At 39.4% G+C, this 288,358-nt stretch overlaps 3 protein-coding genes, 1 long non-coding RNA gene and 1 pseudogene across 10 annotated transcripts; 2 read left to right on the plus strand and 3 right to left on the minus strand.

Moving 5' to 3' along the window:
- The first annotated feature begins 9,046 nt into the window (after positions 1 to 9,046).
- On the plus strand, positions 9,047 to 10,562 carry LOC116153420 (C2 calcium-dependent domain-containing protein 4A-like). Its single transcript, XM_031452949.2, has 2 exons — positions 9,047 to 9,124; positions 9,319 to 10,562. The coding sequence occupies exon 2, from the start codon at positions 9,359 to 9,361 to the stop codon at positions 10,481 to 10,483; it is 1,125 nt and encodes a 374-aa protein (XP_031308809.2). The 5' UTR covers positions 9,047 to 9,124; positions 9,319 to 9,358; the 3' UTR covers positions 10,484 to 10,562.
- A 31,685-nt stretch (positions 10,563 to 42,247) lies between these two features.
- LOC135321379 (uncharacterized) lies at positions 42,248 to 48,930 on the minus strand. The gene is made up of 4 exons (XR_010381108.1): positions 48,870 to 48,930; positions 48,315 to 48,496; positions 44,094 to 44,232; positions 42,248 to 42,344 (listed from the first exon to the last, which is right to left on the minus strand). It is a non-coding gene; the product is annotated as an uncharacterized LOC135321379 (long non-coding RNA).
- A 27,219-nt stretch (positions 48,931 to 76,149) lies between these two features.
- C2CD4A (C2 calcium dependent domain containing 4A) lies at positions 76,150 to 78,127 on the minus strand. The gene is made up of 2 exons (XM_031452950.2): positions 77,853 to 78,127; positions 76,150 to 77,372 (listed from the first exon to the last, which is right to left on the minus strand). The coding sequence occupies exons 1-2, from the start codon at positions 77,867 to 77,869 to the stop codon at positions 76,223 to 76,225; spliced, it is 1,167 nt and encodes a 388-aa protein (XP_031308810.2). The 5' UTR covers positions 77,870 to 78,127; the 3' UTR covers positions 76,150 to 76,222.
- A 5,817-nt stretch (positions 78,128 to 83,944) lies between these two features.
- Positions 83,945 to 241,385, plus strand: VPS13C (vacuolar protein sorting 13 homolog C). 7 transcript variants are annotated; one of them, XM_031452951.2, is made up of 85 exons: positions 83,946 to 84,117; positions 95,253 to 95,296; positions 97,949 to 97,991; positions 101,217 to 101,312; positions 102,715 to 102,816; positions 106,713 to 106,775; positions 111,660 to 111,725; positions 112,000 to 112,109; positions 116,438 to 116,497; positions 118,906 to 118,965; positions 120,367 to 120,447; positions 121,322 to 121,379; positions 123,713 to 123,840; positions 125,333 to 125,439; positions 125,991 to 126,162; positions 127,324 to 127,386; positions 134,307 to 134,436; positions 135,104 to 135,198; positions 137,345 to 137,487; positions 138,346 to 138,538; positions 139,791 to 139,905; positions 140,260 to 140,396; positions 141,499 to 141,622; positions 143,353 to 143,470; positions 146,259 to 146,388; positions 147,196 to 147,274; positions 147,954 to 148,096; positions 151,103 to 151,256; positions 152,870 to 152,949; positions 154,135 to 154,194; positions 154,723 to 154,885; positions 155,627 to 155,743; positions 156,596 to 156,699; positions 156,910 to 157,077; positions 157,574 to 157,878; positions 159,685 to 159,832; positions 160,541 to 160,649; positions 162,782 to 162,918; positions 164,784 to 164,940; positions 165,885 to 165,964; positions 166,447 to 166,506; positions 167,181 to 167,337; positions 169,130 to 169,246; positions 170,526 to 170,629; positions 171,031 to 171,198; positions 172,389 to 172,693; positions 173,673 to 173,820; positions 177,422 to 177,572; positions 179,687 to 179,796; positions 182,179 to 182,348; positions 183,663 to 183,907; positions 185,062 to 185,291; positions 186,626 to 186,718; positions 189,461 to 189,826; positions 190,197 to 190,283; positions 191,572 to 191,727; positions 191,901 to 192,165; positions 192,804 to 192,964; positions 194,055 to 194,176; positions 194,659 to 194,953; positions 196,219 to 196,608; positions 198,111 to 198,215; positions 198,952 to 199,116; positions 200,771 to 200,899; positions 201,180 to 201,313; positions 202,738 to 202,864; positions 206,681 to 206,916; positions 212,983 to 213,124; positions 214,192 to 214,332; positions 215,133 to 215,214; positions 215,338 to 215,407; positions 216,045 to 216,156; positions 216,267 to 216,380; positions 218,280 to 218,419; positions 220,023 to 220,104; positions 221,091 to 221,204; positions 222,008 to 222,083; positions 222,483 to 222,646; positions 223,888 to 223,933; positions 226,029 to 226,152; positions 226,676 to 226,790; positions 231,794 to 231,882; positions 237,423 to 237,546; positions 239,055 to 239,138; positions 239,449 to 241,385. In XM_031452951.2, the coding sequence occupies exons 1-85, from the start codon at positions 84,018 to 84,020 to the stop codon at positions 239,548 to 239,550; spliced, it is 11,259 nt and encodes a 3,752-aa protein (XP_031308811.2). In that variant the 5' UTR covers positions 83,946 to 84,017; the 3' UTR covers positions 239,551 to 241,385. The 7 variants fall into 7 exon arrangements, 6 of the variants coding, with proteins under 6 accessions (XP_031308811.2, XP_064341615.1, XP_031308813.2 ...); XM_064485545.1 differs by lacking the exon at positions 111,660 to 111,725; XM_031452952.2 differs by lacking the exons at positions 106,713 to 106,775; positions 111,660 to 111,725 and having other exon boundaries at positions 83,947 to 84,117.
- On the minus strand, positions 225,454 to 225,776 carry LOC116153421 (large ribosomal subunit protein eL33-like; annotated as a pseudogene).
- Positions 241,386 to 288,358: the final 46,973 nt, after the last annotated feature.

Below are 288,358 nucleotides of genomic sequence, written 5' to 3' on the forward strand. Positions count from 1 at the left end.
CTGGTGTGCTGCCCAGACCACCACCCCACTTCAGTCCCTAGGCACTCATTCCCCTAGCTGCTGACAGGTCACAGACAAATTCTCCAGGAATTGCCTTAGCTAAGGGCATCAGGGTCATGCCCCCTGGCCCAGGAGAGCTCCGAGACAATGGATGATTGATGGGGACCCATAATTGCCTGCCCCCTTACCCCGTCCTGAGACAACTCTTCAGGGCTCTCCCAGTTCCGGAGCTCTCTGTGGAATCTGCGGAGGCCTGTGTTGGGACAGCAGTGCATCTCTTCTCCCTCTGCCCAATCCCCTTTCTTCCCTCCATCCCTGCACTCCCACCCACCTTTCCCACAGGTGTGTCTCCCGAGAGCATCTTCTGGCAACCTCCTTATATGCACGTCTCTAGTTCACTTAGCTTCCCAGGGAACCCAGTCTATGACAGACACTAAAATAAAGCTTACTGATCTGACAAAGAGTTTATGTGTGCGATAGATCTTACACAGACAATAGAAGTTAAATGATATTTAGCTCTTACTGTAACAGCTCCAGATTTCTCCACAATACTGGTGTTGCTAGAAATGTAACATTTTCCCTTCCAAGTTAAATCAGATCTGGCTTGGACCTCTCCCTTGGGAAGTCTGACGGAAGTGCTCTTTATTTGTCCTTCTCGATGGCTCTTCCCCCACCATTTGGGCTGTGCTAAGATCCCAGGTCTCTGGTCTGAGAAGTTGGTAGGGACGGGGGATGGCCCTGCCAGGGCCTTAGCAGTCTTCTCCTAGGCAGGCCACACCCCTTGTGACCCCTGTCACCCTGCGTTGGCCTGGGACCCTCCATGCTCCACTCTGTACTGGCATGGGTCCATGTGGAGGAAAATATTTCTACAGCCTATTTCCTTCCTTGAAATTCCAGGCTTTATTCAGCCATCTCCTTATTCCTGATGAGGGGATTTTGCTCCTTAAATAGCAACTGTTGGCTGTCAGCTAACCTGGCGCAGCCTCAGGAAAATAGCCAAGCCCTAACTGAGTCGGCGACCTTTCACATTTCCCCCGGAGAGGGAACAATTATAAATTTCTCTACCCGGAAAGCAGGGGTGTAGAAGTGACCTCTGATTCTTGTGCTGGGAATAGATGGTTCAGTTTTTATGGGGATTCCTATCTTCCCTCACCACCCCTGCTTTAGGTCCTAAAATTGCCTCCCTCTTCTCCTATATTAAGTTGGACTGAGAAGCCATCGCCGATGGATGGATCAGACAAGGCATGATTTAGTCATTGTTATGGGTTGAATTGTGTCCTCCCAACTGCAAAAGATTTGTTGAAGATCTAACCCCCGGCACCTCAGAATGTGACCATATTTAGAAAAATAGGATCTTTACAGATGTAATTAGCTAAGATAAAGTCAAGTTGGGGTGGGGTAGGGTAGGTCCTTCATGCAAGATGACTTGTGTCCTGATAAGAAAAGGAGAGACACAGAGGCACAGACACAGGAGGGGAAACGCCATGTGTGAGGGAGGCAGAGCCTGAAGGGCTGCAGCTGCAAGCCAGGGAGCTCCAAGGATTTCCGGCCAACAACCAGAAGCCAGGGAGAGGCAAGGAAGCATTCTCCCCCACAGGTTTCCGAGGGAGCACGACCCTGCTGACACCTTCATTTTGGACTTCTAGCCTCCAGAGTTATGAGGCAATACATATTTTTGATGTAAGCTACCCAATTTGTGGTATTTTGCTGTGGCAGCCCTGGGAAACAAATATAGCCATTATCACAAAACTTTTAACTAGTGATGCTAGAAATAGCTCTGGTTTTCTGTCTTGCAGTCCAGAACTGGATCCAGGTGCTATTCCAAAAGCAGCCAACTTCTAACTGCTTAGGGAAACTATCAGTGTAGATTCTTTGGTGCCTAATATTGTCGTGGCTGTAACAAATAGTTGAGCACCATAGATAAGAGTTAGGAGCCGAGAGGTCCATTTTGAGCTCAGGGAAATTAGTGAGGCTGGAAGAAAAGTGAACAGAATGTGGGGAACTGGAAAGTCACTGTCTGCATGTGGCTGGGGCCCAGGAGGGCTTTCCCTGCAGGACCCTATGTGCTGCTCTGCAGAGTTTCTAGGCTCTGGGAATGAAGCCCTAGAAAGGAATTTAAAGATTACCTGGTAGCATTCAGTGTCTTGTTTCATGTGAATGAACCCAAGAGCTGGGAAGTTTAAGTGACTTGCCCAAAGCAACCCCAAGCATCCTTTCCCCAGGTTGCACTCCTGCTAGGCCTGTCAAAATACTGTGCAAAGTCAGGAAGCACCTCTAAGGAAGCTATGCACTGACTTCTCAAAACTAGAGGCAGTGAGCAGGTTAGGCTCTGGGGATAAGTCCATCAACTTGTTTTAACCTCAAGTGACTTCTGAAGGCAGCGTTAATGCCACGGACAGACTAGGCTTTTGTATCGGTTCACAGTGTTTAGGTCTGAGCTGTGTGGTCACAGACCAGGCAACTTTAGGAGGAGTTATTTAAACTCTCTGAGCCAGAGTTTATCTTTATAAGTGAAGTGATTGTAACCTTGTAAGATTGAGGAAGATTAGGTAAGGGTTCTTTTGTAAAGGGCTTGGCTCAGAAGAGGTGTCCACGAAAGTTTTGTCTTTTTCTCTTTTGTTCCTTTTCAAGTTGTTATCTATGTCTTAAAATTTAACCTGATATACTAACAATGAGTATAGTTACAAAATACTGCTGTCAACTTTTACTACTACTCCCACAACGTAGGGAAGATTTACTGAGTAAATGCCAGACACTGTCTCATAATGGCCTTACATGGATTACTCATGAGCATCACCCTCGGATGCGGTGACATCTATTAACCTCATTGTATAGATGAAAAAACTGAGGTCTAAATAAATTAAGGAGCTTGCCCCAGCTAGAGAGTGACAGAGCAGAGGCATCCAGGCAGTCTCCGTTTTTTGTAACTAATAGGAAAAATCAATAAGAGCCTCATTTAGTCCCCCAGGATCCACAATGAAACTGGAACAGAGTCCTGTTGCAAAGCAGGAAGCTGTAGTTTCACAGTTGCCAACTGGTGTCCAAGTCTGTCAATGCACAGCACTTCCTGACTTATCCATACCTTTAAATGACGTGGTGGAGTTGGCTGTGGCTTTCAAATAACAATCAGTTGGTCAAGTGCAGCCCAGAGAGGATAGCCAAGTACTTTGAGGTGATATTTGAAATGTTGGATTATTTTCCAGTAATGCTGTCTGTTGTACTCAGATCCATGACCGAACAGACAGAACGTTTTATTCATCCACCTGATCCTTGCATGCTCTTTAGAACACCCCTACCTCTACACTGTCCAGACTACCCGAACGCCTCCAAACACGGGCAGCATACCACCTCTTCAGGAGAACACCTTTGGAGAACACTGACTGGAAATTCTTTGTCTTGGTGGATTGACAGCCCAAAGGTAAATAAGCAAACCTTTTAAAACATCAGAAGAAAATAGAGAAAAGTATTTTGATGACCTTGGGGACAGGGATTTATCTCTTAAGCAAAATCACAAAGGGGAAAAAATGGATACATTTGATGATTACATCAAAGTTTTAAAACTTCTATTTATCAAAATACATCATAAAAATATGAAAAGCAAGTCACAGGAAGGTGATGTTTACAGTACTTAGAAATGACCAAGAAGTAGTATTTGATGTGCATATATGTGTATGGAAAGGAAATAACACAATAAAAATATTTTTAAAAACACTTCTGAAAGAATTTTATAGAAGAAAGCTGAATGGCTAGTTAACATATGCACAACTGCTTAACCTCAATTATAAATACTAGAAATGCAAATTAAAGCTATGTTAATTCACCATTTTTAACTCACTGTATTATTCTACCAGGGCTGCTGTAACAAGGAACTTCAGACCAGAGGGCTTAGACAACAGAAATTTATTTCTGCACCGCTCTGGAGCTAAGGGTCCAAATCCAGGTGTGGGCAGGGTTGGCTTCTTCTAAGGGACTGTCTCCTTGGCTTGTAGGTGGCCATCTTCTTCACATTGTTTTCCCTCTGTGCATGTCTAGTCTAATATAATGTCTTCTTAGAAGGACACCAGTCACATCAGATTAGGGCCCACCCTAATGACCTCGTTGAACCTTAACTACCTCTTTAAAAGACCCTATCTCTAAAGACAGTCACATTCTGAGCTACCACGGGTTAGGACTTCACATATGAATTTGGGGAGGACACAATCCAGCCCACAACACTCACCGTAGTAGCCATATTTTTAAAAAATCCAATCATACTGCATGTCGTTGAGGATTGGGGCAATAGGAAATCTTACATACTGCTGTGAGGAAGGTGATTTTGCATTAAAAGTGAAGATGCAATTACCCTATTGCTAGCTATTCTCAGAGATGTACTCAAGAAAACCTTTGTACGGGTGATTGAGAAGACATGTATGCCAATTTCAATTTGGAAAAATTTGGAAACAATCCAAGCATCCATCAGCAAGAAAATGAAGTATGTTTATACAATGCAATGCTATACATCAGTGAAAATGAATGAACTAGAGCTATACCTGAACACATAAATGAATCTCACAAACAGAATGTAAAGAAAAACACATTGCAGAAGAGTATTTACATTATTATCATTTTTATAAAAATCAAAACCAGAAAATAAACAATAATATTAGGGATATAAATACATATATGTAGTAAAACTAATATTTAAAGAGAGAGAGCAAGAATAAACCCAAAATTCAAGATAGTGCTTGACTCTGGGAAAGAAAGAGACAAGAACATGGTCAGAAAGGGTTACTTAGGGAGCTTTAGCTGTTTTGAAAATAGTTTATTGCTTAAGCTGGTTGGTGAGTAAACAGGTGTTCACTATATTTGTACTTTGGGTTTTTTGCATATATAGAATGCTACAGATTGAAAAAAAAAAACTAAGAAAGAAAAGTTGAAGAAAACGTGAATGGAGTCTAGATACCATGGACAGAGAAACAAAAATAAGTCTTCACAGGAATCTTGCTTTTGGTTGACATTAAAGTAGTTAGTAATGGAAAAGAGAATGGAATACTTAAAACTTTGGTTGCTATTCACAAAGAAAGGAGAAATAAATCAGTAACCAACTAGAATCAAGCATTTGGCTGGGAATCAAGACGGGAGCAGTTTATTCTAGACAGCCTATAAGGAAGTATAAGCTGTTACACATTAATTACTGTGTTCATCAATTTAATAAATCATATCAAGTACTCGATTTAATATGAAGGTATCATAATCACTTTCATAACGTAAATGTACCTACATGGTTGAAATTTTAAAAGACTTTTTATTTGACCTGAGGAGATTCAAATAACATTCATGACACTGTACGTAACTTGGATTAAGCAATAATTAAGACAGGCAGCACAGGAAAGAATACACTAACGTCCTTATAGAATGGAAAGTACTAATTTATAGAGGTTAGTACTAATTTCTCACCTGGTTCCTTTTTAGGTCCCAACATGAAATTTGCAAAATGGGGAAGCGGTCAGATACAAGAAATGATTCTTAACTTCAGATGAGTCTGTTTGAAAAGACAAGGTACTTGAGCACATACAGACAAAAAACAACAATAACAAAAAAACCCCACTTAAATAGCAGTGCAAGACTGTGTCTAATTTCAGCAAACGTTTGACTACCTACATACTTGTGTAGAGTCTTTGGTATGGAGGGGAAACCAAAGTCTCCTTTAAAGAGCTCCGTGGCAGAGACAGACAGAGGCAATTAAACAATCTGAATACCACGTGAAAAGTGCTGTCATAGCAGAGGGCACAGCCCAGCCTGGGGGTGGGGGGCTCACTATCCCCAGCTCTCCCGCTGGAGCCTCTTCACCTGCCTGCACACCCTGTTCTTCCCATCCTGGGGTCATGGGTATTGATACGTGTCAATTTGTGACCTCATTCAGGGTTCTCTGCTCAGCTAATAGCATGTCTTTTCCATTTTCACCATGTCAGGCTCTAGCTGATGATAAATTCCCTGGCTCTTTATTACGTAAATCACCTCAAATCCTGTTTTGGAACGAGATATGTATAAATAGAGAATCAGTACACTTCCGGGGAGGACAAGGATTCTGCCTATAAATGGGACAGCACTAGGATGCATAATTAGCGATTTCCTGCTTCTGACAATTGCATGCTTTAATCTGGTAGGTGCCGATATAATCAATAAGGTGTATAGCTTCCATTCAAGGCTTGGAACAAGGGTCCCTTTTTCTTTTATCTAACCACCCTGAGAGGAGATGGGTTCAGGAGAAACAGCTCTGAGGGAGGCGCTCTAGGGAAGTGGTTATAAGCACACACGGGATAACGAGCCAGATGGATCTGGGTTTGAGTCCCAGCTCTGCTCTCACTGGATGCGAGACTTTGGACAAGTTGTTTATGAGCTTCAGGTCTACATCCCTACCTTCTTTAGGGGGTTGTTTAGAGATTAAATAAGACCCCTGTATATTGTGAGTGTTTAATAAACAGTAGTAGTATTAATGGGATAGCTTCTTTGAAATAACAATGTCACAGCTTGAATACAAGGTGATGGTGAACCTTACGTGGTCACCAGGCACAAAGTAACGAAACAACTGGGGTGATCAGAGTTTCCACTGAGAGGCTGTGTGATTTAAGAATCAGGAAGGAAACCAGGCCTCTAACTATGGATACAGCCTGCAGCTACGGCTCTAGAGGAGTGAATGACTGGAGCGCATCCCTGTGTAAGTAATTTAATCTCCCGGTATCTGACTTTCTTTTCTGTAGAATATTAATTCATGGAAAACTAAAGGTTTTGGAAAACCCTCTAGACTGTATTTAAAGCTGTGCTTACGTTCTTTAATGAACTTGGATGTGGTAGCAGCACAATTTCTCAAATCCCATGTCCTCTTCCAGTGGATTTACTCATTGACCAAATGTTTGTGTGTTCATGTCACAAAGGCCCTCAGGGGAGTGAAAGCCATTTTCACTGAGGTCTAATTCGAAGTGAGCTGGTACGTTGGCAGGAGGGTATAACGCAGGTGTGCTCTGCTTTAGAGAAAACCATTCACCTGCAAATTTGCAGACTAGCCTCAAGAATCAAAGGGAAATGATCCAGTCAGAGACCCCCGGGGACTCCACTGCTGCAAGTTTGGCTTCAGCAGAAATGGTTACTGCTCTCTGGCTGCATATTGACTCATGCTTGTCCTATCAAAAGAGCATATTCTAGAGGACAACAGTGATCAGTCCAAAAAGAAAGCATTAATTACTATTTCATGGAAGGCAGTCACTCTCCTTGCCGTTAAAGATTTGGGGGAAAATGGTACTAATTCCAAAACGAAGATAATGGAAAACACTTAGCAGACTGGAGTGCTTTGAGAATTAACATTCCAGATGTAAAGTGCAATACAAGCCTTGCACACAATGCCTGACACACGGTGGACTCAGTGAATGATACTGAACTGAGTGGGCGGTTGGAGGGAGGAAGGGAAGAAGCAAGGAAAGAGAGAAGGAAGGAAAACATCAGAAAAAAGCTAGGACAGGATATATGGGCTGAGATCCATAACTTGACTCATCTTAGATGAATCTCTTAACCTGAGCTTCAGTTCCTTATCTCGTAGACAGAAGCAATGTCCACCGCACTGGCGTGTCATGAGAAAGAAATTGAATACAGCAGTTAGAGACATGTGGTTAAAAGCACATGACAGTCATAAGACCTGGATTGTAGATCAGGCTAAATTCAACACAATATAATTCATCAAATATTTACTGAGCAGTTACTATTTGCTGGGCACTGTATCTCCAGGTGCTGAAACTGGATGAGATGAATAAGACAGCGAGGCTTGTCCCTTGGAGAAGTCTGCTTTGGGATGGAGACCCCAGGTTCTGGATTGTAGCACTTCTTTTTATTTTACATGTATTCATAGTAGGTTCCCCCAGATTCCTCTCTGGCTGCGTTGCCCCAGTCCTTGCCCTCAGGAAACTCATATTAGGAGAGACAAACCTGTAAACCAAAAATTCCAAAGCAGCTTGCTAAATGCAGCGATGGTGGTATGAAGAATGTGTACGGAGGGGATGAGGAGAGGCTGAGAACTGCAGTGGGGGAGTTGGGTAAAGGGTCCTGAAGAGAATGATGTCTGGCTCAACTACAAGAAGGAGTTCCTATTGAGAAAAAAAAAGCAGAGAAGGGCATTTCAGATGACAGGAAGCATCACATGCAAAGCCAAACAAATATACCGGAAATTGCTAGTTCCAGGTTCTGCCATTAACTAGCTCTACTTCCTGCTGACGGAATTTCCTCAAGTCCCACTGGGCTTCCAGTTTTCTCATCTTAGAAAATGAAGGGGCGGGGGAGGGTGGAAAGAGGAAACCTAGATTTTCTGTAACGTGCTTTCTAACTGGACACTTCCATGCTGGAGCAGAGAGAAGGGGGTAGCTTTGGAAATATCAAGCGTCATTTTGAGGGCATGAGCCTGAACCCCATCTTTTGCGACAGCCAAGATGACAGGTGGAGCCTGTGGTCATTCAGAAAGTTTTGCGTACATTAATCCACCTACTTCACCAACATACGCGGCTTTGATAGAGGCAGGCCATATGCTATAAAGGAGGCCATGGTCCAGCAGAGGGAGACAGACGTATAAATAAGTAAGTACACGAGTGCCAAGGGAACTGTATCAGTCTACACTCGGCAGGTTCCCGGGGGCAGTAAACTAGAAGCCCCTAGTGCGTGTAGGTCATGTGCAAGGGGGCAGGATTTAGCTCTGTTTCCTCACTCTGCTTCACCTTCTCCAAGAGGCCGCCAAAATTTTCAGCCGCCAATTCTCGCTCGGCAAGGCGACGAGGAGGCCTCCCTCAACCTGTAACAGTTCACAGGCCCGTGCAAGCGGTTCCGTGCACGCACAACAGATGCAGGCCCCAAGCCAAGCCGAGTGCCTGCTCCGCCACAGCGTCGCTGCCACGCCGGAGCCCGGCGCTGGCGGGAAGGGGTGGCCCCGAGGGCGGGCCGTCCAGCGCCTCCGGGGGCTGGGCTCCCGGCCGGCTGGGCGGGACTCAGGCTCCGTTATAAGACAGGCGCGCCCCTGTCCTGGCCACAGTGCTGAAGCTGGCGTGCCAGCCGGACTGGGAGTTGAACTTGCAACTCGTGAACCAGAGGGACTGAAGAAGAGGCAAAGGTATGGTTTCTACTTCATTTATTTATTTAGCACCAATGAATGGAAGGCGGGCTGGTTTATGGGTGCGTGAGAGCTCGGCCCGGACTGGTAGGGGGTCGTAGGTGCGTTGATACCCTCAGAGGGCTCCGGGGAGGGGTCCCTCCACTCCCGAGAGGCCCAGGCGCCCAAACTCAGCAATTTCTCTCCCCCTTCAGGAGCGCTTCTTCTCACCACTCCCAGCCTCAACCTTGGAGGATGAGGCTCCTCGGGAAACTCCGCGCCTCGGCCGCCGGCAGCGCGGCTCTGGAGCCTGTCTTCTCCAACGTGCTCACCCCCGACCGCATCCCCAAGTTCTGCATTCCGCCGCGGCTGCCCGCGCCCTGCACGTCCGAGTCCCCGACGCCGGCCGCCACCTTGCCCCGGCGGTGCGCGGCGGAGCCGGACTTGTGGCACCGAGGAGCCGACGACGGGGCGGGGCGCACGGACTGGGACCCGCGTTCGCAGGCCGCCCTCTCGCTGCCGCACCTGCCCCGCGCGCGCACTGCCTACGGCTTCTGCGCGCTGCTCGAGAGCCCGCACACCCGCCGCAAGGAGTCGCTGTTCCTCGGGGGCCCGGGCGCCGCCGACCTCTTGACGGCGCCCCGCCCCCGGGCCCGCACCTACGGCGGCGGCGGCGGCGTTGTTGGAGGCAGGAACGCCCCCCTCCCGCCCCCAGGAGGATCCCCGGACGCCTCCGCGGAGGCTCGCGGCAAACCCCGCCCGCCCCGGGACGAGCTCGCCCGGAGGCCCAGCGGCCGTCGCTTCCTGCGCGCCTCCGAGGGGCTGCTGCGCCGCGCGCTGTGGGCCCGGAGGAGCTGCAGCCTGGCCCGCGCGCGCTCCGTCTCCAGCGGGGACGAGGACGACAACGAGGACGACAACGAGGACGACGAGCGCCGCACCGACTCTGAGCCCCCGATCCCGGCCCTCACTGCGTCCCCTCCGTCGCCCCCCGGCCCGCGGCCCGAGCGCCTGGAGGCCGAGGGCACCGTGGCTCTGGGCCGCGCCGGCGGCGCCCTGCGCCTGGCCGCCGAGTACAGTCGGGCCGGCGGGCGCCTCCGCGTCCGGCTGCTCCCCGCCGAGGGCCCGGCCGGAGGGGCCGCCGAGCTCCGCGCCCCCGTCGGCTGCCGCGTCAGCTTCGTCTTGCAGCCGCCGGGCCAGACGCGCCGGCCGCGCGGCGCCGTGGTCCGGCGGAGCCGCCGCGCCGTCTTGGAGCAGGACTTGTGCTTGGACGGGCTGACGGAGGACGAGGTGCGCCGCCTGGCCGTGCGCGTCAAGGCCGAGAACCGGGGCCGCCTGCTGGGCCGCGGCGAGCTGCTGCTGGGCCCCCTCCTGCCCCTCTGAGGGCGCGCCTGCGCCTGGGGCCTCCCGGACACTGACGGCCGCTTTGTACAAAATAAATGTTATTTATTCATTTTTCTAATCCTGTTCTTCCTTTATTGCCATTTTAGTTATTGGATGTCTGCTTATGTTATCGTCTATTTATAGGAAAGGATAAAATAATGACGGCCTCCTCTATTCAAAACAATCCTTTTTTCCAGACCCATTTGTTACATGAAAAGGTTGGCTGTGGCTGGAAGAGAGAGAACAGAACTACACCCCATCTACGATGTTTTTCCTTGCTGATTTATACCAATGCCAAATGACTTATGGGTTTTAAAAAATGTTATTCTTTCAGAACCATGCCCAATGCTAAGATTCATATAGACGGCTCTACATATTAGATGTGGTATCGGTTCATATCTTCATTGGCGCGCGCGCACACACACACACACACACACACACACACACACACACACATCAGGGGGAGAGACCTTTTATAACACGGATACCTTGATGGGAAAAGAATTCCTTTTCCATTAAGAACAGGATTCTTTTGAAAGTGAAGTCTTCAGAAATTGCTGAAGAAAAAGCAAACAGGAAGTGAAGGATCTTCCAATGGTCTGTGGAGAATAGATATTTCTGGCATCCCCCTCTACCTTCTCAGAAGGAATCTTGGTATTTCAGAAGGGAAATCATTCCTTTCTCTGCAAACGAGGTGATTTTTTTTTTTGTGGCTTTATTTCTACCTAGTTAAGTATATGTACCTAGTAATTATTGGCTTTGCATTAGGGTTTCCCCAGAGGAGTTGAAATTGTAAACTGATTTTTTTTATTGAACACCGGGTTCTAAGAGAGTGTTTCTTCATCCAGTTTTTTATTTGATTCAACAAATAGACCCGAGTCCACAATGATGGTGGGGGAAGTTACAGATTCCAGTCATTTTTTTTCTGCCGCTTGTCACTTGTCTGGACTAGGAGAAATCAGTTAGTCTCCCTGAACCTCATTTCCTACATCAGTGGAACTGGGTATTGGTATCTACCTCACAGGGTTTTGTAAAAGTATGCCTTAATATCCAAATAATCCTAACATAAATGTGGAGTATGATAGTGTACCTGAAAAGGCTTGAACTGTGCTGGTGAGCAAGTGCTCAATAATGTTCCAGAAAATGAACTCGTTCACTTATCCTCCTTTCTCACCAATTGTGTCTCCCTGGTCCTGGAGTGGCGCCTAGCAGAATACATGGCTACCCACCACTGAGGATCTAGGGTGGTCCACAGTGGGATTATAGGAGCCTGCGGGATCTGTGTGGCAAATTTCCCCAGAAGCAGTAGTTTGCCCTCATGCTACATCAAAAAGCCCTTCAGCACTGTTATTACCAGAAGGAAGTTCTGGGTACAAATTTGGTTAGAATAAATAAATAAAAATCCCGGATTTTAAACATAATTTCAAAGTGGACAAATTAGCCCCTTAGAAAGCATCTAATTAAACAATTTCTGAAACTGAGGAAATACCACGGAAGTGACTTATTTGAAGCCATATAGCCAGTGACGGCTCAGACAAGAGTCAAGTTGTCCTGACTTCTCTTGAGGACTGACCTACCTTTGTTTTTTCATTCATTGTTTGTTGAGCTTTTACTCTGTGACAAGAGCAGTACGAGGGCCAGGGGATGAAGCTGTGAACGAGACAGACAAGTTCCTGTTCCCCAAGGACTTAATTTTTGTGAGGATAGCCGAACGATAGCCAGATTTTGTTATGACATATTGTGCTGACTGTCATGAAGACAATAAACTAGGGAGGGTGATAGAGGTTCTCTGGGCTAGGGAGGTGGCAGAGGGATGTTCTTAGAGATACGGTGGTCAGGAAAGGTCTCCCTAAGATTTGAGGAAGGAATCATCCACAAGAGGAACTTAATCTGTCCAATATCCACTTGATGTATCCACATGACCCATCAATACGTCCAAACCACAACTCTTGATTATCCCCCCCAAATCTCTTCCCCCCTAGTCTTTCTTATTTCAATAACTGACACCATCATTCTTTTTTTCACTCAAACCAAGAACCTGGAATCATCCTAAACTTCTCTCTCCCACACTCACTTCTCCCAGATGTAAATATTACCTCCTTAGAGCATCCTCCCCTGGCCTCCTATTTTTAAAAAGCATCGTTGTCACTGTCGCTGCTTTGTTCTTCTCCATAGCACTTATCACTACCTGACATTGCATTATACACTTATTTTATTGGTTTGTTTGTTTGTTTGTTTTCTCCTCCACTAGAATGTGTGTTTTATAAAGGCAGCAATTTGTTTATTCACTGCTCTGCTTCCAAGTCACTTCCAGTGACTCTAACAGAGTCTGGCATATAGTAGACGCTCAAGAAATATTGATTGAGTGCTGAATGAATGTAGGAAGAGATGGAATAATTAGAAGAAATTAGAGGACCTAGGACCAAGCCTCGAGACAGTCCAACATTTAGAAGTTTAATAGAGGAAAGAAATCGGTGTAGGGGACAGAGGAGCAGAGGAGCAGCCAATGAGGTAGAAGAGAGGTCAGGATAGTTTAGAGTCATGGAAGCCAAGATAGGAAAGTATTCCAAGAAGTAGGGGATGTTCAACCCATTTAAATTTTGCAGAGAAGTCAAGGGAAATGAGAACAGAGAAATGCCCATTGGCATCAGCAAGATGAAGGTCAGTGGTGAACTTGGCAGGCGTAGTTCTAGGAGAGTAGTGATGACAGGAGCCAGACTAGACTGGGTTAAAATATAAGTGTAAGGTGAGAAAGGACAAAATTTTGGAAAAGGGAAGGAGAAAAATAAAAGGGTTTTAGCTGAAAGAGACTACAGATTCAAAAGATACTCATTTTGTTTTAATATGGAAGACTCCAACACATGTTTGGAATATCCAGAATAGAGGGAGATGTTCACAATGACAAGAAAGAAAGCCAGCAATAACTAGGAACACAGCCTTTGGAAAAGCAAGAGAGGATCCAGAACACATGTGGGTAGAAGCAGGATAAAGAACCGTGTTCTTGAGCCATGTCTGGTTCCCTGTCTCCATTCTGCCATCCAAGCATCATTCCATCCAGAGGCAGGTCACACTTGTGGTCCTAGGATGTCAGCCAGAGATAGCTGGGACTACCCCATGATTTCTTGTCAGCGACCAGGCTCGAAAGAAGGACTTGCTTCTCAGGCATTCCCGTAAGACTTGAGAGAGAACTTCCCTGGAAAGCCCCAGCAAACTTCTCCACGTATTTTACTGACCCAAATTGGATCTGTAGCTGAGTGTGAAGTCAGCGTCTGCTGAGGTGACTGCTTCTTCCTGTTAGGAAGTAAGACAGAGGAAATGAGGTGCAGTGTTAGAAAGAACAGAAAGTCTGAGGTCAGAAAGACTCAGCTTCAAATCTCCGCTCTGCTGCCAACTAATTGTATGATCTTGGGGCAAATGTTTAACTACTTTGAACCTTGGTTTTATCTTCTCTAAATTATCGAGTGTGAAGATGGCCAGGGTTAAATGAGAGAATTGCATTTAGTCCCAGCAAACTTCATATGAACAGGGGGAGGTGCCCTTCTGTTTTCACACGTAGTGTGAACAGCCTTTAGCTCATGCAGGCGAGTGTCATTTTGCTGAATGGCTTTATGCACACCTGTGGTTCTAGTCTTAAGTCTGTACAAAGGTCAGGCTCCTGGAAATGTGGCTGGGTGGCTGCACTAAATGACACAAACACAAAGAATTGCATCTTTCCATTCCACTGGTTGTGCCCTTCAGACTCCATCTGCTGTGTTCCCGAGAGAGGAACAACAGCTCAGCTGATACGGGCTTCTAAAATTCAACCATCACCACGAGGAGGTTTTCATCATTCATGAACATCAGGCCTTGATAAATATTCCCTGGTGATCAGACGGTAGTGTTTATCCGGACAAGGAAAATCCACATTTTATTTTATTTAGCAAAAGAAATTTTTTTGTAGATTGGTAACAATTCTTGATTTAAAACAGAACCGGTGTCTCCTGTCTTCACCAGTCTGTCAGGAGACGGTGGCTTGTTTGTTAGAACAGTCCTCACAGTGCTCAGGATCCTTGTCCCAACCTCCTGCTGGTCACCAAGGCTGGAGTAACCATGTCTTCCTTCTTTCCTTGGGATGCTCTTCACCATCATCAAATTCTTAATTTTTATTGTGAAATCATTTCAGGTTTGCAGAATAGTACTGAGTTCCCATATACCCTTCACCCAGGTTCTCCAAGTGTTAACATTTCCCATTTTTTTTATCATTATCATTATCTATCTATATTTTTATGTATCTATGTATCCATCTATCTATCCTTTTTTTCCCTGAAAGATTGGGGAATAAGTTGCAGATATGTACCCTTTTATCCTTAAATACTTTACTATATATTCCTAAAAATAAAGATATTCTCTTTCATAATTCCCTTATAAAAATTGTGTAATTAATATTGATTCAATACTATTAGACAATCTATAGACTCTATTCAAATTTTGCTAATTATCTAGTAATGTTTGGGGTTTTTTTTAGAAGAAAATTCTAAAGTCACAAGTTGTATTAAAAGTTGTCATATCTCATTAATCTTATTTAATGTCAGGCTTCCCTGATATTGACATCTTTTATAAGTTTAGGTAAGTTTTTTTTTTTTTTGATAGCATTTCCCACAGTTTAGGTTTGTCTGACACTCCTTTGTAGTTAGATTTAGGTTACACATTTCTGCTATAAACACTGTAGGAGAAATGTGTCTTTTAAGGTATCATATCAGAGGCACACAGTATCAATTTGTCTCATTACTAGAGATGTTAACTTTGATTACTTGGTTAAAGTGATTGTGTTTACCAGGTTTCTCCACTGTGAAAGTTACTCTTTTCCCCTTTGGAATTAATAAATCTCTTGTAAGACGTACTTTAAAACTATGTTAATATTGTGTTTCTTATGATCTTTTTACTCACTAGATTTTAGCATCCTTTGATGATTCTTGCCTGAAACTTTTATCACTGTAGAGATTGCCAAATGGTAGTTTTTTTTTTTTTAACATTTTTTATTGATTCATAATCATTTTACAATGTTGTGTCAAATTCCAGTGTAGAGCACAATTTTTCAGTTACACATGAACATATATATATTCATTGTCACATTCTTTTCTCTGTGAGCTACCGTAAGATCTTGTATATATTTCCATGTGCTATATAGTATAATCTTGTTTATCTATTCTACAATTTTGAAATCCCGTCTATCCCTTCCCACCCCAAATGGTAATTTTAGAATTTCATCCTTTTGTTGATATTTCTTAGTTGATATTCTACTATAAGGAAGAGCTTCCCTTTCTACCCCAACTATTTGTGTATTCAATTGTTCATTTATATCCATGTGGGTTTTATTTTATTCTATGGGTTATAACTCATTGCAGTTATTATTTATTTTGATTCTCAAAAATTCCCCAGGTTTTAAAAAATAAGCACCAGGTTTGACCAGTAAGAGCTCCTTTAAGCTGGCTCTTGTGTTCTTCTGAGATCTTCATTGGGCATTAACTAACTTTCTGGATCTAAAATTTGTTCCAGGCTCATGTTGCCCTTGTGATACTCCAGCCCTGAAATCAATCATTTTTCAAGGCATCCTGGTTTCTTACACGGATGGATATAGTATTTAGCAACCAAGATTTGAGTGCTAAGTGTGATCATTGCTGCTGAAGTATCCTTGCTTCTAAGCTCTCTCAGCAGACAGAGGTAGAACACACACACACACACTCTTACAAATACATCTGTATTTACCTATCTATCAATCTTTTAAAAAATGAGTTTAAACTGAACCATCATCATCAGTTTAATTTCCTAGCACTCTGCTTTCATCATAAACAAAATTCTTTCATGTCTGCACATCACCCGGAATTATTAGCCTTCAAATCTAAGATGCACTGTTAGTGGCCGTCCAGAGCTGGCTCCTCAGGTGTGGGGCGACCTGCAGTTCACACTGCCGTCACCTGGTGCCCTTTGTTTTGATGTCACCTTTCAGTGTGTCGGGCAAGAAGCACAGGAAGTGAACACCTTTGCTCTCTTTCCTTTTGCTCTGTATGTAAATCATAAACTGTCTGAATCTAAAAGGGGTTCATTGTGTCCTTACTGGTCAAACTAGTCAGGCCTTGGTCTTGGCTTTGTCTTGTCTTGTGTGTGCCGGACATTTATCAGTTGTTCTCATAAACTCTGTGTTCTTGTATTTCCGCAAATAGGCTCAGATGCCTATTAAAACCCATTATTGGACAATATTTGAACAAATCAGTAAATGTTTTTTTAAATGCTCAATTATTAAGGTTTTTTAGTGTGACCTTTGTAGTTTCACTAACAAAAATCACTTAACGATAACAGTATTTTTAAACCCTTATTTTCAAAACGCTTTCTCTATAGCCAGAGTTTCTTCTGAAAGCAGTTACTTTTTCACCCAGTGGCCAACCTCTCATCGATCCATTAGATTCATTACTGTTTTTAACCTTATAAGATGGTCCACAAGAACTCAGACCAGGTTCTAATTTCCAGCTGTGTTTGCCTTGTCAGTATTTTTCCAATCTGACATCTTTTTCAAAGTCATCTGCCTCCTTTGTGGTGGATGTCTTAGAGTGTGATAATACAGTCTGCGAATCCGGTAAGCCCAGCTCGAGCAGCTGTTGTCAGGGTAAAATGTGCTGAAAGCAAGGTGTTGAGGAGGTGCCCCCCGCAACTACCCAGCCCCTCTGTGTACAGAACCCCCGCTCTTTCCTGAGAACCTCTGACAGCTGGACCAACGATGCCTGCCAGGGACAGTGCTTATAGTTAATATCAGTAAAACTTAATTTCCTGCTTTTAAGATGAATTGATATCTCCTTCCCTTTGATGGATTATCTTGCCCCTAGGGTGCATATCATCCATTTTGAAGACCAATACTGTAGATTTTCAATTGTCAAAGAGACCAGTATCCTCATTAGAAAGATAAATCTGTTTATTCCCTAACAGAAAATTAATTTGATCCTTAATAGAGAAATTGAAGAATTCAGATATGAACAGATGAATTCATAGAGAATGAGCAGATACTTAGGGGAAATGTTGGCCCTTTTTGAGGCTCATAAACATGGCAAACGTATGAGTCCTCATACTTCTGACTTGTCTGGCAAGTGGTCCCTGAACACCACCATCTTCCAATGAGCACTGTCTCCCTTATTTGAATCAGTAATGGATATTTACTGGTTTTGCTCACCTGGTAAGTAATTATTCCTCGTGGTTGCAGTCCAGGTCGTACCTTGATATTCTTAAGTGGAACCACTCCACCAGCTCTCTCACTCCAGGTGTTTCAGATGATAGTGATTCCTTCTCATTTCTGACTCAGGCCTGGCCAGTGAGCATGTTCCACAGTGCTGGCCGCAGTGATTGGTTCGAGGATGTAACTGTGATCCAATGGGAGTCACATTTGGTCCAGTGAGATTGAGACCCAGGAGTTGCGTTGAGAAAGAAACTCTTTTCTGCCGAATTGGAACCTGACGGGACACAGGCCTGGAGCTCTTGTTTGCATCTTGCCAGTAAGTGGACCCCAAGGATAAAGGCAACATGGAGCTGAGCAGAGCGATAAGTGGAGAGTCAGTGTCCCAGGGACGTCACTTGCGTTCTGACGCTATAGCTGCGACTGTGGCTGTGCTGCCGCTAATGTCTTTTAACTTAAGCTGCGTTTGAATTGTACTTTGTGTCACTGCATCAAAAAAGAGCCTTGACTGGATACACCTTAGTTCCCATCTCCTACCCACTGTGGACTCCACTCATATCCTTGATTGCTGACCCAGGAAGTCAGCGGTGGAGTGAGGTGAGGGATGGAGACTCAAGAACAGGGTAAGTACGTATATTTCATGCATTGACTGGTCACTAAAAGAAACACCTGGAAGCGTAAAGGTTTGTGGGCTAGGTCAAAACATGCCTACATCAAGATGGTGTGTCAAAATGTCAAATGCTTTCCAGGTGAGACTGAATTGCAGGCATCACATCTTGCAGGAAACATGTCTCTGAAAGGATAATCTTAGAAAATTCAAACTTGCAAAGTGATAAAAATCTGAGAGGTGCTGTTTTGAGTTGTGAAAACATTTTATAAGAACACAAGTAACAATTTCCTGAATGTCACGTCCTAGTCTGTAAAGTGCTTTCACAGAATCTATTCCTTTTGATCCAAACAGCAACCCTTTAAGTCAGGTGTGAGGTACTATGATTATTACTGTTATTTGACAGATAAAGAATTGTCATCAATTTCTCATGCAAACCCAGTAAGTGAGGGAGCCAGGAATCAGTCCCAAATCTTCTGATTGTTACCACTGTGTCCCAGTGGAATTGTAAGCTCCTTGAATCAGGGACCATTTCTTACACATCTTTATATATTCCTACCAGTATACCCCAACCCAGCTGTTTGTGTAGGAGGTAAGCCTGCAGCGAAAACAGATGAAATGTTTCAGTGCTGGGCATTTGGTGATCAAATCAGAGGACAGAGTAGAGGAAGATCACCCGGAGCTTCGGGTATTTGGGGCGAAGTAGGAGGCAGCTCAAACCAAACTAGAGTTTTATCATCACTAACTTCCCTCCCCTAGTCTTCCTCTCACTTTCTATAATCCACATTCTAGGATGTTCCGGGTGCCAGTTACAAATTTCTCCCACTCTGTGTAAAATTTATTATAGGAGAACCTTGTTTCTGAAACTTTCAACTTAAAAAAAAAACTGTTACAGTAAAAACAAACAACAAACAAACTATAGCAACCAAAAAAACAAAAACAAAAAACCGAAACCCCGGAGTTGATGTGGTTGGTTAATGATATTGGGGAAAAAAAGGAATAGAATTAAAGTTCATATTTTAACTTTGGTTTTGGTTTACTGAGTACATTGATAAATATATCACTGGATTACATGCCTACATAATTTTAACAGTTCACAGTAGAGACTTTGGCTACAGTGTGGTTTAGACTAAAAAAATGGCTCAGAGATAGTGATCAAAGGGTACAAACTGTCGGTTATAAGATGAATACATTCTGGAATCCTAATGTACAGCATGGTGACTGTATTAATATTAGTATATTACACACTAGAAACTTGCTAAAAGAGTAAATATCAAGTGTTCTCACTACACACACACAGTTGACTCTGGGAGGTGATAGGTATGTTAATTAGTTTGATTGTGGTAATCACTGCATGGCGCATACACATATCAAAACATCACATTGTACACCTTACATGTATACAAGTTTTATTTGTAAAAACTTAATAAAAATATTTTTAAAAATTAGTAGCTGAAAGAGACTGATTTGTCTCTTAAGGGATTGCTTAAGGGCTTGCCTGACTTAATTGTCTATCCATGTTTGATTATATTTTTATTTTCCTGGGGTCAAATTGGAGTCATTGTGGATTTATTTCATGCTCCCTCCAGAATCCCTCAGTGAGTATTTGTGGGTCTTCCCAACACTGGGGTAGACATCGCGATCAGCTGCTCCGCGGAGGCAGTGAATCAGAGAAGAGTCAGTCTTTGCAGAGACAGACAGAACTTGGTGAGTGACACCTTACATGAATACGTATCACTGCTGTTAGCACAGTGGGGTTGTGGTCATGCTTTTCTTTATAAATAACAGTTTTTCAAAATTGAGTTTAGAATTAAAAAAAAATGCAAACACTCTACCCAATTTTATAGAGATGGATCTTAGAACCTGAAAGAATGATCCTTGAGCAAAGTACTTAATCTTGCTAAGCCTCAGCTCTCCTTACATTCTGGTATTATTTTAAAGATCAGGGGAAATGAGTATCTGTGCATGATGGCCTGAAAACCAAGGCGGTGGCAGCCTGGGAGTAACCGTGAGCTGTCAGAGACCTACTTTAGTTTAGGGAAACAGGCGAGGGAGAGTCGGAGAGACAGGCTAACCTGGCAACATGGATTTGTGGGCATTTGGCCCTTAATAATAGTAATAATGATGATGTTGTTGATAACTGACATTGATTGTGGTTACTATTAAGGCACCATGCCGAGGGCTTCACATGCATAATTCTCACATCAAACTATGAAGTGAGGGTATAAAGAGAAAACTAAGGCTCAGAAATAAAAGCCTAGATATTTTTTTTAGTTCACCTAGGTATCTTTTTTTTTCATTTTTCTGATAACTGGATTCTTCTTTTATTGAGGTATAGTTGATTTACAATGTTGTGCTAGTTTCTGGTGCACAGCGCAGTGATTCATTTGTACATATATATCCTTTTCCATATTCTTTTTCATTATAGGTTATTACAAGCTATTGAATGTAGTTCCCTGTGCTGTACAGTAGGACTTTGTGGGTTTATCTATTCTGTATATACTAGTTTGTATCTGCTAATCCCAAACTCCCAATTTATCTGTCCTCCCACTTCCCCTTCAGTAATCTTAAGTTTATTTTCTATGTAAGTCTATTTCTGTTTTGTAAATAAGTTCATTTGTGTATTTTAGATTCCACATGTAAGTGATATCATATGATATTTGTCTTTCTCTGACTTACTTCACTTAGTATGATAATCTCTAGGTGCATCTATGTTGCTGTAAATGGCATTATTTCATTCTTTTTTATGGCTGAGTAATATTCCATTGTATATATATCATAGCTTCTTTATCCAGTCATCTGTTGATGGACATTTAGGTTGCTTCCATGTCTTCACTATTGTAAACAGTGCTGCTGTGGACATTGGGGTACATGTTTCTAAAAGCCTAGATTTTCAAGTAAGGCAACTGCAGAACTGGGCCTACAAACCTGGTTGTCCAAGGTAGCCATTAATAGCATGGATTCTGGAACTCAACTGTCTCTCTTCTGCTTATGAGCCATGTGACCTTCAGAGATTTACTTTTTTCCCCTGTGCCTTGGTTTCCTCATTTTGAAACAGGGATGTAATATCATCTACTTTGGAGAGTCCTTGTGAGGGTTAAATCAATTATCGTATAAAATACTAGCTGATTCTGAGCCTTTATACAGATAGGGTGCACCTGGCCAGGTTGTTCCCATTACACCAGGGCTGAAATCATAGATCACAGCGACACCTCCTTCTCAGCTGGAAGTCTTGATGCTCAGCTCCTCTGGCCGACTCTGCCCAAGGTAGGCTTCTGTTTCGGCCCCTAGCCCTCTCCCGATATTGTCCCCATCCTCTGACTCTGCTGACCTCTGGGCCTGCTCTGCCTGACCCCAGCCTGCTGTGCAGATAGTGAAGCTGATTCTGCGTAACCTGTCAAGTGCCTGGCTCTGGAGCGGTCAGCAGGGACTGTGGGTCTTCATCACGTGGACGTGTGTTCCTGCCTTTGGGAGAACCGAGTGTGAGGAGAGAACCCCGTGTTCTCCCCTAGCCGCGTGCTTCAGGCACTGGGTGGGATGGGGAGAAAACCCCTGAGCTGGATGAGGGGCTGACTTTCACCTATGGGGCGGTGTGATTAAGAGGTAAGAGAACATTTTCCCTTCGGGGGAAAAAATAACATGAGAGGGAAGGTTAATAGCTCAGTGGTAGAGCACATGTTTAGCACATGCATGAGGTCCTAGGTTCAATCCCTGGTACCTCCACTAAAAAAGAGGACATTTGTCCCTTTGGGGTTTCCTGGGCTGTGCCCCTTCTCATACCCAAGGGAGAAAAATCGATGATGAGGGAGTTCGTGCACTGGGATGAGCTAGTTTCTCCCCAGCATCTCAGCAAGGAAGGCTTGGACTCTGTCTCACGCGGCAAAGCCCAAAGCTTTTGCCTCTGGAAGTGAGATTCTCCACGTAGGAGATGAAGGGCAGTGCCGGGCAACCTCTCAGACTCCCGGAGCAGATCCAACCTCGGCTACAGAGGATCAGGCTTACAGCTTATCTGATTCCCCTCTGCCAAGCAGGAAGCCTGTCCTGAGGCCTTATCAAACCCCAAGGTTGAAGGCTCCCTGTTGGGATGGCCTGCAAGCTTCCTGGTGAGCCTGGCATGGGAGGCCAACCTGTCGCTGGTGTGTGTAGCCCACGCCCGGAGCTGCCTGGGAGCAAAGAAAGACAAGAGAACGAGGGAGCCTCGGGCATTTAGCCAAGGAGCGGGTGGTGTGCGTGCACAGGGAAGTGTAAAGGCGAGGGCTGACAGCAGGGTGCAGGAGCCCCAGCTGCGTCTCTGTCTCCGTGCAACTGCCAAACAGTATGATTGGAGGAAGGGAGAGAATAGGAAGGAAAGAAAAGGTTGGTCAGGGGTGGGAAGATGAGGGCTCTGCTGAGATGGCCAATTACTACTGGTACTGCTTTTGGAGGTTTTATTTGGGTGGAGAACTGCAATTTTTTAAAGTATTATTTATCAACTCATTCTGAGTACAAGGTATTGTTCTAAGTGCTTTAAACTTAGGAAGCTATTTCCTCATGGCAACCTAGGATTGGTCCTGCTTTGCAGATGAGCAGACTGAGCGGCAGTGGAATCCGGTAACTTGCCCAAAACCACATGCCTAGGAAGGGGTAGAGCTTGCATCTGAGCACAGGCAGGCTGGCACCAGAGGTCAAGCTCTTACCCCTAGCTCCTCTCTATGGAAGACTCCAGACGTGTGGGCTCGGGTGCCTGCTGCAGGCAGGGACGGGTGCGTTGGGGAGGTGAGGACAGTGGGTTGGTAAATGAGAGAGCACTTGCAAACAAACTTCAGCCATCTCACAACTTTTTTCCAGGCACTAACCTGGAAAAATAAATCCTGCTGAAATCAAGGCTTAGAGAGAACCCCCTAATGCAGTTTACCCTGAGACATTAGTGCTATTAACTGTGCAGGTATCGAATATATGAAATTTTATATATCAAATGAATGAAATTTTATATATCAACTATATCCAGAATTTTTTTCTGAAGATGGATATCTTAAGGACACTTTTTAAAGAACGAAATAAAAAATAGGTACATTCTTTGAAAGGGGACACATAAAAATAATTGGTAAAAAAATGAGCAGAAGAAGAGGATAAAAAACTTTGAGGCGTGAATGGAATATCTGATTTGGACTTGTTTCCATGTAGATCATGTGACAGGAAACTCCAAACAGTTTAATCAGTTCTGTTCTTTGTGTTTCCATTCACTGTGATGTGGTCATGGTCACAGTGTCATTTTTGTTCCAAGGAACAGAAATCCAGAAAGGGAGAGGTTTGAGTGAGAGAAAGAGGAGAGGGTGAGGGAGGAGAGGAGGGGAGGTTCCCTGATGCCCTGAGCTTATCACAAAATGCATTAGTCTGGACTGAATTTTCCTCTGACAACGGGCCGTCATTGGGTTCCTCCTTTTCTAGAGAGGGGAGAATGTTTGTGGAACCTTAGAGAAGGTGTACGGAGCACTTCCTCTGGGCTGCCTTCAGGGAGCTTGCAGTCTTGTGCAAGTGAGGCACGTCTACAAGGCAAGACAAAGTGAAGGAGTCCAACAGCAGCAGAGGCCATGATGCGGAGGAGCTGATCGGCTCAAAGGCCCCTTCCAGGGCAGGGCTATCTGTGCTTACCTCCTGCTTTCTCCCCCCGGGGCTTCCCGAGTGGGAACACAGCCCCCAGGACCGGCCCTGATGGAGGTTAACACCATTCCTAGCTGCTTTCCTTGTACATACTTGAGGGCACCATGGGGCAAGGGGGGACAGGTGGAGAATTCAATGTTCGCAGAGGTTAACCCAGGACCTGGGGAGGCCTGGGCTAATGGAATGGCCTGGAGTTACCTACATGTGCCTGGGAGGCTGAGTCCAGAACCAAGACAGAGGATGCAGGGAAAGCGGCTGCCATCTGGTTGGAAGGCTGGCTCACTGGGCGCTGGAGAGGGCAGGGCAGGTTCGGGGTGTGTGGAACAAGGGAGCAGAGCGTGGTGAGGATGAGGATTGAGGGTAAGGCCTGGTGCGGGATCTGTGCCCACAGAATGGAGGCACCAGGTCGGCTTCCCTCTCTCCTCCCCCACCTCCTCAAGCTCTGTTCCCAGAAGCTTACATGGGAACTGACTATTTGTAAAATGGATTCTATTTTTACGCCTTCCTGTTTTATGCTTCCTAAGATGTTTTACCATTTCTGTTTCATCCTCTTCAAGCCACCCTTCTCCCCAATTCTTCCAGCTCACATGTATGCACTCTTGAATGTAAAGGCATGGTTTTGTTTAAAGGAACACTGCCAAGAATCCCTATGTATAATTTTGCTTTCCTTTTTATGCATTTCCCTACTATTTGTATGGAGGCAGAGTGATGTCAGACCATCTGTGTCCCGTCCACTTAATACCTGAGTTCCTTGTATCAGCCTCAGTTTTCTCATTTGCAAAGTGGGGCCATTAGTAACAACAATACCCACCTAATTTAAGACTGCACTAAGGATTAGAGAGAATACACGCCAAGACCTGGGCCTAGTGCCGGGCCCGTAGCAAGGACTCAGTAATGGATAACGATCAGTGTTGTCTTAAAAGAGGTCATTTCTGTACTTTTTAATACCTTGGCAAATGAGCCACAGCACGATCCTGGGGATTTGCAACTTGTGAGAATTGCTCAGAATTCACAGAGCTTTTAGGCACGTCCTGTTTGGGGGTAAGTTTAATGTTTCATGGCTTGTTTGGATGTAAGAATTAAAATAAGCTCTGTGTTCATTGTGAAGTGAGAGCCTGTGGGTTGTCCGTCTTGACACGTTAGAATCTCACTTCCATGCAATCAGGAAGTGAGTCTTTATGTCTTGTCTTGATGACTACTGTATCCCCAGTACCTAGACTAGTACTAGGCACTCAGTAAATCTGGCCTGATAAATGCATGTCAGATTATTTCCAGGAAACTGCTGAGGGAAGCAAGGAGGCATGTCTAGGTATCAGGAGAGTGTTTCTTCTAGGATCTCTGCCTACACTGGTGATCACTTTTCAATTTTTTTAAACATGGCTCAGTGAAAGATTTTTATAGATAAGCCACGTGTGCAAGCAGAACATTCTTTCTTTCTTTTTTTTTTTTTTTTCTTCCTTGTAGGGGAGGTAATTTGGTTTATTTATTTATTACTATTTTTTTAATGGACTTAGTGGAGATTGAACCCAGGACCTCGAGCATGCTGATCATGCCCTCTACCACTGAGCTATGTCCTCCCCCCTTTAAAGGTAATCACTTTATATGTAAATAGATGCATGCCTCATCTTGGGGCCTGTGTGGTAGGACAGCAGTGGCTGAGGGAGGAGTGCCCGCCGGTGGACTTGGGGAAAGCTCACTGTGTGTGATAAGGCACAAGAGAGCATATGGAATTCCCCATGGCTCCCAAACAGGAGCTCAGAAGTGACTGCAGGCCAGCTGGTCCACCCAGAAAGGCCTCGTTTTGGAACCAGGAAGAAGCAGGCTGATTGGACCCAGTGACCAGAGGCCATGGTGAGGACTGACCATCTATGGAAAGGCCAGCTCATCAACCTGAGGACCAGCTGATGACCACTAAGCCACTGCTCAGAGAGCCAGCCAGGCCTGACAACGGCTCTTGGTGTAGTTACTTCCCTGTTGGGAAGAGGGATGAAAGGTAAATAAAGGTAGAAAATCTTGAACTGACTGAGTTTAAACTCTGAATTCACCACGTTTAAATATGGAATTACTGAGGGTACCTTAAACCCAACACTCATGTACACACAGTTGTAGGAATCCCACCAGACCAAAAAGCTTTTATGATATCTAAAGCTGAGTGTTTAATATCATGTAATTTTGAAAATAATATGGGTAACAAAACAAAATCTTGAAACATGCGCTCTCTAAAAACCTTGTGAATTGGTTTGGCCTGGCAGATGTCAAGGTCACAGTTAATTTGATAACTAATTATTTATTGGAAATGCAGCTGCTTGCGGGAATTATAACCTATTTGAACTTTGCTCTGAGTTGGCAGTTTCTAGAGAAACAGGTGGTTGAGGTGAAAACCTAGGGTTGGGTTACACAAGCCAGTGTCCAGCTTTACTCTCTCTCTTTTTTTAATTGAAGTACAGTTGATTTACAATATTGTGTTAGTTTCAGGTGTACAGAGACGTGATTCCATTATGTATATATAGGTACACATATATTTTCAGATTATTTTCCATTATAGTTTATTATAAGATACTGAACATAGTTCCCTGTGCTCTATAGTAAGTCCTTATTATTTGTCGGTTTTATGTACAGTAGTTTGTATCTGATAATTCCATACTTCTCACTTATCCCTCTCTCCTGACTTTCCCCTTTGGTGACCATAAGTTTGTTTTCTATGTCTGTGAGTCTGTTTCTGTTTAGTACATAGGCTGATTTGTATTATTTTTTAGATTTTGCATGTAAGTGATATCATGTTTGTCTTTCTCTGTCTGACTTACTTAGTATGATGATCTCTAGATCCCTCCATGTTGCTGCAAGTGACAACGCTTCATTATTTTTATGGCTGAGTAATACTCCATTTTGTGTGTGTGTGTGTGTGTGTGTGTGTGGTGTGTGTATGTGTGTGTGTGTGTGTAACATCTTAAGCCAATCATCTGTTGATTGGCACTGGGGTTGTTTCCATGTCTTTTCTATTATAAATAGCACTGCTATAAACGTTAAAGGCACATGTATCTTTTTGATTTAAAGTTTTCATATTTTCCGGATATATACCCAGGAGTGGAATTGCTGGATTGTAATGGCAGTTCTATTTTTAGTTTTTAAAGGAATCTCTGTACTGTTTTCCACAGTGGCTGCACCAATTTACATTCCCACCAGCAGTGTAGGAGGGTTCCCTTTTCTCCACCTCCTCCCCAGCATTTATCATTTGTAGACTTTTGGTGGTTGGCTTTACTTTCGATGGGAAATGATGACTTTGAGGACAGTAACCTGCAGCTGCTTGCAAGGGCTATGATGCTCACAGGGGTGACATGACACCTTGGGTCTCAGTGGCTGCTTTATCTTACCATCTCATTGCTTTTACTTTTCCACAAGAGCAGCATGAGATCGTTGTTCTGTTGTAAATGGAACATGGTGACTGAGAATCTGGGTTTGGGGGACAATCAGGAGGTCATGAGGACAAGTGGACAGCATGAATAAGAGGCGAGGAATGGAGGAAAATTCCAGGCCTTAGAGTGGAATGGGAAATATACAAGAAATGAGAGCTGAGTAAGAATCGGGGTGTTCCAAAAAGGGGACTGGTTGCCATCAGCAGTAATCCAGTCATCAGACATGGGGCCACACTGCTTACTGAGAAGACTTGATGCTGAACTCCACCATGTGTGGCTGCTCTGATTAAATCTTTTTGCGTTGGATCAAGGTAGGGCCTGGGAGCTGGGAGCAGGGGTGGCCCTGCTGGTGGAGATCCTGTGGCTCCGGCCGGGAAACAAGCTGGATCCAAGAGTCTGTACCAGCCTCTACTGCCTTGAATGACAGTGTGACAGTATGACGAGTCCTGCATGCCTGCGCCTGTCGCCCCAACCACACTGGAAAGGACCAGGCCCAGGAGTTCTCCCTGATTCCCCATGATTGTCTGTCATCGTAAGGGAGGTCTAGATTTGGCATCATGTACAAAATACTAACGTTTTACATTTTTTTCACATGTTTGTTTTTTCTTTTTTGTGTCAGATAATAATCGGGGCCTCTGAGGCTAAATTTTAAAAGGTAAAGAAAGACATCAAGGAAATGTCTCTGATAGGTGGTGAGCAGAGCTCAGTCTCCTGATAAGATATTTACATTTCCACTGGATATTAATGGCCATGTGTTTTAACAGAAAAAAAAAAAAAGGCTTTTTCCAGGTCTTGATAACAGGTTACTTGAACCATATTTCTTATCCAACTATATTTCTGCTCGCCCAGAGAAACAAGGACTCTGTTGCTGTTGGTTGCTATTGATTTTTTGCAAACTATGTTGATAATCCTATTACAGTTCCACCTCTTCATAGTATTTTGTCAATAGTATCTGTATGGCATGTTTTAAACTACAAAGGTTTCAAAGAATTCAGAGGACACAACTGTACAGCCAGTGTTACAGGGACCTGTATCAAAGTAAAGATTTGTGATGGAATGGGGGTTTGAGAGCTTAATCATAAATTGTCAAAATGCTAAACAGAGTGAAAGTTGTCTGCTAATGAAAATAAAAATAGTTCTTAAAGAGCTGGGTTAACCTGAACGAGAAAAATGTTTAATGTGACACCATGGGGGAGATCTGATTAAAGCACGAGAAATCCTAGTAAAAATTTTAAGAATTAAGAGAGTGAGTGTGCATTAGGGAATGATGCCAAGTAGAAAATCTTATGAAATGGGATCAGAAGTTTCAAGGTCCCCAGTTGCAAATAATATGCCTTTGTCTGTACTGTTTAATCAAAAGTAATTTACTGGAATTATTTTGATTTGAAGATTCTGCTGACATTTCAGAAAGTTAGAAAACCAAGAGGTGATGTCAGCCACAATTCTACCACCTTATCACAATAGTTAGAATCTTTTCAGGTTCCCTTCCATCTCTATGTGCTTGCTTTTCAAAAATTACAGCTGCACACTTCCTGCAGTGTTACACATTTCCACATTGTTACAGACTTCATCATTACAGTTTTAATGGACATATTGGGTGTTTTTTGTTGTTGTTATCTTAGCTGGTTTCATCCCCTTGTCCCACAAACATATTCAAATTTCTTCATAATTTTAAAAAAAAGTATTCCATAGCTCTTTATTTTAAACAGAAAGATTCAACATATATGGCCAAGTGAAAAAAAAGCAAAGCCCATGGGGGGAAAATGTATATGGAATGCTGCTTGCCCCTTAGAAGTAAGACATCCTCTTTGGTGATAGCAAGTGTTGATTTTTAAGACTCCTGCAGTTAGGAAGGGTTATAATTCTATCAGGAGCAAAGCTTTGTGCCTTTTTAAGCAATTCGTTAGCAGTTTTCTCTTTCCTCTAGGAATTCTTGTCTTTCTCATATTGCTTCTTTTTAAAAAAATTTTGGGTTTTTTTTTTGGGGGGGCAGAGGTAACAGGTTTGTTTGTTTGTTTATTTATTAGTGGAAGTACTGGGAATTGAACCCAGGACCTCTTGCGTGCTAAGCACACATTCTACCACTGAGCTACACCCTCCCCCACTGCTCCTTAATCTGATGAAATACTGTTTCCATGTTCTGGTCTTGGAGCCAGATCAATGAAAGCACAGCCTCAACTTTCTAATTCAACATGTAGTAAGTACCTATTATGAAAAAGGAAATTGAGCGTATGAAAATGTTTAGGAGTTTCTTTGAGCAAAACTCAGTTCTAATTGGGCAGTGCCAAACTGGGCGTGGTTAGGAACGCACCACTGACCGGAGCTCCGGGAGAGAACCTGACAGAGGAAAGGCGGAGGCAAAGTAGGGAAGTTACTGATTGAGTCTAACTGAACGCTTAGGCGGTTGTTTGTGACTGTTTGTCCTTAGATTTCGATTTTGTAACCTTGAGACGTTCACGGGCTCAGAGTTTGGTTTGCTAACATAGGCTGCCACAGCATTAAAATCACCTCAGTCTGATGGCGTCCTTGTTTAATTAGCGTAACACCATTTAGAGAACCTGAGGAAGGTCTGATACAAACCCCTGAGACCTGAGCCCAGAACTTAACCTTAGTGCTGTACTTCTGTGTGCCAAATTGCTTCCAGACTACAGTCATCACTCCGCCTGGGTCCCTTTGAGCCTCGGAATTAATCTCTATAGATGTCGAGGGCATGATAATATTTTGCATTTTAATTTCTGTATCCTAAATCAATAAATCAATATTTCTTGAAAAGCAGATAGGAGCCAAGTGTTTTAATGAGTCTCCCCACTCCATTTGGATAAATTATCATCAGTACTTGATAGGATCCACTGGGTAATTGCTTCACTTTTCTGAACCATTTTCCCAGATCTAGCACCCACCTCTTTAAAGCAGCCAAAGCCCTTAATTTCTCCTCCCTTCCCTTCTTTTTAGCAATATTTCAGCATTCTGAATACTGCCTGGCTCATGGGAGGTATTTAACACATTTATCAAGTGAGTGAGTGAAAAGTATGAGTTCTCCCAAAGCACCTCCTAAGATGTGATGCAGTGTTTCACGTCAGCCCTCCTTGAAGTGCTGTGATCTTGCAAGGTGGGTATTATTATCTGCGTTTCACAGAGGAAAAAGCAAGGTTCAGTGAATAAAGTGACTCCTTGGAAGCTGACTTGTCTGCTTGGGGTAGGCTGGATATAGGCTCCCCAGAGATGCCCACACACATTCCCATAATCTGTGAATATATTACCTTATATGGCAGAAGGGACTTTGCAGGTACGTTACATTGAGGGGTATCGAGATGGGAAGATGCTTCTGGATTGTTTGGGGGAAGAAGGTCAATGTAGTCACAAGGTTCCTTTGAAGAGGGAGGCAGGAGGGGAAGGGACGTAACGATGGAAGCAGGGGGAGGACCAGAACTGGTGATGTGATGTAAGACCATGAGCCAAGAAATGTGAGTGGCCTCTAGAAGCTGAAAAGGGTGAGCAGACAGATTCTCCCCCCAGAACTTCCAGAAGGAACACGGCCTTGATTTTATTTAGCCTGTAAAACCCACTTTGGATTTCTAACATCCAGAATGGTAAGCTGATACCTTTGTGTTGTTTAAAGCCATGAAGCTTGCAGTCATTTGTTGCAGCAGTCATAGGAGGCCAGTACTCCGCCTAACCGGTCACTGGAAGGGCAGGACTTGTAAGACCAACCCTACAGCAACTTAATCTTCCCTCGCTGCCCTCCTGCCATCGGGCTGGTTTTTCCCTGGCCTGAGATAAAATCTCATGCAGGTGACCTCACTTCTATGGCGTGAAAGTCCCCAGTCCCCTTAGTCCTTTAAATGGTCTCAGATAATAATGAAATATCCAGTGCTACGTAGTTTCATTTTTAAAACGCCAGCAAACGATAAGCTTCAAATGTAAATCTTCCCCCTCCCACAGCCAGGACCTCTGGGGGTGAGGGGTGGTGGAGCCTGCTGTGGACCCTCTGGCTCTCCTGACACCCTGGCTTCTCCTTCCTGCACGAGACTTGCCCTAAGTTCCGATGACCACAGAGAAGCAATGAGGAGAGGAAGGAAAGGCATAGGGCAGGAAGGGTCTTATTTGACTGGTACTTGTCTGGTCTTAGTTTCCTCTAACCTGACAAGTGTTTAAGGATGCTTTCCCCTCCGGTGGATTTCTTATAGCTGTGCTTCCAGGCTGCAGAGCCTTTCCCTGACCTTCCCTTGGTGGTGGTGGACATGCCTCTTCTGGCTGGTCACTTAGGAACTCCTCCCTCTGCCCCTCTGTCACTTAGGGCAACTTTGGCCATCATTCTTATAAGGTGACCCCCTGGGGTGGAATCCTTAAGGTCTCCAGGCAAGATCTCTCTGCCAGGACCCGCATCTGATCCTGGGCAGACCCAGCACATCCTTGGCCCTCCAGGAGTGAACTGATCCCATTATAGCAGCCCTCTCTGCTGCCCCAGGCTGTTTCCTCCTCCTCTTCTCTTTAGCTGTCTGTCTCCCTGAGAAATGAAGCACTCTGAGCAAGCCTTTCATGCCCAAGCACTGCCACCATCACCACCCCCTTGAGGGCTGGGACTCACTGCAGGCTGGAAAGGTCTCTAAAGAGGGGCTCCAACCTCCAAGTTCCCTCCTGCTCTCTGACATTAACTTTTGGGGTTTGTAAGTGGTAACAGGGTTTCAGCCACCTCCTTGGAAAGCAAAATTGACCCTTTGCCCTGCTACCATTTTAAGTAATGTGTACATCATTTTTCACATCCAGGGGAGGAAAAAAAAATCAGGTTGCATTGGGAGATAGAACAAATAGATCCGTATGTCTGGTTCTGGTCCCCTAAATAAACGAAGCCTTGACTTCGTCCAGTAAACATGGGTCTCCAGCCTCTGTAATCCCTTCCGCTCCCAGCAGGGGTAGGGCTGTCGTTTGATTCTTACCTGATTCTAACAGAAACTTTACCCTGCCTGTTGCAATGCCGGCATCTGACCATCAGCTGTGGCTTTTGAGGATAAGATAATCACGTGAGAAAGTCACTGTTTTTCTACCACGACAGCTAATGTACAGTCGGTAACTTTGCTCATACTTAGGGGTTTTTTTCTCTTTAAATATCTAAATGGATTTTATCTCATTTTTAATTTTTGCCAGCCTGCCCTCCTGAAGTCCGACTTCCTTGAATTCTTTTTAAAGTAAACTTCTTTTCATTCCTAAGTGCTTTTGTCTCTGAATCTGCTTTTCTCACAGGTAGACTATGCAGCCTGCATGGGAGTGATGGGCACCTGTTGTCTTGGACAAATTGTCTTGTCTCAGCCCGAACTGAGCCTGACATCATTCCATTGTCCCACCTCAGCCCACGAGTCAGGAGCAAGACAGGGATTCAAAGCCGGGTAATGTGAAGCCAGTCCTTCTCCCCCCGCACTTTGGTTTCCTGGCCATCATGGAGTGAAAGTGTCTGAGTTTCTGTCCTCAGTCTAACTGTGTTCAGATATTCATCTCTCCTGGTGCCGGGCAGTGGGAGGTGTGGCCATCAATGCCTCTGTGTCCCTTAGGTGACCTCATAGCTTCACCACACATTTGCTCACCGAGCTCTGGGCTGGAGGGAACAGGGCACCTTCAGGATGACGTGCAGTAAGGGGGGACCAGAGAGAACCCTCTTGGATGGAGGGGCGCCCACTGGACCTTAGTGACTCCAGGAAGACCGCCTAGTGTGTTCTTTTCTAGACCAGGAGCTGTCACAACACTGTCCTCTAACATTGCCCATCAGCTCTGCCGTTTTCCGGTTGGGGCCTCTTCCCTGCTCCCTCCGAGACATCTCCTGTTGACCTTTGTGTCTCAGTACCGGCTTTGCACCCCCACCTAGCATGCAGCCCCCCAGTGCACCTGGTGCCTCTCACTGTGTTTGGCCCCCCTGCTCCATGCACCCCCATCCTGCTGGGCCTGACCTGAGTGGCCCTGAGCGCACGACTGACTGAGCAGAATTAACATTAGCATAATAGCCCAAGGAAGGTGACTGAAGTGGCAGTTTATCTGTCTTCATGCCTCTCATTCTCATTACCTTTTTTTTAAAAACTGTGTTTTAAGGATCAGTGGTGTGCTGGGTACTGCGGGGACCTGAGTAGCTCCCCGCCTGGTGAGGGGAATAGTCTTATAAACAGGTAATTACCGTTCAGTGTGATAAACTGCAGTCAAGTTCATTCATAAAAACTGATGGTCTGTTTCTGTTTTATAAATAAGTTCATTTGTGTCTTTTTTTTTTCAGATTCCACGTATTAGTGATATCATATGGTATTTTCAAGAGGCAAGGGGGTGTGAAGGGATAAAACGGGAGTTCAAGATTTGCAGATACTTACTGCAAATAGATAAACAAGTTTCTATTGTATAGCACAGGGAACTACATTCAATATCTTGCAGTAACCTATAATGAAAAAGAGTCTGAAAAGGAATATACATGTATGTACATGTATGCCTGAAACATTCTGCCATACACTAGAAATTGACACAACATTGTAAACTGACTATATTTCAATTAAAAAAAAATTGATGGTGACCTTACGGTGGTCTCCTTCCGAGTAAAGCACTGTATGGTGTCAGGCACTGTGCTGAGTCTTTTGGATCATTTCAATATGAGTTTCTTACAGCGGGATAGGTACCATGATCACTGTGAGTATGTGTGTGGTGGGCCACTCACTCACGCATCGCTTTCCTGGGGCTTCTCAAAGCCTTCTATCCTTTCTGTGATGCCAAGGGTAGGGCCATGCTGCCAGGATTTACTCAGAAGTCGTAGATTCTGGTCTCGACTCTGCCAAGTGGTCTGGGAAAAGCCATTTACGTTCTCTGAGTTTCTGTTTCCTCATCTTTGAAACAAAAATCAGATCTGGCCCCTTGGGATTGTTGTGAGGATGAAGAGGGGTCATGTACATGACAATAGCTCCATAAACTCTGCAGCATTGAGCACATGTGACTTGCAATGACTCTAGCCAAGATTGGAAACATTTCTTTAGGCCACAGGCTTGCTTCCCAGGCCAGCCTTGTAAGTGCCTCGGGCTCTCGGAAGAGCCTTCTCTGCCCGCCGCTGTCTCCTCCCACAGCTGTGTCCTGCACATACCTGGGTAGAACCTGTCTCCTTTGGTGCTCAAGTTGCAGGGGGTGTTGGCTGCTGCTGGGAAACCGAGATGAAGGAGCAGGGGTGGCAGGCCTGGAAAAATAGGAAGTTCGTGTGTTTGGACAATGATGGGGATTTTTCTTTTCTTTTTTTGGTTGGGAGATAAGGGTGTTTTTGTTAGTTTAAGGGGGAGAAGGGGGCTCATGGCAGTTATCTGAATGGAACTTGTCTGTGGTGGTTCCAGACTTTGAGACCTGACAAGTGCTGGCACTAAGTGAAACTGAAGTGTTTTTCGCCCAGAGGAAAATCCCCAGAATCTCCTGATTATTGCTATAGTGCTGAAGTCTGCAGAGGGAACAAACACTCAGGCCGTCTTGCCCACTGAGAGGTCACCAAGATGCTGCAGAGGCCCTGCCACTGTGTTGGGCTCTTGCTAAGATAAAACTGGGAGTTGGGGAGCACTGAGAATGTCGGGGTAGAGGCCTCTCCCCTCTCTGGTCTGCAGTGAACGAGCTGGAGTAGCTAATTAGTGGAGCAGGTCAAGTTTTCCCGTGGCCCCAAGGCCTCAAGCGTGAATTCCAAGACAGGCTCTGCACCCGTCTGGCTGACTAGCCCAGGGTCAAAGCCCTGTATGAGCTAGCGTGGTCTGGCCCCCTCTCACCCTCACGATGGCCCTCTCGCCTACATACCCTTCACTTTCTGAAATTCCCTAGTCTTGCAGGCACCCTTCTGTATCCCCGTAAGTTTGCCCCTGCTGGACACACCCTGGCCCCTCTCCTGAGCCTGTTAACTTTCTAATTTGTGACCCAGACATGCTGTGAAGCCTCCTCCCTGCGCTCAGGCAGGGCTGGTACTCCCTCATGGGTTCCCGTGGGGCTGTGTAGAAACGTACTTTCTAGCCCTGGCTGTAACCCACACGTAGGTGTCTGTCTCCCCGACTGAGACTGGAGGGACAGCCTGTGTCCCTTATCTTTCTATTATATCTCCAATAAATTAATCTCTGATACATGAACTCTCTGAAGGATCCTGATAAACAGTGAGAGATATGGATATAATTTTATCTTTTTTCCATGTGGCTGTCCAGTTATCCCCAGTGCTGGAATATGAACAAGTCCAGCTCATCCTCACTGGTGTGATATGCCCCTTTGCTAATTCCAAAAGCACGTGGAATTCCAGCTAATTCCATTATTAAACAACAATGTTTAATTAACAGTAACATTCATGAACATTCATTAAAATTAATGTTTAATTAACAAGCTGATTCTAACATTTACATGAAAGAGAAAAACATTTAGGCTAGTTTCCCCCTCCAAAACATTTTTGCCAAAAAAGAACAACAAAGGAGGACTTACTGAATATCAAAATCCAATGAAAAATTATAACAAAACTGTGTGATATTGACACTGGACTAGAATTAGAGATCAAAGAACCTAAAAACAAAACAAAACAGAGCCCTGCAGAGTTGACAGTGAGGTTTCAGATAAAGGTAATATTTGAAATCTTTGGGAGGAGGATGAGTAACATTTATTAAATTTTGTCAAAACAACTGGCTATCCTTTTATAAAGAGAACTTCCTGGTTTTGTGTGTGTGTGTGCGCGCGCGTGCGTGCGTGCACGTGCATTTATAACAATATAGTGAGAGGAAATTTGGTGTCTTCCATTTTGGTCCAGGGGCTTACTGACTTAATATGTCATATATTGAGACTCTTTTAGAGGGTCACCAGAATAAAAAGGATCTTAGGCTGAAAAACATAAACAGGTTTTTATGATGATACATGATGATGTAAGAGTGAACACAGTAGTGCGACGGATTGACTGGGGTGGAGGAGAGGAGTGAGCTTGCTGGGCATGTCTGGTAGCGATCACAGTTATGCCCCGATAAACTCTTGACAAAGTAAGTGCTTGCTTTAGCAAAGAGCAACTCCCAGATCAGTGGAGCAGGGCCAGTGCCCGGAACTGCAGACACAAATGCTCCACGTACCCTGGCTCCTCGCCTTTAGGGGGCCTGCCCTTGGTCTAGCTGGGAGCACAGCTGGATGGGTGTAATTGCGCAGGTACCTTCCAGCTTCCCTACTCCTACTCCCAGCTCCGTGGGTCAAGGGGAGTAGAAGGCAGCAATACAATACGCTTGGGTTTTCTTGGTGTAACCGTGTGTTCTTTGTTTAGGTCTAACCCAGGGAAAACCAAAGCAAGATACATTGTCGTGAAACCGCAGAAGTAAGATGATACAGAGAAAACCTTAAAAGGAGTGGGTGGGAGGGGAGGATGGAAAGCAGCAGGTGATAACCGGGAAAAGATTTAGGAAGAAGGGAGCTTCTTTGGTTTGGTTTGTTGGTTTTGTTTCTGAAGATGAGGGTGATTCGAGGTTATTTATGCTGAGGGGAAGAATCTGTTTTTAAAAGGGTTTAAGAGAGGAGAAAATTCTCTCTAGAATCTCATCAATGGCCACAACTTCAGGGGCTGCTTCATTCCTAGTCCACTCCTTTCAAGATTCATATTTTCAACTACCTACCTGACTTTAGCCTTATCTGCAGATCTTAGTTTCTACATGGAGAATCCATTAGTGTAGTTAATGAATGAGATTAGTTTAATTTAATTAATGAGGTTAATTTAAAAGTTAAAGAAAGAGATTAATTTAAAACCGTAGCCCCAACAGGAGGGAAGAAAATTCTTTTCAAGGATGAGGTCCAGAGCACAGAAGACACAAAGTTTAGTCTTGGATAGAGAGGAGTGAATGGAGTAATGATGACAAAAGACAGAAGAAAATTAATGTACACAATACAACAAAACGTAGCATCTTTCTCCGGAAAGCAGTATGCACATCCTCTCACCTGCTGGGCGCCAGTGGGAATGCCTTTTTCTAAACTTGGCAGTTGGGGGAGGGTGCTTCTCAGGTTTCAACAGAAGGAAATTTGACCGGGTCCTGTGTTCCACCTGCTGGTCAGTTGAATTTGGGGAACTGGTCCTTCATAGCCGTCTCTGGTAACACATTAGGCTAAATTGCACAAAGCCTCTTCTGATCTGAGCCTAGGGAAGCTGCTAGCAGGTGAGACTGGCCCTGATGGACTGGCAGGGTCATAATGCATGGGTAACGGGCTAGGAACAACGTGAATGTATTAGAGAGGAGGTCGTCTGCTGAGCATCAGGGAGCATGGAACAGAGCGGGACTGAAGATGGCGTGTCAAGGAAGTTGCTGAAACAATTGCAGTTTCGGCATCAAAGCCCCCATGGAAGTTCTTAATCCCTCTTTCCATCTTTAAAAGGGAGATAAGGAACAATTTCCTGTTTCATTTTACCCAGAATATCACAACTTCCTTAACTCACTAGCACTGGTGCAAAATGATAATGTGTCTGAGTTTTCCCAGCTTTCAGACAGCTTTGCGTGTACCACCAGCGATTCAGGAACAGTCAGTATTTGTACAGCCGTGTGTTATTTCAGGTTGCAAATCATTGCCTGTCAGTTAGCATGCAAGCAGATTCCTAATCTCTGAACATGCTTATTTTTTTGCCAGTTTCAGTCTTTATTTTAGTCTATCGTTGAGAAATAAGCTCAAATGGAGTGGCCACCTCGACAGAGTGATTAAGAACATGGTTTCTAGAGAAAGACCCTCAGAGTGTGAATCCTGGTTTCACTGTTACAGCTCTGTGATCTTGCCAGCCACTCAACCTCTGAGTCTCAGTTTCCTCAACCTGCATAACGTGAATAATAATAGCACGGGCCCCATAGCATTGTTGTGGGGATAAAATGACATAATCTAGGCAAAGTACTTTGGACGCTACCAGGATCTAGTAAACATTGAATGCATCCTGACCGTATATAATATGTTTTTTATTTATTATTTATATTTATTATATATATTTTATTTTTAATATGTTTTAATATATTAAATATATTTATTATTAATGTTAAAAGATGCTTGGTATCACATTGCTGTGAACTAACACAACATTGTAAATCAACTATACTTCATTAAAAAAAACAATTTAAGATGCTGTGTAGTCTGTGAACTACTAAAAATAAATCAGAAGTTTAGAGATTAGAAGAGGTGCTTCAGAACATTTATACAAGGATGGCAAATATCCACCAGCAGATACCACTAATCAGGCCCAGAATTCTTTCCCACAGAACTCAATTAGGAGTTGAGAGTCCCCCAACATGATATTTTGTGTGATTACTACCAATTGATGCATGCTGGTCCTTGAAATGGAAGCCATTCGCCACCCCTGTTTATATTCAGCAGGTGAGGAAGTGACTTTCCTAGTTGGTTGGTGTCAGAGACTGGACAAAAATAGAGTCTCTGGCTGTATTGTCAACTATACCCATCACTGTATAATTTACAGCCTTATATTACACAAAATCTGAACAGGGTCTTAAAACAAATGCTCTTTAAAGGGAAAAGATGGAAGAAAATGTGTGGGCTAAAGAAAATGCGAAACAGGAAGTTACTGTCGCCTACACTTTGATTCTTTTCAGTCTTCGTTATTGGTCATGGTTTCAATAACAGAAAAAATTAAGCTGACTGCAGAAAACATACGTTCTGCACCATTCCACAAAACTTTGTTTACTAATTCAACAAACGTGTATTTGGTAGAAACGAGATTCCATGGAGAAATAGTGAGATTCCTCTCTACCCTCTACCCTGGGCAGAGAGAAAGAGATTCCTCTTTCCTGCAAGACAGACGTGGACAAAACTGGACGCATCAGCAGCGAGCACATCAGTAAAGGCACGTGCAGGGTACCTTGGGAAACAAAGTGGTCGATTCTGCCCAAGGGAATGGGAATCAAGAAGACTGCTTGGCCTGAATCTTCAGAGGAAAAGTAACCTCATAAGCAAGAGATTCTGGACAATGTTAGTAACCACTACTGGCCAACCAGAAGTTGCATTTTCAGATGATGAAATATTTGTGGACTTGAGTTTACTTTGTTAAAAATTGCTCCTTATATAGTCCATGTGGTTTTGTTAGGGGGCGACCACATGTATGTGGCTGCTTACTGTAAGACTCATGTCACAAAGCAATGTTTGCCACAATCACATCTTTGGGAGCAGAGTATTTTGCATATTTGCCCGAGGTGCAAATATACTTCCTAGTCTACCAGGCTCTCCTTGCATGTCTGTAGGGCTGATGTCAGGGAGGTCACAGTCTGATACTGCGTGAACCATACAGGCTCAAACCTGTGTGAAACCACCTGCAACACCAAACTGATGCTTTATCCTGTTTGACGTCATGGTCTTAAAATCAAATTTGCTTACCCTCATTCCTTCGTTGTTAAACACACTCTGGTTATTGTTCTGCTGTTTAGGTAAGGGAGAAAGATAAAGAGCCTCTAGCCTGAAGATCCTGGTCTGGAAACAAACTCATGGTGGCTGCAGACCAACCAGCCAGATGCCCTTGGGCAACGGGTGGACAATGAAACCTAGGGCCAAGTAGGTCACCCAACCTGTTAAGGCTAAAATTGGTGGACAGAGTTCTAAAAGTGTTTTTCCACTCTCTTTGCCAGGGATAAGGAGAAATGTATTCAATTAGAGAGGTCAAGAAAATCAAGCTTGCCTGGAGCTTCCTGTCTAATGAAAGGCTCTGCCCCAATGTAGACCATGACAAAGTATCATTGACCTTAATACTGGGCTGAATGAACACCATTGAGGGATGCTGAGCCAGCTTGCACATGGCCTTTACTTTCTCCTTTTACATTTAGATTTAGGTTCCTGCAGATACCAAGAGACAAAGGTTCCTTCAGGTAAAAGACTCAGTGTGAATTGTGCAATCACTCCACTAGGAAGCATTGAAGTGAAACTTGAGGCTGAGCCTGGGAGGCCCTCAGAGAGTGTCAGATGTAGATTGGACTCTTTCAGAGGACATTTGGCCAAAACAAATGTCATTTTTACCCAGTGGTTGCTCTGAGTGTTTGAGACCACCATGGGGTCGGGGGCAAGACTGGAAGTTAAGATGGATTAGGAGGAATGGTGCAACGTGGGGTACAGTACAAGGGAGGGGGCAGGAGTGGGTCAAGTGCATGGGCACTGTGAGCAGGATAGCAGTTTAGAGCCCCTTCAAAGCTTGTTTGGAGGAGCGCCTGCCTGTCTGGGGGAAGAGCAAGGAGGCAGGGCTCTCACCACCAAAAGCCTCTCCTCTCTGGTCTGGGCAACTCGGCTCTGGATCCAAACCAGAGCTGTTTGTAGACCCCTCTCAGCAAAGCAGAACTCTGGAGGCAGCAGGGTTTTTACTGTTGCTACCAGAGGACACATCGTGGGGTTCTACAAGAATGCAGTTTATAACTACGCACGGTACGGTGTTGCAGGAGCTGTGATGTTCTCAGCATCACTGTGCTTCTGGTGGGGCTTCAGTGCCCCATATGCAGGGCTGCCCTGGGGGAATGACTGGCCACCCCATCCCTGCTGGAGAGAACCAGTCATGCCTGGAAAGACACACCAAGCTGCCTGTTCTGAGCCTGTGCCCTGACTCAGCCGCCAGGGAGGAGGGGTCACTGAGGGGTTCTTTTGTCCAGCTGAGCATGGATGGGCAGGCCTGGAAGCTGAGTCCTGAGGACGGAAGAGCAGCTGGGAGGCTGAAGCAGCCAACTCTGGCTGGCAGGGCTGGGCTCACCAAACAATGGTCCTGTTGTGCTAAGTGTCCTGAAGTAGAACGTCTTAAAACATGATAAAAATATAACTTTTAGAGAAATGCGAATCTCAATATTTAGGGCTTCTCACACTAGTGACAAACTCTTCTGGGTTCAGTTTTGGCCTTTGGCCTTTGGCCTTTGGCCTTTTGCCTCCGGCCACTTTTCTATTTTCCTAACTTCTCTCCTCTGTTTACTCAACACATATTCATACAGCATCTACTCTGTTTCAAGCACAATTCTAGGCATTGGAGGTGGGGCCAACTCTCTGCTCTCTTGGACACTATATTCTGGTGGATGGACAGACAAAAACAAAGGTGTAAGTATACATTGTATGTATCATATAATACACTGTATATTATACCATATCATATAGAATCATATTGTATCATATATTCTATATACATTTTTTTAAAGCTGGTGCTGAGTCTCTCCCTGCTTGGGGAGGAGTGGGGGAGGGGCCAGCAAGCTGTTTCTCTTGCACACTGTGCCTCCTCTGGCTTAGAGCATCAATTCCCTCCTGTCCATGAAAACCTGGGCTAGAGAATAAGCGTTCCCTCCCGCAGGAGCAATGCAGGAGGCAGAAAATGTGGGCGAGTTCCAAGGGTGACGTTTCTGCCCTAGGTGGGATGCACCGCTGTCTTCCTAATCCCTGAGGCTGCCTTATGGATGCTGGAGAGTCCGTTTCTTGAGTGTGGTTGGGTGGCAGAGAACCATGTCGGCAGTCAGGGCCCCGCTCTCTCTCAGGGCTTATTTATCTGTTTGCCCGGATATCAGTTGTAGCCTGGTGGCGGGGGTTCTCTGCCATCAGGGATGATGTTGTGCCGGACAGCAGAGCCATCTTTATGCTTATCAAACAACAATGGCCCTGTCCCTGTGCTCCGCCAGAGGGACTTCATCTCTGGTGACCAGACTGGTGATGGCTGGAGGATTCGGGGTCGGAGGACGGGAGGGGAGCGAGCAAGCTGAGGTGGCATCAGCACAAGTAAAGGACATAGGGAGTGACTGCACTTGGGTGTGCAGTTACTTTGGGGGATGAGAAAATGTTCTGGAATCAGAGAGGGGTGATGGTAGCATGACTTTGTGGATATACTGAAAACTATTGAATTATACCCTTTTAAAGGGTGAATTTTATTATGGTGTGTGACTTATCTCTTAATGAACAAAAACAACTCCAAATCCAGCAGAAAGAGGGGAGGAGAGTTGGTCTTCTGACTTCACTTCTTCTACTCTTCGCATCACACCACAGCAGCCTCTTAATTACATTAGTATGTTATCTTCTTTTCTATCAAAGGAAAAAACATCACACATTCAAAACCATCTGACCGATTCTTCCCCGGGGTTCCCAAGGACTTTTGGTTCCACTTTTGCTATAAGCTAAGTCATTTAATCCCAGCTCAGGTAAAAATAACATCAGTGCCCTAACAGGAAGTCACAGCCAACACCTGCACACAACAGCACAGGCATGAATTGCCGACAGAACAGCGCGGCTCTGAATCACTGGTGTGATGAGTAAGTGGAAAAAAGGCAAGTGGCGTCGCCGTGTTGCTGAAGGTGGGAGCTGAACTATGCTTCCCAGACTGTTGAATTCTGGGGAGGCCTGGGAAGGGCTGCATTAAAATCACTAACCCCATATTCTAAGCACAAAATGACGGCAGCGGGTTGACAGGAGAGAGAAGGGAGGCACGTGGTGCCGACGGTGAAACTGTTGCCCTAGGGTCGGTTCTTGTCTCTTGCAGGAAAGAATTCAAGAGCGAGCCAGAGCAATGTGAAGACAAGTTTATTCAGGGAGATACATACCCCATAGGCAGAGTGCAGACCCACTCAGAAGGCAAGAGAGGTGGCCCCGAGGTGTGAGAGTGGTTAGTTTTTACGGGCTGGGCAATTTCATATGCTGACAAATGGGAGGATTATTCCAACTATTTGGGGAAAGGGGTGGGCATTTCCAGGAATTGGGCCATTGCCCACTTTTGGGCCTTTTACGATCACCTTGGAAACTGTCGTGCACCTGTGGGTGTGTCATTGTGCATGCTAATATGTTACAGTGAGCCTGTAATGAGGCCCAAGGTCTACAGGAAGTCTAGTCTTCTGCCATCTTGGGTGAGTTGGTTCTAACCGGTTTATGTCCTGTCCTCAGTTGCTGTGTCGTTGTTTCAATGGTTGTGCCCTGCCCCCTTCCCTTCTGTCTCAAAAGTTTTGTTGGGAGGACGAAAGCTTCCTAATGCTTCCTCCATCCGCAGTACAGTAATGCCTAGAATCCGGGGGCGGGTGGAGGGGGGAGCCTCAAAGTGATCACCCTTCAAATCACTGGGAAATTCATCTAAGGAATCTCCTGGCTATGCCACTTATACCTGTAAGACCTAAGGGAAGTCACATGCCCTCCCCAAACCTCAATCCCTTCATTCATATAGTGGGGACATTAATAGTTCACTCCAGTAAGGTTGTTATGAGGGTTAAATGAGATACTGCATGTGCACACTGCCTGCACACAGTGAGATGTCAAAAATATGGTAGCTCTTCCTGGCTATGAGGCAGCAGGGGAGGTACTGTGGCCTGATTTAACAGATAGAGGACCTGCAGCCAGAAAGAGTGATTGGTGGCTTTTCAGAGACAAAACAGAATAAATTCCCGTTTTATGGCCTAGCCCAACAGACTGTCAATGTTGTCTTAAAGATAATACACAAAAAAAGTAACAGAAGCAAAGCAGAAGATGACACCTCCCCCGGTCGCCAGGGAGCTCATGATGCAAACGGTCTCCTGCCTTGTCCTTTGAAATCACAAGTAGGCTTGCAACATACCACCCCGAAGGCTCGCAAATCACGTTAGTTCTCCCCTCCTTGCAGGAGAAATTCTAGGCTCCCTGCTGGGATGTTTGAGGCCTTTCAGGGATGGGCCTGGTTCTGCTGCCTGGCCTTCCCTCCTGCTGCTCCTTCCCTTGGTCAGCCCTGGGTGTTTCCCTGTGCGGGTGGGTTACCCTGCCTGCCTCAGCACCAGCTGGGGCCTCTGCGCAGGTGGTCCTTTCTCTCCTACTCACCCTGAAAGGTTGATGTCAAATGCTGCTGCCCCGAGAAGCTTCTTCACTCACTGGGCTCTCATCGGTTCCTCCCATCACGCCCACGTGGCTTCAACACATCAGCGACCGCTTAAGCTCAAGCACTAGGTGCCTGAAACCCCTGGGATGGGATGGGAGAATTTTGCATTTAAATAACTTAAGGCCTTAATTGAAACGTAGAATTGGAGACACTGAGGTCACAGATCTACCAAACACCCTTATTTTAATTTTTATGCTTAACTAACTGAAATAAAATACCAAGCACTACACCATTACTAAAGCACCAGTAGTATTTTTGCACATATTAAGTACAGTTCCTTAGAACTGTTTCAGAATCTGCCTCCATTGCAGTTTCAGTGAGACGTTTGTATGTGCATTTACTTTATATGCATCCCTAGAGGTATTCTGTTTCCCTTGTATGATTTTATGACTTGAAGACGGTGATTCTTGGCATCAGTTCCCACCTTGTCCCAGAAGAAACCCACTTAAATGCAAGCCTTAACTCTCTTCTTCTCACAAATGGGGGGGATGCAGTTATAACGTGAGAGTTTATTTCCTTGTCACTCTCTCTCTCCCCGCAGAATGTGTAGTAAATACCTTGACTCTTGCCCTACCGTATGGACTATCATTCTTTTTTTCTCCAGCAATCTTTTTTCCCCCTAATTACATCCAAAGAAGTGACATGTGATTCTCTGATTGCTGAGAAGGTGTGTAGAAGCACATAATGCAAATGCCAAAATCTGGCCAAAGGAGAAAGCATCACGAAGATGTAATTACTATGTAATTACTTTATCTTACTTGGAGACAAGATATAGATTTCCTAATAAAAGTTTGTCCACTGGGTGAATGCGTGAATAAATTTGTTAAGACAGAGGCAGGCTGACTGATGCACAGGATGAACTTAGGCTTGAAGAACCAGGATAATGACTTTTTCTTTAGTTCAGAGCAGGAACAACTGAAAAAGGCATGAGTCTCTTGCTGGGGGAGATGCTGTAATGTTTACAGGTGACCAAGAGAAAATACGAGTGTTTTTAACTTTGCCATTCTGTCAAGGTTAATGATCTGCACAATGGAAAACACGGGGACCAGGAAATGGAAGCACAAGATAGGGGAAGGAATGGAGGGAAAAGCACCTCACTGTTTTGAATAAGTTCATATCCTGGTTCAGGCAAATTGAAGGTAAATGGACTAGAATGCTTGTCAGTCGTCTCTGAGGCATGGTGGAAAATAGGAAAATACTAGAAGGTTGAAGATAAGAAAACACTGCCCTAATTGTCAAAAAAGGAAGAAGATGGTGTCAAGACACTCTCTAAGTAATTATTAAATGAATATTTTGTGAATTCTTAGTCCAGTAAGTAGGTAATCGCCAGGAACCAGCAGTGGCTCACTGTAAATCGTGCCCAGTGATCTTTATCTTCTGCTTTTGGCAGGACTGTTGGCCAGTCAGACTGGGGATGCGCAGCAGGTATGGTGTGTCTGGATTGTAAGAGGCATTCAATGGACAAGATGAAAAAATGCTGATTGAATTATGAGAGAGATTAATCTGTGACTGTTTGAAAGATGGAATCTAAAGCATTATTGATTGAAGAATGGGTGACAAACTGGAAGGTTTCTAAATACATTCTGGAAGAGCTTTGATCTGGAACACTCATGTTCAATGTTCATATCAGTGACTCAGATGCACCCTGTATGTCTTGTCAAATTTGAGGTCTACATAAAGATGAACGATAGTGAGTTTGATGGTAGAATTAGGACCCAACCATTTCAGCAAGGTGGAACAGCAGCCTAATTTCAACAAGGTGGAGTGTCATGGATATAAATAAATGTAAAGTCTCACATTGATTGATAAGTGGCTCTGTGGGAGGCAACGGTACATTCTGGCTACCAGAAAACTGAATTTAAAGTATAACCAGAAAATAATGACATTGAAAAATAATACGAGTATGGATGAAAAATAATCCATCCTTCATTTGCAGAGCAGACGACATCCAGAACACAGGGTTCAATTTTGGTTGCTGCGAGTTAGAAGGGACTTCAGTACACCGGAAGATATCCCAGAACAGACACTGGGATGTCCTGGGGCGCCGAGAACGCCCTTTGAGGGATTATTGAGGGTCCCAGAAATGCTTAGCTTCTCAAAGAGAAGATCTATGGGAAAATGAAGAGTCATTTTCATAAATCTGAGTAAGAAGATCAGGACGAGAGATGAGTGGGGACGATGGTGAGAGCTGTCTGAAAAAGGAAAGAGGTAGTTAAGTTCCCTGTCACTGGAGCTATCAGATAAACAAGGCCAAAGAACCACCGACAGAGGATGTGGCAGGGTGATTTCAAGGACTGAGTAGGGGTGTGCTGGAAGGCCTCTAAGGGGCCCCAGCGCCAGGTTCTGTAGACAGGGGTCCTCTCCCACACTGCAAACGGGCTGAGCCGGCACCAGCCACGCGGAGGAAGGCAGCAGAGCGAGGCTGGGAGGGCAGACTTCTTGACCACCAGCAGGTCAGTTGTTAGACATGGCAACCCCTGCGTCACATGTCTTCCTCTAAGCTTCCAATACAAGCTCAGTGACCCTCCTACCAATGTGTCTCCTAAATTGTTGAAGAGAAGGAACCCTTGCTCCCTCAGGTATGTCCTGTCTCCCCATGAGCTCAGCTTCCTGAGAGATCACCTCAATTCCTTCCAACACAGTCCCTGTTTGTGGTTGAGCTAGTTGGAGAGGGTTTCTGTTCTTTGTTCCCTGGCTAAGACCCATATGTGACACAGGAATGGACTGACAGCACTGGCCTGAAGGAGGGGAAGTCTGAGCAAAGAGGAAGGTGCACAGTTGCCTCCTGGTTTGGGGCAGCGAGAAGATGCTTGTGGGTCCGAAGGGGAAATTGGCTTCACTGAGGCAGCACCAGAGAGGCATTTGAAATAGTTGAGGTGTGGATGGAGGTGGAATTTATTTGTTAATTCCAAGTTTGATCATTGTTCCTTTGTTCCATGATTAGAAAATGGGGGTTTAGCCTCTAACGACAGGGCTTCCTAACCACCGTAGGAAACCATTATGTTTTATTCTCATGTTTACCGTCTCAGCTCAGCAGAGTGAAAAAAGAGCCCATCGGTGACTTTAATATTAACACGGTCAAAGGGACCTATGAATAATGCTTGGCTCTAGAAGAGAACGTACAATAATGATGAGAGAGGTGTGAGTAAAAATGATTCTGACGGTGACTCAATCATTCTGCTGCCTTACATGAATCATTATTGAGGCCAAACAGGTATTAATAGAGAGGACACCGTCCCAAACAGTGGGACAGATTTGACATTCTGTAATAGCTCTCTGTGTCATTTATGGTCCAAAACAGATGAGCTTTGGAACATGTAATTTTATTGCCAAAATCAATCAAAGCTGGCCTCGGGCCAGTGCTTAGAATAGCTGTTGCAGCTGTGCGGCAGATGGAGAGACTGCTGCTGCAGGCCTCCTGGGCGTGCCCTTCTGCTGACCCAGACTCACACCCGGCCCCCAACCCACCACCTTCTGCCCTAGTCCCTAGCAGCCGCTGTCCCCTCCCCATGTTTACCAAAGGACTGCCCCAGTGCAGATCCAGCACCTGCAAACTTTGGTGTGATGTAGCGTGGCTTCTCTCTTTCTCAAAAACTCAACCAAACCAAACAAACCCTTCTTTTTCCCATGCTCCACAGCACAGGCTGAGTCATAAAGGCCACCGGTCATTTCGGGACTTTTGTCTCCCTTGTGGGAAAGGACTTCACACTTGGCTACATGCTGATGTCCGCCGCTGCCCTCACTGTGGGGCACGGGGAGCTTCCCAGAATTCAAGAGCACTGACCGACGAGGCTGAAGCTGAAGGCTGTCATTGTGGTTGGGCCACTAGTGGGCTGTGCTAGCCCGGGCAAGGTGCCACGCTTCCCTGGGCCTCGTACCTCCAGCCATATTAGGCTCAGCTTGGGCAGGGATCGGGGGTCCTGCAGAGATGCTTCGGGGGATCTGCAAACTCTTGAGTCAATTTCATTAAAAAATTAAAATGTCATTAAATAGTAATAAAAGACAGAGTAATATTCAAATAGATTTAGTCTAATTTTAACCATAGGAGGTATGAATACATGAATCTGTATTTCCAGGTGAACATTTTCTATGGCCTTGGAAAGCGTCTTGTGGGAACAGCTCCTCTGTGCACGTGTTTAAATACCTCATAGATGTGTACTGACCTGGCAAGTTGCCACGCCTCACTGGTCTTGTGTTAAAGTCAGGGCTGAGTCTGTGTTTTATTTAGCACAACTCTGGTGTGCCACACTGCATTCAAGGCTGCGCCAAGCTCAGAGGCTGAGCTGAGTCGCTTCTCCCGGTTTCAGCTGGAAGATGTATAGATTAAGCTCCTGGCAAGGAAGGACTGAGGGAGAAAGCACGATGAGTGTGAGTCTCAGAACCTATCCCCCTGGGACCTTATATTTGTTACTGATTGATGACAGTCACAAGCCTTTTTTTGCCTCCAGCTGATTCTAGTTACTGATTTAACCAGGGCCCCGTAACGTGGCTGCTATTCCGTGCATGAGGCTTCTGAAGACGTTGCTTCCATCTCCTGGCCGGACGCTCCTGCTGGGCAGAGGCTGTCCCATTCAGCGTCCTACCCACCCCAACACCTGGCACACGAGTTCTCAGGCACAGTTACCCCCTGCCGAGATGGGGCCCAGAAAAGTGCACTAGAAAACAAAATCTCCACTGGTAATTTTGTTGTCGAATAACGAGGGTCGAGACTCACTCACCTAGTACCTTTTTCTTGAGTACGTTAGTCAATGAAGTGCGAATGTTGCGGTGACCAAGGAAATGCCCCACAGGGCTCCTGCTGGCAGGAGGAGAATTAACTGAAGGCCCCAGCTGTGGCCGTTCTTTGACTCCACCACTGAGCTTGCACAGGGCCACACTCCCTGTAGTGGCAGGACGTGGTGGGAATACTCATGGAGGCCCACTGATGTGTGACACAGCTCCTCTGATGGGCAGCTTTGGCTTGAGGACACCCTACCTGCCTGTTACAGACTAAATTGCCTTCCCCTAAATTCATACGTCTAAATCCCAGCCCCCAGGGGCTCGGAATGTGACTGTATTCAGAGATAGGGCCCTTGAAAAGGGAGTTGAGTTAAAATGAGGTCCTTGGGGTGGGCCCTCTTCTCAGAAGAAGAGATGAGGACACAGAGCTCTAGAGAGGGGAGATGAGGTGCAGACACAGGAGAAGACAGCCATGGATAAGCCAAGGAGAAAGGCCTTGGATAACACCGGTCCTGCCAACACCTTGAACTCAGAACTTCTAGCCTCTGGAACTGTGGGAAAATTTCTGTCAGTTTAGCCACCCGTCCACGGTGCCTTGGTAAGGCAGCCCTTGTGAATTAATTTCAGTCTATCTGGAACGTTCTTAGAACTGTGCTGCCGTCTGAAACTCTTCCTCCCCAGCCTTCCCGTGTCCCCCCTCTCCTTTCGCAGGGGGCAGACCTGCTCTGCGAGCTGAAGGCTCCCTCCATCTCCTCTGACTCCCGCAACTCCTTTCCCCTCGCTGGAGTTTCCCTCAATTAATCTCTTGTCTGTCTAAGCCCCTCTTGACATCTGCTTCTCAGGGGACCCAAACTATCACAGATGTGTAGGAAAAAAATTATTGGGAAATGTAATATATTCCTGACATTATTTAAAAATAAGTTCTAATACTAGGTGACAGATTTTTTTTTTGGAAAAAAAATATTTTGTACATCAGTCCCACTTACCAGTATAGACGGGTTTTATGCCTTGATCGTGTTTCCTATCCTGATCCTCTGGGTGCCACAGCTGTCTTGGGACTGCCTACCTCCGCTTGGGAAGGGAGGGGAAGAAAATGACCCCCACCTGGGAGGACTGTAGCATGCCAGAGCTGGTAAGGACCTCAGAGATGATTGCTCAAGTCCTGCCCCTCACCTCACACCTGAAGAGACTGAGCACCCAATGGTTAAGTGTCCAGCTGACTCATCAGGGTCACAGAGCTGACAAATAGCTCTTATCGAAATTTCCAGGAATGTGTTTCTTAGCAGTAAATAGAGATTGTTATCTAAGAGTCTCATGCTCTACCGACTGAGCTAGCCGGGCGCTTAGAGATTGTTATTTAAAAGGACATGTTTGGATTACTTATGAGTTACTGGTCACTTCTACTGCGTACCTGTGGTCCCATTAATGAAATACTGGCTTTCTGATCACACATGTTACCTAAAGGAAGGACGTCTTTCTCCCTTTCACCAATACCTGGGCTATTTCTAGGCATGAGCTTCTGACAGCGTGAGGCTAGGCTGATTTTTGATGAGCTGTCACAGAGGATAAAACCTGGCTCAGTAACTGGAGCCCCAAGGCGCCCACACAGAATAACAAGCCTGCCCCGGGGCTGGCAGCAAACTGCGTGGGATCTGCCTCTTCCTCCGTCTCCGGCACATCTCATGTGGCATCACCAGCAAGCTGGCTGAGCCTGCCTCCTCAGTGTGGGGCTACAAGTATTGGGCAGAGGCTTAGCTTGAGTCCAAGGCTTCCCACCATTCTGATTTCTTCAAACTCATTGGGTAGTGAATGGCTTGTTCTATTAATATGGGAGATGATCTTCATTGTTAGGGAAATGGGTCACCCTTTGCTTTCCCAAACCTCTCTCTCTGAATCAGGAAGCCAATTTAGAATGGAGTCATAGGATAAGAACATCTCGCAATTCCTGGGTTCCAAGAGGCCTCAGGGCCCAGACAGTTCCTTCTAAAACATCAATTCTGTAGGCAACAGTGAGGCAAAGCCTATCTCCCAAAGGAGCTAGCCCAGCCACTGTAATAAAAGCTTACTTATAGAGACAGGTGGTCAGCCTGCAAGCTGTAATTTGCCAGTTTGATTTTTAAAAATGGTGCATTAAAATCTCATTTGACTTGTTGTTGAGCTTTGGGTGCCTTCTTAAATTTCACACCCGAGGCAAGTCGCAGATCTGTGATACCTACTGCTTTCCGCCCAGCATTTATTCCCCTCCTCCCGGCACCAGCAAACCACGTTTCCTTTGAAACCAGTCCCTCTGTCTCTCTTCTTATGTGCGTGGTTTGGATGGGACTGACCCCCACCCCTCAACCCAGTTATGGGCTGTGATTGGTTTAAACCAGTCAATACATCCCTTCCCCATAGGATGGTTGGTTCAAGGGGAGGGCAATTAAGTTTGTCCAAGAAGAGTAAACTTGGAACTTAAGCTGAGAAGGACATTTTCTCCTCCTTGGGTTTTTGGTGAGAGGATGTACGGCCAAATATTGCTGGGAGTACTGGACGGGAACTTGAAGCTGTGGGCCACCCTCTGGCCCCTGCCAAAAGGGAGAATCCAGGGATACATGTTAAGTTCTGTGAGGTCTGTAGCTTATACAATTTCCGTGCTCTCTTTAAGAAAATGAACAAAAATTACAAGTACATAAGTACCAATGTGAATATTTAATTAGCATGAGAAAAGAAGTCATAACAAATTACAAGTTAGAAAGAGCTGGCAAATACCACAAACATCACCAAATCCAGGTAAACAGCACAACTTTTTTATTAATTAATATCTGACATAACTCTAAAGTACTTTCCCTATGTTTTAGGCTACATAGTATTCGATCACCTCTTTATAGTACAATGATTTAATAGTATCATATTTTAATAGAGAGGATACAAATGTAGTCTTTCCTTTAGTATGGATGATTAAAATGTTTTATTATTGATGGCTTAGAAAAGTTTGTTTCAGCATCGCAACTCATTGTTGGTAATGTCATGTAACACTTTTAGGCTTGCTGTCAAATATGCAAAGCTTAGAAAGGCTACATTAGCTTCATGGTAGGTCTCTCTCTTTTGTCTTTCCCCAATGCAAACTACATGTCAGATGATGCCTCCCTGCCTCTTAAGATCTATATAAGACTTGGGCTCAAATTCCTATTCCAGAGTTTGAACAATTAAAATGTCTTCCCCAGGATTCCTGCAATTCCTGGATAGAGTCTTCTATACTCATGGTGATTATTTTGGGGTAGCCGAACATTTCTTCATCCTATTTCTAGTGACAGTATTTTTGGTCTTTCCTCTCCTCCCCCTTTATTAATCTGTGTAGTGGAATGGAATCTGGCTCCAAAGTTCAAGGTAGGAGCACCTGTCTCGTACCCAAGACCTGCAATACATTGCATTCCTCCTGGCCACCACCTTTGGCTCTGGGATGGGCATGAGACTCAGTCAGAATTCATGATATTCAATTAGGTCCTTTGTTGAAATTTTTGGGAAAGAGATGTTTGCTCCCTCCTAAGAAGGTGTGAGGTCTGATAAAGGATTAAAGTATCCAGGGGATTGCAGGTCTGTGTAAGCTAGTTTGGAGAAAGGGAGAAAACTGGGCTACATTAAGCCTTCTTTGCTCCTTTGTAGTATTGGGGAAAAGGGAATTCATGTTCCATTGTTAGATTGACAGATGTTAAGTTCACTACCAAAGGAAAGAAGACACAGAAAAGGGAACCAAGGAGGATGAATAAAAAACTAAATTTGATTCTCTTAGAAAGGGGAAGACATTCAGCTTCTTGACCTTTAAGAGTAAGTAATGGGCCCAGCCAAGGGCAAGAAAAGCCAATTTCTCTGTAGCCAAAAAGGTTTGTAAACATTAACCAAATGACCCATTTATTTCAAGTCACATTTAGTGCATAGAATGTTTGAGTTCTTAAGAGTCAAAGTTTGGAAATACTAGGATTTCATTACTAAAAAATAAAGTCCATATTCAATGGGAGTCTGGCTTGTAATTTTTATTAACCTTCCTTCTCAAACCTCCCATGACACCAGGAATCCCCATCTACAGAAACAGATGAAAACTCATGACAGAATTAGTCATTCCGTCTTTTGAGCTCCCATGATCCTTTGCACATTCCAGTCATGATATAGCCCTTAGTCTGTCCTGGTGTGTTTATGGCTCTACCTTCCCCACTAGACTTCAGGCTCCTTCAAAAGCTTGCTTATAATGCCTTCTCCCCAACCATGCCTGGCACATAAGGGGCACTCAAAATAAGTAAGACAGACTTAGGAATCTCAGTTCTTGGAATCTCAGTTCTCTCACTGGCTCACTAGATATCCTTAGACAAATTATTTTAACCTTTATGAAAGCTCTCAGCACATGCTTGGTGCAAAATATATGCTCTCCCTCTGAATGAATGAAGCTGAGGAAAAAAAATGATGATTTCCTAGGAAATTATTAAGGATAGGAATTTTTTCTTTAATTGAAGAATAACTATTGACAATGTTGTGTTAGTTTCTGGTGTACAGCATAGTGGCTCAGTTGTACATATACATGTATATTCTTTTTCAACTTTTTTTCCATTATAGGTTATTACAAGATATTGAATATAATTCTCTGTGCTGTACAGTAGGACCTTGTGGTATATATACTTTATGTATAGGAGTCACTATCTGCAAATCCCAAACTCCTAATTTATCCCTCCCCCACTTTCCCCTTAAGTAACCATAAGTTTTGTTTTCTATGTCTGTGAGTCTGTTTCTGTTTTGTAAATAAAATCATTTGTGTCATATTTTAAGATTCCACATATAAGTGATATCCTATGGCGTTCGTCTTGCTCTGTCTGACTTCCTTCACTTACTATAATGATCTCTATAGAAGTCCTTCCATGTTGCTGCAAGAAAATCCATGACTTTTGAACTCTTGGCTCAAGAGTTTTATGTGCAAATCTTCCTTCAATTAGGTGGAAGCCAGTTCTGGAACCCACGTCCCAAATCCAGCTTTTTCATACTTGACAGGAGAGCTGTAACCCATAGCAACCCTTCACCATGGTGGATAGAATGCTATACAGAAGGAACCATGTGGCTGGGCTTTACGCACAGCTGATTAAATATTTGAGCAACTCATTTTATTATGTGACTTCACTAAGTACGTACTTATCACCCCAAACCTATCGGCAATTAGAGGGCTCAGAAATCACCTTGAATGCGAAGGCACATCCTTCACTACTTAAAATAGAAAAAATCATTAACACTCTCCTGGTGGATGCACTTAGGGATGTTGAGACATATGTCATTTTTAATGACTCAGCTAGAGACAAGTCCGTGTCAATGGGACTCCTCCGAGGTTGCCCAAATGGTACATGACATGCAGTTGTAAAGCATGGTTCAGAACTCGTATTCTGGTGGTAAAACCCAATTAGTATAGCTAAGGTTGGGGTTTATGTTCATGTTAAGCTCCTGGAGAGCAATAACTTCCATTTGAGTTGTCCATGGCTGCCTGACTTCCTCTGACGTCAATGGCTTAGGCAGACTTCCTTTTAAACACATTTTAAAAAGGAATCTAATGAGTTAGAGTTTTCCATTCATGTGAAGCATATTGAGTCATGACCAGAATTTTGTTTTTTGGGTTTTTTGTTTTTTGGGTTTTTTTTTAGTAAATGGAATGGAATGGCATAGAATAGAAAACATTAGCATCCTTCACATGTGGTAAGAGTAGGGGTGTTCCATGTAACATTTGCTTTAGTGTCTTGCGTGAGATGTATTATGATATAAATGTATTACTTATTGTGGGTCATGATAAGGAAAAAAATAGAAAGCCACTGGGTTTGAGGACTCTCCTAATTTTAAGATGGTTTTACCAAATATTTATTTTCATCTATCACCACAAATCTTTCAGTGAAATTTAAATAGTGTCACAGCTCATTTTGGTCATCCCAAACGACCAAACTCTTTGTTGGGTTCCTGCTACATCCCTGACAGTGTGGAAGGTGTCTCATATAGCTTACTTCCCAGGGAAGCTTTAATATCCCTATTTTAGCACTGAGGAGTCCAAGGTTCAAAGCTCTTCATTGGTGTGTTCACCATCCAATATTATCCTAATTACAAACATCTCACTTTAGGACCCACCTTCTTTTCCTTATGCACAGTATTTTAGTGAAAAAATAATAAAGTGCTCTTAAAGTCTGTTAATTTGGGTTTGGAAGAGATTTGAACCCTTTGGACTCGGTTGTCTGGGAATTTGCCCTGCACCCACAAAGATCTGTATCTGTTGGGAGAATGCTGGAAAGATAGAGGCAAAAGGATGGATGTACAGCTGCCTGCACTTCCTAGAAAGTGACTCGAATGATCTAAGGAAGATAAAAATAGAAGGCATTCTGCATCAAGTCTGAAACCCAAGTATCGTCTATATTGCAGGCTTGGAGGAACTTCTGTCACATGTAATCACCCAGGGCCAAGTCACAGCTCTATTTACTGAGAAAGTAGTGCTAAGTTATGGAAAATCCTAGCAGTACCCCCCAGCCCTGGCTCAGACATTCCTTAATTTAGAGGGCTCATAAACTGCCATCTCTGGCTTCTCCTCCTTCCAGAACACCTTCCTCCAAAGCTTATCAACACATGCAAACAGGTACCAGAGTGGGTTTGCCTATCCTGGGCTTGCTTGCTCTTAGAACACGTCCCTGTTCTCTTCCTCTTCTTAGCTCTGTATCACTGAGGAGCAGGGCCAGAGGGAGCAGAGTAAGGGGGCCAGGAAGGGTACCACCCCTGCAGGGTTGTGTTTCTCACGCCCCCACATCAGGGGGCCGCTGCCAATGGGAGGTACTGGTGGAAGACAATTGGAGGGTAGAAGGGAGAAGCTGGAGTATAACTCTGCCTCCCTCGAACTAAGGGGGCATCTCCAGTAACAGCGACCCACCAGCTGTGTTTCCTCTGTGGCTCCAGCTCCTGTTGGACAGGCCCACCATCGCTCTAGTTTCTCCTGCTTGTCAGTGGTCTAGAGGTCACAGTGGTTGCCTGCCATTGCTGATCTCCAAGTTACCTAATTACTCTACTGGCGCCTGGATTTCCCAGCGCCTGGGTAATTTGTTCCTTGCCTTAAAGTCCCGAGGTTTTAAGTACTCAGGGTCGTTTCTGTTTTCCTGGTTGGACCCTGACTGATTCAGTGGGGTGGGGGGGCAGTGGTCCAGAGCCACTCTCTGAATCCCAGTTCGGTTCAGCTGGAACACCTTGCTACACGTTTACCTGAAGGTAAATAACGAACTGTGGCCGAGTGAGTGGGTACACAATGAAGTGTCTGAGAAACTGAGAGGCAGGTGCGATGGAGAATGCAGGCCCTGGGTCTCAGGTGACGTTTCCTAAAACAGCATCACAACAGCTCAGCAGGTCTGACTCTGTGCAGGGGATTTGCATCACTGCCCGGAACACAGGGCCAGCTGGACCTGGCTAACAATGAGGAAGGAAGGAAGCACCGACCCACCACCTCCACTGCCCCATGCTTCATCCCCGTCCAGTGACTGTGGGCCGAATAAAAGTCTTGCCTGCTTGTAAGTAGGACACGGACCTCAGATACCCCAGACAAAGTATATTCTTCACCTGGCCTTTTTTTTTTTATTTTATTTTATAGCAAATAAAATATATCCTGCAATAAAATTCACAGATAATAAGATCTATCCACACCTATAACTTTTTTTTAAAAAGCAATATAATGCCACAAGTATAACATAGAAGTAAAATAAATGTAGTAATGATAAAATTTATTGCAACGTTTAAATGGTAAGGAGCGCTTTCACTAAAAGACATAACGAATCGGTCAGGTGGTTGCACCTGTGCATAATAAATGACTCGGACTTTAAGAGAAGGAAGCAGATAAGATAGCACTCAATATACAAGATACAAAGGAGAGTAAACGAAGACGCTGAAGGCGGAACCAGTGTCAGGAGACGTAATGGCAGACCAGAGTCATTTATCTGTGATAAGAGAAAGCTGGAAGTCACCTTAATTGAAGTAGGGATCACACGCCAAGATAAACTACATACTGACAGAGTGGAGAAAATGAGGAAGCGTGACATAGTCCCACTAATAAGCTGGAATTTATTTACAAATGTAATGTCAGTTATTGCTTTTGTTATGAGATGGACTGAGGAAGGGCAGAGTTTTATGGAAAACTTCCTATTTCGAAATCCTGCCACGTGTTGAGTGTTTTTTGTTTTTTTTTTTAAATTCCATCTCTAGTACGTTAGAAAGACTTTGGGGAACATGTACTTCATTAGGTGATGGAGAATAAGGGATAAACTGGAAAAAGAGTTATCATTCAGGAGTAGACACTGAAGGTCATTATTACAGTAAGATGGAAGAAACCCAGGCAACCTTAAAAAGGTAATTGCAACACTAAGTTTCTTATCATTGTTCTAAAAAATTATAAATAAGTGATAGTAAAATTGTAAATATTAAAAAAACTTTTATTAATGAAATGCCATGGTATTTCTACATTTAACATATATCCATATTTTAATAACATTTGGATCTAAAGCTGCTTAAGAATATGCTAAATCTGCTAAAGGGTGTCTCAAATTTATTTTGCTCGTTTTTACATGGGACAGCTGTAAGTACAGACTAACACAGGTGTGTGCAGTACAAAGCAAGTATGTGGCTTTATTCTCCACAATGATGAATAATTTTGGGCAATTTCCAAACAAAACAAAGTATAAACTTCCCCTGATTTACATAGTAGTTATCTTCTTGGAAAAATCACTGTTTGTACTAAAACAAAGCAAAAGCGACTCCATGTTACATGTGAAAACAGAGGTAGACTCCAGGCTCACATAATCATAGAAAAGGTTTTAGCACTATGTGAATACCTGCTGGAACATTCAAAAGTCATGCCAGATTGGGAAAATGCCTCATTGTCTGGGACTGTCAGATTGCAGGTCATTTATGATCCTCAGTTTGTCCACCAAATGTGGACGGTGTTCCTACAATCATTGTGCTGACTAGAAACCCTTCTTCAGATTACCAAAATGCCCCCTGAGGTATGATATCGCCCCATGGAGAACCACTGCTTTAAACCATGAAATGATCTAATCTGCCTGCTCCCCAGCTGTTCCATAGGATCCTGTCTTCCTTCTCCTCTCTCATGTGGGTGTGACCCCAGAGACTGAGCTGACAGCTGCTGCCCAGCACCTGGCTGATGTGGCTTTCCTGGGACGTGGTCCAGCTGCTGTGGTTCTGTACATCATTAACAGCCCACTCTCTCACCTACCCCTTCCCTCTAAGGGCAGGTGGCACAGAGTCCACTGACTGGGATGGGAGCTAGGGAGAGTGAGGAGCAGAAGTTACTATCACGTACCCCACACGTACCCCACAAGAGAGATAATGCATATTGATGCCTAAACTCCTTTTTTTAAATTGAAGTACAGTCAGTTACGATGTGTCAATTTCTGGTGTACAGCACAATGTCCCAGTCATGCACGTACATATATTCATTTTCATATTCTTTTTTATTAAAAGTTATTACAAGATATTGAATATAGTTCCCTGTGCTATACAGAAGAAATTTATTTTTTTAAATCTGTTTTTATATACAGTGGTTAACATTTGCAAATCTCAAACTCCCAAATTTATCCCTTCCCATCCTCTTTCCCCCCTGGTAACCATAATATTGTCTGCAAGTCTGTTTCTGTTTTGCAGATGAGGTCATAGTGTCCTCTTTTTTTAGATTCCACATATGAATGATATCATATGGTATTTTTCTTTCTCTTTCTGGCTTAGTTCACTTAGAATGACGATCTCTAGGTCCATTCATGTTGCTGCAAATGGTATTATTTTATTCTTTTTATGGCCGAGTAGTATTCATTGTATATATATATGCTACATCTTTATCCAGTCATCTGTTGATGGACATTTAGGTTGCTTCCATGTCTTGGCTATTGTAAATAGTGCTGCTCTGAATATTGGGGCGCATACATCTTTTTGAGTCAGAGTTCTCTCTGGATATATGCCCAGGAGTGGGACTGCTGGATCATATGGTAAGTCTACTTTTAGTCTTTTGAGGAATCTCCATACAGATTTCCATAATGGCTGCACCAAACTATATTCCCACCAACAGTGTAGGAGAGTTCCCTTTTCTCCACACCCTCTCCAATATTTATCGTTTGTGGACTTTTGAATGGTGGCCATTATGACTGGTGTGAGGTGACACCTCATTGTAGTTCTGATTTGCATTTCTCTGATAATCAGCAATATTGGCATTTTTTTCATGTACCTATTGGCCATTTGTATGTCTTCATTGGAGAATTGCTTGTTTAGGTCTTCTGCCCATTTTTGGATTGGGTTGTTTGTTTTTTTGTTATTAAGCTATATGGGCTGTTTATATATTCTGGAAATTAAACTTTTGTCAGTCACTTCATTTGCAAATATTTTCTCCCATTCCATAGGTTGCTGTTTTGTTTTGCTTATGGTTTCCTTTGCTGTGCAAAAGCTTGTAAGTTTAACTAGGTCCCATTTGTTAATTTTTCCTTTTATTTCTATTGCCTGGGTAGACTGCCCTAGGAGAACATCGCTAAGATTTATGTCGGAGAATGTTTTGCCTATGTTTTCTTCTAGGAGGTTTATCATGTCTTTCGACTCCTAAACTTTACACTACAAATGTAACAACTGCTTATTCAGCAGGACTGCGCCTCCCACTTCCAGTGATTTGAGAGTTCAAGATCTCTTTAAGGTCGAGTGCCCATCCATCAGTTCCTCTGCCCAGGCGCCTGCTAGCCCGCACAATGGTGGTGATGGTGACTTCCTGTAAATTACTAAAAAGCATCCCCTAGATACCACTCTAGGAAAATGCCATAACATGCTGGTTTTGTCACAATCCACAATTTGTTGTGCTGTCAACATTGTGAATGTTCCTCTCCCCCGACCCCAGCACACAATCAGCTCAAGCCTAGAGGTGGCCCTGGCTGTTTTTGCTCTTCGTGATTCAGGCCATGGCTACCTCCTGGTCACTGTTGATTGTAATCATTCTGACTCTGAATTAAACCAACCGACACGTGTTAATCATGTGTAAGGCTCTGTGCTCTGCACTGCGAGGGAAATATAAAAGGGATCAAGGTAGGGCCCCTTGAGAAACTCATAAATGAAGCTGGTGAAAAAAAAAAAAAGCGTGCTGTGTATGTCCCTGGCTGCTGCTTTTGGATCAGCAGCTTGATGTTAGTCTGCTTAACTTTATTGCAGATCGTTTTCCAATAGGGATTCTGCTGGTCTCCCACCAATCTCATACTAATTGTATGAGATATGAGGATTTGGGGAAAAATCCCAGCACCTTAGACGTTTGAAAAAATTGGGGCTTACATGAGTTTCTCCTACGTAAACACAACTGCTTTGGAATCTGAATCTTGCTGGGGAAGTGTAACCTCTTGCCATGTAAGAGACTCAACTGTATCCTGAGTCCAGTTAAAGGATATATCACTTTTTCAAGTGTTTACTGAGCATTTTTTTCTAGTGATTTCCTGGTGAGCTGCTTTTATATTTCAGCTGATAATGCACATGGGATGTGCCTTTCTCAGGGAAAATTACAAACTAAGAAGAGTTTTATGTAATTAGTCCTTTGTCATAAATGCAACCATTGTGTTTTCCTTTAGGAGCACTGCAGCTCTGTTCTCATGATTAAAGTGTGCTAATAAAGTTGTCCCCATCCCGGCAAGACGAGCAAACTTAGAAAGATTCATCTGGGATCTTAGAGGTTCTTGGATGCAAGCAATTGAAACCAGTTCTAGTTATTTAAACCAAAAAAAGAATCTATTGACAGGATCTTGGTTTCTCATTGGACCTCTAGGAAAGCTGGAGAACCAGGTTTAGAAAAGGGGGGTAGGAAGGGAGAATCTATGTAGTGAGAACGAGAGCCACATCCCCCACCTAATCAGGCCCATGAAGATGCTGACATAGCCATTAGCTCTCATACTGCTGCTGCCCACACGGCCGTGGGGAGCCGTGCTGCAGTCACCCCCGGCCGCGCTTCTTGGAGCCCTTGTGTGTAGGCGTCTGATTGGCCATGCCTAGGTTAAGGGCTCTTGCTCTAGGGAGGCTGGGAAAATAATTCTGGCCTCTTCAGCTTCAACGATGACAGACAGACTGCATCCCACCAAACCCCAAACTTGAGGGAATTAAGAAACATAGGATGACAGATTAAATGTTAGGCCATTGTGGGGAGGGTATAGCTCAGGAGTAGAGTGGGTGCTTAGCATGCATGAGGTCCCGGGTTCAATCCCCAGTACAGTACCTCCATTAAAATCAGTCAGTCAGTCAATCAACCAACCAACCTAATTACTCCTCGCCAAAATATACGCTCGGCCATTAAAGACAGGTAACCAATCATTCAATGCTCTCGTGAAATGACTAAGGAGAGTAACTGGAACACGCATGTGTTTCATCTTACTCAAGCGATAATCGTCCTCACTTTTGAAATCTTCATCCCTTCTTTTATCAAAAAATGAAAAAAAAACATCCTAATAGCATTTTGGCTCTGTTTCCCCAAGAACAACTGTTTGGACATAAAAGCCTTTTTCCTTACTTCAGAAACCAATACTTAGGGAATAGGGTTTCTTACTGCCATCCTATGTCTTTCATTGTTTCATTCTCCTGATCAAGAACTGAAAATGACTTCCTGTCATGCACCATCTGTGAGTCCCAGCCCCTCCCATCTCTTTGCAATAAGCGCCCAGTCCTAGTAGCCCACCCTGCCTCCAGAAGAATGGAAGTGGTCAAGCAGCCTACCAGTGACTCCTGCCCCATTGAATTAATGTTCTGGTGCTGAGGAGCTGACACGTTCATGGCATGCAGCTTTCCCCTGCGTATCCCCAAGGGAGAGCTGACCACAGAAGTGACTCCAAGCTAATATGTGTGGACGTTAGCCTGTGGGCCAAGGAAGGTCGAAGTGATCTGAATGTTTTAATGCTATAAATCACAGCCATTCAATGGATTATTGCATTTTGAACAAGTATGGAATGAATTACATGAGTCCTAAAACAAAACTGTACTTGAATAGATACCAGTTTTCCCTGGGTTTTCTTTCACATCTGACCATAGCATTATGGCGTATCGCACACATTTTGATTTGGCTTTGCGCTTCCATGACAATAGAGGGGGAAAACACCATAACTGTCCAAGTGCATCTATGCTCTACAGTAATGGCCTAAGGTAAAAAATCATCCAGCAGTTGCATGAGAACCTACGTCTTCCCTTCCGCACTCTGAAATGGCTGAGCAGTTATGAAACCAAGTTACACAGCACTAATTAAAAAGTTAATATGGACATGGGTCATTGTATTATCCTGTATAATTCAGATTTGCTCTACTTCTGCCAGAGTGGCTTTTATTAGTGACTCTTCGGGTTACTGGAATAGAGTGCAGCCCACCTGGGTTATTTTGATCCTCAGAGAGATCACACGTCAGTTTCACCAGAAAGTCCAGAGCTTCTGTGAAAGAACTTTGAGCTCTGTCAGCCTTTCAGGCAGGGTCCTCAGAAGCTTTTGTCACAGTCAGCCAAGATAAAGAACTGCATTATGTCCGTTGATCCCTGGCCTTTGTTTAACCAAGAGGATGCGGAGATATTTGTTAGAATCATATAATTTCATAAGTGCACAGGCCAAATTGAACTCCATTTTTAATATTCTAAGGCCAAATGGAAATTAATTTTTCAGTCTTCTTCTCCAGCGGAAAATTCCTCTTCTCTGACACTGACCGAATTCAATGATATTTTATGGCAGCTGACTTTGTAACATATAACATCGCAGAGAAACGAGCAAGAGAACAACAAGGCACAGCTCAAGGATTAATCATAAGGCAAATACTTGTGTTACCGGCAAACACAAAATAACAATCACCTCGGCTCTTTGACACCCGAAAAAAAGATTTTTGATGAGAGACAGGAAAAAGCATGATAAGCAAAATTTATTAGTGAAATTAAAAAAAAATAGTGTAAGAACTGGGAGCGGGCCAACCCAAGAGAGGGAGAATGGCGCCACTCTCTCCTTCCTCCTGTTTTTATACCCTGGTTTCTTGGTTGATTAACTAATTAACTGATTGATTCCCTGTGCTCTGGCTAATTGACAGCGCAGGTTCCTTGTGTTCTGGATTGTTCCTTTCCCTGCCCAGTGCTCATTTCTATCTAAACTACCTAACACTTATGTACCCACTACCCAGGTCAAGAAATGGAATGTTTATGTGCAAACCTGTATACAGATATTTGTAGTGACTCTTTTCATAATCGCCATAAGCTGGAAACAACACAAGTGTCCTTCAATGAGTGAGTGTATAAACAAACTGTGGCACAGCCATGTAATAGAATACTCGTCAGCAATAAAACAGACCTAACCACGGACGCAGGCAACAACATGGATGATTTTCAAAGGCTTTTTTGGGAAGTGAAAGAAGCCAGTCTCAAAAGGTTACTTACCGTCGGATTCCATTTATGGGATATTCTTGGAAAGACAATGCAAGATGGAGAACAGATCAGCCACCGGCAGAGGTGGGGCGGGCGTGACTATAAAAGGCTAGTACAAGGGCGGCTTTTTGGGTGACAGAACCCCCAAATCCTGGTAGTGGTGGTGGTTACATGGATCTAAATATAGGTTAACATTCGTAGAACTATATACTGAAAGAAAAAAAAGTCAATTTTACTGCAAGATAATTCTTAAAAATTCAGTTAAAAAAAAAAAAAGAAATGGAACATGGCTAGTGCCTCAGAAGTCTTCCTGGTTCTCCCTCCCAATGACTACCCCTCCTTTACCCAAAGAAGTAACCATGTATTCATGGGCATGGAGTAGTAAATATCACCAGCTTTGGGTTATCAATATGCTTAAATCAGTCTGATTGCTGTCAGGTGTCCAGCAGTATTTTAAGTCAAAGGACCACTCAGCAAGTCGTGAGAGTTGAATGGCTAGCACAGTGCTAACTTGTTCGCCTTCCTGACTCCAAATGATTTCACTTAATTTGGTGAAAATAAAAGTAGAACCTCAAGAAAATGTACTGAATCAATCAATACAAATTCAACCGAAGGTACAAGAGATCTATTTCACATCACCTGCAAATCACTATCAATTTCATTACCACTTTAACCTAAGATCATCAAAAAGAGAAATTTGAGACTATCTGAAAATGTGCTATGATAGCATTACAGCCCATGAAATGCGGGCAAGGTTTTTTTGAAGCATATTCTTTGCAAGTTTTATTTTTGACCACTTGCATTACTATATGTATCTATAGCAGAATGTTTTCTCTCTTCCCAAATAAAAACTATTTAAGGAACTCTGTAAGACAGGAAAATTGAACAAATTACCACAACTTAGAATTAAAACCTAGGCAGCTGAAAAAACGAAGTTATAAAATTAATAATAATCTGATTAACATTTTAAAATTTATTTTATGTTGACAGAATATTTTCTTTACCTTTCATTGGTTTTTGTTTCAAGCTTCAAGCTTCCAAGTTGATAAATGTAGTCATTTTTCTTTCACCACAAAGAATGGTATTTGGTTATTTATAAAATTATGTTCCCATGTGTGGCAAAGTAAGCTTATTTTTATGTACTAGTATGGAGGACTAACATCTGCTGTTTTCGCCTCATATCCCTGTGCTCTCTCTTGCTGGACAACATCCCCTCCCTTGGAGGAACTGCCCCTCCACTGCTACATGAGTTCTTGGTACCACAGCCAACAGTACCTTTCATTGGCTGTAGTGATTGGCTCAGGGAGGGTCACATGACTATGCTGAGCCAATCAGAGGCTTCCTTGGGGGATCAGGTTGCTCTTCTTTCCTCTGGGATCAGTAGGCTACTTTAATATACACTGGAGATGTTGGCGACCATGGCTTCCACCCACCATTTTCTCCATTACATGGAGAAAGCCTGATCACAGGAGGAGAGTTAGACATGGAGAGACAAAGAGAACCATAGACTATGGTTGCTGTGGCCAGACATCTTTTGAAGATGCAAGTTCCCATCCAGCTTGACAGTCCCCTCCTGCACCTTCCTTGACTGCAGCGTAAGGCAACAGTTATCTATACCCTGTACCAAGCTGTAAACAGTAATAGCCACAGCAATAACAGAGCGTGCTCACTGAGCTTGTGTGATGTGTTAAGCTATGCCAAGCCCTTTACTCTCAGTATCATATTTTGTTCTTAGAACCATTTCAGAATTTTTATAGGCTCAATTACTATTGCCAGTTTATAGTTGAGGAAACAGGCACAGAGAAGTTAAGAAATGTGTCCAAGTTTGCAAAGCTACTAAGAGGTAAAGCTGGCATTCAAAGTGAGGAAGTTGCACCCGAGAGCTTCAGTCAGGTTCCTAAGATTCCAATACAAGAGATGTGGACATAGGAATTCATGCCTCCTCCTTGAAGCCCTCCTGCATTACACAGGCTTCATTGAATTCCCTCTTGTCTCAGCTTTATTTACCCTTATGATCACTTCACCAAGCAGTTAACATAAGAGGCAATACAGAGTGTGATTGAGCCTGGGTCCAAATTCTAGCTTGGCCACTACTAGCAGTGTGACCTCAGCCTCAGTTTCCTCACTTGTAAAATGGGGATAAAAACAGTACCTAGCACCTGACACTGTTGCAAGTATTAACATGTTAATATATGTAGGGCATTTAGGGCAGAATCTGTCATGTGAAAAGTTACTATAAAAGTATTAGCTAATATCATCCTGATGTTCTCCAAATGTTTTTGGGATTCATTTTGCCTCTCCAGGTAGAGTTTAAGGTCTTTGAAGCCTGGGTGCTTTGTCCCCCTTGCATCTTCTAAAGAGGTTGATGAAAACATCACAGTGTGAGGGGACCACATGGTAGGCACTTGTGATTAAATGCTTGTGGGTGAAGCCCGCCATGTTTTGACTCAGTGCCCTCTCTCACAAACATTATTAAAGATGTATAAGGCAAAAATGCTCATCTGGAATTTTGCGTTTTATGCCCTACATTCATATCATCTGTGATAGTGGAAACCTGCGATTAAATGCTTCTGCCCTAGAAAACCAGAAATGTAGACCTGATAATCAGGCACACGTGCTGGGAAATTTCCCACTCCTGGCTCAGCATTTGGAAACGTGACCTTTTCCCCAGCAACCACTCCAACAAGAGGCAGCTTGGGGAGGAATAGGGAAGGGAGGGGACTGGAGAGGAAATATGAGCTCTGAGTAAACAACGATCTCTTTTAAAATATCACCGGCAGAATGAAGCGTGTCATGTCCAGCTGACATTCCCATTTTATTGAAGAGATGCAAACAAATGATTGGGTAAGGGCTTCAGCATTTATTGAATCAGTGTTAATAGCCCTTGGGGCTTGGTGAAATCCCAAAGATCACCAGGCTTACGCTACTGGAGTCATCTTTGAGACGGACAACTTCATCATTTGTCAGTTGGTGACATCCATTAGCAGGTAATTTACCTCTGCAAATTATGTGCATGAGCTCACAGTGCCAATTTCAAATTTGAAAAGAGAGAGAGCAAAGCATTGAAGGTGGGTTCAGAACTTTTATCTGCCACCTGTCCCCATGTGACAATCCAGTATCTTCTATGTAAAACAGATATAAATCACACCTACTTTGCTGGATTGTGGTGAGAATTTGAGATAATATATGGGAAGTACCTAAACTGTGCTTTGAAAATACTCAAAAAGTAACTTTCTTGAAAGATAAGGTGCCAAAACACAGTAGACAAAAAAGCTAGGTTGAATGTTGCCAGATTTGCATTCAACAGTTATTTCCTAGTCAAGCAGATTTGGGTCAGGCAACATCTAATTTAAGAATTCAGATACATATTTAAGAAATGGAGTCCCCTCAAAACGTATATAACATTTGAATGGATGTTCCCCTGGCTTCATTATTGGTAACTTTTCTGTTCATGTTTGTATTTGAATGGGCACCTTCTAAATATAGGGCTTTTGAATACAAGAGAAAGGTTTAAAACAGGGAGAAAATGTGTTCCAATACCTAATTACCATGTCCATGGCAGACATTATTAATCAATTACTGCTTTTTCCCCCTTGTTTTTGAACCTGGATGTGGCTTCTCTATCCTTCTCAACATATTGCTCCACAGTCTTCATTAACTGATCATATTTGGTATTTGAGATAAATCCTATTGTCATCCTGGCTTAAATTTGGATAATTGTAGAAATCATAGAAGCCTATGGGGTGAATAATTTAGGCATGTGGGCCCTATGAGCCCCTCAGGTCCTATCACAGTGGACTGTCTATAAGTTCTAACTAAAATGGACAGAAACAAAGAACACCCACATTTGTGACTCTTGGAAATTTTGCTGCTTATAATGTTTTTATGTGGAGCTATTGGCATGGATTTGAGTCAACACAACCTATTTCCTTTGAGAAATTGCTGTATGTAATGCACGATGTTATCACCAGTGCGACAGTGCAGAAAGCACAGAGGCAGTCTGTGGAGGGATCTGGGTCTGGAGATGCCAAGTGAATACTGGTCCCTTTCTGTCATCCAGAGGAGGAGAAAGGATGGAACATACGCACGAAGGACCACTGCACTTCTGAGGCCCTCCATGGAGTTCTTGCCTGCAGTGAGCACATGAGGCTTTCCTCCAAGCCAGAACTGCTGGTGTGGAAGTGGCCTTGAGGTAGACTCTGGTGCTGACTTATAAGCCAAAACTTTTCTCATGATCTGAAATGTAAGTGTTTGGGCTGGAAAAAAGTTAGGTCCAGCAGATCATGCCATCCCCTGGGCAGGTCCGTGAACATTAATGACTAGTACTCTAGCTCTACTGGTGATGGGGGCCCGAGCCAGTAGGGAAACGGGCAGGTCATTACGACCATGGATTTGCAGACTGTGCTCCTAGAAGTCCGAGGGAAACCAGGAGGACCTGGAAAGCAGCTCAGGGAGTGAGTAGAAGGCTGAGGGGCAGGGCGTTGAAACTCTGTCCAGATCCCATATTTCTCACCACCTCCACTGCAACCGCCCTGACCTGAGCCACCTGGATGTCTGCCCTGGATCATTCTCTTCGCTTTCATCCTCATTGTCATCTAGTTTATTCTCAACGCAGCAGCCTCAGGGAGCCTATTAAAACAGAAGTCACATTAGGCAATTCCTTGGCTCCAAACCCTGCAGCAGCTCCCCATTTCACTCAGCATAAACACACATTCCTGGCCAGACTCTTGAAGGTCTTGCACCGTCTAGCCCCTCCATGGCGTCTCCTCTAGCCCGCTGCTCTCCTCCTCACTCGCTGCGCCCCTGCCATCCCGGCGTCTTTGCTGTGCCTCCACGGTGCAGCTGTGCTTCCACGCAGGGCCCTTGCTCAGGCTGCCCTCTCTGCCTGAGAGCCCTTCTCCCATGTGTCTGCTTGACGGTTTCCTCACACCCTTCTCCAGTCTTTGCTCAAACCTCTGTGAGACCTTCCCTGACTTCCTTCTCTATTGGCATTTCCCCCACATCCTCTGGGCGCTCTGGATTCCCCTTCCTCTGATTTACTTTTCTTCTTCCTGTTATATTGGTCACCCTCTAAGGTACCATTGATTTGCCGTGATTTGCTCACACACCATGCATACTTACTATATGCTGATTTCCTCTGTTTATTGTTTGCCCCCTTGCAAAAAAGGAAGTTTCACGAGGGCAGGGGTATTTATCTGTTTTGCTCACTGATGTTGCCCAGGCAGTTAGAACGCTGCCTGACACATACTAGGATTTCAGACAATGGTTGCTGAATTAGTGTGCGGACGAATGAATGGCTTTCTGGGTCCGGCGCCTCTTCATCAGCCAAAGCAAACGCATCTTGATAATTAGCGTTGATGTTAGGTTTCCGCATACGGTTCCATTCGAAGCAAAGATTCAGCAGCTACAAACTCCATTTAGACACCGCCACTCTGGTGCGGTGCCCCACTTACATGGAGTAGGGAGCCTGCCCCCAGAGAATCACACATCCGGTTAAAACAGAACCGGAAGAGGGACCGTCTCTCCTGATTCATAATCTCAGGCTTTCTTCCATGTATTTCACTCTCATCATTCCCACCTAAATGCCTTCCCTACTTCTGCCTTAAATCTTTACACCTGCTTCTAAGGAAGAAGCAGTTCACAATGAGTCCAATCAAGAGTTTCACTGCTAAGAAGTAGTAAGAGGAGCTGCTCTCTGAAAAGCCCCCCGCCCTCTTTTTAAAGCTCTGACTACCGTAAGTGACAGGTTGGTAAGTATGTGATAAGCTGGGTTTTCTGTTTCCAGCTCAGCCACCTCAGGTGTGATGGGGTTATTCCTAGCAATTAGCTTATATATGTGTTTTAATTCTGGCAATGCCCAGTTCCTAGAAATTTCGCAAGCATTTCTCACACACACAAAGGTTAATGAAGTGATAACCATCACCATCTGTTCTGTATTTTCCTCCCCATGATTTTTTAGAGTTTTTTTTTTTTTTCCCTTCTCTTCTTTATGGTGCATTTAGGGAAAACAGTTGGCTAATCAGCCAGCCAGAGTCATAGACACACTTCCTGGGCTTTGTCCTGTGTCCACCTTCAAATAAAAAGGAAAAAGGGGGGGGAAAATCCACATAGTGGGTCATACTCGGTGCTCAGCAAACACCTATGACCATCTTTCTTAAGGCTGAGCTTACTCGGGTATTTGAAAAGTGGAGCATGTCCACAATGCTGTTGATATTGCAATTTAATATTGTTGTGTCTGCCTGGGGTAGCAGCTTAATTCATAATTGTGAATTATCTGACATTTCCGTTCAAACTGTTAGTTTTCAAACTCACTTCCTTCTCTAATGAGGTCCACAAAGGCTATCTCAAATCCATTAAAGTACATACCCCGTCTCACAACTTGCCATAGTCTATACCAGTCATATAAATAGAGAGTCTGTAATTGTATAAAATCTTCCTGGTTAAATATGGAAAAATACATCAAACACATTCATAATGAAAATTAGATTTAAAAAGCGTAAATCTAAAAACATACTTGCATGAAATTCATTTATTCTCCAAATTATTTCAGACTGGGTTTGATGCATCTGAGCAAATTGTTCTTCCTGGTTTTTTCTCCAGGCACTTAAAAGGGCACTTATGAAACAGTAATTAAAGACAGTGGGGTTTTTATTTTTTATTTATTTTTTGATAATTAATCCTGCTGTACCAGCTTTATTGATTTTTTAAAAATAGGATTATGATCATGGTTCTCCAATGTACCAGGATTTCAATAGAATAATTTAAAATACTTTAATGATTTTTTTTCCTCTTTTTTCAACACCTTTATTGTGGTATGGTTCCTGTACAGTACACATATTTCAGATGTGCAATTTGATGAATTCTGATAGATGTGTACACCCATGAAACCACCACCACAATCAAGACAGTTAACATTTCCATCACTCCCCAAGAGGTGCAATTTTCAAATTCTTTCAAATTTCAGATTTAATCCCTTCCCACCCCCTTTACCCACTGGTAACCATAAGTTTGTTCTCTATGAAAGACAGTGGGGTTTTTTAGTCCCAACACAAATAGCATTTTTGCTCTTTAGGGGTTCTTGTAAACTAGCCCCTGACTTGGGAAAGAGGAGGTTGCAAGGCCCCCTTGCTCACAAGCAGCCCAAACCAACAAATTCTTTGAGAAGGAGTCCTTAATATCCAATCATATACAACACTAGCTTTACTTACCATAGCAACCAAGCCATCCTCAGTCCTTTTCACTTGCTATGATACCTCTGGAAACACTGTGCCTTCTACAGACAAGTTTACTTCTTCAGTTCCAAACCGATTAAATTTAGAGTTTTTCTCTCCTTCCCCTCACAGTACTTCTTTCCCCTATTTCACTTAGTGAAAGAAAATATAACGAACTGGGAAAGGCAATTTATTAAGGTGTGTTAGGAGACATAACACTGCTCATAGCCTTTGATCCTGAAGTCTCATCACTTAGAATTTATGCAAGAAAAAAATCAAGAGAAGAAAATAAATTGGGAAGAGTGTAAAATGTTCAAAAATAGGGACATAGTTATATTGATTATTATGTATTTATTTCAAGGGTTATAATACTAAAGACCAATAGCAACATGAACAACTCAAATTATAATCACAGACAAAAAAAAATAGAAAAAATTGATATGTGTATATACACTATTCTTGAAACTATGTAAATATTGGTATACTTATAAGCAAAGACTGGAAAGTAGTGAATAAAGACAAAAATAACTTAGATCAGAGTGGCAGGAGAATAGTTGTGTTTTGTTGGTGATCATTTTTCAAAATGTTTTTGAAAAATGCAAAAAATGAATAGTTCACCAGTGTAATTAGTATTATGGCAGATGGAGGCAGAAGGGGCTGTAATCTGGGAGTCAGGCTACGTCACTAAATGGTATATGACCCTGCAAAATCCTTTCACTGGTGGATCTCACTTTTTTCCTCTGTAAAATGAGGAAGGACACTGAGCAACTTTTTTCTAAGTTGACTGGTAGTTTTAAATTCTATTATCTTCATGGACTTACTTTCTTCTTTATTAAGCTGACATTTGAAAGTATTTTAAAATATCAAGGGTGGTAAACACTTGTCAGATTTCAGGGCCTTGGTCCAACAAAGAAACTCTCAGGCCTCAATCTCAAGCTTAGAGAAATGAGTTACATAAAATAAAAAGTAACCTATCTGCTTTGACTCAAAACTAGTCATTTTTTCTTAAGCTTAAAGCACTGATGTATCTATTTTTCAGAAAAGCATATTCTTCCAACCTACTGCTCATTACATAGTTAGTCATGCAGTAAAATATCTTTAAAAGATGGAGAAATAGTGTTGTCCAAGGGCAATGTGATATTATAAGTGAATAAAACATGACCGCAGACACAGGGTGAGCTGCTCTCTTCTCGTTTTTGCAAGGCACGGTGATATCCATAGTTTAGTTTTACGTGGCAGGATGTCAACAAGTCAAAGTTCCCAGCAGGTGGCCACGTGATGCTCCCCAGATCTGTTGGGGACCTAAGAAGCTGCGTTTCCAGAACATCATTTACTTGTCTTGGATCCGAAACTTAGTTCCTTTTCTAAGACTGCCCTTCCCGTTTTTCTCTTTAAACCAAAACCCAGCCCACTTCTTGGGTCCCCAAAGCCTGGCAGAGGCTGTGTGGTCATATGCACATCGTTCCAAATCAACTTCTCCCCCTTTACCAGCTGTATGACTGTGCGTCTTCTCTGAGCATCAGAATCTACCTGTAAATCATTCCTCACACGGCAGTGGCGCAAGGAGATCTAATGCTAGTGTCTCTAGTATAATGTCTGGAACATGAGTGCTAAATGAATGTCAGAGCCTTTCTCATTTCTCGGTTCCTTCTGTTAAGCATCCTTGTCCGTAGCACTATGGTGCTATAACACCATATAACACTTGCTTTGGTCCTTTGTATTATTCCTCAAATGAGTCATATAACTTATCTACTAACTCCCTTAGACGTAGGGTCCCGGCTACAGGATGATCACCCGCTGAACATGTTAGAAGCTTGGGGGAAAGTCCACAAACATCATCCAATGTGAAGAAGCCCAAAATAGAACTAGTGTTTACTGAGCGGCTCTACACACCAGCCCTTGTGTGGAGGAGGACATTGAATTCATTATCTCCTTTAATCCTTACACAAATCCCATGAGGTAAGTCATATCACTACATCGCTACTAATGAAGAAATGACATTTAGAAAGGTCACGTGGCCAAGAGACTAACTGACGTGGCCAAGAGACACAGATAATAAACAACAGCTGAGATCTGGAACCCACATCCCTCTGATTTTGAATATAAATTTGTCTTTTAAAAAGTGAATTTACTATCAGCCACTGACAGTTGTAAAGTCTCTACAGACTACCCAGGCCCAGATTTGTGCGTGGAGTGGCACCTTGGAATAATGACTGTCAGAAACAGGTTCTGCAGCAGTGTTCTGGTTCTGATGTCACCAGACAGCTCATATTTCTCCTCGCCTAGCTGCAGAGCAATACAGACAGGAAAGAGGAGATTGTCAAATCCTCGACAAAGGTGATCTCTATTAACCCACCTGGAAGAAAAGCAAGAGTGTCTCTAAGCTCCGTCTCTATTCAGACTTTTCTCTAGTGATATAATTATTTCCTTTAACTGACTCTCACAAAATGTGATCTTGATCTATGATAGATCTCCTTTATCTGTACTGATTTTAAATGACTAATGGCTTTGGGAAAGAAACTCAGTGACTCTTATTAAACTCTAAAGCTACTGAATTGGTGCTGAATATTTAAAAATTCTGATGTTCTAGGAGTTTTTAATGAACCCAAATATTTTACAGACATCTTACTTCAAGAAAAAATAGTTATATTACTTTGAAATTCTGTCTTAAGTGGGGCATTTGCCTAAATGTTATTGGTAACTATAGTTTGTTTTCTATGTCTGAGTCTGTTTTCTGTTTTGTAAATAAGTTAATTTGCACTTATATATTTTTATTGCTTTAATATCACAGAGATCACATAGTACCCACTGTTTGCTCTGTCTTCCAAATATCTTTGACCAAAATAGTATTTTTACCTAGGTCTTGGGAATGGATCTGGGGAAAATGTTTGTGAATTGTTGAAGTGTGGGTAAAAGAAAATTAGATTCTAAAGAAATAATCTTCTAGGCACGTTGTAATTATATTAAAGCTAATATTTTAGGTGTAGAATGCATTATCTTTGTGAGACTTTGTGACAGAACAGTTGATTTGATTTTAAAATTCTACTTAACACTATTTAAACTGGAATATTTCCTGTCCATTGTGTTGGGGTTTTCTTTGTATATGTTCAGATATTTAAACCACAAAGAGGCAAGACTGTGTCATGTCATTTGTGGAAAAGATATGCATACCTAAAGCCCAGTGGGAAATGTGAGAACTTCTTAAAGCAGTTTTCTGCAACCAACATGTCCTTGCCACACACACCCAGCTTCATTAGTACTGGGAAAAGTTTTTCTTTTTTTACAATTTAAAATATTTTGGCACCTTCTATGCTCAGATAGCTGTATTTAGCTATTTCTCAATGTGATTCTTCCTATAATCTGATATCAGCACACATGTTCAAGGTCACTGGGTTCTGGCATTAGTTGGTCTTCAGTTGAGTTAGTCTAATAGGAAGCAGACAGACCCACTAACAAAACACACGAGGCATCCACTAGAGGGCAGCAAAATGCAAATCAAATTTAAAGTTGCTCCCAGAAATCCTGATGTTACCACAAAAATTTGTACTGCAAACAAGATTTCTTAAATGCAAAAAATTTAAATTAGTTTAGTGATGTAAAGTAATTTATGCACAAGTATTTCTCCTTTCTTAGAAGTAGTGGTCCAAGAGCAAAATAAAAACTAGAATTGTTTCTAGACCCAGCTCTTTTACTAATTGGGTTATTTGGGGCAGTTTACGATTTACCTCTCTAGTCCTCTTCTGTGATACATGGATTTGCACAAAATGACTCTTACTGTTCTTTTCACGAAGAAAAGAAATTCCACGGTTTTATCATTTATGATTCTGAAGTCATTTAAAATCTTGTTGACTAGGCTGTTACATTATTCAATCAACTGTAACTTGTCATTAATGGAGATTGTTTGGAAATACCCACCATTATTTCATGGAAAACTTAGGTCCCTCATTTACCTTCTTAAGCAAATGATACCTCTGCCCCTGAACAGTTACCTGTAATCTAGTGACAATAGCGGTTGCAATATTTTCTGGAATAAATTTTACGATTTAAGCCATCAATGAAATCTGTTTTTATTAAAAACAACAAGAAAACCTCACAACAATTTTGTATATACCCAAGCTGTTTTCACTTTCCATTTATTTTCTTTTAAAGTACTACATATGTGAACTCAAAATTAGTTACTAAAATTCTAAAATTGTTAAGAAGGTTCTTTATTTAAAAAAAATTGTTGGCTTATAGGCCAAGGAAATGGTGACTGGGAGTAGATAAAAGAGCGTGTTAAAGATCTGAACTACTGAGATGTCATCATTCATTTGGTCAACCACCTTGCCCTTCAAGATGGGGCTGATTTTGCCAGTTAACTAATTCACAGTTATTTTTCACATTTGTTCAGTGAATGTCATTGTAAATATCTTCATTTCCAGTTTATGCTTCATCTGTGATTAAAAGTAAAACTCTTTTCTAAATAGCATTTTTCCTGAGCACCAATGGGTAAAACTGTCAACAGTTTAGTGAGAGCAGAAACCATTTCTGAATCCAGACCGCTAAGGAAGTCATAGTTAACAACTCACAGCATGTTTAAATATTTTCAACGCTCATTTAGGGCACATTTTCCTCCTATGTGTGTAAGAAAGGAAGAAATATGCCTGGTTGGCAATGAATGTGAGGGATGAAGGAACATCATCCTTCAAAATGTAGTAAACCTATTATTACTATCAGAAGCCAGAAGAGGTAGAACAAAGTTACAGGTACACTCCTGACTCTCTTCCCTGGCACATGAGTTCACCTGGTGCCAGTACGGCTGGTATCTCTATTTCTATGATTCTGAGGTCTTTAGCTTCTCCCTCAGTCATAGACCCAGCTCATCTCAATGCCTGAAGTCATTAGCATGAGATGATCAATCACTCGTTTTAACCTATTTGCTTTTCTACTAGAGGGTGAGGAATGTGAGGTGACCTCAACCTCAGAGTTAACAATTTCAGATATAAGAGGCAGTTTCACAACACTAGTGAGATGAGAGCTACAGACACTGTAGTAATACTTACACAGAGTGATGAGTGAAATACTGATTACCTAGGTGCAAATCTTGACTATGCTCCTTAATCTGTGCCTCAATATCCTTATCTGTAAAATAGGGTTAGTTAGCCGTACCTATTTTTCGAGTTGTTTCGAGTTGATACTTGTAAAATTATTATAATTATTATTTAAGCTTAAAATACTAAAATGGTTTCACATCTTCCTATGCTTCCCCAACAAGATGTAGCCAAGAGTATCGGATTTGAGCTCCTACTAGTAATTCACTGTTGACCTTGAGCAGGTCTCATTTTCTTGTCCAGGGTCTAAAACAATGCTTGGAAAGTAGTAAATGTTCCAAGATGGTCCCAATGCATGTTGCGGGATGAACAAACTTCAAAATGAGGATATTGTAGCAAACAGATCGCCAACACACCCTCTAGTTTTAATACTTCATGTGATTCATTATCTCCCAATAGGGCCATGGGGAATATAGGAAAACACCACTGCAGAACAACACACCATTTGCTGAAAAAGAATTTCGACGGTATCTACACAAATTATAACATCTTTTACTGTGGCAATTAATCCAGTATCATCTCTGCCAGTACTAGACTGAAACGAAACCCAAACATAAGAAGAAATAGACGTTTATTTTGTACAAAGCGGCCGTCAGTGTCCGGGAGGCCCCAGGCGCAGGCGCGCCCTCAGAGGGGCAGGAGGGGGCCCAGCAGCAGCTCGCCGCGGCCCAGCAGGCGGCCCCGGTTCTCGGCCTTGACGCGCACGGCCAGGCGGCGCACCTCGTCCTCCGACAGCCCGTCCAAGCACAAGTCCTGCTCCAAGACGGCGCGGCGGCTCCGCCGGACCACGGCGCCGCGCGGCCGGCGCGTCTGGCCCGGCGGCTGCAGGACGAAGCTGACGCGGCAGCCGACGGGGGCGCGGGGCTCGGCGGCCCCTCCGGCCGGGCCCTCGGCGGGGAGCAGCCGGACGCGGAGGCGCCCGCCGGCCCGACTGTACTCGGCGGCCAGGCGCAGGGCGCCGCCGGCGCGGCCCAGAGCCACGGTGCCCTCGGCCTCCAGGCGCTCGGGCCGCGGGCCGGGGAGCGGCGGAGGGGAGGCGGCGGGGGCCTGGGTCGGGGGCCCGGAATTGGCGTGGCGCTTGTCGTCCTCGTCCCCACTGGAGACGGAGCGGTCGCGGGCCAGGCCGCGGCTCCTCCGGGCCCACAGCGCGCGGCGCAGCAGCCCCTCAGGGACGCGTACGAGGCGGCGGCCACGGCGCCTCCGGGCGAGCGCGTCTGGGGAAGGGCGGGGGGTTCCGGGCGCCGCGGCGGGGGCTCCTCCCCGGGGCGGGAGGGGAGCGTCTCGGCCGCAGCCGTAGGTGCGGGCCCGGGGGCGGGGCGCGGGCAGGAGCGCCGGCAGGAGCGCCACGGAGCCCGGGCCCCCGAGGAAGAGCGACTCCCTGCGGCGGGTGTGCGGGCTCTCGAGCAGCGCGCAGAAACCGTAAACGGTGCGCGCGCGGGGCAGGTGCGGCAGTGAGAGCGCGGCCTGCGAGCGCGGGTCCCAGTCCGTGTGCCCTGCGGCGTCGTCTGTCCCTGCTTTTTCGCCCCAGAAGTCCCGGACTGCAGCCAGGGTCGGACAGGACGCCAGTCGCGGGGGGATGCAGAACTCGGGGATGCGGTCTGGGGTGAGCACGTTTGTGCACGCGGCGGGCGTGACGGCCGTGGATCGCCCTGCCCGACCCTGGAAAAGCCGGTTCCTGTTCGGCAGGAGGCGCTCCGGTCCCAAGCGGAGCCGCTCCAGGCACCACATCAGGCAGCAGGTGCTGGATCCAGGGGAACCTCCGCTGGAGCTGGTCAGCCTGCAACGCACAAGCGCACACGGATCGTCAGCGTGAGCCTTGCAGGACGCAGCAATTCCTGTCTCTTTTTCTAATAGGGTGTTTCCTCCTGCCTCCCCAGGAACAAGGCAAACTGCCCTTCACACTGCTGTTGCATATACGTTTCAGTGTTTCGCTGACTGCAAAACTTTCGTTTTTCCTTGTCCTATCTCTACTCCGTAGCAGTAGTACACTTTGGGTTTGTTGCCTTAATCTAGACCTGCCCTCCCTGGCCTAAAGCGGAGATTCTCAAAACGTTGGCCTTGCGCTGTCCTCGGTGCCAAGAGACACTCTGCTTGTGTTTCCTAAATCCTTGGATTATTGCACTCTAATCCTCAGAGAGAATTAAAATAATTAACATCCTCAACAAGATATTCGCCTTGCTCCCCACTTTTAAGCGCAAAGAGCCTCAGACGAGTCCACAAGGGAGTTAAGCAAGGCTATAGTTCTCTCCTAACGTACCTGGGGTCCAGCGTCATACAGGCCTCCGCACGGTTCCGACGGGGGCACCAACCCGGAGAGGCGCGCAGCGTCTGGGAAGTTCAAAGCACACGCGACGGGGTTCAGTACGGTTGTTTAAAGACTGCCGGCCTGAGCCTTTATACCTGGGGCCTGGAACGCCGGCCAGTGGGCGGGCGGGAGCGGCACCGGTAGGTAACCTGATGCCAGGCCTCCCAACTTTCCCTCTGCCACGTGGCTGGATCCGCTGCGCAAATTCCAGACACCCAGTTCTTTTTCCCTCCAGCTTTGGGTGGAGATGTTTCTGTTTCCTCATGTGCAAAAGAGAGTTAAGAGAGTTAAGTCTGCGATATATCGCAGTCATTGTGAGGACAGATGGATGGACTTAATGAATGTGAATCACAGAAGCACTCTACACCCACCATTAAGGTGAGATAAAAGTTGAGATTGTCTTAGTTTTACCTAATGTCTTCCCCCAAATCCATGCTTTCTGTTGCTCAGCTTTCGAAATTCCTTACCTGCCTTCTGGTAAGGTTCTGATTTTAAATGGTTTTTCTTTGTTGATTACAAACCACTCTGGGTACAGGGAACCTTACTGGCTGCTGGAAATATTCTGTATCTTGATCTGGGTAGGCTTACAGGGGTCTATCCATATGTAAACAAAAGTTATCTCGCATACACTTGGCTAGCTTAGGTTGAAAGACATCTGGGGCATTTTGTTCAGCGTTTGGGTGGATGCTATTTCTGCTAAGATACTGCCTTGCAAATTAATTTCTTGTTCAAATAATGTTCAGTAAATTAAATTGAATTAATGCGAAGGTGATATCAGAATGGGGCATGTGCATGTTGTTTCCAGAATAAATACCTACACAGGCACTCTGCTTGATGATTTATAGTCTCTAGAATTGTCACATACACCCTGCAAATTATGATGATTTGTAGTAAACTTATTCAAGTTCACATAATGATGGGAAATGGAGGGAAATATATATACTAATGGGCATAAATGAGTTGTTTTGGGAATTAAACACCTCTAATAATGCAACATACTTAACACTGTGCTTGGAACATGGTAGATGCTAAATACACAGAAGCAATGATTGTTATTGTTAATAAAGTTAGAAAGGAGGTAGTAGAATGTAGTGGTTAAAAAAAATGGGTCTGAAATCAGTAGTTTTGATTCTGGAATGGCAGCTCACCATGTGACCTTGAGCAAATTACTTATAAGAGGGACCCAGGAGAGCACCCTTTCCCCTTCTGATGATAACAGTATCTAGCTATGTAGCTAGATAGCTATAAAATGAGATAATGTATATGAAAAGTTTAGCATAGAGTCTGACTGTGTATATTTATACACATTATAATTACATTATATTTATTGTTATTACAGAAGAGAGCAAATGTTCATTAGTTCATTTATTCATTCAGAGCAATGTTTCCTGAGTGCCTTCTGGGTCCCAGCCACTATGCTAGGCAGGTAGCCCCAGGCTGTACAAGATCGTATCAGCTGTGTCCATCTGTCAGGAGAGGAATGAAAGAAATGAAGAGGATAAAATATTTGGACTCCATCTGGCTGAGGCAGGAATGAGAAGAGACTGTTGAACACACTTTGTCTGGGGGCAGGGTTGGTAGGTCCCTGGATTTGCCATGCCCCTGACTAGCTACTTCTTGGTCTTGATATCATCTCCACTCCTGGCCAAAAGTCTTGGGCCAGTGCTAAATCTATGGGAGAAATGATTACCCAATTACATACTTGAGGGTCATGTGAATGTGTTTTGACTCAACTGTTCTCAGGAGACAAGATGCTGTTAGTTTTGCAAATGAGAGCCCTTGGTTAAAATGGTGTGACTCAAAATCTGAGAGGTTGTCTGAGAAGTTGGTAAAGCAAAGTTGGGTTTCGAAGGGAGAGATAATTTAGAGGTAAAGACATATAGACTTTGGGATCAATCTGTCCTAGGTTCAGATCTGTTTTGCAACTGTTTAACTATGGGATTGTGGGCGGGTCAATTAACTTCTTGGAGCTGAAGTTGTAGAGTGGGAGTTATAATACCTACTACACAAGATTGTCGTGAGGGTTAAAAATGCAGGAAATGTCTGGCACAGTCACTGCTGGCTAACAGCTGTTATGACACAGTTTTGCTTGGCTAGGGATTAGGTGATTCACACATGGATTCCTTTAAAAACATTTCTCTTTCTGGCCAAGCCAAGCAGATATGCTTTGTTTTGTATTAACAATTCACCTTCCTCAATAACACTTTGGAAGCATTTCCTGTATAAGCTTGAAAACAGCAGAGTTGTGTCCTTGTGTGACTGGTCTCCTGTGACCGCATTAAACCTTATGTTTTCCTTACCTCGGAAGTATGAGCCCTGCGGTACTTGGGAGAACAGAATAACAGGATGAGGCCCTGTATCTGGATCACACAAATTTACTCAGAGGAAGACTGCGATCATTCAGCGCTCACAGCTATGGGGACATCCAGTGATGGAGCTGGAAAACAATTCTACGAAGTAAGCATACATGCATCCCACACCATTAAGGTCAGAGGTGCTCTTGGAGTGGAAGGAAACTGAACAGTTTAAAGCCGACCTAAAAAATAATATATAGGAGATAGGGTGTCAAGGAAAGCAAGAAGAAGAGCATTTACAACCACATAAAATACTGGTGTTCTGACTTATTCATCTCATTCAGCAGAACTAGAGTATGGAGTAATGGAAAGAACACAGATCAGGGAGCTGGGACACTTGGGTTTTAGTTCTGATGGCTGCTAACTTGTGGTGGGACTTTAGCAAGTCCCTTAATTCTCCCTTGAACTCAGTGTCTCCTTCTGTCAAAGGGTGGGGTTGGATTAAACAGATGATTCTTGTTCTCCTCTGTCTCTAACATTCTGCAATCCAGTCATGTGCTTTCTCCCAGTGAAGCTTCCTAATGTTTCTGAAAATCCATGGCATCCTGTGTATTCTCTAGCTTTCTCCTCCTTTTCCTCCCCTACCCCACCCCACCCCTGGTCCCAATCCCTTTTGCTTTTCTCAACAAACTGGAAGGCTGGGGAATGGGGTGTGGGTACGAGGTAGTGTAATGTTAGAATTTCTTGTTTTTCAATTTTTAAGCAAGAGTGGTTAATTTTTTTTTAACGTGTCTCTAATTTCGACTTTTGTTTTGACCAGAAATATTTTGCTCATCTGTTTTTATTGCTCCAACCCTCAGTGCGGTTTAGCTCTGCAATTGCCTTTGTTATCCCTCTCATTGTTCTGAAGCCAGAATGACTATAAGAGCTCTAATGACTAGAATGTTCCTTTCCTTTAGTTAACCTTTGTATCCAAATTCTTTTTGGTATAGCGCTATGCCTTTGAGAGCTAATGATGTTTCTTGACATTAGTTACAGTTTGTTTTGGATTAGGACTGTAAATTTCAGACTTTATCAAGAATTACGGGAAATTTGGGGCATAACTCTGCGCACATAATGACCAATCCCCTCAAAACATACTTAAAAAGTAAAATGTTAAAACTTAAAAGCTTTTTATACTATATGGTAATAGCATTATTCCTGCTGACAATTTTGAGCTGAATTTTTCCATCCTAAGATTTTCCATTCTGTCATTAACCTTTCAAAGTCAGATCTCTGAGAAATTACTTACAGGTGATTTACCTGTACTTACTTAAAAAGAAAAGTTGGTGGCAGTGCTCAGGGAGCTGAAGGAAATAAGCACCTTGCAATTCTATGCAAATTACCTAATTTTAAGTAAATCAGTGACTTTAATTTTCCTATGAAATGGGGACAATAGTACTATCTTCATCACTCATCTCACAGATCTTTTGTAAGGCTTACTTGAAAATGCATACCTTCGCATAATAATGGCATGATAACCCATGAAGTACAACTGAAGAAGTATTAATAAAGTGTAATAATGCTTATAAAGGCATGCATATGCATTATTCTTTCAAAAGTGTAAGGTAGCATAAAAGTGCAAGAAATTGGTATTACACAAGGATTAGTATTGCCCACTTCTCCCACCAGATTATACCTTCTGTTCCATTTTCTTGACCACACTATTCTGTCCATGGCATCTTTCACATCATCTTCACTGTTATTCATACAACCTTGCATTATTTGTTTTTTAACTTTTTATGGTGTGTGCCTATCTCAACCAGAACGTGTAATTTTTTTTTTTTTTTGCATTCTCCTGTGCATATACAAAGAAGGGTTGTTGGGGGCGGACTGGAAATAAATTTGGGACAGGTTGAAGAGGGCTTTCTGAACGCTGAATTGAGTGTTTTTGAGCAGGTAACTTACCTAAGCTCACATGTACTTTGGAAAATTAGCTCTGGTGACAGTGTGCAGATGGATGGAGAAAGGAAAAACTGGAGGCCAGGTCAGTTAGGAGGTGACTGCATGGCCCAGATGAGATATAAGGAGAATTCTGGAAATACGGCAAAAGCATAATAACCAGGTTTGGCTGTTAACTGGTTGTGGACGGTGAAGGGAAGAAGTATAAAGTGCTTCAAAATACATCCTAGGTAATTTGTCAGGGTGACTAATCTAGGAAAAACCAAAGGTTAAGGATTTAGCTTCTGTGTGCAGGAGTGAAGGATGGAGGTGGATACTGATAACACCAATACTGGTTAGTATTGGTTCATCCTTTTACATCTGTTTTACATAATATCAGTTGTAGAGATTTTGACATTTTTTCTTCTCTCATGGGCTTTGTATTTAAGTAACCATTTTTCTTTTTGATTGTCTTAATCTGTTCAGGCTGCTATTACAAAATACCATAGGCTGGGTGGATTAAAATCAATGCAAATTTATTTCTCTCTGTTCTAGGAAGTCCAAGATCAAGGTGTTAGTTGATTCAATGTCTGATGACGGCCCACTTCCTGGTTCATAGATGGCTGTCTTCTTGATGTATCCTCACATGGCAGAAGGGGCAAGGGAGCTTCTGGGTCTCTTTTAGAAGGGTATTAATCCCATTCGTGAGCTCTGCCTAATTACCTGATTAATCCCAAAGGCCCCACCTAATACCTTGACAAGGGAGGTTAGGATTTCAGCCTACGAATTTTAGGGGGTACAAACTGTTCACAGCAGGTAAGAGCAATTCACACATAGTTTTCCATACATAAAGTGTAGCAAAGCATTTAAAAAACTTGTGACTACAAATAATATTTCTTAGGTTTATTTTAGCTTACAGTATCTCAACAGTTTTTTGAAATAAATTTTAGGGGAAAAAAATCCTGTTCTCTGAAGAGAATTGGCTTGTCAATGGGTGGTTTCATTTAACTAACTTAAAAAGTCCTTGCATTATAAAAGCCCCACTTTCTACGTCTTGCCACACCAGAAGCAGTTCAAGATTGCATGAAAGAACGCGATAAATAAGTAACAGCTAAGCCATACCTTAAGGAAAACCAAGGAAGTACTACGTTTTGTTTATTTCTGTAATGAGGTAGATAACTAAGAAGTAGCCCCTGAGTTAAGGAAGAGGCAATCAGGCACAAAAGAGAGTAAAAGAACGAGTTAACAAAATGCATATTCAGTTTCCATTTTATCTGCCATTTTACGATGCGGCTGTTTCCCCTCCTTCCACTTGTAAATTATTAAAGTGTGTTTTCAGGAAGCAAAAATTGGCGGAGAGCTGGTTCTAGGTGGAGTTGATAGGTAACAGCGCAAGTGTGCAGGGTCTCCTTTTCCCCTCCTGAGGGGATGGTTACTTAGGAGGCGCTCAAGGTGGACTGGAGGCCTGGGAAGCGCCGGGCTGCCACCGGCTGGGCTCCGGGCGAGGCGCCGCAGCGCTGCTTTCGGCCGGGACGAGGTCAACAGAAGGCGACGGCGGGGAAGCAGAGCGGACAGAGATGTCCCCGCGCTCAACAACTCCTGCCCTCCCTTCTTCTCTACCATCCCTTTCCTCCGGTGCAGGCTTCCCCGCTGCGCCTCCGCCCACTCCCGGACGGCCGGGGCCCCAGGGGCCACCTCCCCGAGGGGGCGAGACTGCCGTGGGTCCACGCACCTTCCGGAGCCGGCGGCGGCGGCGCGCCTGCGCACAGGCCGGGTCACGCGCGGTGCTGCGCGGCGCGGGGGCGGGCCGGCGCCCGGGGGGCTGTCATTCGCGGCGCGGGTCGCCGCCCTCAGCTGCGCCGGGCGGTTCCGGCTCCTCCTTCTCCCGCGCCGCGGCCCCACCATGGTGCTGGAGTCGGTGGTCGCGGACCTACTGAACCGCTTCCTGGGGGACTATGTGGAGAACCTGAACAAGTCCCAGCTGAAGCTGGGGATCTGGGGCGGTAAGCAGGAAGGCGCGGCCGGGGGGTACGGGGGGGTGTGCCGGCGCTGGCCGAGGGGCTCCAGCCCGGGCCCTGCTCCCTTCACCGCGCGAGGCTCCGCCTCCGGGGAGGGCGCTTGGCGGGGTCCCCTCCCCGGGCGGCAGGTGTGGGGCGTCGGCAGGCCTATGCCCGCCTCCAACGCCACAGGGTCCCGGGGTGCCGGCCCAAGATGGGGAGGCGCGGCCGCGTCGCGCCCGGGCTGCCGGGGTTCCCAGCGTTCACGTACCTTAGGCCGAAGCCCCTGCCCTGTCCTGCCTGCGCACCTTGGGGGGCCTCCCGCTGCCCTCAGCCTGGCCCCGTGGGCTCCGCAGCATAAAAAACCCTCCCTGCTCCCGCCCCGCGTGGAGCGAGGATGGCTGCTTGGTCACACGCGCTCACAGTGGCACCAAGGAGAAGAAAGAGGAAATTGTCTTTCAATTATCTCCCCTGGCAGTGGTTAGCGAGCAGGGGGAAGATATTTACGAAAGGCCTGTCGGTAGGGATTCTTACTCATAATTCTTTCAGCTGTTGAGAAAGTGACTTTTGTTTTGGAACGATAGAGCGAAATTCAAGCCACGACCAGCATCATCATTAATTAGGTGCTGCTTGGTTGCATGCGGAAGAATTTACACCCCTGTTTCTATCCTAGAGGCTAAGTGTATAAGATGTAGAGAGTAGCGTGCTTCTGCACTCTTCAAGAAGCTTAGTTATTTGTACCCCTTACATGTTAACCTTTGGGGACACTGGGGTTAGTTTTCTTAGTCTACAAAGTACTTGGAGTTTTGTCAGCTTTGTAGGGAAAAATCAAAGGACTCCTCAAATAGTTGGAACTGCTTTTAATTCAGTCAATAAATAGTTTTGGGTCTGACTGATCTGTCCAAAGGTAGCCACTAACCCCTGTGCCTGTTGAGTATTTGCAGTGTAGTTAGTGCAAATTGAGGTGTGCTGTAAGTATAAAGTACACATCGAGTTTTGAAAATACTCAGGAAAATACTCTGTTGTAATATCGCAACAGATTTTTATGTTGATTTCATGGTGAAATGATAATATTTGAATATATTGGGTAAAATAAATTATTAACATTCATTCCCCCATTTCTTTCTACTTTTTAGGAAACCTGACTCCTAAAATTTATAATTACATACGTGGACCATATATTTATATTGGGCAATTGTGCTGCCCTAAATTATGGAGGAGCCAGCTTTTAGTCAGTTACTGATTGCTTTATTGGTTCACTGGTTTGCCCAGCAATACATACTTTGCTCACACGCCCTCCTCCAATGCTAAGTATGGTGCAAGAGAAAGAGAAGTAAAGGAGACATTTTAGGAAGTAAATGTCCAGTGCCTTCTGCAGGGATCAAGTGTTTCCCCAGATTATAGTCTAATAATGCCAATTATTATTAAATTATTATTATCCTTGTAGTTTGTAAGTATTATTTGAAATATGAAAAGGCTCTGGGCTAGCATTTAGGAAACTTGGGTTTTAGGTGGTTGTGTTGGACAAATCCATTTACCTTACTGGCCCTTGATTTCTTCATTTTAATTTCACCTTTAATACAAAAAAAATCATAGCAGATAGTATAATATTCCTCTGTAATCACTATTCAGAATTGTTTGCCCAAGTTATAATGCTTTGCCCTATTTACCTTAGATGTTTTTTGAAAGAAAGAAAGTGTGGGGATACATTAGAAGATTCCTTCCCTTCCAAATCTTATTTTCCTTTTTGTCTAAACTTAGGGGTTGAACCAGTTAACCCCTAAGTGTCCTTCCAGTGCCAGTACTCTGTGATTCTAATTGTGAATATTTTTTTCCTGTGAAATTGTGACGTATACTGCCTGAGGATTTTGAACTTTTTCACAACTGAAATTAAAATGCCGTAATGATAATTTTACACCATTTCCCCCCTCTTTCTTGGTGAAGTGTAGGAAAGGAGACTCTTTTCTTTCATCTTATTTTCTTTTTTTACAGTTAAGTATTCTGCCTGTGGTCAACATCAGCTTTATAATAGGCCTGAGCAAATAAACCCATTTCCTTTAGGAAGTCTCTCCAGTGTGCAGTCCAGTCGGGTTTATCAGCCCATAGCTGTGCTTCTGTAAAGTTTTATTGCCTTTTATTTGTGTGATAGTTATAAAGGAAGGAATAAAGCATGAACTTTTGAAGTTATTGCTCAGTATATTGTCTTTAACATTAATTCCCTCATTAAGATGGAAAGGCAAAATGTGAGTTGACTATTTCTGTTCTTTGAAGAAATTTATCTTAAATTTTTATGGTAAACAAGTGGGATTATTAATTTAATAGAACTGCTGATTTTTATGACATCTATGATGTTGACAAGTTTTATAAAGAATTTAAAATTATATATAATCTTATGTGAAAACAATTTGCTTTAGATAAGGTTTATGAGTTATGATCGAGTTTGATTTTTTCAGTCTTTTTTCTTGTTAGGTTTTCATATCTTTAGAAAGGGAGAAATTCAACCCTCAAAAATTTCACACAGCTAACCTTACTATTCTTCCCTATCAAAAGGTAAGCCAAATTGATACCTCTTCGACTAGTCCGTGGCAGTGGTTTTCAGCCCTAGATGACTGCCTCCTAGAGGGTCGTTGGGATGTCTGAGACATTTTTGGTTGTCACACTGAGGGGCAGAGGTGTGCTGTTGGTATCTGGTGGGTGAACCTCTGAATACTGCTGCATTGCACAGCGCACGGGACAACTCCCTGCAGCAAAGAATTACTCAGCCCGAATGTTTGTTGAGAGACTCTAGTCTAAGGAGAATATTGGAGATTGTATTCTGCATTTATAAGAGACCTTCTGGTGCTAAGCAAGTTGTAGTAAGAAATTAAAAAGGACTTAGAGGAATTATATGCTTCATGAAATTTATAACTTAAGAGAGAAACAGCTGTCTCAAGAAGTGACTAGGTATCATGTCAGTAAAAATGCATAGTCTTTGCTTGGATGATATCAGGAAGTAGTTTTAAGAATCAAAATGTTGTCTTGACATAATTTGAAAAACAGTGTGCTTTGCAGACATTCATACATAAACAGGTATTCACAGTGAAATCCACTATAAACAAAAGTTACAGAGTGAGAAAGAAGGGGAAAATTATCGAAATGTCTAGAATCAGGAAGTATACTGCAGCTATTGCCTTAAATTGGAGAAGGAAAAAAAAAAAACCCAGAACAAAAAAACTTTATCATTTTTCTTCTGTTTCTATTCTTTTAAAGATTTTTTTATGCCAAGCAATTCCTGTATATTTTTTAGTGATTTAAAGCAGAATGATTTTTTAAAAAAAAATTCTTGCTGTTGTGTATAAAAATGAGGCCCTGATTATTTATTAGCTGGGGGACCCTTGAGCAAAACATTTTAATTATTTAAGCCTCAGTTTCCTTACCCCTCTTTTAAAATGGGGAAATAATACTGTGTTTGTGAGATAAGTGATGTGAAAATCCTTTTTAATTGTAATTGTTAAATTTTTAACACTGATATTAACAGTGATGATACACAAACAGCCAAGTGATGGGAAACAGCTTCCTTGTTTTATTTTACAGGCATACCTTGGAGATATTGAGGGTTTGGTTCCAGACCGCTGCAATAAAGTGAATATTGAAATAAAGCAAATCACATGAGTTTTCTGGTTTTCTAGTATGTAAAAGTTAATGTGTAGACCACACTGTAATCTCTTAAGTATATAGTAGCATTTTGTCTAAAAAAAAAGTACGTACCTAATTAAAAAATACTTTACTGCCAAAAATGCTAACCATCACCGGAGCCTTCAGTGAATCATGATCTTTTTGCAGTAGGAACATCAGAGATCACTGATCACAAATCACCATAACAAATGCAGTAATAATGAAAAAGTTTGAAATATTGCAAGAACTACCAAAATGTGACACACAGACATGAGGTAGCAAATACTGTTGGAAAAGTGGCACTGACAGGTTTACTCCATGCAGGATTGCCACAAACCTTCAGTTTGAAAAAAATGCAGTATCTGTGAAGCTCAGGAATGTGAAGTGCAGGAAAACCAGGTCTGCCTGCATTTTTATAAGTATGTTTCTTCTAGACTTCAGACTTAAGGGTTTTCACATTCTGTACTGTGATAATTTTGTGTAGAGCTAATACTGCGTGTCTAAACCTGTCTTATTCTCCAAAGAAAGTTTTTAAAACAAAACAAAAAAAACCCTATTTGCATTTGAATTTACATTTATGGTGCTTACATTACCTGCCAGTTAGTTTGTAAGGCAGATTTTCAAGGGTTCAGAAAAGTGCCTGGTGAGCATGTTGCTGCCTATGCAGGTAGGAAGGTTCATCTAGGTATTTGTTCCCCACAAACTGGTACCAGAGATAAATTGCACAGCCCTTAGCTATTTGAAACGTGTCCAAGATATAATTGTTTTAAGAATAACATAGATTTGAAAAGGTATGTTGAAACACCAGATCTTTTGCAATTTGTTTTAAGTAGGTTTGTTGCAATGTAGAACCTTTGTCAGTTTGATTTTTCAAAGTGATCACTGTGGAAAGTCATCAGGGAAATCCTCTGTTCAGAATTCTGCTGCTCTCACTTCCATTTGACAGGTGGAATATTCGTAGACAATGTGATGTGTTGGATGCAAAGGGTGGTTATGAGGACTTCCTGGTCACCAGTAGGAGTAGGAGCCAGGCGGAGTGCCCTCATAATTTGTAAGCTCTTCACATCAGGTTGAGTCTGTGCTGATTACTGACTGTATTGTCCTTCACGCCACCCCTGACACTTTCCATCAGCTGCCATGATGCTGTTGGAGCAGAGCAACATAAGGAAGGAGGAAACCTGGGATCTAATTTCATGTCCAGTACTTCTGGTTTAGTGGCTTTTGGCACGTCACTGACCAGTGACCACTGGCTTCTTCTCTGTAAATGAGAAGGTTAGGCAAGGTCATTTCTTCTGGCTTTAAGCTTCTGTGACTTGAACAAGGCCAGAGCAGCGTGAGTGCTTCATTAGGTGGTGCTGCCTCTTGGTCTGCATTCGTGGTAAGAAGTGGTAGTCAAATTATGTTTCTTTCCTTTCTGTTCTTCACTCAGTACTGGTGGGCAGAGAGCCACAGTCATGAAATATGACAAGAAAAATGAAGTTCCAGCCACATGCTGATATTTGCAAATCCAAATCTAACATAGTACGTTGTCTTAACAGATAGCAAGGGCAGCTAGAGAATGCAAAAAACCCCAAAACAGGCCTCTTTGCTTCTTTTTACCTCGATACCTAAAACATAGCAGTATCTAAGTGTTTTTAAACTTGTAGAGGAATTTTTTTCTTATTCCTTTCTTGCCAGCCAACACTTGGTGTAGTGAAGGCCACATTTCTCACTAGCTTGTCCTGGAGCATGTAAAATAAATAATAAAAAGTTCAATATTGTCATGGGTTTAGGCTCAATTATTATTGATCAAAGCAGAGCTTAAAATTGTTTATTGAAACCTCTTTTCCACATTCTTAAATAGCACTATTAACTACAAATTCAGCCCTTTTCTACAACTAGAACTGGAAGTTGGTGCTTGGGTGACCGTTCCTCTAGGAGGCTCTGCCACACTGCTCACTCTTACGAGATCCCTGACGTGTAATTGAAAGGGAGAAAGTTCACTGGTGACGTGGCAGCTTTCCATCTTTCTTTGCCAGGGCTTCCTGTTTCAATAGGGAAACGGAAAGAGTAAGAGTGAGTTGTTTCCTCTCCCCCATCCGCTTTCCCCGCCCAAGACAAAGTCGCTGTGAACTCCTATTAAAAGGAGACTGGTTAATTTGGGTTCAATAGGTAGATTTAGTTGAAATGAATTGATACAATATTTTCTTCAGTGTTCTTTACTAAAACGTTACTTATTAAAGAAATTTGATTTATACTTTAAGCAATATCGTCATTTACTTCAGCTCACGTCTTTGGAAAATGAATGTGTCTGAATAATTTGATGTGCTGTCAGATAAATAATGAGTATTTATGATACAGATACAAAAAGGAAATCTTAAAAATACATAGCACCACACACTCTTTTTTTCCCCGTTTTACAATATGCAAAGCTAGTTTCATGGATTAGGGCATGGCGTTTTTGTTTGTTTTTAATCACAGTTTGGGATTAATATGTTTTATATTAAGAACATGAACTAGGGAGACAGGAGACATAAGTTCTATTCTTAGCACAGCTACAAATTAAAAGTACGAAACTGACCCAACTGCACTTCCTGCTTCTGTGTTTCTACTGTGGCACTGTCCTTCTTCCTATCATAAACCTTGACTCTACCCTCTTTTCTGGTTGTGTCCTTGCTGGTTTGTACTGATTTGACATTTAGTTACTGTTTTTGGATTTCTTCACACTCTTTTAAAATGCAAAGACCAAAAGGCATCTCAGTGCTGGGTCACATTCTTGTGTGGCATTTATTTTTTTCAAGGAAGATAGAATTTTCTTCTGAATTAAAATTCTCTACCCTTTCTGCTCTGTACTTTGGGAGATAGTGTAATGTTATGAACACAGCATTGGGCGACAGGAGATTTGCGCCCTGGCTCTACCACTTACTACGTTTATATAATATTCTTTCTTAGGCCAGTCAGTTAATGTCTCTAAGCCCCAGTTTCTTTCTGGGTCCTGCCTCCTTCACCAGGAGGCTGTGAGGATCATGTAATGTAATACATCTGAGAGTGTTTTCTCAAATATAAAAGTTTATGTTCTTATTGTAGTCATTTCTATTTTGGTATAATATGCATTCTAAATAATTAAATGCATTCTCATTAAAATCAGTATTTATTGACTACCACGTATGAGGAGAATCAATCAGGAATTCATAATCAGGTTGGGGGTTTGTATAGCTAAGTGCCATAAATAAGGGGTAGCGGAACTGAGAAAGTTCAGGTGGGTTATGTCTGACTGGAGGTTTTTAACATCAGCACTCTATTTCTTACATTTATTTTCTAGACTGTGTTTTTAAAAGCCATTCTTGTTCTTGTTCCAAGTTATGCCAGTACCATTTGATTTTTATTCATAAATATACCAGCTTATTTTCTACAATTTAGCAACCATTTCTATTTCTGTTGTAGTTTTTGAGGTGACTCCAACTCTGCCTGCCTGGCTTTCATTTGCTAATTTAATGTGTTTTACTTTCATTTTCCTCTTCTGGTTCACTTGTAAAGATTATTTGATAAATTTTGATCCAAGATTTACTCTTTTAAGGTGCTTCTTAAAATAACCTTCAAGGTTAGCTTTGAAACTTTATATGTGACTCTCTGGCCACACATGCTCATCCAGAACGTTGCTAGTTTATTACGGGGCATCGTACAGAGTCAGAATGAGAAACCTCTTCTGAAGCACAGACTTCGTGTGTTGCTTACTCTCATCTTTCAGTCCTTTCCCATCCATCATAGAAGGAAATGTCTTCATAGGACTTCCTTTCTTGTGTGTCACCGTGGTCTCTTTAGAACTTCATGGGATTAGGGACCCTTGATTGCATGATTGGCTTTAGTGCCTTCCTTGCTGGCAGAGTTAAGTTTATCCATCTCCAGTTATTAGTCATTCTCCCCGCCCTGCCTTTTTCCGTTATTGGTAAAGATTAGACACAAATATTTACCTTTCCTCTAGGTTTTCAGGAACTTCCTTCCAATGGCCTTGTGTGGTTTTAGCCCGGGTGATCTGATTATAGCAATAAAGTTACTTGTGTGTGTAGAGAATTACATTATCTTAAAGTAAAAGTAGAAAGCTAAATCTTAACTTCTCCCTCAGTATTCTGTTGAATGTAAAATGGTTGATATTTAGGAGGATTTAGTCTTAATCTTATTTATTTATTTATTTATTTAGGCAGGGGAGGTAATTAGATTTACTTATTTATTTTTAGAGGAGGTACTGAGGATTGAACCCAGGACCTTTTGTATGCTAAGCATGTGCTCTACCACTTGAGCTATATCCTCCCCCTTAGTCTTAATCTTAATTAAGATTAAGATTAACCTGCTTTAATCTTAGTCTTATAAAGTAGTTCTATTTAAACAGAATTTCTGACATTCATGGGATAGACAGTGAAACTCCAGCACATGTATCTGCAGAGAAGCAAGCAGTTTAGTGGAAGAGAACTTCTTAGTACAGGGCCTTGCTTAGATAAGGCCCTCATCTGCTGCGTGCATGAGTGTGTCTTTGCCCTGGTGTAACTGGAAATATGCTGCTGCTCCTCCCCTTTTCTTTGTGTTTGGATGAGTGGCTCCTCCTTCAGTGAAAATAACTTATAGACTGTTATCATTCTTATTTCATTGTTAGATATACTGTTTGTTAGATACCATTCACATTTTTCAGAGAGGAAGTATGTGTTTGCTGACCTCCCAGCAGTAGAAGTAGATATTTTTATGTATTAAGGTAAATATTAGATATAGGAGGAATTTATATAAAGCATATTGAGGTTGCATTGATTAGAATTCACCTTGTTTTGTTTCCTCAGCTCTTATTATAATTTGTATAATAATTTTAACGTAAAAATTTAACATAAAGCAATAAAATAGTTTTCTTTATTGTAAAAACTAGAAAATACCAAAGAATGTTAAAAACCCTTAATTCTACCTTCTAGCAGTAATCACTATTACCTTTTTTTGGTCTGCCTTTCTAAATGTACTTGTGTAGCTTTGTTATCCATTTTGGTAGTTTTCAGTATTTCACAATACCATCTGTCACTTTATTAAAGAACCATAGTGCCACTGCGGTAGAAACAGTGTGCTGTTTATGAGGACATCTCTGCTTTTACATACATAATGTTAGCGCCTTAACAATTGTTAGAAAATGCTTCCTACCTCCTGCAGGTTACTCCTGAGCACTCCTGGTAACCATTGACCTGCCAGTTGAGAATCACTGGGTAGAACCATCAAAGTTCACGAGCAAGTTTACAAGTCTCCATGTGGGTCTTAGATCTTGCTCGACTGGTTTGGATTGCTTCACATATGCACTAGCGTCTGTGTGGAGCACTTCTTTTGGCTTGAACAGAGCTCCCAATTGTAATTTTTTGCATTTCATCATCTCACAGAATTAAATCCAGGAATATTTTTCTACTTTATGGAATTTTTGTATATGTAATCCTTTTTAAGGAATTTTTTCCCCCCAGCTCTTGACACATGTCAGTTTTCCATGACTACTGTGTTATCTCTACGTTTGGTCAGTGATGGCATCTTGTCATTTGTACCTCCAAAATAACTTTTTAACTTACTGATTCTACCTCCAAAATAACATTTTACTCTGTCTCTTCGACCCTGAAGTTACTGCCTCCTTCAGGCTTTCATTTCTCTTCAGTGTGTTGTAGAAGCTTTCCTCCTAGGATGCTGTAGTATTTTCTTCCCACTTGTGAGACTTCTTACCTCCTTCTCTCCTTTTATTGCAGTTTCTAGCAGTTTATTTTAGAAAATTTATAATATGTGTATACAAAGATGGAAATAACCACTGTGATTATTACGTTATGGTGTCTAGTCTTACAGTTGTTTGTTACCTATGTATATGTATAATCTCAAAATTGAATCAATCTGGGCATTCTTTAATCTTTTTTAAAAATTAGTATTTTATGAACATTTTCCCTTTCTACATTTTTTTGGCTCTGTATTATAGATGATTATGATTTATGCCATCTTCCTGGACATTTAGTTCTTTAGGCCCTCCCTCCTTCTTTCCCTCCCTTCCATCAGTCTTTCTGGTATTAAAACCAATATTGCAACATCCGTGTAGCTAAATTGTGTGGACAGGTCTGTTTTTTAGGATAGTAGAGTAAGGGTTCTAAAATACAGCTCAGATTTTGTCATCCTGTTGTATGCATTTTTGTCTCTCTGTTGTAACCAGTCTGAACTTTTCATCCTAAAAACTCTTCTGTTAGTCTAGCGCCTGCCAGCCTTTCTGAATTTATCTCCTTCCCGTTCCTCACACCCTCCAGCTGCAACAGCTCACTTGTGGTCTCTGAAATGTGTCTTATTCAGGCATGTCTGTTTGCCCTCTTTTCTTACGTACCCAGTGAATACTTCTTCAGTCTTCTAGCCTAAACTTCTGTGTGAAGTTCTTAATCTTCCTATGCAGAGTTAAGTTGCTCCTCATTCGCATCTTATGCATTCCTGTATTGGAATATAGAATATTTCCCAAATTTTAGAACTTTAGTCTCCTGTGCTAGGCTGTGAGTGGCATGCTCTAGTTCTCTCTCTCTTTCCAGCACCTAATTCATACTAGGTGCTTAATAAGTTTTGCTTGCATAAATCTGTGATCTGGGAAAAAGCAAATTCCTAACAATGGTATAATAGTGTTAAATATACTTTTTAATTCACTCCAAAATACTATGAAGAAAAAACTACTTGACTGAAAAATGTTTCTGGGGCTCATGAGAAGCATTGTATTTTTTTTTTAGAAAAATTAATGTGTCATGAATGATTAAGAAAATGCATAACTGAAGAATTTACACTTGCATTTAATGTTGAAACTGTAGTTTTAGTAACCCTTAGAGATATAAGAGAAATGAAGATTTTTCTTTTGCTTAAGTTTTCACATAAGCAAGAATATTTGTGTTGTATATAAACAAATATAGGTGCAGTGTTTAAAATTTGAGTCATGTAATCATGTCATTATGGCTTTAGTTTTTATAAGTTAATACCTGAATAGATTTTTGAAAGTTGGACTAATGAAAGAATAATTATTATTGGTAAGATAGGATGCTTGAAGTTTTAAAAGACTAACACAGTATTCCTGTAGAAGATATCCATTGACACCATGCTAAAGGAAAGAATCTTGGGTTACAGGATAATTGATCTGTTCTAGTAGTCACCACTTTATTTCCTTCTTTTGAGATTTTGGCTTAATCATTCAAAATGATGGATACTTTCTTTGGTTCTAAAGTTCTTTGATCTGAAAGCGTTCAACTTCTTTCTTATTGTCTATTTAAATGTCAGACAGTTTAAATATTTTATAATTCTTTTGCACTGTCTAATCTTAAGGATACTACAACTAATATTTTTGTCTATGAGTTGCAACTCTTTTGTTCTTGAAGTTTGCTTTGCTCAATTCTTACCATTATCACAGTGTCGTAGTGTTTGGTACTGCATTAAGACAGGTTATGCTAATTGGTATATTAACTTTATATTTTTCATCTTTTTCTTTTTTGAAGGTAATGTGGCTTTAGATAATCTCCAGATTAAAGAAAATGCTCTGGTAAGTTGTGTTTTGTTTTTGTTTTTGTTTTTCACCTGTGTTGACTAGTCAGTTAATTTGCTCTTAGAAACCTCTTAGAAACCCTCGTTACTAGGTATCTGGTATCAGGTACAGGTAAACTGATTGAGTCACTTGAAGAAGGATTACTTATTTAACAGTTTGCTCTGGGAAAATCTGAGATTGAAGATTTAAAAAAAATTTTTTTTTTCCTGATGATCAAAATAATATCTCTTGGAAAAATGGAATGTTTTTCCTTGACTTAATTTGACTTCATAACTTTGTAGTAGAATTTATCTTAATGAAATAGTTTTCTTCAGAATTATCTTTGCATATTTTTCAGGTAAATACGGACTTGATTTTAACATTTTATTTAATGAATAATTATATTTTTGGAAATACACTTGGCAGTCCAGTCTTACAATATTATCATAATGTTAAGAGGTAAAATAGATTTTGTAGCTCCAGAAAGTAATTTGTGTCATTTACTACAAAAAAAACCCATCCTCCAAGGTCCCCCCACCATCCCCCATTTGGCCATTTGGTATTTCCATGTTGGACTTAATTGGAGTTTATGAAGTCACTTAAGAATGGGTTTATTCTTTGATTGATGGGTTAGATTTATAATTAGCGTACAGTTTGTTTTATAATCCTAGCTTTGACCTCTGGCTGAGTTTCTACATGATGAACTGTTTAATTAGGGAGAGTCTTGTACACGCAATGCTCTCATGACTGGTGTCATGGAAGCCAGTTTTGGATGTTGAAGATCTTGGGGTAGAACTTAATAAGTAGCAATTTATTTTATTATTGACATAGTGGAAAGGTCATGGATCTTGTACTGTGATGTACCTGGGTTTGAGTGGTAGCTTTGTCTCTGACCAGCTGTGTGACTTTTGGCAAGTTTCTCAATTTCTTTGAATATCAGTTTAATCATTTTAAAATGGAGTTAATAATACAAAACAGTATGATATTTCTCTGCCTTTGTGGCTTGAATAAGATAAAAAGTAGAGCTTGACAAGTAGTGGACACACAAAAGATTTAAACTTTCTTTCCTTCCCTTTATATGGGATGCTACAACTTTAAAAATTTTATCCAAAAATTTAGAACTTAAGATTCTTTTGTTAGAGATTGGAACAAAGGTTTTTTTTTTTTTTTAATCTATTTATAAAAATCTTTTAGAAGGTAAAATAGAATTGTGGTTACAGGACACATATATATTTATATCTAACATACTTAGAAGATAAATTGAACTCTGTGTTAGCCTAATTTGAATTTTGGTTATAATTTAATACATTATTTTGTAATTTATGCTCCATTAATTCAAACTAGCTTCCTTTCCCCCAATTAAACTGGATTGGTGAGGTTTTACTTTGATATGGGTTCTTTACATTTATTTTGTGTGAAACTTCAGGAGGATTAAAATGAGTGTGAGATCACATTTAGAGCTAAGTGTACAGTTTTGTTTGTATTCTGTATAATATGAAGACCTTTGAATTTATCTGCCCCCCTCCTCTTCCTCTCCTCTTCCCCACCTCTTCCCCACCCCTGGACGGTAGAGCTACTCCCTTATCACCAGTGAGGATTTTTTGTTTGGGTCTAATAAAAAGATTTATTATCAAAATCTGTTAGTATTTTGTTCAGTCTCTGTTCACCCAAAATACTGAATAATCAGGTAAGTGATTAAATTGATTATTTCAGTTAATTGTTAATGGATTGATTTAGTTAATTGTTACCTGAAGTACGTATTTCAGGCCCAGATTTCAATAGTATTCGTATCTACTAAGGTACACCTAACAGAAAGGCTATTCTTTTTTTTTTAATTTAGTTTTTATTTTATTTCTTGCAGGGGGAGCTAATTAGTTTAATTAATTAATTAATTATTTTTAGAGGAGGTACTGGGGATTGAACCCAGGACCTCATGTATTCTAAGTACGTGCTCTACCACTAAGCTATTACCCTCCCCCCTCAGAAAGGCTATTCTGACTGGTTTAGTTTTTGGTAATTCTAAAGATTCAAGTGAACATTGTGAATATAAGTTATTGCTTAGTACTCTGTGAATACAGAAGTTTCTTTCTAGTGGTTTGGAATCTGGATAAGTGCAAGTTCATTATTATTGATTGGTACTTGTTAGTGACTTATCTAAAGTGAATGCTAATGTGGTAAATAATATGTTGAGAATCTGCCATTTCTTTTAAGATTTATTTATTCATTTCCTAAGTATTTCATTTGAGAAGGAATTATTGTTCATTTGTTTCCAACTTATTTAAGTGAAAAGATTCTTCCTCTTCCTTTTCTGGTATTTCAGATAAGCAGTGTCCATCTGTCATTTTAAGAGTTCATGGAGTTTCCATCTGGCTTGGTTTGGTTAATAAAACAAGTAACCGATTTGCCTGATTACTTTCTTTAATTACAAACTCTTTTTCTGTTGTTCTTACTTATAATTTTGCTTCTCTTGTGAGTTTCTTCTTCAGAGTCAAGTTTAAGTTAATAACTTTTTTCAGCCATAAAACATACCCTTACGAGTTACTGAAGTACAGAAAATTTGTTTTATGTTTTTCCTTAGTGTTGATTGTGTCCTTAAGTGATGATGCAAAGGTGATTAGTGGGGAGCTTAATAATTTAAGATGTTCTTTAATTTCTTTCTTCCTTCTGAAGAGTGAATTGGATGTTCCTTTTAAAGTCAAGGCTGGCCAAATTGGTAAGTACTTCACTCTTCATTTGAATTATTCTTAGTCCTTTTAGTTTTTTTTTCATTTTACCTGTTCCTTAACATCTTTTTTAGCTTGAACAAAAAGTAAGAGGTTTTTGGCTAATGTTGATTACAGCTTTTGGAGTTCTGCACTTAACATACACTATACCTAATATATACGTTCTTCACAGTTTTTGACCAAAGAGTAGAAAATTACCTTCTAAAGTGGAAGGACGTTTGAACTGCAATGATATGTTTTAGGCTTTGGTTCCACCACACAAAGTATATCTTCATTTTCAAAACTGATACGCAAATTTTGTGTGATTTTTCTTTATATATGAAAGTAGTGTAATTTGCAAACTCTAGTAAATAAAATTTAAGTGTAGCTTCTTTCCCTCATGTTTGTTCCACTATTTCACTTGATATATTGTGCAGCAATGTAGTGTGGAGGATGTGTTTTGATAAGTAGAAAGTCTTTCTTTGAAGGCTAACTCTCTACACTAAGGTCATCCATAACTAAGCATGCATATTTGTTGGAGAAATTTTTCAATAGGAAGTTTAATATATCAAATCCTTTCAACTAGTCCATACTACCTGATTTCTACTTAAAAAAAAGAAAAAATATATAAATTACAGCCCTAGATGACTTACTCTTACTTTAGAATTTTCACTTATGTCACCACTCTTCCTCCCATCCCTTTGGCCCTACTACTTCACTGCATCACTTTCCTTCTTCATTATTTTGTATTCAGGGAAGGCTTTGCCTTTTGCCGTTTCAGCCTCTCTAAGTAATTGCTTGAATACTTCTGTGAGTCCACATTATATCATTGTACATGTGGTCCTTTTCTACAGATTTTAAAATTTTAATACAAATTTTCATGTTTTTTTCCTCTTGAAGCAGGAAACACTTCCTTAGGCTGAAGTATCCCTAGGGCACACATTATTATTTTTTTGTCTGTCTGTTACACAGAGCCCTGTGGTTTGTCAGGTGGTGACGTTTAGCAGTGTTCTGGAAGTGTTGTTGCAGCCCTCCATGCTTAATTGAAATCCTAGAGTGAAGTTAAAGCCGTTCATTCACTCTTCGACCTTTGAGATATATGACTATGGGAGAGGCAAGGGTGAATGTGATATCTTTGTCCTCAGGGAAGTTGTAGAGACCTAAAATGAGGACATAATATTGAAATCTCATTCCCAGATTATTGGGTGAGTTGTATTTGACTTAAGAGCTTTTACATTATTCATTATATTATTACAACTAGATGTGTATTTTGGAAGACGTTTTCTAGTGGTTCAAAATATATTCTTTTTGCTTTTAAAGTATTAGAATTTAATGGCTATCTTCAGGGCTACTCACTGAGTTGTAAGAGACCCTTTACATGTAAGGATGCAAAGCATATTTCCTTTATACTTTTCCTATTTGGGGGTTTATGGGGCATTTATATTAGTTACTAAGTTTCTGTTAGGTTAAAATATTACACCTAACCTGTAGAGTTAGTGTGGCTAAGTATGCTCAAGGATGTTTTGGTTTTCTAAGAGCTAGACATATTTGTGGGTACTCCTTTTACTAAAAATTGAAAAAAATTTCCTGACTTGTAAAAGGAAAGTGATAGTATAACTAACTGGATTCCAGTGGAGTTCAGAATAATGAAGGATGGGAGGATAATGGGTTAGGGTAAATGGAGAGAAGAGGAAGCTTTGAGACTAGACAGTCTCCTTTTGGTATCCTGAAGGGGCATTTCCCACTTTTTCAGTCTCATGCTCACCAAGAAGGCAATCAAATCAGATTTTTAGAAGTTTATGAGATAGTTACAAGTATAACACCATCTATTATAAATAAAAGTGGCACTCACTCTAAAATCAGGAGACTCAGAAATGACCTAGAAGTGTACTGGCATTACTTTTAGGCTCCTCTGAAGTGGGAACCATTTAAGAAACTCAGCAGGTTTGTAAGCTGAAGTAAAATAAAAATTTAGATGGAGAAATAATTTGAGATTTTAACCTTGGGAAGAGATTCCTAGCTAAAACTCGCTTGCCTCCCTAGCCATCCAGGTGAATCAGATTATCCTCCCTTACGTCGCGTTATTGTGTAAGTAGTTTAGTCCTTCACGTAATAGCGAGATTTAGTTAAGAGTCTTGATCAGCAGAACTGAGAGAGCGATAGCTTTTATATAGTCATTATTTTTTTAATTGTGATGAGAGAAGGGATTTTATTTTGGAACATGGAAAACCTTGGGGGTAGAAAAGATTTGAATAGAATTGCTCCTATACAGTTGAGGGCAGAATGGGACATTGACTGCCTGGAGACTAGAGATTGGGAGAAAAATAAAGAAATAAATGTGGAAAGATACCAAAGACAGATTTTGCCCATTTCAAAATTTAGCTGAGAATATGCCCTTTTTGTCTGTTCTCTCCTGCTTTGTGTAGCCTTTTCCTATAAAACTCCAGACTTGGCTTAGTGACACTTAGGGTCATAGTTCATCTCTATTATGAGGGAAACAGTTTCTGCAGTCAAGTCTCTGAAGGACCTGGTGTTCATACCGTTGTTTCTGAGAGGGAAGATGTGTTCTGCCTTTCATATGCTTTAGAAGCAGATACTTGGAATATAACTGTTCTGACCGGCCTGTAACTCATAATACTAATCATAAAACGATAGGTTTTGTCTTTTGGGTTGGCCTCTTCCAGTTGTAGCATCTTGGTATACTGTCAAAGTTCTGTTCCGCTGGTCTTCTCTGTGTTACTGCTTCTTCCTGGGATCTTGTACAGACATTATTTTCCACCGATGCTGTAGAGGTGTAGTTGTAGGTGTGGATAGAATACATGCATGTTATTCAGACCATCAGCTGTTAGGTGACGTGTACCAGTCTGGTTCCACTGGTGACTTGGGTGGATTTAAGCAGTTGATTTAACCTCTCGGAGACTGAGTTTCCTTTTTTTTTTTTTTTCCTTTCAAAATTGAAGTAATAATTGCCTTGTTCTTCTTACAGTTTGGGAATATTAAATGAAATAAGAGTTACCAAAAACTTTAAAAATATGAAGCACAGTGTGAATAGTCACTTGTAATAGTAATATAATGTGGAAAAGATTGTTTAAATTGTGTTGGGGTTTTTCTTTTTTTGAGTGTTGTACATACCCTATGTGTGAAGGGTTTTTTATATTTTTTCTCTTAATGGAAGGTGAGAAGTGTGTATGTTCCTGAGCTTTCCCAATAAGAGGGTTGAAATTATGTTTCTTTAGATAAATTAACTTTGAAGATTCCTTGGAAGAACCTTTACGGAGAAGCTGTTGTTGCAACCCTAGAGGGACTGTACCTGCTTGTTGTTCCTGGAGCAAGTATGTTGTTTTAGGTTGTAACCACTCAATAATACCATAGTAAAATTAAATTGTTTCCTAGGTTAAGTATTTTAATATGTTTAGTAAAATAGAAGATAATTTAAATAAACTAATCATATCCATGTATGTACACATATTCATGTATTTCACACATATACATATATATTGCCACATTTGTATATAAATTATTTTTATATTATTGTTGGAAAGAATAATTTCAACCACTTATGAAATTTATTCTGTTTTCTATGAATAGTTATTTTGCAACTAAGGCTTCCTATTCAGTTGAGATACATTAGACAGATTTTCTGTTGGGAATAAGTTTTAAAAAATGTACTGTTAATCTGCAGATTGGAAACATTTTTTTCCCCATTTTGTTTCTGATTTTGAGTGAATACTCTTTCAAAAATGTGTGTAAAATAAGTAATTTTTTTCATTATAAAGTATTTTAATTTTTTTATATTTTAATTTGTAATGACTTTTAAAGCAATGATGTTTATTTAAGTAATGTCTTTCATTATTAATGTTTTTTCACTTTGAGAACAATATAATGTTAAGAAAAGCTTGGATATTTTAGGGAAAAATTACTTACATGTTCTCAACCATAAAAGAAACACAGTTTTTATTTTTATATTTTGTATACATACTTGAGTTGGTGCAGCATTTATTACATTATATATATATATATATAAAATATGGATCTGGCTTTTTCACTTACTATATGTATTTTTTGATCTGTTTCACAGTTTTCATGGTGATAGTGATAATTTTGAAAGGCTATATGATACTCCATTGTGAACTGCCTGCTGTTTTTTGCTGTTACAGTGAACATTATAAACTCTACCTTATAGATTTTCTTCTTACTCTTTTCTGTTATTTCCATAGGATACATGATTAGAAATGAGATTGCCAAATAAAAAGGATATATATGTATATATTTTATGATTGTTGACAGATATTCTTGAATTACTTATTGAAATTCTTTTTATCAATGTTACATTGATACCAGCTGCTGTTGGATGTTGCATGCTTTTCTGTAGTTACTTAAAATTTTACCACTGAGATATATAATAACTGGAAATTTTTTGATGTATTTTATGCCTTCCCTCTGTTCCTCCCGTGCACCCTTCTACTCACCCTTTTCCCCAGTTATCCTTTTTCCTGTCTTCTTTCTCTCTTTAATTCTTTTCCTTCCCTCCTTTTCCTTTTGATATAAGCTTTGTAAATAAATAGAAATCATTTATGTTTAAACGTTTTGTAAAACTAATCTAAAGAATATAAATGTTTTTTGACTCACAAAAAAATGACAAATTACCCCCCCACACAATATTATGAGGCTGAACTTTTCTTATATATTTATTTATTAATTGCCTTTATGTGTGAATTAACTATGTATTTCTAGGTATTAAATATGATGCTGAGAAGGAAGAAAAATCCTTGCAAGATATTAAGCAGAAAGAGCTATCCCGAATTGAAGAAGCCCTTCAAAAAGCAGCAGAGAAAGGTAAAACAAGTTTATGTTTTAGATAAATATATGTGTATCTATGTTTTAGATATGTTTAATGCACCGCAAAGAGGATTCTTTCTTAGGCCTTCATAAGCTGTCGTTCCAAAGAAGAATCTTTTAAAATCGTGTCTCACAATACCGATTGTGAAGATTTTAATGACTCACACTTGGGAATCACTGCCTTTGTGACTGTTTTATCTCACTGCCAGTTTAATTTTCCTACTTTTCCTAACTTGTCATTTTTACTATGCTACTTTATGGAGACTTCCCAAATTCTTTGAGTTCTTGCAGGCCTGTTTATTTTTGCCAAAGGTTACTGGTTTCTTTGTCTGCATTTTCACCTGTATTCTTGGAAGATAGTAAGGTTCAGTATATTAATATAGTGAAATAATGTTTAGAGGAATTGGTACATAATTCTATTCCTAGCCATATCTCTTTATATTATATAGGGTATTTTAAAAGCTTGATTCTTCAGACTTCAACATCTTAACATCTTGCCTTAAGTTTTAATGTTTTGTTTGTATCTAAAAATAAATCTGGTGACTATTTTGCTTTGGTTTATGGAGCAAGATGAGCTGAAGGAGCTTGCCAAACCTCCAGTCTGTTTTTCAAGTCAGATCATACCCTGATCACTGAGTGGGGTATGAGAGCATTTTACATCATTTTTGTGTCATTAAGTGGCATATTTATGATGAAAGTAGATGGTACCAGAAATGCTCAGGCATTTCTCTTTGGTCTATCTTAAAATATATGGCAAATGTTGAGTTAGAAATGACAGAAATTGCATTTAGATATAATAATATTTCTTTTCCTATCTTAAGCTGCTGATATTTAATTAAATCAGTGAGAAATCTCTCTTAAAAAATAACTTGCTCATTAAAATTTTTTATCAATGATTCTAATTCTTTTTGCCCTTAGTGTTCTCTTACACAGGATTATTCTTTTATGGAAAAGTACTGAAATACTTAGAATACAGAGGCTGTCATGATGGTAGAAAGTTAAAAACCTAAACTTTTTTTTTCCTTTCTCTTTTCATACTTAACCATATCTTGTGTTTTGGCTGAAGCTTAAGGATCTGTATTTCTATAAAAACAGCTTTCTTCATTTCCATTACTTTTATGTGCCAAATAAAGCAAGGCACATAAAATATTTTGACTGCATGTAAGCATTTTTTCTAGTTCCTGTGAATATGGAGCTTTTCTTCATATAACGTTATTCATATAAAAGCCTTCAGCTGCCTTCTGGTTCACAATTATTAATTAAGTTTTGAGTTGATTACCATACTTTATTTTTCATACTTTTTTTTTTTACTTATTTCTTGATTTTAAAAGCACAAAAACACCACTGTGTGTGTATAGAGACTCGAAATAAGGAGAGAAAGTGATTCGACTACAAGCAGCAGATGATAAAAGTGAAGTTAGAATCCTCAGACTGATCTGCTTTTAAAAAGTACTTTTACTTAATTTGTTTCATTTGTTAAAATAGAGTGCTGCCCACTATTATGTGGGAAAAAAGGAAAATCAAAATACAACTTTAAGTTCATTTCTAGAGCATTTTCTTAACTGTAAAAATTAACTTCTTGATATTTTTCTTCTTTTATTTCATTGTAGTGAATTTATTTTCCTGGAAGGACTATTGTAAAGGGTAATATTAAATTCCTAGTGAGTCCAAGAGTTTCAAATGTTATACAGATTCTGTATTTCACAGTGTTGATTTGATCAAAACCTCTAACGTTTTAGAGTTAACATTAACTGTGAAATCAAATAGTTTTCCCAAAAAGACTTATGATGAAAAATGTCAGTTTTCTGTTCCACTCTTCTCTGCCCTTTAGACCGACTCCCTAGAGGGAACCATTGTTCTAGAAATACTAACATTCTGTGGTTATCTTATTTATTAATGTTTACCTCCCCTACCATCTTTTTTTTCGCCCTAAATTCTCCTTTCTATCTTACACTATGGTTATACCACAAGTTTTGACCAATTATGAGTCAAAATTTACATTGCTATGACAATATAATTATTGTTCACTGCAGAGATCAAATAATGTACTGTGATTATATTTCCTTTGTTATGCCGCTTTTTGTTTTTCTTGAATTTGTAAATGCTTCTTTTCTATTTGCCTGGTTTTCAAGGTAAATTTACCTTTAATTCTTTTCCCATACTACATGAAATCTATCTGTCATGTGACTATCAGTGTTATTTTCCAATTGCCCAAACCCATCTATTGGTCCTCTCCCCTTTTCTCTTGGAGATCTTCCTCTGAACTGGTGGTGGTTTTTTTTTTTGTTTTTTTTTTTAAGTTCTGCTACGTAATTGTCATCCTGGAACTTGTTATGATTGCTCTTCTGTTTTTAATTCATTGAGTCCCTAGCCTTTTGTTTTTTTGTTAGTTTATTCCTTTGTTTTGCTGGAGCATTTCTAATAGCTTTTATGAAAGGATGCACTAGAAATAATTTTTAAAAAAGTCCTTTCAAGTCTGAAAGTCTTTGTAACTTACTTCCACACTTGTTTGATTTGGCTGGGAATAAAATGCTGCATTTAACATTAGAATTTTGAAGGCAAAATCTTCTAGCTTCCAGATAGTTTTGAGAAGTCTAATGCCAGTCTGCTCAACACATTGTTGGAAACACAAAAATTAGAAAATTCCTGGAGCCTACTGTATCAAAGACCTCGTGTATAATAGTAAACAGGATAAAGCGTTGAGTCTCATCCAAGAGGTACTGATGAAGTGTTAAGGGATTTCATAATGGGCATATCATGTTCTGCCAGAGATCAGGGCAGACACTGTGAAGGTACATATTTCAGCTGAGTGTAAAGGATGAGTATGCAGAAAAGAGAGAGCGTTCTAGGTCCTCTGCGACGGTGAGATGGAAAAGTACAGAGCATGTGTGGGGAACAGCTAAGAATTTGGGAGTTTGATGGTGTAGTTGGACGGGAGTTGGAAAGCTAAGTTGAGGTCAGTTTTAAGAGACTTGAATGCCGTGATGATGATGGCAAAGATAACAGCTGGTACTTACTTAGAGTTTACTCTTTGCCAATCACTCTTCAAAATGCTTTGTATGAACTGACTCATTTAATAGTCATAATTCTATGATATAAGGGCTTTTATTGTTCTCATTTTGTAGCTGAGAAAACTGGAAGTTAAATAACTTGTTCTTGGTTATGCAGCTAGAAAATAATAAAGCTGGAATTTGAACCCAGTCTGGCTCCAGATCCTACATTCTCGACTCTGTGTTATAATGGACTTTAATTGGTAGCCACTGAGAGAGTCAGTAAGTTTTACTTTTTCTTTAAAAATCCAGGGAGTGATGTGCCCACAGCTGTGTTTTAGGAAGGTTAAGCTCGTGGTGATGTCTAGGCTCGATTTAGGGAGAGAAATGGAAGATGGTACTCCCTAACCATCAACAAGAGTGGATAGGAAGGATTCAGTGTGTCTTGAAGGGAACATCACAGTAAAGTACGATGAATTCATTTCAGCTGACTCTAAGATTAGTGTAAATATCACAGCAATATTTCGTCCTGAAAATGGGCAAAATGGTGGGCAAAAGGGAACCAAAACAGCAGACTTTTGCTCTGTTTGAAAATATGTCAGTCAATGAGACATTAGCTGTAATTGGTATTTGTTTTTCTTAATTTGAAATTATTAATTGTTATAATTTTAATTATTAAGAATTTTATTTGAATGTTATGAAAACAAAGTTTGTTGAAGGAAGTGAAAATGGTGTCACTGAGAATATTTCCTTAGAAATAAGTTGTTTTGGTGTTACTGGATTATACTTGTTCTGTTACATGATTCTGATTCTTTCAATTGAGTTTAGACATATTTTGCATGTGAAATTAAAGGTGTCTTTTAAATGCTTTGCATTTTGATTATTGCTGCCATGCGGATGCAGGCACACATTCAGGAGAGTTCATCTATGGCTTGGAAACCTTTGTTTATAAGGACATCAAGCCTGGTGGGTATGCATGGTTAATTATATTCAGCTCTATGCAAAATTATATTCTTATCCATGCTTGTGCTTTTCATGGAGTTCACATGATGACGTGTCATCCTTTTAGAAAATATGGAAATGTAATTCATCTTTTCCCCCTTTACCGTCATTTCCCTTTCCCTACCTTCTCCAGCCGTTTATTCATTCCCCGAATACTTTGATGCCTTCTTCTGGCAAGCACCATGCTGGGTGCTGAGTGTTCATGGGGTGAAACAGACATGATCCACAGCCCTTCTGAAGTTTAATTTATAATAACACTCAAATCCCAGCTGCCTTTCTGACTTCAGTTCTGTTGAATAGTAGTTTCTCAGTTAAGCGATTCCTCTCCTATAGCAGTGGTTTTCAAACTTGTAAAAAGCAATAAAATGGAACCTTTTTTTTTGAGACATACTTTATTTTAGAACCTTGATAAGGGATGTTTCTCTGACGTTCTTCTCATAGCCTCCCTGATTTACTTCATCCCTGTAGTAGCTTTGGAGGCCCCTGTAGACGACTGTCCAGTACAGCATATTGAAATTTGAGGCTTCCCAAAAAGCAAATTTGAAGGCTGGCTGCTTTAGGACTTATAATAGGATTCTTTTGTATCCTAGGAAGTTTACCAGGCACATTAATAATTTCTAATATTTTAAACAGTAATTTGATTTATTTAACTATTTTCTATAACTTTTCAGGAATTTGTTATATTAATTCAGTCACACTTAAAATTTGTTTTGATTAGATAGCAAGTGGGGTCTCTAACTCAAAGTATAAACAATTAGCGTATGATAGAATCACTTCTGTTGTTAGTAGGTTCTTTAATATTTAGATTCATTATGACAAAAGAAGAATAATTTGCATGACAAATTTCACAGCATTGAATAAAATTGAAAGACAGTTCTCTTTGAACAAATGTGCCCTTTTAGTAAGTGTGGCTGACTGCTAATTTGTCTTACAGTTCCTTTGTTTAATATAAAACGTAGCATGGGAATACTCATGGCTCACTGTCCAATTTTGTAGGTTGTAATTGAACCAGCTTTGTGTAGTCTGCCAGGGGAAGTGCTTTCTGATCCTCCTGGGAGCCACCTGCCTCCAGGATACAAATGAGTTCCATTGGCCTATTCAAATATGAAACAAAACCATAGGGCAGCATTGCCCCCCCACCAAAAAAAACCAAACTCAAACAGACAGAGCTCACTGTAAAGTAAAACCTCACTGATTGACAGTTTTCTTTTATTCCAAAAAGGTGTGTTAGCCTGGATTAAAAACAAAAAACAAACAAACAAAAACACTAGGCCTAGAATTTGATGATTCTGAAATGAGAATAGTTAATTTTGTTGATGATATGTTTATTTATTTAGCCAGGACTTAATGGGTACTTTATAATCCTTTCTTTTTTTGTTTCTGAGTGTATATTCCTTCCTCATTAAAAAAAAAATTAATTTTTAGAGCAGTGGTTCTCAAAACGTCAAAACTATTTTCATATTAATCCCAAGACATTATCTGATTTTTCACTGTGTTGAAATTGGTGCTGATGGTACAAAGCAGTGTTGTGTAAAATTTCTGGCTGCTTTAGCATGAATCAAGGCAGTGGCACCAAACAGTACTACTAGTAGCCATTGTATTGTTCACTGCCAGTCACTCACGGTAAGAAACAAAGTGAAATGAAAGGAGCACTGATTTTGCTTGAGTGTCTTTGATGAAATAGAAAATTTTAGTTTTAGTAAACTTTAGCTCCTGAGTAGATGAGTCTTTGATGTTTTGTGGCAAAAGAGCAAGCATACGTAAGATACTTCTGCAGACCGAAGTACGATAATTGTCTCAAGGAAAGAACACTTGCACGGTTGTTTGAGTTGTCAGCAGAACTAGTCACTTTTTTCATGGAAAATGGTTTTACTTGGAAGAATGGCTGACAGACTGTCATTTGTAGACATTCAACAAAACAACTTTAAGGAACAATAACTGACAATGTTTGTTGCCAGCAATAATATTTGAGCTTTTGAACAAAATTAGGATTTTGGAAAACTACTATTTGCAAACTTGAACTTGACAGCTTCCCATACTTAAAGACTTTTCTGATGAGATTTGTGGTAGTATTAACAATATGATTTTTGGTATTAAATAATAAAGTGACTCAGCATTTGTAAGATCTGCATAATTCAATGAAGCAATATTTCTATATTGCTAATGTATGGTAAAAAGTTATGAATGTATAAAAGGTCCATTTAAAGTGCAAGGTAGACTGATTTTAATTCAGACGAAAAATTCGTTGATAGAGTCTCAGATTCCAGGGTGAAACTTCATGAAACTACCACTTGAGGTGGGGAGGGTGTAGCTCAGTGGTAGAGTGAGTGTTTAGTATGCATGAGGTCCTGGATTCAATCCCCAGTACCTCTGTTTAAAAAAAAAAAATCTAAATACCTCCCCAAAACAAACAATCAAACAAAAACAAAGAAACTACCACTTGCTGAGTTTGAGTGTAATGTCCATAATTAAATGAAGAGGCCATGAAAATGTTCTTCCCTTTTCCTGTTACATATCTTTAGTTAGGTCAGATTTTCTTCACATCATTCCGTTTAAACTGCATATCCCAAAAGAGCAAAGGCAGAAGCGGATATGTGGATCCAGCAGACTTCTACTAAGTCAGACATTAAAGAGATTTGTAAGATTCTAAAACCAGGCCACTTCTCTCACTGCAACTTTTTTCTTGGAATAAATACATGTTAGCTATGCTATCACGTAGCGGGTTTTTTTTAATGAGTTAATAAATGTTAAAAAGTTTTTAAGTGTTGATTTCCAATATGGTAAATATCAACAGCCGCAACCCACACTAATAAAAAGTTCTTTAAGGTTCTCAAATTGTAAATGTGTTAAAGGGACCCTGAGACTAAAACAGTTGAGAACTGCTTTAGAGAATAACTGGAGATCATAAGTGTATTATCTATCAGATTAAATAGAAACTCTCTAAAGAAGTATATGCAGTACTCAGATTAAATTTTGAAACTATTTGGAAAAATTTAAACATGGTGCCTGTAACATGGAGACCAAAGACAGAACAAGGGGCTAGAACAAATGTGAAACCAGAAGGGTAATAGGAGGCCAGGTGAGAAGCGTGAGTTATGGTAAGCTCTAAACCCAGGCAGCTGAGCTTCTGTCTCTGAAAGGTGTTCTGCCTAAGCGAGTTGGCTTTCAGGGCCACTCTGGCTTTCGTAGTTGTTTCTTTTCAAACGATATTTCTTTGAGAACTTAGTATTTTTTTCAGTGTTTAATTTATAAATGGAGAAGACTCAGGGAACATCACTATGACAAGAACATCACAGTAATGGTAATAGCAAAGTCCAGATTTTGTTACATATTTATTAGTTTCTTTTTGAAACTTAGGGTTTTAGTCTTAGAATCCAGGATTTGATTCTTAGTTTTTGTACTGGCAGGACAATTTGCTCTAAAATACCAAGGAAGAACAAATTTGAAATTTCAAGCTAAATATTATGCATATTCTCTCAAAAATATATATAACATTGACTGAGTTTATGTATTTTATTATAATCTTCAGATGTAGACTTTTTTGATTCCTTTGAACAGATATGTATCATGCGCTTTGTGCCCAGGTGTTAGGATAATTCCTGTCCTAATGAAGACTCCTGCCTGATGACAAGACAGTTGTGCAGACACTTCAGATACAGTGTAGTCACTGCTTAATGGAAGTCTGTATAAGGTGCAGGGGTAGGTGGCCCTGGAGATGCCTGGAGGATTTGAAGGAGGCTTTACACAGTCAGTAGTGCTGGGCCTGAGTCTTGGAAGCCCCCTAGGCATTTGCCTGGTGAACAACTGAACAACTCAGGGAGAGCAACCCAAGTTCAGAAAATGACGCGTGTAGAGGCATTAGGCGTTAGAAAATCATGGCTTGTTTTGGAAAATATAAGTAATATTTCTGAAGTGTCCAGAGCAAGGATAAGTGGCAGGAGATACAACCAGACGGGGAAATAGGGGTCATATCATGAAAGGGCCTTTGTGTCACATAAACCCTGGCTCATTTTATCTATCAGGCTGCAAAGACCCTTTAAGAGAATTTTGAGCAGGGAACTAACAGGCTGTGAATAGTATTTTAGAAGATAAGAGTCTGGTAGCAGTATAGAAGGACGTTAGGTCGGAGGTAAGAGTGGAGGCTGGAGGCAGGGGAGACCATACAGAGGCTGCCCCCAAGAGCATGGACAGGAGCTGAGGTGCAGTAGGCAGTTGAATGTAAAGCTTTGTAAGTTGGATAAGATTAAGTGTGGGTTAATGAGTGAGTGAGGCAGTGCCAAATAACAGTGGATGAGGTTTTGAAGGAATTATTAAGCTAATTTCAGTGTACAGTTCCATGTACATTTTCTGCCCTTTTTGTATTCGTTATACCTTCATGTATTCATGAAAGGGTTCTGCTTGTGAGGTCTGTCATCCAGAGGAAGTCATCAGTCAGCATGCGGCCCATTCATTTCATTTGTGTTCCTACCACACATTTATCAACACCTTTTTCTGAAAGTTTCATATCCCATCATTATTACATTTCCAATATTTTGGTAACATTGAAATGAAAATTAAACTTTGTATTGTGAAAAGCCATAAATATTATAAAGGGCATTGTGTATAGATATTTTATCCAATTTTTGTATAATTACACCTGCTAAGTTATTTTCTAGATTCAAGGAAGTTATTCTAGACTAAAGAAGGTTTGTGAATTTCTGCTTGTATTGAAATAACAGGTCAGTTTAGAATAAAGGTGACTTGTACCAGAATTTGCTGTCAGGAAAAAGTCTCTTGTTTTCTTTACTGTCCTCTTGTCTGCTAACTTGAATTTTATCCTTTTCTCACTAAAATGCTTCCACTGAGAAGGACGTAAACGTAAAAAGCACAAAAAACATTTTAAGAAACATTTTAAAGGTCTTGATCGCTCAAAAGGTAGGTAAAAGTAGTTTTTACGCTGTGTGTTATTTGTACACGTTGCCGCTTGATTTCTGTCTTCAAAGGTAAAATGAGTATTAGATTACAATGTAACTTCAGAAATAAGTTTTAAATTAGAACTGAATATCAAAATCTAAAATGTAAAGTAAAACAAGGACACTAGTATAGGTTTTAATTTCCGTTCAGTAGTGCCTTGGCTGTCCTTTCGTCATTGTTTATGAGTGATGTGAGAATTTCAACTCTTGAGCTTGTATTTTGCTGTTCTTTATAGACAAACCGAAAGAAGCCAAAAAGGATACATTTTTGGAAAAATTGGCAACTCAAGTAATTAAAAATGTTCAAGTAAAAATCACAGACATTCACATTAAATATGAAGATGATGTAAGTAATTTAGTTTACTTGATTTAAGTTAGTAATAGTGTATTTTTCATTGAAGTATACTTGATATTCAATATTATGTAAGTTACAGGTGTACAATATAGTGATTCACAATTTTTAAAGGTTGTGCTCCATTTATAGTGATTATAAAGTGCTTACTGTTCTCCATGTTGTGCAGTATATCCGTGTAGCTTATTTTACACCTAATAGTTTGTACATCTTAATCCATTTGATTGCATATTAAATGAGAATGTTTTAGATATATCAGGTTAAATATATTAAGTTAATTTCACTTGTTCTTGCTTTCTTTATTGTGGCTACTAGAAATTACACATGAAGCTTGTCTTTTTTCTTGTTGAAATATAGTTGAGTTACAATATTAGGTTAGTTTCTGGTGTAAGAGCAAAGTGATTCAGTTTATACACACACGTACATATATATTCTTGTTCAGATTCTTTTCCAGTATAGGTTATTACCAGATACTGAATATTAGTCCCAGTGCTATCCAGTAGAATGTTGTTTATCTGTTTTATATATAGTAGTTTATATCTGCTAATCCCAAACTCCTGATTTATCCCTCCTCCACCCTTTCCCTTTGGTAACTGTAAATTTGTGTTCTATACCTGTGAGTTTGTTTCTGTTTTGTAAATAAGTTTTGTAAATAAGTTCATTTGTATCATCTTTTTTAGATTCCACATGTAAGTGATACCATATCATATTTGTCTTTCTCTGTCAGACTTACTTCACTATATGGTAATCTCTAGGTCCATACATGTTGCTGCAAATGGCATTATTTCATCCTTTTTATATGGCTCAGTAATATTCCATTGTATATACATCACATCTTCTTTATCCATTCATCTGCCAGTGGACATTTAGGTTACTTCCATGTCTTGGCTCTTGTAAATAGAGGTGCTAGGAGTATTGAGGTGCGTGTATCTTTTCAAATTAGAGTTTTCTCCATATATATGAGAATGGGATTGCTGGACCATATGATGACTCTTTTTAGTTTTTTAAGGAACCACCATACTGTTTGCCATAGTGGCTGCACCAATATACATTCCTACGGACAGTGTAGGAGATATCCCTTTTCTCCACACCCTCTCCAACATTTGTTATTTGTAGACTTTGTGATAATGTCCATTCTGACCAGTGTGAGGTGATACCTCATTGCAGTTTTGACTTGCAGTTTTTCTGATAATTAGCTATGTTGAACATCTTTTTAAGTGCCTATTGGCCATCTGTATATCTTCTGGAGAAATGTCTGTTTATGTCTTCTGCCCATTGTTTTTACTGGGTTGTTTGGATTTGTTTGCTATTGAGCTGTATAAGCTGTTTGTATATTTTGGAAATTAAGCCCTTGTCGTTTGCATTGTTTGCAAATATTTTCTCCCATTCTGTAGGTAGTCATTTTGTTTTGTTTATGGTTTCCTTTGCTGGGCTTATAAGTGTGATTAGGCCCCATTTGTTTGGTTTTGCTTTTATTTCTTTTGCCTTGGGAGACTGACTTATGAAAACATTGCTGCGATTTATGTCAGAGAGTGTTTTGCCTATGTTCTCCTCTGGGAATTTTATGGTGTCATGTCTTATATTTACGTCTTTAAGCCATTTTGAGTTCATTTTTGTGTATGGTGTGAGGAGGTGTTCTAATAACTTCATTGATTTACTTGTGGCTGTATGACATTAATTCTTGATTTGCCTGTACATGGATTATCTATACCCAACTTTAAATCCAAGATTGATTTTTTTTCTGATAAATACACTACGATATCTCCTTTCTTGTGTTAGACTTTTTTCATCTGGTATTAATGTGTGTAAATATATTATAAAACCACCACATGTTTCTTTGTAAAGCTAATTTAAGAGATTTTTGGATTATCCTTTATTATTTATTTTGAATTGTGTTTAATGCCAAGACTTAGACTAATATAACTTTAAGAGACTAATTATTTTTATACTGACAAAAAAATTAGTTCCCAGAGGTGATGAAGTTATCAGTTATAATAGTGGTTGGTGGGGAGGGGACTAAAATCCAGGTCACTGGCTCCTGGTCTCATTCCCTGTACATTCTACCAAGTTGGATTCAACACCCACAGCTACACACATGTATATTCACACACGTGTGCAGCAATATTTAGAAACCACACTTCACTTATAACTAAGAGTTTGACATTAGTTAATTAAGAACAATTTTGCTGATTAATTTTAGTTAAAATGTAACAAATATTTTGAACTTAATATGCTTTGCTTTGTTTTAAAGTTTGAGACATACATGAGAAGCCTTGAATTTTTTCATTTACCTAACAAATTGGAAATGCTTTTTATCTTTTGCAAAATAAATTTACCCTCTTTTTTGTTTTTAATTTGCTTTAGGTTTGGATTGAATTCAAGTCATACTGACATATACAGAATTCATTTTTTTTCCTAATGAGTTCCTTTTGTAACTTACTATTCAGTAAGACTCACTTGTAGTTTTTCAAGATACACCATTTCTCCCACCATGGATTTATCTTTTAGTTTTGTGTAGTCATTAAACTGAATTTTGTTGACAAATGTCTAAAAAACCCTAACTCATAAATGGCCTTGTTTAAAACAATCTTAGGAAAGTAAAATCTACTCAACCTGTCATGGAAGTGAAAGAATTATTCATATTTATTTATTTAAATTTTATTTTATTGAGTTATAGTCAGTTTACAATGTTGTGTCAATTTCCAGTGTAGAGCACAATTTTTCAGTTATACGTGAACATACATATATTCATTGTCGCATTCTTTTTCACCGTGAGCTACCGCAAGATCTTGTATATATTTCCCTGTGCTATACAGTATAATAGAATTATTCTTAAAGCTAATGGCATGTTGATGAATGAGAATCTCAGTTTAAACTTAAACTAAGCTTTTCTTATTGAGCAAGTACAGTTAGAAAGGTACATTATTTTTCTCTCTTTAATAAAAAATACAAAGGTGCACAGGAGTGGGATAAGTAACATCAATAATGTTTCATTTGATACCAGTGTCAAAATACACTAAAATAATCTAAGGGAAAGAAAAAAGTGCAAAGGGATCTTCCTTGTATCATGCCTCTTTTAATACGGTTACCTTAATTATTGTGTCTAGAAGAATAGTGAAAAATACAGAAATGGGGATAGGGAAAGTATAATAATTTATCATAAAGGTACTCATTATATGGTAACAGTAATTTATGGGTAGTGCATTAGCAGCTGAGGAGTTGTGTTTAATTAAAATTTATTCAGAAACAGCTGCAGTGTATTTTGGGCTAGTAATATATAGGTATAAAAAGATGAATACGGGAACGAAGGAAAAGATATTTTGCCTCAAATCTTAATCTATCTGATATTTAAAACAAAGCTCACCAAGGTCTTTGTGTTTTTCAGCTAGACCAGAGTGTGTATTTTTCCTATTTGAGGAGGGTATACGTGACTAAACTCAAGTCCCTGGGGGGTGATTCAGGGGAGAGGGTGTAGCTCAAGTGGTAGAGTGCATGCCTAGCATGCATGAGGTCCTGGGTTCAATCCCCGGTACCTTCACAAAAAAAAAAAAAAAAAGTAAACCTAATTAACCTCCCTCTTCAAAAACAAACAAAAAAAAGAAATTGGTTCCTGGTGGGTGATTTAGAGCATCATGTTTTTTCTCTTCTCTGTGGTTTCCCTAGTTTCTGTTATGACCAAAAATTACTGTACAACTTTAGGACGTTTATTCAGGTGTCTAAAACAGTGACATTGTACACACTGTGGCACAGTTTAAGCACTATTTATAGATAAGTATAACTTAGGTATTGAAGATCAGAAATAAATCAGAATTTTAACATTGGCAGATTTGGGGTTAAGACATTGAGGAAATTAAATGTTAAGAATTTTGAGCATCTTCTAACAAAATGTTTTTTAAGTGTCAAGGAAATTAAATGCTTAAAGAGACAGTTCACATTTCTAAGTGTGAAAATCGTATGTTTTAAAAATAATTTAGTGGCAGTGTTATTATCTGTAGCTCTTTTATTTATCTTTGAAGAACATCTTTAATGGTGTATATTAAGAGACTGTCTCTTCTAAACTATCTAGACAGCAATCTGTTTAGTGAGTCTTCTCACTTCTACTAAGAAAATATCCCACTGGGAAAATGTCATATTAGTTTCATGCCTACAAAGTATGGACAGTCCCAGTGATGTCCCTGTCTTCCCGCATTCTTCTCCATGAATCTATTTGGGTTGTGTGACTTACTTGTAAACTTACTGTCCTCTGTTGCCTATTGTAGGGTGTAGAGTGGAGTCACCCTCACCATCAATATAATTTAATGTCAACCTTTTCTCTTTGATAGGTCACGGATCCAAAGCGGCCTCTTTCATTTGGTGTCACTCTGGGAGAACTTAGTCTATTGGTAATGTTGGCCTTATTTAACATTTCTGTGGAACCTGTAAAATATTATTCTCAAGTCACAGGGTGAATTTCCTAAAATCAATTATTGCTACAAATAGCTATTTTATTTTTGTGTATAATCTTTCTACAGCTTTTCTAGAAGTTCACAATTTTTAGTGATACTTTAATTATATTCTCTAATTATTTTGATTTGTCTTTAAATTTAACAAATATCAAAATATCAAGAGGAAATGACTTGAAAGCATCAAAAGCTGTATCTGCAATGTGTAGTTAAGTAGGGGAAGATAAATTTCTACAGAGTCATGTTCTTGTCCTTGGTATAACTTCCAAATAGTTTGTACATGTGTATCTGTTTATATGTATGTGTATGTGTGTTTATTACGTTGAGATGTACATAAGAGAATTTATTTTGATTAAGTATTTTATATGCAGTTTGGTTTTTCTCTTTAAGAATATAGACTGTGTATATATCCACATCCAGATTGGACATTTTTTCTACTGTGAACAACTGAGTGATAGGATACATGTTTTAAAGTTAAGGACAGCAAATCATACTGGGTATGTGTCTACCTCATGATTAGTTATATGGAGACACCCTTGATAGGGAGAGAAGACAAAGGGAAAATGGAGGAGAAGGAGACTACTAGAGAAGCCGAAAAAGGGCACTGTTACATGGAGAATGACACATGCACACAGAGAAGTAGAGATACACGTGAAGATCATAGCAGAAAGATTAAAGAAAAACACTGGAGAAACAAAGGAAAGGGGGTCAAGGAGGCGAGTGTTTAATATGCTTTTTAGCCTCTGCTTGTTTCCCAAGAGAATTTGAAGAAGCAGTACTGTAACACTTTTAAAGAGACCAAAATCTGTGTTCTGAAAGGTAGAGAGATAATTGTTCCAGAAGAAGTAGACTACCAGTATTAGTCATAAGTGAACTCAGGATTGAATGCTGAGTTTCTAGCAGACCAAGCAGAAAATACAGAACAGTCACGGACCTCCCACCGACAGTGACAGGCATGCTGGTGGGTGAGGGTGGCGCACGGGGCCCTGCATGTGTGCTGTTGTTTATCCTCTGGGTCTTTGCTCAGACTCTTCATGCTGTTTCTTTGTCTGTATTATTCTCTTCTCTTAGTCTGCCTGGTGGTTCTATTCAGGTTTTAATATTTCCTTGAGATACTACCTTGTCTTTCTTACTCCTTTTTTACTTCCCTCTTGGAATTTACCGTTCCTTCTTTTATGCTCTCTGTTACATTCTGTCAAAGCAGCTGTGACGTATTACTCTCCTGGTTACCACGTGGTCTCCTGTCTAACTTTCATTCATTCATTGATATAGTAGTACGTATATTTTAGTGTTTCTGTGATGATTAAATCAGATCATTTGTGTAAAGCATTTGGCACATTGGCTCAATTCCTGCTTCAACTACCACACTGACTGTTATAACAACCGTCATGGCAAGCGTCTCTTTCTGTATGTATACCGTTCCTTTCTTCCATCTTTCCCATTCGAAACTAACCTGAATACCTGAGGCAGTGTGCTCACCTCTGAGCTGGATCCCATCCTCTCCCATGTCCTCAGGAGCCTTTTTTCCCTCTGTCTCTCACTCCTTCCTACCTTTTGCCCTTCCTTCCTTATTTCTGTCAATTTCCTTCTCTTTCCTAAATCTTCAACTCCTCTTCTTCCTCCGCCTACTCCTTCCTGCAAGTGTTTAAACACATTGAAGTCTCTCCCTTCCATTAAAGTTAAAAAGCCTCTCCTTAACCTTCTCCTACTCCACCCAGGTCCCATCTAACTACTGCCTTCTCCTTCTTTGTAACTCCGCTTTTGAGAGGATTCTCTACCTTTGCTATCTTTATTCCCCCCCACCCATGACTCACTGCCCCCTCTGCTCTTACTCTGCGGCTCCCCTGAAACTGTTCTTAACAAGTTCATCAGTGATGCCCTGGCCACTTAAATACGTTTTGGTTTCTCTCACAGCAGCTCCTGGCATTGCTGACCATACTGACTTTCTAGAAACATGGTCATGCTGTGATTTTCATATTCTCTTGGCTCTCGTCCTACTTTGCAATAATCATTTATTTGATTTTTTTCTTTTTAAACAATGTGGGCCTTCTTCAGTAGCTTATAGGCCAGCTCTCTGTTTTTATTCATACCCAGTTCAGACGCATAGTAGCTCAGTAATTATTTTCTAAATGAATGAACTCAGGTAAATTAGAACCTCCTCAATTCTATTTTCACTATTCCTTTGATTTTGCCATATAAATATGTAAAGAAGCAGATAGCTAACATTAGCCAACGTTAACTAGATGTCTTTTTATTCCTAAGTTATTTTGTTACAGTTTACAAATATTAGAGCACGATTTTGTGGTATGTAGACTTCATTTCACAGTTACTGTCTTTTTTTCTTTTAGACTGCAAATGAACACTGGACTCCGTGCATATTAAATGAAGCAGAAAAAATTATATACAAGGTATTAAACTAGACTTTTTAATCTAGTTATTTTCCTAGGAACAAACAGTTAATGTATTTTCTTGACGAAACCTTGATGGAGCAGAATATGCCATTGAATGTGAGTTAACAGTTGAGGATCTAGTTTTGGCTTTGCTACTCCCTGTGTGACCTTCTGTAATCATTTACCTGTTCTGAGGTGTAGATTCTTAACCAAGAGTATAAAGAAACTGAATAAAATAAATATTTCCCAAATTGTAATTCATGAACCATTAGGTAATTGGGATATTATTAGATTTGTTGGAAAAAATATTCTCTAGTCACGTAAGATTACTGACTAAAGTACAAAGCTAAACAGGTATGTTTTATTTTGCTTTTACCTACAGGACTTCACAATACTTTAAATATGCTAATAAACATTGTGAGTCTTCCAGAGGGATATTTAGTTTGTAGCTTTCCCCAGGTTGCTGATCATAGAACTCTCTCCCTTCATCCCTCCATCAAAACAGCCATTTGTATCCACTGGAGGAATCATGTCTTTCTTACTAAGCGAAACGTTTGCAGGGTCTGTCAAATACTAAATTCTCAATAAATATTTGATTATCGAATGAATGCATCCCCTTGGGAATAGAGTTCCTGGAAGCACAATTTAGCAAATACTAGATTAATAATAAAGTCTTTGAATAATGTACATATATTTTCTTCCATTTTTGTATTATTTTCTTTCCTGTGAAAGCTCAAAATGGCAACTGGAAAATTTTGGGGGTCGTGAACATGATGATCTTTTAAAAAAATTTTTTATAATGTACTTTATTAATTTTTTTAGTGAAGTATAGTTGATTTACACTGTTGTGTTAGTTTTAGGTATACATTAGGTGATTCAGTTACATGTATTTTTTTTAATTGACATATAGTCAGTTACAATGTGTCAGTTTCTGGTGTACAGCATAATCTCCCAGTCATGCATATGTATGCATATATTCGTTTTCATATTCTTTCTCATCAAAGGTTATTACAAGATACTGAATATAGTTTCCTATGCTATATGGAAGAAATTTGTCGTTTAATCTATTTTTATATATAGCAGATGTTAACCACTGGATGTATATTTTTCCCAGATTCTTTTCCATTATAGGTTATTACAAGATACTGAATATGGTTCCCTGTGCTATACAGTGAATCCTTGTTGTGTATCTATTTTATTTATATACTAGTGTGTATCTGTTAATCCCATACTCTTAATTTATTCTCCACCATCCCTTGAAATATTTCTTAAAATGTACCTATATGAGTTTCCTAGGCTTCCATAACACATTACCACAATTTGGTGTGTTAAAATAACAGAAATTTATGACCAGCTTTTAATATGAATTCATAATTTCAATGTGTTAGTTGTTTGACCTTTTCCATTTTTCTTTTATAGCTTATACGACTTGATAGTCTCAGTGCCTACTGGAATGTTAACTGCAGAATGTCTTACCAGGGATCAAGGGAACAGATCTTGGTAATTTCAGTTTATACCTGGAAGAGCTAACTGTATTCCCTAAATTTGTTTTACGTAAGAGGTCCTTAATGAGGACAGATATCAGTCTTTTGTTTAAGTTGTATGTAACTAAATGAGAAATGGGCAGCATAGTTTTTGGAATTCATGCTGTCTTTAAAAAAGCACTTTTGCTTTTGAAGATTTTTGTGAAATCTTTCACGAGACAGTGAGATGAGAACCTATACTGTTAAATTAAAACTGTTCTTGGTTTTTTACACTCTCATTTTGATGCCATTCAGCTTCATTGTGGAGTTTCATATGAGAATGATTACTTGAAGAGTGTGGTAAAGAAAGATGATACCTTTCAGATCTAAAAAGTGTATTCTTACTAAATGTTCTAAGCATTTGTGATGATGCATTCTTGAGTAGTGAACAATTAATTAAAAACTAAGTGTGCTAAGCCAGTTTTAGTCATGTTTATTACTTAGAGGAAAAAGGAAGAACAGTTGAATTTTTTGAACTGAATTAATTCAAAGATTCTTTTATTTCTCAGAAAGATACTGTAAGAAATAATCTGCCGTTGTCCAGAAAGTATTTGAGATCCTAATTCATGGATGTGTACACACACACACACACACACACACACCCCCCTTGAGTGAGAGGGGAACACAGTATTATAGTGTTGTTTCTAGGTATTTAGAATTTATAAAAATTATCTACTATATTTATTCTAAAGACATATTTGTAAATAATGCTCTGTGTGTTTCTTACAGACTACTAATTATGAAGATGGGAATAAAGATAATGATTTAAGAACCAAATTTTTTTTGTTTGTGTTGCTGAATTTGTGTGCATTTTCTTTCTCATTCTCATGTAATTCAAATTTTTTATTTAGGATCAGCTGAAAAGTGAAATTCTTAAGAGTAGCAGTATACCCCCATCCCATCAATACAGTAAGTAGTGATAAATCTTATTTCATGTTATAGGAAGCATGGAATTAAATAGTTTATTATAATATACTTTTTCAGATAAAGTTACTTTGGCAAGGAGAAAGTATTAATTTTATAACTTAGTTTTATGATATAGCATATTGGGTTATTACACAGGATTTAGAAATAGATTATAACTCATACACCCCTGGAGAGTAAGAGAGAGAAGGGCAGTGTGGCTGTAGTTCACTCCCAACAGCTAAGCCCCTTGACCTCCATGTTTTCTTCTTACCTTGTTATTTACTTTGTTTTAGAAATTAGATTTTTTTTTTTTTTTTTTTTTGCTTAAGAACTAAATCTCTGAGATCTTGGTATTCAGGTCACTATGAGCGTGTTATGTTGCAGTATTGAGACAAATTGACCACTCTGAGCATTTTTTTTTTAAGAAGTATAGTTGATTTACAGTATTATGTTAGTTTCAGGTGTGCAGCAGAGCGATTCTGTGTTTTTACAGATTATACCGTGATACTTTACTGTAAGTTACTGGGTATAATTCCCTCTGCTGTACATAAATCCTTCTTGCTTGTCTATTTTATGTATAGCAGTTTGGGCCTCTTCACCTCATACCCCTCATTTGTCCCTCTATCCCTCCTCTCCCCTTTGGTAACTGCAAGTTTGTTTTCTGTATCTGTGAGTCTGTTTTTGTTTTATATATACATTCATTTGTATTATTTTTTTATATTTCACATGTAAGTGATATCATATAATACTTGTCTTTCTCTGTCTGACTTCACTTAGTGTGATGTTTTCTAGGTCCATCCACGGTGCTGCAAATGCCGGTTTTCCATTCTTTTGCAGGCTGGGTCATATTCCATTATATATACACACCCCACCTTCTTAATCCAGTTGTCTGTTGATGGGCTCTTGGATTGCTTCCAAGTCTTGGCTATTACAAATAGCACTTCTGCGAACATTGGGGTGCATGTATCTTTTTGAATTAGTGTTTTCATTTTTTCAGAATTTGTACCCAGGAGTGGAATTGCTGGATCACATGGTAGTTCTATTTTTGTTTTTTTGAGGAGTCTCCATACTGTTTTCCATACTGGCTGTACCAATTTACGTTTCCCACCAGCAGTGCCCAAAGGTCACCTTTTCTCCACATCCTCCCCAGCATTTCTTACTTGTAGATTTTTGTTGATAGTCATTCTGACAGGTATGAGGGGCTTTCTCATTGCTGTTTTGATCTGAATTTCTCCAGAGATCTCTTTAAAGTGAGCCTTTCTATTTCTTGGCTGCCTCACCTTTATTTATTTTAAAATAGATCTCTAACAAAGTTGCCTGCATGTTTATTTCTTTATCTCATTTTTTCTATTTCATTTTCGTTCTAAAGATGCGATCCTTTTGCTTTAATGTACCTCTTTAGGTTTGTTCACAGCTTTCGTGCCCATGTTCTTCCATGCTACTCTGGTTCACTGTTTTCCTTTTATTCTTTCATAGCTAATGGCCATTATGTGAGAGTTGGCACTTGCTCTTTATGTCCACAGACCTCTATATGACAAAGCTTTCAGAGGCTGCTGCTTTAGAGCATTTAGTTTCATTCATGAAAGAACTTGTTCAGAAAAGTACATGACTTTATTCTTAGGCATATTCAGTATAAGTAACCTCTAAATGAGTTAAAACTTTTTATACAATCTTATGCAAGTTGTAAATACTGTAAGCTATCACAATTTATATAATTTTAATACTATTCACAATTAAAATTTATTACATTACTTTGCTCTGTCATCTTCCCTAATACACTTTTTCATACTACTTTTCAACTTCAAGAATATTGTCTTCAGTTGAGTCTAAGATTATACATGTAATGATCATTGAAAATTGCAAAGTAGTAGGCAATTTTTTTAATGGGTAATATGAATTTCATTCATGATTCTATTCCTAAATTCTGACAGTGATTAAATAAGACAGAAATTAAATTTTGTTTCCTACCTTGCATTAGCATTTTTAATGAATAATAAAATCAGTAATGTCTTGTAGCAAGGAAGAGAAGCATTAATTTTACACAGACTGAGAATAATCAAGATTAGATTGTCTGTATTTTGTACATTTCATACTTAGAAGCATAGAACACCAATTTCCTCCTTGGAGATTCCACTTTTACCACTGAGTTTGACAGTTAGTATTATGCAGATAAATAGATGCTTAAATAGTTTTGGGTAGTGTTTTTGTTAACATTTTTTGACGTGTTTTTGATCATTTTTCTTTACCTTCAGAGTAACAGTGTTCTCGTAATTATTTACAGTTGTTCATATGTAAGGGCATATAAACGTATCTTATGTCTTCCCATGTGGTATAAGTTTTCCAGCCAATATCAGCCTCTGCAAAACTCTACATGAATCCTTATGCAGAAACAGAGCTCAAAACACCTAAACTTGATTGGAACATAGAAGTACAAAATATCGCCATTGAACTGACCAAACCTCAGGTAAGATTCATTTGGATGTTCATAGCTTTGATTAGCCTTGAATCTCAACAGCTTTTGTCCCATGTGATTATTCCTTCTCCAGGGCTCTGGTGGTTCTTTTGGTTTGTTGTGTTGAGATTCGACTCCTAAAAATAGATACATAAGTGATTTTGAAAGAAAATAAACATCAAGTTTAAGAAATAGTTTTCCTTCATTTTATCTGATATTTGCATTGTTGGTGGAAAATCTAATCAAATTATAGTGAATGACATGATTCCCATTTAATTCCCATTTGTTGATGGAGGATTTTAACAGATTTTTTTTCTTCCTCAAATTTTATGTTGAATATTGTTCACTTAAATTTTAGAACAACTGTCTATGTTGGCAGCTTTTTTCCTTCATTTGTTTCTCAAGTTTGGTTATATGTGTGAGGACTTTGGATAACAGATCTGGAGAACTGGAAGTGAAAGCCAGATGGGGGATTTAGCGAATTAAGCTTTTAGCCCCGTGAAGTCCAATACAAATATAATGCAAATCATATATGTAGTTTTAAATTTTCTAGTAGCCATAGTAATAAAGTAAAAAGAAAAATGGAAATTGTTAAAATTTTTTTAACATTTTTTATTGATTTATAATCATTTTACAATGTTGTGTCAAATTCCAGTGTTCAGCACAATTTTTCAGTCATTCATGGACATATACACACTCATTGTCACATTTTTTTCTCTGTGAGTTTTAACATTTAAAATACCCAAAACATTATCATTTCAGCATACAATTAAAATTAAAAATTGTTAAGATATTTTTTATCTTTTTATTTTTCCTTACATCTTAAAAATCTGGGGTATATTTAATACTTACAAATACATTTAAGATAAGACTCTCCACCATATTTTAAGTACTGAATAACCACACAGTAACTCTTAGGTAGAACTGTGTTAAGAAAAATGGAGAGGAAGAGGCTAGACTTCCCCTTTCTTTATCTTACCTGTAGTCGTGTGTGTGTTTGCGTGTCTCTGTGTGTGTTTCCCTCCATTTGAGCTGTTTACTCTTAGATACACTCAGGCTTGTTGTATATATGATAAGATGGGTGATTAAATAGCTTCATCTTGCTGTAGTTATGCAATAATTTTCAGCTCATAGAGATAGCCACAGCTTGAAATGATGGTCCAGAGGAAAATACGTAGTTTTAGAAATAAGCATTTTCCATGTCAGTAGTTAACAGATATTTCATTGGTTCTAAGATGTACATTTATTTTACATGTTAACATATTTGAAAATAGAATGTATATTATTATTGGTGATATGACAGTTTAATTGGTAACACTGTTTTCTTTTGAGGTAGAACTTAAAAATTATCTTACAGCTTATAATTGGTGGTGTCTTAAATTTGCTAAAATGTATGATTGAATTACCAGGGAATTTGAAGTACGACTAGACTGAAAATATAATGAAATTTGGTGCTATTCATGTGTGCAATATAATATATGTAACTTGGTTTTTGTTTTAATAGTACTTAAGTATGATTGACCTGTTGGAGTCAGTGGATTATATGGTTAGAAATGCTCCTTACAGAAAATATAAGCCTTACTTACCACTTCATACCAATAGTCGAAAATGGTAAGTTGGAATTTTTAAAAGATGATTTGTGAGAACCATGTAATCATATAGTTAGGGACTCTCAGAGCTAAGAGGCCTTTAAAACCATGTAATGAAGCTACTTTTTTTTACAGACATGAAAAGGGTATCTCTTATATTATGTCCTTGTTACTTTTTTCATAAACACATTCTCTTGTACTCTTGCTCCTAGATTATTCCCAAATTCTTAACTTAGCATTCAGACTTTTAATACTTTCTAATCTTATTGCCCTTTGTTCGTGCACATGGACTCAATGTTATAACCATACTGGGATACTATTAATTTCACACAGTATGTCATTTTGTATCTTTATGATTTTGCTTTGGCATACCCTCTTCTGGAGTGGTTTGCCATTTCATAATCTGTTTAAGTCAGTGGATTGTACTGGGAAGTTGAAATATTATTACTGAGCTTTTATAGGAATATAGTTAATAAGAACAAAAGCAATGTAGATGTAAGATGTCAAAGCAGTTTTCTTGCTTTTTCTTAAACATTTACATTCAAATGTGCACTAACAACATTTGATTTGCAGGTGGAAATATGCAATTGATTCTGTTCTTGAAGTTCATATAAGACGATATACACAGATGTGGTCATGGAGTAACATAAAAAAGCACAGGCAATTGCTCAAGAGTTATAAAAATGCCTACAAAAATAAGCTAACCCAATCTAAAGTCCCAGAAGAAATACAGAAACAAATTCAGGTATACCTTGTCTATATTGATGAAAACTATTATTTGTTAAATCATCCTTTAATGTTAATTCTTCTAAATTTAATTTAAATTAAAATATAATTTTAGAACAAAACTGAGGTCTTTTTGAGAGAATTTTATAGAAAATGCAGAATATTTTTTCCCTTTTTTTTCCTCTTTATAAAAGCCTTTTCCTCCCATGCTAATGTTGGATAAAATAAGGTAACTATAAGCTATTTGGAAAAATGTATTTGGTTTTTATAATAAATGTTATAATATAACATTTATATATAATATAATAATGTTTAGAAAATCAATATCAGAGCTGTTCAGATATGTTTATTGTTAGCTGAATGTGTATTGTTGGTTTTGTTAAGTGACTTTTTAAGAGTTCACAGTATTGTTTGTAAAAAATACTCTTACTCCTCAGGATAGGAGTCTTATTTACCCCTCATATGAATTAAAGAAAAACACTACACTGAATATGTAATTTGCTTAATATCATTTGATCTTGATTATATTTTTTGCCACAAATTCATAATGTAAAGAATTATTTGACTTCCTATTATCCTGAAATACGTGACTGTCACTAGGATTATGTATTAGAAGTTACTCAGCATCTCAGGTTTGATGTTCTCATGTATAAAAAGGAAACAGTATCTGTCTTACAGAGTTATGAGAATTACTTGAAATAACACGTAGAGCTCGTGGAGCACAGGTCACCCAGTACATTTTTGCTTTAGTCTACTTGATTTGGAGAATTTTGCTTTCTTGAATTTTGTGTTTTGTCGTGGTGCCTATAGTGCAGTGATTGTAGTATAACATGTAATAGAGGGCGTCAGAAGGACCAACCATAAAGGTAACACGTAAAACAGGCTTCCCTCCCAAATAGTCTTGTTTCTATTTGTGTATGTGGCTATCGGTATATTACAGTGGTCTCGTTAAAATTCTGCTTTTTGCATTGTATTTAACAAAGATTTGCTTTCTCAGAAAATTATTTCTCGCATTGCAAAAGTTAAAAATGTAAAAACCAAGTGTACAAATTTATACTTATATTTTCATTAGATACAAATACTATTTGTTCATGGATTAGAATAAACCTAGAAATCAGAATAAAAAAATTTTTAACTATTGACTGTTTTCCTTGTTTATAAGTATCTCTTTGTTTTATAGGATTTGGAGAAGTCTCTGGATGTTTTTAACATAATTTTAGCAAGGCAACAAGCACAAGTTGAGGTAATCATTTTTATTAGCTGATTTTATGTTTAAAACATGTTTCTACTACTCCTTTAAACCTGGGATTAAGAAATCTAAGGTTCTTTGGAAGTTGTTGAAATTTACTCAAGTGAGAATAAAGGTTGAATTTTCATGTATTAATTTAGTCTCAAGAGAAAAAAAAATTGGAATATTGGGGAAAAGCCCACTAACATGAAGGGCAAAATTTTTTAATTTTTTAACAAAAAAATGATAACCCCCCAAAAAGAAAAGAAAAGTCATCCATAATCCTAGCAACATGGAATGCTACTGTTAACATTTTGAAATACAGACTTCCAGTTTTTCTTCCATGCATGTATACCTGCTTGTTTAAGCTTTGTATCCCCCACTTCTTTCTCTTTATCTCCTGTCCCTCCCTCCCTTCCGCCTTTCACGCATCTTCTTTTCTCCCTCCCTCCCCACTTCTCTCTCTCTCTTCTTCTCTTCCTCCCCTTCTTCTTTTCTTTTTTTCCAAAATTGGACTCAGTCTGTTTATAATGTTTCATAATTGCTGATTTATCCTACTTGGTACCTGTCCTCATTGTTTCATGTCATTTCTACTATTCTGTAACATGACTTTTTTGGTAATTAAAAAATAAATTGCATACCACATCTTCTTTATCTATTCATCTGTCGATGGACATTTAGGTTGCTTCCATGTCTTGGCTATTGTAAATAGTGCTGTTATGAACATTGAGGTGCATGTATCTTTTTGAATTAGAGTTTTCTCTGGATATATATCCAAGAATGGGATTGCTGGATTGTATGGTAACTCTATATTTAGTTTTTTAAGAAAATGAAAAAAAACTTTTTTTGTGATATATGTACACACACGCACACGCGCACACACGCTGGAATATTAGTCAGCCATAAAGAAGAATGAAATAATGCCATATGCAGCAACATGGATGAACCTAGAGATTATCATATTAAATGAAATCAGTCAGACAGAGAAAGACAAATATATGATATTACTTATATGTGAACCATTAAAAATGATACAAATGAATTTATTTACAAACTAGAAATAGACTCACAGATGTTGAAAACAGACTATGGTACCAAAGGGTAAAGTGGGGGTGGGATAAATTGGGAATTTGGGATTAACAGATACAAACTACTATATATAAAATAGATAAACAACGAGGCTGTACTGTACAGTTCCTGGAACTATATTCAATATCTTGTAATAACCTATAATGAAAAAGAATCTGGAAAAGAATGCATATATATAAATATAATAATTCTTTGCTGTACACCTGAAACTAACACAACATTGTAAATCAACTATATGTCAATAAAAACAATTAAAAAAATAAATTACAAGTCCAGTAAACTCATTATAGTAAAGTGAGAAAATATAGATCCACAAAAAAAGAAAATAGAAACACCTGTTGTTTTGCACAAAAAGATAACTTCTGTTAATACCATTCTGCATATTCGTTTAGTCTTTCTTATATTCAGAAATCTTTATAAACATACTCATATTTTTAGATGGGATTAAAGCATATGCACTTGTTCATTCATTTACTTAGCAAATGCTCATTGAGTGCCTATTGCTAGCATTACAGCTAAGCATATGGACTTGAGAGTCAGGTGGTGTGGATTCTAATTCCAGGTTTGCCATCTGCTACTTTGGGTGACCTTAGGCTGACAAATATTTAACTTGCCTCAGTTTCCTCATTTACAAAGTAGGATTAATTCATAGTACCTACATCATAGTGTTACTGTGAAGAGTGTATGATACACCATGTAAACCACTTAAACTGTTACGTGCCTGGCATATAGTAATTACTAAACAAGTGACTCTTTTTTGCTTCATCATCATCATCATTAGCATACAGAAATGAACAAAACAGACAAAGCCGCCTTACATTCTAGTAGGAAGAAGGATAATAAACAAAAACATAAATACAAATACAGTAGAAGGAAATGTAGAGAGTACAGAGCTAGGCGGTGATGCTGATGGGGGTTCCGATTTCAGATAGAGTGGACAGGGAAAGCCTCACTGAGAAGGATGCGTTTCAGCAAAGAGCTGAAGAAGGTGAGGGAGTCAGATACCTGAGGGAAGACTGCACCAGGCAGGAATAACACAGCAGGCTGAAAGGTTTTGGAGTAGAGCCTGTCTGACTCATTCAGTGAACTGATTAAGTAGAGTAGGGAGAGAGGGGGAGAGTGGTGGTTAATGAGGTCAGAGAAGTAAGGTAGTGGAGGAGTGGGATGGGTGTTTTGGGAGTTGGGGAGGATGCCAGATTTTGTAGGGTCTTATAAGCAATCATGTGGATTTTGGCTTTTATTCTGATTTAAGGAGTCTTTTTGAGAACAGAATGATATAATCCAGCTTAGGTTTTTGGTTTACTCTGGCTGTTATTTTGAAAGCACTATAGAGGAGGGCAAGGGTGAAAACAGGGAGAGACCAGTTAGAATGCTGTTGAGATATTTAAGGTGAGAGATAATGGTAGCTTGGCTGAGAATGGTTACAGTGGAGGTGATGAGAAAGGGTCAAATTTTGGATAGACTTTTAGGGTAGAGCCAGTATTTCCCATCTTACTAGATATGGATTCCAAGAGAAGTTGAAAGTGACCCTAGGGATTTTTGGCTTGGAGCAATTGGGAAGGATGGAGTTGCCATGAGATGAGATAGAGAAGACCTGCTGGGACATGCTTGGATGAGACGAGAGAAGATCAGGAGTTCATTTTGGGACTGATAGTTTTAGCTGTCTTTTAAACATTAACATGGAGATACGCAGTATGTAGTTGGATACATGAATGTGGAGTTTCGAAGAGAAGTCTGTACTGGATGTATAAATTTAGAAGGGGTCACCATATAGGTGGTATTTAAAGCCATGGTGTTGGATGAGATCACCTAAGAAGTAGCTAGAGAAGAGGATTCCAAAAACTCGAAGCATTCTATTGTTCATAGGTCAGAGAGGTGAGAACCAGCAGTGGTGACCATGGAGGAGTGCCAGGGATGTAAGTGGAAAGCTCTGTGAATGTAGTACATAACCTCAAAATCAGAAGAGAAAGAATTTCCAGGAGCAGGGAGTAGTCACCTATAGCAGATGCATCTGACTGGTCAGCTGAACTGAGGACTCAGAATTGACCTTTAGATTTACCAAATATTGGATGTTTCAGCCATTATTTCTTCAAATAATTTTTAGTCCCTATTTTTCTCTTTCCTTCTTGGTCTCCGTTTTTAAAACACACACACAAACACTTTCTCTCTCTCTCTCTCTCTCTCTCTCTCTCTCTCTCACACACACACACACACACAAGTATGTACATATATCCATATATTTGACCTTTTGATATTATACCACAGGTCCCTGAGGCTTTGTTCATTTTTTTATTAATCTTTTTTTTTTTTTATCTCTGTTCTTCTGATTGGATAACTTCTCGATCTGTTTTCAGGTTTACTCTTTCCTCTATTATCTACATTTTCTCCATTTTATTTTTTTTATTTTGGATTTGTTTTTTAGGTCTAAAATCCCTATTGAGTTTCTTTTTATAGTTTCCATTTCTCTGCTGAAACTTTTGATCTTTTAGTAATTTCAGGTGTATTTCCCTTATCTCATGTAACATGGGTCGAGTGGCTCTGATGGTTTCAGTGTCTAGGTTCTCTGGCCGCTGGCATCTATTGATTATCTTTTCCCTAGAGAAAGTCACATTTTCCTTTTTCTTTGTTTTGTTTATGCATCTTAAGTAATTTTGGATTGTATCCTGGACATTGTGAATATTGTGTTATGTAGTCTTTGGGTCCTGTTATACTCTGGAAAATGTTTGATGTTTTGTCTTAGCGTACAACCTTGATCTTAAGTTGTGTTTTACCTTTTGTGGATAATAGTTCAGTTCTTCCGCCTTTGGTATGTTGGTTTGGGTCTACTTTGCACGTGATTAGTACAGGAGTTTGAGAATTGTGCAAATGATTTATTACTCAGTTCAGGTCTCTAAACTTTTGCTTCCTTGACTTAGGTCAGTTTTATACATAAGAAGCTTGGGACAGACTGAAATTTAGGCAGCCTCAAGCACAGAGTTATGAGAGATCCAAGGGGCTTTCCCCCTAAACTGTGGCTTTCGTGGACTCCGTTTTCTGGTTCCTTGGCCAGACTGGAGTTTCTCTCAGGGGTTTAACTGCCTGTTCCTCTGTGCTGCTCCACGACTGAGGCCCTCTCAGGGCAGAGCCATGTGAAATAGTTTTCTATGGCTGCATAACACACTTAGGGGCTTAAAAAAATAAATTTACCATCTCAGAGTTTCTGGAGGTCAGGAGTCCAGTCCTCTGCTTACCTGAGTCCTCTCCTTAAGGCACAGAATATTATAATCAAGATGTCAGCTGGGACTGTGGTCTCATCTGAGGCATAACTGGTGAAGAATTGGCTTTTGTTAGCAGAATTTAACTCCTGTGGCTCTGGGATGGAGGATTTCAGTTTCTTGCTGGCTGTTGGCTAGAGACTGCCCTCAGCTCGTAAGTCACTTCAGTCCTTGCCAAACGGGCCTCCCAAATTAGGCAGCCCGCAGCATGGCAGCTTGCTTCTTCCAAAGGAGAGAGAGTCTAGCAAGATAGCTGCTCCAGTTTTATGCACACAATCATGTACATCTCGTCACCTTTGCCAGATTCTATTTGTTAGAAACAAGTCACGTGTCACGCTGACACCCAGGGGTAAGAACATCACGAGGGAGAAGTTATGGGGCAGGTGAGGGGGTGGGTATAGGAAAAAATAAACAAAAGAAGTGGGGAGCTCACTTTTTTGAAGATCACTTCTCTGAGTGTTGACTCCCCTCCGCATCTGCCTGCTTTGTTTACTTTGCAGAGTGTGGTAGATGTTTTATATGTTTTGCCCAAAATTTTTAGTTATAATCAGCAATGAAGGATGGGTTGTAGAGGGCTTAGACCATCATGGGACTGAAAGTTCCCTATTGGATTTAGCTGTAAAAAAACCACTTTAAGAGAAAATTTTATTGAGTAATATGGGTAGGAATGAGAGGGAGTGGAAGATGAGGAACTGGATACAGTAAGTGCAGACAGTATGATACTTTAAGGGGAAAACAGGATAAATGGAGAGGTAACTAGTGGGGAATATGGAGTCAAATGGTTTTGTAACTTGGGTTTTTTTTTTTTTTCTAAATTACAGTATCCCATTTCATATTAGTATTCTGTAGAATCATCCAACATCATTTTAACTAGCTGACTAGTATTCCATTCTGTTTGTAAACCAGAATTTGCTTCACTATTTCTTACTGATTATATTTAATTATAAATGACACTACAGTGAGTACCCTTGTCTAGACATTTTTTCAAACATCTCTTATTTTCTTAAGAACAAATTCCGCATGGTGGGTCAGAGAGTATGAATATTTTAAAAAAGTATTTGCTACTGCTGTGGATTGTTCCAGTGAATTAGAAGAATGATTTGCTGTAAGAAGCAGATAATTCCAATTCTCCCTAAATTAAGTTGCTTCAGTTTAAATGAGTGTTCTTAATTCTTAGTATCAGTTACCAGTTGCTTAAAAATTGAAAAAAAAAAATTAATTGCTGGATGCTGTGGCCAAAGAAGAAGGTTGTAGATGAAGAGAAGGCAACTAGATACATCCAAGATTGATGTCTTTTTCATTGTTATGGAAAATCCATGGGACCAGAGAGTTTAAAATGTAGGCAGAGGATTGGCTGAAGTTATTTACCATGAGCTCTTAGCTGGACAGGGGAGGAAGAGACGGCAACAGAGATTCTATTTAAGAGAAAGTAAAAGGTTTCTGCATCCCTCTCCGTATTAGGCTTTATATGCATTTAAAAGTTCATTTTTGGTCTCATATAGATACGTTTTACTGTGAAAAATTTAAAAAGCACACTAATCTTCTATCAGGAGAATGAAGAAGTCAAATATTATTTCGTGTAGAGTATAACCTAATCCGCTATGTATTTTTCACCCATTACCTTGACTGCTGAAAATGGATTGATAAGCTTGACAAAAGACAGTTACAGCCGAGGTGTTACTATGACCTTCAGTGATTTGTGGGCAGATGTGCACCTATTCCCTTGGTATTTATTTAAGGTCTACTTGTTAAAGAGAGCTTATTTAACTTAGTTTAAACTGCATTGCTGTTTATCAAACTTACTGTCTTTACTGTAGAATTGAAATCTTTTCTTTAATTCTCTTTTGGATTATTTCACTTTTTGGTACACACAGAGACTTGCAATATATTACCAATTCACTACCAATTTAGAGCATTTTAAATTTAAAGTGGGAAAATTCCTCACTTATTCAAGGAAGTTTACTTATTCAGGGAATGAGAAAATAGAGTCTAAATTATTCCTTCCCTTTATTACTATTTATCCTTCTGTTTTCCACTTTTGGATTATTCATCTCTATTTTACTGAAAAGTGGGTAAAGGCAACAGCAGAAAATCAAGCCAGGATTTGTTGAGAAAAGAGGATGAAATGAGATTCGAGTACTATCCACTTTTATTTATCTTCTACCCCCCAACCATGTCCATAGTTAGCAAGCCTGCAGTGTACATAAATTATGAAATAAGATTGCTGAATCACTTTTCAGTGTGAAAGCATCTTCCTTTGAGGGAACTTTTCATTTTAAAAATCTGCTTTCCTAGTGGCTCTTTACCTTATAAATTTGGAAAACACATTGCTCAGAAAAATGTTACTTGAAACCTTAACTAGATTGATTGCTCACAAAATGCAACTTCATCAAAATGCTATCAGTCGATGTGAAAGGTAAATTAATAGTGAGACTATATTGACCAAATAATGTTAAACATCATTTCAGAAGGAATTCGCTTTATTGACTGCTTTTAACTCAATGTCATGTTAAAAAAAATTGTTCTTACCTGGCTACACTTGAGAGTGAAGAGACTATTCTTTAATTACATTTTTTAATTTTTATTTTTAAGGTGATTCGATCTGGACAAAAATTAAGGAAAAAGTCTACTGACACAGGCGAGAAACGTGGAGGCTGGTTCAGTGGGTTTTGGGGTAAGAAGGAATCTAAGAAAAAAGATGAAGAACCTTTGATTCCTGAAAGTAAGTTCCAAGTCAGATAATTTATTGTACACTGATAAGGAAAAGATACATAAATTATATTTTAGCCAGTTAATTGAATTTTATTTTATTATATTTTTGAAATAAAGACTCAGTATGGTAAACATATAAGTAAATATATCAGGCTGGAACATTTCTGTGTTTATTTGACTGAAATAAAACTTTAAGTTTTTGAGAAAAATTATTTGTGTGAAATTTTAAAAGTTGAAATTCAGAAATCTCACATGTAGCATTCCTCATTGTTACTTTTTACATAGGTATTTATTAGAAGTTTCACTTAATTTGATAATACTTAGGAAATTCTAAAATTTTCATATGAAGTCTGAATTCCCTTAATGGTATCTTTTTGCCTTTTCTTGACCTAAACAAGTAAATACATGATGTTTGTTTTAACAAGTCAAAATAGTATATTAATGAATATATGTATATTCATGTATGACTGAAAAATTGTGCTCTACACCAGAAATCGACACAACATTATAAACTGACTATAAAAAAAAAAATAGTGTATTAGAGGAAATTACCTGGCGGCTTTCACTTTAGCATTGATGTCTATTGATTTTAGGACACTTGTTAGTTTGGTTTGATTTTTTTGGTTGCATCTGTAAAACTAAATCAGTCAATTTCTTAACATATTGTCTTTTTGTAGCTATTGATGATCTTATGACTCCAGAGGAAAAAGATAAGCTCTTCACGGCCATCGGTTATAGCGAGAGCACCCATAACCTAACTTTGCCCAAGCAGGTAGTTAATTATTTAGGTGGTCTAAGAGTTACTATGTTTCATTTTTTTTTTGCTCCAGTGGTGACCACTAGCTTATTCTCTATATCTGTTGATGGGACACTTCAGTTGCTTCTATGTCTTGGCTATCGTAAATAATGCTGCTGTGAACATTGAGGTGCATGTATCTTTTGAAATTAGTGTTTTCATTTCCTTCAGAAAAATACCCAGAAGTGGAATTGCTGGATTATGTGGTAATTCTATTTTTAGTTTTTTGAGGAATGTCCATACTGTTTTCCATAGTGGCTGCACCAATTTACAAATCCCACCAACATTGTGCCTATGGTTCCCTTTTCTCCCCGTCGTCTCCAGCATTGGTTATTTGTAGACTTTTTGATGATAGCCATTTTGATAGGTGTGAGGTGGTATCTCATTGTGGTTTTGATTTGCATTTCTCTGTTGATTAGCCATGTTGAACTTTTTTCCCCTGTGTCTGTTGTCCTTCTGTACAGCTTTTATGGGAGAATGTCTATTCAGGCCTTCTGCCCATTTTTTAATTTGTTTGTTTTTTTGATATTGAGTTGAAGGAGCTGTTTATATGTTTTGGATATTAATCCCTTGTCAGTCATATCATTTGCAAGTATTTTCTCCCATATGGTAGGTTGTCTTTTCATTTTGTTGATGTTTACTTTGCTTTGCAAAACTTTTAAGTTTAATTAGATCATTCATTTATATTTGCTTTTATTTCTTTTTCCTCCTACTTGATCTCCTCCCTTACTGTGGTTTTCAATTGCATTTCTCTGCTGATTAGTGATATTGAGCATCTTTTAAAATTAAAATTAAATTATCTGTTTAAAAAATTCTCTACTGCTTTACCGTTTTCAAAAGTTTCACGCACATGATTTCATATAATCCCATGATACCCATTTTTTGTCCCCTTCCCCTAATTGCCTCTCCCCTCTTTCTTTTTCCCACTGGTAATCACTGGTTTGTTCTGTTTGTGAATGTGCTTCTTTTTTGTTTTATTCACTAGTTTGTTCTATTTTTTTGATTTCACATAGAAGTGATATCACTGCATTTGTCTATGACTGACTTACTTCATTTAGCATAATGCCATTCAAGACCATCCATGTTGTGGCAAATGGCCTGTAGCATTGTGCAAATAATTCTTTCCTTATTGATTCTGTCTGGATGATCTCTATTGTTGAGAGCGGGGTACTGAAGTCCCCAACTATACCATATTGCTGTCTATTTCTTTTGGTTCTGCTAGTATGTGACTTATATATATAGATGCTCCAATGGGTATTTATGTATTTACAGCTGTTACCTCTTCTTGATGGATTGTCCCCTTTATCATTATATGATGGCTTTGTCTCTTCTGATTATTTTTAACTTAAAGTCTATTTTTTCCTGATGTAAGTATAGCTACCCCTGTTTTTTGGTTAATATTTGATTAAGGTATCTTTTTCCATCTCTTCACTGTCAGTGTATGAGTGGCTTTAGTACTAAAATTAGTCTCTTGCAGGCAGCATATCATTGGATCTTATTTAAAAATTCATTTTGACAGTCTTTGTCTTTTGATTGGAGAATTTAGTTCATTTGCATTTAAAGTAATTATTGATAAAGATGTACAGTTTACACTTTACAGTTTATTAACTGTTTTCTGACTGTTTTGTAGATTCTTTGCTTCCCTCCTTCCTGTGTGCTTGTAGTAGAGTTATCTCCCTGGATATCTGTCCTACCTCTAGTCTTGATCTACCAATTTTTGGGTCAGGATTTTTTTCCTCAGTGTTTTATTAACTGTCCAAAGCCATCAAGCAGATGTTCTTTGTATTTTGTCCAGTTTTGAGCCAGAGGATTGGTCTGAATTAATTTGCTTTAGTGAGAACTGTTGAATTTTATTTATGCCACAAAATAGTTGATCAAATTTCATTTTTGTTATCTTTGGAACTAAGAAAAATTAATTTTGAATCTTTTATTAATGTCTTATTTGAGCAAGCAATTTTGTATTGAACTGTCTCATGTTCTTTGTGGTGAACATACTGATGCAAAAACCTACTGTATTGTTTTTTACATCACTTAATAATTTAAAAATTTAAATAAGAAATAATTATTACAGAAAGTAATAACTACTTAAGATTTAACAATTTTCATTCTTTCTTTCATTTAGTATGTTGCCTATATAGTGGCACTGAAGTTAGTAAGCACCTCTATTACAATAAGAGAAAACAAAAATATTCCAGAAATACTAAAAATCCAGATAATTGGCCTGGGCACACAAGTATCTCAGCGACCAGGAGCACAAGCACTTAAGTAAGTAAAAAACTTATTTTAATTTTTATTTCTAGTTAAGACTTCAGGCCAAAAAACAAATACAGTTTTACTTAGCATTAAAAAACTTAGTAATAGTAGTTCTCTATTGTTTTTCCTTTCGTATGTGAGAAGATAGTCATTTTATATTTGTGTTTGTTTTGTTTTGGACCCGTATGAGGAGCTCATCATTTGTTCTCCCCTTCCTTCTTTCTTGTGCAAATGTTTATTGGATAGTGTTTAATTCCTAGATTCGATACTTTGAAGGCTATGCATAGGAACAGTAAGTTTCTGTTTGCAAGGTGTTTATGCTGTAGTTGATAAGAGAGGAAGCATAGAAAGTTAATATAAGATCTATAATACGTTAGTGAGCTCATAATTAAGAAGGTACTGGAAAGTTAGAAACCTCCTGGTCAGTGCTGCACAAGCTCAGTTGTGGAAGAGAATAACTTGGGCTCGGAAAATTGGGGCGCAGGCTAGCTGAGTGGAAAGGACCAGAAGAAGCCGGGATGAGGAAGGAGAGTGTTCAGTGCGGCATGAAAAGGAAGATGCGTTCCCAGATTTAGGTGTAGCTTGTATTTACGCAACAGTGATTAGAACTTCCACGGTGTCCTGAAGTTGGCCAAAGTGTGTTTTTCACAAGGATGAGGGGAACAAAAAAGTAAACTGAAACAGAAAGAAACCTCACAAATTTTGTGGGCAATTGAATGCCAAGCCAAGGAGTTTGGACTCCAACTCTGGGTAATGGGCATGGTCCTGGATCTCAAAGGAGTTTCTTTTAAAGGGAAATTTGTATTTTAAACCATTACATTCCAAAGGATCTTATTTGTAATACTTCTTTTTTTCCTCATTGGGCTGTAGGGTGGAAGCAAAATTAGAACACTGGTATATAACAGGTCTGAGACAGCAGGACATTGTACCATCGCTTGTGGCTTCAATTGGTGATATTGCATCATCCTTGCTTAAAATTGATTTTGAAACCAATCCAGAGAATAGTGCTGCTGACCAGACCCTGGTAGTTCAGTCTCAGCCCGTGGAGGTCATCTACGATGCGGTACGTACAAGGGGGAAGGGCATCCTTAGTAAGCATGTCTTACTCTTCTGACATACGGTTTTCTTGTTTTCCGATTTTCATAGTTAAGCTTTGTTTACTTAACATCTCAATTTACTGCCAACCTTTTCTTATTTAAAGAGTAATACATGTTTAGCAGTTAATTTTGGTTATGTCATACGTACCTTACCACAATTTAAAATTAAAAAAAAAAATCAGAGAATACAGTAAGTTCTGCCTCCCACCCGCACTGTGTATCTACATCTAAATTGTAAAGTAATACTGAGTCAGGGATCTCAGTAACAGAGTGGAACCAACCATCAAGTGATGCAGTTACGTAACAAACCACACCCATCCTGGCGAGCTCAGGACGAGTTAAGAGAGTCTGAATAAAGATGGAGCTACAGGGACAGAACCTGAGCCAGCATGTTCAGTAACACAGAAATGCCAGTGCTTTCTTCTCACGTGAGCAGTATTTAAAATTCTTTCAGTTGCTCCTAAAGCTCTTTAAACAGATTCTGAGCGTTGAGGGGGAGGGGAGAGTAAGCAAAAATAAACTGCAGTAGGAAGTCAGTGTGTGATTATTTCCGAGTAGTTAGTTTAATAAGTGTAGACTTCTTTAATGGTATTTTACATTAAAAAAATTTAACATAAGCATAGGTAAATATACCTTAGAGTAGAAGAAAATCTATAGCATATGAAAAATCAAAATTAGCATAAGAGAAATCATAATTTACCATCTGAGCCATTTTTTAAGTGTACAGTTTAGTAGTGTTAAGTACATTCACACTGGTGTACGTTCAATCCCCAGAACTCATTGTTTCTTGCAAGATGTCTGATTTTTAAGTTCAAATTTTAGATGCAGCTAAGGGCAACACAGCTTTCTTATTTCCTCTCTAAACTTCAAAATGCAGGGGATCCAATTTGTAGTATAGAGAGGTGGAGTTTCCCCTTCTAATCTGGAGGCTGAGACTAGGAGTAATGGGCCACTGCTACATGAACATGATACCACAGAACATTCTTAAGCTCACCTTAGCAATACGCACACATTTGTTGCCTTTCCGATAAGCTTAATTGTATTATTCCTTTTCTCAAATTCTCTTTCACTTCAGAGGGCGACGTAGTAGGGTAGATTATCTTTGGAGGCACCTCCTCAGTTCAAAGCCAGAGTTGATTAGAATTAAACTGAAACTTTAAAATTTGTAGTATAGAAAGTACTGTATATAACTTGCTTGTATTTTAAATGGTTTTTCAGAAAACCATCAATGCGGTGGTTGAATTCTTTCAGTCAAATAAGGGATTAGATCTTGAGCAGATAACATCAGCTACACTGATGAAGCTGGAAGAAATTAAAGAGAAGACAGCCACAGGTAAGAATCTGACTGCATAAGCATCATCTAAACTCTCAAAAAATTTTTTCTGTTCTAATGTAAATATTTGAAGTAGCAGGTTGCTTTTTGTTACACTAAAGAAATGATGAGTTTCTCTGTTTCTGGTTAAAATACTAGCTGTGTTGGGTTTGCTGTACCGTGTGATATGGTTGTTTTTCATTGACCGTCTGCATTTTCACCTGATATGTTTCATTGAGAATCTAATCTGTGAAAAGGACTGATGTTCTTCCAAATTATGTTTCAAATGATATTCTTGATTCTCGTTGTTAACGGTATAATTACATATTTCAACTTGACCATCTAATCTTTCATTACTTCTTTTTCTTCTTTTAGGACTTACACATATAATAGAAACTCGAAAAGTCCTTGATTTAAGGATAAATCTGAAGCCTTCTTATCTAATAGTTCCACAGACAGGTTTCCACCATGAAAAATCAGATCTTATCATTTTAGATTTTGGTACATTTCGGGTAGGTATATGTGCATTTCTGTCTGCCTTTTTTAAATTCAGCTTGGTCGCTAGCTGTCTGATAGTTTGCTGTTTTTCCCTCAGAGTTTACTTAAACTAAACCTAGACTTATGTCTTCTTAGCATTTTGTCAAGCCTAGCTTAGATTATGTAGTTTGTATATATTTTATGGCTATTAAAAAAATAAAAACAAATATACACAAAATGTTATGATAACTCACAGAGAAAAAAATGTGACAATGAGTGTGTATATGTCCATGAATGACTGAAAAATTGTGCTGAACACTGGAATTTGACACAACATTGTAAAATGATTATAAATCAATAAAAAATGTTAAAAAAAACAAAAAACTAACATTTTCTGAAATGGTGGATGGTTTCACATTGAGGACTGCTGTTTTTTTTCCATAATTGGAGGGAAGCACTCCTAGTTTTTAATCACTCCTGGGTTTCCACAGTCTAATTACATAATTTTCTTGGTTAATTTACATATCTTGACAATAGAAAACTATACACATATGAATATATGCTTATTAAATCACTGTCAGCAACTAAGTAGAGTAAGAGAACTCCAAGAGTTTGGGTGTTGAACCTGCTAGAAATTCAGCTCTCTGAGAAAAAGTGAAGATTTCAAAAAGTGAAGTCCTAAATTGATCCTTGTTTCCTTTGGGAAGAGGGAAAAGGAAGTAGAGATTGGACCTGAATTCTAATGACCTAATTACTTTAGTGATATAGTGAGGAGAGGAAGGAACAAAACTCTTCTGTTTCATGGTGAAGAGTTTAGGATAGCTAGCCAGAGAGCTGAGGCGTAAGTGGTGAGAACTCCTGAGAGCCAGGAAGAGCTGCATGTTTAGACAGGTTATTTGAGACAGAGGGCTGTGTAACTCATCTCCTAATTATTGCGTATGTGCTGAGCATCCGTTACCCAAACATAATAGAGACGCGTGCTGAAATATTAGGTTGCTAATAAAATATTCGTTAATATTTATCAGAAAATTAAGGAAAATGTGAATCAATGTTTTAATTTAATTTAGGTTTTAAGGAAACACAACTAAAGTATGTTGATATATAGACTTCTTTGTTAAGTTTTTTTCTCCATTTTAGCTTAACAGTAAAGATCAAGGTTTGCAGAAGACTAATAATTCATCTCTGGAAGAAATAATGGATAAGGCATATGACAAGTTTGATGTTGAAATAAAAAGTGTGCAACTACTTTTTGCAAGAGCAGGTAAACTGTTGCTCAGTTTTCGGGATCTTGAAATTATGCTCAGTAGCTTTGGTAAATGTATGTGTATGTGTGCTTATATATCAACCCTGACAACATTTTGAACTACTTAACACTGTTGGTCACTTAAGAAAACCAAGTAGGAAAAAAAGGACACTATGAACTAATCTATAAAACAGAAACAGACTTGCAGACATAGTAAACAGTCTTATGGTTACAGGGGAAAGGAGGTGGGAAGGGATAAATTTGGGAGTTTGGGATTTACAAATGTTAGCCCCTATGTATAAAAACAGATTTTAAAAAATTTCTTCTGTTTAGCACAGGGAACTATGTTCAATATCTTGTAATAACCTTAAATGAAAAAGAATATGAAAACGAATATATGTATGTATATGTATGACTGGGGACATTGTGCTGTACACCAGAAATGTGCTGTGCACATTGTAACTGACTGTACTTCAGTTAAAAAAGAAAAGAAAAGAAAACCAAACAGGAGCCGATCACTGGAAATCTTTGTCATAGTTAAAAGTAGAGATAAAAATTTGGCTATTCATCTTAGGTCACTTAGCACCATTTGAATCTAGATGCAGTCACTGCCTAAATTTTTTAGTGTGATGTAAAATTGCCCAGAACACAAAACAGAAGTTGCAGTCAGCTCATGTTCCTCTGTCTCAGTGAGTTTGGTTGTCTCAGTGTTGTTTTCCCTTGCGGCTTTTATTTTTAAATGTTAACCTAGTCTTTGAGTAATATTACATCTTCTACTTTTGTAGATATCTGAAACGTATTGGGTATAGTCTTAAAACCCTAGAGGTAGTGAATTTAATCATTTTCCAAAAGCTTTGGTGTTTTGACTGGTTAAATAAAGATTGCTGGTTCTCCATACTGCTTTAGTTTCTAGAGTCAATAAGGACTTGCAGAATATCCTTGACTGTATCATTCTCTGGTAGATCATTGGAGAAAAGGACATAGTTTCTGTGTGCAGAGTGTATACTATAATGAGAGTGATGAGATTTATTAAAATGGAAATATATAATACTTTACCTGGTTTTATAAATTAGGAGCCTATTAATTCCTTGAAGAGAAGTACTTATACAGACCATTAAAGCTGCTTTTTCTTTTGTGTGTACTTAATAATAATTGTTTGAGTTATAAGCAGTAAGAGAGCTTTAGTCATTGCCATCAGTTAGGGTCTGTGTAGGATTCCATTAGTCATTGGAAATCTATCTTTGGAAACTTCTTAATTTGAAGAAAAGTGACTATAATACTTTTTGTCAAAAATATCTTGCTTGATAAAACTCATTTTTGCTTTAGAATTATCACTCTTAGAAACCCCAGAAACTTCTTTTTTTCTTCTTCTTTTTTTCCCCCATATTTTTTTCCTTTTTTCACTGTAGCAACCCACCTTCATCTTTCATTCTGGAATCAAGGAAATGAATTCCTGGGTATTTTCTTGTTTGCTTTAAAATGTAAGATCTTATAAAGGAAGTCCTCCAAATAAATATTTAGGGTTATTTTTATTTCATAGTCTTTGACTTTTGTCAATGTATATTAAAAAATATAGGTCATTTAGCTTGTATGTTGAAATAAGTAAAAGTCAGTCTACATTGAATATATTTGTTAGTTGTTTTCTAATATAGAATAGTTTTCTATAGAACATTTGATAATCTAAAAATAATTATAAAATAATTATAAAATAAAAACTGGTTGTTTAATTTTTTAAATTATTTTTTAAGGGGAAGACTGGAAAAAGTGCCGATTTCAGCATCCATCAACTATGCATATATTGCAGCCCATGGATATTCATGTTGAGCTGGCCAAGGCAATGGTGGAAAAGGACTTTAGAATGGCCAGGTAATGCATGAGTTTCCTTTATATTCTAAAGTCAACAAGGTGAAATATATCTGCATCAGTTACTCAGTTTTAAGAAAGCAAAGCTTGATTTCTGAAGGACACGCAAAAATAATGATTATCTTATAGCAGAAATACATTTTTAAGAAAATGTTTACTTGAATTTATATCGCCTCTCTTATTTCAGAAGTATTTGGTCTTTTACGTCCTGTAAAAGTTGGTTATCCCTGTTTTTGAATGGATCACATTCAAGGTTTATTATTGAAAAATAAAATCTTCAAAAATTAGAAGCTCTTTTGATTATGAAACCATATAAACTTGAGAATAATCTAAGGAATGGAAAGTAGAAACTGAGTTTTGAATTTAAGTAGATTGTTAGGAAATATTTATGTTGTCTTCTTAAAAACAGCCTTATTGAAGTATTACTGGCATTCAGTAAGCTACATCTGTTTAAAGTGTACATTTTGATAAGTGTTGACATAAGTGTTTATCTCTGCAACCACCACCACAGTCAAGATAATGAACACATCTCCATCCCCAAGGGTGCCTGTGCCCCTGTGTAGTCCCTCGTACCTACCTCTGCCTGCTGATTCCTCTCCCCTCAATCCCCAGGCAACATTGATCTGCTTTCTGACACTGAGTTTGTTAGAATTTTCTGGAATTTTATATAAACAAAATCATAGTTTTAACTCTTTTTTTTTTTTTTTTTGGTTTGGCTTCTTTCATTCAGCATAATTAATTGGAGATTCATTCGTGTTGTGTGTATCAGTAGTTCATTGATACTCTTTATCAGTTGGATGTTAAACCTACCATGCATTACTAGATAAACCTCCTTTGGTAATAGTGAATTTTTCTTTTAAAATATTGGATTTGGTTTGCTTAAATTTTGTTAAGAAGTTTTAAAAACTTGTATCTCTGTTTATGAGGCTTATTGATCTGTGCTTATGTTTTCTTTTTTTGGCATCAGTGTGCCAGGATAATATCGGCTTCTTGAAAGGAAGATGTATAGACTTCATTCTTTTTCTTCTTTATGCATTTGGTAGAATTCACCAGTGAAGCCATCTGGGCCTGGAGTCTTCTTTTTCGGAGAGGGTTTTTAACTGTAAATTAAATTCCTGTAACTCAAATACAGTTTCTTTAATAGATACAGGGCTGTTCAGATTACTTACTGTTTTCGTTTTTGAATGATCTTTGGTAGTTTGCGGTGCAAAGAAGTTTGTCTGTCATATCTTAGTTGTTGAATTTATTGTCATTAAAGTGTTCACAATGTTTCCATCTTAATTTTTTAACACATGTAGAATTTATAGTCATGCTGTTTCTCTCACTCCTGATACTAGTAACTTGTGCCTTTTCTCTCTTTTTTTTTTTTTTTTTTTCTGATCAGTCTGGCTGGAGGTTTATCAATTTTGCTGATCTTCTGAAAGAATAAGGTTTTGGGTTTAATTATTTTCTCTATTTCTGTTTTTTATTTTGCCAGTTTCTACTCTCACATATATTATTGCTTTTTTGTTTTGCTTACTTTGGGTTTCATTTGCTTTACTTTGTTAGTTTCTTAAAGTGGAAGATGAGACCATTGATTTGAGACCTTCCTTTTCTAATTTAGACATTCAGTGCTGTAAATTTCCCTTGAAATGCTGCTTTCTTGTGCCCTATGCATTTTGAAACTCCTCAGTCAGTAAGCTGGGTGTTTGTAGGACTTCAATTATTTGTTTCCCATCTTTCTACTTTCCTTTGTTGACTGAGTCTGGTGTCTTTGAGACAGGTGTTTCACATATTTTGTCCAGTTTTTAAGTTATTTTGGGTGGGAGGGTTTATCCAGTGCCTCTGTTGGGGATGATTTTAATTTTGTGTAATGTTTCAGAAATAATAAAGAAGCATCTCACATTTTTATGATGATTTTCAATTTACACAGTACTTTTGCAGAAAGTTCATCCTTTTGATGTAGGAACAGCCAACCGTCCTCTTTTGAACGTTAGTGGGTTGTGCGTTATACAGAAACATCATTCTTTGTTTAGTGGTTAGGCATCTGTCAGCTTGATCTGTTCACAGTCTAGTTAGGAAGTCAGAGATAAACAACCTGAAGGAACTTTATGGGCAGCAAATAGCTGCCATAAAGTTATTGAGACAAGCAAACCCAGGTAGTTAAGTGGAACAGGGAAGCAGATGCTGAAAAGTAAGCATCTTATGGAAGCACAGCAGTCAGTAAAACAGATGTCCTCCTCATGGAGCTTATATTTTAACCGGAGGAGACATAAAATGAGCAAGTATACATATGCCGTATTAGGTGCTGTCAAATGCTGTAACAGGCAATGAAGGAAGGCCAGGGGATGAGTGATGGCAGGGATACTCTTTCATGTTTATAATGGGGAGTCTTTGACACCAGAAAATAAAGTATGTATAGTGATTTTGATTTTAAAACATAGGCAGTTTGTGTTTGATAATATCTTTCTAAAAATTAAATAACTTAAGATTTGACTGCTTAAGAAGAATTCAAAATGAGGTCCCAGTTTCAATCTTCTGTACCTCCTCTAAAAATAAGAATAAAAGAAAGAAACCCAGTTACCTCTCCCCACCAGAAAACAAACAAACAAAAAAACCTTAAAAAAAAGAATTAAAAAAAAAAGAAGAATACAAAACTTGTCTTATGTAGAACTTCCCATTGATGTAATTGGTTTAAAACATGTCGAAAGTAACTTTGTCTCCACAGTGTAGTCTCTTCTCCATTCGCTTTACTGCTCTGTAATTTGAAGAAGCTGGACCTTAAAACCTTACAGGTGAATTATGTTTTTAGATTTAAAGTATCAGGAGGACTTCCTCTGATGCACGTGAGAATTTCTGACCAGAAGATGAAAGATGTGCTGTGTTTGATTAATAGTGTACCCTTGCCACAGAAATCACCTGCACAGTCTCCAGAGAAGCAGGTAAATGGATGTAATAAAATGCTGAAAATCTTTACATATGTATATATGGGGAGGGTTTTTTTTTTTTCATCTTTTTGTGAGCTGTTTTGTTTTTTAATACTGTTTAGGGCCAGTTTCATTTATCTGATACATTTTTGGGGTTTACCGTGGTTGATTCTGTTCAGAACTGCATACGGCACTGAATAAATAAAGATTGTAGCCTATTGTCACTAATGTTTAGATTGGTGGTAGAAAGTCTATTTTAGGCAACAAAAGAAATGAAAATACATAAAGGCAAATTTTTCTAATTTATGAAATGTGTTTTAAATGAAACTAGATATGGAAATCTTTTTTAAAATGTTGCAAAAGAAAATGATTGTTATAAAATTTTCTTATATGTTAGACTTAAAGTTCTAGATCAGTCTAATTAGAATTGATCTTTACAACATAAAATACATGTTGGATTTCCACTTGAAATGAAAGTTGAGAGAGCCTACGAACGCTGATACCATTTTCTAGGAACCTGTAAAGCAGATGCACAGTTAATGTTGTGATAGACAGCTGAATGACACACAGTGATAAGTAGTCTTACCTACTAGAGTTGTGCGTGCTTCTGCCCTTGTGAATGCAGATGGTAGTCCTAATGATTAGTATACTACAGCCAGTCATTAGTTAGTTGATGGCATAATGTGCTTTGTTGGAAGATTTGCGTGCTGTGTATGTGTCTTTCCATCTCTGTCCTGTCACTTTTTCAGTATTTCTCTCATTTATCTACATTTGATCCTGCTAAATTAGTATGTTTACAAGACTTTTTGTATTATTTACTAGGTATCCTCAATTCCTGTTATATCAGATAGGACAAAAGACCTGCTTGGTACGCCACTGTTGCTAGATGGGGTGGAATCAGGTAAGGAAAGTAAAATGTTCTGTATTAAACCAAACCTGTAAATTAGTCTGTAGAGATAAAATTTTCAGAAAATAAAGGAATTTTGAAAGTGTGATAGTCATTTGTTGGTTTTAGTTCTAGATGTGCTGCTAACCAATAGTGTGACTTTTGAGTCATTTATTTTTATTTAAGGCCAGGTTTCTTCATTTGAGTGAAAGTATTTTTGTGGTTGACAGTATTTAAGATAATAAATAAACTTTTTTCTTTTTTTTTTACCTGGATCTGTACCTGATTGTTTTTCCTATCTCTGGTCTAACTGATCTTTTTTTGACTTTGAACTCGAATATAAACTTCATGAGGAGGAGGATAATGTCTGTCCTGGTTATTCTGGTGTCCTTAGTGACTGGTGCAGACCGATATGTGATAGATGATACCCAATAAGTGTTTTATTGAAAATTGAATGAATAAACTCAATGAAAACTATCAGAAGTATTGAAGGAAAAAGTAGAAGGGCAGTTTGATTTTATATATGATTATTACATGCCAGATTGAGTCACTTTGTGGGACTTAGAAAGAGGCCATATTCTGATTCTGAATAGGAAGGTTATGTCTAACAAATGAATTTTAATTTTGAGAGATTTGAGTGTTTTATGCAGTTTTCAGTGAGCATTCTCTTAAGTCAAATATGTTCTTCCTTTAGAGTCTGATGATGAGTATTTTGATGCTGAGGATGGAGGAGACACACAGACTAGTATAAGTATGAAAGGGTCACAGCTGAAAAAAGTTGCCGAGGCCCCAAATGAGGAGCTCATTAATCTTCTACTAAAGTTTGAAATTAAAGAGGTATTTATATTTATTTTGTCCATAAATAGATATGTTATTGTTACTGCTTTCCTTATAAACTATCTCATGGTAGACCCAGACATTAAGTATACTTAAAACTCTGTCTTCCCTGCTGGCTCCCCCACCACATCCACACACGCACACACAGTTCTAAGAAAGTGAAATGTTATTTTGTAAAAACTGACATAAGTGTGACCTATAGTATATCTAATCTATTCTCAAAAAGCTTGAGACTCTTAATTAGGACTTTCTTTTCTATAGAAAATTTCTGTGACATGTTTATTTTAATTTTTTTTAACTTTTAAGCTAAATAGTGTTTATTGTCTTATTTATAATTTGGGAAAGTGTAAGCAACCTAAATTTGCAGCATGTGCTTTTCTGCCATTGGAAGTCATGTGATAGTAAAAGAAAACATTGACATGGAGAGATGCTCACAGTATGTCTTTATTTGGAAAAATATTTCCAAGGACATTATGATTCCATTTAGAAATTAAATACACACGCACACTTTGTTTTTCTTTTATAAATGACAGTGTTTATCTCTGTGTGGTGGGGTTGTAGTTTTTCATTTTTGCCTGTTTGCTTTTCTGTGTATTCAGCAACATTTTAAATGAATATGCATTGCTTTGAAATAAAACACAAAAGGTTTAAAAAGGAGATGTTTCTTGTTGACTGTTTTATATCCCAATGTGACATCATGTCCTAAAATACAATGTCAGAAATACCAGATTGTATTTGTGTATACAAATCTAATTATTATTGGTATTTGTTTAAAAAAAAGATACTTTCTCCACCTTTAGCCTTCTTTGATTTCTCTCTCTCTCATACTCGCATGTAACATGTCAGAAAACCCCTGGACTTTAACTTCAGAATACATTCAGATGATTATTCTCTCCTTCCACTGCTACTGCACTGTCAAAGTCACCATCATCTCTTGCCTGGACTACTGCAGTAGCCTCTTAACTGTCTCTCTCTGCTTCCATCAGGTACTTCACATGATAGCTAGAGTGATCCTTTTAAAGGGAAAGTCAAATGACGTCATTGCTTGGCTCATAGCCCTACGCGGTCTTCCCAACTCGCTCTCAGTAAAGGGCTAAGTCCTTCCCATGGCCTGCAAGGCCTTACAAGGCCTCCAGGTCACACCAGGTGACTCTGTGGCTTCATCTTCAGTTCCCTTCTGCCTTGCTCATTCTGCTCCAGCCATATTTCATTCATTCCTTCAATAAATGTATCAAGTGTCATCATGTACCAGGCATTATTTTAGATCCTAGAGCTACAGCAGTTAGCCAAGTTCTAGTCTGATGGAGCTTATGCTTGTCTTTTGTTCTTCCTTATATACCCAAAGCACATTCTTTGTGCTGGCTGTTCCCTGTTTCTGGAAAGCTCTTTTCCTGCATGACTTGATTCTTTAATTCCTTCAGAAATGTCATCTTACTGGCAAGGCCTGACCACCCAACACAGGATGGCAACTTTTGCTTTCTCCTGCCCTCACTAGAATGTAAGCTTCTTCCGGATATGGACCTTGTCTGTCCTGGTCATTTTGATGTCCTCAGTGGCTGGCACACTCTCATACATGGAAGATGATGCTCAATAAATAATTTTATTGAATATTGAATGAATGAACTAAAGTGATGCATAATCAAAGTCATCTAAGAAAAAAAATCATAGTGCTGTTTGAAATATTTTTCCTAATTTGCCTTTTTTGCCATTCCAAAGTCTTACATATTTCTGTAGTGAAATATATCTAATTTTTTCTTTATATGCTAGTTTTAGTGTATATTTAGAAGATTATCCTCCATTGTAAAAATACTTATCCATGATTTTACTTATTTTATGATTTCAGTGCTTTCATTTAAATCATTGATTTATTTGAAATTTAATTTTGTATATCAATTCTGTACCGACTATCTTACTGTAGTGTCTTATTGTTTCTTTTTTTCCATTGATACTCCTGGTTTTTCTTAAGTAAGTAGCTGTATCACTGCTAATAATATTAATTGTTGCTTTTTTTCAGCATTTATATTATTCCAGTTACTATGGCTGCCTCATAGGTTTTTCCAAAATGTAGTAGCTCAAAGTAACTATTTTATTTTGCTAACAGTTTTGTGGGTTAGGGATTCTGGAAGGGCCCAGCTTGGTAATTTTTGCGCATAGTCTTTCATGTGCGTTCAGTCAGAATTGACTGGAGCAGCAGGGACCCGAACTCTCAGAAGGCCCCACAGGTGGCTCAGTTACGAAGCTGGTGGTTGATACTGGCTGTTGGCTGGGAGCTCAGCTGGGACTGTTGAACAAAATGCCTGCCTACTCACGGCCTCCTGAGCATGGCAGCTTCCGGGTAGTTGAACTTTTCACATGGCAACTAGTTTCCTCCAGAATGAGAAATCCCAGGTGGAAGTTTCATGTCCTTTTTTGACATTGGAAATCATTATAGTATCAGTTCCTCTGTACTCTGCTGATTGAAGCAGTCACAGCCCTGCCAAAATTCTAAGGGGGACGGGCAGAGACCGCCATCTCTTGATGGAGATCAGAGAACTTGCATGTTTTGAAAATTGCCACGTATATGGTTTATTTTTCATTGGCTAAATATACTATCGTTTCCACAATAATTGAATAGTAGTGTAATAGTGAACATCCTTGTCTTACTTTTTTACTTTAATGGATATGCGTCTTGTATCACCAAATATGACTTTTGTTTTGAGATACAGTTTTAGAAAATCATATTAAGGAAGAATCCATATATTCTTATTTTTACTGAATTTAAAAAAGTAAGTGAATAATGGATGTAAAATTTCATCATGATTTTTAGATAGATACAGTTATATTCTCAGTAATAGAATTTAAGATGATAATTTCCAGTCTTAGTAAATCACTAGATGGTAATAGAGGAGTATGAGCATAATTTCTACTGTTCCCGTAGTGATATGTATGAAAAAGAAATTGTGTTTCCATTTTAAGTATGCTTTAAAATACTTATCAACCGTTCACTGGCTGTCCTGATTCTTTCAGGTGATTTTGGAATTTACCAAACAACAGAAAGAAGAAGATACAATTCTAGTGTTTAATGTTACTCAGTTAGGAACAGAGGCTACAATGAGAACATTTGATTTAACTGCGGTATCTTATTTAAAGAAAATCAGTTTGGATTACCATGAAATTCAAGGTAATAGCCATAAAAATAGAAATAATAAACAATCAGAGATTTTGTATTGAGTGTCTGAAACACTTTCACTTATATAATAATAATTGTAATAAATAATAGCTAGCACTGTTCTAAACATTTTATAAATAACAACTCATTTAATCCTTGTAACAATACTGTGAGATAGGCAATGCTGTTACCTCCAATTTACAAAAGAGGAAACTAAGCCATAAATTGATGACATAATTTACCAAAAGTCACACTGCTAGTTACTGGCTGAACCATGACCAAAACCCTAGAAATCTGGCCCTAGGGTCTGTGTTCTTAATTGCTGTGATCTACAGCCTCAGAGAGTCCATATAAATCCCCTTTATATAGGGCATATTCCCATTTTACAAACAAAGAAAGGTTAGATAAAGAGAGATTAAGTGGCTTACTCATTTTATGAATAGCAAAACCTAGAATTTCTCTCTAGTCTTATAATATTGAAGTCCTTGTTCCTTTGATTGAATAATGTTCATATATCAAGCAGCATCAGATTATAAGAATAAAAATGGTGGGACATAAAATTCATTCTTTCAGAAGCTCCTATAGGTTATTCATTTGAGCATACATCTTGTGTACTCAGATATTTGAGAAATGAAGGAATGGGTGAATTTTCAGTAATTAAAATTGTCTAATGTTTGCCTAATATTTTAGTCAAATAAAAAGACCTCTTTCTTGCTATTTTAAAAATAGATGTAACTAAAGCAAACCTCAGCTTAGAGGAAAAATTTTTTATGCATTAGTAAGTTTCTATAAGCACTGTGTTAAGATGGAGTTTACATTACTGTCCGAAGAGGAAAAAGTAGAAATAATAAATTTGCTAGGCTATTTTTTCCCTTAGAGAAGCTTATTTCAATGGAAAATTCAGGGATGTCCAGAAACAGGGGTTACAAAACTGTACATAATAAAAGATGGATAAAAGGGTGGATAAATTACTTCTCCCTGCACAGTTTCTGGAGGCAGCGCCTTGGTACATCTACATAGCATATAGAGGACATCTGGTAGTTCCTGTTGTTTTTAAATTGAAAGAAGTTTAATAATCCCCTTCATTAAAAAGAAAATCTTTCCTCTTCTGTGTAAGCCTTCTCTAAGTCTAAACAGAGGAAAATTATTTAAATTTCTTTACTATGAATGAAATTTTAGAACTCAGCAGAACGCGTTTTTCTAGCTCAACCTCATTGTTACCTAGTTGAGACACCTGAAGTTAAATAGCTTTTGGTAAAGGAAAGATGAAGTAGAATTCCTATTTCCTGATTCTTAACACCCGTAGTCTTTCTACTGCTTTACAGAGTGCACATATGACCTTAAAAATATCCAGAGAAGTTTTGATTATTTTTGAGCACAGATATAAAATCAAAGAAAATGTAGTCTGCATGTTTTAAAGTCAGCTGGATTCTAGAGGTAAGGTAAAGATTTGGATTGACTGACTTCCTTACCAGTGATGACCTTAATATTTAATAACCATGAAAATATGTGCAGGTAGTATTTTAAAGCTTAAAATTTTTTCAAAAAAGAAAAAGACATGTAGAAAATTCCAAACTTAAAAAGAGCAATTTATTTGGAACATTTTTTCTTTTTCTTTAATCTAGGATCCAAAAAGAAGCCCCTTCACTTGATTAGCTCTTCTGACAAACCTGGGTTAGATCTTTTAAAAGTGGAGTACATTAAGGTAAGGGCCATAGGCTGTTCATATATTTATTGTATGCTCTAAACTATCCTCTGGAAGGAGAAATATGGCAGTAGATTATTAAAGGGTCTGGCTGTGTGTCATAGATTTTAATCTTTGGGATGTCTACTATTTCTGTTTCCATTTGTACACCCTCATTCTCTTTCACTTAAGTACAGGACTAAGATTTTACAGAGCCCCCAGACTTCTTGTCACCATGGAAGCCTGGCATGAAGTAGGGCCTGCTCGTATCTTCTGGGGCAAATTCATCTACCTACATCCTTTGTATGCATAGGTGACATTTGGCTGAATATCCTGCATCAAAAGGGATAAGGTCAAATTGGATTTAGTTCAGTAGAGAACTGCCAGGATTCGGGAGGGACTCAAAAATATGGTGTATGAGGAATGCTGAAGGAGCCAATCTTACATAGCTTCATTCAAGATCAGTTGATTTGTTTAATCATTCAACAACTATTCACTGAATATGTTTCTGTGTTAGGTTCTGTTAGGCACTTGGGATACAGAGATGAAAAACATTCTCAAGGAACTTATAGACTAGTAGGGAGATAGACTATAAACAACAATTAAAATATAATGTGTTTGATTCTCAAAAAAGAACACAAAGCATTATGGGAGCAGAGAGGCAGAGATATTGGTCAAGCCAGAGGCTTTTCATAAGAGGTCAAACTTTGAATTTACTATGTATCTTTCCAAGGGACAGAACTTGAACCAATTGTTAATTATGATGGGAGACAGATTTTTGATTCAGTGTAAAGACCTCATTAAATGAAAGTTCTCTAAAGTTTGGATTTCTAAGAAAATGAAGTTTCTTTCACTGGAGATACCCTAAAATTGACTTGTTAAAGACTTTCTAAAGGGGTTCACACATTAGGTGATAGATGGGCTGGATTACCTTTAAACCTTCTTACTTTCACAATTATCATTCTGACTCCTAGCTACAGTTTCCCAGAAGCGAATGTTGCCTCTGTTTGAAGAGGACAAACTTGTACTATTATAATAAATAAATAGGTTTGGATATAACTTTAAAATAATGATAATAAACTTAAGTATATAATGTATTTAATAATATAGTTATAGCTAAATATAAATAAATCAACTGACGATTGTAAGTGATTTATTTACTTTGTTCTTAATTCCTTCTTTAGACTTTTGTTTCTTATTTTTTAGGCTGATAAGAATGGACCTAGTTTTCAAACTACTTTTGAAAAAACTGAACAGACACTTAAGGTAAATTCTATTGAAAGAATAGATCCTGTTTGAAAATATCCTACTCTAGAAGTCACATTTAAATCACATTTAAATGATCTAAATGATTTTAAATGTCATATGACATTTAAAATCATTTCTTGACACAGTGGTAATACATGGTGATTCTGGAGTTTCATGTTCTGACTTACATGGCTTATATAGTCATAATAAATAGTCCATTTAAGATCCCAAAACCTTGTATATTTTGAATATTGGAAGGGTCATGACAAGCAGATTATAGGCTCCGTGATAATTAGGCTGGGAAGTGGGGTAAGCAGGTTACCTTCATACTCACGTGAACCCCCAAAGTGTGTAGGTGTGATTTACTCTTCGTATAAATATATCCCTGTTTAGGGGCTGCGGGCTGTGACTCTTTCTCTCCTCTCTCTTCCTTCCGAGTGATGTCAGGCCATGATGCAAACCTAGTTAGGAGCCTTTTGGGTCCATTGTGGAGACTGCCGGTGTAATTGGCCTGGGAAACTAATTTTCTTTTTTAAATGTTTCTAGGTGGCTTTTTCATCTTTAAATCTGTTGCTGCATACACAAGCCCTTCTCTCTTCTATTAATTATCTGACAACCATTATTCCATCAGATGGCCAAAGCATGGGTGATACCAAGGAAGCACAAGCTTCTACTGGAAAGCAACCAAAAAATTCAGCTCTGCAGAAAGGCATGGAGACTTTTTTTGTTGGTTCTTATTAGTGAGGGTTTTAGAATTCTGGGGCTAAGTGGGGAGTCTTAGAGACCATCAGTCAGTCATTTACATGCCCTTTTCTCCACTTTTGTCCTTTTCGTCAAACTGAATCATACATGGGTGCCTGCTATGTAAGATAAGTATGGTTAATACTGTTGTCATTAAAAATGTTTGGTTTTGTTCCTGTTCTGGTGGTGCTGAGGGATGCCTTCAGGCGGGCATTAGGGGAAGAAGGCCTGTATTTATTCTTAGCTCTTCCTCCCCCTCAGTGGCTCCTGAAGGGGCTGCATAGAGGCTTAATCTTCCCTTCCGTTTTACAGACGAGGAATTCGAGACCCAGAGACTGAGGGCCAGGGTGCATGGGTAGCATCGAACTGGTTAAAGCCCAGTGTTTGGATCAGAAAGAACTCAGTTCAGATCCTGATTCTGCTACTTAAACTGTGGGGCACATTGTTTAACTTCCCTGAGTTTCAGTGTCCTTAGCTTGATTTATTGTGAGTTTTTTCTTGCTTTTAAATTATAAAAGTAATAGATCTCACTATTGAAAATGCAAACTATAGAATATGTAAAGAAAAGCACTATTTGAAACCTTTTAGAACTTGAGTATTTTATAATTATTTTAAGCAGAACCAAGTTCATTTAATATAGGAAAGAAACCTTAATGGAATATTTATTGCTAGAATCCCACTGTGACAGAACTTCTTTGTTTCCTTGCAGTGATTGCATCCTCTAAAGACAGTGACATTATTCACTTCAGGCTCTTTGCCAAGTTGAATGCTTTCTCTGTCATTGTCTGTGATGAGAAGAACAATATTGCTGAAATCAAGATTCAAGGTAAAATTCTCATACTAAAAATTGTTTAAAAGATAAGCTTTCTTTTCAGTGCTAAAGCTCTGAGTTGTGAAAACTGGATTAATTTATCTTATGACATAATTGGACTGTCTGCTTTTTTTAACTCTTCAGAATGTAGATGTTGGTCAAACTCTGACCATCAGACTGAACCATACTGGTGTTTTGGACCTTTCGAGAAGGGTCTCAGATGTGAAAGGGATACTAATGTTAGTCTAGGAATTCTGCTGATGAGCTAAGTGTCGTCGATTCAGAATTCGGGTTAAGGTCTGGGACTACGCTTTATCTTGGTACCAATGCAAGGCAACCTTATAATGAAGAACAAAACCTATGAGTCCATTATGTTCTTTTAGGCAAAAGCTGCTAAAATAAATCTAGCTTTTTCTCTGACTCCAGCTTTACCAGCTCATTGTGATAGAATATGTTTCATAAAATTCTTAAATAATTTAAAAACCAGAGAACTAGAGTTTTTTGTTGTTGTTCTTTCTGAACTGGCAGTGCATATCCTAGTTTGAATTTGATTCATTAGAGTTTTATAGTTTCCATGTAAATCACTGGATATAAGGTATAAAGAATTTACTAAAATTCCAAGATAATCTGTTTATACTAGATGTAGTTTTCCAGAAGGTTGAAAATTCAGATAATTATTTTTAATGAATTTATGGGTTTCATTGTTTATAGAATAAAAATATCTAATATTGTACTTAGTTATCAGTTGGTAGTTCAGACATTGCTAAACTTATAAATATGTCACCTATAAAAATTATGCAATGGAAGAAAAATCTTAAAATCTATTGTGGTAGATATATAGAAATTATAATAGTATTTTTTTTTCAGGACTGGATTCTTCCCTTTTTCTTCAGTCAAGGAAACAGTCACTGTTTGCCAGACTGGAAAATATTATTGTCACAGATGTTGATCCTAAGACAATTCATAAAAAAGTAGGTGATAGTAAATCCTTAGTATTTTTTGATAATTAAATGTTAAATTTTATTTTAAAATATATTTTATTTTTAAAAATATTAATGAAATATATTTTGATAGAAAAATGTTTGTTTCTATAATGATTATAAATATAAACCCTTTTAAATTAGAATTTTGTTTTGCCATTATCCTCTTGGATGGAGTACATTCAAATCTCTGCTTTTCAGGCCGTGTCAATAATGGGAAATGAAGTTTTTAATTTTAACTTGGATTTGTATCCAGATGCTACCGAAGGGGATTCCTACACTGACATGTCCAAAGTAGATGGTGTGGTATCATTGAACGTTGGCTGTATTCAGATTGTTTATCTCCATAAATTCCTCATGTCACTTCTGGTAAAATCACAATTTTTTTGACTTAGAAATACTTAAATAAGTCTGATAATTATAATTGCAAATCTTAAAACTTTGGATTTTAGGTTGTGTATTGATTTGATGATTGATGGTATTTATGTATTAATGTAGAGGTCAAAACCTTTCTTAAATGACTGGAATCTGAATCATTTAATGATTTTTGTCTAACATTGTCTAGAACTGGAATTAATTTTGCTAGAACATAGTGAATCCAAATTCTCAAATACAGAAACTACTGAAAATGTTCTTTTTTCCTCTGTTCCTTAGCTATATAGCTATAATTATAATTACTCCTGGTCAGGGAGCTCATAAATATGGATGGATAATCAGTAATTCCTTCCTAACTCTAGAAAAATAGGACTCAGCTGAAAGTTATTTATTGGAAAAAAATTAGCACATAAATAAAAAGAAGATGGTGTTATTAATGATGTGCTTATCGTCCTGTTATAATTTCTCCTTTTGTACTTCGTGTCCACAGAACTTTCTGAACAATTTCCGGACAGCCAAAGAGGCTCTGAGTGCTGCCACTGCCCAGGCTGCAGAAAAGGCTGCCACGAGTGTGAAAGATCTTGCCCAGAGGAGCTTTCGTGTCTCTGTCAATATTGATTTGAAGGCACCGGTTATAGTCATCCCACAGTCTTCCACGTCCACCAATGCGGTGGTGGTAGATCTTGGCTTAATCAGAGTTCAGAATCAGTTCAGTCTGATACCTAGTGAAGACTACTCACACCCTCCAGTAATTGATAAAATGGATGTGCAGCTAACAAAGCTTAAGCTCTCTAGGTATGCTCTTTCAATAATTATGGATTTAAGTATTATTTAATATTTTCTATAAACTTTAATGACGATTTAAATTCATACTCAACATACTTCCTATTGCACAGAAGAGTTTTTTTAGATCAACTTTTTATTTTGAAAAATCTCAAGCCTACAGACAAATTGCAAAAATAGTAAAATAGTACTGAGTGTCCCTATAATTCTTCACCTAGATTCACCAGTTATTTACTTCTGCTTGAACTCTGTGTATATACGTATTATTATTTAAAATACTTAAAATTTTTAAATTTTATTTTTATTGAGATATAATTCACATATTTTATTAGTTTCAGATATACAACATAATGATTTGATATTTGTATGTATTGCAAAGTGGTCAACTATAGTAAGTCTAGTTAACATCCGTCACCACACACATTCACAGAAAATATTTTTCTTGTTGTGAGAACTTTTAAAATCTACTCTCTTAGCAACTTTCAAATATACAATACAGTATTGTTAACTGTAGTCACCATCTTGTACATTACATCCCCAAGATTTATCTTGTAACTGGAAGTTAAAACATTTTTGCTAAACCATTTGAGAATAGACATCTTAACCCTTTGCCCCTAAATGGTTTAGCATGTGTCTCCTAAGAACTAGGACATTAATCCTCTTACATAACCACAATGCCGTTATCAAATTCTGGAAATTTAAAATTGATAGAATCCATTATCTAATATGCCTTTAATGTTCAGATTTTACTGGTTGTTCTAAGAATTTTTCCCTTCATCCAGGATAACATGTGGCATTTATTTGAGTCCTGTATCAGGGAGGGGATTTCTGTACGGCTAGACATTTATCCTGGAATTGTTCTTCAGCGTCTCTTTTCTTTCATGATGATTACAGTTTTGAAGGGTACAGTCCACTTGTTTCATGGAATGACTCTCAGTTGATTTTTTGTCTGAGTGATTCCTCATGATTTAACTGAGCTTACACATTTTTGGCAGGAATACTGTGTAAGTAATGATGTATCTCTAGGGCTCACGCCAGAGGACACTTGAAAATGTGTACACAATTCATTTAAAAATCATTTTCTACCCCATCCAGGGAGATATAATTATTCTCAATAAAAAAGGAATGATTATAAAGCAAGTCCAGGAAATAATCCTGGTGAAGACCTTTATAAATTTAGAAATTGCTTACTTTTCATCTTGCCATTTTTTTCATTAATCTCTATAGTGCACATACAGTTCTTGAACAACTGTATTGATGATTTCCCCCATCTTCAATAATATGAATTTCTTTTTAAAATTTATTCAGTTTGTCACCTATCTTCTGTTTAAAGAAAAACGCTTTCTTAAAGGCTGATTGTACAGTTGACCCTGTAGACAAATGTACAGTTGACCCTTGAACAACATGGGTTTAAACTGCATGATTCTGCTTACACGCAGATATTTTTCAGTGCCAAATAATACAGTATTATACAACCCGTGATTGTTTGGAACCATGAATACAGAGGAGCTGCATATACAGAGGAAACTCATATACAGAGAAACGGCGGATATGGAGGGCAAACTTCAAGTTTTACGACTGCAGGAAGGGTCGTTGCCCCTAACCCCTCTGCATTTTTCAAGGGTCACCTGTGTTTTAATCTGTTTGTGCTAGTGTATTACAGATTAAATTAATTATAGTCCAAGTTTAGAAAACACTGAACCAGCACTGTTTCAGATCAGTGTTGATAACAGCAACTTTTGACTTTGTGTTTTTTTAATGATGTATTGCATTTACCCCCTGTGTTTATGCATATGTATTAATTACATTTTTTATTAGGACGGTGATCCAGTCAGGCACCTCCCATCCTGATATTCAACTGTTGCACCCAATTAACTTGGAGTTTTCTGTAAATCGGAATCTGGCTGCATCTTGGTACCGCAAGGTGCCTGTTGTGGAAATTAAAGGGCATCTTGAATCCATGAATGTGAGTTTATGAGTGAAAAAGCTCTGAAAATTTTCTCATTAGAAATCTAAATGAAATGTGGAGTTTTTTTACTAATTGTTACAAGAAAAATTTCAGTGTGATATTGTTCAGTAAGATCTTTATTATTTTTAGTAGAATTTAATCTTCAGTTGTGTTACTAGGTTTTAAATTTGCTCTAAGTACACATTAACAGAGATCTGTATGTAAGTTATGTATTAGCATATATCATATTTATATGTCATTCTGTATGTTATATACACATACTTTTATTTTAGGGATATCCAGGTACTCCTAAGATAATTATAGCATTGAGTGAAATGCCTATTTTTTATATTGAAGATGGCCTTTTTATTTCATTGAAGTTGTTATTGTTTAAAAAGTGGAATTTATGTGTGTTCTGAAATTGTCTCATTAGAAAAAGTGATCTGATTTCTCTCATCATTATTAACCTTCTCTAAGGATCATATTGGTTAAGTAGGTGGAACTAATATAGACTCATAAATCACATTGTTTTTCTCCAAACACTGTCTTACCTTTGAAAATAAAAATTTTAACATAAAATAAGTAGTGAAATACTTGATTGTATAGTGATTATATAATTTTTTTAAGTAAGTGTTAAGATTATTCTGTCTTTAGTGTTTTATTACTAAGGAAATTTTCTGTATTAAAATTGTTTCCTTTAAAAATGAAATATCTGTATCTTTCTAGGTTAATCTAAATCAAGAAGATCTTAATCTTTTATTTAGAATACTAGCAGAAAATCTTGGTGAAGCTACTGAAGACCTGGATAAAGTGAAACCGAGAATACAGGAGATGGGTAAGAGGCTGAAGTCAGTGGCATAATACACATGACTACTTATTTTATAATTTAGTAGAGGAGACAGGCAGTAAAAAATGAAGTAAACAAACACACATTTACAAATTGTGATTTCTATTGCCAAGAAAACAAATAAGATGCTATTGAATAAAACTAGTTTGTTTTTAAGTTGAGTGAACAGTCAATTATTTCTAAGTTGCATGAGTTAGGAGAAGGCCATAAAGAAGGGTTTCAGATTAGTGGTGGATTCCTGGAACAATTATTGCATTTGTATGTATAGAGAAAAAACATTTTAAGTTGGCATTAGGCTATGTAACATACTTGACCTGATTTTTAAATAAGGCTTAGTAGTAATGTATCTTAAAAAAGTGAAGTGGTTGATAAATTATAACTCAACAGATAACTGAAAAAAATTGTACTGGAATAAAAATGCAAAGGTAATTTAAATTATTAGATACAATAGCCCTTTGGACTTAAAGGCAGAGTAACTACCAAACTTATTTTTGTAAGCTGTTTTACGTGTACACATATATTCACACTATGTACCTTGGTGTTCATTCCATTTCTGTATATGTATAGATCCGACTCATTCTTTTTCATGGCTGCTTGGTATTAAATTCTGTTGAAGTATCATAATTTATTTAGCAAATCCCTATTAATGCACATTTCAGGTTGTTTTCAGTATTTCACTCTTACAATGTTGCGTTAAATATCCTTGTACATACACTTTTACAAATGCGTGTTTATCTGTGGGGGAAATACCAGGGCTGCTGGGTTAAAGAGTATTTAATTTTTATTAAAATATAATTTAGTCAATATATTCAGTAAAATTAGTTTAATTTAACATTTTGAAAGATCTTGCCAGTTTCCCCCCATAGAACTTACACTTACTTTTTGTTCCCATCAGGTAGTTTTTCTGTGCCCTTTCTAACACAGCATGTTATCAGATTTAAAATTTTTCGTCAATTTGCTAAGCGAAAAATGATCTTACTGTATTTTTTCATTTTTAAAAAACTTTTTTACCTGAAACCAATGAAATATTTTATGTCAATTATATCTCAAAAATAAATCCTAAAAAAACTAGGGGGAAAAAATCTTTATTTTAGAGTATATTAATACGTGAAGTGTGCAAATCTTAAGTGTACAGTTCAGTGAATTTCTACATATGGTTACACCAGTGTCACCACCATGATTAAGATATAGAACATTTCCAGCGTGGCACCCAGAAGGCCTCCCTCTGCCCCTTCCCAGTCAGTAATAGAATTAGTTAATTTTAGTGAATTCTGATTCTAATAGTGAATTTTAAAAAATGATCAGTGCTTTTTATTTCCTATTTTTAAAATCTTTGCCTATTCCAGGAATTGTTTTGTAAAAGCTAAATATTTGCTAGAATTATTTTCCATGGATCACACTATGTTTGGAAGTGTTGGAATAAGGTGGTATTAAGAAACTTTGCCCTATGCGTTGCTTTCCCAAAGGTAATAATTAACAACAGTGATATTCCATAGGGGTTTCTGGTATAGTTTATACTATTTGAGGTACTGAATCTGTCTGCCCCTCAATTTGCTTGTCTGTGAAATGAGGATAATGAAATTTTTACCTCAAAGGGTTGTTACAGAATTAAATGAGACAGTCCATGTATGTCTTATTAGCGCAGCATCTAACACAGAGGTAAATACTAAGCAAGTGATACCTGTTATTAGTGTTGTGTATTACGATTTAGAAAGCAATTTTATTGCATTTCAGGGTGTGTGAATGTAGGACCACAAGGTCGCATTCATAGGGTTTTACTTTTGGCACTTGGTGTGACATAAGTGGCTTTAACTATTCTCCCTTTTTTTTTTTCCTTATCAAGCTTTGAGGCTTGTTATCCTCCTCATGATTTAACCATATCCAACTCCATCCTGTTTGCAAAACCTATCCTGATACGTTATCTTTCTGTGATTTCCACAAACTCTGACCTTCTTAGAATGTGTTCCCTGTAAGAGGAGGTCCTTCAGTTCTACTTGAATGATAACTCTGTTAAGACTTTCTTGACCTCCTCATGACAATGCCTAGTTCTGTGTTTTCTGTTCACTTGATACAGTGTCTGTTAGAATAGAAGTGAATGCATTTGTTTTAAACATCTTTAGGTGAAATTAAAGAGCCACTTGAAATCTCTACCTTAAAACAAGATGTGCCTGTTTCACAAGATGCTTTAACAGCTGGAGTGGAAGAAATTAGATCTGTAGACATCATTAATATGCTGCTGAAATTTGAAATCAAAGAGGTGTGTTATATTCATCTGTTTTTATAAAGTGAGGTGAATAAAGAATAGATATTTGGAATTACCTCTACTAAAGGAAACTTGTCGATTATTGATACGGATAAAAAAAATCTTACATAGCCTATTTGTAATTTGTATGTAGCAATAATGTTTAAAAATTTGAGAGTTTGTTCAAGATGAGTTATATTTGGGGGATATAATATTTCTTTGAGAAAATGGTAGTATGTCCTATAACATGGTTTTTAAATGATTTTGGGACAGTTGGAATGTGGCTTGCTTTGGATTTTTAGGAAAGGCAGGAAAAGGAAATAGTGACAGAAATTCTTTGCAAATTTTAGAAACCATTAATAGAATAAAGCATTATATGTCAACATTTAAAAAATATTACATTATCACTGCTTTCCATCTGCAGATTCTTAAGGAAAGATTAAATGAATTTTTCTCATCTCCATTCACACATGTAACAAATACTGCATATGCCGAGTGCTAAGGATTCAGAGATAAAAGGCTCTGAAGTCAAACAAGAAAATAATTAAAATTTTTGTAACTGCTCCCATTAAAAACGTGCCCAGGGAGCTTGTGGCAGTGATGGTAAGAGGAGGGCATCGAAACAGTCTGAGAGAGTCAGGGAAGATTTCCTGGAGAAAGTGAAATTTGAATTTTTAAAGAAAAATAAGACGTAGTCTGAGAAAAGGAGTTCAGGAAAGGGGCTGAACCCTATCCATAGAAAGAGGACCAGGCATGAACATATGTAAATGTGGGAAATATAGAGGATACAGGGACATGCAAGAACTTCCTCCAATGTTGCTTTATTATGAAATAGTTATAGAGAGGTTATGTTCTATCTCTGAGTTAAAAATAATAAACTTTTAAACAAATGAGTTCTACTTTTTTGATCTGAAATATAATGCTTTGAAATGAACTTCTTTCGTGTTAAACCTCTGCTGTTTTTCTGGTTAATATTATTAGAGTTATTGAAGATTTTTAGGCTTTGATAACTGAAACTTTGATAGATGAATCATTGTCTTTGCAAATGAGCTTCATTAACATATGTACATAGAAAACCCATAAGTCATTTTTAACATCATTTGTAATATATATTATTACAGTTCCCTTTCCTTGGGACAGTGATTAGGGTGGGGGAAGCAATTTGCATCCTCCCCTCAGGCCGATATTTGGCATTGTCTGAAGACATTTTGGGTTTTTGGTTTTGTTTGGTTTGGTTTTTTTTTTTTTTTTTTGGAGAAGGGGGTAATTAGGTAGGTTGGTTTGTTTTTTTAATGGCGGTACTAGGGATTGAACCCAGGACCTCGTGCATGCTGAGCACGTGCTCTGTCAACTGAGCTATACCCTCCCGACTAAAGACATTTTTGGTTGTCACTATCCAGAGAGACAGCTATTGGCAGCCAGTGGGTAGAGGCCATTGATGCCACCAAGCAGCCTACAGCGCGCATGAGACTAGGCCCTACTAGAAAGAATTATCCAACCCCAAATGTCAGTGGTTCCAAGGTTGAGAAACTTTGCCTTAGCAATAGCATAAAAGTTGACTGTTTTATCTCACAGACTTTTACATCTAGTCTGATGCCATCCATCAGACTGCGACTTCTGAAAATTAGGCAGGACAACTTTTTTTAATATAACTCTTGAAAGCCACTGGAATACAGTGGCAGTGCTTTAAAAATCTGAACAAATAGGTGTACCTTCCAAAGTAGATAATCCTAGTCAATTTCCAGGCACAAATAGAAGTAAACATCTTAACATCGTGTGAATTTTTTGGTTATGTCGCTCTGGATGGTTATTACATTATTGACTTATCTTCATCATATATTGGTGAAATAGTTTGTAGTAAAACTGGTATCTTTTACTAGGTTGTGATTACTTTGATGGAAAAAGCAGAAAAGAAAGGAAGGCCTTTACATGAACTAAGTGTCCTGCAGCTTGGAATGGAAGCTAGAGTTAAAGCCTACGACCTGACTGCTGAAGCTTATCTGAAAAAAATTAGTATGCGATGCTTTGAGTTCTCTGGTAAGTGTGAAGTCGAGTCTGTGTAAATTGTGCATGTAATAGCAGATGGTTGCTACCTTTTTATCAACATTGCACGTTTATTAGTGTCACCATAATTTTTTAGCTAGTTTAAATTAATATAAAGGAATTTGGTACTAAAAATTTATTATTTATATAATTGTCATAAAATGAGAATATATCTAAATATTTAGCACAAAGTAGTATATATCTAAAGGAGAAATGAAGCATTTGTCTTCAAGATCAATACATAATACTTCAAGACTTGTAAAAGGCAACATTTCATTATAAGTATGCTGTGAGAACTGACACCTTAGAAAATCACAACCCGAGTACAATACCCAGGTGTAGACCCTTTTTGAAAAGGTGAGTTAATTTACTAGTAACTGTTTTTGTTTGTTTTTTAAATTACATCAATGTTTTTTGTGTTTAATTATATTAATATATACTTTAAAAAAAATTAAACAATACAGAAATTTATAGAGGAAAAATTTAACATGGACTTGTAGTCTCTTTGACCTTTCAGATTTACTTTCTGAATTGCATCAAGCCAACTTTTAAAGTTGCTGTGGGTGTTTGAAGTTTGCAGGAATTCTATAGGTTAACTTTAATTAAGCAAACTTTTATTGAGAATAATCCCTACTTCAGTGTATTTTATACCTTTGTTCTTTAATATTCTGATTTGTTTAAGTAAGTAATACCAGTAGTATATGATTATAGCAGTTGTAAATGGCTGTTGCTGGGTTTTTTGTTTTTATGGAATTTCTTTAATTTTTGTTTCAAAGCGAGTTTTATTGAGAGATGATTTATATACAGTGAATTCACCCTTCTTAGTGTACGTCTTTGAGTTTTGACAAACATATCCGTGTCACTGGCCAATCTGTTTTTAAATACATTTGAAATGTTTAAAAGACTTAATGGATCTACCTTCTCTTTTTCTCTTCTAGACTCTAAAGGAGGACCTCTCCACATTATTAACTCTTCTAATGTAACAGATGAAACCCTTCTGAAAATGTTATTGACAAAGGTACCTAGTTTCATTTCTGGTATTCTTTAATATTTGAATATATAAAGTTATGTGATTCCCCCTTATTTAATAGAAGTTTAAATCTCCCCCCTAAAATTTTTCATTCTGAAATTGGTAGATTATAGTGAATTATGGAAGCATCTGACAATCCTGGATAATTTCAATAACCTTCTGAGTTAACCCTATGTTTTTGAATTAGTGGAAGTATATAAAGTTCCATTGTAATTTGAAGCAAAATCTTTTATAATCTAGATGCGCTAACATTTTCCCCTACCTTTAGCATTTCCTCCCAAGTAGGATAAGGAGTTTGTTTTTGCTTCTGTAGAATAGGAGAAAAGCTTATGTGGCCAGGTTTTTGGCATGTTTTTCTTTGCCTATAAGAAATACATTTATAGTATTTTCATAGCATACTTTGAAAAGTAAAGAATATAAATCTTTTTTTTTCAATGTGTAAATTTGGTTTAATCTTCCATTATTTGTAGGCAGACAGTGATGGACCAGAATTTAAAACTGTGCATGACAATATGAAGCAAAGACTGAAGGTAAATCTCTTCTAATTCACCATAAGGCTAGGTTATATATTAGTGATTGAGTCTGGCTTCAAAGCCATCTTCAGTTGTGAGATTGTGAGTTCTAAAATTAGAATAAGGGTAACAGTAACAGATCTAATCTTACAGATAAAAGAAATGGATATACAGTTGAAGTAAAATTATTACAAAAGACTAGTTATTTCCCAGATATGAATTAATGATTCCTTGTTGAGTACATAAATAATATACTTTTTAAGGGAATTTTGTTCACTATGGTTGTTTGGCATAGTGTTGCTGGAAGCATTAAACATTTGAATTGTGAACTGGCTTTAGGATTAGAGTAAAATTAGGGATAAGGTAAAAGTATGGCTAGTACAGACATCACTTCACAGTCCATTTGAGTCTATATAGCCTGTCTTGGAACCATGTGTAAGGTGACTGATAATACTTCCTGTATCTTTACCTTAAAGCCCGTCAGGTTCTGTTGAGGTTAGAATGATGGTCGGGTGTGGGAGTGGGCAGTGTTGGTTTTTATTGTCTGGTAAGTTATAATAAGTAATAGTAGGTTTTTTTTCTTAAATAAAAAAGGCCCTTAATTCAACTATTCTCGTGCTGCCTGTGTATGTTGAAGTTTAACAGAAATTACCGTGTCTGAAATCTGCCTTTCTAATTGTTCGTTATCTTAGGTTTCATTTTCATCCTTAGACTTAGTTCTTCATTTGGAAGCTTTACTGTCCTTCATGGATTTTCTGTCGTCTGCTGTTCCATCCTCTGAACCTTCTAAGAAGGAACAGGAGCTGAAACCACTTGTCGGGGAGTCCAGAAGTATCATTGCCAAAACTGGTATTAACTTTTGAGTCCTGGTCTAATACTTTCTATCTGAATTTAATAATCATATAATAACTTGTATTTTCAAGCCAAGATAACTGTTTAGGACCTTAATGTTACAGCTGCTCTGACAGATGAGGTTTTCAAAAGAAAGCAGATTTTATCCCTATGGTATAATAGGATAATTTAGTGAGGGAGTTTAAATAAATGTTTAATATTAATCATGTATTTATATTTGATATCACTGCCTAGCTTCTACATAAAATAAAGTTGCATATACTTTGCATTGATGTCTCTATAGGCTTCATTCCAGTGAAGGTGAGAAAGGACAAAATTAAAATATTAACAGAATCATGCATGGTCACAGGGGCCCATTTCAGTCAGTCAGTTAGACCTACCTGGTGGTCAGCAGTTTTAAGCTTGGCAGGACACAAAAGGAATAATCTCATCAAAGAGACAGACTCACTTTGGTTTCTAAGTGAAACTGTATTTAAATCACATAGAAATATGGGCACATGCCATGACTTGTGTCTTGAAATATTAGATGTCAGGTAGCCTGAGTGAGCATATGCCTATTTTTAAGCCAAATATTATTTTAATTATTTTTCTTTCATATCATAAGGTGTGAATATCTAACATCTGGTAATTTAATTTTCAGAACATTACCTATTTGCATCATCTGTATTACTGGCATCTTTAGAGTGTAAAACTGTTAGTAATATTAACTCTGATACAAAGATGAGTTTTGTTTTGTTTTCTTTTGTTTTTTTTTAACCAGGGAGCAGAGCATTATTTTTGCTATAAACTGGAGTGAGAGAGTTTTACCTTCTTTGTCTTTAATGTACTTGTCACATTAATATCCATGGAAATACCTTAATAACATATACATACACACACACAGTTGAATAAATTAAAAAGCAATGCTTAAGCTCACAATAAACCACCAAAAACATTAGTCCAAAGAAACAGTCTTCCAGTTATGCTGTATGGCTGCTTTTTATGGTTTGATTATGCTATTTTAAATATATAGAAAAAAAAAAAAAAACGCTTTTATCATCTTGTAATTAAGGACTCCTGTCCCCATGCTGTTCAGTTTTATAGGGAAAGTCTGTTTCCCTCAGCTAAGACAAATCTCTGGGAAATTGTATCTTAAAATTATCAATCAGGACCTGGACTAAAACAGGTTAAGGGAATCTATTTGATTGTGATTCTTATACACATGCACGCAGACACAAACATACATTATAAAACAAATTTTTTTGTTTTTTTCCTTAATTTTAGCCCTTTATGTTCATTTCTTATAGAATTTATTTTAGGATGGAGAAAAAAATGCAGTCTAGAGAAATTGGCTCTGTAGTTAATATGTATTGTAAATGTCATAGTTAACAATACAGATTTTATTAACTGTCACTATTTCAGTTTTTCATGAAATATTTTTCTTTGATCTAATATATGTTATGAAAGAAGTTAAAAATCAAAATGTGGCTGTAATGGAATTTTAGAATTCTAATGTAGAGGGTTTTTTTTCCTAGAAGAAAAATTATAAGTTTCCATCTAGCATAATTGTATTTACACGGTGCTATTAAAAGTAGCCTTTATTTTTCACTTGGATGAGAACATAGTAGTTTTTGTCTGATTAACATTTGAAAGTTGATTAAAAATCATATTAATTATATATATTCTTAATGGAGATCTTTTTGGTTCTTCATAGTTCATTATGTACTTTTATTTTAGTGAATTTGAGATCATTTTATGTGTTATATCATTTGTGCACTTTGTTAATCACAAGAATTCTATTACTTTTCAGTATCCAGCAGTACTTCTCAAGACGATGTGTTTGATTTAAAGATCATAGCTGAATTAAATGCATTTAATATCTTTGTCTGTGATCAGAAGTGTAACATTGCAGATATTCGAATACATGGTAAGTAACTATTCCTTGGTGTAGGTATTTGTTTCTCTGCATAGACCTTCAGGAAGAATGAGCTTGTTGCATGGTAGATTTCTCTTGAGTCATCTTTTGGTTTATGTATATTGAGGACTCCTGCAAACTTTTCAGAGATGTGCTTTGAAATGTTAGAAGTAAATTTGTTATGATTCATGACTGATGTGAGACATTCCTTATGTTTTTAAAAATTTTCAGAGTAAGTCTGAGGCTTAATCTCTTGTGTCCTGTTTGTGTTTTCAAAATAATATAACTTAAAACTGAGAAATGAATATCATAACATCTCACTGAGTTATGCTTTTTTTCCCCTTGTCTCTTGTGCACATATAGAATCAGGAAAAGAAGTTTTCTAGAGGAAAGTTTTTAAGCTTTACTTATCATCAGCCTGATACAAGGATGAGTGCGGATAATTCTGTAGGTCCTGGAGCCAGCCTGCCAAGGTTCAGATTACAGTTCTAACACTTACTGGCTGACCTTGAGCAAATTAATTAACATTTCCGTGCCTGAGTTCCCTCTTCTGTAAAATGGAGTTAGTTACAGTAATTATTCATGGGATTGTTGTGAGGATTAAGTTTACAGATTTACATATATTTAGAAAAGTGCCTGGTGCTTACATAGTAAGAAGTTAACAAGAGGTGAGACAGTCAGTTCCATTTAACAAATATTATCTGTTTTGTGAGTAGTGTGGTAGTGATTTGGGCTCATTATTGGGGCTAACCTATAGGCATTCTCTCTTTACTGAGGTGTGGTTTTAGAAACCATGCCTTTAGAGCTTATAAGAATGACACTTTTTTTGGAGAGAAATCTTAAAACATTATGTGTTAGGTACAGTTTGTTGTAGAAAGAATCATACTTAACTCATCAAACTATTTATTTATGCTTAGTTTTTAGAATAATAGTTTTCATAATATAATGTTTGTGAGATGGTTATTTAGTAAATGTTGTATGTCTTCCTGAATGACCAGCTCTGAGCTTGCCAGTGCACAGGATTTTTATGTTTGGAGACCTGTGATTGATTTTCTTTGAAATTTGACTTCTTTTGTTTTAAAACTTCTACACATTTTAGATATGAGATGCCCTTAGCACTTAAAGATAGTATCATCTTTCTTAGGTATCTCATATGTAAAAGGTAATACCTTTACTATGTGTAATAGTGAGTAATTTTTATTCATTCCATGTCTTGGTAGTATGGTATTGAACTTAAATACCAGTAAATCAGTTCACTTTGAGTAGGTGACAAGTGTCATTTTTCCCACAGGAATGGATGCTTCTGTTTCTGTGAGGCCAAAGCAGACCGACGTATTTGCCAGACTTAAGGATATCGTAGTTAGGAATGTTGATTTGCTGTCCATTCACAAAAAGGTAATTAAAGAATATGTTTCTATATTGGAATTTATTTTCGTTCTTTGGGCTTGAGATGCGTTTATTCATTTGTTCATTCTGTATTGTCTGTCACGTGTCAGGCATTTTGTTAGGGACTGGGCAGAAATATGGTCACTGTCTGCTTCTGCATTGTGTATAGACTAGGTGATTTGTAAAAGCTATCTCTGATCAGTTAAGTGATTGATACCTCCATTGATAAAATGTTTTTTATAGATTTAGGAAAAGGTTATTGTCGAGTTAAATGTTTTTAACTAATCATTCGTTGAAGGTTGAATTTAAATGATGCTTCTTTATCAAGAATTCTGTAGTAAGGAATCTTATTAATACTATACTGATACAGCTTTTTTTGTTGTAATAACCAGTTAATTTAATACTTTTAGGCTGTCTCTATTTTGGAAGATGAAGTCTTTAGATTCCAAATGACTCTTTATCCAGATGCTACAGAAGGAAAGGCCTATGCTGATATGTCTAAAGTAGACGGCAAACTTAGTCTCAAAGTGGGCTGTATTCAAGTTGTTTATGTTCATAAATTCTTCATGTCTCTTTTGGTAAGTTTATTCTTTACATCTGTTTATTTCCCATTGAGGCCTCAGTATCTTTGCCTATATATCTGAACCTCGATAGTCAAAATCTTTACTAATAGGGGTAAACTCCCAAATACTGAGCAGAATTTTACCATTAGGGAAGTTCCTTACACGATGGATAACTAAATGAATGTCTATCATTGTTTTGAACCTATACATGATCATTCCTTAACATTTCCATTGTTATGTATTTTGAAAGTACCTTCTGATGTTTTAAGTTAGGGCTTTTCAGTGCTGTTTGTTTTATGAGATACCCTTAAAAAGTATTTAGCTAAAAGAATCTTTTAAGGAGCTTATCAGGCATTTGAAGGACTTACATTGAAACTTACAGGTTTTGATTATAATTTTGATCAACAAAGCCATAAAATTCTTTTCTTTCAATTGTTTATTTCCATGTAAGTGTCCTGGACCAAAGAGTTTAATTTGCCTGTGCCTCTTAGTGAGGCTGCTATTCAAAGCTTACAAATCATAGATTTCTACCTAAACCATCATGTTTTATTTTTCTGGAAGGTAATTTATTTAGAAGGGGGTTAGTTTAAGTCACTTTGTGTTATTAATGCATGTATATCAAGAATATTGCTTCCAGTTTTTTTTTCTTCATTAGGAAAAATCCATTTTTAGTTGAAATTGAGATAAAAGGCATCTTACCCTAAATAAAGAAGTTTTGACTCTGATTAATGATTGCAAGATTATAAACACTTAAGCATCTTTGCTCCTTTGGGGTACATTTAAAAAAAGAATCTTCAGAAATAAGTTGGTAAAACCTCAGTTTCTAAGTGTAAACTTTATTCCTATGACCTAGAGGTATAGAATTGAAGCCACTTTGGGAGAAGTAGAGCACTCTCTGCCATCTTTTTATTAAATTTGAATTAAAATGACCAACATTCATGAGTAAAAGGGAAATGTAAGAAAGAATTATTACCAAAATTTGTCCAAAAAATTCTGAAATACATAAAATGAAAGTTAAAGGACTCTTTTCCACTTGTTAATTATCTCAAACTATATCTTTCTAGACTTTACTCTCTATGTAACCAATCATAAATAACATCTCTTTTATATCACCTCTTTTATTTAGTTTGTCTTTTTTAAAGTCCTTCCGTTTAAAAATAAATCCCATTTTGAGGGGAGCTCTAAATATCAGTCTCTTCCAACAGAACTTCCTTAACAATTTTCAAACTGCCAAAGAGGCTTTGAGCACAGCTACAGTCCAAGCTGCAGAAAGAGCTGCTTCCAGCATGAAAGACTTAGCTGAAAAGAGTTTCCGCCTTCTGATGGATGTCAATTTGAAAGCACCAGTTATCATCATTCCTCAGTCTTCTGTATCACCTAATGCTGTTATAGCAGATCTGGGTTTAATCAGAGTTGAAAACAAATTTAACGTGGTTGCTGTGGAACACTGTCCTCTTCCCCCAGTCATTGACACAATGAGCATCCAGCTCACTCAGCTGAAGCTGTCCAGGTATAAAAATATAATACAGTCATCTGTTACTTACTAGAAATAGAATTTTCAGAGCATCTTTGCCAAGGGTGAAACCCCTCCAGGGTTTTATGGGTCTTATTCTTTATTTTTTCTGATTATGAAACCTTGGCTGTTGGTTTTTGGTCAGTGTTTGGTAGTGGTGTACCTCATAGAATCTGCATTTTTGTCTTGCTAAATTTATAACTTTTTTTTTACTCTATAAAAATTTCCTACTGTAAAATTTCCTACTATAAGATTATAGTTTACTCAGTACTTAATTTAGATTTATTTTTCTTTGTTCATTTTTTTACTCTGCACATAGCTATTTTCTTTTCTGTGCATGGGAGAAGACTTCTTAAAATGTAATAAAATTTGAGGTTTATTTCTGATTTCCAAACCTTGTCACATTTAGGAATTCTCAGTAAGGTATCTAAAGGATTATCGAATCCAAATGGGAAAGTGTTGGTTCTGTTGAAGGACAAGAGTAACTTTTCTTGGTTGTTCAAATATTTGTTGACCGGCAAGCTAGAAATGACTATTACAGTATGCTTGTTTAACTTTTAGGTTTGGTGAGTTTTTCCCTTTGAGTTTGGTGAAGTGCTAATAACATAAAACTAAGGGCTAGGTAGACTATCACTTTCTGTCTTCTCCAATTTTAGAAGGATGTAGCATTTGTATGATGGACTGGTTGCTAGTATTAAATTGTCCTTGTGAAAGATAGTAAATAGTGCGATAGTCATACTTCATGAAATCTGTGTCTTTGAAATCAGCATTATACAGGCTTTGTTTTACATAGCTCTGCATGTAAACTTGATTTATTCTGATTTAGATTGATTTACGAAAAGAGGCATGTTCTAAAAGAACTCTGATTGCAGCCTTTAGTGTTTAGGAGAATGCTATGTGGAAACTGTTACACAGTATGATAGTCTTCATTTTAAAATGTAAATTTCAGAAATACAAATTCTTATTTATCTTTCAGAACGATTCTGCAGTCTGGCTTACCACAACATGACATTGAAATTTTAAAACCAGTCAACATGCTTTTGTCCATACAGCGAAATTTAGCAGCAACATGGTATGTGCAAATTCCAGGGATGGAGATAAAAGGAAAACTAAAACCTATGCAGGTAAGTATATGTATAAAATGTATGAAAATTGCCATATAGGCTTTTGTCATTGATCCAGTGTAGTTCTAGAGCACATCAGAAGTGATGATACATTTAAAGGGAATGTTCTGTTAACTAAAAATGAGGTCATCCTAGGTCCCACACTTTTCTTTATTTCATATTAGTCAGATGTTTGATAAAGCCAGCAAGAAATCTGGGGTTAAAACCTATTGGAGTCAACTGAAAATATTATTAGTAATTTTGGACAATCCTATTAAAGTTTTAAGGCAGTTAAATTATGAGACACTATACAGTGATATTTGGATGTCACATTCTCAAAGCACCTTAGTATTTTTAATGTATAGAAGCACTCTTTTAAATAGAAAAGTGAATATGTTTATTTGGTGAGCATATAAACAGCAATACTTTTTTTTTATTTGAAGTATATTTGATTTACAATATTGTGTTAGTTTCTGGTGTGCAACAAAGTGATTCAGTTTTATGTAAATACACACACACACACACACACACACACACATATATATACATATATATTCTTTTTCAGATTTTTTCCATTACAGTAGAGCCTTGTTGTTTATCTACTTTATATATAGTAGATTGTATCTGCTAATGCCAAATTCCTAATTTATCCCTCCTCGTCTTCCCCTTTCGTAACTATAAGTTTGTTTTCTGTGTCTGTGAGTTTGTTTCTGTTTTGTAAATAAATTCATTTGTATCATTTTTTTCAGATTCCACATATAAGTGGTATCATACGATATTTATCTTTCTCTGTCTGACTTACTTCTCTTAGTATTATAATCTCTAGGTCCATCTATGTTGTTGCATATAGCATTATTTCATTCTTTTTTATGGCTGAGTAATATTCCATTGTATATATACCACATCTTCTTTATCCCTTCATCTTTTGAGGGACATCTAGGTTGCTTCCGTGTCTTGACTATTGTAAATATTGTTGCTTTGAACATCGAAGTGCTTGTGTCTTTTCGGATTAGAGTTTTTATCTTTTTCGGATATATGCCCAGGAGTGGGATTGCTGGTTCATAAGGTAACTCTAGTTTTAGATTTTTAAGGAACTTCCATACTGTTTTCCATAGTGGCTACACCAATCTACATTGCCATCAACAGTGTAGGAGGATTTTCTTTTCTCCACACCCTCTCCAGCATTTATTATTTGTAGACTTTTTAAGGATGGCCATTCTGACTAGTGTGAGGTGATACCTTATTGCAGTTTTGATTTGTGTTTCTCTAATAATTAACAGTGTTGAGCATCTTTTCATGTGCCTGTTGGCCATCTGTATGTCTTCTTTGGAGAAATGTCTGTTTAGGTCTTCTGTTCATTTTTTTGACTGGGTTGTTTGGTTTTTTTTTGTTATTGAGCTATATGAGCTGTTTGTGTATTTTGGAAATCAAGCCTTTGTCTTTTGCATTGTTTATATATATATTTCTCCCAGCTTACAGATTGTCTTTTCGTTTTGTTTATGGTTTCCTTTGCTGTCAAAAGCTTGTAAGTCTGATTAGGTCTTGTTTATTTACTTTTACTTTTATTTCTATTGCCTCGGGAGACTGAGCTAAGAAAATGTTGCTATGATTTATGTCAGGGAATGTTTTGCTTATGTTCCTTTCTAGGAGTTTTATGGTGTCATGTCTTATATTTAAGTCTTTAAGCCATTTTGAGTTTATTTTTGTGTATGGTATGAGGGAGGGTGCTAACAACTTCATTGATTTACTTGTGGCTGTCTGGCTTTCCCAACACTAGTTGCTAAAGAGACTGTCTTTTCTCCATTGTCTGTTCTTGCCTCCTTTGTCAAAGATTAGTTGCCCATAGGTCTGTGGTTTTATTTCTGAGCTCTCTGTTCTGTTTCATTGATCCACATGTCTGCTTTTGTGCCAATACCACATAAACAGCAATTATTTTTATTTATTACTGTAGTTAGCAGGTCATGTGTAGCTCACAGGAAGAGATGATACTGGTCAAAGATGGTCATGGAAGTATAGGAATCTTATGATTCTTGTGTACCTGTGTATGAAACTGTTGAAGCCAAACAGTAGAAGATAAGAAAAAGGAGGGAGTAACTAAATGGAATGTTTGAAAGACAAATAATTAGTAGTTTAGAGGTTTTTGATATCTGTGATTATTTCAGTTAGTTCTGAATAGAACAGAAAGGGTCAAAGGAGCAAAGTTCAACTAGAGAAGATGTTAAAATTGAAGTTTGTTGTAGGAATGACAGGTCCCTGTATGTAGTGTGATTGGGTGTGTTATATGAAGAAGAGCATCTGCTTAGGGTATTGATAGAGGCTTCTCTACTCCAGAGCATGGGACTGTTCTCTCAAATTCTCCCTTGCTAAGATTAGATCCCACAACTAGTACTTGACCCTTTTCAAATATTAGGAGGTGGCGAAGTAATTTGTCTTTCAGGCAACTGTTGCCTTTGTTGGTATCATAAGTGGGAATGAACAGACAAAGAAGTTCTAGGAAGTTAAAGTGACATCCATTATCTAAAGACTGGAGCTTGGAGCAAACAAGAAATCCCTGGTCATTATCTCATGCTAAAATATCTCCCCATTTTCATTTAGACTGGGGATCAGGGACTCCTTCGGAATAGGTGCTTAACTGGGGGGACATCGGGTATTGTCGTGTTCAGAAGAGAAGGTGCTGTGAATGTGCCTTGTGTGAATTTGTGTTTAAATACTAGAAACAGGCCTTTTGGACGACTGTGTGTGTAGGGGAACTGTACAAAAGATGGAAGAGCTAAAAGGTTTAATGGATCTTAGTAGGCAGTAGCATCCTCGTTCCAGCAGCTTCATGTTGTTCTGCAACTGCCTATGAGGGAGATGACATTCCTGTTTTAGAATTTAAGAAACTTGGCCAACAACACAGCCTGAAAGTTGTAGAGTTGATACAGATATGCCTGACTCAAAAGCTCTTGCTTTTCTTTTTTTTTTCCTTTTTCTTTTTGCCACATATCCCCTTTTATACAGGTTGAAGATAAGCAAGGTACTCATTTCCTCATCTGTGTTTTGATTTTTAAAAATTCTTTGTAGATGCATTTGTTATTGTTCTAAGAGGCATTATCTTGATAAGTTAAAGAAATGATTTATGTACATCCAAATGCATATGTGCTGAGAGTAGGCGCTACACTGCAGGAGAGCATCTTTTTCCTTCTTGGTAGAGGCCGAAAACTGAACAGCACTCTTCCTGTATTGAGTTTGGAGGGGAGTAAATGTGCAGGAGGAAGCTAGTACTGGATGAGAAGAGAGAAAGGCAGAATGGAGATGAGGAGCTCAGGAGAGGGGAGAGAGGCACAGGTCCAGGAACAGGAGGAACTGGAGAATGGCAGTTAAGGCAGGAACAGGGATGAAGAACCGGAAGCCGGGTCTTGGATACAGAGGGAGGCAGAAGCATGTTTACACACAGGAGGAATGTCTAATACACAAGATGAAATACTTCTCTCCTGGCATTTATGGTCCCAACTTGCTTTTTGTTGTTGTTGTTGTTAGGTGAACAATTAATTCATTTGAGGATCCATAAATAAAGACATAAATATGATATTTTGCATTTTTTATTACTTTAAATTAACAACAGCCTATTTTTGGTTTCTAGGTTGCTCTCAGTAGAGATGACTTAACAGTTTTAATGAAAATTTTGCTGGAGAATCTTGGAGAAGCTTCTTCCCAGCCAAGCCCTACGCAGCCTACCCAGGAGGTTGTAAAAGTAAGAAAAGATGTTTCCAGTGGACTTGACCACCTCAAAGGTATAAATTGATGAAAGTTTTTGCTTTGATTATAGAGAAAAATTAGTGTTAATGCTATATTTATATTTAGTGTTTTTTTTAGTTGTCCAGCATAATGTGGTGTGAACTGATTCAATGTTGTATTATTTACTATTGAAAATCGCAGGGGACTGGGGCTGCCTTGAAGCCCCCAGGGGAAGGAGGTAGGCTCATTGTCTGCTCTGAGGGGAGGGGCCACCTCTTATTGCCTGTGTGATGCTTGTTTGCCCTTTATTTATGAAAGCTGAATTTACTTACAAAACAGAAACAGACTCACAGACATAGAAAACAAACTTATGGTTACCAGAGGGGAAAGGAGGTGGGAAGGGATATATTGGGAATTCGAGATTTGCAAATACTATGATATATAAAATAGATAAACAAAAATTTCTTCTGTGTAACACAGGGAACTATATTCAATATCTTGTAGTAACCTGTAATGAAAAAGAATATGAAAACAAATATATGTCTGTATATGTATGACTGAAACATTATGCTGTACACCAGAAATTGTCACAGTATTGTAAACTGACTATACTTAAGTTAAAAAAAAAAGCTGAGGTGGTATACTTAGAGAAGAAACAAAGTAGGCATGCTTAGCATGCATGAGGTCCTGGTTTCAATCCCCAGTCCCTCCATTTAAAAAAAAAATTGAATCTTTCAAAAGCACTGAAACTTTTAAATTCAACCATTTAAAAATATATAGAATATAATTTAATTCTTTTTTCATCATTTCAAGTCATTATGTGAATATTATATGTTTTACTAGACTCTGAATAGGTTAATATTTCCAAGGATAAAAAGAGATGAAGTGTTCGTTGTCCTTATAATAAGTGGGCCCAGACTGCTGTGTGTTTGTAACGCTCAGGTCATTAGATGTTACTTAGGACAGTCAGTTAATAATAATATACCAGCACTGCTTCCCCTGTAGTTAGGTCTGGTGTGTTTTGAAATCACAAAACAAATGACTAGAGCATGTGTGTAAAATAAGATTTTTGGTTCAGGATGCCTGTGAATGCTTCAGGTTGAGTTTATGCCACCATATAGACAATGCTAGATAGTAGGCTGTTGCTGTGGTTAGACAGGGAATATGAACAGGTGAATAAACCATAGCAGGCAAACTATGTGATTAGTGATCTCATTATGTTCTGCTATTTTCAATTCATATATATGGTCCAGACTATATGATTAATATGGTACTTAGGAGTATTTATGAGTTCAGATGGAAAAGCTTCAGAGATGATGAAGATTGGAATGTAAATTATTTTCAGGGAAAAACCCTAGAGTCTTCCGACTTGGAGAAGCCTTTATGTGGCGGAAGTTCCGCAGAGTTTGCTCTTCCAGTAACTTGTAAGGATAGATTTCCTATAAATGATCGTAGAATCAGTCTTCAAAAGAGATTATAGAATCACTTTGTAAGAGTGATTGAAAGCAATATCTATCCTTTGTCTAAGAAGTTTCTGCCTAAAGATGAGGGAAAAGACTAAATTACTTCTCAAAGTCTCTTCACTTCAGAATCCCAGAGACCCTGTGTCCCACATTGTATTTGCACTCTCTTTGACTCTGCTTTTAATTTCCATTCTGTTCTGCTTGTAAAGGTAATGGATTGGGTGATAAAGGTAATTTTTTAATTACCTAATTAAGTTACTTAATTAGTGAGGAGTGCATTACACTAGCAGTCTTACTGACTAGCTGTCTGTTCTAGGACAAAGTATTTTACTTTTCTGTTACTCCAATTTCATAATCTCTTGAGAATGGCTTGTAACCAGTTAAGTGACATGCTTTGATAATTACAAACTATAATAAAGTAGTCTTGCTTTGGAATGGCTTTTGAAAAAAAGTTGTCTTGATACTCTTTACAAGGCCCTCTCTTTTTTTTTCAGTGTAGATAGTCTGCTCTATCATTTTGCCCTATACTAAGTATCAATGGAATACATTGCCATTTTTGTTAATTGCCTTGTAGTGACTTAAAGAATTCTAGGAAGTATGATATAAATTTAGAATAATAAGTTATTATCCTGTTTTTTAAAACATGTATAAAACTATATACCTACTTAAAAGCTTTTCAATTTTCATATTTATGTTTGAACCATCAGAACAAGATTTGCCAGACTCAAAGCTTTCTTCGGATCAGGATGTCACTCTCCAGTTTGACTTTCACTTTGCATCTCTTTCCATTGTCCTTTATAACAATGATATCACCCAGGTATGTAATTAATTTCTGTATCTAGGAATAAGTCCTTAGCTCTTGATATTCAACTTCAGAATATTGTCATTTTTTGATGTGACTATTCATTTAAAACTTGATATGAATATTATATTCTGTTTGGCCTGCAGTATGTGCATCGGTCTTGTTTTCTGTCCTCACTTTGTTAGTGTTTCTAATCTTACTAGGCTAAGGGAAAGTTTTTACTTCTTTCCAAGTAATATCAGCACTAAAACACTTAGACCTATCTTTATGAGAAGAATTTTATATATGAATAATTAATTACATGTGCAGTTTTTTAATATAGCTAGATATATATGCATATTAAACTGTTTAAGGAAAGTAATTCAGTAGTGGCATTGGAACCTTTGAATTTTAAAATTTATAATTATCCATGATATACAAACATTAATTGTGTTTCTACTGAATAAATTTTGTATGTAGTAGATACATATTAAGGGTACTGATTAGTGAATTTAGGAACCAAGGTCTAGTGGCATAATGATTTGAACCACATAATATGTCAATGATGTTTTAGAAAGCTGCCTTTTTATTATATAGATAATGTCCTTTAATAAATCTTTTTGACTATATCAGTTAATGTTATATCATAATAACTTATAATACACATGTCATATAATACCCATAATATGCACTGATTATGGTATTATATCTGTTATTAATGTCCATTTGTATGTTATCTGACATTTCACATTGTTTTGTAAAAGTTACACAGTATTCATCCATTGTTACTGTTGAGCCTTGGACTAGAATCTGTCGCTTGTACAATGGATTGCCTTAATTTCTAATGTTTAATGTTAATGAAAAGATCAGAAAATGACCTAATGGAGAATGAACAGTTAACTGTTTTCTTTGCTTCGCTTAAGATGCTGTCATTCTCCTGGTTCCCCAGCCTTAGAATCTCAGCGTCTTCTTTTACTTCTTTGTTGACCGTCTTCATTCATTCAGACACCGAGTACTGTCAGTTTTTTCTTTGAGTGAACATTTGTTCTTTCCTGGCAATAATCATTGCTGCTTTATTTGAAACATCTTGGCTCACACTTACAACACTGCAGTGGCTTCCTTGTTAGTTGCACATTTTCCTTTCATCCATCCTAGATACTGGCACAAGTTCAGTTTCCTCAATCAGTCTCATGTAGCCATTTACAACTTCTCATTCTACTTAGACAACCTTCAGTGTTATGTGAATTTTAATTAATTAAAAAAAAACATTCAGTGGCTCCAAATTGTCTACGTCAGTAACCATACCACAAACAGTATTACATTGTGATCAGCAGATGTGTCACTGGTCATTGCTGTGAATAATTACACATCTCGAATTTGTAAGTTATTTATTTACACTTTTATAAATTAAAGGCATTCCAAGTTTTCCAATAATAATTTCATTCTGACCCACTTACATCCAGTGTATTCTTTTGAGTGAGAGAAGATACGGAGTTACAACCAGTGTACTAAGAATTACCCGTCACCAGTGCTGCTTATATCAATGCCCTGGTCTGTAGTGAGCAATTATGACTAATGAGCTTTACTTCCCTGAAGATTTATATATCTTTTTTCAGTTGGTTGGTTGGGTTTTGCTCTTTTAATATCTGGGAATACCTACACAATTTGGAACTATGTGTTACGGTGGAATAAAGACAGAGGTGTTTTTTCCTATACATAAAAGTTTTAATCTTTTAGTTTAGGATTTGAGACTTTGATTAGGCCTCCATATTTCTTTCTAGAACTCATTCCCTACCTTTCTTTTATTGGAATATTTTGGAATATTTAAGCCTAAGATGCCAACGTGTACCTTGTGCCCTGAGAGCATCTTGAATTGTTTGCTCATATTTCTTCCCCATCTGGAATGTCTTTTACCTCCTCTTCGACTGTCTGATTCCACTCAGTGTCTGAGGCTCAATTAGTTCTCACCTTCTTGATGTTCCCTGTAATGTATTTCTATTTTGCTTTCTCAGTTAGGTTATAAGCTCACTGAGATCACCTACCTTGCCTTATCCTTTCTTATAAAGCCCATGCTTCCTATCACAATGCTTTTTATAGAAGAACTCATTAAATATTTATAGGTTAGAATGATTGATTGCCAATTTCCTGATTATTTTTATTTGCATTGAATTGTAAATCAGAAATTTTTATATGTTAACCATTGTCGAGTATCCACACACACACTTACGTATTTATTTGTATGTACTTACACAATCACAAACATGCGTATTACTCTTTCCACTTTTGTGTTTTAACACCCATACTTTAAAAATTTGTGGTATGGATTTCCTTTTGATTTCTGAGTTAAGAAATAGGTTTAGAAGCAATTACATAGCACTTGAAGATAATTGATTCTTTTGCTTGTAAAATACACCACAGGAGTCCAAACTTTCATTTCATAATGACAGTTTACGGCTCGGCGAACTCAGACTGCATCTTATGGCCTCTGCAGGGAAGATGTTTAAGGATGGCTCAATGAATGTCAACCTTAAGCTTAAGACATGCACCCTTGATGATCTCAGGGAAGGAATTGAGAGAGCAACATCAAGGTTTGTCATCTCTGAACTTGCTGTACATTATGTATGGTTGGCGTTGCACCTGGCATGTCTGCCAGGCGTTGATCGCTGGGCTTGAGATTGTCTGAAGGGGTCTCATGATCATCCTTTCTGGGATCCTGTTCCTTGGGTTATCAGAAGAGGTCTTTGGTCATATTTCAGTTTGAAGTGCATCAAGAAGTATTGCTATTTCACGTTCTGTTGCTTTAAAGTTTGAAATAAAGGGAAGTTTAGTAATAAAATCCTGTCTTAAAAGTGGGAACTAAGAAAATACAAGAATTTTAAGAATTAAATCCACATGGTATGGTTCATTGGTAATGTATTTTTGTAAATTGTTCCCAGTAAGCAGAATCTTTTTTCAAAAACCCATAAAGTTAAATATTTTTCTTTGTCTTATTTATTTTGTATATATATTTTAAAACAATTCTGTGAAATTTTTTAAAACTTTCAGTAGAAATGGAATCCCTAATTTTCATGTTATCAACCCATTTTTGAAAGATTAATTTATACCACCTTACTATCAAGTGAGAAATAGAGAAGAAAGCACCTTCAATAGCCTAATTATATTTTTATTCCTTTCCCAAATAATGAGATGCATAATATTTTTGTTCTTGATGTTTTTTGGAGAAAAAGTATGCTGTTACCTAAAGCTGAATTCCATTGAATGTATACTGGGTATTTCTGAGCCCTTTGTTTTTCTCAGAAGTGAGTAAATGAGGACAGAGTGCTTTCATGCAACCAAGTTTTCTCTTTTGCAAATTTCATGTCCTGGCGTAGCCTTCACCGCTGTCTAGGCAAGGGTGATAAAGGCCATCCTTCTGTTGGTAGCATGCTCTTTGCAGCACACATGAGGATGTGTGGACTCTTGAACACTGACTGATACGAATTACATTGAATACTTTTGCACTCAATTGTATAGGATGATCTTTGGAGATAAATTCCTTCAGGGATGTTTTATTTTGTAAAATAATATAAAGAGATTGTCTTTTAAATTTTGTGGGGCTCATTTTGCTAATTGCCAAACTTCCTTTCAGCAGTCATTGATTTGTTTCTCTATATGAAATATTCTGTAATTGCTTATTAACATGAACTTTGCTGTGGAGATTAGGAGACCATATTTTGGTTGCTGATTAGCTATTAAACTAATACTGGAGTATTAAGCTAATACTCCACTTAATACTGATCTGTTTTCTGTTCAGATTGGAAGCTGAAAGGTGAAAGAAAAATTACTAAGATGTATAGGAAATTTTTCATCTTTTTAATTGTTTTAGCAGGAATAACATAACGGATATATATTTATTTTTTTAGAATGATTGATAAGAAGAATGGCCAAGATAACAGCTCTATGATTGACATAAATTACAAACAAGGGAAAAATGGAAGTCATATTGATGCTGTTCTTGACAAGCTGTATGTCTGTGCCAGTGTGGAGTTTCTGATGACTGTGGCAGATTTCTTTATCAAAGCTGTACCTCAGAGTCCCGAAAATCTGGCCAAAGAATCACAGATTCCACTACGACAGACTGCCATGCCAAAAATCAAGATGGAGAAAGGTTAGCAGAATTTATCTGTTGTAGATGACAACTTGTCATGTATTTTAACAGACATTACACACAGGAAAAAAGAAAGAAATGGATAATTTAAGAATGTAAAGTTACTCTTTTGAATTTAAATGTATTCAGTAGAATAACTTTAGTAAGGATAGATTTTTAAGAGAGAGGTGGAGTATATATATTGAATCAGGGCCAAGAAACCTCTGCTCTGGTTCCAGCTCTGCCACTAACATTTCTTTACTCATCCAGAAATAGAGGGAGTTAATCTGAGCCTGTGGTTGGCAGCCTGTTTTATAGAAAGGGAGTCTTATTCAAAGAAAATACTTGGAAGAATTATAGCATATTGAAGAGCAATTAAACGGATAAAAGCAGAAGGCGAGGGTATTGGAGGACCCAACGTGACAGCCCTGGACATCACCTCAGACTCTTCCAAGTCAGGAGAGGGTTTGCAGATGTCTGGTCTCCATGTATGCTGATGCCACTCCTTGACACGTAAACCATTTATTCCAGTATTGCCAAATAGACCAATGATTTTCTCTGTTAAATTATAATTGTCTAAGGTCAGGCATTTTTCTCTCTAATGTGCAACTCAGCAAGATTGGAAAACTGCTATTTACTGGGAAGGTCAGAATTTTATTTTTCCTTTTACCTTTCTTAAACTGTAATCATGTGATATCTCTGTATTCATATATACATTTAATATACTTATACTACAGATTGTACGACACTGAGTGTATACTTTAGGGTGAAATCAAAATAAACAAACAATCATGGTCTGTCTAGTTTATCAGGATCTCCTACCCTCTTCCTGATATTCCCCTCTCATTTCCCCTTCCTTACTCCTGCAACGTGATGTAATATTCAGATATATATACATGCACATTGATTCTGACAAAAAGAACTTCAAAACAAGATTATTTTTGTTAGGTCAAAGTGGGAATGATCCTCTTACAACAGGGATCAGATTGCACATAACCAGCATTTGTTAATAACCAGTTATCATTCATATTAACCAGTCAGTTATTAATATTGTTAATTTTACCATATCCATAATAGGATATTAGATGCAACTTAGCAAATTATAGATAACATGTACCCAAGTGACAAGGTTTACTTTACTAGAACGTTTATGGTTCCTATATTTGTTTCTTCAGATGACTCTGTAAGACCAAATATGACTTTAAAGGCCAAGATCACAGATCCAGAAGTGGTGTTTGTTGCCAACCTGACAAAGGCTGACGCTCCTGCTCTGACAGCCTCGTTCCAGTGTAACCTCTCTCTGTCAGCATCCCAACTCGAACAGAAGATGGAAGCCTCTGTGAGAGACCTTAAAGTGCTTGCTTGCCCTTTCCTCAGAGAAAAGAGAGGAAAGAACATTACCACAGTAAGAATTACCTTATATCCTGAACTTGGATTGAAGGATGGCAGAAATGGTTGATTCATAGAATTGAGAATGTGAGAGCTCTGTAGGACTTCAGAGTATTTACTCCAGCTTGAGATTTTATGGAAAAGGATGTTGAATTGCAAAGATGTTAACTGATTTAGCCATGTCTGCTAGTGACAAAACTGTGTACTACCTCCAAACTCATTCTTATTATACCATCTTTCGCTGAACAGTATTTGAATTTTAGTACAATACCACATTCCTCTTCAGCTGTTGCTTTTGCTCCCCACATGAATGAGTGAATGAACGAAGAAATTCATTTGGAGTCATGTGACCGAAAGAGATTGTTTTGCTATATTACAAGTTAACTTCAATTATACTTTCACATTATTGTTGAAAAATATGATTTTAATTAGCATACCGATTTTTAATGTTAAATTGGTAATTTTATGTTTAAGAGCATCATTATTTAATGTGACTCTTTTGCAGTGTTATTTTAAATAAAAAAAAATTTGTGGACAGAGTGACTTGCATAAGGAAATGCAGTGCTAAGCTTAGTTTATACTTTATCATGAAACATTCTTTATTGGGATCATCTTCTTTTGACATGTCACCAGAAAGCTTATGTTAATCATTCTATTTAAAGCACATCCTAATTTTTTTAAAACTGAAAATTGTGCAATACTAATTCCCCCATTCAATTCAACAGCGAGGTTACTTTATTTATTTCTTTGATGATATTTAAGTATATAGGCTTTATGGCTTTAATAAATCAAATTTGAAGATTTGAAATTTATTCTGATAAGGACCTTTGAGGAAATTCAAGACTGACATGTTGTTAATCATCTGGAAACTATTCATTTACCTACTTTACTATATAGTCTATTTTTAAAAGATGTTAACAGAACTATTTGTTTAACAGTTTCGAGTGATTTAGTGATCATAAAAATTATAATGAAATAACCAGTTCCATTTCCTCATTTACCTTTTTGTAAGTGTAAGATCTTACCATAGTCTTTAGCTCATGTCTTTTATAGATATCTTAAAAGTGTATTTTACACAGGGCATCATTTAAAAGTCACTTTATTTAGCAAAAGGAAACATTTTAAGCTTCTAATAGTAAATGTGCATCATTACTTAAGCACTTGGCCTAAAGAAATTGATCAGAACTGCTTTAAGTCCTTTAACAGTGGTCATAGACTTACAGTTTGAAGGAGCCCTCACAAGAGAGTCTCTGATAATTTAATTTGCCTTTTTGCTTTTAGTAATAGGTTATAGTTAAAGATCTCAAATTAAGTAAGACATGTTCGTAAGTAAATTTTATTTGTTTCTAGATCTTACAGCCCTGTTCTTTATTTATGAAAAAATGTGCATGGACTTCAGGAAAAGAAAATATAGATATTAATGTTGAAGAATTTATAATTAAGGTTAGTGCCTATCGTATTATTTGGGTGAAAATTATTATTTTTCCTATCTTTTGATGTCTGTCATATCTATAGCATTATGCTACTCACATATTTAGTAATGAATAAATACCTCTAACATTAAGAAACATTCTCGTTAATGCAAATGTTTGTTTCTGTTTTCTTTGAAAGAGTGCAGTTGACCCTTGAACGATGTGGGGATTAGGAGTTCGTTTAACTTTGTAGTGAGCCCTCAGAATACTCGGTTCCTCAGTGTCTGCATTTCTCCGTATCTGAGGATCTGCATCTGTGGATCCAAACAACTGCAGATCTTGTAGTACCATTGTATTTACTATTGGAAGAAATCCATACATGAGTGGATCCCTGCAGTTCAAACCCATGTTGTTCAAGGGTGATCTGTACTTTTAAATGTACACAAATGATCAGGATAGCTTTTATCTATTATATTTGCATGTGTGTTGGAGTTTGGGTTTGGAGGGGAGAGCAGACATGAAATGGGAAGGAAGGATGGGAAAATAAGGTTGCTGTTATTTTATTTGCAATAATGTATTTTTAGGTTTTTATTTGAGATACGATTTGGTTGAATTAATAATTATGTGATTAAATGTTTTACTTGGTTTATAAAATATTTATAATAATAGATATATGCTAGAAATAAATTATTAGGATTTTTTTATCTGTTACACTTGAAGTATTGGAAAAAACAGTCTGTTCTTCGGTGGCATTCATAGTTTTTAAATATGACCTCATGGCCAATTGTAAATGGAAGATACAGAATACTTTCCAAAGTCTATTTCTCTCTCTGTCCAAAGGGCACAAAATTGAGGTGATTGAAAGCAATTCTGATAACAGCTTTATTATATAGGTGAATAACCAGTAGTGATGAAATGAAGGCTCGAAGTAATGTCATTTGAATTACCATGTAAATAACAATTTAGCTTTCTCTCAATATTTTAAATAGTAGATAGTCTTAGGTTGTATTTTAACAGATTTGCTTTTCTGAAGACTTAAAGTGGTAAATGTGGGGAAGAACTTGAATTTGTATGCACTTTATCTGAGACATGGGTTAAGGTGCTGAGATTGTTCTTCTGTTTCGTTATATGTCACTTTAGTCATTCAGCAAACATTTTCTGAGCTTTTGCTATGTGTAAAAAATGTCCTCTACATTAGGGATACATGTTCCCTGCATTCAAAAAACTTAATGACATATGTGAGAGATAGAAATGTGTCAACTGATCACAGCTTTCAGTGCTAGAGGCAAGCACGAGGTGCTGCTGGGAGCACAGGCAGGAGCCTCCTGCTCAGACTAGGACATCAGAGAAAGCTGTAAGGAAGTGGGGCTTCTTGAACTGAGTTTTGAAAATCTGAGGGAGGTTAGATGGAGAAAGAGGGGAAGGGTTATCCAAGCAGAACTGACAACATGCCCAAAGGCAAAGGTTTGAAAAGTCCTCTAAGAACTTGAAAGGGTGATCCCTTATGGCTGGAGAGAATGGCGTGGTGGAGTTGTAGGATTCAGAGCACTAATTATAGGTGACATTAATAAGGCAAGGAGAAAAAGGATTCAGTTAAGTTTGGGAAGCAGTGCATGCTGGATCCTTCTTTTGGTGATGTAATCGTGTCGTTTTAGCATACTAAACAAGGAAGGGTTGTGAGAAGTGAACAATAAAGGAAATCCACTTAACTTATTTAACCCAGTATTGCTCAAACTTTGGGAAACCATGGGTAACTAACTGATTAGACATCAGGTCACAAAGAGTTTTGAGTCCTAAGCTGAATAGAGTTTGAATCTTATCCTGAAGGTATGGGAAGTTGTTGAGGATTTTAAGCATAGGAGTGACATGCTCAGATTTGAATTTTAGAAAAATCATGTGGAGGGTGGGCTGATACAGTGTTGACCAGACATAGAAGAAATCTTTACTGCTGTAGAACTAAGGCACGATGATTGGAATGAAGAGGTGAGCAAAGATACGATCCAGAGATAATAGGAGGTAGAATTTGCAAGTCAGGGTGAAAGGGGGTCCGTGGTGATCCTCAGGTTTCCTGTTTCAGTGAGAAAAATGAAAACCATGTTTGTATATCTTTTTTTACATTTTTTATAAATTTTTTATTGAAGTATAGTTTACAATGTTGTGTTAACTTCTGGTGTACAGCAGAGTGGTTCAGGTATACATACATATATATTCTCTTCATGTTCTTTTTCATTATAGGCTATTACAAGGTATTGAATATAATTCCCTGTGCTGTATATAGTAGGACTTCGCTTTTTATCTATTTTATTTTTTTACTTTTTGTTTTTATTGAAGTGTAGTCAGTTTACAATCTTGTATCAGTTTCTGGTGTACAGCATAATGTTTTAGTCATACATACACATATATACCGTGTGTGTATCTTGATGAGGATCACATACTTAGTTTAGATAATGTAGCTGGGTGAAAAATGTAAAATTCAATTACACTTCTACATTCTTCTGTTCACATAACACTGTTTTACTCTGAATTGATTAACTTTAGGTTTTGACAGTTGACACATTAGTTACTTAATTCTAGATAACCTGGGCAGAAGTCACTGTTACGAGGTTAGTTGACTTGACACATGATTTTGTGTGTTCTTCTCTTTTGTTTTCCTTAGTTATGAATTTAATGTAATTAAAATTTTAATTAGTTACTTAAAAATTTTTGTAATATGTATTAATTCTTCTCATCTGGGAAAGAATTCTAAAAATTTTCCTGCTTTCTTTTTTTGAAGATTTCACCCATAATTCTTAATACTGTGATGACGATAATGGCTGCTATGTCTCCAAAGGCAAAAGAAGATGAATCCAAAGATGTGTCTAAGGAAACAGAAAATCTCTGGGGCATCAAATCCATTAGTGATTATAACTCTTGGTTTCTTGGTGTTGACATGGCAACAGAAATAACAGAGAATTTCAGAGACATTGAAACTCCATCGATAGAGGAAAATTGTGCTGTTGTTGTGAAGTCAGTTCAAGTTACCTTAGAATGTGGCCTTGGGCATCGAACTGTACCTTTATTATTGGCGGAGTCTAAGTTTTCAGGAACTATTAAGAATTGGACTTCCCTGATGGCTGCTGCTGCTGACATGACACTAGAGGTATGACCACATCATTTAGTACTTGCAGCGGCTCCTTCTCAAAAGTACAATTGAAAAATTGAGAAGTGAGCTTTCTTTGGTGTATGAACATAGCAAGTATATATATGAATAGATAGTACATTCTAACATAATTTATTGTTATGTAGTATTATTTATTTGGTCATTTTTTTAAGATTCTTTTGCTAAATAATTTGTTTATGGCAGTAAAGTAAGAGAGTAAAAGAATATGCACCCCCTTTACATATATGCTTTGTGTCAAAGGTGTGCTGTTAAATTGTTATTGACATGCAACAACTGCTTAATATTTTCCATGTAGAAATATGTAATTAAAATTGAAAGACTCTCTTATTATAACTCTGTGCCTTTCCAGGTTCATTATTACAATGAGACCCATGCTGTCTGGGAGCCACTGATTGAAAGAGTGGAGGGGAAAAGACCATGGAATTTAAAGCTTGCTGTAAGGAAATCATAAAATATTATTATGTAGGCTGACATTAAGCACATTCATGTATATATTTTCTTTAGTTCAGAGATTCTTAGGATGTGGTCCAGGATCTTTGAGGCCCTTTCAGAGGAACATGGGATCAAAATTATTTTCAGGATAATATTCAGACGTTATCTATCACTTTCATTCTCATTCTCTCATGAGCATACGAAGGCGTTTTCCAGAGACTGTGTCATTTTGCAGTGGAATGAATACAGAAGCAGCAATGAGAGTGCCCCTCTCTTCTCTGGAGGCAGCCACTAAAGAGATTTGTAAATGCTCCTCTCCTCACTGTGTATTTTTAACACTTATTTCTCTTCAAAATATTGTTTTAACATGTAATTACTGTTTTTAAGTGAATATTTAAAATGTTCTCAGTTTAGTTTCTCATAGATATATACTGATAGATATAACCCATGTAAATGAAGCTCTTTGGAATACTCAATCATTTTGAGACACCAAAAAATTCAAGAATTTTTGAATTGAATTCTCTGTGCTATCTCCTTACGGTACTGCAGAATCCTAGAAACCAAAGCACGTCTCTCTAGATTAACAGGAACATAAGTGTTATACCCTTTACAAGTTGTAACAGCACACCTGTCTGGGGCAGCCTGACTCAGGTGTGAGAGAGACACTGAAACTGACTCAGCAGATTCTTATATTAAAGATGAGCAGTCATTTAACCTGTGTCCCAATTTCCTCTCAGTAAAGTGGGGGGTGATACTTCTGACCTACCTCTCTGTGGAACGGGCAGGCTAATGAAGAATATTTTATAAGGCTTTTGAAATGCTATTAGAACAAAAGCTAGGATGGAATCTGATGGCTGGCTGAAAGCTTATATTACTTGTTTATCGGTGTTACTGGTAAAAGTAAAAGGAATTGCAGATGTTATTTCCAGCGAGGATCAATGTAGACTTCAGGGTCATCTTAGCGTGCTCATCAACGCATGATGACCGTGAGTCAAGTGACACTGGGAAAGTAGCTTTCTCTGGGGAGCACACAGGAGATAAATGTGTTAGCTCACTTGGAGTGGTTTCATGGCACAGTTCTGAACATTTCCCTAGTGTTGATTACACACCGAAAGAAAGAATGCTGATCTGTACTAATTTAAGGTGAAGCACTGCATATTTTTGAAAATGAGACTTTTGAGGAGTCTTAATATAAAATGACTAGGTTAAGAACATTTAACTCTACTGAGAGTATTTTAATTTTACTGTTAATTGGCCAATAAGTTACATTTATTTTGTGTTTATCCCCATAGGTAAAGAACAATCCAGTCCAGGATAAAAGTTTGATGCCAGGAGATGATTTTATTGTAATTCCTGAGCCACAAACAGAAGTTGGTATTTCTTCAGGAGACACAATGAATATAACAGTATCCAAAAGTTCTCTTACTGTTTTCAACAATTTAGCAAAGGTATGTTTGCTTCTTTCTTTCAGTATTTCAAACAGAATTTTTAATTGAAATGTGTGGATTTTTTTTTGTTTGTCCTGAAAATTAGTTTCTAAATAATGTGTAGTCACAGTGTAATTTTTGAAAAAAATTTGAGCTATGCAAAAATTTTATTGTGATGTTGTGTTCCTTTTCAGGGTTTTTCAGAGGGCGCTGCTTCTACTTTTGACTACTCTTTAAAAGACAGGGCGCCTTTTACAGTAACAAATTCTGTAGGTGTTCCCATTAAGGTACAGCCCAATCATAATCTCAGAGTGATGGGCTCCCCTGAGAAAAGTGGTGTTTGTGATCTTGATGCTGGTCAGAGTTTGGAACTGGAGTATGCCAGCATGGAACCTTCACATCAAGGGAAACTGTCCATACTGAGCCGTCAAGAAAGCTCCCTCTTCACTCTGACCTTTGGTATGCTGCTTTATTTTTAAAGGCACCTTTGGAATTGTTGGTGTCGGCTTATTTCTGATAAAAGTGTGGAAAAATATTTTCCTCCAGATACCTTGAGAGACAACATTTCTAAAGGCTTGAAAGAAATAGTTGATAAACTTTTGTCGCCTGTTTTCTTCCTCTAAACTTGATAAAATTTAACTTGATTAATTTAAGATTTACCTTAGAAAACCAGATTATTTCTTTGTACTTAAATAGTACAGTATTTACGATGCTTCAGAAAGGATGGGAGCTCAAAGAGAAGAGAAAATAACTGTATTTACAAGTCCTAAAATGTTGGCAGTAATTATCACCATCTCAGAAAAGGGCGCTTTTTTTTTTTTTTTTTTTTTTTTGCTATATAGTTGAGAAGATGAGGAACAAGGTGGATTTTGTTTGTTTTAATACATTTAAAACCCCAAGAGAAATTGTCTTGGTTAAAAAACTTTACAATAATAGTTTCTTTTCTTTGTTAGTTCCTGTGTCTTAGAAAAACGTTTTGTGTGGTCGTCATTTCTAGTCATGAGGCAGAATACTCTGGTATTTTGAGGTACTGCTGGTGATTGTATCTTATAAAAATATAAGTAAGTTAATATTTGGAATGCTCCTCACTTACTTAGCACCGCATGGATATACAGAAGTTGCAAAAGTCCCCGTTGCCAGACCTGGACGGCGGTTGTATAATGTATGCAATCCCAGTGCCAGTCATTTTGACTCACTCGTGGTACAAATTGATGCAGCTGAAGGGAATAAAGTAATTACCCTTCGTTCTCCTCTGCAGGTAATGCATAAAGATGAATTGTGCCCTGTTAGTATATCAAGAAATATTAAATCATTTGGCTGAATATAGGAATATAGTAAAACTTTATTAGGTCAATGCTGATTATTCAGAAATAAATAATAGATTGAACTGACTGCTCTTTCCTGTATTACAACATACTTTTGTAATATTCTTCATCTTAAGTCTCTGATAAAACACACTTTGTTTTGTTTTTGGGGGTTTTTTAAATTGGAAGTATAGCTGGTTTACAGTGTGATAAACACTCCCATTTTGTTGTCTAAGTTTAAAATTAATGGGAATTTTTGTCTATTCCTTTAAAGATTCAGAACTAAAGAGTATTATAATACTAGCTGGCTGTCAAATAGGATAACACTCCATCTCTTTGTATTGTATTTTTCAAGTATGTGTGAAGGAATATTGGAATGATCTCCCCAGAGGAGGGGAAAAAAAACTTGAGCTTGTTAATCTGTGTAAAATTTTTTTCTACCTTTAAGGCATTGTCCATTTTTCTTTTTTCTGTGCATCATTATAGATTTCAGTATATGGTCAGCAAAAGAACATTTCTTCCTACCTGTAACATCAGATGAAAATGAAAGGATTTCCAATTTTGACCATTGTTGTCTCATAGTTTGCTATTAGCTCCAGCCTATATTACACTGTAGTCAAGAAAAGAGAGTTGCACTATATTTATTTACCTCATATTTCCTTTGCTATCCTTTTCTGTTTAGTCACATGGTGCACTGAATCAAGGTTGTAATGAAGATAGTAGTATGGCTGAAATCCTCAAAAATTAATACACATTTGAAAAATAATATAATTAACAATAAATTTCAGTATGTAATATACAGAGCATGTGAATATCCTAATAATTTTCAACTGTCACTTAAACAGTTTCAAGTTTCATATATATTTAGATAGGTAGGTAGATAGATAGCACTTAAATATCTTAAAATATTTCAGGTACCATAAAAATATCTTCCCGTATTGGAGTTGAAAATGTTTAGATCCAAAAGTAATTGTGTGCAACTCACATTTTTCTTCTGAACTTCTACATCTTTTAAAACAACTTGTATGTCTTTTTATCCAACAGATTAAAAACCATTTCTCTATTGCATTCATCATCTATAAGTATGTTAAGAATGTCAAGCTGTTGGAGCGCATTGGAGTAGCCAGGCCTGAAGAGGAGTTCCATGTCCCTTTAGATTCATATAGGTGGGTACTTCCTTGAATGTACTAAGCTATAGAAGGGTCATAATATATATATTTTAATTCTGTAATTTAAGGGTCCATATTCTAGGAAGAAATAATCTCATGTTCTTAATTATCTGAAGATCTGAAAAAGTCATTTGTAAGACGTAGAGGAATACATTCATATTATTACTGAGTTTACCAGATGAAAATTTCTTGTTGTATATTTGATGTTTTGGAATTTTCTGAGACTCATTTTTACTCAATTGCTTTGTATTTGAAATGACTTTTTTTTTTTGATCATTTTTTACAGAGTGTTTTTTTCCCAGAAGGTTCCTCCATGAGTTAGCTATGTTTCTTAACCTTTCTTGACCTTGTTTTTCTCACCTATAAAAATAGGAATAATAGTACTTACCTTGTAGAGTTATCAAGAAGATTTAATGAGATTCTTTTTCTTAAGTTCTCAATAAAAACTTTTTCCCCCTCTCTGTTTTCTTCTTCTGTAGATGTCAGTTGTTTATTCAGCCAGCTGGTATCTTGGAGAATCAGTACAAAGAATCCACCACTTACATTTCCTGGAAGGAAGAACTTCATAGGAGCAAGGAAGTCAGATGCGTGCTGCAGTGTCCATCAACAGAAGTCAACTTTTTACCTCTCATAGTCAATACAGTTGCTCTGCCTGATGAATTAAGCTATATTTGCACACATGGGGAGGACTGGGATCCAGCTTACATCATTCATCTTTATCCCACTGTCACTTTGCGGAATTTTCTCCCATACGCTCTAACATATTTACTTGAGGTATGTCTCTTGCATTTTATTTGACTTTTATTATTGCATGGAGTGAATTCTAAGGGTTTTTTTTTTTTAGGGTATTTTTAGTTGAGGTCAGGGTTTTACATCACATACTGGTAATGCTTTAATAATATTAATAATAGCAAGAACTAGTATAGCATCTACTCTGTGCCAGCCACTGTTTTGTGTGCTTTGCATATATTAACACATTTAATCCTTTCAGTAACCTCCTGAAGATGAGGAAACTAAGTCACAGAGGGGCTGACAGCCCGAGATCCCAATAGATTGTAGAGCTGGGATTTGAACCTAAGCAATTTGACCCCTTATTCTCCACCACTGAACTCTGCTGCATCTGCTATAAATTCATAGTTATAACAATCTCTTTATTGACTAAGTAAAATTCTATTAGCTAAAATATGGGAAAAACCAGTGAGAAAATATTTCATCTGAATTTATTATAAAGTTAATTTAAAAATTTTTATTTTAAAGTGATGATTTTTTGGTTCAAGTTTCTTTGGACTTAAAAATAATTACTATCTGTCTTAAATATTAGGGAACATTTTCTAGTCATGAAGTCTGATAAACACCTTTAAATTTCTACATGCTGCAACATTTCAGAATACAAAAATCTGGAAAGTGCTTCTTACCTATGTTAGGTTTTTTTTGTTTTTTTTTTTTATCTGATGATAAGCCGTCCCTGAGTTGTGGAGAATAAAGTTAGTTAGATGAACTAAGTAGTATTTATACAAGAGAAGCTTTCGGTAAGGAAGCTTGATTTATTATGTTGCTGTTACTCATTTTTAAGATGGTTCCACCTCAGATCGCTTGTCAGAATAGTTTGATATCACTTTCCTTATTCTGTTTATATGAGAACCACTAGGCATGGTTTGTGAGTAGAGGAAGAAGCTGAAGCCCAGACAGTTAAGTGGTTTGTTCAAGGATGTAGCTCTCGGTGGAAAACAGCTAGTGTCCCTGAATCCAGCCTTTGATTCTTGGCAGAGGTCCGACTTTTTCTCAGAACTTACAGCCATTGGCCTGCTAATGGCCAAAAGACAGTTTCTGCCTTTGGCTATGATACAGTGTTTGCCTTTTAGTCCTTAGTAAATGATGGGCATTTATACTATGTCAACATGGTACTACTTTGAAGAGTTGTCAATTAATCTGAATCTGGTAGGTTATTATTATATGTATAAAATATGGAAGTTATAAGTTACTGCAAAGGTTTTTTTTTAATTAGTAAGCAAATTGAGTTTTTGTCTGTTTGTTTTTAGGGAACAGCAGAAACCCATGAGCTAGCGGAAGGCAGTGCTGCCGATGTTCTGCATTCAAGAATCAGTGGGGAAATAATGGAACTGTTTCTGGTGAAATATCAGGGCAAAAACTGGCGTGGATGTTTCCGCATACATGATACACTTCCTGAATTCCTTCTTGTGTGTTTTTCTTCTGATTCCGCTGAAGCGCTGACCGTTGACCTGTCAGTGCATGTCAAGCGCATTGGCAGCCAGATGGAGCTGTCCGTCTTTAGTCCTTACTGGCTCATCAACAAGACTTCTCGGGTGCTCCAGTACCGTTCAGAAGATGTTCATGTCAAACACCCAGCTGATTTTAGGGATATTATTTTATTCTCCTTCAAGAAGAAGAACATTTTTAGTAAAAATAAGGTGTGTTTTTGTCGATGCAACAAATTACTTATTTATTATTTACCTAATGCCATACTTAACCTGTTTGCTAGGTGCCATTGGTATGAATTAGGTCCAAGAGGACTTTTAAGGAGTGTGTCATTGAGTGGGTGTTAGGAACTAAAAACAGTAGCTTCCCGAGGCCGAGTTACCCTTTCCTCCAGGGCCCCTAGAATTACTTCTCTCCTTGAAGTAGTGTCAAGGAGAAAGCTTGATTTTATGTAGTTTACCAGTGATGAAGCAACATTTCAAAAGACAGAGCAGCTGAATTTGGTTTAACTGAGCCTTCCTGTGTGTGAAGCACGGAGGCAGGCCTTTGAGAGAGAAACCTAGTGCCTAAGGCCTGATCGTTGGTTCTCTGGTCCCTTCTTTCCTTTCAGACTCCTGTCTTGGAATTGTTAACCACACACTTTCCCAAGTACTTACTTCTAGGCCTCTGTGTAGCTGCACTCTCTGTCTCCTTCTCTGTGTTTTCCCTGTGTGCCTCGTGTTCTCTGGTCGTCTGCTCTTCATCCTCTGTCATTCTGCTCTGCCCTGACATGTGTGAAGGATTGTCTGACCAGCAAAAATGGGGCTAGAGATCACATCCATGTTCTCTCAGAGCAGTGCTTCTCAAATTTCAGTGTGTGTTAGAATCACCTAGAGGGCTCTGAAAACACACTGCCGGGTTGTGCCACCATAGTTGATGCAGTAGGTCTGGGAAGGGTCTGAGAATCTGCACTTCTCACAGATTGCCAGGTGATGCCGACGGTGCTGGTCCCGAGACCACTCTTTGAGGACCCCGTCCGAGAGTGTTGCTGAATACTTGGTATTGTAATTACCTGTTTATGTGTCTGACCTCTGGTTGGCCTCAGGTTTTTTAGAATCTAGTTGGGTACAAGGAGGTTAATACAGGAGCACAGTTAAATCTCTTCTGTAAAACTTATTTAATCCCATAGGTAGATGTAAACTTTTTGATAGCATTTTATACTTCTTATATAGGTCTTATCACATTGAGTCTTGCATAAGTTTTAGTATTTATTTCCTGTCTCTCTGTTTAATCGGAAGCTCATTGGAGACAGGAACTGTGTCTTCCATTCTGCTTATCACAACACTTTTCATCTGTTGTTTGCTGAATACTGTTAAAAGCACAAATTCTCTATGTGCTAAAACTTTAAGAATTTGTTAGCTCTCTATCAAAAGTCTAACACTGGAAAATATCATTTTATGTTATAATTCCTGTTTAACTAACAGAGGATCTCATTGGTAAACGTCTTTGAATTCACTGTTCTCTTTGCAGAGATGAATAGGAGGGTCAGAGCTCTGCTTTTATTATATTGGCCCCTAGAGTTTCTGTGGTTGTTACCCATTTGCAATACAACTTTGATTGTTTTCCTGTATCTCATGTACTAAATAAATTTCTAACGGTCTAGCAACTTTCCATCAAATAAAATGAATATAGTGTTTTAGATTTCTTATGTGATGGTTTGTGTTCTCTGGTGTAGGTACAATTAAAAATTTCAACAAGTTCCTGGTCCAGTAGTTTTTCATTGGATACAGTGGGAAATTATGGGTGTGTGAAGTGTCCTGCCAACAATATGGAATACCTGGTAAGATTTTGCTTGCTTGTTTACCTTTGATTTCATTCACATTTTCTTCAGTTCAGTAAAGGAGCTGGACCCCAAGGGGTACAGAGTTGTGAATTTTGAGTGTTATATGGAGGACTGTTACGTCTCTCCTCAAATTTCTATGGCCACTAGTATCAAAGCAAAACCTAAATTTGTCAAAGCTGAAGACAGTGAGTGGCAAGTAAGCAACTTGGTAAATATTCAGAATATACTAGAATCCTCACTCCATACCACTCCCTGCCAGATGTTTCTTAAATTTGACTGAAAATTTGAATAATCGGACGTTAGTTGACTTATTTTATTACCACTTTGAAATTTTTATTGACAACAGAGATAATAAATTAGCAACACTTGAGCTTCTACATTAATTGTAAAATAATTTATTTTGGAATGTTAAAAATAACAAATTTTAAAAAATGAACTCTGTTATTGCAAGTCATCATTACTTAAATTACTGATTGAGATTTCTTGAATTGATTTCTGATGGAACCAAACTGTGGAACCAAAATTTTTCTTCTTAGTGAGAAGATAATCAGTCATGGACCATGTCTTATAGTAGTTACTTTATTTAAGAAATCTTATTTTAAAATACTGTGAGAAGTCTTTGTGTGAATGGGGTGTGTGTGTGTGTGTGTGTGTGTGTGTGTGTGTGTGTGTATTTTAAAGGAGCTGTATAAAGTACTGGGAAATGGTAAGCCTGTTTGTTTCTTTTCCACAGGTTGGTGTTAGCATCAAAATGAGCAGTTTTAATCTTACGCGAATAGTTACTCTGACTCCCTTTTATACAATTGAGAACAAGTCATCATTGGAACTGGAAGTTGGTGAAATTGCATCAGATGGCTCAGTGCCAACTAATAAGTGGAACTATATTGCTTCTTCAGAGGTAAAATTTTCCTTTCATGTAACTGGCTTCTAAAATGTATAAATAAAGACAGACATGTAAATAAGAATTACATATATCTCTTTGTCATACTTACTTTGCTACCATATTTGTGTTTTAAAATATAATAGCCAGCTTTAAAACTTTTCTTTCATCCTATAAACATATGTTAAAAAAAGAAGAAAATTGTTGATATTATTTACCACTAACCAGTCTAGACTGTTAACACTCATTCTCTAGTTCTTCCTGTATGTATAAACATGGACATGGACTGTAAAAAGTATATAAAGATAATGCACTATGTATTGTCTCAATAGTCAAGATAATGTCTTTGTATTTAAGAAGCTTCTAATCTTGTTGGAGGGTGTAAGACTCATACACATTAGTACATGGAGAAGAAGATAGTATATGGTAAGTTATAGGTGGTTATGGAATCTCTGAATAGATGAGCTGGAAGTTTCCTTGAAAATTTCCAAGTATTCAGGCCCTTCACTTTACAGAGAAGAAAACTGAATCTCATACTGTTTAAAGTCAGTTAAGTCTCTGCAGCTTGGTATCATTGTGGTGGTCTAGATCAAAAGGGAAAGTTTCATGGTAGAGCTGGCATTTGAACTAAACTTTGCAGACTCAGTAAGACGTAAGGTGAAGACAATGAGGAAAAATTGGGGAGAGGACAGGTGCAAAGACAGGCATTAGTGTTGAATTTGCCCGAGTTTTCAACCAAACCATCTGACTTAAGGATAGAACCATTCTTCTGTACATCTCAAAGAAAAAAAAAAGATTTGAAAATTATTTTAAAAAATACTTAGCAAAAAGCTCAAGAGGAGGGATTCCAGTTACAATACAAAGAGCTCTAAGAGGCGTGGGCTTCCCAAGGCACTTGGAATGATCTCCACAGACTTGGCAACAAATAAATGCTCCTTATCTTTTTATCTGTGATGTGAGTTTGACAGCAGTAATATAGAGTAGATAGAATAAATAGAATTTACCCCGTATTCTCTAGCAGACGGGACTTCTGTTTTAGGAACTAAAATCTCAGTTTTACAGATAAGAAAACCGAGGCTTTAAAAGGTGTATGATTTGATCAAGGCCAAACAGGTAGGAGGATAGTGTCAGGACTACAGCAATGTCCTCTGCCTTCAGTTGTCTTTCTGGTTTATCTAGAATGAGATACTCTGTGAAAGAATTCATAGTGCATTAAGGAATTAAAATGAGATATACATAAAAGAAAATGTTATTAAGATAATAATTTTTAAATATTCAAGATATTTGAGGCATTTTAATAGCACTTAAGTTTCTCATATTGTAATTATTTCATAAGTTAGTAAAGACTAATGTATCTATTCTTCTGATGGAGTTTCTTTGGTTTCATAAACAATTATTAGATTGTCAATAATCTTGGATGCGGAGGGACTATTTTAAGAAACTTAGTAATAATTGAATCCTGATCAGATTTAGAATTGAAAATTTTATTAGCCACTGTCTTATTTATATCCTAGTATTGTTTTTGTTTTTGTTTTTGTTTTTGTTTTAATTGAACTGCAGGCAATTACAATGTGTCAATTTCTGGTGTACGGCACAATGTCCCAGTCATGTGTTTACATACATATATTTACATAGTATTAAGACTGATTGATACTAACTTTTATATTTTCAGTACCTCCCATTTTGGCCTGAGAAATTTTCGGGCAAACTTTGTGTGAGAGTGGTAGGCTATGAAGGATTCTCCAGGCCATTCTTTTACAACCAGCAGGATAATGGCACTTTATTAAGCTTAGAAGATCTGGTAAGTTGTCATGTTTTAGAATAAAATATCTTTGATTTTTGAAGTTTGCTTTAAAATATTTTATTAAAACATGCTGTAAAACATACTGATAATTATTTGAAGGTGTTGTATGTCACTATATAATGCCATACATACATTTGTAAGAGATCAGAGCCAGTGTGCATTTCAGTAAGAACTTAAGAAAACAAATGTTTTTAATCTATACAACTGATTGAAATTCCAGATGTAACGTGTGCAGTTTAAACCAATACTTCAACATACTTTTTTTTTTCTACGATAGAATGGGGGTATCTTGGTGGATGTAGATATTGCTCAGCATTCAACTGTCATAAGCTTTTCTGATTACCATGAGGGATGTGCACCTGCCCTAATAATAAACCACACACCATGGGACGTCCTCACATACAAACAGAGGTATGGAAAAAAGGGGCTCCTGGAAAATCAGATTTGCTTTTACGGGTCCACAGTCCCTTCTAGGAAATACGTGGAGCTAGATGTGTTTCATATTCCACATGTTTTCAGATTTTAGAAAGGTAATAGGGAACACATGCTATTTATTACTAAAACCCCCAGCAGGTTTTGAGTCAGTCTGTAACCAAACATGTTAATATTTCTGCAGCAAACCTTTGCATGTTCATAACAAGTGGAATAAATAAAACTGTTAATAGTTTCATATCTGCTCAGGTCAAGTTTTGCTGCCAAATGACTTCTGACACCAAACTTAGAGACGAATATTTGGACTTCTGGAGCTTGTTCAATTTCTGAATTGTGTATAAGGAACTGTGAACCTCTTTAAGCATTATCATTCTTTTGTAAGCTGGTGATGCTCAGTGAACCTCTCCCTATAAATCCATATCTAGATTTTTTTGAGGGGGTAGTAGTAGAAGAAGATTAAGTAAGAGAGCAGAAGATTAAAGAAAATTAAAGTAAATAAATAGTGTTGAATGTATAGTACAGGTTAATAGAGATTTTGTTCTTGCCTTGCTATCATTTGGCTTGGACGATGCCATTAAATAATGATATAACAGATAGCTTTAAATCCTTAAAATATATGATATGTGTTTGCAAAGAATTATTATCATAAATCTGCAAGGCATTATTTTATACATTTATATGTATAAATAAATATATATATTAAAAATAATGCTTTGCAGATTTACCTATTCTTAACTCTCATGGCTTGAATCTGCTGAGAGATTTAAAAGCATAGATTGGGATTAAAACCTAATTGAGTTACTTTTTATTTTATTGTAGTTATCTGGAAAGTTTTTTGTATTTTTGAAACCAGTACTTGTTAAACTTAAGGATCAATATGAAGATCTCTTGGAAATCTTGTAAAATGCAGATCTCATTTAGCAGGTTTTAGCTGGGGCCCCCAGTTTTGCCCTTTCTAGCAAGCCTGGAATGCTACAATGGTATGGACCCATTTTTTTTCTCTCCGAGACTCATATTTCTTATGCATTGCATTTGATCAAAAGTCTTAAATTTAAGCTCCAAGTGAAGTTCTTCAGCTACTAAAAAATTTATTATTCACAGCCTTTTCTGTGGGTGATCTCTGATGTACCACTCACTTCACCTTAATGAATTCCATTAGTGTGATCTTGTCTGGATCAGTTCAGGGTATACCTTCAGAAAGGGCAGTATTCTTGTCCCTCAAGCTTCAAAATCATTAGCTTATTGGACATTTTAGGTTACTTATTTTTAAACAGAGTTGTGTTTTGTTAGCAAAGGCAGTTCTATAAGATGTTTGTTTCAGTCCCCTCCTCAGTAAACCACAGGTCCTGCAGGATTCTTGAGGCCAGCGTATTTTAATCTTCCCTCTGTTGCTTGTGTTTCAGGGGGTTGCAGGAAGAAATGGTACTGCTGCCAAGACAGGTTCGACTCTTTGCCTGGGCAGATCCTACTGGTACCAGAAAACTTACATGGACTTACGCAGCAAATACTGGGGAACATGATCTGTTAAAGGTATCATTTGATGTGAACGAGTATTATGCTATGAGGTACCTCATAGCAAAGGGAGTAGACACGTTAGCTTCACACAGTCATCTCCGTCCTTACTGAACTAAAAAGTGGAAGTAAAATTTCAAAATAAGTTACTTTTGGGCTTTAGATTGCAGATAGTCCATACCAGTATTTTCTCCTAAGAGAAAAATAATTTTCAGTTAAAATAATTTATTTACAATTTAAACAGTAGGCCTGCTTCATCTTGCCTAAGTAAATACCAGTAAAGTGCTTCTTTATTTCCTTTTATTTAAAAGGAAGGAATTTTAAGACTAAGTGAAAAACAACTTCATATACATACCACTGTTGGCTGTGAGGTTTTTAGACATGGTTTCGCTGTTAAGGCCATATGTTTTGTTAATTAAAGGAGTCTGACAGTATGCAAATTACCCCATATAAGAAATTTAAGGAAGTATTTATTGGAACAATGTTTAGATAGCTGAATTAACTAAATACGTTATTTCTTAGAGTCTTAGACTTCGGAAAGGGCTTAAGAATCCGTCTGCCAGCCTCCCTCTAATACAGGCATTGCCCCTCCGTGAGTGATAGGTCATCTGGTTTCTGTAGGAATATATCCTGTCAAGAAACTATCATGAGAAGTTCATACTGTGTCATATTCCATTGTCTGATAATGCCAGTTGTTAAAAAGAGCTTTCTTGACTCCTTTCAAATGGTAATTGGCCAACAGTGACTGAACTATCCTCTCCTGTTTCCCTCTGAAATACCCATAAAAGAGACAGACTTACCCACTTTTGAAAAATCAGACTGATAGTTACAGGATTCTTGGAGTGATTTTCACATGGCAGTTTGATGGAGCTCTGTTGCCTGCTTGTGCTTTACTTTTTACAGCAGAAAAGCTCTCAGGGTTTATAAGTGTTAGAGAGAAGCTGAAATTCCCCGATACTCTTAGCCCTCTGGCTCAGAGACACAGTGGCTCTACCAGGGGTCTGTCTGTGCTGGCGGTACTTTCCTTCCGCTCACATGTAATGCTCCCCAGCAACCACAGCTCCCAGATGGTAGCGTCCAGGCCCTGGAGGGAGAGTGGGGAGAGGTGGGAATGGCATCCTGCAGGAGACGGTCAAAGTCTGCATAATGAGGCAGAGTCAGAAAGAACCTGATACTAGTGTATGCACGGGATTGTGGCTTTAAAAGTTTATCTTCTGATTGGTGTTAAGAGATACCAGGCAGTAAGAAGAGTAGATAATCACTCCTCAGTCAGCCGGTAACCTGCCAGATGATGAAACCGAGCTAGAAGCCAACCAGTTGTCCATTTCTTGTCCACTGGCTTGATCTGAACAGGGAGTTCTGCTCGGGCCCAGGTGGACATGAGAAGGGCGTTCAAAGAAAATGCATATAGTATTGGAAAACACTTTTCTCAGTACGTGTGAATAAAGAGGAAGAAAACCATGGGTTTTATGAAAAAAATACTTCCACAGAAAAGTGTAGCATTTCCCTAAACATTCAGAGGATGATTATGCTTCTGAAAACTTTTTTACTGCAGGAGGACCAGAGAAAATTTTCAGAATGTATGCCTGGGATCCTCAGCTAAGTTTTAAAGATATGACAACTATGAAATAGAAAAAAGCATGGTGAAATAAAAGACAAAGACAACAAAATAAAGTGAAAGGGGAGCAGGGAAACAATATGTTCTGAATATACTATATTGGCACCATTTAATCCTGAATTTTAATTAAGGAAGTGTAGATCAAAGATTATGGTTTTTTTTTTTTTTTTAAAGATACCACCTAGTAGAACTAAAATCAATGATAAAAGAATTCTAAAACAATTGAGAAAATGAAAATAAAGAAAAATTTGCCCTTTATAATAAAAGAAGGAAACCTAAAGAAGTCTGTAGTAAGTGGCAAATGACTTTCATTGAGTATATATCATGTGTTAATGCTTGTCATATATTATCACTAAGTCTTATGATTGGAACTTAGAACCACTGGTTAGAATTTGAAACCAGGTCTGTCTGACTTCGCAATCCGTGAACTTTTCCCACCAAACCATGCTTCTCATCAATTATGTCAGTAAATGAAATGGTTTAAATTTTCCTATTGAAAGACCACATTCAAACTCTTAATTTATCCCTCCTTCCCACCCCAGTTTCCCCTTTGGTAGCTGTAAGTTTGTTTTTTGTGTCTTTGAGTCTAATTCTGTTTTGTAAATAAGTTCATTTGTATTATTTTTTTAGATTCCACATATAAGTGATAAGTTAGGAGTTTGGGATTAACACGCACACTACTGTATATAAAATAGGTAAACAACAGTGACCTACTATACAGCACAGGGAACTATATTCAGTATCTTATAGTAACCAATAATGGAAAAGAATCTGAAAAAGAATATACATATTACATATATTATATATTATATACTATATATGTTTATAAATATATATTTATACCATATATATTTTTGTATACATGATATATGTAAACTGAACCACTTTGCTGTACACTGGAAACTAACAAACATTGTAAATTAAGTATAATTCAATTAAAAAATGGATGGTTTTACAAAAAGACCACATTCAGATGAAGCTAAAAAATAGTTTCTAACCATCTGCTACTTACAGGAGATCTGTTTTAACTGAATTAACACAGAAAGTTAAAAGCATGAGGAGATAGTAAAGATTTAACAGGCAAATGAAAGAAATGTTGATTTAAATTTCTGAACAGCTGTAACTCAAGACAAAAATCATTAAATAGAATATGATAATGTGACAGAGAAGACACGATAGCCATAAACCTTCATGGAATGAATAATACTGCATCAAAATGTAAAACTTAAGATGCTGGAAGTCAACTGAAACATGGATTGCGTTAGGATATTTTAAGATACCTCATTTAATTTTTAACAGATCAAATAGATGAAAAACAAATAGGATTAGAGAGTATTTGAATAATAAGTAAGATTGAACCAAGATATGTATCAAATTTTGTAGTTTACAAAGAGAATGCATTTTCTTAATAGGTGCCTCCGAAACAGTTCCAAAATTTGATCACATTAGGGTAAAAAAAAATTGGGCAATCTACTCTGACATGTGCTAAAAGCAATAGGTAAATTTTAAACAACAGAAATCAACTAGTCCTGTGCCCTTGGTCACATCGTTTATTAATTTGTTTTTTGTTTTTGTTTTTGTTTTCCAAGAAAGCATGAGATGAAAGGCACATAATAGTTGTACTGCCTGTTGAACTGTTGTTATATTTATGTTAAATCCAGAATGAAGAAGAGTCATTATTTAAATCTCTGAAAACTCTCACCAAATCAAGCCTCATATTTTTAAGTGCTATTTGAGACTGTCAGCCAAGAAGGCTCTTCTTACTGAAACTTAGTAAAAATTGATCATCACAGGTTTGACTATTCAACAGTGTGATTTATATAGGTATTTGCAATGTTGTAAATTATTAAAACATAAAAATAAAGTAGGTTAGTTTTACCTGAGGTTACTTTTCCAATAAACTTCTAAACCATTCTGTTGTCCATCTGGGAAGCAAGTAAGCATCTGATGACTCTGGTGCCTTCGAAGGATACTCTTGTTCCTGCTCAGTGCCCTCTGAGCACTAACCGGGTAACTCAAACTACAGTTTAAAAATTATTAAATCTGTTAATCTTTGTTGTTTGAAAAAAAAATGGAGAGTATATTTCAAAACAGATTATAACTTGGTTGTCATTTTGATAGTTTTCTGTAGCCATGCTTTCTCAGTTACCGTAGTTCAGCTTGACCTAATAAAAACTTACTGTTTGTGGTGTTAACATTGTCTCTCTTTTCCCTAGGATGAATGTGGGCAGTTTCCATATGATGCCAACATCCAGATACACTGGGTATCATTTCTAGATGGGCGCCAGAGAGTTCTGCTTTTCACTGATGACGTGGCCTTGGTCTCCAGAGCACTGCAGGCGGAGGAAGCGGAGCAAGCCCGTCATGAAGTAACGCTGTCTCTGCATAGCCTTGGGCTTTCACTGGTAAACAACGAGGACAAGCAGGAAGTCTCATATGTCGGGATAACCAGGTACGGAAGAAGGAAGATGAAGCATCAGAGCTCTTGGAAAGGCACTGAGTTCGTTATATCAGGTTTAATGAGAGTAAACAGATACCTGTTCTCAATTTGATGTACTTCACATTCTTTCAACAAAACTTACCGAACACCTGTTTTCATTGCTAGTTGGAAAGTCCCTTAGAAAGATGCTGAGGTAATGCCTTTGCCCTTGCAGTACTCATCAGTTGGTGGGGAAGAAGGACATGTGTTTCTTTCTTTGTTGTTTATATGTATGTTTAAAAATGAATTATAGAAATGCCGAGGAATGTTGCAAAGAAGTAGATACACATGCAGTGGAAATACAGAAGTAGAAGCAACTAACTTGTTTTGCGCTGTAGAGGCTACAGAAACTGGTGTGGGTCGGGGGAGCCAACAGTGATGGGCCACATAAATTGAAGAAAGTGTTCATAGTGGAGGCAGCATTTGTCATGGGTACATAGTCTTTAATGGGTGTGTTGTTTAGAAATTTTTAATAGTGATGGGACCAGTTATTTTCTCTGGTTCTGCTTATACCTACCTAAGAAAAACATTTGAATTGATTTCTTTTGGTTTTCTCGGTCACACTACCTTTGATAAAAGACTCATTCTTTTTTGGAGGCCGTAGGGGAGAATGGCTACTACCAGCTATAACCAGCATAGGATCTGTCAATAATCATGTGTTTAGTGAGGTATAAACTTAAGTAAATAGAGAGATCATGTATGTGATGTTCTTTGCACAGCACCTGACAGATTAAGGGTTCAGTAAATGGTATTAAACATACCATTAATATAAATTAATATATTTGTGTATTTATGAGTAATATATTCTCTCAGCTGTACATTTCATTATTGTAGGATATTTTTAACTAAATATGAAAATCTCTTATAAGCCATATAAATCCAACTTTCTTCACTCTCTTGTTCTTTGATGTAACTTATTTTAGTGTTGTATATGGTATTATATTTTGTTAGATTGACCTTTATTTATAAGGACATTTTCATCTAAAAGAACTTGATTGCCTTTTGCTGACACACTGCAGATTCAGTACGCATTTAGTAAGGATGTGTACTGAGGAAAATAAATCGTCCCAGTTTCCCGTTTTTAACGTCTTGAAATAACGTGGTACATTTGTTACTATCGATGAGCTAATGTTGATACATTATTTTCTACAGTGTACTGTGGTGATGATGTTTGTGTTTGCTCTTTGTGCTGTAAATTCTGTGGATTCTGACAAATGTATAACATGTGTCCGCCATTGCAGGATCCTATAGTTCAGTTGCACTTCTCTAAAAATCACCCATGCTCCACTTACTCATCCCTCGCTCCCTCCCTCCCCTTGAACACCTGAAAACCACCCATCTTTTTGCCATCTCCAAAGTTTTGCTTTTTCCAAAATACCGTAACATTGGAATTGTACATAGAGCCTTTTCTAATTGGCTTCTTTCACTTAGTAGTGTCCTTTTAAGGTTACTGGTGTCTTTTTGTGGCTTGATAACTGATTTTTTTTTAATCACTGAATAATAATTGCATGTGTAGATGTACCACAATTTATTTATCCAGTCACCTGTTAAAGGACATCTTAGTTGTTTCCAAGTTCGAGTAGTTATGAATAAAGCTGCTATAAACAGTCATGTGCAGGTTTTTGGTGTAGACGTAAGTTTTCACCACATTTGGGTAAATATCAGCAAACATGATTACTGGATCATACGGTAGAGTAAGATTAGTTTTGTGAGAAACTGGTAATCCTGCCAGGAATGTGTGAGAGTTCCTTTTGCTCCACATCCTTGTCAGCACTTGGTGCTGTCTGTGTCTGGAGTTTGGCTATTACAATGGGCGTGTAGTGATACCTAGTTTTAATTGCAGTTACCTAGTTACGTATGATGTTGAGCCTCTTTTCATATGCTTACTTGTCATTTGAATATCTTCTTTAGTGAGGTACAGATCTTTGGCCCAATTTCAGATTTTTTGTTTTCTTATTGTTGAGTTTTAAGAGTTCTTTGTATGTTTGGGGTATCAGTCTTTTATCCGATGTATGTTTTGCAGATGTTTTCTCCAGCCTGTGCCTTGTCTTTTTATTCTTTTAACAGTGTCTTTCACAGCAGAAATTTTCTATTTCAGTGAAGTCCCACATCAGTGTTTTCTTTCATGGATTGTGTTCTGGTGTTATATCTTAAAAGTCATTGCCAAACCCAAAGTCTCTTAGATTTTCTCCTAAGTAATCTCCCAGTAATTTTGTAGTTCTGTGTTGGATCTTTAGGCAATCCATTCTGAGGGTTTTTTTTTTGTGAAATATGTAAGTTCTTTGTCTAGATTCATTTTTTCACGTATGAATGTCCAGGTGTTCTTGTCACCATTTGGTGAAAAGGCTGATCTGTCTCCATTGAATTGCTTTTGCTCCTTTTCAAAAATCAGTTGACTGTATTTGTTTGTGTCAATTTCTGGGCTCTCAGTTCTGTTCTCTTGATCTGTTTGTCTTTTCTTTCATTAATGCCACACTGTCTTGATTCTCTAGTTTTATAGTAATCTTGAAATTATGTATTGTCAGTCCAGGTAGTGTCAGTCCTTCAGCTTTTTCTTCTTCCATATTGTGTTGGCTATCTTGAGTCTTTTGCTTTTCCGTACAAATTTTAGAATCAGTTTGTCAACATCTGCAAAATAATTAGCTGGGATTTTGATTGGGATTGCATTGAATCTATAGATTGACTTGGGAAGAACTGATATCTTGACAATATTGAGTCACATCCACATACATGGATATTTTAATTAATTTATTAGATTTTTGGTCTCTTTTATCAAACTTACAGTTTTCCTCAGGTATCTAAGTACTTCATTTCTTTGGTACTAATGTAAATGTTATTGTGTTTTTAATTTCAAATTCTAATTGTCTGTTGTTGGTATATAAGAAAGTAATTGACTTTTTTATATTAACCTTGTGTCTTGAAACTTATTAGTTGCAGTTTTTTGGTTGATTCTTTGGGATTTCCTACATAGACAAACATGTCATCTGAGAGCAAAAACATCCATTCGTTGTATCTTCTCAATCTGTGTACCTTTTATTTTATTCTCTTGTCTTATTACATTATCTAGAATTTCCTGTACAGTGTTGAATAGGAGTGGTGAGAGTGGACCTTTTTGTTTTATTCATTTTTTTAAACATTTTTTATTGATTTATAGTCATTTTACAATGTTATGTCAAATTCCAGTGTTCAGCACAATTTTTCAGTTATACATGAACATATGTATTTGTTTTATTCATGATCTTAGTGAGAAAAATATTTAGTTTCTCGCCACTGAGTCTGGTAATAACTGTAGGCTTTTTGTAGGTGTTCTTTTTATCAGGTTGAAGAAGTTCCCCTCTCTTCCTAGTTTGCTGAAGTTTTTATCATGAATTGCTATTGAATTTTTATAATTTATAGTAGATATTTTATTCATTACCTTCATACACTGTTGTCCCTTAAACATGTTATGTAGTGAGGACATTGTTAACACTATCGTTGACTAATATCAACAAGCTATGTAAATTAAAACATTACGGAGTTACATTTTATCATTATGCAAACATTCCCTAGTCAGGGATCAGCAAAGTCTGGCCTCAGAGCCAAATCTAGTCTGCTGCCTGTTTTCTATAGCCCTTGATTTAAGGGTATCTTTTTTTTTTTTTTTTACATTTTTAAGTGTTTGAAAAATTTAAAAGAAAAATAGTATTTTGTAACACATGAAAAAGTATATGAAATTCAAAGTTTATTGACCATAAGCAAAATTTTGTTAGAAAACAGCCTTGCTTATTCTTTTGCATGTTTGTGGCTGCTTTTGAAGTGCTGCTCAGTGCACAGCAAGCGACAGTGACATAGTTGTAACTCGAGTGGTTGCCACACCCATAGCTATACTGCAACTTTTATCTATTTTTTATTACTGATGCATACTCATCATGTCAAAACAAGAAAAGTGGACTTTGAATGATGTCATGACCCTATGCTGTAGTAAAAGAATACAGTAGATTGACATTTCCAACCTAAGCACTTACCAGAATATATCCAGCTCACAGGAAAGCAATGGCCAGAAAAATTAGAAAATTTAAGACAAAATGTCTAATTGCAGCAGAATTTCTTCACAAGATAAAAAGCCAAAAATGGAGCTGCAACCTAAGTTAGTTTCTGAGTGACTCATTTGTTAGCCACGCAAAGAAAGCCTTTTACCTATGGTGAGTTCATTGAATCATGTCTAATTGTAGCAGCTAAAGAAATGTGTCCAGAGAAAATAAACTTAGGACCATTAGCCTTTTGGTGAGAACAGTTGCTTGAAGAATTGAGAACATTCAGAGCAACATCAATAGTTAATTTAAAAAGAAGGCAAATAGTTTTGGGTGGTTTTCCTTGGCTCTTGATGAGTGAACAGATGTTACCATCTCCACTCAGTTGTATATTTGAGAAACCAGTGCTGCGTTTGAAAGTGAATGAAGAATTAGCCTCTGTGAATCGTCGGCATAGAACAACTACAAGTGAGACTGTTTTCAAACACGTTGAAGAGGTAATTATTCAGTACATGAAACAGAATCTTCTAAGATATGTTACAACTAATGATGGGAAAAATACGCCTGAAGCAGAAAAAGGCATAGTTGGACAAATTCACAGAATGTAGTGTTGAAAGCCTATAGTTTCATTATGTTGTTTGTCAGCAGGTACTGTGTGGAAAATTTGCATCAGTTATGTGTTATCAAACCAGTGGTGTTCAGTAAGGAACTTCATTCACTCTTAACGGATTTAACCATCATTAGTTCAGTGAATTTTTGTCAGGAATGGAAGCTGAATGTCTTGACTTAACACAGAGCAATTTGACTGTGTAACAGTGATATACGTTGTACTCTTTTGAGTTCCAGGCCAAGGTTAAATTTTTCCTAAATGACAGGAATCACCCTCAGCCACTATTATTGAAGACTGAATGGCTTTGGAAATTAGCTTTTGCTGCAGCATTGATATTGAATTCAGCCTAAAAGCAGAAGGCAACACAGCAAAGTCATTTTGATGACAACCAACAATGCAAATACAAAGAAAAGTTCCACATTTTAAGATTCATTTAACTGTTAACGGAAGAGCTTCTGTTTAACCTTCAATTGGAAGTGATTGATTTGTAATGCATTCAGATGATAAAAGGCAACTATCAAGAGAAGAATCTAATAGAGTAGGAAACAATTTAGAATTAGATTTAGAATTTTCTCATATAGAATAGAATTTTACAAATACATTACAGGTGATACGTATACTTAATTAAACTAGTATTCTCTGATTGATAGTGTTTGACAGTAGCTATCTGTGTAAAAGGATGTTTTTAAAGGTGTTTATTACAGATCAGCATTAACAAATGAACATTGCAATCAATTTTAATAATGAGGAACACTGACTTTGAGCCCTAATTTGGTGAAAAGTTGTCACCCCACAGAAGAACTGTCAAAAACATTTTTTGTGTGACTATGTATGGCGACGAATGTTAACTATTATTGTGATCATTTTACAATGTATGCAAATATCAAACCATTATGTTACACATCTGAAACTAAATAATGTTATATGTCAGTTATACCGCTGAAGGAAAGAAAGAAAGAGAGAGGAGAAGAAGGAAGGAAGGAAGGACAGAAGGAAAGGAATTTTTCTCATTAATAGACTTCATGTTTCTAAAAATTGTACCCAATTGTTATTTTTACATTTTGATAGGAAATTGGTGCAAGTGTTTTTTCTCTATTGTTATTTGAGTGGCTACATAATAGCTTTCATCTTGTCTCAACCCACAAAGCCTAAAATATTTGCTATATATGGCCCCTTATGAAAAAATTTTGCTAGTAGTCCCTTAGTTTATTGATGTCATCCTGTGATAGAAAACCACTTTCTCCTGCCTCTTTTCCATATGCACTTTTATAACACAGATATATTTTGGTGTTTAAAAAAATCTCATATACATGTGATTTTCATAGGAGGTTGACAGTGGCGATAATTTGGAGTTTAATGACAATTCCACAACCAAAATATGTGTTTAATTTAATTATTTCCATTGTGAATTATTTTTAGTTCTGGTGTTGTTTGGGAGATGAAACCAAAACAGAAATGGAAGCCTTTTAGTCAAAAGCAGATAATTTTATTGGAAAAGTCCTATCAGAAATACCAAGAATCAAGAGACCATGGCTGGATTAAACTAGATGATAATTTTGAGGTATACCAAAATTCTTTTGTTTTGTTTCTTATATGTGTATTTTGTTGTTGGTAGTGGTAGTGAGTAAAATTTTACTATCCAAGTAAAAATGTATATGTAGAAACTAATTTATTAGTAGAATTGGCGTGACTAATAAAGTTGATTAGTACATTTTTAATTAAGGTATATTGTTGTTAAATCATATATTATGAAACATTAATTAAATATGTTTCTCATCTGTGTTTTTAGAAGTTCCTCTATTTACAAAGCAGATAGTTTCATGGAATTTGTTTTTAGGAAGATTATGGAGAAATTAAGATTGCTTATTGAAACTTTTCCTCTTATATTTTGAATGATACCAAAATATATTGCTAAATGAGGGCTGTGCAGTACTGTTTATCTCAGTGATGAAAACTCTAAAGAAAACCTGCTCGATTAAATTCATTAAATGTGAATGATTGTTGGACCTGAGTAAGTGTCCACAAATAGAGGGGCACTCTACACAGGTTCCTACACTGCTGAAACTGAGAGTCATTTTTCCTCCAAGAAAACCGCAGAAGCTTGACCGCAGGTTCAGTCGTACAGTTTGGGTTTCTCGTCTTTGCTTTCTCTGATGGTTGAGTTTGCATTGTCACCAGATATGCTCCCTACCGCCACCCTCATCCTTATAAATGTTGGTTGTGTGCAAATGAAAAAAAAAAAAGGAAAACACTATACAATTAGTGTCAGACATAAATAAGCTATTAACTATTCATTGTTTAGCTTGTTAAAACAAAGTTTGAGGATTATCTAGAATTACCCATTATTACTGAGGTTTCTTAAAAAATATAAAGCATGACTTACCTTCTTTAAGAATATTTTATGTAATTGAAATGTTCTTCAGTTGTTTTCTTGTTTTCCTCATAACTTTGGTAGAAAAGTGATGATTCTGCTTCAGATATCTCAACTGTAGATCATTTTAAGGTAGATCTTCTGGTGAGACCCAGAGATTAAGACATTCTTCCTCTCAGTTTGTGAGTTAATGGATATTTTAAATGGGCTCCATTGCCATAACCAGTTCATCACGGACACATATGCTTTTTCCTCAGGTGAATTTTGGCAAAGACCCAATGGAAATGCGCCTCCCTTTTCGGTGCCCTATAAAAAGAGATTTCTTATCAGGAATTCAGGTGGAATTTAAGCAGTCTCCTCACCAAAGAAGTTTAAGGGCCAGGCTGTATTGGCTTCAGGTAACACTGTCGTCCTATTCGATAGATAGATCTGATCACTTTGGGAATCTTGGGTATGAATTTTTTTTAACAAGTTTTTATCATACATCATAATTGGTATCCTTTTGTTTGTATGTTTCTTCTCCTCCCACGTAGCCTATGGATTCAGCATACTTACCATCCACGTCTAAAGACCCCGTGCCTATTGAGACTTTAACTTGACCAGTTAGCCTGCCAGAGTGTTTTCTTATGCTGTGACTATTATTTTATATATTCCTTTGAATGTCATGGAATCCTTAAATAGGATTTCCCTTTGTCTTTCTGTGTGGGAACGAGCAGGGCTTTGTTGCAGGTTGTTTTGGCTGCTTGTTTGCCTGCTCCCTTCCTGCCTTCCTCCCTCTCTTCCTTTTAACTACCGATTAGCACTTTTTACGACATTTTTAGTCTTTTTTTTCTTAGTACATAACCTCTAATTTCATATCCAGGCTCCATTTGCATTTTATTTAAATTACAGAGAGTTGAAATCTCACGTGATCCATAGGTACAAAAATTTCCATTAATGATGTTCATGCTGCACAGTTTTAATGCAGCCATGAAGATATTTATATATTCCTTTATATAAAAGCTTGCCCTTGGTGAGATATATAAGAAATTTAGATTTAAAGTGAAACTTCTAATAGCAGCACGTATACATGCAGATACATAATTACGATGAAATTAGTAGCATCTTCTATGATATTTTCTCTGAAGCCAAAGTTTAAATTATTTTAAGTCCTGCTGAGTTAGTTTTTTCTTTTTTCTTTTTTTTCTTTTTTTTTCAGGTTGATAGTCAGTTACCGGGTACAGTGTTCCCTGTTGTCTTTCACCCTGTGGCCCCTCCAAAATCTATTGCTTTGGATTCAGGTAAAAAAAAAAGAAAAAATTGTGTTGAGATATACTCTATGTATAAGAGTTAAGCAGACATTATTTTGACCTACTGGAAAGCTTGATTGCCTTTTTCTTGTTTTTTTTTTCCCTTCCTTTTAGAGCCCAAACCTTTCATTGATGTCAGTGTCATCACAAGATTTAATGAGTACAGCAAAGTCTTACAGTTCAAGTAAGTAAAGAGTCCCCTGTTTATCAAAAGGAATTTAAAATAAGAGTCTACTTTGAACATAATTTTACTCTTTTATAAGTGGCTTTTGTATAAAAATTATTTTCCACCTGAACATTTCAATCCACTTTTGGTCAAGTGATTTTCTATGTTGAAACTTATTTTAATAATAGCTTCTGCAGATTTTTCAGTGTAAAATTCATTTCACCACTTTCTCTCTTTTGTAGTTCCTGTTAAATGTAAAACAGTCATTGAAATGTGAATGATCAGTGTGTTTGCGAGGTGTGTTCTTTAAATCAATTGCTGCGGACTTCAAAAATTAGATAAAACATGCTACATCATCTAGTTGTTTTTGTCTCTTCTGTAACATGATAAGTGTGGAATTTGGCACTTTAAGTGCTAAGTGTTAATACAACAGTATTACCTCTAGTGAAACCTTCACTTTAATGAAAAAAAAAAACTCAGTGTAAGTAGACTTTAATCTTGTTAACATAACACCTTTTTAGAGATCAAGGAACAAGATCTTGCTGTGGCTTTTGGCCAAAATGAAGTTTTAGCGTGGAAAATTACAAGGTTTGATAGAAAGCCTTTTCCATCTTTAAAAAATCCTTTTCCACTTAAAAAATTTTTTTTCCCTTAGGTATTTTATGGTCCTCATTCAGGAAATGGCCTTAAAAGTTGATCAGGGGTTTTTAGGAGCTATTACTGCACTGTTTACTCCAACAACTGACCCTGAAGCCAAAAGAAAACGGGTAATAATTTTTATTTCTTGGGAAAATTATTTAAAAACTTAAATCATTCTTTGCACTAATTATGGTAGGAAAAAACTTTAAATAGAAATTCTTGATTAATTTTTTTTCAGACAGAGTTAATTCAGGAAGATTCTGCTGCTCTAAACACAGAATTAGTGGAGCCCTCGGTGACTGATACGTCCGTTCTTAGTTTCTTCGAACTTTTCCATATTTCTCCTATTAAGGTTTGTTATAATTATTATTTTGAAAATTTGACAGACTTAATGTAGAACTTTTAAATAGTCTGTGTACAAACATGGGTTTTAATTTGTTGCATCAAATATTTGGTGGGAATTTTGTTTGATTAATTGAATTAAGACCATTCTCTGTAACATACGTACAACCATGATTCCCACAGAGAAGTCACCCGAGCGTGATCTCTAGTCTTGAATTAATAACCCCTTTATTCAAGGAAGAAGCTGACAAAAGCATTTCTTAATTAAGCGAAGAAGAGCTCTCCAACGTGTAACATTTTGGTTGCCCTTTGTAACTACTCTGTCTGAATAGAAGGCTATAATGGGTGCCCTAACCACAACGTGAAAACGCTGAAGTAGGTGTTACACTGTGGATGTGGTGTTTTTCACCCTTCCAAAATTTGCTTGTAACTAAAGGAGTGGAAAATTGGATACCTTTCACTTGCCTGATTTTGTACTTTATGAACCCATTTCCTTATCTCCTTTTGTTGTTCTTTTTAGCTTTTATAGGGAAAGGTGACTGCTTAGTGAATTCACAAATGCTGTCAACCATAAAGCTCTAAACTTGTGTAATGGGCCAGATTTACAATTAAGTAACCCTTTAAAATATTGATGATCCTATACATTCTCAAAAACTTCACGGCACATTATTTTCAATTGCATTCACTAATCCTTTCAGCTAAATGAATGGATTTATAAAATGCAATTATTATTTTAGATTGATACGTTAGTTTAGTATCAGACATACCCATAGTGTTAAGTTTAAAAGTGATACCATTTTATGTGGTATACACAGTTTCTTTTTCATTATTAAGTGAAAATCAGTTATTTGAGATTGAAGAATACCTTCAACAAATATTTACTGAATGCCTGCTATCAACGTTGCTGTGGTAGGTATAAAATGACTTCATGGAGTTCATAATCAAAGAGGTGTTAAAGACAAATAATTTACCTATACGTAATTTTAGGCACACTAGGAATTGTGCCTTGAATTTAAATAGTTAAGATCATGAACCACAGTCATTTTCTTATTCCATGATGACTTCACCCTAGGAAAAGGCTAGATCTCTTCACTAAGGCTTCCTTTCCTGGATCCCAGCACTCTGACTCTACGGATGAACGAAAGTTTTACATCAAAGAAAAACCCAGCAACCAGGCTTTCCTGGCCTTTCCCACGTCCCCTCTGTTGAGCTCTCTGTAGGTTAGGGAAAATGCCTAGAGAATGGCAGCATGGGGAGGACAGTCACCTGCTTTACTTACACGTTTGGGTTACCTGCCCACTGTGTGCTCTGGCGCTGTTGCATTAATGATGATGCAGCACAAAGTGGAAGCAGTGAAGTGGGAATGTGCAAAACCTGTTTAAGGGCTGAGTTGAAGGGTCTGTGGAAGTCGAAAACTTTCCAACTCTTTTAAGAACTGGCTAACTATTGCCGTAACTGTCATGTTATTGTTACTTGTTATTAATGTATAATTATAATTGTTATTGTTAGTTGTTACCATAAGTTATTTATCTTATTGGGTGAAGATAAATGATTATCCATTATTTGGAGCAGTAGACTATGGGGAGCCAGTTGATATGTTTTTTTCTTAAAGTGATTATGCTATTTTTACGAAGTGTTTTGGGCTCCTCCATATAAATACTTTATACACGTTGAATAAGATTATGGTTTGAGCTTTGGAACTGACTAATTTGTATTTCATCAAAAAGTAAATAGGAGAATCAGATCTAAGTGAGCTATTCAGTGTAACGTATAGTGTAAAAAATGATAGCTTTCTTTAGGACTCAAATTCAAAAATACAGCGTTTGTATCTGGACTATCTGGTTTCTGTGTATGTGAATTTTTCGTTTTGTTTTTAGCTTTCATTTACTGAGCATCATTTTTCTTTCAGTTGCACTTGAGTTTGTCTTTGGGTTCTGGTGGTGGAGAGTCAGACAAAGAAAAACAGGAAATCATTCCAATTTATTCTGTCAATCTGCTGTTGAAAAGTATCGGTGCTACTCTGACTGATGTGGACGACCTCATATTCAAGTAAGAGCGATGCCGCAGGGCGTGGGAGGTTCCATGCCAGGGCGGTGTTTCTGGGTACTCGCTCTCTCCATTTGGGCCAGAATGTTAGCTTAGAAAAATGGTAATTCTTACCACTGACACTTGAAAAGATGGGTCCCTTTCTAATTTTCTCTTTAGGTACACTTATTTTACTCATAAAGATAAGGTGAAGACTCTAATATTTTCTTCAGTTATCCATACCCAGGTAATACACGAATGTAGAGTAAACATTGAATTTTTCAGGTGTACATTATAAGTTGACCATGTTTTAAACAGAATTATATTTAGAAATATATAGCAATAGGGTGAGATTTCAGTATAATCATATGGCAAACTCCTTGCTCCATCTAATACAAGGATATTTGTATGTCAGACACATATAAATTCAGTGACTGTTTATTGAATTGAATATTCAGCAGTGGTGTAGAGATAAGTAGTTACCTTGGAGAAAAAACAATTCATTTATATCATTTTCACCTCACCTGTGACACATCAAATTTCAGAGGAATTGAAGCCTTCAACATAAAGTTCAAATAGACAAAGACCAAGGAAAAGAGAAGTTAATTGCTATCAAATCTCTGAATAAAGGAAGTCTTTCTAAGTTTGGAAGCAATGGAAAAAATCCAATGGAAAACACAAAATTGATTTGACTACATAAAGATTAGACACAACAAAATCAGTGAAAACAATTTAAAAACAAAGAACCAGAAACATGTGACAAGTACAACAAAAGATTGATGGTCTTAATTTTTAACCTAAAAATTCCAGTGCCATAATTGCCAGTGGACAGTATGAGATTACTCACAAAAATAGATATTAGATATGTTTAGCTTTATTATTTATCAAAGGACATATGTAAATTAAATTATCACAGATTTCAAAATATGGGAACTCTAGTACTAGAGGAAGTAGAGCTAAGAAACAGGCTTTTTTTTTTTTCTATTTGTGTTAGTAGAAAGGGGATCTATGTCAAGAGCCTTAAATGTTTTTCTTGTCTTTCACCCAGTAATTTTGGGGGGAACTAAGACCAAAAATCAACCTTGAAATACAACCAAAATTATATTCAGGATACACATGGCAACATTCGATTATTACGTCAAAATTTAGAAATGACTGACCGTGGAAGAATTGTTTGTCATGACACTTCCACATGATGGAATGCTACGCATCTGTTAAAAATGGCAACATAGAATTTTGAAGACGTAGAGGAATACTTATCCACAGTGTTGAGTATAAAAATGCATACAAAGTGTTTTAATATTTTTCAATTGCACAGAAAAGAAAGAATTCAAAGTGGAGAATAAGAAGAAGAAAAAAACTTAAAAATCTACTTTGTGGTGGGATTATGGTCAACTTTTGTAAACCTTTTTACTCTTTATGTATTTATGAAAGACTTGCATGAGAATGCAACTATTTTTATAATATTTTTGTTATCCTAATATTTAAGATCTCAAATGTAAATTATATGTGACAGATGTACAAACCTAATTGTGAATTAGCAATGATTATCATTGAAATTTTGTCTCTCTCTTTTTTTTTTTTTCCAAAAACTGATCTTAGTTCCTTTGATTCTTTCTCCTCCCAGACTTGCTTATTATGAAATTCGCTGTCAATTTTACAACAGAGATCAGCTGATGTGGAGCGTTGTTAGACATTACAGTGAACAGGTAATTTCCTATCATAGTAACTCATGAGGAATATCCTTCATGAAATATCAAAGCAAAACATTTGAATGTGATTGTACAGTGTGTGATGTTTACCTAATTTACTGCAGTTCTCAATCTTATTACTTAGTAGTTTTTCTTGAATGATTAAATTAATTAAACTAATTTCTTTAGTTCTTTCCCCCCTTTATAAACCTTTTTAAAAGTTTCCTTTAATGTTTCTTCCCTTTGCAAGTATACTTCCACCTCTTTGGGGAAAAAATAGTGATTTAGGAGTCATTACATTTTATTCCTTCAGTGACTACAGTTTGTAAGCATAGTCTAGTAGAATTGAGAAGAAGCCAGGTTCCTCCCTGTGCCTGTTACTTCATGGTTCGAGTTCTATGCACAGAGAAGTGGTTGTTTGGGGGCACCAGGGTACCATTGCTATACTGTGGAACTCCAGGGTGACAGTCCCCTTTCCTTCCTCTGCTGGAAGGTCCTTTCTCTTATGGTGTGTGTATAGACATCCCGTTTTTTACATATTCAGATAAGGATATATTTTCATTTGGTTTTTGTTTTGGTTATTAATTTAGACATCTAGCTTCATGGCAATAGTGATAATAACTTACAGGAATAAGTAACGATTTTTGAAATATGTAGTCATTTAATATGCATACTCAGCCATGCAAGGAAAATATAATAGACCTCCCATTTTACAGATAAGAAGATCGAGGCCTATAGACTCAGTGACTTGTCCGAGGTTACATGACTGCTACGTGGCAGACTTTGCCTCAAATCTAGTTCTGTCCAGTTTGAAAGGCCCATGTAGAGTACTAGCATAATGCCTGGCATATAGCAGAAGATCACTTAATGATCATAATGGTGGTTATTCTGCATAGGTTTCCTTTAACAACCTAATTTAGTCAGCATCACATTTTTTTCTTATTGCATCATGATGTTGTTTCTTGCAACAGTTGCAAAGGACTTCGTTTTGTTTTTCCTTGTAGTTCTTGAAACAGATGTATGTCCTTGTATTGGGCTTAGATGTGCTTGGAAACCCATTTGGATTGATTAGAGGTCTGTCTGAAGGATTTGAAGCTTTATTCTATGAACCCTTCCAGGTATTGATCTTTTATTTATTTTAAGTATAGTACAGAAACATGAACGTTCTATTTTTTCATGACAAAATATTTGTATTTTAATCGTATCTGGGAACTCAATAATGTTCAAATACCGAATATATTAATATTTTTATTTTTATTTAAAATTACTTGAGATGACATTAAAAAGATTGTTTTAGAGTTAACTGAGCACTTCTAGTGTTTGGGTGCTAACGCATGCCCGTGTTTTCTAGGATTTCATGCAGTGATAAGGAAGAGTGCTAGGGAGATTGATGCCATTTCCAGGCTATTTCATCACTGTGGACAGGCATTTTAATGGGGCATTAAAAGCTGACTTTGTTTCATAGTCAAGCTTTCCTCTAGCCTGTTCACCGCCGCTTAAAGGATCCAGGGGCCCAGTGTAGTGAGGGTTTTAAAAGGACAAAGCGAAGAGAGTAAGTGGGAGGACAGGAGAGCCAAACCTGTGTGGGCTCTCAGGCCTGTTGTCAGTGTGGCTTGCTTCAGCAATCTGATGGCACAGGAGGCCACCTTCAGACATGGTTGAAGCCATGGTTTCCTCCTCTCTGACTTTGTCATCTTGAGGGTTTGCTGAGATCATGTGGGTTCTAAGTATCTTCATACACAGTAGGTGTCCCATCAGTTTTGGGATTTAGAGAGTGAAAACTGTGCCACCACAAAGTTTATGAATCCTTACAGATTCTGTATCTTCATGGAAACTCTGAAATACTAGATTGAAAGTCTTCAAATTTCTTTAAATTTTAAGTAGCAAACTTTAATTTTATTTACTTACTTATTTTGGCTAGGGTGCTGTTCAAGGCCCTGAAGAATTTGCTGAGGGATTAGTAATTGGAGTAAGAAGTCTCTTTGGACATACAGTAGGTATGTACACGTATTTGTGTGTGTGTATATATATATATTTTTCATTACAGTTACTATAAAATGCATTGTTTATGAAAAACCAATGATTATGTTCAACAAACAAGGGATCATTTTTCTAACAATCCCTTTAAAAGATGTGTTCCCTTGTTCTTAAATGGAAAATAATTTGATACTGGCCTGCTGGGTTTTTTTTTTAATGTCTTTGTAGTGTTGAATCATTGTGCTTTAAATAGTTTTATTCCTCTTCTTGCAAAGCAGAAAATGGGAAAAATAAATTTGTGCGTTTTTGTATATGAGACAGAATTGTAAGGACCTGTTAGTTCAAGCAACTGCACGTGTGTATTGTGGTAATGCTCTTTAAAGAAGCAATGTGACTGACTTCTCTGGGCCTTTTGATAGGTGGTGCAGCAGGAGTTGTATCTCGAATCACTGGTTCTGTTGGAAAAGGTTTGGCAGCAATTACAATGGATAAAGAATATCAGCAAAAAAGAAGAGAAGAGATGGGTCGACAACCTAAAGATTTTGGTGACAGCCTGGCCAGAGGGGGAAAGGGCTTCCTGCGTGTAAGTGTCCCACTGAATCTTCAAGAAATGCCAGCTTTCATATACACTTTGAAATATGTACTGGCTGTTTGAAACTTGGAATACTGCCTGTGAGTCAAGGCCTGTCAGAGTAGCTGTAGTGGTACATTGTGGACTTTGTTTCCTTTTTTGTTCTCCTCCCCCTTTGTCACCATCAGATCTGTCCCCCAAATCCCAGACTTAGTTTGGCCCTCGGGCTGGAATGAGAACTCTGTAACAATGGCAGGTTAGCATCACTGTGGAAGGGGAGGAAGTAAAGCAGAGAAGTGTGGTAAATGGTGGTAACTAGAAGGGGAAGGGGGTCTTCAGGTCCCTTCTATAGAAGGGAGGTGTACAATCATATGTTATAAGCCAGAAACTGCCCTTCATTACTGTTCAGGACTTTAAAAATTATATAGGTATTATATGAGTACTGTTTAATTATACAGTAATATATGATTATTCTCCTTATAAATAATCATAAGAACTTGCAAGTTTTTTTTTTAATAAGTGATGGAAACATAGGTAAGGCTGTAAAGTACTCTCTGATTAACCCTCACCTCTTCTGAGCGGTATTTAATCTTTTCAGTGTAGTATATATCCTGCAATTCTTTTTCTATGTTTTTATATATGCAGGTGGTTTTAGTTATAACCGTTACTTGACTGTTATTTAAAGAAGGTACAAACATGTTATTTTTAAAATTTTGGTCATTACTTCAGGAGACTGTCCCTGCTGTGTTGGTGTGAGTGATTTGGAATGTTGTATGTTATCTCCTCTGAAGTGCTTTATTTATCAGGTTATTTGCTATCCTTCAGAGACCCCTTCATTTTCAGTTTTCTGCTTTCACTAAATTGCAAAGTAATCTCATTAGAATTTATAATTAGATCTGTAATTTTCTAACTCATTTCGCTGATATGGGAACTGAGGCTTAAAGAGATTGGATCCTCTGCTGCTTGGTGTCAGGTGTAGAAAATTTTTCACCTGCTTTACTGTTCTTTCCATTATAAAAGTTTGCTTCTACAGGGTGCTTTCTTTAAAACTTGCTGTGATAAAATGTTTTTAAAATCATAGTGCTCTCTTACATGTGCACGTTGTTCTCTATCAAGTTAAGCCCTCATTAAAAAAAAAAAAAGTTGTTTTAAAAGAAAGTTATTTCTGGCATGTCTGTAGAGACCTCTAGTGGATGGTTTAAAATTAAGCCGCTTCCACTGGGGCTTGACTTTATGATTGATTTCTCTCCCAGGGAGTTGTTGGTGGAGTGACTGGAATAATAACAAAACCTGTGGAAGGTAGGTTGAGAACATTTCCTTCCTGTGTAAAGTCTGAAGAGTTGATACCTGGTATACATAAGAGATGTAATTGCTACTAGGTATTTGAGAGAAATTCTGACTAATTTTATGTTCATAGTCTTAAATTGTTATTTAAGACTCCAAAGGTGGAGAGGTTAAGTAGCAGACTCTATTTCAGACTCTGAATGCTATTTTCAGCAGGGCCGTAGTTACACGAGATTCCTTGGGACTCTCAGTAGCAATTGTCTCATTTTAAAAATCTTATTAAAAACACATTATTTAGTGCAATCCCTATCAAAATACCAGTTAGCTTTTTTTTGCTGAAATTGGCAAGCTGATTCTAAAATTTTTATGGGAATTCAGGGTACCCCAAATAGCCAAAACAATCTTAGGAAAAAAGAACAAAGTTGAAGGGCTTACACTATCCAACTTAAAAACTTACTATCAAGTAGCTAAGCCAGGTGGTACTGCAGTACAGACAGACATGTATATCAATGGAATGGAACTGAGATTTCAGAAACACATTTTTACATTTATGGTCAATTGATCTTTGACAAGGGTGCTAAAATAATTCCATAAAGAAAGAATAGCCTTTTCAACAATGGCGCTGGGACAGCTGGACATAAACATAGAGCCTATATATGGCCCAGCAGTTCCATGCCTACGTATATCTCCTGGGGAACTGAAAACATATATTGGCTGAAAAATTTGTACCGAAGTGTTTATAGAAACATTATTCATAATAGCCAGAATGTAATAGCAACCCAAATGTCCATCACCTAATGCATGGATAAACAAAATGGGGTATAGCCATTCGACGGGATAGTATCCAGTTATAAAAAGAAGTCAAGTATTGCTATAAGTGCAAGATGGATGATCCTTGAAAACATGATTCGAAGTGAAAAAAGCCAGTCACAGAAGACCGCATATTATATGATCCCATTTGTAGAAAATGACCAGAATAGGCAAATTCATACAGATAGAAAGTAGATTAGTGGTTGCCTAGGTCTGCAAGGTGGGGAAGAAAGAGGTAAATTGCATAGGACTGAGAGGAGGGTTGAGGGGGAAATGGGGAATGAGTGCTGTTAGGCATGGGGCTTCTATTTGAGATGATTCAGATTTTTAAAATTAATTGTGGTAATGGTTGCACAACTCTGAATGTACTGAAAAACATTTGATTTGTATACTTTAGTGGGTGGATTATATGGTATGTGAATTATATTTCAATAAAGTTCTTATACTTAAAAAACAAAGTATACTGCTTGAAAAATCTTCTAATGGTTGGCAAAAAAAAGAAAAAAGAGAATTTTCTCTGGTCAGTTCTTAGACCTTCCAGTCACAGATACTGACTGAACTTCTGGATCAGTAGCTGTAAAGCTTGAGTGTGCCTTGGGGTTACCTTGGGGCCTTATTGAGACACAGACTGCTGGCTGGGAGTGGGGCCTAATAACTTGTTTGTTGTTTTTTTTTTAAACAAATCCACACTTTTATTTATTTATTTTTCAATACTCTTAAGTCCTTCAGGGGTACAGCATCACACGGATTCTGTGTCCAGTGGCTTTGGCAGGAAGGTTGCTTCGGACTATGGCACAAACCACGCCACTGCTTCCATGAGCATGAGTTACCTTTCCCCAGATGACTCTGGTTTTACTCGGTTTTCCACCAGAGTTATTGAGCTGTTCTTTGCTTTGTGCACATAAGCACATCTCTTCCGTAGATGGAATTCAGTTTCATCTCAGGCATAAATACCTTCAGTTTTAGGAAGAGCTGTGTGCTCCCTCTGGTTCCAGAGACTCCACTTTTAGCCAGCAAATATGGCCTTGGACCACAGCCTCCTAGACATTTTGTTGTTTTAAAAATCCTATTTCCAGCAGGCCTCCACAGGCTCCAGGATGTCTGAAAGAATAACTTGCATTTTTAACACACTTTGAGAACCACTGTGTTATCACGTTGGGATTAAATTTAACTTCTTTAGAAAGCCAAATTCTAGAAGCTTCCTGGGTAAATCAGTTCAGAGATTGGCTGAGGCTTTTGTTGAGTTCAAATTTGCTTATTTTAAAATCTTTATATTTCCACTGTCTTTGGTTTCATGAAGGTGCCAAAAAGGAAGGAGCTGCTGGATTCTTCAAAGGAATTGGAAAAGGGCTTGTGGGTGCGGTGGCTCGTCCAACTGGTGGAATCATTGATATGGCCAGTAGCACCTTCCAAGGAATTCAGAGGTAGTGAAGTACATACGGTGCACAAGATATGTGTCTATGTGCTAATTGTTGCTTCAAATACATAACTAGGTTAAATACTTTGCTTGCTTTTAACGACCTTAAAGTCTAATTGAAACTTTTGACAAGTTCTCAAGGTAAAGCGCCTCCAGAAAGGAGTGATAAGCGACTTTTTTTTTTTTTTTTTATAGCTCGGTTTCTCTTTGATTCATCAGATGTTTATTGGTTTTTGCTATGTGCTGGGCACTGTGCTAGACACCCCGGATCCAAAGCGTGGATCACCTACTCCCTGCCTTTATTGCTTTGACATTTTCTATTCTTTATGAAAAGGTGGGAAAACTTGGAGTCATACAGACTTGGTTTGAACACTTGTCACGTTATTTTTGGCAAGTTACTTAAAATTACTCTACCAAATACTGATATACTATGTTATGTAGTTCAGGGTTTAATCAATGTATATATTTGTATTATTTTGAAAGCTTCTCATGTGTTTTCTTATGTGTGTTTATTCTGCTGCCTTACACAGGGTGGCAGAATCAACCGAGGAAGTGTCCAGGCTCCGTTCTCCCCGCCTGATCCACAAAGACGGCATCATTCGTCCTTACAACAGGCAGGAATCCGAGGGCTATGATTTATTTGAGGTATAAATTCTATTCTTCACGGTCATGAGTGAAATTTACTTTTAAAGATTTCTAGGATCAGGATTTCATGCGTAGTTCCTAAGGTTCCTGATTCATGAACTTTTTTAAAGATTAGAGAACGTGGTTTGTAGAGTACAATTTTGTAGTTGTTTGTTTTATTATATTAGCATAATGTGTTAAATGGGAAAAGCTGGTCTTTTTTTTTTTTTTTTCCGAAACAGGATCAAAGCTTTTAGTGCAGAAAGGGTAATGTTAGAAGAAGTCATAAGCTTTACTACCATTTGTATGGTAGCTCATTTAGTTCACATTATTAACTTTGGTCCCCTGCTTTGTAGACAATTGCTGGAATTTCACTGCTTCTTTTTCTCCCAGCCAAATTAATTTATCTGGATTACATTGTAAACCTAGATTTATTTAGGTAAACAGAAGCTGGAGGAGAGAAAAAAAGATTATGTACAATTATAGTCTTTTTAAACCTTAAAAATTGCCTTAAGAATATTTTTGGCTTTTATTTTAGTTTTAATTTTACTGTATTTAAATAATACACACATGTATAAATTGCTACTCTCCCATGACTAGCTTTCCTCTAAAATAAAATTATTAATACTTTCCTACTTGGACTTTAAGATAAAATGACTCCTCATTGTTCTTAGCCTTCGGTTTTTATAGTATGTGATTACATTTTTATCTTTCCGCATGCTTCTAACCTGATTTTCTTTCTTTTTCTGCCTGCACAGCAAGAACTGGAAATACAAGAGTAAATGTTTCCTATACTGCTACTTGATTTCATCCTTAAAAATCAGAACAAACTGTGGTATTAATTGACTGTCCAGGTTTATTTAGAATGAGAGTCCATTTTAATGAAGTTTTCTTTACATCTCTCACGCCTGTCTGAACTTTTTTTGGTAGTGGCTTCACTACAGATAAAAAAATGGTAGTATTCCTGGTGATACTGTGCAGGAATAAAAGATAAATAAAAAAAAAAAAGAAAGGATGCAGGAAATGAGCTCTTTCCCATTTAATTGGTGGGACACTTTATGTCCTCACAAGTGGACACTTACTATCATTTTGAAAATTTCATCTTTTCTTATGGTATTCACGTGCATTTCCAGTAAAGTTGGAAAAAAAGAACAATGCTGAAGTCCAGTCTATTGTGTGTTCTTTATGTATGTGAGTCCAGATGATAGGATTATATACCTGTGTTTCACAAAATCACCCTCAGTTTACTCAAGTTACAGGACGGTGGGACAAATGTTCTAATATTGCTCTGGGTCTGTCCCTGGACCTCAAATAAGGGTTGGCACATGAATTTTGAGAACATGGTCTTAATCTTGTTTTCTTTTTCAACTTGCTACTCCTTCTAGGTAAATGACAATCATTTCTCTTTTTTAAAAATTATTTTGTTGGGGGGGAGGTAATTCGTTTCATTTATTTATTTTTATTTCTTAATGGAGGTACTGGGGGTTGAACCCAGGACCTCATGCACGCTAAGTATGCACTCTACCTCTTGAGCTATACCCTCCCCCCCATTTTCTAATTATTTTCTAATTATTAGTAATTTCTAAATATATTCTTAGCCTTTAGCATTTCTACTTTATAAAAATTAACTCTCCTTGTTGGTTATGCTTATTTCATAATTATTAGTTTCAATTAATGTAAATAGAAGTTGAATATGTAATTAAGCAGGTTACTTATGTGCCATTTGAATTTATAGATGTCTTTATTTTTAAAAACCAATCCTTTCGCTTTTAAGTCTGTAGAGTGGATTCATTATCTTAATGAAAGCAAAAAAATTGTAAATTATTATTTTGAAATTAGTAGCCCCATAGTTAATTTTCAAAATAAGTTATATTTTGATTTCTCTTTTTTTTTTTTACTAAAGATAGAAATGTTTTGACTCAGCAGTGTCTTGTCTAGCAGCTTTCATGCTTCCTCCCAAAATTGAAACCAAAGTGTAAACTTATAGAATGAAGCTGTTAATATTCAGCTATTTAGTTGGATTATATATTGTTTAAACTATAGTTTCCAAGAGAATAAATTGAATGCTTCATATTTAAAACAAGCACTTTAAAAAAGAAAGAATGACATCCAAAGACCAGCCTAAAACTATAGCTGACAAACTTTTCTTGTGCCTAGATAATTGAGGGTTGGCAAAAATGTCACGGCACGTACAGTTTCTGTGAGAATCAAGCTCAGTAACTAATTCCAGATGCTGTCTTTAAATCATCACTAATAATTATTCTTCCTTCTTAGGTAAAAGTAATGATTTCTGATTTTCCTGGGTACATTGCAATTTTAGTGAGATTTGACTTTTGGAAACTCTTATAACTTGTTAAAGTTTTTTTCTTTACTTATTGTTTACTTTTTGTTTGTTTAGCTCTTTATGTTATTAATCTTTTCCTTGTGATTTCTCTTTTTTACAACTGCATGTCAGTAAGCACAAAACTTCAAGACACTTTATTATTTTAGCTAAATATAATCATCTTGTCTGATTTATTAGTTTTTGTTAAGATTTCAGAACTGAAAGAAATAGAATGATTGTACATTAACAAGAGGACTTGGCAATTCTTTCCCATGGGTAGCAAGGGTAGGCCTGGGTAATTAAGACATTTAGGCTGTTTCATCCCTTGTACATCTTGCTGTAATCGGTTAGTTGGGTACAAAGTATTTGATTATCTAGACTGTGCTGGATACACAAAAGAAATGAGGCTTCTGCCCTTAAGGGACAAAGTATAACAAAAGTGTGTAAGTATTAAAGAGCATTAGAGGGTAAAATTATGTCCTCCTAGTGCTTATTGTAATGTAGATACATTCTAAATAATTTATTTGGGAATCTTTTGATTTATCTTATTTTCTTTTTCTCTTGAGTATTACTTTATATTCTTTAATTTAATACTTTACTTTGAAAGTTACTAAATCATATACCATGTTTTCATAGGATATATTCTGCTTATCCTCTGTTCTCCTAGGATAATTACCATTTATGCACACATATATATGATATTTATATATATGTATATATCCAGTTTTTATTTAATATTCATCTTGGTTCACATAGTTATGATTACATGATATTTAAAATGGTGTTCCTTGCTTTTTCATTTTAATTATATTTTTCCATGTCCTTAGAAATGCTTCATTCTTTTTTTTTTTTTTTTTAGAAGAAATGCTTCATTCTTAATTTTTGCCTTACCATCTGTTGAGGGAACCTTACGTTGTATATTTGACCATTCTCAGTTCTTGACATTAAAGTTGTTTCTGTTATTTTACTAACAGTAATAATGCTGTGATAAACGTCGTTATACGTATTGCTTTTCAAACCTTGTATTATTTCTTTAGCATTTACTTGAAAAAATTGAGTGCTTTTGCTAAATATTGTAAATTCTTCAAGTTGCATTTTGGAAAGAGAGTGAATATTTTATCAACTAATCTGCCACAGTGACCAAATATCTTAATCTGGATCTCAGAATGTAGTGAATTTTAGAAGTACTGAAAACATGGTTTCTATAATGTATTATGGTGATAAATTATACTTTAAAAGTCTCAAATTATTTAAAGCACAAATCCTGATAACTAATGAAAATGTGTACAAGATGGAAAGTGGGTAGTTCCTTGTATATTGCTTCTCAAAACTAAATATTTTAACCTATTAAAATTTCAAAGCTGAAAATAAACGTGCTAAATTATTATATTCATTTCCCGTATTCTCTTTAAAGGGATTAAGATATAAATGTTAAAAGATACTAGCTATTCACATGTCAAAATGTGGAGCAAGTGACTGTTAAACTCCACTCCTCTCTGAGGTTCATTCTGCAGATGAGACCCCGTCCTTTGGGGATGCATCTTCCTTGTTCGTGGCTTTTCCTAATTGTCAAGGAATGACTGGGAATCAAGGATCTTTAAAAAAAAAATGTGTATTTCAGTACTGAAATAATAACAAGTGTACTTTCTCTGCTTGTGATTATTATCGACTCTATTATCCTTTTGATAATATTGGTGTTGTATTCTTGGTTATAAAATGCTAATATCATATTTATTAGGTATGCTTATGTTCTGTATTTTTGTATTTAATCTCATCTGATTTTAAATTGTGTATTATAAATAATGTTAATAATATTTCATTAGCATTAGTTATAAAAAGTAACTTACTGATTTTTATTGTGTATTGACTGAAGTCACAATAGTTCTGACATAGTTGGAAAAAATAAATGTATTTTAATGTGCTGCTATTTATACTTGAATTATTTTATGCTTGTAATTGTCTTTAGGAATAAATTGTACCGTCTATTTGAAATCTTAGAAATCCTTTGTGTTTGCGTTAAGATTGTCATTACATTTTCTTTTCTACCAGCAATATAATTCAGTACATACTTGTAGTTCTCCTGCATGTTTAATGTATAAGACCAAATATTCAAAAATATTAAGTATCAGTTATCTTGGAATTTTATTATGTGTATATCGACCTCTCTGTAAATCGGTGATTCTTAACCTTTGAGAAGGATCACAGACCCCTTAAAAAAATCTGGTGAAAAATGTGAACTGTCTTTTGAAAAAAGTTCAGAAGCACATTTTCAAAGTATAAAACTTTGTTTTATGGTAGTTCATAGACCTCTCAAAGTCCGTTCATGGACCCCAGGTTAAGGACCCCTGTAATGTTAATGTCCAGTTTTATATTAATGTACATTCATATTAATGAAAATGTGTGATTATTTCTGGCAGATATTTTTGAATTGCTATGTTATCACACAACAGGATGTATTTTACTAGACGATCACTTAGTAAGCATTTAATACTTATTTGTCTTTTAAGGCACAGTGGAAGTTAATTTATAAATATACTATGAATATTTTTCCAGCTTCATGTGCCAGTGTGTAGAACTATGCTTTTGTTTCTAATAATTTTTATCCTAACTGGCACTGTTATCTAATTAGCTAATGTAGAATTTTGGAAATACTATTTGGATGCATGTACAACCCAAATCTTGAATCTTGTTTTCTTTTCAGAATCATATCAAAAAGTTAGAAGGAGAAACTTACCGATACCACTGTGCTGTTCCCGGAAGCAGGAAGACAAGCCTTATGGTTACAAATAGGTATTGACTTCAAGTGACGTTTTTTCAAGTGCTAACTATGTAGATTGTAAGAATTTTAAAGATTAAAATGGCAGAGGATTTATAAAATTATGCTTCAACTACAAAATGTTCATTGTCATGGAATCATAAAAATACAGAACTAGATAGATCCTTTGAGATCATCTCTTCTGACCCTCTCATACGAAAATGAGACTCAGCGTAGTTCAGGGGCTTAACCATGTTACACAACTTCGAGAGACAGAGTCTAGAATGGCCTTTGTAAGTGCAGTGGCGTTACCATTATATGTGAATTAAAACGGTGAATTCATGAATCATTTTTTCTCACGGCTTTATTTTGGGTGATTAGCATACCTTTTTAAAAGGGTGGTATTATTTCTGTGTGCTTCACTTTTTTCCAAGTATCTTGGGAGTGGTAGATAATTCTTCCCAATAAAAGAACTTATTCTAACTTTATTTTATTAGGCTTATTTTCCTGATATTTACCTTACATCACTTATTCTAAAATGGCAATTATAGATTAATAATTTTTAAAATATTTTAATTATGCATTTTTGTAGGACTAAGGCAAGCCCTTTCAGTAGGCAAAATCTGCATTAAATTCCTTACTACTGCCCTTAAATATATTTAGATGGGAATGAGAGAAAAGAAGGTTAAAATGATAGGATTCAGGCTTAAACCTACAAGCTTTTTCAAAGAGAGAATTATTTAGTCCTCTGATTTGTTCATTAATTAAGAAGTAAAAATAATCACAAAACAATTAGTGTAAAATGTGGTTTTTACAGATTTGACAAGCAATCTTTTATTTCTATGTCCTTGACAAGCAATCACTTATTTCTATGTCCATAATTTTATGTTGTCTCCATTGGATTAGACCAAAAACAGTGTTTATCTGTATTGTGTATTGTAGTTAACTTCAATGGCAGTGTATTAATTCATTTTAAAATTGTATGCCTTTTATGTGATTCAACACTAGGCAGTGGAAGCCAGTTAGGTTTTTGGGGGGGGGGGTGGTAATCTTAAACACTTTAGTACTTACTTGATTTAGGCATTTTGTAGGAATATTAATGTGTACATTGTACATATGGTTTTCTTCAAGTAAATTGAAAAGTCGTAGTAATTTGAAATCTAATCACTTACAGAGTTTTTTCAGGAGGCAGTTAGAAAAATAACATTCCTGACCTGAGCAGTGACTTAGTCCCCTTGTAGCTTTAGTAGGCGCTGACTGGAATGCTTTTTGATTACGAGGTGGTTACCATTATGCTGATCTGGTTGACCTTTAATGATTACATAAATATAGCATTTTTTCCAAAATCAGTATTTTAAAAAATAACTCTAATCTTTTATTGCTAACATTAGGCTTATTCATCACATATACTATAGGTAAGGAGTCAAGAGAATGTTAAATGGCCATATAGTAAATATTCAGGCTTCCAGGGCCATTCTTTGTTTCCTAACTACTTTCCTTGGCTCTTTTAGTGGGAAGATAGCTGTGAACAATATGTGAATGAATGGGGATGGCTGTCTCCCTGCAAATTTTATTTACTAAAACAGGTCATGGGCTTGATTTGTCCACAGGTTATAGTTTGCCCACTCCTGATATAGATAATAATTGAAAAGATGAAAATAGCTGGTCCCAGTATTTTTTTTTTAAATCATTTTTTAGAAGCGAAATGCAAACTCTCATGAACTAAATTTGTTAAGCTGTGGCTCCACTAGTTAGTCCTCCCTCCTACATGATATTTTACTGTAGTAATCTTCATCAGGAAATTGTTCCCTGAGCAGGCTTTTTTTTTTTTTTTTTTTAAACCATCTGTCTTAGTCATTTTGGGCTGCTCTAACAGGGTACCATAGACAGGTGGCTTACACAACAGATATTAATTTCTCACAGTTCTGGAGTCCAGGATCAAGGTGCTGGCAGATTGTGTGTCTGGTGAGGGCACATTTCCTGGTTCATGAATGGCTGTCTTCTAGCTGCGTACTCACATGGCAGAGGGGCAAGGGAACGTTCTCTGGCTTCTTTTATAAGGCCACTAATCCCATTCATGAGGGCTCTACGTAATCACTTCCCAAAAGCCCCACCTCCATTACCATCACTTTGGGGTCAGGATTCAATATACGAATATGAGGGGGATGTAAACATTCAGTCCACTGCACCATCAGATATATGACAGGTACAGGGACACAGAGCTGAAAGTTACGTCTTCTGTCCCCTCCCCATGTAATGGGGAGACCTGCCAATTATCAATGACATCACAGTGTGACAATGTTACAATGATGTACAGACTCTGAAGACAGGGGAAAAACTCAGTCTAGTGAGGTGGCAACCAAGGTCAGGGGAAAGTGTTAGCTAAGGAGGCTTTCTAGCTGAGGAGGTTCTTGAGCTGAGTCTTACAGTGAATAGAAATGTCCTTGGTAAATAAAAGGCACGATGAGGCATAAAACGGTGGCACTTTGAAGAGTAAGGAGTAGTTTGGAATGGTTGGATAGTAGAATGTTAGTGAGGACGTGTTGGGAGATGGGTCACGAGTCATAGGTGTCTCCTCATGCTGTCTAAAGAGTTTAGGTTTTATCATTAATGTGATGGAAGATCACTAATTTTTTTTTTTTTGAAGTATGGACTGTTATTTTGCTATTCAGTATTGCAGCTTTTCACTCGGGGGTATATGCACACCATACACACATACAGCTCTCTTTTTCCTTTCCCAGGTTTGCAAACAAGAAGTAATACGATGAGGTTTGTAGTTCAGAAAGATCTCTGGAGGCAGTTTGATTGGAGGAGGCTCAGAATGGAGGCAGGGGAGCCAGTCAGAGACCATATTAGTTTTCTCTTGCTGCACAACAAATTACCATAAAATTAGCAGCTTAAAGCAACAGACTTATTATCTGTGTGGGTCCGGAGTCAGGTAACAGCGTGGCTGGGTCCTCTGTTCAGGGTCTCACAAGGCTGAAATCAAGGAGTCAGCTTCCTTCTGGAAGATCTTGGGAAGAATCCCCTCCCAAGCTCATTTCATGTTGTCGGCAGAATTCAGTTCGTTGTAGTTGTAGGACCGAGACCCGTTTCCTTGATCTGTCAGCTGGGCGGCTGCCCTCTGTTCCTAGAGCCACTCACGTTCCTGGTCATGTGGCTCTCTCCATCTTCAGACGAGCAGCTGCTCTCTGAACTCTGGCGTAGGGTCTCTGACCAACAAGATTAGGTCAGGCCCACCCAGATAAACTTTCTTCTAAAAGTCACGTGTGGCTTATAACAAAACCTAATCTTGGATGTGAAGTCTATCATATTCGTAGTCCTGGGGATTATATGGGGCTATATACCAGAGGGCGGGTGATCTTGGGGACCATCTTAGAATTTGTCTACTACGGAGACAGGCGGTTACCCTGATAGCAGTGGTGAGGGCCTAAACGAAAAATGAGGGCAGATATAAGGGGGTAGAGACCAGCGGCTGGTGGGTGATTTAATATGGAAGAGAAGGGACTACAAGATGACTTACTGGTTTTTAACCTGAGTATTTCAGGGGAAAGATGATTTGTTTTGTTTTTGTTTTGAACTTAGTTTGTCATAGCTTTGAGATATCAAAGTAGAGATGCCTCTGTAGTCAGGGAGACATACAGATACAGACAGGTATAGGTGTAGATAACTGGGGTTTGGATAAAGACCTGGAGCTGAGACCTTAGACACCACCCTGAGAGAATATGTTGAACAGAAGACCAAGATTTGAGCTCTGGCCAACGGTGCAGGAGGAAGAAAATGAAGGAGATGTAAGGTGGCAGGAGAACAATAATGCTGTTGGAACAATCAAGAGTAGAGTTTTACCTTTAATGAAAAAGAATATGAAAACGAATATATGCGTGTATGAGCATGGCTGGGACATTGTGCTGCGCACCAGAAGCTGACACGTTGTAACTGACTGTACTTCTTCAATTTGGAAAAAAAAAAAAGAATAGTTTTAAGACAGTCTGAATGGTGAATTGCCTTTGACAAGTGATTTGTAATAGTTACCTTCAACTCGCAGCTCTGCCATCTGATTCTCTGCTAGGCAGGAGGCAGGGGGAGTGGAGTCCACTTCCTGGAAGCTGTTTGGAAGGTGTAAGGGTGCAAGCGCATAGTCTGGGGATGGGGACGCTGAACTTCCTACAGGGCACAGCACAGCCCCAAACATGCCCAAAGTTTCAGCAGCAGGGTGCAGATAAATAGAGTGCCAGACGTCTGTATCAGCCCCCACTCCCCACTGGTCCCAAGTTCATTCAACTCTACCTTCCAAACATCTAGAATCTAGCTCTTCTTTTCACAGCCGCTGCCTTAATTGAGGCTCTCACTGTTTCCTGATTGGACTGTTACAATCAGTCCTACCTTGAATTGTCTACGCCCATCGCTCCTCCATTGGCCACAGCTCACTTTATCCTGTCATCTCCCATTGTCTGTAGATTATTAGGTTAATGTCAAAATTTCTTAAAAGCTCCCCATCCCCCTGAAAAAAAAAAAAAAAAAAAAAAAAGCAAGCCTTTAAAGATCTGATACTAAGCTAATTTTCTCACCTCTGTATATATCTGGTACTCCAGCCACAGACTTCCACATTCCTGAAATAAGTCTTCCCCCTTTTATAACCCTATATACATTAATGCACTGTTCCCTTTGTCTGGAGTGTTACTTCCCTTTCCCACCTAGAGACCTTGTTCTTTCAAGAATCAATTCTTAACGCCACCTATTTCAGCAGCACAGTCAGCCCCTCTCTCCTGGGCTGCAAAAGAGTTTCCTGCACCCACTGCCATGGTGCTTTCCTGACTGCAGCAGCATTTATCTACAAGTTTGTCCCCCTTCCAGCCTGTGAGCACCTCTCAAGCAGAGACCCTGTTTTCTTTGTTGCTTATGAAAAATTCTCCTTTCCTAGTTTTGTTTTCTGTAATAGAAACTTTGGAATGAAGTCTAGTTACATCAGTAACTAATCTGGATCCCACACTGGAAAATCAATGTGGATGCCCTTTAAGGGTTCTGTGATTTTTTTTTAATTGCTATTGAGTAAAATGGGATACTCTGTGATACAGTGTTACAGTGTTCAGACCTGATATTTGTTAGTGGGTCTGACGTGACATTTGAGGTCTGTGACATTTCCTGCACACTCTTTCTTGATTAGAAGGTGTACGTGATTGACAGTAAAGAGCAATTAATAATTTTCCAAGTAAAACATTTTCAGGGGTTACTGCCTTTACTGCTTCCCAGGTGAGAGTACAGCCTGTTCCTTATGTGTTTCAAAGAAAATGATTTCAGTTTTCTGGTCAGTTTAAAAAGAAAACATGACACTTCTCTGAATTTTGCAAGACTGGCAGAAGGGGAGTCTTTGGCAGTCTCCTTGTGAGTTGGTAGGTGCCATGTTTGCTCTTTATTTGACTTATCCAGGCTTTTTTTTTAATTTATATGAAGCATACTCTTTGTTAGTGCTAGGTTACGTTGCTTACCGAGCAATACCTATGTCGTCCAGCAGAGAGAAACAATTAGAATAATTAACTCCCTGTCACTACCTGCATGCTTTTGTCTTGTAAAATAGGCGAGTGTTGTGCATAAAGGAAGTTGAAATCCTAGGCCACACGTCCGTAGACTGGCAATACCCGTTTGAGGATTTTGTGCGTTCTCCTAGTGTCGATGGAAATCTGCTCAAAATTTCAGTTGAGGTAAGAAAACGTGACTACACACCTTTAGAGCCAAGAGTTTGTTAAATGAATGGAAACGAATACTTTATGACTCTGTTGTACACTTAACTCTACAAAATGTTTGAAGGATTATTATTATTATATGCTGAAATGTAAGGAAAGATATTTGTTTGTGTACTTTATTTTCTGACAGTGTTTGTGTTGAGTGAAATATCAACTCTGTCCACTGATGCTTCCTTTTTGGTAGAACAAAGCATTAGTAAATAGAAGGGTTTCTAAATTTTCATATGGATACTACTTTGCTATAATCTTAGATACTTCTAAAAAGATTCCCTTTTTTAGACTTTTAAAGAGGCTATTATAAATATTATGTCTGAAACACTCATGTTTAATAATACTTGGCATTTACAGAATTCTTTTACATTCTATAATATATAATATGTTTTCATGTGTTTCCTCTCCATCATTTTCTAAGGAAGAACTTTTTAATTACATAAAAAGTAATTAGCAAAAATGATATCCCATCTTTTGCTTGGTTCTCAGACTCATTTTTCCTTGAAATGTGTAGTTTTTATTATATATAATATAAATTAAATTTCACCCCTTTAAAAAATGTAATTATTCCAAAGATGATAATTTCCATAATACATTTCTTCCTAAACAATAATGACATTATCTCTAATATTGAAAACTGTCTGAAAAACATTTATCATAAAAAACAACAAGTTCGTACTGTGTAGCACAGGGAACTATATTCAATATCTTGCCGTAATTATGGTTTAAAAGAGTATGAAAATGAATATATGTATGTTCCTATATGACTGAAGCATTGTGCTGTACACCAGAAACTGACACAACATTGTAAACGTCCATAAAAATAAATTTAAAAATGAAAATTAATAGTTAGAGATGTAACTACTATTGTCCTTTAACTTACATTTACTTTGATTTTTATATAAGTTTACAAATAAAAGAAACTATGATGAAACTATACCATCTTGCACTTCAGCCTTGCCTCCTTGTAGAGCGTCAAAATTTAAAGAGTGCCTTGGTGTGGGAAACACAGTTTTCAGACTATGAAAGACTGTGTCACTGTGCAATATGTGTTACAGATTCCTCAGTTACCACTTTTCTTTCACATCAGTGGTGAGAACTGACTCCATGTATTTTACATTATGTAAGAATTGTATCTATCAGCCAAGGAAATGAAGGAAGGGTTTTCTGATTTGTCAGATGTGGTGAGTTATCAAGTGGTATTCCTGTAGGCTGTTTATCATCCCCTGCAGAGAGCCATTATTTTATGCAGATAGATACATACTCATCCAATTTCATAAATTCTAACAGCTTGCACATGGAACCACTATCCTTGTACCAGAATGATTTATTTCTTATCTTACCTGAATATGTGTATTTGGTTAGTCTGCTGGTTATAAAATAGAGTTGACATTTAAGCATTCAATTAAAGGTTATAATTTTTTTTTTCTTCCCAGTAATAATTTTTTTTTCTCTCACTGTTTCTTTTGAAACAGAAACAGGGTCTGTTCCACAAAAAGGACAGTGCCAATCAAGGCTATGTTCAGAAAATTTACCTGCAGGATACCATCACGGCAGAGGTAAACAATTTATTTTAAAGAACGTCCCCTCAGTTGTTTGGCTGAAAGATGAAAAAAAAAATCTGACATAATTAATAATACCCATTATTTTTCCAAAAGACCTTCCACTTAGAACTTTGGATGGATATATAAGCTTAAACTAATAGGCCGTGGGCTTAAATCAGGCAGAAGGGTCTTAGCATGACATGTATTGACTGTGTATTCTTTGGACCTGTGTGCAGAGCTCACGTTCTTGACTTTGTACCTTTCTATTCCTGCACATGAGCCTGTCCTTGTCGTTACCGTTCATGGCAAACATTTTGTTTTCCAGAGAGCGTGTCATGCCATTGAGGATGCGCAGTCAATGAGACAGCAGCAAAAACTGATGAAGCGGTCATCACTGAAACCTCTCAGGCCCCAGATACCATCTTAATCACAGGTCCCAGGGGGCTGCTGCTGGGCGCGAAACCCATCACGGTCTTGTCTGTAAACCACTCCTCTTTATCTTGCTATCTTCAGCTAAAGAGAATTTTTCAAGGAATCCTTTAGTTTTAGAGTTCTTTTCCAGAGTAGTTACTGTTGGATTTTCCTTATTCCCCTTTAGTTTTGACTCTGATTTTGTAGCTGTGTGTATGTGAGCAGTCCCCTTTGATCCTGCCACCCGGATAGGTCAGACTCTTAAAGAAGTACCAGTTTAAACTCAGTGAAACTTCGATTAATGTCAAAATTGCAAAACAAAGGCAGTAGGCTTCTTTTTAATTACAATCCTTACTGAAGAATAAGAAAGGAGCTTAGAAGACTAGTGTTCCCTGAGAGGTTTCAGACAAGTCTTTGGGCAAATGTTGGCTATTTTGTTTAAGGGTAACTTGTTCGATAATTGAAACGATACAACATTTTTGGTAAACCAGGTAATTGACCTAAGAGAAACCACTGAAGGGAGAAATGACATGTTTCCTGTTTTCTTTTCATGAAAACATTATTTTCTCCTGATAAAAACATGTTTTGCTTAGGTGCTTATTTTTCCTCCTTCAAGACGTGGAAAATCAAGCCTGAAAATATCTACACTGTGTCCTCTCGGAGTTTTGAAACTTGTTTACTTGCTCTTTCAAGGTGAACTTACATGGCACAATTATAATGCGCTGATGCATGAAAATGTTGCACTTTAAGTTTTTCAAGACTCAGAAATATGAAAGGTTCGATATTTTTTTATTTCCAGAAGTTGTTTTTTATAAGTTGAAAGATATTTAAGGGCATCGTAAGCTAAGACTTAATTTTAGTGTATAGCTACGAATGTATTTTAAATACTTAGCAGGAAGAATGAAAAAAATCTCTAGCTGCTTTATATATAAATAAAATAAGGCATCTACCAACACTGTGGAACGTAACTGGTAGCTGTGTCCTCTGAGGGCAGGCCTCTGAGAATCAGTTCAGGACACTTACTTTTGACCTTTTCTGCGTCTCATTTATTCTGGTCAGAGATATACTGCCTATTAAAGTTTTGGGGAAAAGTGCTCAAAAATATTTAATTTCTTTGGCTGAATCTGTAAATTTGCTCATGGTTTTTAACATGGTATTTACCTCAAATCACCAAATTAATGATGAAATGAAATTGTAGACGCACTTGGTTTGCTCTGTTTTTGTTAATGTGTGGTTATGTTTCTACTATCCTTATTCATGCTTTTTTTAAGACTGGCCTTAAAACTTAAAAATATTTTTCTAGTTATTATTTACTGTTGACTCCAAAAAAGAGAGTGAAGTAGCTAATGCCGCAAATATTTGATACCGTACGGTGGTCTTTACCTTTTCAACATCACTTTGTTTTTCTCTGAAGAAAAGTATCATACACAAAACTTGTAATTTAAGCAGAACTTCTGTGTCGGTGGTTAATTGCAGTTTATTCAAGTGTAGTAATATTTTATGGCTTTAAAACTGATCTAATCAGGAATTTGAGGCATCTGATTATATTTTTCATATGAATCACAGCTATTGACAAGGTCCTAAGTATTTAAGAAATTATACTGACGGCATGTACAAAACATTGAACTAAATAAATTAATTCATAGAAACCTATAAATTCATTATCTCAGTTGGCTTAGAAATAAACTTCCAGATATTTGTGCTATTTTTGTTTGATTTAATCCCCTGGGACAGAAGGAATTCATTAGTAAAGTATAATAATGTCTTCTGTGTTTTTTAAAAATGATTTGAGAGTCAATTGCTTGCATATGAGCTACTGAGAGAAATAAAACATTTGGTGTATTGTTTACAGGTGTGAAAACTTTGTGGGTTTGTGTTAAATATTCAATAACATTTGCTTTGACTTTTTTTTTTTCAGATGCTTTTACGTTTTATGTCTTTCGCTTCTCTTCTTCCATCCTTTAACAGTGAGATGTTAGATTAATAGCTATGGAGAGCTCTGAAAGGTAATAGGCAGGAGACGGCTTTCCTGGGCACGTGGGGCCCCTTTACCACACTGGGGGTCTGTGGCATAGATCTGCGGCACTGGGAGGACACAGAGAACAGATGTGACCCTGGGCCCAGCTGCCACACTGTGAAATTACCACTGCATTTGCACTGAGGCCGTGCCTCCCATGCTTTCTATCAGTCACCAACCTATGGCAGGGATGCCGGGGCAGGCCCACTCCTGGGAGACAGGGAGCTCCTCTGACAGCTGACTGGCTCCGAGACTCTTCAGTAGCTTTGCAGAACCTTTTTCAAACTGCACCGCAGCCTAGGAGGCTTTCTCCCAATCTGACTCTGTCTGTGTCTGCCCAGTTCTGTCTCCCACCCCTGCGTGCTCCCCCTGGAAGCTCAGACCACAAGTCTGAAGGCTCCCCCAGTACTGGGTTATCCAATAGGAAGAACGGGCTCACGGTGAGGAATATAGCGAAATAAAAAACGATCGAAAGATTGAAGGAAGAGCACACCAAAGATCCTTAAGGAAAATCTGATCCAGGGTGGACTTCCTTCCGTGTATTTCACGGTTTGGTATTGTTTTTATTTTGAGTTATGTATAACGGAGGACACGGTCTCCTTTTCAGTGCTCTGGGCCTCTAAGTGCATTGATCTGGTGCTGCCTGGATATCTGTGTTTTTAACAGGGCTCCACGTGTATTTCTAAGGTACAGCTTGGACTAAAAAATTAATGCTCTGGCTTTAAAGTAGTCAGACTCTTGAAGAGCTCTGAAATATCAATGCCAGTTAAATTACAGAGTTCCGGTTACTGCCTGCGCTGGGAGAATCATCTTTTTACCGAAGATATTTAAGGGGTAGGAGATTACCTTTATCAAAATGATCTACTCTTGAGGGACAAGGCCTCTTGACTGAGAATCACGGGGAGAAGGATGGCTAATCCTGATGAAAGTGGGTTCTGTGCTGTGTGTGTGTTGACTTTGAAAAGAAATTGAGACTCCCTGCAACAGAGGGGGTGCATTTCTCTTAGTGATTGTGCCTATGGTAGAATTTAGGCTTATTGTTTGTGAATTTATGTTTCAGTTACAAGACTGTATTGTTCAAATACTCAACATCAAGGGTCTCTTTGAACTGAAAAAGCCTTCAGAAGAACTTTTTGTTTTGTTTTTACATATTGCAGGCCTTAGTCCCTTACTAAAATTCAAAAATTCAAAATGCTCAGAAAACCAAAAGGTTTTTTATAGGTTTGAAGCAAAGACATTTGACAGCAAAATCTGAACTGAACTGACATGAGGCTATTCGTGGTTTTTATTCTATTTGTGTAAACGAGTTTGGCTGTAGCAGAATTAATATCTTTGATCATAAGATGCTGCTCCAGACTTTACTGGAGGTGTACCAGCCATGTGGTATATGAACCGTATTGCCTTTCTAAAATTTGAAAAATTCTGTATGCCTGGACCCAGGGTTTCAGATAAGAAATTGTAGATCTGTCTATCCTCAAAATTATCAATTTATTAAGTTGCCTCCGAATTTTAGAAACATCATAAACTGTCAGAGAAGCCATGAAGAACAACAGAATTTCGTTCCCTCTTCAGACTGTGCCACTGTTTCACTTCAGTTATGCTGACAAATTGTTTTGATAATGTTTTCAAAGTAATTGATGTCAACACATCGGAGACTGAAATGTTGCTGTATGATGGTGCATCATAGAGATTTATGACAACTCCAGAGAAAAATTGATTTCTGTCCCCTTGTATATTGATTGAGTAAATATCTGGTGGGTGGAAAGTTTTTAGAATTGACCTCCAGTGTGAAAATAATTAGAATGGTAATGAAATAAGCCAGCGTGATCTTCTAGGTTGATAGTATCCGCTCAGACAATAGTGAACACTTTCCAAAGAGGATTTACTTGTTTAGTATTATTTTTAACTTGAAGAATGACCAAGTGACTTTTCCAGAGATTGGCTATAATGCTTGAAGTTTCCTAGTGGTGGTTTAAATTCCATGGTAAATAATTTTCATCAAAATAGATTTCACATCTTGGTTTCTGAGTTACATTGTGTGTGTTGTAAAGCACATTTACCTTATACGAGCTTTTCTGCCAGACAAACTGCTCTGCTCCTTTGGCACCTTCTTTTAAGCCTTCCTTTTCTATAGATTGTCTTTTTTATCTTTTCTTTTTAATGGCACCTCTCTAAATATTTTTAAATTCTCTGTAAGGAGATACTGTGCCACGATGGGCACACTGCAGCCTATGCACCAGATAATTTGTTCTTACAAATAAAGTTTTATGGGAACACAGCTACACCCACTCTCTGCATCGGCGCCGTTCTCACCCTGCAGTGGCAGAGATGGGCAGTGCTGACAGAGGCAGGATGGCCAGCAAAGCTTAAAGTGTTTGCTCTCTGAACCTTTACAGAACAAGTTCATCAACCTCTATATTACACTGTATAATTAATCTCACAGATGGGACAAAACAAGACACTAAATGATTTGCCCAAGATCCTGTGGTGAGGTGGGAGCAGCAATTAGAATCCGACACTTACGAGCTTCTCTTTCTTGTCTCTACATCCTCTTCTTCTTTCTTCCTAGAAGCAACAATAGTTATATCAATTTTGAATGTACACGGCCAGCGTTGGCTTCTTGGATTTCTTTTAGAACCTTATACCCTTATCCTCAAATGATCTATGTATTTTCTCCTCCTCTATGTTTTAGGTCTGACAGTGGCACAATCACTTCCCATAGGAACACTTGACATCTAAGTGTCTCAGGCCGTTGGTCTGAATTTTTTTTCTCTAGAGAATTCTTACATATGATCTAATGTTACTGTCAGTTTGCTAGCAACCATAGCTTCTGAGGTGTAGAAATCAAGAAATCAAGAAATAAAATTTTGGGGTAGGACATAAAACTTTTCTCTACTTCTAATGCACAACCAGAACAAAGAATCAAATACACGATTGTGGTGTTCTACCATAATCAAGTCATTAGAAAGTTCTACTGATGTGAGAACTATGAAAAACAAAATGCCCAAGGTACATACTGTATCACAGCTAGCTAGGGCTCACCAGAAGAAATTATATTTCTTCAGCACAGCAGGTCATATTATAGACTAATAATGTAACAAATGAGCAGTGTTCAAAGACCACAATTTGAGTGGAAGCTGTAACATTTAGGCTTCAGCAGAGGGAGCTGCTGCAAATGAGCTAGGCAAGGACTCATTGGTGGCTTAAACTGAGAAGCCACACTTGAGCAGGGCCCCCTCCCTTTCCTGTGGAGTGCTGTCAGATTCTTAACCTACTATGACATTTCTCATCAAATCTTCCTTACTTCATTCAATTCAGGGTGATTCACACTTTCCAAAGTAGTTGGGGGAAAAAGGGAGGAGGGGGCATGAATTAGAGGATTAACAGAGTTAACTTTTTCCTTAAAGACTTTCTGGACTCTGCCTGCCATTTGTTGATCAGTAGCCACGTAATGGAAGTAGTAGTTTTTGTTTGTTTGTTTTGTTTTCCCTCTTAAAGCCCAAATAAGGAAGTCACATACCTGAGAGATTCTGGGATAGTTGTAATATCAGTGTGACATTTTAATATATCTGGAATTATTGACCGTAAATACTTTGCAGGAAACAACTACTTGCCCATGTAAAAGTCTCCTGCGGTTAAAGTTTAGCGACCTAGAAAATGCTCCTTTGGAGCTGACCCCAAATGAACAGGGTGGGAATCTTGCCTGACTCTTACCGCAATCCAGATGGTGAATGGGTACTATTGAAAACATTGTTTTGTAAGGGCCATAAAGACTGATTATCCATGACTTAGACTGGTGCATAAGAATATATTGCCCATTCTATTTAAAATTAATGACTCAGTCAATGAATGTTGAATTATAAAGCAGCTCTTTTGGAAGCACCAATAATGCTTACTTTTATGTAAAATGGATTAATTTTCAGTTAGAGTTGTCACTTATTTTTTGGAGAAAATAATTCACTTGGGCTCCTTGGTTTTAGTTGTACTTAAATTCGTAGAATTGTAATAGACTATGGTTGGAAGATCCTTATATTAAGCATAAATCTATTGAACTCAGTCCCAATCCTTTGGGCCGTCAGAATAAGAATGACTTTATATATGGATAAAGCCCAGTTATGACTGCTCTTTCCTTTCCTGGCTGTTGTCCTTGTGAGACGCACCCCCCGCAGCAGCACGCATGTGTTCACAGTTCAGGGAGGAGAAGCACAGGTTTTGTTTTCCACAAGAGAATGCCTGTTCAACTGGGAACTTTTGCTTTTCCAGTTGAAGACTTGCAAACCATTTAACGCCCTCTAGTCACGCATAAATAGGTGAAACCCTTCAACTGTGTAAATGAAAGCCCTCGTTCTAGCTATAAATCCAGTGGCTTTAATTTAAATACTGAATACCGACTCTACCCAGTAACTCGGTTTGCATGTTAAGAGAATTTGGAAGTCCCTTCTGTCACGGATAGTGTAAGCCTTTTGTGATGGAATCATGGAGTCTAGAAGAAATTACATATACCATCTTCTTGACCTTGAATAAAGCCATCCAACCTTTAATAAATGATTCTTTTAAAATAATGACTTTATGTCAGTGAGAGCCCGTATATGGAAGCACCGAGCAGTAGAATTGAAGGCTGGCCTCAGGTCCTGCCATTTATCCAATAAAGCATATAAGGCTTTATGTTCTCATCTTTTTCTGCCTAAACCATCCCTGATTAGACATAAGTTCAGGTCATCCTATAATCTTGGTGGCCCTTCCCTCAAGTGCAACCGTTCATCCATGCCTCTTCCAGATGTGGTACCTGATCTGGATGAATGTGGCCAGAGACAACTTAGGGAGAGGGCCACTTGGGCAATCCCATATTTTCTACTGCCTTTCTAATAGTGGTAAGTATCCCAACCTATTAATTACTTTTATAAAATATAAAATATCCCCATTATTGTGCTACTGTTCCTCATGATTCTAATATATTGATCTTATCACTTTTATTTACCCAAGAATATTTTTGAGTTAGCCCTTTTATCACTTTTACAAAAAGTAAGAGTGAATTTGTGTGGTACTGTAAAAATCAAAAGACCCCGTGGAAAAAAAAAAATCCCTTTACCTCTCTCAGCCTTTCTTCATTGGAAAGTAAGACCTCTGGACCAGATCTGCCTTTTTGTGACCTGTATGAATTTTACAGATACTGACCACGTGGTGGATTTTATCACTAGTGTGACGTGTGAGATGTGTTACTTGAAGGAATTCTTACTCCTTGTTTCTCACAATATCCCCATAGACATTAAGTATGTATTTTTAATGACTAATGAAGTTTTGATTTGGTTCGGTTTTAAACCACAAAGCCTTTAATAGAAGAAGAAGAGGAAGGGTGAGGTGGTGTTTCTAGCCCGTGGAGCCCCCGGATGGCCTGCGAAGAGGGGTGGCCCCGTGTGGAGCCAGGCTGTGCTGTGAAAATGGAGTCCTGAGTTTACTTCTCAGAGGCACCCCCTTAGCAGTGCCTTTTATTGTCTGGGGATCCAGGCTGCGTGATGCAGTCACTGCTCACACCAGGCCAGCCTAGGCTCTCCATAAGGTACCGCTGCACTTGACTGAACGTTTATGTTCCATCCCGAAAATTCAGATGTTAAAATTGTAATCCCCAAGGGGATGGTAGTAGGGGTTGGGGCCTTTGGAAGGTAATTATGAGGGTGGGGTCTTCATGAATGAGACTAGTGACCTTATGTAAGAGACTCCAAGAGATCCCTTGCCCTCTTCCACCAGGTGAGGACACAGTGAGGGACGCTATCTTGTCTGTTAAGAAGTGGGCGTTCACCAGACAGCAGATCTACTGACCCCATGGCTTTGGATTTCCCAGACTCCAAAACTATGAGAAATAGTTTGTTGCTTATAAGTTTATGGTATTTTTGTTTTAGCAGCCCAGATGGACTAAGACAGTCACCCATTCAGAAGAGTACCCTGCTGGTCAGCCCTGTCATCTGAAACTTTGTTGGAGTCCTTGCTTTGGATAAAGGATTGCAAATACTACCCATGTGGATTGATTTGCATGGGTTAATTTACCAAATCACCAAACCAGTAGGATTAAATTACTAAGAAATTAGGAAAAAAAAAAAAAAACCAAAAATTCAGTGGATATGCTTAAAAAGGATTAAAAAACAAGATACTATAAAAAAAAAAAAAGAGAAAAGGCGAATTAGAGTGAGCACCAAATAGATCTTCTAGAAATGAAAAGTATCATTGAAATAAAAAGTCAGTGGACAGCCACAACAGTAAATTAAACAAAGCTAAAGTAAGAATTGGTGAACTGGAAAACAGAACTGACTCAGTACAATTCTTAGAACGCGGCAGAGAAAAAGAGACGGAAAATGTAAAACGGAAGTTAAGCAACACAGAGGACAGGCTGAGAATATCCAATATTTCTAATCTAAGTCCTAGAAGGAGAGAATAGAGAAATGGTTGATGTTTTCAGAATTTAAGAAAGATTTGATTTGATGAATGCAGGAAACAAAGTGAGCCCAGAGCAGGACAAATAAAAGTGAATCCAAACCTACACACATTGGATGGAGACTCTAGTAGTGCAAATACAGAGAGAAACACTGGGAAACAACCAGAAGAAAACAGATTACTGACAAAGGATCAACAGTTATCAGAACTCCCAACAATAGTACCCCGGGGTCAACAGCATATCTGCAAGTTGTTGAGAGAAAACCAACTGTCTGCCTAGTCAATCAGCTAAAGTATTGTTCAAGAGTGAAGGCTAAATAACCCCATTTTCAGGTGGAAAAAAGTTTTCTACTTTCAGAATCTTTTCTGTAAATACTTCTAAAGGATGACCTTCAGGAAAAAGGAAGTTGAACCCAGAAAGAAGGAATAAAATATAAGAAGCAGTGGGAACAAAGAAATTGGCAGACTTTAAATACCATTTTAAATAACCAAAATGCATAAAAATAAGCTTATCAAAACTTTGCAGGACATTTATGGAAAAAATTATAAAACTCTACTGAAAGTTTTAAGTTTTCGTAAATGGAAAGTTGTACGATGTTTATGGATAGTTAAGACTCATTAAAGAGTAACATTCAAACTCATCTATATAAATTCATTGCAGTTATAATCAAGATTCCATTAATTTGTGCAACTTGAAATGCGGTTCCAGAACATCCACATGGAAGAGCCAAAGGCTAAGGATTATCAAATCAATTTGAGGAATAAGATAAAGTAGAAGCCATGTTTTGTTCTTTCAGATTTTAAAGCTTACTAAAAAACCATAGTAATTAAAAGAATGTAATATTTTTGGAGAAAGAGATAGATAAATGAAGCCAAATAGGCTAATAACAGACCTATGCATATGTGGAAATATGTAATATATTGATAAGAATAGTAAATAAAACCTATATGGTTCTTACTATTTAAGTTCCAGGCACTGTTCTAGGTGTTTTACGTGTTCTAATTCGGTCATCCTCAAAGGCGGATCTAAATTTAAGTCAAGTACAGCAGCATTGCTCATCACAGCCAAGGCTGGAAACAACCCAAGTGTCTATCAGGGGCTGAATGGACAAACACACTGTGGTGTACGCATACAGTGAAGTATGTGCAGCCGCAAAAAGGAACACAGTACTGATACACGCTGCGAGATGGATGAACCTCAAAGCGTTACAGTAAGTGAACGAAGCCAGGCACAGGAGGTCACATACATTCTGTATTTTTCCTTTTATGTGAAATATCCAGAACAGGCACATCCACAGAGACAGAAGGCAGATCAGTGGCTGCTAGGGGAGGGGGAAATGGGGTGATTACAGGGGTGTGAGGTGTTGTTCTGCGGTGATAAGAAAAGCTGTGAAACTAGAGAGGTTGTGCTTGTGTTATCCAAAAACTGGGTTTGCCTCTTGCTGGGTGTCAAGCCAAAGGACACAACCAAGCCAAAAATCAGAAGGAAGGATTTATTACTTGCAGCAAGTAAGAACATTGGCGATATCTTCCAAAGCATTATCTCCCGAACAGCAAAATTGGGTAAGTTTTAACTAAGGGCACATGCATATTCGTGAAGGGGCTTGGGCAGAGGAGAGTTCAGCATGGAACCGGGGCAAAGGTCGACAGAATCCAAGCTTTAGTTGACTGAAGTCAGTCCTGAGGGTCAGAAAAGGTCAAAATCATCATCCCGCAGGCTCTAGTTGATCTGGTGTTTGAGTGCTGGAGGGGGGTTTAAATTCTGCGAAAGAGCTCAACAAACAGAACTGGGAGTCTTTACAACTGATTTGTTACCTTTGCTATTGTTACTTCGATAGCCTGATAACAGTCATTTGTTCTTTTGTTCCCTTAAGATCATTATTCCTGAGACCTGTTCAAGGTCAAGCATTGTGGCCAAATCCCCAAATGCTTTAGGCAAAAATGGCTTCCCTTATGGCAAAAAGCTGTATCTGGTTCTTTTCCTCCCAGGAACTCCTGCCCTGTCTGCTTACACTGTCTGCTTACAGTTGTGCAACTTCGTGAACTTCTAAATGCCACTGGATTGCACATTTTAAAATGGTTGTTAATGTGAATCTCACCTCAAAATCTTTTTCAATCAGCAAAAATAGATCAATAAATATTGCTTGGGAGGTTGATTTATTCATAGGGCAAAAAATAAAGTTGGATTTCTTCTTCAAGCCACATACTAAAATACCAGGTATAGTAAAGAGCTAAACGCAAAGCCAGTGCTTTAAAACTTAGGGACAAAATATAGGAGAACATCTTTATGGTCTTTGAGAACCTGGAGTTTTCTGTGAGAGAGAAATGATCAAAAAGTTAAATGACAAGACACAACCAGGAGGGAATATTTGCAGCCAGCATAACTGACCAGGGGTTATTACTGAGAATAGATGATGAATTCTTTCACCTCACTAAGAAAAAGAAAACAACCCACTAGAAAAATGGGCAAAGGTCATGCACAGACAGTTCACAGGAAAGTAAATCTGAACAGTAATCAGGAACATGCAAATTGAAACAATGAGATGCCCTTTTACATCTGACAGATTGGCCAAAAAAAAAAAAAAGGAAGTCTGAGAACTGATGTCTCCCGGGATACAGAGACATGTGCCGAGTGCAGCCTTTCTAACGGGATGTAAAACCACTGTAGAGAGCAGTTTGGCAGTGGCCACCACGGGCGAACACGTGGATACAAAGCAAAACAGGAGTTCCACTCGCGAGATCCAGCCTAGAGACACTGGGACAAGAAAAGAGGAAATAAGGAAATATACTAGGATGTCCACTGCAACACTTTTCGTAACAACAAAAGTGGGGAAAATAGCTCTCAGCAGTAGACTGAACACACACAGAAAGAATAGTAAACTAGCAGCTTTGAAAAATGAACCCTTGCTCTCTCCTCTGTACACATACACACATAACCTAAAAAAAAAAAAATAGTGAAAAGAACAAGCTACAAGAAATTCAAGGCACATGAAAATGGCACATGTCAGCTTCAGGGCAGGGATTCTCTCCGGGAAGGGGGAGAGAAGGAATGGGGCAGGAGAGGAATGGGCTTCAGGTGCAGCTGAGTGATTTGTTCATCAGAAGTAGAAGAGAGACATTGTCAGGAGAAAGGCCAAATGATATTTGTTCAACCCAGGTGGTAAGGATGTAAGTGTTTTTAAGATTATTTTTCACACTCTATGTACACAAAACATTCCACATTCAAAAGAAGGCAAGGGAGGAAGGGAGGAGGGAAGGAGAGAGAAGAAAAGCGTGGCCCGGTGGCCGTGATGTTATTTGGACTGAAGAACCGTGTTAGCACAGCGGGGGAAGGTGGACGCCCTCATCCCTGGCTGAAGTGAGCCCTAATGCGGAAGGGCTTTCGGGCCGGAGCCCCACGCACTCTCTGACGAAAGGACTGACGTGCAAGGAGGGCTCCTGGTGAGAGCGGAAGCTGCGGGGGAGACAGCGGATGTTGAAGGAAGTCTGGGTCTTGGCAGATGTCCAGGAAGGAAAGCAGGGGAGAGGGGGGAGGATCAAATACACGGCGGGTCCCACGCTGGGGCTGTCTGCTTAGCAAAGCAAGACGGAACCACAAGTCTGCCCTCCCGCCTCTCCCACCCAGACAACAGCAAAGGAAAGAAGAAGGCACACACCTCCAAGGGGAGGACAGCGTTGGAGATGTGACAAATTGGACCCTAATCGGCTGAGCAAACTGATTAGAGCTGACACTTAGATGGTCTGGTGGGGGTTGAGGAGATGCCAAAATGTAGCCGATTTTGCTGAGGAACACGGGGCAGCCTTATAGAGTGAAGAAGGCCATGTTTGGGCTGGAACTGAACAAGGGAGAATTCACTGAAAGTCTCACAAGGAATAATTGGATCCCCACCTCTCCTCCCTAGCCCCTCGCAGCCAGTTAACCCCCTTTCTCTGGACTTTGAAGGAGGCAGGTGGGAGGAAGGAGGGGTGTGATGGGTGAGACAGTGCTCAGGAGAAACTGACCCCGAGAGTTTCTGACACCTGGACCAGCGGTAGTGGACCCCCGCCCCCCGACACCCCTACCCCCGCTTCTTCTTCCTCCCTCAGGCTCCCCAAACCCTGGCAGTTAGGCTCAGAACCCCAGACGGGAAAAACGAATGTTCTTTTTCTCTGGAGAAACTGATTTGCCCAGGAGATTTCTGCCATTTTGAGATTTTGACATTAGAGACTTCTGATGTTTGAGGGTCTCCCAGCAAGGTGGCTGGTCTGATGTGGGAACCACGACCCTGGGAGATGAGGCCTCTCCTCTTCTTACAGAGCGGTGAACGCAGGCCCAGGGGAGGCGGAGCCACCCGGGAGAGCACGGAAAGGAAGTCAGAGGCCCTGCTACCACACCCAAGGCAGGCGTTTGTTCCCTTGAAGACAGAAATGCTATCAAGTGTAGTAAAAATATACAAAGTCAGACTACGAGGAAGGGAATTTCGAAGGAAAATCAGTTCCTTTACTTTCAGGTACAGATGGCCCAGGCACTTAAACTAGGCTAGCAAAGTGCGGTGCGGCCAGGGCTCTGGGGGTCCCACTGTAATGAATTAGATGAAGTTGATTCATACCTCATAGACCGAGTGATTGTCAATTGCTGCTGCTAAGGTAATTGAGACCACTTGAAAGGTAATTTACGTGATACTTTTACACTCTTAATTAGCTCTGCCTAACTTTTTAATTTCATTGACAGAGCAGAGGCCTGGCTTGAATTACTTCAGCAATCCAGGCTAAGGCGGTTTTCTGGGTAAGAAAAGGTGTCTGGGTCTAGGACGGCCCAACAGGAATCTGGTTCAAATTCAGAAAGCTTCTGCCCGCGTGCGGGCACTCGTTTGGCATGTGCGTTGGCAGCCCAGCCCTGAGCGAATCTCATTTAGCCTCCGATGAAACGTTTCCGTTGGAAATCTCCCTCTCCTAAAGCAGAACCCACATATTTGAAACAGACATATCTTGGGGCCGATCTGATTAATTAATTAAGAAACCAGGGCTCTGGGCCATCAGCTTGTTGCTTCAAGAAAAATTTGCTTTTGATTCAACTTCTTTGTCAACACAGAGATAAACACGGATAATGTGGCCTCCTGGAGACAGATAATCTTCCCCTCATTTGCTCTCTGAGGAAGCTCGCCTTGTCTTTTATTCTTCCTGTGACGGAAGTGCGTGGAGTACTTTAGCATCATCCAGAAATGCTGTGTGTCCACTGCTTCCAGAATGCTCTTGTCTTCACGGGGCTAATAATCCAACAGGAGCTCCAACACCACACAGGTGGCTCCGACAAATCTCCACGACCTGCATTTGATTCCGCTTTTTAATTTTCACTTCTCTTCCCTCGAATTCCCTTTTTCATTTGCCCCCTGTCCTAGCTCTCAGCTGCCAAGGAGAAGAGCCTCTGCACTCACCGACCTTAGCACCAATCAAGCAAGGCCGGTCTCCCTGCTGGTTGTGTTTGCCCGGACTACCCTGCCCGGCGAGTGCGACGGCTGGCCGGCCGTGGTGGACTGGGAGGAGAGACTGGGATTTACCTCAAAGATGCTGCTCTTTCGTGATGTGATCACCCTCTGCGGCCCCAGCTGCACAGAGATGAGCACCGGTTTGCAGTGGGAAGACCTCGGTAGGGGTCTCAGGGCTGCCCTTGCCTCTCTGAGCCTGTCTGTTCCCTGGGAACTGAACAGGTTGGTTCTAAAAGCCCTGCTAGCCCTCTAGTGGGTTGAGTGGTTTGACCCAGGAGGAAGCAGCCCTGGTTGAAATAAGCTTGGAGTTCTTCCAAAGAATGGCAGGTACGTTTGTCGCTGGTGATGTTTAGAGACCTTTACAGGGATCACATCAGCAACCCAGATGTTGTTAGCATAGACCAGTTAAACAGTCAGTGAGCACCTACCATGTGTCAAACACTGGGTGGGCTGGGGATGCAGGAGTGACCCGTCTCTTCTAATCTGGGCCGTGTGGCCTAGGGAGGCACCAAAGTAAGGAAGAAACCATCAGGTCTAATGAAACTTTATAATTTTCATTGCTCTTAAAATTTTGAGAATAAACTTTCCCTATTTTAACTCTGTTGCTATAAACTTATGTATTAATATATGCATAATTATTATTAATTGAAACACACTTGAATTGTATACTTCAGAATTAAATTAGGAAGCACAGTCTTATTAATGCAAAGAGAAAATGGACAGGCATGCTGACGGATTTAGTTACCTTTTATAAACGCTGAATTGGCTTCTTGAATTAAAATAGTCGTATGTGTCTCTTGTAAAGATATTTACACTGACAGTTTATAAATGCTAACTAAATTCCTTCCAGACCATGCAGCCAGGCCCTTAGACTGGAGGCATTTAATTTTAGGAAAGGTGAAATTAAGATTAATTAATCATTTTAAGTTATTTTTTACATTATTTATAATGTTTTAGCAAGTGCCCCAAAAAGAAGCCAAAGTCTCCTATTTTGCAAGGAACATCTGTTTGTGTTTGCAGATTTGTTATTCGAAGGCTGTACTTTCGGTAAACTTGGATGTTGTGTCCTCCTGGGAATACATACCACTGTTTTGTGCGCAGTTTGATTTTGGTCTTCAAGGTTCCAAGCGTATTCATGTAATTTGGATTGGAGACACTATTTAGGACATTTCTTTTCTAAAGACATCTTTGTATGAAAACCTTTTGCTGAGTGTTTCTATTACATCCTTTTAAGCGTTTACTTTAATCTGAATTTTCTGATTTGAAATTCTATTTGTCTTAAAAACTATTTTTCATTCAGTCAGCATTCTCTGGTTTACTTTGGAAGTAGGTTGTCCTCACCAGCATTGGTGGCATTTACACAGGAGGCAGCAAAGCAGAGTGGAGAGATTCTAAGCTCTTCCACCTGGTAAGTGTGAGTCCCAAACAGCCATTTAGTGGCTCTGTTTAGTGTCCTTAACAATGAAATGGAGATGGTACTACCTGCTCCATGGAGGTGTTTTTAAGATTAAACAAGATTATGTCTGTAACGCGTCTGGCATGGTGCTCGATGCTGGGAGGAATCAAGTAAAAGATAGATAATAATTAAATTCTAGTGATCTTTGATTTTATAAGTTGACCCAATATTCCTCCTGTTAAATGTCCATATTCAAATACCCTTATTACATTTAGTAGGTTGTATCAGTATTGAAAACCATGCCAAAATTAACTGCAAAAATATATCATAAATAAAGATTATAACCTTTATATACTGCTTAAATGATTCCATTTTAATGACAATTTTCAGTTTACATGAAAACGTAGGCCCACCTCTGTGCAGGCTCATAGAGCAGGAAGACTGAGTCTGCTTGAAGCATTACTGGAATCTATTTCACAGCAATGGGTGTGCGCTGCAGAGTGGGTTTTGTGCTTTAAAGAGACTAATAAAAAGACCAAAATGCTTTGCAAATGAAGTTATGCGTTTTAAAAAAGAACAGCCACTATTTGTCTCGGTTTTCAGACCTCCTATTTGAAAGGGTTGATCCTGGATTTGATGCCCAGACTTGAAAGTTCCCTAAACCGGGAGAACCATGTGTGAAACACATCAAGGGAGTCAGGCTTCCCAAAAACCCAACTTCATTGTTTTTCTTGGAGGTGGAAAGAGCTGCTGTTCAGAAAAATTTCCAAGGTTTCTGTGATTTGTTATGAATTGAAGGTCGTTCCCTGGACTGGATTGCAGGAGGCAGCGGAGTCTGCCCGCCCGTCAACGTGGAAGCAGATGTGTGCTGGAAATTCCGTAGGAGAGGAAAGAAAATCTGGGAGAAAAACTGCCTTGGCTTGCCTTCATTTTGCATCTCTCCAGCCTGTCTTTCCCTTGGCTTCCACTAGAGGGCGCGCGGGTACCAGTTGTGCTGGTGCTCCAAGTAAGGGTCTTTTCTGATGCCGGTCCCAGGAGACCAAGGGGGGGGGGGGTGCAGCTACAGATTGGGGCGGATTGTGGGTCCAGCCTGTGGTTCAGGGATCCTCTCAAAAGGTGATCCTCCGATTCTCAGGAGAGGGTGGGGACTGTGAGAGCCCTACACTTCAGGACTGGGATTTCAGAAACCCCAATGAAGAGTTTTTCATTTTCCATCTTGTCAGTCTCTTTGTTTCAAAAGGGCACGGCAGGGATGAATTATGACAGACCCCAGGGCTTTGGGGACTGTATTTCCTGCACCCCAGTTGCCAGGACCCTCCAAACACATATGTCCTTATGGGAGCAATAGACTGGAATACTTGAAAGCAGAACTCCAGAAAATCCAGAACACATGTTTTCCCTGATCAGGGCAAGCTCTCTGTCCCAGAGCCCCTGGGTCTCCCTGCCCCTTGCCAGTGTTGCCCCCGCCTTATCATTTTATGGGTGAAGGTGATTATTCCTGACTTAAAATTCTAATTAGCAGGTCGCTGGTTCACAGGTGGGTCCCCCACCACCCCAACCCAGGATGCTCTGTACACAGGATATGCAGAATGTCAAGCCCACTCTGTTTCTTCTGGCTCTGTGTTTGAGGACCTCATCTGGAGCAACCTGCCCCTGGATGAACCACTTCTGCCACTTTGAAACATTTGATGAGAAGGACCAGGAGCCTCATTTCCCCTGCGCTTTGTGCTTCACAGCGCACTTCTGCACGCATGTCCTCTGATACTTCTGCAACCATCAGGCGTGACTGTCATCCCTCGCCCTTCACAGGTGAGAAGAACAAGGCTCAGGGCGGGCGAGTCAGGGCTGACACTCCGACTTGAACTTGCATAATCTGATTCAAAAGGGATTGTTCACGTTTGGGTTTGACTTCAGAGGAAACCTCTGACTCCCTGGCTGAACTTCACATTCACATGGGTTTGTGTTATGAGGAGATTGTGACATCCCCTCCAGATACTCTTCAGAAAGTGGCAGCGATGTCTTTTTCTGGACAGGTTGAAGGGCGTCCTTCCTTGAGGCAGGAGAATGAACTGGACAAACCGTGGAGGTGGCTTCTAACTAGACCGTTCTGCAGAACAAAGCACTCAGGAATAGACGAACCGGTCCCTTTGAACACAAGAATATTTATGGAAAATTGTAAGGAAACAGGCAATTTCCAATCCAGTTAATAACTACCGTGGGGACTTTTAGGAGGTGCTCATCTCTGTGATAGATCAAAAAATCGTTTTCGGCTTTGAGACTTCATTGTTCTGGAGCCGGCTTCTGACCCATGTGGAAAATGCAGTTCTCCTGGTGGCCACAGGGTGGCGGAGTGACTTAAGCCTCTTGCCTTTCTGTCTCAGGACAGGAATCTCGGCTCCAGTCCCAGGGAGCAAAATGGAGCAGCTGGGAGTTTGTTCGGAGCGACATGGACTTCACATTTATAAATCTCTTAAAAAGGGAGCAGAAAGATCTCTGCTTCCAGAACGCAGATGTTGGAGGTAGTGAGGAGAGGGGTGCTTGCTTCTGAAGCAGTAGAAGGGGCCCTTGGAAGGAGCTCCGAGTGGCCGTGTCAGACCCACCCCACCCGCTGGCCTGTGACCTGGAGGAGGCTGAGCGCGCTGTCCCTGGGCACCTCTGGGAATTCCAAAACTACTGCCTTCCCCCTCCGTCGGAACTTCCTGCCCTGGGCTCTGCTTTTGTACATTGCCTGTCCCCATTTTAAAACTCATTATTTATTAAAGGGATGGCTTAAGTATGTATGAATTGGTGGGGGATGATGCACAGTCCAGTGGGGCAACAATCTATTTCTGAACCCCACATTTGGACGTCTGTTCCTGACATGCCGGGCTGCGTATAGGGAAACGGTGAGAGGATACTTAAATGTGGACTGATTTGGACTCCCTGGGATGTGCGGGCACTGCACACACGCACAATGGGGGCATAAGAGGTTTCTAGACCTGAACGGGCATTTACTGCGCACCTGCTGTGAGCATCGCAGAGCAGGTATGAGCCACGGTCTGGGCGCCGAGGGCCTTACGAAGCTCCCACAGGCAGGTGGAGCGGGCAGGAGCCTGACAGATGCCATGAACGTCCGCGAAGAAGCTGTGAGCTTTCGCCTCCTGCCGTCCTGCCGAGCCCTGGATGCCGCGGTACAAAGACTGCGGAGGGTCGGCGCCCTAAGCTCTCATCCCCTTAGCAAGCTTAGCAGAAGCAATGTTGCATTTCAACGCGGGAACGTGTTTCAAGCACAATTGGAGGGACGGGGGCGCCTCTAACATTTTTTGTGGACGTGATTAATATTCATTTTCTCAAATTTGAGGTCACAGACGTGTGTGCACCCTTGTGTGTGTTTGTGCGTGAGACACACACGTGTAAAACACACACACAGCACGAAACGGTGGAGGTGTTGCTGCTGAAGTTTCAGAATAGGGACGGGATATACTTAGCCTCTTTCCTCCTCCAGGATTTGCTTTTGTGTTTATGTCATTCATTTATTAATCTTTTATAGATTTTTCAAAGGACACCTACTGTGTGCCAGGCAAATTAAAATGAATCAGAGTCGGGTTTATTTTTAGCAAAAGTCAGACCCCAGGGAATCCATCCTTGATTTGGTGGGGAAAGCAGGGCCGTGGGGTGCGGCAGAGCCTGGGAGCGGGGGCTGGGCCGCCTGGCTGTGAATCCCGGCCCGGGCTCTCCCATGTGTCTGTCGGCCCCGCGGCTCCCTCATCCCGATACATGGATAACAGCGGTGCATCGATAAGTTGTTGCCGGGACAAATGAGCCGGTGCCAAGGGCTTCTCACCACGCATGTGGGAGGGACTCGGGGTGCCTTGCCTTTCCTGTTCTTCCTTCCCCTTTGTCGACTGAAACTTCCCGTGGCCCCTTTAACAGGCATCCTCACATGCCTGTGGACCAGCTAAGGTGGGGATGAGAGGCGAACGGAACACAGAGCTTCCGTTCGGGGCCCTGGGAGGGCTGAGGAGACATGTCATGGCGGCCACCAGGAAGGGGTATGTGGTGACAGATGAGCTCAGAGATGAACCCATCGCTCTGGCCAACTGGGCAAGGGGTGAGGGTGAGGGACACAGGCTGGGGCCCTGGCCTCTGGTTGGGTGGCCTGGCTGGGACCCTGCGTCCTCCTGAGGCCTGGCTTCTGTGTCAGAATCTGCAGTCCCTTAAAGGGGAGTGTGACCTCGAGAGACACAGAAGGACCCTTCTTTTGTCAACAGGGTTGGAGGGTGTCGGAAGCCGTCTAAGCTCCTCTTTCTGGGAGAGCCCCAGGTCAGGTAATCAGGACACAGGTCCACACTGGTGCCCTTGGGGCAAAGGTGCCCCCGAGAGGGCGCTGTCTGCGCTGTGAGCTGGAGTTTCTCGGAGCCGCGCCTGCTGCAGGTGCTTCCGCCTCCGTTGTTGAAGGTGTGTGGGAGGAGCCTGAGTTCCCTGGGTCCAGAGTAGGGGGCCCCAAGCTTTTGGCAGAGGGTGGGACAGCTCCCATCAGGGCGGCTCCAAAGGGCTATGAGCCAAGATCCACTGGAATTCCTGCTGCCCTAAGCTCAGCCTGCGGCAGCTAATGAGCACTGGGTGACCCTGTGGGCAGGGGTGCCGGGAACCAGCGGGCAGCTGGTGAGAGATGGGGATGTGGTAAGGAGACTGAGGCCCAGGGGGCCAGGGAGACCCCGCAGGAGGACCAGGACCAGGGACCCCAGGCCTGAGGTCCTGCTTACTCTGGTGGCCAGGCGGCCTCAGTAGATTATCTTACCCTGCAGGGCCTCAGTCTTCAAGTCTGTAAAACAGGTAGAAAAATAGCCCTGCCGCCTCCTGCACTGGGCTTGGCCAGTGTCCGTGAGTCCAGCTGGTTTGTCCGGCCCGCCGTGATCCTTGAAGCAAGGCTTCTCCCGGGGGCCTGGCCTGTCTGCAGTGCCCCGCCAGGCCTTCCCGCCGCCTCCTGCCTGCCTCCGTCTCTGAGCCTTCCCAGGTGAGAGTGCTCAGCCATGTCCCGAGTTCTCCATCCTCACCACTCAGCCAGGGCAGGCCTTTCAGGAGCCACATCCAGGTCAGCTGTGAGGTTGCCCCGCTCTGATCTCAGCGAACTTCTCCCTCCCACAGGCTGCCTCCCCCGCCCCCCTCCCCTCCATGTCCTGCTACTTCACTCTGGGGGCCCTGCGGGGCCTCGCCTTCCTGGACGCCCTTCCCTCCGACCAAACCCACAGGCTCCTCAGTTCCCCGCGCTGGCCTCTGACGGGGCAGCATTGGCATGGTGGGGAGAAGCCCCCTTCGCATGGGGCCTGCCCCACCCACGCCCAGCCCAAAGCGCGTTTTCTACAGCGCCTGCAACTCAAGGTCTGCGTGAAGGGAAATGGGTGGGTCTCACGGCAGGGCCAAGGGTCCTGAAATTCCTCTGACCCTCTGCCCCGCCGTCGGCTGTGCTGCCTGCGGTTCCATCAATCCCCTCCCTCCGAGCTCGCGGTGAGGACCCCGGCCGCGCCCCTTGCCCTGGATTTCTCCCCTGACCCCCGTGTCCTGCAGGTCCCCTGACATGGGTGGATGCTGGTCCGGCTGGGTGTAGGGGATGCAGTCATGACCGAGATGTGTCGCTGACTTACAAGGCGCACACAGGGTAACTGGGGGAGAGAGGGCTTTACATCTGGCCTCGTTCTCACATCTGTAAAAGGGGTTTTTCTCTGGGTCCCTCAGGTAAGCAACCCAGCCATCCCTGTGTTCCTCAGATCTGCTGACCACCATTCGCCACCGTGGACGAGTATGTCCTTAGCACGTCCTCTGTTTCCCGTGCTGGGCTGGGGGCTGGGGAACTGGAGTGAACAAGGCCATTTCCGCATGGAGCTTCTAGTCTGGTGGGGACACAGAGGAAACCTAAAACCACACACATGATTCGAGTGGTAATAATTCCGTCCCGGGCTCTGCTGGGTTCGTCTTCTGTGGATGAGCCCCGTTTGCTCATTTGGTGGTTCTCCAGCAGCCCTTCTCCATCGGGGTTCCTTGTGGGAACCACAGAACGCAGAACACGGTCTGAGTGACAGTTTTCTCAGTCTGCCCAGGATCGTTCACAACTAGGACCATCCTGGGGGCAGAGGAGAGAAGTGAATTCATTCCATGCAGTGGATGCCTCAGGGTGCTGGGCTTTTTTTTTTTTTTTTTGCTTTTGCTTTGCTTAATTGTGACACATTCTTCCATTTCTTAAACTCTCAACATTGGTTTCCCTCACTTCCTGCCTCTTCTGAACCTTTTATTTTTTAATCTCCCTTCTTGCATTATTTTTTCTATCCTTTATCTTCCTGAGCACGGAGGGAGAAGCAGATACACAGAGCAGAGGGGGGGTACTTTCATCAGCGATGGGTTTGAAAGTCTGCACACAGAGGGGGTGGGAGCTAAGATAAAACACACGTTGCCATCGGTAAGCCAACCAGGAGTTTTTCCCAGGTTAACCATTAAGAAGAAGATAAAATTCAGCAAATCGCTGCACTCCTGCCCCTCCCCCACAGTGGGTAGCCTACGATTTGTAATAGATCACAGTTCTCCGTCCTATATTCCTTAAAGGCACCTTCACCATCCTTCCTTCAGAGTGTTTGAAATTTAGCCCTTCTGACAGGTAATATGTGCACATGGCGAGATGCAGAAGGGCATGCTGGGAAGAAGGTCTTCCGACCTCCTGGCTTCCCAAGCCACCTGGCTCCCCTCCCCCAGGAAGTCACCAGCACCAAGTCCTTCTAAAGGCTTTGTCGATTCAGTTCTCTAGGCAACTGTGACTGATGGATCAGAACTTGACAGGTGAGGTGAAATGAATGGGCCATCCGGGGGGGTGGGGAAGCCAGGGCAAAACGGCGGCTGGGCAGAGTGAGGCGTTCTGGCTGATGGTGCTGGGTTCGAAGACTGACTGCAGGAAAAAGAGGCTCTGGTCACGGGCAGCAGCCCCTGGGGCCATCGCTGTGTCTCTTTCTCCTGCCTCCCTGGGTGCCCACCCCCCGCTTCTGCAGGGGCTGGACCCTGCGCCGTGTGGACCGAGGCTGTGGTCCGTAATCACTGTGACCGGGGAGCTCTCTGCCCCTGGGCGGGGTGCTGGCTGGGAGGACAAGGAGATAAGCAGGATTTTCTTCCCAAAATGCTCGACTGCGCTCCGGCTTTGGTGCCGAAAGGGGGCTCTGCAGGTGGAAGGCAGTGATTTGTTGTTGTTATTGTTTAATATTTATCAGGTGCTTGTAACGTGTTGGCGACATTGAAAAAGCTTCGTGGCTGGTGAAATTAAGCTGAGCTCAGAACTGGCCTGGTGCCTCCAGGGCTCTGGCAGGCCAAGGTCTGGCTTCTTCTCTTTGTCCGTGAGAATGACCTCGCACACCAGAAATGAGAAGCCCCCGCCAACGCAGCCCTGCTGGTAGTGCTCCTTACAAAAGGCACTGATTGTCTTCCTTTTCTCTGCCTCGGAAATACTGTTACCCTCAAGAATGAGGGAACCAGAGAGGGAAGGTGACCCAAAAGGTGACAAAGCAAATCAGTGCCAGTGACATCCTTGAGCCAAACCTGTGACATCAGCAAAGCTGGGCTCCAGTCCTTCCCTCCCCTTTTCCCTGGTTGGGACGCTCTGTCCCTAAGACACACAGTTTCCTCATTCTCCCTCCCCTTTCCAGACCACCTGCTGGAAACACCGACTCATACTAAGGAGTAAGTGCTGAGTAAGGCAGGCGCTGTGTTAGGTATTTTTACCTCCATTATTTCATTTAATACGCCCAGCCACCCTTTGTGGCAAATGCTGGCATTCACCACGTTTTACAGAGGAGGAGACACAGCATTCAGAGTCATCTAGTTAACAGGCAGGAGGAGCCAAGGTGCATCCCACTGCCCTACAGCATTACAGGTACCACACCTGGGCAGTTTGGCCTTTAACAAAGCAGAACAGCATTAGGCCAGTGAGTTCGGCCCTGGTTGAACATTAAAATCACCTGGGGGGCTTTGCAACCATACCAAGACCTGGGCCCCTTTCCCGAGATTTGGATTTAATTGGTCTGGTCGGGAGGGTGAGGAGCATTGGTGTATTTAAAATACTCGCCGTGTGACTGCATGGGCACCCAGGGTTGAGAACCCCTGCTAATGAGTGGGGGAGGGGAGGGGCAGCAAACACAGGGGAAGAGGTGAAGGGTGCGTTGGGAAGACTGCCTCCAAGAGGTGATGGTGCCTACTAAAGGAAGTCTTGAGCCCTGGGAGGTGATGCAAATTAATTAATTGTGCTTCCAGGGAGAGAGTAGGGTGTGGTTCGGCCAGCTGAGATTCTGGTGCCCAGGGACCAATTTACCAAGGCATCGTCCCTAGGATGGCCCTCAAAGGGATCGAGTTCAGGAGAGACCTAGAAATGTGGGACTATTGCAGTGACCCCTGGGGCCTGATCCTTTTTTTTCCCCCTAACAGGCTGGCTTGGCTGGAGGAGCTGTTCTCCAAGGTCCGCGAGGTGCCATTGGAAGAGGGTCCTGGGAGCTGAGTCAGCAAGAGAAAGAGGTAATGGTGGGAGGGAGGCAAGACCATGGCACAGGAGAGACCAGGGCAAGAGAATCTGAGCTTTGGAATTGTGCCACCAGCACAAGAACCTTCCCGTGGCATGGAGAACGTAAGTTCAGATTTAGAGGCTAATCACAGAGTTAGCTTCTCTGTGGTTTCTCTCCAGGGCACGTCCCGTGTGCCTCCACTGGGTGAATCGCATCAGGGCAGGGGGATTGTTCACCAGACTGTCCTCATTTGCACAGTCAGGGGACCTGGCAGTTTGGGATTGTTCATCTTTGTAGCCACCTCCCATGCTTAGCACGGAACCAGATGTAACCAGTGTCCCAAAGGATGGCCAAACATATCGAGGTTTGCACGGGATGGAAGGGGCGCCCCAGTTGGGGAACTTTCAGAGCTAAAAGGGGGAAAGTCTTGGGCAGACTGGAATGTGTTGGTCACTGTGCTGCTCAATGATGCCTTGGAAGCAAGAGCCCAGAGTGGCGGGTGGTTGGCTGCCCTAAGGTGAGGAGTGGCGGCGTGGTCTGGAGTTCAGTTGTCTTCCTAAGACTGTCCCCAGCACAGCAGGAAGACCTTACCAGAGTCATTGATCCCAACAGTTGTTTCCCATTTCTTCTGATATGTGGGAAAGAAATGCACCTACTCCAACTCTAAGGGTGGCGGGGGATGGAGACAGGGAAGTAAAGTTGTAAGTCAGAGACTGAGCATCTTTGGGGAGAGATGGGAAATTCACCTCTGCTTCCGAGAAGAGAAGAGCGTTTGGAAAGGAGGAACTGGCCATGTGAATGTGCAGAAGAATGAAGTCAGCATACAGTAACGGTCAAAATAATGGGCACTCTCTTTTGAACACCTGCTTTGTATCAAGTAGTGTGGTAAGAAGATTTTTTTAACATTTATTTGAAAAATACAGAAAAACACAAAGATTGAAAATGTCCTGTAATCCCCAGCTATTCTGGGCAGTGGGTATGATTCCGGGAAGTTAGATAGGAGGGTTCCCCTGCTTCACCTGCGCCATCCAGTCTCATGGTCCAAAGGGACCACAGGTAGCAGTTTGGGATTCGTCCTTCCAGACTTACCCCATGTCATGCAGATGCGTTTATGTCAGTAACAGACATGTCTTTACCAACATCCATTTGGTCTGCAACTGTTTTTGTTTGGTTTTGTTCTGCTTTTAGCATATATAGACCTCCTTCTTTCCAGATCGTTGGATATTGATCCGCTTGGTTCTTTTCACTTCTGTTTAGCATTCCAGTGTGTGAATGCAACACAATGTTTTTACCTCTCTCTTATCGGTAATGTAGTTGTTTCTGGTATTATTATTATTGTCATTTTGCTATTACAATGCCTCATTAAACACGTTTTACATATCTTTATATATGTGTGCAAATCTTTCTGTTGAGTACATTCTTATAAGTGGGGGTGTCTGGACCAGAATTCATCTACATTTTGATCTTCATAAATACTGCAAAGTAACATCTGAAAAATGGTGCCAATTTATATTTCCAATTCTGTTTCTCCATGACCATGCCATTACTGGATGTTATCATTTGCAAGAAGAAATTTTGCTTGACTTATGAGTGAAAAGTGGTATTTTGTAGAATATGCATTTCAGTGATCATCTTTTTTTGAACTGAAATATAGTTGATTTACAATATTGTCTTAGAGAGTGGGAAGGGATCATTTGGGAGTTTGAGATTTGCAGATGCTAACTACTGTATATAAAATAGGTAAACAACATTTCATACTGTATAGCACAGGGAACTATATTCAAAATCTTGTAGTAAGAATATGAAAACGAATATATGTACGTTCCTATATGACTGAAGCATTGTGCTGTACACCAGAAATTGACACAACCTTGTAAACGGACTATACTCCAACAAAAATATATTTAAAAAACAGTATTGTGTTAGTTTCAGGTGTACAGCAAAGTGATTCATGTATATGTATATATATGTTCAGACTGTTTTCCATTATAGGTTATTATAAGATATTGATTATAGTTCCTTATGCTACACAGTCTGTTGTTTATCTGTTTTATGTGTACTAGTTTGTATCTGTTAATCCCATACTCCTAACTTATCCCTCCCTCTGTCCCTTTAGTAATCTTAAGTTTGTTTTCTATGTCTGTGAGTCTATTTCTGTTTTGTATATAGATTCATCTGTATTATTTTTTAGATTCCACGTATAAGTGATATCACGTATTTGTCTTTCTCTGCCTGACTTACTTCACTAAGTAGAATATTCTCTAGGTCCATCCATGTTGCTGCAAATGGCAATATTATTTTTTTACAGTTGAATGATATTCCAATATATATATATATATATATATATATATATATATATATATATATATATATATATATATATATATGTATGTATGTATATAATCTCACATCCTCTTAAGGCAGTTGTCTGTTGATGGACACTTGGGTGGTTTCCACGTCTTGGCTATTGTAAATAGTGCTGCTATGAACATTGGGGTGCAGGTGTCTTTTCAAATGAGAGTGTTCATCTTTTCCTGGTATATGACCAGGAGTGGGATTTCTGGATCATATGGCAATTCTACTTTTAGTTTTTTAAGGAACCTCCATACTGTTTTTGATCATCTTTTTGATATGAATTCAAGCATTTTCTCATTTGTCTATTGGCCATTTAAATTTCCTTTTCTATTCATATCATCTACCAAATTTCTATAAAGTACTTTCATTATAAATTTATTACAGATCTTTTTGTATAAGACATATAAATATTTTGAACATTATAATTTATTTTACTATATTTTTTACTTTTTAAGTGAGGTTTTCATTTTGATTTGGTAAAATCTGTTAATTCGTTTCAGTTTTCTTTCTTCCTTAGATTTTTCTATGATGGTACCATCTTTGCTAAATTCTTTGCCCAGATTCTTAAATTTAAATTAATGCTGCAGAAAGCGAGGAAAAAATCTGTAGGACCTCAGAGATACCAGTAAATAGGGATTGAGTGACAAAGTGAAAAAAATGTAACAAAGGAGGAACGTAAATTTCATAGGCGTTGCCAAGTAGAAGTTGGCCAGATTTTGTTATGGGGGAAGTTCATGCAAAAAACCCTCCGTTCTTTTCTTATCTTCTCTATTCAACCATCAGTTTGAAAAGATTAATTTTGGAAAATGCGGCTTGACTGTTCCAGCTGTGAGCACCCCGTCTGCCCTCCTCTAGACTGTGCTACTGTTGTCCAGCCCTGGTCAGAAAAAGCCATTTAAAAAAAAAAAAAAAAAAAAAGGAATGGGCTCTGTAGGGTGGAGGGAGTGAGTTTCTAGTCGCTGAAGGTGCTCAACCTCTTGATGGGGTTTTTATCAAGAAGATGGGATCCCAGGGTCTGGTGACTGTGATCCTCCTTCTAACCCTGAAGTTCTCTGATCCTGGGACTCAGCGATGGAATATATTCCCGGGAAAGAACATCATATAGTGTGTTTAGCAATGATAGAACCAGAGATCATTGAAGCGGGGTGGGAATATAGCAAATTTTCACTGGAGTGCGAATCCCTCCCTGGGAGGGTGCTGGGGGAGAGGGCACCAGGGGTCCTATCTTAGAAGCTCACGGATAACACTTTTTTTTTTAAAAGGCCTAACACAAAGCTGGCACGGAGGCAGGATCCAGGAGTGAAGGAAGACTTCAACCATCTGGGCATCAGCCGGAGTCTCAGGCAGCTAAAAACAGATAACGTCTTGTCTTGCCTTGCTGAAAATTTCATCTCCAAAGGGAGAGAAAGCAAAGAGGAAAACTGGTAATTGGGACCAGAAGGAATCTATTTGGAGCAGGAGAAGACAAGAACCCAGGAAACCGTGGTCCCAGCCTTGGAGGGAAGAGAGGCCGGAAACAGAGTGGGGCACGTCATCCATGCGCAAGCAGGACCCAGTGCAAAGGGGTCAGAGAGAAGAGGGTGAGTCTTCCCCCCAGACCTTGACAGACGATCCTGGTGATAAGGACGGGAGACTCGTCAGTGCCATTCTGCCTGTGCAGCCATGTGACCCAGGAAGGAAGGTGGAGAGGTGGAGCGGGCTCATGAAAACACCAGAACAGCCACCCAAAAGAGGACAGCAGAGTGCATTAGTCAGGGTTCCCCAAGTAGGACAGACAGGTGTGCACGCAGACACACACGTACATACACACGTAATTCTTTCAGGGAATGGGTTCACGTGATTGTGGAGGCTTGGAAGTCTGAAATCCACAGGGCAAGTCGGCAGATTGGAAGTTCAGGAAAGAGTTGATTTTGCAGTCTTTAGTCCAAATTCTGCAGGGCAGCAGGTTGGAAACTCAGGAAGGGTTCCTATGTTGCAGTTTGGAGGAGAATTCCTTCTACTTTGGGAAACCTCAGTCTTTGCCCTTAGGATCTTCAACTGACTAGTTGAGGCCCACATGCATGATGGAGGGGAGTCTGCTTTACTCAGAGTTGACTGATGTAAATACTACTCTCATCTAAAAATACTTCTCCAGCAACATCAAGACTGGTGTTCGACCCAACAGCTGGGCACCACAGCCTAGCCCCCGACACGAGAGCGGCCATCACGAGCAACATACAGCCAAGCGCCAGTCCGAGAACACCGCCAAGCCGCAGGGTGAATCCCAGAAAGGCCACTGTGGCAAATGGCTGAAGGGCCTCCTAGATACCACGTGGGGACACTGAAAATTAGTGTAGTGGGCACCAACTATAGTGGGGTGCAGGTCACTTGTCTTCTTTCTTTACCAAGGAGACGTATCTCCAACCTGGAGTAGGTAAAGCTTAAGTGTATAAGAGAGATCAGAGGCTGAAGATAGAAGAGACCCACGCACCCTGAAAACTACCAGCCTGGAGGCGGAGACCAGTCCCAGCTCGGGGTGCCGGGACTTCCTGGAGATGTGATGGGGGCACTCCTGCTGGGAATTCAGAGCGACCTCAGGGAGCCGGAGGGGATAAGCAGGATGCAGACTGGTATTTGGTTTTTCACTCAGGGAACATACTGGATATAAATTGCTGGCCAATTTATAAAAGGAATTACAACACAAGATGCTCAGACTCTTAACTTCAGAGCATTTAGAAATAAAAGGCTGCAGAGGGAGGAGCCAGCCTGGGGTCGTAGGTTTGAGAGCTGACAGGCACCTGTGTACATGTACCCACACTCTAACCCTGGGCGCCAGGTTGCCGTCATTCCTTCCCTTCTGTATCCTTCCTGGGAGCTGAGCACAGTCAGAGGACAAGGGTGCAGTCAGAGCCCGAGTCCCCCCAGCTGGAAATAGTGGCCCCAGGACATTGGTACAGCTTGTGCTCTCGCTTACTCCACAGCAGGGCTGGCCAACCACAGCCGTGTGCTGAGTCCAGCACCACCACCCCCGGCTATTTTTGCATGTTCTGGGAGCTAAGAATGGATTTTTTAAATAGTTGGGAAAAACAAAAAAAATTTTTATATTTTGCAACATGTGAAAAGGATATGAAATTCAAATTTTGGTGCCCATAAATAAAGTTTTGTTGGCACACAGCCATGCCCTTTGTTTCTACACTGTCTATGGCTGCTTTTGGGCCAGACAAGCAGAACTGAGGGGTTGTGACAGACTGTGTGACCCTCAGAGCCGAAAATATTGACTATCGGGCCCTTTACAGAAGAAGTGGGCTGGCCGCTGTTCTCCAGCCTCTTGGTCAGTTCTTCTGGGAGTCCTGTGTTAACAGTTACTGTCCTACCAGAGGACATTTGTGAAAACATGTCAGAACCTGGGGACCAAAACCTAGAAGGTGTTTTTGAGATTGGCATAGCTTGAGGGAGGTGAAGCCATGGGGTGTGGGGCGAGCAGTGGGGACAGGACAAGGGGCATGGTGGGACATTCTGGGATTTAGTCTTCTTGGCTCTGCACCTGGCTTTCAGTAGGACCTTTGCAAAGTCTCTTGTGACATCCTAATAATGGCTCTAATAGTGAAAATGTGAACTTGATGATAAAAATCAGATAAATGCGTTGCGGGCTGATCACCTGTCCCCACAGGAATTTGATGAGTGCATTGCCACCGTCCTGAGGTCTCTAGCACTAGGCTGTGGGGCTGTGCCTTTGAGCTGGTCATAGCTGACATTTACATCACATCTTTGCGTAAAGACACAGAGAGAGAGCATGGTTATCCAGTCCAAAGCGAAGTAAGGCCAGGTGCATTAGCAGGTCAAGTCAGAAGACTGAGAGTTCCACGTCAACAAGGAGGAGATTAAAACCATGAGTGTGATACCATGAAAGACAGAAGACATGTGTGTGCTCAGACCAAGAGAAACCCCAGGACTTGCACTGCACTGGACCAATGTGTTGTGAGCATCGTGTCCCATCTAAGATTTGCACTGTAGGAGAGAATTTAGCAAATGAAATGACGAGAGAGAAGCTATGGCAGGGTGGCTGTAAGGTCTGGGAACAACATCACATGAGGAATAGAAGGTGTAGCAGATATTTGGCTTGAGGAAGAGAACTTAAATAGAGCATCATCTTAGTTGGGTTCCCCGGGAACAGACGGTGAGGCAAGGATCGGGTCCATGTGCTTTATCTGAGAAGTACAAAAACCTGGGAAGGGCAGTGGGGAAGGAAGACAGTGACGGGAAGGCAGCCAGTAGAGGGTGTTATCCAGCCAGCTTCCCCTGTGGGTACCCAGGGCTTACTGCTGCAGAGAAACTCTGGGAGATGGCACAGAGGACACAGCTCAGTGATGCCCTCAAGGGGTGAGGGCTCCAGGGGATCTGTCGTTGACCGAGGGCTGCGCCCAGGGCTTCAGAGAGAGCCCCTCACTGAGAGATGGGACACCAGTAGTGGGAAGGCTCTATGGGCGTGGTACCAACACATGTGGATCAGGCCGCAGAACTGCCCTCCAATGTTTGAAGGGCTGGGATGCGGGTGAGAATGACAGGAAGCCCATCTGTGCCTTTCTAACAGGTGTAGCTCCGTGAGTTGGTGACATCACAAGACAGAGCAACCCCAGCAGCAAGCCCCGAGGGGCCAGATCTGGGAAGTGCTGTGGAGGCGTGCTGGCTCCCAGTGGAGTGTGGAAAAGAATGGCGTGCTGTCCCCTTCCAGGTCCAAGATGCTCTAATCTTATGAATGAAATTCTAACGGCCCATGGAGCTCCATGTAGTGGGTGAGGAGCCTGGCTGGCGGTGACGGAGAAGGGTTGGAGGTGTGTGACATCACCCTGCACACACTGTCCCCCGTGCTCCCTGGGCGGGGCCAGCCCTGGATAAGAGGCAGGGGAACTGCAGGCTGCTCCCAGGCCAGGGCTTTGATCCCTGATTGATTCCCAGTATCAGCGCTGGGGAGTGAAATTGAAGCACAATCGAGGAGTTCAAAATCAGCCCCTTGGGCAAAAACATTAATGCAGGAGGCAGCGGAGGGGTGGGGTAGGGGTGGGCGTCCTGCATGCCCACCAGCCCAGTGGCCCCTCAGCTTTGTTTTGGAGGCCTCGGGGTCCCAAGGCTCCGTACCCCTCAAGCCCTCCCTCCCAGGTCCTCCGAGCTGGAGCTGAGCTGCTCACGACAGAGGCAGCTCATTATTTTGCTGCAGTTGACTTGAAATCTGAAATCAATCGGATATCAAATATGCAGGCCTCAGTTTGATACCGGTTTTCAAAGGTGCAGTAACGTTCAGAAATGACACTGCATTTCCTAATTATGAAATTCTGTCGTCGCCGCTGAGTCTAGGATGACTTGGCTGCAGGGTTTTCTCTTTCTCTCTTTCTTCCTTTTTTTTTTAGGGTTTCACATACACAATGATTATTTTAAAATTGCTTTGGAAGAATATATTTCATCAGTGAACTACGAGCGTGCTTATTACTGAAGTTTGGAGGCAATTGGAGAGGAAAGATAAATTAGCCGACTCTGGAGGCCTCGGAAAACACGCCCTCCCTGCTCCCCACGGCGGGCTTCTTAACGCAGCTAATAAAACCTTCCACTGTCAGCGCCTCCGGACCCTCCCGCCCACCTCATTCATGGGGTCAAGATCATGCACTGTTTGGGAATTGGAAGGAGCCGCCAGGAAACCCCTGCTCCACATCAGCCAGGGGCAAGGATGAAGAAGAGGCAGGAAGTTAAGGGCCCCCCGAAAAGCAGGGCCCCTCGGACCCCCAGGAGCCAGAAGAACTGCCGCCGCCATCCCGGAGCTCCTGGGCAGCCCAGGCTTTGTTGGCTTGGGAACACGGGTGCCCCTGTGGGCAGTGGGACGGTTGCCTGAGCTCCCAACATTTAGAAAGTGGTCCAGAGCGGATCGCTGACATGCCGCGGCACGGTGAATCTGCGGAACGTCGTGGTGAGTGAGAGAAGCCAAACAAAGGGCACAGGTGACATGATTCCACTGACATCACTGCTCTAGAACATGCAAAACACATCCCCGGGGATAGAAATCACAGCGGGGGTGCCTCTGGAGAGGAGGAGGTTGACGGAAAAGTGGCACCAGGGGACCGTCTTTGGGCTGATGGAACCTTCTCCATCCTAACTGGGGCATTGTTATATGAATGTATAGGTTTGCCCCAATTCACTGAACTGTATGCTTAAAAAGAATATCTTGCGGTGACTTAATACTACTTGGACAATGTAGATAGAGGCTTACAGGCAGTTGTAACCCCAGATGCCTGCTGGATATGCCACTCTCTTAGGAGGGCGTGGCTTCATGGGTTTACACTCTGCTAAGAAATAGCCACAGAGTTGATCCATTCCTGCTCAGGGGTTGTTCAAGCCATGAGCCAAATACCCAAATACTGCCCCGCTCTCAGGAGAAGCAGCCTTGCTTTCTGAGTAATGTATTCACCCTGCAGCCCACACCATGCCTGTCTTGGCAAGGAAGTGCCTGGCAGGACTAGCACAAAGTCAAATGCTAGAGGACAGACGCTGATAACACACGGGTGCCCCGGGGGGCTGGGGTGAGGGGGCCACCTCCTTCGTATGAGATGATACTTCCCAAGGAACTTTTTCTTTCCTTTTCTTTTCTCTTTTTTTCTTTTTTTTTTTTTTTTGGTAACAAAGACCTCCTCACACTGGCGAATTATGAATATGCAGAAAGGATGGTATGAGACCAGTCCATGTCTCTGAACTGAGGCCAGTTTAATTCCTAGGGCTCTAGTCACTGGTACTTTTCCTGCATTTTCAGCAGCACCTGAAATAGATTTCACTTCATATGAAATGCAAAACACTGCAGCGTAGAAAGCTCACCCTGGTCTGTGATCCAGGCGAGTGTTCTCAAGCCTGGTGTTCATTTTTTTTTTCCTCCCTTTTCTTCAAAATACTGCCTTGCTAAGCCCACAGATGGGGATCATAGGATAAGTAGATGCATAATATATTACCCAAAATAGACCATCAGGCATCTTCTCTTACAGGTCAGGAGGACTTGCAAATGGAGTCTTCTAGGTCACCGCATTTCCATCCGAGAGAAATTCTCTCTCATAATTAAGATTATGTCAGCATTTCCATTACAGAACCCGGTGGTAAAATCCACTCTGAAGTGGAGCTTGGTTTTTAAAGCTCTTGGTCTTGGGAGAAAACTGTCTGACAATGGTCAGATAGCACTTTTCCCCTTAGAAACTGGAGAAAGAAAAATGCACAGTAAGTCAGGAGCAGTGGGGCTGGCCGGCTGGCTGTTGGTCACGGGGTTGGGTGAAGAAGGTCCCCCTAGGCGTGATGGTCATTGGGACAATGTGACGTGCAGTGGGAGGAGTCTGAGTCCAAGCAAATGCTCCCCAGAGCACTTGCAGCAGCTCCCTCTGCTGTCCTCCTCTAGCAAAGTCACCAGGGCAGCACCAGGTCTAAGTAAGTGCAGATCCTTGCCCTCCGATGACACAGCCAACCTGCCCCACCCAGTCAGAATCTCCAAGACGGGGCCTGGGAATCTGAGGAATCTGCCTCTTGTACCTAGGTACCCAGATGATTCCTTTTCCAGGAAAGCTGACACCTCCTAATCTAGGCTTTGCTATTTTGTTGCTGGTGACCTTGACGAAATAGCTTCACCTCATGGTGCCTTGTATCCTTATTTGTAAATAACAGTTAATATTTACCAAGGATTTAGTATGTGGCAAGTGTGTTTTAAGAGTCTCATGACTGAGCTCCTCTAATTTTTACAGCAGCCCTACAAGGTTGGCATTATAACTAGTTCCATATTTAGGATAAGGAGTAGGAGACACAGAGAGGGTAAGTAAGTTGCCCCAATAACACAGCTTGCTGAGTGGCAGAGCTGGGCTTTGAGCCCCAGCCTGGGTCTGCCACGTTGTGCTGCCCTTGGAGGATGATTATAACTCTCACTGTCCTGGATTGTGAGGGGCACGTGAGGTACAGAATGTCAAACTGCCCTGTGGCCTGTGTGATTATGTTTAGGGTATTTTGACCTCACATTCTTGCAACCCTGGGTCCCTGCCTTCTCCCAGTTCTCGATTTAGGATTGTCCTGGCTCTTCCCAGTCTCCCATCATCCTCCCTCTCTCTTGCTGGTCCTCCTTGAATCTTTGATTTGTGAACAGCTAATCTCACCAGCTAATTTACACTCAACTGTTAATAAATGATGATAGCCTAATGCATTAGCTTTTCTCAGATAACACACTTGCATTTTAGCTGTAGCTTGAACTCAGATTTCCCTAATCTGCTGACACTAGGGATCCCCCTCCCTATCTTTCTCTTTACCAGCACCCCCGTTCTATGAGGTGTTTTGGCAAGAAGCAAGTTGTAGGACTTGGTTCCACATGCACATGCATCTTTCCACTTTATAAAACAAAAGAGAATTTGTGGGCATTATTTCTCTCTGTTTTTTGAGATCTTGAAAATGTCACAAGAAATCCTCCTCCTTCCATCTGAATGGGTCACCCCATGTCTGGAGACCCCTTGTAGGAACCCTTGTCTCTCCCCAAGGGCCATGGAGCTTGGCGGCATGGAGTGTGTATGTGTGTGTCAGGGGGGTCATCACTGACTTCTCTTTTTCCTTTAGCCCCCCAAATTCAGTAAACCATCAGGTCTTATTAATTTTACTTCCAAAACATTTCTCAAATATGTCACATCTCCTCTGTACCAATAACCATTCTTTCCCCTTCTCCCCATTCAGGTTCACTCCAGCAGCCTCCTGACAGAGTCCTTGCCTCTGGGCTTGTCCCCTCAAGCCCGTCCTCCACACAGTTGTCACTCTCTCCCCACTGAACACCGATCATGCACCAGGCACAGGTACTAGGGATGCAACGGTGAAAAAGACAAAGACCCTCTCTTCACACATCAGCAGGATCCACATCAATAATAAATCACACTGGTCCTCTCTGGCTTACAACCTTCTAACATGCTTCAACCCTTAACCCAGTTACCCTTTGCACGTTTTTGGTCATGAATCCCTTTAAAAATCTGATGAAAGCTGAATCCATGCAGGAAACTTTACTGACAGCTTCAGGGGGACAGGATGGTGGACCTTTCTGAAGACCAGGCTCCCAGAATCCTTGACCTGCACAATCAAGTTTAAGCCTTTTTGAACAAAACACATGGCCCTCCATGGCCTGATCCGTGACCCCCCCATCCTGGCCATACCTGTACTCATGTCTTTGGTGCCACAACAGCATGGACCTTCCTGGAGTTCCTCACAGACATCATCCATTCATCTGGTGACCATTTACAGAGAACCTTTTCCCTTAGATTCTGAGTCACCAAAAGTTCAGTGATGAAAAAGAATGTGCTGTGGACTTTACATTCTAACTCTGTGCCTTTCTCTTGCTTAGGCTGTACCGTCTCGTGGTGCCCCTCTGGTCCTTCCCTGTGACCTTTCAAATTCAACTGGGGCATCTTTCTTCCTGGAAGACTCTCCTACCTGTAACTTCCCTCTTCAGATTGGATTCCTTTTCTAGGTTCACGTAGCTGCGAGTATCTGTTTCCCTGCCCTTAATACATTAGATGGTAATTTTTGTGTGTATGTGGCTGTTTCTTATACTAAGTTAGGAGCTTTTAAAGGACAGGAAGTGTTTTATTCTTGATGACTTTATTCTTGGTGCCTGCTTCAATTTGGTACTCAGGAGATACGGGCGGACTGACCGAATGAATGAATGAGCGAATAGGAAGCATGAAAAGCTTTCCTAGAAAGGCTGCATCAAGCTGCACCAAAGGAGACCCCTGAATGCTGGCTTGGGCATTGTGTTCTTTACTGAGTAGCTCACGGGAGAGCCGTTGGAAGTGATGGGCAGAGGATGAGAAGGTAAAAACTAGTCTTTGTGAAGGCAAATCTGGCAGTGGTTTCCAGGTGGGTGGAGGGGGATAGGCTTCTGCCAAAGGCGGGATCTAAGCACCAAAGAGGCAACCTGGTGAAGGGGAGGAGGCCTGGTCGCGAGGCTGGGCTGGGGGCTCAGGCACGAACTGGGCCACCCTATAGCTGTGTGATGTTTACTCCGTCCCTCCCTCTCCCAGCTCTGGTTTCTTCACCTGTTAATGTAGGAGGTTTAATTGGGTGTGCGCTGGGCTCCTGCTTTATGTTGCTGGGTCTCTCCTGCTCGATGACGCCTCTCTGCGGCACACCCAAGCCTGCAGCGTCTCCAGGAGTCCGGGATTTCCAGGGCGCTTGCTAGAAACGGCCCCCGGAGGCCACCGTAGCCCCCTCGTGCCGCGCTTAATTTGGCCGCCTGGAGAGAGAACGCAAACCTGGAAGGCCTCGGAGGGCGTTGCAGGGTTACCAGGGACCTGAGATGTCACCAGGGCTTTGACTGCTGGATAATTAGGCCCCGAGCGACGGCTGGCTACCTTCGCCAGCCCCTGTGTCCCCAGCCAGCTAGGCTCTGGCTCCCTCGCCGTCTCTCCTCGCCGAGAGGGGCGGCTGCTGCCTGCGAGCCTCCCGCCGGCGCGCGCCCCTTGGCGGAGCCGGCCCCGGGGCCACCCCGTGCAGGTGAGCGGGGCCGCCGGCGCCCCCCTGGCGCCTCGCGCAGGCCGGGGCTCGTGGGCTGCTGCTGGGAACGCACCCCGGGTCCCCGTGAGCGCCCCGACCCTGCGCCCCGGCGCGGGCCCTGCTGGGGTCGGGGGCTGTCGTCTCAGGGCTTCGCAACGACCCGGCAGGTGGCGGCTCTGCCTCCCTTGAGAAATGAGGGAATCCGGCCCAAGGAGGCTCAGGAACTTCCCCGGGACGCAGAGCCAGGATTCACACCCGGGCTCTTGGCCCCGGAGCCTGTAGTCTGACCGCACAGGTGTGGGGCATCGGCCCTGCCACGCCGCAGGGCGCCCATTCGGGGACCTTTTACTACGGCGGCAAAATCCAGGAAACTTGGAACCCAAGATGTGGGTTGGAGTCGTGGCTCTGCCATTTGCTGGGTGGCACTGGGAAGTGACTCCACCTGTGAGCTTCAGGCGCGTCATTTATCAAATGGAGGTGATTCCACTTACTGTACAAACTTGTGAGGAAGAATTAGGGTAGCACCTGTGGGCCCCAGGCTTCCCTGGAAGTGGCAGGACCACTGCGGGAGAAAGAAGGGAGGGGCATCTCCAGGGCATTCTTTCACCCTGCCCCTGTGGGGCACCTCTGCTGTTTCCTGAAGGAGGATGGAAAGGCCTCAGGGGCTGGGGTGGGGGTGGGAGCCACGTGCTGGAGACAGTGGCTGTTGATTGAAGCCCAGTGCCAGCACTTGCTGGCTGTCAGACTTTGTGCAATTAACTCAACCTCTCTCAGTCCCAGTCTCTGCATCTTTGACTCTTGGTATACCCCACAGGTTGTTACACAGAATTAAGAAAGAAGGGAGGCCAAAGGGTGAATAAAAATGCCCAGGCCATACAGTTTTTAAAAAATCAGGTTGCTGGTTTATCATGGAAAGAAATTTTTTTTTTCCTGATTTGTGAATTTATGGATGTGAAAAGTCTTACAAAGGGACAGAGTTAAACTGTATTTTGGTGTAATTTAATGAATAATCTTTGTTTCAAAGACTCACAGCGATTTGGAATTCTGCAAAAAAAAAAAAAAATCTAAGCTTTTTGATCACTGTTGATAAGGACTCTTCATTCTTTTTTCCTAATGTCAGTTGCAAGAGAACATTGGTAGCGATTATGACAAAAGCAGCCAGGAAAAACAGAACCTTCTCTGTCCCTTAGAACTATTTTGAACACGTCCATGGAAAATATTTTTACCTGTTGACTCTTATTCCCCAGCAAGGACAAGCACTCTTCTGCCCATGAATACCTCCCCCCCCCCCTTTTCAGTATTAATTCTCTCCATGATGCCTTTTGTAGAAACCAAAGTGAGGATTTGCTTGATTATAAATAATGACATAGTACATGGTCCTGGACTAACACAGGGCACCAATTCAGGCCTGATGTTTCCCTATTATTTATTGTGCTATCAGTGCAGCTTCTCAATTGGATCCTGGTCTTAAATCAAAGATCCCATCACAGAACCTAATGTGAGAGAAAACCAGATGCACCAGGAGCCTCCTTTATTTATCCTCCCTGGCTTGTCAAGCAGGCAGAAAACGGAGACTCGGCATTAAAAGGTATGTGCTGAATAACTCTGTCTGGCTGCTAATGATACTGTGATGTGGTGAAACACCAGCCTTTGTGATGCTACCCCGAGCAGATCTGTATTCTGGAGGAGTCAGACCCAAACTCCTTTGTCTAATAAGACATTTGGCATTTAGAACATACAGCCAGAGCGTTCTCAAGGCATTTAAAATTTCGTTTGAGTTTTATGGGAAATGCCAAAGGGTCAAGGAGTTAAGAGAGTTGTTTGAGCTTGCAGGTTGACTCAGTGGGTTCAAATCCAAGGTGGGTGCTGCTTGGAATACCTCGGTTTGGTACAGGACAGTCTCCTGATGAGCTGCAGCTGGCTCAGGTGGGTGTTACTCAACACACACATCTACTGAGTGCGCTGGGCTGCATTCTACAGATGGATCCAGAGGTCAAAACCCCTTGGCTCTTCCCCTAAAGGACCTATACTCTCAAGAGAGATGGGCAAAAAAAAAAAAAAAAATGATGGCAGTGTCTAGGTGAGGCTTCTGCAAGGTTCCCTGTGAGGGTAACTGGAAGGCTGGTTGGACTTTGGCTTTGGGGCGTCACTTATGGAGGAGGGTTTCTGAACTCTCCTCTCTGACCTCTGCCTCCCAGAAAGCAGTGGTGACCCCAGGTTTTCAGAAGGGTGATTTTCACTGGCCCTCTTTGTTCATCTCCTCAGGGTAATTAACTAAAGGGCAAGGAAGGGCATTTCAGTGAAAGAAAAGTGGTATCAGGTGAGATCCCAAATGAAGTCTTATGATATGAAGATGGATATGTCCCTTTGACCCTCCTGCTCCCCACCCTGAGGCAGGCAGCCTGGTCCAGTGGAGAACTCTGTACTCTCTCCTGGCAGCCACTTGACAGGCCTGGAGCCAGTGAGATGCCGGTAAACTGGCTCTCGAACTGGCTTGAAAAAAAAGTTTGAAAATTTCGTAGGCTCTGGTGAGCCACAGGGACTGGCTTCAGTAAGCTGCTGCACGAAACTCTGTTTAGTCTTCATTTCCCCAGAGGTAATACTTTCTGCCCTGGTATCTCTAGGGCTGTGGTGAATATGGGCGTGAGGTGGTCCATGCCATGGAATATCATGGCGCCTTGCTCTCAGGAAGGTCTTAATAAACATTGGTTCCCTTTACTCCTCTTTTGCCTGCCTTGAGAATAGCAAAGTGAGACATGCATTGTCACTCACTTACTCATTCATTTGTTCAACATTTGTTGAGCAGCTACTATGTGTCGGCTCCCTCTGTTTAAAATAAGACAAGAGCCTTGACTGAGTGCATCCTCCAGACCAGGCAGGAGACAGAGTCATGGGTCAGAGTCACAGTCGGGTGTTGGGAGATGAGTGCTGTGAACCAGCTGTGTAGAGGTTGGAAGGGGAGCAAAGAGGGGGCCAAAGAGGAATGGAGGATGGGGGGGATTCTCGAAGGGGGGGATTCTCGAAGGAGGGGATGTTTATTGTGTTCAGAAGCATGCGGCAGATGAGGAAGGGAGAAAGTCACTCCAAGCCAGTGAAGGTAAGTGGCTTTTTTTATTATTGTTCCTCTAGGGAGCCTTTTCAGACATGTTTATCCTGTTCATTCTGACATTCCTTCATGAAATTTAAAAACAGGCTGCATATCTGTTTATGAATATTTGAGCTTCATACATAAAAAGAGTAAGATTTTTTCTGCTCCCCAGAACCAAAGGGGCGATGTTGCCCCTTGTTGAAACTCTTCTTGCTAACCATTGAGCATAATAAACTGTTAATCATTATTTTCAAAATGAACAAATACATAGATGTCACCACTAGTAGAAAGAACTACTGCAAGAAGTGGGGCAGAAAAATAGAACAGCCTAGGTGAACGAGGCAGTGGGGGGCTTTGTTCCCACTTACGAGTAAGGACGCTGAGGCTCAGAGAGGAGTCAGAGATGGGGCTGGAGGGCAGGAAATTGGGTCCAGCTGTTAGGTCCTCAAACGCCAGCCTGGGATGTCCAATTCTAGGTGACCCACAAGTTTCTGAACTCCTCAGCCCACAGGAGGGGAGGTTACCTGTGGCTCTCAGGACTCCTCATTGCTGCCCCTTAGCAGTGAGCCCAGAGGGGGTCTGTGGGTGCCAAGGCGGAGATGCGCGGCCACTGGCTGACTTACTGCGCTCCAGAGTTTCACCGAAAGAGCTGCGATTACCAGGCTCCCTGCTTTTGGCGCTTGAGAATCCACCTCAATTTCCCCTTTCTTTCCAAAGGGACAGTGATTAAGGATTCATTCTGCACATAAGACAAGTGATCAATGGCTCCTGGCAGTTGCCATTGTGTGTCCGCCTTCCCCCCCAGGCCCCCCCATCAGTAGACAATGTATCTTGGGGAGCTGCCGGGGCCTGAGAAAAATGAGTTTGCCAGACACAGTGCTATTTTGATTTAGATCACAAACAGCTCAGCTCGGTTTTTACATTGATAACAAGGAGATGGGCTCCGTTTCCTGAGTTCTGCAGTCTGAGAGCAAGTCCATCTCTGTTGAGAGAGAAAGGAAGGGTGATCTTTTTGTGTTAGTTGTTACAGGCTGTACCCACATTTTTGTGGTCAAACAAATATACGAGGGACTCAATCTGACTGACCTGGGCCCTTTGCTGGAAGCTGAGAGATTGGTGGGGTTACCAAGCCTGCAGCCCTGGTTCTTCTAGGCCCCCCAAACCAGTCCTGACTGGGGGTCATTGGTGGGCGTCTGTCTTAGAGAGATGGTGAAGGCAAGGGGGAGGCCGGGCTGGGAGAAGGGACTGTCAGCCATAGACGGCGATGCTCAGGTGAGGTGTGGTGGGGGCAGGAAATCCAGGAAGAGCCAGAGGGTGGACAGGGAGGCCTTTGGCTAAGGCTGTCCTTGTGTGTGCCCCAAGCAACGTCCGCCAGGAAGAAGGAAGGACTCTTGAGAAGAGGTTCAGCCTCCACACTCTATACCCTCCCCTAAACGCTCTCCTTGCCTCCAACCCCTTGCTCCTCAAGGGCAATAAATACTGAATTTGCACCCGAGGAGCCGAGTTCAGGAGCAGAAGCCAGTCATAGGAACAAAGAGTGATGGGTGAGGAAGTGTCAACAGAAGCAAATGCTGAGGGCTCCGGGGAAGCATCACCGAGGAGACATCTGGGCAGACAATGAGGGAAGTCGGGGGTTTCTATCCAGGTGGTGGGGGAAGGCCATCCAGTCAGAGGACACGGTCTGGCCGAGGACACCGTCCTTGGGAGCCCGCTGGCAGCAGGTGTGAGGGGAGGAGAGGCGGAGGTGAGGACAAAGGCTGGACCGCGTGTCTAGGGACTGTAGCACCAGGGGTTTTTCTGAGACAAGAGTGGATTCAGATAAAATAGTGTTCACATGTAATTTCAACCCTAAAAATAACCCTGAAAATAAATTTGGGAGGGAAAAGTCAAAACATTAGCACCGCTTAACTTTGGTGGTCGTGAGTGACTTCTTTGTCCTTTGTGAAGTTTTTTGTATATTCCAGCTGTCCGCATGTGCTGCTTAGCTTTTTTACTTTTTGGCCTATTTACTTTTAAATAGCTTTATGAGATATAACTCACATGCCATATAACTAGCCCATTTAAAAGGTACAAATCAATTTTTTTTGGTATATTCAGAGTTGGGCAGTCATCACCACAATCAGTTTTAGAACATTTGCCCCAGAAAGAGTCCCTGTATCTATTAGCAATCATTCCCCATTTCCTCCATCCACCCCTACTCCTACTTTGTATCTCTAAATTTGTCTGTTCTGGACATTTCATGAAAATGGAGTCATGTGATATGTGTTCTTTTGTGACTGGCCTTTCTTTCTTGGGATTGTGTTTTCAGGGCTCATCATGTAGCATGTATTCGTACGTCATTCCTTTTTTGTGGCTGAATAATACTCCATTGGATGGTTATACCATATTTTGTCTGTCTTTCATTAATTGACAGACGTTTGGTTGTTTCTGCATTCTGGCTGTTATAAGTAATGCTTCTACGAACACCATGCAAGTTTTTGTATGAATGTGTTCTCAGTTGTCTTGGGTAAGTGGAATTGCTGGATGGTGTGTCATGTAACCTTGTGTTTAACTTTTTGAGAACCTACCAGGCTGTTTCCCACAGCAGCTCTACCATTTTACATTCCCACAAGCAGTGTGAGGGTTCTGGTTTTCCCCATCTTCTTTAACACTTGTCACTATGTGTCTGTTTTTCAGTCTAGCCATCCTATTGGGTATGAAGTGGTGTCTCATTGTGGTTTCAATTTGCATTTCCCTAATGACTAATGATATTGAGTACCTTTTCACATGTTTATTGGCCATTTGTGTACCTTCTTTGGAAAATGTCTATTCAGATCATTTGCCTATTTTTAAATTGGGTTATTTTTCTTTCTATTATTGTATTTTAAGAGTTCTTTATATATTCTGGGAACTTCACCCTTATCAGGTGGATGATTTGCAAATATTTTCTCACATTCTGTAGGTTGTTTTTTTAACTTTCTTGACAGTGTCCTTTAAAGTACAAAAGTTTTTTATTTTTACGAGAAGTCCAGTTTATCTATTTGTGTTTTCTGTTGGTCGCTTGTTCTGTAGGTACTAAGAAACTTTGGCCTAATTCAGGGTCACAGACTTACCCTTATGCTTTCTTCTGAGAGTTTTATAGTTTCAGCTCTTACATTTAGATCTTTGATTTGTTTTGAGTCAGTTTTTTATATGGTGGAAGGTAAGGTTCCAACTTCATTCTTCTGCATGTTGGCCCATCACCATTTGTTGAAAAGTCTGTTCTTTTTTCCCACTGAGTTATCTTGACACCCTTGTCAAAAACCAGTTGCCATTAAAGATACGGATTTATTTCTGGATTCCTAATTCTGTCGCATTGATCTGTGTGTCTGGCCTGAGGCCAGCACTTCATGCCACACGGTTTAGATTACTGTAGCTTTCTAATAAGTTTTGAAGTCGTGAAGTGTCAGTCCTCCAGACTTTATTCTTTTTAAGAATTATTTTGGATCTTCCGGGTCTCTTGAATTATTGTATGAATTTTAGGATCAACTTGTCAATTTCACCAAACCAACCTACTGGGATTTGATCAGGATTGTGTTGAATTTGTAGATCAATTTCGGGGCTTTACTTTTAAAGACTGAAAGTGAGGCCATATGGTGTAGAAGAAAGAATGGATGGGGGCTTCAAAGTCAGGTGGACATCACTTCGTCACCGCCTAGCACTGATTTAGTTTGTGATCTTGGGCAATTAAGTATTCTTTGAGCCTCAGATTCCTCATTTGTAAAACATGCCTAAGGGACACTTACTTTGAAGGTGTTTTAACGATTAGGCAAGCAAGGTATAAGGACAGAGCCTGGCACATAACTGCAGTGTCCCATCGATTTCCTGGGGCTGTTGGAACTCACCCAACTAACTGGAGGGTAAGTATCAGATTATAAAAAAAAATAAAGACTGGAAAGGACTTCAGTGATTAATTTAATGCATATTGAAATGTCATTGACTGTGACCTTAATCTTTCCTTTGCCCCTGGAATATTTTTCTCCCTATACCTTTGACGAAATTCTGGTCCACCCTGATGGCCTAGTTGGAAGTAATCTTCTCTTCTGAACACACCCAGCACTTTCTCTTCTCTGACAGCATCTAATTCTGTTTGCCTATTTTCTACAGATTTGGGTATGAGCCTTGACTCCACTTTTAAACTGTAAGCCTTTAAAGGCAGGATTTGGCTGTGCCCTCTTTAACATAACAGTGTGACAGGGCTGGATAAAGTATGGCCCCATTCACATTCAGACAGTGTGGATCTGTGTGTGTATCTGTGTGTGTGTGTGTGTGGTCATTTCCCTGCACTGCTCTCTCTGCCCTCCCCAGGGGCACACATACCCCACCTTGTGCTCAGCAAGGCTCTGCTAACAGTGAAATGTTTAAGGATACAGGGGAGTTGACTCTGGAAGACCATTGAAGGGCTACCCAGGTTTATCCTGCCCTCAGGGCTGGGTGCTCCCTCCATCACACAGCCCCAGCACAGCCAGGAGGCACCAGCATCTTCTCCAGCAGGGAGGAATTTTATCATTGCTTTTAATTTTGCCAATTTGATAGATGAAAAATAGTATCACGTCTTAATTTGTCTTTCATTACCGCTAAGGTTGAATTTTTTTTATATGTTTATTAGCCATTCGTGTTTCTTTTTTGATTACCTTTTCTGCCTAAAGTGTTTTACCGTTCAGATTTGGATTGGTAAGGAATAGACTGGTGATTAGCAGGAGATGGCAGTTCAACAAGTTGTTGGAGGCCAATCAGTCAAAAGTTTGGAGCTGGCTCATTGTGGGGTGTGTGTGGAGTTGTGTGTGAGGTGTGGGGGTTTTGTGTTTGCAGATGGGGACACAGCGTGAGAGAGCTGGAGACTCTCCGCTGATGTCATTCTGTGGCACTGTAAATCATGATAGAATGTTTCTGCCATGTGGTCCCTATTCAGTGCAGGTTTTAGCATCATAGCCTTCTGTGTAGAGCTCCAACTGAGATCTGTTTCTCTTAATTCTTTTATTTAAGCCTCCTTGCTGACTTCAGATGTTGGTGACTGTCAAACCGTCTCTTATGTGTGTACAGGCTTCTGATCACTTCCCTTAGAAAAACAGAATTAAACATGACACGCCCCTGTTGGGGTGAGAAATTGCTTTTTTGTATCTGTTGCCAGTTGCTGGTTAATTACCTGTTTGATGAAGGGTACAAGTGGGGTGGGCCGGAGACAGAAGAGGAGAGGGGAACACATGTGCTCACTCACTGCATGGAGGGTTCCTGATGCCTGCTGTGGGATGTTGGGCCAGGATGGTCAGAAGAAAGTCCATCGAGGCCACTCTGTTGAGTCCAGAGTCCCAGGGGGAGCTGAGGACAGAGATGTCAATGTCCTGTCCTTGCTCAGAAAGGCTTTGTGGATGGCTTCACAGAGTAGGGGATCTTTGGACTGAAAGTTGGTGGACAAGGGATGATGGAGCTCTGGGTGGAGGGGACAGCAGGGCAAAGGCCTGGAGCCACAAAAGCCTGTCATGTGGAAAGTGGCGGGTAACAGAGATGACTGGGCTCCAGGACTCAGGGTGTCAATGCTGGGAGGGAATGGTGAGGGCGAAACAGTGGGCCCTGGGCACCTGGTGGAGGTTTGAGGCTCTCTTCTGTAGGCTGTGGGAAGGTAAGGTGGGATGGCCTCAGGGCGCAGAGGACAGAGAATCTGTTGCTGCATCCACTGATGGGCTGTAAGGTTAAGTGACGGGGCCGTATAGGGCCGACTCTGGCTTCTGGTTTGGGAAGCTTGGTGGATGGTGTTGCCAGGAACTGAGGCATGGGATGGAAGTAGTGAGTTTAGAATTGAACATTATGAAATGTTGAAATCGAAGAGTCTGTGTCTAAGAAGGTGGGAGTTAGGGGAACTCCAGGGTTCATGGGCAGAACAAGGAGCACCTGTGAGAAAGATGGAGGTGAGAGGAAACTCTCCGGGTCAGTTTCCTGGAAGCCTATGAAGGAGGAGGCACTTCTTAGGAGGAAGGCACTGGCGATTGTGTCACATGCCACAGAGGGGCCCAGCAGGAACAATGCAAAGATGGATTTGGCTGTGAATCACTGGGCTGAGGGCATGGGCTTTGGGTTGAGATGAACCTGGGTTCAAATTCTGGTTCTAGCACCTAGTATCTCTAGGGTCACTTAAACTGAACCTCAGCTTCTGCATCTATAAAATGGGGAGACGATAATAGTACCCATTTTATAGGGTTGTAGCAAGGATTAGGTGGATTATTGTAGGTGAGGTACTAGGCATGGAACATTGTGAGCAGACACTGAATATTACTATTACAGTTATGATAGATAAAAATGGTAACAGTATCTACTTACAAAACCGTGGTAAGAAGTACGTGAGAGCAAGCTTGAAAGTCATGTCTCTTGTCCAGTCCCAGATAGGTGGGTGTGATATTGTGATTTATAATAAGAAATAATGTATTTCGGCTTTGTTGCCTTTCCTGGCACAGATCTCCCCAAAGTCTTGGAATTTCCTGTGATGAGACCCATAAAGGTGTCTTTTGTTATGTTAATGAGGTGACTTGGAAAACACCTAAGGATGGGAGCTGGTTGCCAGGGGAACCAACCTTGTGATGAGAGGGCTGGAACTTTCAGTCCCACCTCCCCAACCTCAGGGGAGAGAAGAGGGGCTGGAGATTGAGTTCAGCTGCCAAGGCCAGGGATTTAATCAATCATGCCTATGTCATGAAGCCTCCATAAAAACCCCAAACAGTGGTGCACCTGGAGTGGGCATGGAAGCTCTGTGACCCTTCCCGAAACCCTGCTCTAGACATCTCTTCCATGTAGTTGTTCCTGAGTTGTTTCCTTCTATAATAAACTGGTAATCTAGAAGGTAAAATATTTCTGCGTTCTGTGAGCTGCACTGATAATCAAATCTAAGGAGAGGGTCATTGGAACCCTTGACTGATCTGTCAGAAAGTTGCCCAGAAGCACAGGTGAGAACCTGGACTTGAGATTGGCATCTGAATTGGAAGTGGGAGCACTCTGGTGGGACTGAGCCGATAACCTGTGAGATTTGATTGCATCTCCAGGAAGACAGTGTCAGAACTGAGTTGAATTGTGGGGCACCCAGGTGGTGTGGAGCATTGCTCAGATATGTAGGAACTCCCCCCTCTACACACACACACACACTGAAATGGGGAGCAAGAACCCTTAGTGGGGGTGAGAGCTGCCAGGGAGAAGGCGTCTGCTGGGACCAGGCCAGGAGGAGTGTCGTGTGGGCTGGAGAGGGGCCTGGGGTCTGAACCAAGTCTGGGAGTATTAGATTCAAGTTCAGTACTCTTGGGGTCTGATCTGAGAGGTCTGAGAAATGGTAATACTAGGTGGGAGTCTGGGTTTTTTTCAGCAAGAGTCTGACAAAATCCAGGCAAGGCTGGTTTTGAGAGGGTGAGGAGAGTGAACCTTCTAGGCAGATGTGGGCAGTGTGGGCTCAAACGGTGGGTGCTTGCTTTGTGGGTGCAGCTTAGCTCCCTTGTGAGGTCTCAGGGGCTGGCCCCACGCTGAGGTGCACAGGCAGGAGAGCTAGAGTCTGAGGGTCTGGCTCCCACTGGCCCAGGACCAAGGCCTGGAGAGCTGAGCCTGCAGGTGACAGGGTGCATTCTGAGCATCTGGAGATCATTGTTCATGGACTCACTGATGATGTGAGGATGTCTAGACTGGAAATGTAAGTCAAGATAGTGTTGGGAGTTCATGCTTTAAAGTTCCTTGATGTCAAATACATTGCAATATTAGATTAACTATTTCAAAAGAACTTAAACATAGTCACATTCAGCCAGATGAACACCTCTGTGGGCCAGAAACAACACAGGAGAGTTGTTGGGCTCTTGGGTTTGGGAATAGGCAGACGGGGCTTGAAATATGGTTGCCATGAGATGACAGGCACCAGGAGTTTTGGCCTCATGACTGGACCCTGAACTGCTTACTGCCAGCTCTTCAAAAGGACTAGAAGAAACTTTAATCACTGCTTGGAGATGCAGCATGTTGTAGAGCTGAATGTCTGGGTGGAGAGAAGGAGCAGAGGAAGCCATACCACCAGGACCTCAAGGGGCCACTGCTGCCCTAGTGACTTGACCTGCGACACCCCCAAGATCACTTTGGAATAGGAAGCCTGAGTCACCATGACCAGAGCTGATTCTGGGCTGGGAGTCCTAAGGGAGGGAAATGATCAGCTCCCAGACAGGGAGGGATGAGAGGGGAGAGTGGGGCGGTGAGAGGGAAATACTCCAAATGAACTTGTCAAGAAAAGTTCCAAAGCACATGAAGAAAACTAATACCAAGAAAGACAGCCAACAGGCTCACAAATCAGTAGAATTCACTCCTATTGAGAGGGAATAATAGGGCAATCTGTGAATTACTTTAAAATGAGTACATCTGAGATTGTTAAAGATATAAAGGAAGGAATAACACCTAAACAGAGCACGAAATCATGAAACAAAAACCGGCAGGTAGAAATCAAGAACAGGTGTATATGAAACTAACTGGACACTGGAAATGAAAAATCAAGTAACTGGAATAAAAACACGTTCAGCAGACAAGGTCGGCTTTGGACTGGGTATGCTCAAGGGTGCGTCAGTGATTTGAGAGAGACCAGCGGGGAGGTCACCAGAACGCTGCCCAGAGAGAAAAGATGGAAATAGGAAAGAGAAGTTGAGAGACAAAGAGGACAGACTGAGAGTCTCCAACAGATGGGCTCCCAAAATAGGGAACTGAAGGAATTGGAGAAAAGCAGTTTTCAGGAAGATAACAGCTGAGAAGGTTCTGAAATGGGAAACAGACACGGGTCCTCAGATGAGAAGCACGCATTGAATGCTGAATAAGTAAGCACCTCGCGCAGGGCCTGGCGGACAAATCGTAGCTGTGCAGCAGACAGCAGTTTCTTTTCCTTCCCTCCTTCCTTCCTCCTCCTTTCTAGAAACAATTACTGGACGTCTGCTATGAGCTTGACACTGCGCTGGGTGGTGACGAAGATAACTGATACCTTCCCCCTGACAGGAGCGGAGCGTTTGGTAGGAAGCACAGACAGGGAAGTAAGTCTATG

This window comes from Camelus dromedarius, chromosome 5 (assembly GCF_036321535.1).
Source record: "Camelus dromedarius isolate mCamDro1 chromosome 5, mCamDro1.pat, whole genome shotgun sequence".
Lineage (NCBI taxonomy): Eukaryota > Metazoa > Chordata > Mammalia > Artiodactyla > Camelidae > Camelus > Camelus dromedarius.

Coding starts and splice junctions, on each gene's coding strand:
- LOC116153420 (XM_031452949.2), top strand. CDS start 9,359: ATGAGGCTCCTCGGGAAACTCCGCGCCTCGGCCGCCGGCAGCGCGGCT.
- VPS13C (XM_031452951.2), top strand. CDS start 84,018: ATGGTGCTGGAGTCGGTGGTCGCGGACCTACTGAACCGCTTCCTGGGG. Junction 140,397..141,498: donor TAGATTTTGGTACATTTCGG/GTAGGTATATGT, acceptor TCTCCATTTTAG/CTTAACAGTAAAGATCAAGG. Junction 215,408..216,044: donor AGCAAAGTCTTACAGTTCAA/GTAAGTAAAGAG, acceptor TTTTTCCCTTAG/GTATTTTATGGTCCTCATTC.